This window comes from Pseudophryne corroboree, chromosome 10 (genome assembly GCF_028390025.1).
Source record: "Pseudophryne corroboree isolate aPseCor3 chromosome 10, aPseCor3.hap2, whole genome shotgun sequence".
Lineage (NCBI taxonomy): Eukaryota > Metazoa > Chordata > Amphibia > Anura > Myobatrachidae > Pseudophryne > Pseudophryne corroboree.
This window is the reverse complement of record NC_086453.1, coordinates 267,465,226-267,753,583: the sequence shown is the minus strand read 5'-3', so window position 1 is coordinate 267,753,583 and position 288,358 is coordinate 267,465,226. Positions and strand designations below refer to the sequence as shown.

Sequence of the window (288,358 nt, the reverse complement as noted above, 5' to 3'; positions counted from 1 at the left end):
CCTTATGTTTCCTCACAGCCTAAGAAAGCACCACATTATCAGATGCAGTCCTTTCGGTCGCATAAATCCAAGAGAGCTCTGGGATCTTCCTTTCTTGCCAGAGGTAAGGGCAAGGGGAAAAAGCTGCCAGCTACAGCCAGTTCCCAGGAACAGAAGTCCTCCCCGGCTTCTACTAAATCCACCGCATGACGCTGGGGCTCCGCTGGGGGAGTCCGCTCCAGTGGGGGCACGTCTTCGTCTTTTCAGCCAAGTCTGGGTTCACTCTCAGGTGGATCCCTGGGCAATAGACATTGTTTCCCAGGGGTACAAGCTGGAATTCGAAGAGGTGCCTCCTTGCCGGTTTTTCAAATCGGCACAACCGACTTCTTCCCCAGAGAGGGAAGTAGTTTTGGCAGCAATTCAAAAGTTGTGCCTTCAACAAGTGGTGGTCGAAGTTCTCCCTGCTGCAGCGGGGGATGGGCTATTACTCAACCCTGTTTGTGGTCCCGAAACCGGACGGTTCGGTCAGACCCATTCTGAATTTAAAATCCTTAAACCTATACTTAAAGAGGTTCAAGTTCAAGATGGAATCGCTCAGAGCGGTCATTGCAAGCCTGGAAGGGGGAGATTATATGGTGTCCCTGGACATAAAGGATGCATACCTTCATGTCCCCATATATCCCCCTTATCAGGCGTTCCTGAGATTTGTTGTGCAGGATTGTCATTACCAATTTCAGACGTTGCCGTTTGGGCTTTCCACGGACCCGAGGATTTTTACCAAATTAATGGCAGAAATGATGGTGCTCCTGCGCAAGCAGGGGGTCACAATTATCCCATACTTGGACGATCTCCTGATAAAAGCGAGATCGAGAGAACAGTTGCTGGACAGCGTATCACTCTCCCTGAGGGTATTGCAGCAACACGGTTGGATTCTCAATCTACCAAAATCACAGTTAGTTCCAACGACCCGATTGCCTTTCTTAGGCATGATTCTGGACACGGAACGGAAGAAGGTCTTTCTCCCGATGGAAAAGGCCCAGGAACTTCAGAGCTTGGTCAGAGACCTGTTAAAGCCAGACAGGGTGTCGGTACATCACTGCACTCTAGTTCTGGGAAAAATGGTGGCGTCTTACGAGGCCATTCCATTCGGCAGGTTCCATGCAAGGACTTTTCAGTGGGACCTTCTGGACAAGTGGTCCGGGTCACATCTACAGATTCATCAGATGATCCGCCTGTCCCCCAGGGCCAGGGTATCTCTCCTGTGGTGGCTGCAGAGTGCTCACCTTCTAGAGGGTCGCAGGTTCGGCATTCAGGACTGGGTTGTGGTAACCACGGACGCGAGCCTCAGAGGATGGGGAGCAGTCACACAGGTAAGAAACTTCCAAGGTCTGTGGTCAAACCAGGACGCTTGTCTACATATCAACGTACTGGAATTAAGGGCCATATACAACGGCCTTCGTCAAGCGGAGACTTTACTTCGAGGTCTACCGGTTCTGATTCAGTCAGACAACATCACAGCAGTGGCACATGTAAACCGCCAAGGCGGCACAAGGAGCAGAGTGGCAATGGCAGAAGCCTCAAAGATTCTTCGATGGGCGGAGAGTCATGTAAGCGCTCTGACAGCAGTCTTCATTCCGGGAGTGGACAACTGGGAAGCAGACTTCCTAAGCAGACACGATCTGCATCCAGGAGAGTGGGGGCTTCATCAGGAAGTCTTCGCAGAGATTGCAAGTCAGTGGGGACTGCCTCAAATAGACATGATGGCTTCACGCCTCAACAAGAAACTTCCAAGATATTGAGCCAGGTCAAGGGACCCTCAGGCGGTTGCAGTGGATGCACTGGTGACACCATGGGTGTTTCATTCGGTCTATGTGTTCCCTCCTCTTCCTCTCATCTCAAAGATACTGAGAATCATAAGACGAAGAGGGATTCAGACAATTCTCATTGTTCCAGATTGGCCTCGAAGGGCCTGGTATCCGGATCTGGAGGAAATGCTCACAGAAGATCCGTGGCCTCTTCCTTTCAGGGAAGACCTGTTACAACAAGGACCCTGTCTGTTCCAGGACTTACCGCGACAGCGTTTGACGGCATGGCGGTTGAACGCAGGATCCTAGCGGAGAAGGGCATTCCTGATGAGGTCATTCCTACTCTGATAAAGGCTAGGAAGGAGGTGACATCGAAACATTATCACCGGATCTGGAGGAAGTATGTGTCTTGGTGCGAAGCCAAGACTGCTCCTCCGGAAGAATTCCATCTGGGCCGTTTTCTCCACTTCCTGCAAACTGGAGTGAATTTGGGCCTAAAGTTAGGCTCCATTAAGGTTCAGATTTCGGCCCTATCCATTTTCTTTCAAAAGGAATTGGCTTCTCTTCCAGAAGTCCAGACGTTCGTGAAAGGGGTGCTGCAGATCCAGCCTCCTTTTGTGCCTCCAGTGGCACCATGGGACCTTAACGTGGTGTTACGGTTTCTTAAGTCTCACTGGTTTAAACCTCTTCTAACAGTTGAATTGAAGTATCTCACTTGGAAGGTGGTCATGTTATTGGCCTTGGCTTCGGCGCGGCGAGTGTCGGAGTTGGCGGCTTTGTCTCACAAAAGCCCTTATCTGATTTTCCATGTGGATAGAGCGGAGTTGCGGACTCGTCCTCAATTTTTGCCTAAGGCGGTTTCTTCTTTTCATATGAACCAACCTATTGTAGTGCCTGTGGCTACAAGGGACGTGGAGGATTCCGAGTCCCTTGATGTGGTCAGGGCGTTAATGTATGTGGCCAGAACGGATCGGGTTAGGAAAACAGAGACCCTGTTTATCCTGTATGCAGCCAACAAAGTTGGCGCTCCTGCTTCTAAGAAGACTATTGCTCGCTGGATCTGTAACACGATTCAGCAGGCTCATGCTACGGCTGGATTGCCATTACTGAATTCGGTAAAGGCCCATTCCACTAGGAAGGTGGGCTCTTCTTGGGCGGCTGCCCGAGGCGTCTCGGCATTACAACTTTGCCGAGCGGCGACTTGGTCAGGTTCAAACACTTTTGCAAAATTCTACAAGTTTGATACCTTGGCTGAGGAGGACCTCATGTTTGCTCATTCGGTGCTGCAGAGTCATCCGCACTCTCCCGCCCGTTTTGGAGCTTTGGTATAATCCCCATGGTCCTTACGGAGTCCCCAGCATCCTCAAGGACGTAAGAGAAAATAAGATTTTAAACCTACCGGTAAATCTTTTTCTCCTAGTCCGTAGAGGATGCTGGGCGCCCGTCCCAGTACGGACAACATCCTGCAAGACTTGTATATAGTTGTTGCTTACATAAGGGTTATGTTTCAGTTTGGATCAGTCTTGGACTGACACTGTGTTGTTTCATACTGTTGGCTGGTTCGTATATCCCAAGTTATACGGTGTGGATGGTGTGGGCTGGTATGAATCTTGCCCTTGGATTTCCAAAATCCTTTCCTCGTATTGTTCGTCTCCTCTGGGCACAGTTTCTCTAACTGAGGTCTGGAGGAGGGGCATAGAGGGAGGAGCCAGTGCACACCCATACCTAAAGTTCTTTTTTAGTTCCCATGTCTTCTGTGGAGCCCATCTATTCCCCATGGTCCTTACGGAGTCCCCAGCATCCTCTACGGACTAGGAGAAAAAGATTTACCGGTAGGTTTAAAACCCTTTTTTTTTTTTGTTAGGATATTCTTACGTCTATCTGTGATGTGTAGCCAAAGTGGGCCAACGCCACTTTTGGGTGGCGTTAGCCAGTCTCCAGAATGCTTCGCATTCTGGAACTTGGTAAATCTTGCAGCACTGCATACCCCATGGAAACCTATGGGGTTGCTCTGCCAGCAGGAATGGAGGGATTGCAGCAGGTATCAGAGATAACTGCTGCGGTCACTCTGTGATACATTTGAGGAATACTAAATAATTGCGGTTACCCATTTTTCTGCAGCGGGGTACATTGGTTTCCAGAGGGAAACATCGGTGTGTAGAGATGGATCTTGATCCAGGCACCAACAGGCTAAAGCTTTAGACTATCCCAGGACGCATTGGGGCCTCCTCTATAACCCCGCCTCCAGGCACTGTGAGCTCCGTTTTCGAGTTGGTGCCCTGCAGAGCAGGTCACTTAACAGGGGGGCTGCACTAAGCAGCCCTGAAAAAGCTTTTACTTGAAGACTTCAAGGGCTGTAGCACTTAAATGTCAGGGTGACATTCTGTGCTGCGATTCCGTCACCTCCCCAGCGGCGTTGCATACTCCCGTTGGCTCAGTTCCCGTGTACTTGCGGCGGGGACGCTCCGGCATTGAGCACATGGTCGCAGCACTCTCCTGGTTCGCGTGGCTGCTACGAAAGGAGGTAAGAGGTTTCCCAGGTGGGACCCGTCATTAAATCGCAGTCTAGGGAGACGGACTGCGACGCTGGCGTGGACACTGTCACCGAGCAGGGACCCCACTATATCCACCAGGGCATAGGAGTACAGGTCGGGTGTACTAATGCCCACTTTTATAAGACTCCATAGCACCAAGTGGTGAGGACCAGCATAGGGGAGGCGGCGCTTGACCTGTAGCCCAGGGCGCCATCTTCTATGCATAGCTGCGACTGGTTTCCGGGACTGCAGGGCAAGGTCTCCCTTGTAAATCCGCCTGTACATCAGCGCTGTGATTTTACAAACACTTAAGTATTCTACATGTCTACGGTATGTATGTGTGTATATATATATATATATATATATATATATATATATATATATATATATATATATATATATATATATACCATATACACTCGAGTATAAGTCGACCCGAATATAAGCCGAGGCACCTAATTTTACCACAAAAAACTGGGAAAACTTATTGACTCGAGTATAAGCCTAGGGTGGGAAATTCAGATCTAGCCGTACACATCCATTCGCACAGCGAGCACGTTGATGCGCAAGAAAAGATTTATATATATACACGTACACACACAAACATATAATATGCACACACATGTAACTGCATGTATGCAGTATTTGGCGGCTCCAGCATCTGATACAACACTACATACACATGTACAATTGCAGCCCTGTTTGAGGAGTAACTTGCCGCCCACTGTGCCCCAGGCATGGAGGGGTCTAACATACATGCCAGCAGCCCCCGGCCAGGGCACATCAACTCTTTGCTGCTTGTACATTATTCAGGACACTACCAAATTGCATAGATAAACTGGTGGTACCTGAAACACAGCACAGGATCCCAAACGACACTCAGCATGGTCCTAACATCCGGGAGTCGGGAGGACGTTCTTTTTACTTCTAGTGGTTGTTCAGCCTCAGCGGTGCCAGCCGCTGATTGGATGGTTCCGCCATCAGCCATCAAAAAGTGAGAGGGCTGTATTTGGGGCGGCTGTTTGGCTGCAGCTGCTGTCGTTCAGGCCAGCTGGGAGGGAGGAACGACTATTGGTGCTGCTGTCCTGCAGAGCTATCGGCCGTCACTGGGAAGTTAAGCAGCTGGGCCATGAGATACTGCACTGCCGCTGCTGATGCTCACCGCAGCCGCACTTTACTTGCACAGATCGGGAAAGGCTGAGCTGTGTGCCTTTGAAGCTGTGTGTGTTAGCAGCAACGGAGGTGAGGTCCGGCCGGGTGACTGTTCAGCAAGAGCAGCAGCGGCGGCAGTGCAGCGCGTATCTCACTTGCTGAACAGTCACCCGGCCGGACCTCACCGCCGTTGCCGCTAACACACACAGCTTCAAAGTCACACAGCTCAGCCTTTCCTGATCTGTGCATGTAAAGTGCGGCTGCGCTGATGTCACTGAGAACGGGCCGTGGCTGCTAATAAGAAAGGGGTCCTGTCCAGCAAGACTCCAGCCCAATACACCGCTGGCGGGTGGCATGCGACCCGGGCCCTCCACCCGCTGTCAGGCCGGGCCGGGACAGTTGTGGCCCCAGCACCCCCTTGATGGCGGCCCTGGCCGCTCACCCGGAAGCAGGTACTTTTCATTGTGGTCCTGGAGCATCACTCGACTATAAGCCGAGGGGGGGCTTTTTCAGCACAAAAAAATGTGCTGAAAAACTTGGCTTATACTCGAGTATACACGGTATGTCAGTCCGATGCAGTTTTATTGTCTTACTAAAATAATTATCTGCATTGTCACTATGACTGTGTGTGCCTGTATCTGCTGTGTGAATTTCACTTTTAGTGTATCTCAGCTTTGTCTATCACTGTGTTCTGTACCCTAAAGGACTAGGGTGGTCATTCCGAGTTGATCGCACGTAGCAACTTTTTGCTGCCCGTTCGATCAACTTGACGCTGCCTATGGGGGAGTGTATTTTAGCATAGCAGGGCTGCGATCGCTTGTGCAGCCCTTCTATGCTAAAAACGTTTTGTGCAGAACAAGACCAGCCCTGTACCTACTTACCCAGTGTGACGGATCCAGCGATGAAGGTCTCGGCTGTAACGTCAGACATCCGCCCTCCAAATGCCTGGACACGCCTGCGTGCGCCTTACCATGCCCGGGAAATGGTGAGTAGACGCCCTAAGCCTCCTTCCCGCTGTCAATCTTCTTGTGATCGGGCCTGCAATCGCTTTCTTCAGTCCTGGCATCATTGCCCGGCGCCTGCCGTTGCTGGGAAACGAAGCGCGTGCGCAATGCAGCCGCAGTTCAGACCCGTTCGCAGTGCAGCGAAGAACCGCTGTGTGCGAACGGATCGGAATGAGACCCCCTAGGTGCGTCTGGGTCACATATATAGTGCTTCACAGTATTTACCAATATAGTGTATTCTACTGTGTACTCAGTCACATAATACCGGATTTATTTGCTGGTGTTGTGTACTGTGTACGCGGTCACATACTAGGGAATTTATTCACAGGTATTGTACTCTGTCTGGCTGTATCGTACTAATACGCTCTGTTGTTGCATAACTGAAAATGTCTAACACAAAGGGCGAAAAATCCGTGGAAGGCTCCTGCATCATGCAGCGCATGTGCCAAGGCTTTGAGGAGGACGTTTTGAATGATGGTCTGAGTACTAAGTGCCATACATCTCCCAGTCAGTCCACAGCTCCTGTAACCAATCAGGAGCCACCTTCGGTGGCATTCTCAACTATGTTAAATATGCTTGTGACGCACCCTATGAGACCTGTACCATTACAGTCATATCTTGTACCTATGGTAAATCCACCTTGGGGGGGATAATTTGTCTACCCAGTTGCAGCAATTGAATCAATCTTTGGTTAGACGTAAGACTGCTCCAAGCCACTCTCGTGTCACGGGGTCATCTAAGCGCGGGCCACTTCCTCCTCACAATCCACTAATCTCTCAGAAGATTCTTCTGAAGAGGACGGGTAACACACTGTCCCGTCAGACACTGACACAGCTGTTTCTGACGAGGAATCTATAACGCAGGTTGATGTCCCTGACCTAATGGTTGCTATTAAGCAGATCCTGCAAATATCAGATGAGGAGGAGGATTCCACTATGGTGTCTAAAAACCTGATAAGTTTAAAAGTCAGACCGTAACTAAAACATTATTACCGCATTCTGACCATTTAGTGGACATACGACAAGAACCCTGGATTACTCCAGGGAAGAAATTCTCCCTGTCTAAACAGATGGTAGCTCGCTATCTTCTCCCTACAGAGTTGTGTAACAAGTGGGAAAATTCACCGCCAGTGGATTCCCATGTTACCTGTCTGGTGGTGTCATCTACTCTGCCTGTCACCACTGTCACCTTACTGAAGGAACCGACAGATAAGCATGTGGAGGGATGCCTGAAGTCTATTTACTCCCTTACAGGTGCTGTGCATAGACTCACTATAGCAGCCTCCTCGGCTGCAAATGGAATTGAAGCATGGGTTCAGGCATTAGAGGATGAGTTGCCCCAGGATATATCTGACAATGCCAGACAATACCTGTCTCATCACCGCCGCCTATTACATTCGGGAGGCGTCCTCTGAGGTGGGTGTGTTGGCGGCCAAAGCGTAGACTACGTCCATCCTGGCTCGCCGTATTCTGTGGATGAGGTCATGGAAGGTGGACCTGGACTTCAAAAATACTTATTTGGAGAAGACCTCAATTAAAATTGTGGCTGATTTGGCGGCTGTTAAGACTGCCTTTCTCCGTAATACTACTTCTTCTGCACAGAAGGCAAAAGTTACCACTTTTCGCTCCTTTCGACCTCCAGGGAAGCAAACAGACTTACCCGAGACAATCTTGTGCTTCCAAAACCGCAAAGGCAAAACAATCCTGGTCAGCCTGCTTCTAAACATGACAAGCCTGTTGCATGACAGGGCGGGCCTCCCCCTGGGGGACCCCAGGGTGGGAGGCCAACTTCTGCGATTCACGCAGTTCTGGTTAAAGACCACATCAGACGCATGGGTGCGAGAAGATGTCTCTCACGGGTACGCAGTCTCTTTCAAGAGATGTCCCCCTCGCCAGTTTTGCACCACGGTTATCTCTTCTGATCCGTTAAAAGCGCAAGCTCTTCAATTGGTTGTGCATTCCCTCCTGGATACAGGAGTGGTGGTGCCGGTACCTCAGTCCCAGAGAGGCAGAGGATACTACTCGGCCCTGTTTCTAGTACCGAAACCCAATGGGTCCTTCCGGCCTATACTCAACCTCAAATCACTGAACAAATTTGTGAGAGTGTCCAAGTTCCGTATGGAAACATTGCGCTCAATTGTTCTGGCCATGGAACCCGGTGACTATATGGTATCCCTCGACATACAGGATGCTTACCTACATATACCTATTGCCATATCGCATTAGCAATATATGCGGTTTGCTATTGGCAATCTACACTATCAGTTCCAATCTCTGCCGTTTGAACTGGCCACGGCTCCTCAGATCTTCACCAAGATTATGGCCGTGATGACGGCTCATCTCCGTCACCAGGGAGTAAGGATCCTGCCGAATCTGAACGACTTATTTTGGCAAACTCCCATGATGTCCTCCTCAGTCATCTGCAACTGACGGTAAACTTCCTCCAAGCCCACGGGTGGCTCATCAACTGGAAGAAGTCCTCGCTGGTCCCAGCTCAAAACATGATGCACCAGGGGGCACTGCTGGACACACACAGCCAACGGCTGTTTCTGTCTCCAGAGAAGGTCCCGAAACTTCAGGAAAAGGATCAGATACTTCCTCTCTCTCCCAAGAGGGTCAATACACTCGGCAATGCAAGTACTAGGCCTGATGGTATCGGCGTTCGACATGGTAGAGTACACTCAATTTCATTCTCGCCCTCTGCAGAGGTTAATCCTTGCCAAGTGGGATGGCCTGCCTCATCTGATCAGGTTTCACATGGTCTCCTTGACTCCTGAGTTTCGTCTGTCGCTGAGCTGGTGGCTACAGGACCAGCAGTTGAGCAGAGGCTATCCCTTCTGAATCCCCAACTGGGTCCTATTGACTACGGATGCCAGTCTGATGGGTTGGGGCGCGTTGTTGGAGCAACACTCTTTCCAGGGTCGGTGGACCATGGAGGAATCACTCCTCCCAATAAACATTCTGGAATTGCGGGTAGTGTTCAATGCTTTGTCTCTCGCACTGCCTCTGATACAGAACAGGCCTGTTCAAGTAGGTTCAGAATACGCAACCACGGTGGCATACATAAACCCATCAAGGCAGCACTTGAAGCCGCATGGCAATGATGGAAGTGTCAAAAATCCGTTGGGCGGAACGCCATCTGCCAGCAATATTCATTCCGGGAGTCCTCAACTGGGAAGCGGATTTCCTCAGTCATCAGGACGTGCACGCCGGAGAGTGGTGTCTTCATCAGGAAGTCTTTCAACTCCTAGTGGACAAGTGGGGTCTAACAGATGTAGACCTGATGGCGTCTCAACACAATCACAAAGTTCCAGTTTTCGTATCAAGAACCAGGGATCCTCAAGCAGCATTTGTGGACGCACTGGCAATTCCATGGAACCTTCTGCAGCCCTACGTGTTCCTGCCAATGTCACTCCTGCCCAGGGTACTGCGGAAGTTCAAGCAAGAAGGAGGAATACTACTTCTAGTCGCTCCAGCATGGCCCAGACGGCATTGGTTCTCAGACCTGCAGGGTCTATCGATAGAGCGTCCTTTTCTACTTCCTCAACACCCAGACCTCCTCGTTAAGGGCCCTTGTATCTACCTGGACCTTGCCAGACTGGCTTTGATGGTGTGGCTCTAGAAGCTTAATTCCTGAGGGCCAAAGGATTCTCAGAGGCAGTTATCCAAACTATGCTGAAGGCCCGCAAACCGGCATCTGCGCAGATTTATTATAGGGTCTGGAATACTTACTGCACCTGGTGTGCTGCTAAGAATTACGATGCTTACAAATTCAGTACTTCCATACTTCTGGCTTTTCTGCAACAAGGCCTGGACTCCAAAGGTTCATATCTCTGCCTTGTCGGTGTGGTTTTGGAGAAAAATTGCTTCTATTCCTGACATTCATACTTTCACTCAGTGTCTTTTACGGATTCAGCCTCCCTATGTCCCCCCTGCGGCTCCATGGGATCTGTCTGTTGTCCTGGACGCCCTGCAAGAGTCTCCATTTGAACCTCTTGAGTCAGTGGACCTTAAATGGCTCACAGTCAAGGTCCTGTTCCTACTGGCTATTGCCTCTGCTAGGAGGGTGTCAGACCTAGGTGCTCTGTCCTGTCGTCCTCCCTTTCTGATATTTCACCGTGGCCGTGCAGTTCTTAGAACTCGCCCTGGTTATTTGCCCAAGGTGGTCTCATCTTTTCACCTTAACCAAGAGCTTGTGGTTCCGGCCTTTATCTCTTCTGACTTGTCTTCCAAAGAGCGGCCTTTGGATTTGTAAGGGCTCTCCATATTTATGTGGAGAGGACTGCCTCTATCAGGAGGTCAGATACCCTTTTCGTACTTTTTGTTTTTCACAAACGTGGCTGGCCTGCAAAAAAGCAAACATTGACCAGATGGATTAGAATGGTGCTTGCACAAGCATATGCGCAGGCTGGACTCCCAGCTCCTGCTGCTATCAAAGCACATTCTACTCTGTCTGTTGAACCTTCTTGGGCGGCCCGCCGAAGTGCGTCCACTGAACAATTGACCAAGGCGGCTACGTGGTCCTCAGTGAACACGTTCATTAGGTTCTATGCCTCCGCCTCCCAGGATGCTTCCTTTGGATGCCGGCTTCTTATACCCGGTACGGTGCGTCCCCTCCCATGACGAACTGCTTTAGGACATCCCGATGTTTCCCTGTGGAAACCAATGTACCCCGCTGCAGAAAAGGAGATTTATGGTAGACTTACCATGGTTAAATCTCTTTCTGCGAGGTACATTGGTTCCACAGGGCGCCCGCCCTCACGCACCTAGCTTCTATGGGTTTGAATGGCATTAGCCGCTAGTCCCTTCTCCTGTCGTGAGAACGTGGTTCTATGTGACTAACATCTACCTTCTCTTTTACCTACTCCTGCATTGGACTGGTTAATGAAACTAAGCTCACAGTGCCTGGAGGCGGGGTTATAGAGGAGGCCCCAATGCATCCTGGTACAGTCTAAAGCTTTAGCCTGTTGGTTCCTGGATCACGATCCATCTCTACACCCCGATGTTTCCTTGTGGAACCAATGTACCTCGCAGAAAGAAATGTAACCATGGTAAGTCTACCATAAATCTCCTTTTCGGGGAATAAGCCGCAAATATTTATTAATAAATGGGCCCCAGAATGTGTTACTAATGTATCTCGGCATGCTATTCATGTTACACGTTTTGCCTAATCTTACACCTTTAAAAGTGCTTGTAGTAGCACTATAAAATTAAACTTGCTTGGAGAACTGTTCTTGCTCATTGCAAAAGTGATTCAGAATTTCCTGCTATTCCCCCCCCTCCAAAAAAATAAAAAGGTAAACAAAATCCATTAACTGCTCAAGACTGTGGGTTGTTTTAAACTAGTGGCCCAGTGTAGAAATCCGGCACTCTACTGCTCCCACTGCTGAGATACTTCGGTGCCCACCTCTGGGGTATAACAACCCACAATATAGCAGATGTGGAAAGGTCAGAGTCTTGGTTACTTTCCAAAATCCAAACGTATTTATTGTGAAAGCATCCTCACCCCCTTCCTCAGGATGCAACAGACAACAGTGACAAGTGTAAGCATAAAAACTTAAAGACATTACCCGGCCATGTCTCAGCCCCAGCAGGCACGCCGATCCCGGAAGTGCTGGGGCCAGGACAAGGAACAGTGGGGGTAATTCCAAGTTGATCGCAGCAGGATTATAGCAATTGGGCAAAACCATGTGCACTGCAGGGGAGGCAGATATAACATGTGCAGAAAGAGTTAGATTTGCGTGGGTTATTTTATTTCTGTGCAGGGTAAATACTGGCTGCTTTATTTTTACACTGCAATTTAGATTGCAGATTGAACACACCACACCCAAATCTATCTCTCTCTGCACATGTTATATCTGTCTCCCCTGCAGTGCACATGGTTTTGCCCAATTGCTATCAAAGATCCTGCTGCGATCAACTTGGAATTACCCCCAGTATGCTTACTCTTGTCACTGTTGTTTGTTGCATTCTGAGAAAGGGGTTGCGTCCCCTGAAACTTTGATGATATTTTCACAATAAACACGTTTGGATTTTCTGGAAAGTAACCAAGTCTCTGAGTGCCGCCTCTACATATCTGATCTATACTCAATTTTTTTTAATCCACACTCTGCTTTTGAAAGTGGGGGATCATTGGGGGCTGAGGAGGCCCCAGAGATATCAGTGTACCGGGCCCCAAAATATCTGTTGCCGGCCCTGGTCAGGATGCTGAGGTCGGTAACCATGACTGCTGGCATTGTGAACCCAAACGATCTGAACAGCTTGTCATTTTATAAAAGGTGCGAGATACATGATAGCTAGAAGCTTATTGGTTGCTATGGTCAACTCCACACATTCTCTAAAGAAGGTTTAATACATCTCCGCCTTACTTCTCTTAACTTCTTCAGAGGCATATCCCAAGACATTGTATGCAATATTTCTCATACGTCCTAGAGGATGCTGGGGTCCACTTCAGTACCATGGGGTATAGACGGTTCCGCAGGAGCCATGGGCACTTTAATACTTTTCAAGGGTGTGAACTGGCTCCTCCCTCTATGTCCCTCCTCCAGACCTCAGTTTAGAAAATGTGCCCAGGCAGACTGGATGCACTCCAGGGGAGCTCTACTGAGTTTCTCTGAAAAGACTTATGTTAGTTTCAGGGAGAACTGCTGGCAACAGTCTCCCTGCTTCGTGGGACTTAGGGGGCAGAAGTAGGAACCAACTTCCTTAATAGTTTCATGGCTCTGCTTCTGGTTGACAGGACACCATTAGCTCCTGAAGGGAACTGAACGCTAGCTGCGCTATGTGCTCACTCCCACAGCACGCCGTCACCCCCCCCCCCCCCCCCCCCCTTGCAGAGCCAGAAGACAGGTGAGTGTTAGAAGAAAGGATCTTCAATCAAAGTGACGGCTAAAGGTACCGCGTGGCTGGCGGGAGCGCAGCGCGCCATGTTGCCCACACATACACAGGCACTGCAGGGTGCAGGGCGCGGGGGGGGGCGCCCCGGGCAGCATGAAACCTATTGAAACTGGCATAATAAGGGGCATAAGTGCTGAGGCACAGTCCTACTCCTGCCAGTATTAAATAATTACCTCATAAATGCTGAGGAGAAACGCGCCATTGAGGGGGCCGGGCTTCCTCCTCAGTCAGCCAGCACACTGCTCAGCGCCATTTTCTCTCCTTCCAGGCTGCAGAGAAGAACGCTGGTCCTCCTCCACTGCTGAACAGGCATCAGGGTGCAAAACGGGGGGGGGGGGGGGGCACAGGGAATTTGGTGCAATATAATTGTGTGATTAACATTATAAAAGCGCTGCATGTCAGTGGGCATTTTGTGTTCACAGACATTATGTTACTGGCGCTGGGTGGTGAACTGCCAAATCCTATCTGTGTCCTTCTGACAGATTTTACTGTGGGTCTGTCCCCTATAAGTCCCGGAGTGTCTGTGGTGTGGTTGTGCACGTGTGTGACATGTCTGAGGCAGGGAGCTCTTCCCCTGAGGGAGCCATTTTAGGGACACAGAGTTGTAATGTGGTGGCGCTGCCGGCACACCATGAGCCTGAATGGGTGAAAGAATTACGTGATAGTGTGAATCATATCATTAAGAGATTGGATAAGTCTGAGTCTCATGCAGAAAGCTGGAGAAAATCAGTGGAAGATGTAATTTTTCATAGTTCTGCTTTTTCATCCATAGGCGACCCCTCTGGGTCACATAAGAGACCATTTGCACAAATAGTACATACTGATACCGACACGGACTCTGATTCCTGTGTCGACGATAGTGATGCCAGGGGAATAGATCCTAAATTGGCAAAAAGCATTCAATACATGATTGTTGCTATAAAGGAAGTTTTGGAAGTTACGGAAGCTCCTCCTGTACCTCAGGAGAAGGCTTATTTTTATAAAGATTAATGTAATTTTCCTTCCTTCTCATGAGCTAAATACCTTATTTGAGGGAGTTTGGGTAAACCCTGAAAAGAAATTTCAGGTTCCTAAAAGGATTCAGGTTGCTTATCCTTTCCCGGCAGAGGACAGGAAAAGGTGGGAGTCACCCCCTGTATTAGACAGTGCCCTGTCAAGGTTAACTATAAAGGTGATTCTCCCGGCACCTGGAACGGCTTCACTGAAGGAGCCGGCAGACCGCAAGTTGGAGACTACTTTCAAATCTATTTATGTGGCCAATGGTACATTGCTCAGGCCCACCATTGCTTGCGCATGGGTGAGTAGGGCTATCGAAAAATGGTCAGATAACCTGTCATCGGAAATTGACACTATAGATAGAGACGAGATACTCCTAACATTAGGTCATCTCAACGACGCTGCTGCATACATGCTAGAAGGCATGAAAATATTGGACTCTTGGGTTCAAAAGCCGCTACCATGGCAATATCAGCTCGGAGGGCGCTGTGGATTCACCAGTGGAATGCTGATGCAGATTCCAAAAGAAATATGGAGGCTCTCCCGTATAAAGGTGAGGCCTTGTTTGGAGATGGGCTGGATGCATTAGTCTCTGCCAGTGGCGTAACTACTGCCCCCGCAGTCCTCGCGGTGGCTTGGGGGGCGAGGGGCTGCGGGGGCGCCACTGACTTTGCACAGATTGACATGCGGACGAGCGTCCGCATGTCAATCTGCGGTCTTCTTCCCTCCGCTGCTGTAAGGAGGGACACGGAGCGCACAGCGCGCGCCTCTCCTGTGTCCCTCCCTGGCTCTCCCCCGGCCGGTCTAATAAAGGAAGTGCCGTTCGTGAGCTCTGATTGGCTCACGAACCGGCACTTCCTTTATTAGACCGGCCGGAGAGCCAGGAGGGACACAGGAGAGGCGCGCTATGCGCTCCGTGTCCCTCCAACACAAAGGGGGGGGGGGGAGCGGAGCAGGCACTGTGGGGGAATATCTGGCACTGGGGACATATACCTGGCACTGTGGGGGAAGATCTGGCACTGGGGGCATATACCTGGCACTGTGGGGGGAGATCTGGCACTGGGGGCATATACCTGGCACTGTGGGGGAAGATCTGGCACTGTGGGGGAAGATCTGGCACTGGGGGCATATACCTGGCACTGTGGGGGAAGATCTGGCACTGGGGGCATATACCTGGCACTGTGGGGGAAGATCTGGCACTGGGGGCATATACATGGCACTGTGGGGGAAGATCTGGCACTGGGGGCATATACCTGGCACTGTGGGGGAAGATCTGGCACTGGGGGCATATATCTGGCACTGTGGGGGAATATCTGGCACTGTGGGGGAATATCTGGCACTGGGGGCATATACCTGGCACTGTGGGGGAATATCTGGCACTGAGGGCATATGTGGCACTGGGAGCATGGCCCTAGCAACAAGCACTACCCCCTAGCAACGAGCATGACACCCAGTGCATGAAACCCCTGGCAACAAGCATGACACCCAGTGCATGAAACCCCTGGCAATGAGCATGACACCCTGAGCATGAAAACCCCTGGCACCGTGCATGGAACCAAGAGCATGAAACCCCTGGCAACGAGCAGGTAATTTAAAAGTAATTAGAAGCCTTACTGTAGAACTTAATGTGTAATGGGCATTACGGTGTGTGGCATAATGTATCACGGACATTGCGGTGTGTGGCATAATGTGTCAGGCATTACGGTGTGTTGTATACTATATCACGAGCATTGTGGTATGTGGTATAATGTCTCAGGGTCATTGCGGTGTGTGTCATAATGTGTCAGACATTGTATGTGCTATAATGTATCAGGGGCATTGCAGTGTGTAGCATAATGTATAACGGGCATTGCGATTCCTGTCATAATGTGTCACAGGCATTACGGTGTGTGGCATAATGTGTCGGTGGCATTACAGTGTGTGCATATTGTGTCATGTGCATTATTGTGTGTGGCATAATGACTAAGGCCATTGCAGTATGTGGAATAATGTATACTGGGCATTACTATAATGAGAAAAAATGACAAATAATGTAAGGGGCATGAATCAGGATTATTTTTCTTTCCTGTGGTGGCTAACGTCTGGGCGTGCAGGTTGCAAAACCGGGGTATAAGGTAGTCTTTTCCTGCAATGCCACGCTCTTTTACGCAAAGCCACGCCCATTTAAACGAAGCCACACCCCTTTTTGGCGGCACGCGCATATTTGTCCCTTTACTAGTGCCAATTATGGCGAAGGATTTTTTGGCTTGGGGGAGAAAAATTTCTAGTTACGCCACTGGTCTCTGTGGCTACTGCAGGTAAGTTGACATTCTTGCCTTATGCTCCTGCACCGGCCAAAAAGACACATCACTCTCAGATGCAGTCCTTTCGGCCCAACAAATACATAAAGGCAAAAGGTTCCCCTTTCTTTGCAGGTAGAGGAAGGGGAAAAGGAAAAAAATCTGCAGCGTCTCCAGGATCGAAGGAGCATAAATCAACCCTTGCTTCTGCCAAATCGGCAGCATGAAACTGGGGCTCCCTTGTGGGAGTCCGCTCGGGTGGGAGCACGTCTGAAACTTTTTAGTCAGATCTGGGCTCAATCTGGCCTGGACCCATAGGGCAAAAGTACTGCTTGCCCGTGGCAAGATCCGCTACTGGTCTTACAAATAGTGTCCCATGGATACAAATTGGAGTTTCAAGACGTCCCCCCATCACGATTTTTCAAATCGACCTTGCCAGCTTCTCCTCCAGACAGAGAAGTAGTAACAGCTGCAATTCAAAAATGATGTCAGGATCAAGTCATTGTCCTGGTACCCTTGTCACAGCAAGGAAAAGGGTTTTATTCAAGCCTCTTCATAGTTCCGAAGCCGGACGGCTCGGTCAGACCAATTTTAAACCTGAAAAATCTGAATCTCTACCTCAAAAGGTTCAAGTTCAAGATGGAATCTCTGAGGGCAGTGATTTCCAGTCTGGAGGAAGGGGACTTCATGGTGTCAGTAGACATAAAAGATGATTACTTGCATGTTCCCATTTATCCTCCTCACCAAGCTTATCTGAGATTCGCAGTACAGGATTGCCATTACCAGTTCCAGACATTGCCGTTCGGGCTCTCCACGGCACCGAGGGTATTCACCAAGGTGATGGCAGAGATGATGGTCCTCCTTCGACAACAGGGAGTCAATATAATTCCTTACCTGGACGATCTCCTGATAAATGCGAGATACAGGGAATGGTTGGTGCAGAACATTGCACTCTCCCTGTCAGTACTCCAACAACATGGTTGGATTATGAATTTTCCGAAGTCACAATTGGAACCGACGACAAGATTGTCCTTTCTGGGCATGATACTGGACACAGAAGTACAGAGTATTTTTTCCAGTAGAAAAGGCTCTGGAAATCCAGAGAATGGTCAAACAGATTTTGAAACCAACAAGAGTGTCGATTCATCAATGCATTCGGTTGTTGGGGAAAATGGTGGCGGCCTACGAGGCCATACAGTTTGGCCGATTCCATGCCAGAGTATTCCAGTGGGACCTGTTGGACAAGTGGTCCGGATCCCACCTACACATGCACCGGAAGATAATCCTGTCCTCCAAAGCCAGGATTTCGCTCCTGTGGTGGCTACGCAGTTCTCACCTACTAGAGGGACGCAGGTTCGGGATTCGGGACTGGGTCCTAGTAACCATGGATGCAAGTCTCTGAGGCTGGGGAGCAGTCACACAGGGGGAAAGCTTCCAAGGAAAATGGTCAAGTCAGGAAACCTGCCTTCACATAAACGTTCTGGAATTGAGAGCCATTTACAACGGCCTTCTACAAGCGGTACATCTTCTTCAAGATCAACCCGTGCAGATCCAGTCGGACAATGTAACAGCAGTCGCGTACATAAACCGTCAAGGCGGAATGAAAAGCAGAGCGGCAATGGCAGAGGTGACAAAGATCCTCCTCTGGGCAGAAAGACATGCAAGAGCTCTGTCAGCAATTTTCATTCCGGGAGTGGACAACTGGGAAGCAGACTTCCTCAGCAGATACGATCTCCATCCAGGAGAATGGGGCCTCCACCAAGAAGAGGTGACAAGTCTTTGGGGAGTTCCTCAAGTAGACATGATGGCATCTCGTCTCAACAAGAAGCTTCAGAGATATTGTTCCAGGTCAAGAGACCCTCAAGCAATAGCAGTGGATGCACTGGTGACCCAGTGGGTGTTTCGGTCGGTATATGTCTTCCCTCCACTTCCACTGATACCAAAAGTTCTCAAAATAATAATAAGAACAAGGGTTCGAGCAATCCTCATTGCCCCAAACTGGCCAAGGAGGGCTTGGTATCCAGATCTTCAGGAGTTGCTTATAGAAGATCCTCGACCTCTTCCTCCTCGCAAGGACCTACTGCAGCAGGGGCCGTGTGTGTATCAAGACTTACCTTACCGCGGCTACGTTTGACGGCATGGCTGTTGAGAGCCGGATCCTAGCCCGAAAGGGTATTCCCAAAGAAGTCATCCCCACTCTTATTCAGGCCAGGAAAGTAGTAACGTCTAAACATTACCACCGTATTTGGAGAAAATATGTGTCTTGGTGTGAATCCAAGAAGGCTCCTACGGAGGAGTTTTCAGTTAGGACGTTTTCTTCATTTTCTGCAGGCTCGTTTGGATGCGGGCCTAAGATTGGGTTCATTCAAGGTTCAGATTTGGGCCTTGTCAGTTTTCTTTCAAAAACAATTGGCCTCCCTTCCAGAAGTTCAGACGTTCGTGATAGTAGTTCTCCACATCCAGCCTCCATTTGTGCCTCCAGTGGCACCATGGGACCTTAATGTGGTGTTACAGTTCCTTCAATCGGATTGGTTTGAAACTCTGCAGGAAATAGAATTGAAGTTTCTCACCTTGGAAAGTGGTGATGCTTTTGGCCTTGGCATCCGCTAGGTGGGTGTCTGAGTTGGGGGCCTTGTCTCACAAGAGCCCTTACCTGATCTTCCATGAAGATAGGGCAGAGTTGAGAACTTGCCAACAATTTCTTCCAAAGGTGGTTTCATCTTTCCATATGAACCAGCCCATTGTGGTGCCAGTGGCTTCTGACACTCTTACTGAGTCAAATCTCTTGATGTGGTCAGAGCTTTGAAAATTTATGTCGCAAGAACAGCTCGGATAAGGATTGGTGTCCTGCTTCTAAGCAGACCATTGCGCGCTGGATCAGAGGGACGATTCAGCACGCTCATTCCACGGCAGGATTGCTGATACCGAAGTCTGTAAATGCCCATTCTACTAGAAAGGTGGGCTCATCCTGGGCGGCTGCCCAGGAGGTCTCGGCGTTACAACTTTTGCCGAGTAGCTACTTGGTCAGGGGCAAACACATTTGCAAAGTTTTACAAGTTTGACACCTTGGCCGATGAAGACCTCAAGTTTGGTCAATCAGTGCTGCAGGGTCATCCGCACTCTCCCGCCCGTACTGGAGCTTTGGTATAACCCCATGGTACTGAAGTGGACCCCAGCATCCTCTAGAATGTATGAGAAAATAGGATTTTAATACCTACCGGTAAATCATTTTCTCCTAGTCCGTAGAGGATGCTGGGCACCCGACCCAGTGCGTACTTTACCTGCAGTAGTTATTTTGTTATAGTTACACAAGTATTGTGTTACGATTATTTTCAGCATGTTGCTGCAATTGTTCATGCCGTTGGCATGTGTTAAGTTGAATGCCATGTTGTGCGGCATGGTTGAGGTGTGAGCTGGTATGAATCTCACCTTTAGTTTAAAAGTAAATCCTTTCCTCGAAATGTCCGTCTCCCTGGGCACAGTTCCTATACTGAGGTCTGGAGGAGGGACATAGAGGGAGGAGCCAGTTCACACCCTTGAAAAGTCTGAAAGTGCCCATGGCTCCTGCGGAACCCATGCCCCATGGTACTGAAGTGGACCCTAGCATTGTCTACGGACTAAGAGAAAAGGATTTTACCGGTAGGTATTAAAATCCTATTTTTTTCAGATTAATTTCTATTGAATCTCTAAGAAAAATATAAACCTTCAGAAGTCAGGGCTAGAAACTAGCTTTAGGCACCACAATTCTTGTGCCAGTATAGATGTGATTCTCGCCTCTCTGTATGGCCCCCAGTGCACCCCTGTTGCTGCTTCTTCCATCCCTTCCAGTCGCTTTGCTTGCTTTATTCAGGAGGGCGCATAGTGTTGCTGTTGCATTAGCAGAACAGTGACTAGCACTATGTGGGGAGCAAGGATATTTTCTCATACGTCCTAGGGAATGCTGGGGTCACATCAAGAACCATGGGGTATAGACGCGATCCGCAGGAGACATGGGCACCTTAAGACTTTAAATGGGTGTGAACTGGCTCCTCCCTCTATGCCCCTCCTCCAGACTCCAGTTTACATCTGTGCCCAGGCAGACTGGATGCACACTGAGTAGCTCTACTGAGTTTCTCGGAAAAGACTTATGTTAGTTTTTTTTTATTTTCAGGGAGAACTGCTGGCAACAGTCTCCCTGCATCGTGGGACTTAGGGGAGAGAAGTCAGACCTGCTTCTGTGAGTTTAAAGGCTCTGCTTCTTTGGCTACAGGACACCATTAGCTCCTGAGGGTTTGGAACACTAGGTACGCCTAGGGGTTCATTCCCAGAGACCGCCGTCACTCCCCTTGCAGAGCCAGAAGTCAGAAGACAGGTGAGTAGAAGAAGATCAGAAGACTTCAGTGACGGCTTTGAGGTACCGCACAGCGATCGCAAGCTTCGCGCCATGCTCCCACACACAGCGGCACTACAGGGTGCGGGGGGGTAGGGGCACCCTGGGCAGCATATAGACCTCATATCAGACTGGCAGAGAGTATTTTAAGTGCCAAGGCACTAATTCCAGAACCCCGCCAGTATAAATATTTTAAGAAAATAGTGGAAGTGAAGCGCGCCACTCACAGCTCACATCAGCGCCATTTTCTCTCCAAGAGCTGTAGAGACGCTGGTCCTTCCTCACACTAATGTACATATAACAAGGTGGAAAACGGGGGGGGGGGGGGGGGGGGCACTGTTGATTTGGTGCAATATGAGTTAATTATAAAAGCGCTACAGGTCTGAGGCATTATATAAGGGTTTCAGAACCGGGATTGAGCGCTGGGTTGTAAGCTGGAAAACTCCCCTCTGTGTCTACCTGACAGACTTACTGTGGGTATGTCCCCTATAGCCCAGCAGAGGCGGAACTTGCGCCAGTGCAAGCGGTGCAGTGCACTGGGGCCCAGCGCTGTGAAGGGGCCCATAGCCGGCAGCAGTATAATGAGTCAGACTGACTCATTACATTACACGCTGCCACCGCTGAGAGACTGCTAACTGTGATGAAGCCTGTACGCGGTCCCCGGCACCAGTGATGTGAGAAGGGTGATCACATCACCCTTCATCTCGGCTGCAGCTCTCAGCTTCTTCCTGGACTGAGTCACTGCATACTGGACAGTGGGGGAGTGGGAGGGAGAGGGGAGTCACGGCAGCAGTGTGTGTGTACAGCAGAGTGAGGACTGAGGAGACGTCACGTCAGTGCACTGCACTCAGCCCCTGCACAGTGAGGAGCCTTGCCAGAGCTAGCCTAGGAGGTGGAAAGTGTGCAATTTGTGGAAAATGAAAACATATGTAAAGTAAAGAGTTTGTGTTTTGCTGGCAATGTGTGTGTTTAGCTATGGGTGTGTGTGTGTTTCAGTGTATACTCTATATGTATTTTCCTATGTCTGTTTTGCTGTGTGCGTGTGTGTTTCTGTATATACCCTATATGTATTTTGCTTTGTCTGTGTAGCTGTGTGTGTGTGTGTGTGTGTGTGTGTGTGTGTGTGTGTGTGTGTGTGTGTGTGTGTTTAGCTATGGGTGTGTGTGTGTGTCTGTATATACTGTATGTGTATTTTGCTATGTCTGTTTAGCTGGTGTGTGTGTGTGTGTGTGTGTGTTTAGCTATGGGTGTGTGTGTGTTTCTGTGTATATACTGTATATGTATTTTACTATGTGTGTTTAGCTGTATTTGTGTGTGTGTGTGTGTGTGTGTGTGTGTGTGTGTGTTTTCTGTGGATGTGTCTTGCTTTGCGTATGTTTTACTATATGTGTGTGTGTGTGTGTGTGTGTGTGTGTGTGTGTATATCCATATCTATAGATGTAGCCACACTCATCCAACCCACGATGAGTTCTCGTCACGGCATGGATGGCGCGACTAGTGTGCCCATGTCTATGAAGCGCGTGTGTGTGTACGCATGCAAGCCATAGACATCTATGGAGTGAACGGAGGCAGCGACTAGCCACAGTACGGCGTTCACTGCAGCTTGCTGTGATGCGTACGCCAGTTCCAACACATCGCGGCAACGATAAGGCTGTCTTCATCTGTATCTGTCTCACATTCCTGGTTGTAAATGTTGACGTGTGCGTCGCTCTACTGTGTGGCGTACCATGTATAAAGCTCTCTACTGTGTGGCGTACCATGTATAAGGCTCTCTACTGTGTGGCGTACCATGTATAAGGCTCTCTACTGTGTGGCGTACCGTGTATAAGCCTCTCTACTGTGTGGCGTACCATGTATAAGGCTCTCTACTGTGTGGCGCAACGTGTATAAGCCTCTCTACTGTGTGGCGTATCGTGTATAAGCCTCTCTACTGTGTGGCGTACCATGTATAAGGCTCTCTACTGTGTGGCGTACCATGTATAAGGCTCTCTACTGTGTGGCGTACCATGTATAAGGCTCTCTACTGTGTGGCGCAACGTGTATAAGCCTCTCTCTACTGTGTGGCGCAACGTGTATAAGCCTCTCTACTGTGTGGCGTACCGTGTATAAGGCTCTCTACTGTGTGGCGCAACATGTATAAGCCTCTCTACTGTGTGGCGCAACGTGTATAAGCCTCTCTACTGTGTGGCGTACCGTGTATAAGCCTCTCTACTGTGTGGCGCAACGTGTATAAGCCTCTCTACTGTGTGGCGTACCGTGTATAAGCTTCTCTACTGTGTGGCGCAACGTGTATAAGCCTCTCTACTGTGTGGCGTAACGTGTATAAGCCTCTCTACTGTGTGGCGTACCGTGTATAAGCCTCTCTACTGTGTGGCGCAACGTGTATAAGCCTCTCTACTGTGTGGCGTAACGTGTATAAGCCTCTCTACTGTGTGGCGTACCGTGTATAAGGCTCTCTACTGTGTGGCGTACCATGTATAAGGCTCTCTACTGTGTGGCGTACCATGTATAAGGCTCTCTACTGTGTGGCGCAACGTGTATAAGCCTCTCTCTACTGTGTGGCGCAACGTGTATAAGCCTCTCTACTGTGTGGCGTACCGTGTATAAGGCTCTCTACTGTGTGGCGCAACATGTATAAGCCTCTCTACTGTGTGGCGCAACGTGTATAAGCCTCTCTACTGTGTGGCGTACCGTGTATAAGCCTCTCTACTGTGTGGCGCAACGTGTATAAGCCTCTCTACTGTGTGGCGTACCGTGTATAAGCTTCTCTACTGTGTGGCGCAACGTGTATAAGCCTCTCTACTGTGTGGCGTAACGTGTATAAGCCTCTCTACTGTGTGGCGTACCATGTATAAGGCTCTCTACTGTGTGGCGTACCATGTATAAGGCTCTCTACTGTGTGGCGTACCGTGTATAAGCCTCTCTACTGTGTGGCGTACCATGTATAAGGCTCTCTACTGTGTGGCGCAACGTGTATAAGCCTCTCTACTGTGTGGCGTATCGTGTATAAGCCTCTCTACTGTGTGGCGTACCATGTATAAGGCTCTCTACTGTGTGGCGTACCATGTATAAGGCTCTCTACTGTGTGGCGTACCATGTATAAGGCTCTCTACTGTGTGGCGTACCATGTATAAGGCTCTCTACTGTGTGGCGTACCATGTATAAGGCTCTCTACTGTGTGGCGTACCGTGTATAAGCCTCTCTACTGTGTGGCGTACCATGTATAAGGCTCTCTACTGTGTGGCGCAACGTGTATAAGCCTCTCTACTGTGTGGCGTATCGTGTATAAGCCTCTCTACTGTGTGGCGTACCATGTATAAGGCTCTCTACTGTGTGGCGTACCATGTATAAGGCTCTCTACTGTGTGGCGTACCATGTATAAGGCTCTCTACTGTGTGGCGTACCATGTATAAGGCTCTCTACTGTGTGGCGTACCATGTATAAGGCTCTCTACTGTGTGGCGTACCATGTATAAGGCTCTCTACTGTGTGGCGTACCATGTATAAGGCTCTCTACTGTGTGGCGTACCGTGTATAAGCCTCTCTACTGTGTGGCGTACCATGTATAAGGCTCTCTACTGTGTGGCGCAACGTGTATAAGCCTCTCTACTGTGTGGCGTATCGTGTATAAGCCTCTCTACTGTGTGGCGTACCATGTATAAGGCTCTCTACTGTGTGGCGTACCATGTATAAGGCTCTCTACTGTGTGGCGTACCATGTATAAGGCTCTCTACTGTGTGGCGCAACGTGTATAAGCCTCTCTCTACTGTGTGGCGCAACGTGTATAAGCCTCTCTACTGTGTGGCGTACCGTGTATAAGGCTCTCTACTGTGTGGCGCAACATGTATAAGCCTCTCTACTGTGTGGCGCAACGTGTATAAGCCTCTCTACTGTGTGGCGTACCGTGTATAAGCCTCTCTACTGTGTGGCGCAACGTGTATAAGCCTCTCTACTGTGTGGCGTACCGTGTATAAGCTTCTCTACTGTGTGGCGCAACGTGTATAAGCCTCTCTACTGTGTGGCGTAACGTGTATAAGCCTCTCTACTGTGTGGCGTACCGTGTATAAGCCTCTCTACTGTGTGGCGCAACGTGTATAAGCTTCTCTACTGTGTGGCGCAACGTGTATAAGCCTCTCTACTGTGTGGCGTAACGTGTATAAGCCTCTCTACTGTGTGGCGTACCGTGTATAAGCCTCTCTACTGTGTGGCGCAACGTGTATAAGCTTCTCTACTGTGTGGCGTAACGTGTATAAGCCTCTCTACTGTGTGGCGTACCGTGTATAAGCCTCTCTACTGTGTGGCGCAACGTGTATAAGCTTCTCTACTGTGTGGCGCAACGTGTATAAGCTTCTCTACTGTGTGGCGTACCGTGTATAAGCTTCTCTACTGTGTGGCGCAACGTGTATAAGCCTCTCTACTGTGTGGTGTAACGTGTATAAGCCTCTCTACTGTGTGGCGTAACGTGTATAAGCTTCTCTATTATGTGGGGTATTCAATTTCGACTAGCCGAAAAAACTGTATAATTCGACCATGGGTATTTAATTGCGGGCGTTTTCGCCCATTTTTTAATCCCTTTTCGTCCATGACGTTTCACTTGTTTTGTCGAATTGGCATGGGAGAAAACAGACCCAAAAAACGGGCGAAAATGCCTGCAAATTCGTCAAAACACATGGCTCACCAGGAAATTCACAGATCCACGTGGTTTTCGTTTGTGCTGGATTTTTTGACCAGTTGAAAAATCCTGCACATGCATTGAATAGGGGGAATGTCATTCGCCCTAAAAATGACCAATAATTGACGATTTTTAGACTGGATGAAAAATCCGGCAATAATTGAATACCCCCCTATGTGTTGTAACATGTATAAGCTTCTCTACTGTGTGGCGCACCCTGTATAAGGATCTCTACTGTGTGGCGCACCCTGTGTAAGGCTCTCTACTGTGTGGGGAACCCTGTATAAGGCTCTCTACTGTGTGACGTACCATGTATAAGCTTCTCTACTGTGTGGCGCAACGTGTATAAGGCGCTCTACTGTGTGGCGTAACGTGTATAAGGCTCTCTTCTGTGTGGTGTACTGTGTATAAGCTTCTCTACTGTGTGGCGTACTGTGTATAAGGCTCTCTACTGTGAATTGGGAGTACTACTGTGTGGCGACACCCCTTGTTAGTGAGATAAAACACCGTATTTTGGGCGACGCCATTTCCCTGTTTTTAATATGGGAGGGGGTCCAATGCATTTTGTTGCACCTGGGCCCACCATTCTCTAGTTCAGCCACTGTAGCCCAGTGTAATGTCGGTGGGTGTTTGGTACACGTATGTCGGCTTGTCTGTGGCTGAGTGCTCTTCCCACAAAGTCGGCACCGCCGACTCCTGATGGTACTTGGTACATGTGTGTCAACATGTCGGTAGATGAATGTCTTTCCCAAGCGAAAACTATATGGGGGACATAGACGTGTGTGGGTGGCTCTGACGGCACCACCAATATCTGACTGGGCAAAAATTTGCATGATAATGTGATGCATAAGGGCTGTGCATGTATATGTATGTATGTATGTATGTATGTATATATGTGTGTTTTTATATATATATATATATATATATATATATATATATATATATATATATATATGCAAACATGAACGAGCGGCACTCACAGGACTTACATAAATGAATGGGACCTCCACCCATCAATTGCAACGTTTCGGTATTTATTACAACCGTCGTCAGGCTATCACGGTTATATAGACGGTTGTAATAAATACTGAAACGTTGCAATTGATGGGTTGAGGTCCCATTCATTTATGTAAGTCCTGTGAGTGCCGCTTGTTCATGTTGCATATGATTCAGGGGAATTCCCTATTTGAGAAGGCACCGGGCATTTATTTGGAATAACTAACTGTAGTGCCGAATGCATATTGAGATATATATATATATATATATATATATATATATATATATATATATATATATTAGTAAGGTTGCAGAAATCTGTGTCCCAGACACAGACGTAAAAATATCTATGGATGTCATGTTCATAGCTATATTTCCCGCAGACCCCTCGGGGTCGCAAAAATTTTATTTTGCCCAGTTACTGCTCCCTGATATTGACACGGATACTGTTTCCTATGTCGACCATAATGTTTCCTGATTAGTTCTGCAAAAAAAAAAGCATTCAGTACATGAGTAGCACACGTTAAAGGCGTCACTGAGGACTCTGGCTGTTCCTGACAGAAGGGTCTATGTGTGGATATGTCTGGGTCAGCCCTGACAAGATGGTTTCAAATCCTCATGAGGATTCTGATTGTTTATTTCTTTTTCCCGCCGCAGACAGAATAAAGTGGCCCTGTTCTGCACGGGGCCCTGTCACAAATCCAGCGGATTGTATGCAGGAAGCGACGTTATATTCTAGTTATGTGTCCATGACTACGTTAGTTAGTCCTGACATTACATGCGCATGGGGGAGTAGTAGTATTCAAATATGGTCGGGTACCTTGTCATCCGATGTAGATACCCTGGGGAGAAATGGGATACTCCTTATGTTGGGTCATATCAAGGACACTGCAGCATACTTTCGTGCGACTGCAAGGGATATAGGACTCTTGGGTTCACGGGCCAATTCCATGGTGGTCTCGGCTAGGAGGGCGTTGTGGATTCACCAATGCAATGCTGATGCGGACTCCGAGAAAAAGGAGAGTCTCTTCCCTATGAAGGTGAAGCCTGGTTTGGTGACGACCTAGTTAATTTGAGCTCGACAGCTGCCGCTGGTAAGTCCGCCTTCTTGCCCTATGTTCCCTCACTACGGATGATGACACATCATTGTCGGATGCAGTAATTTCGGCCCAATAGATACAGATTCCTCTTTCTTTGCAGGTAGAGGAAGGAGAAAAGGGAAGAGGTCCGCAACCTCTTCAAGATCACAGGAGAAGAGATCATTCTCTGTTTTCTGCCACATCCACCGCATGATGCTGGGGCTCTCTTGTGGGAGCCCACACTGGTGGGGCCACGTCTAAAACTCTTCAGTCAGTCCTGGAACGGACCTGGACCCGGGAGTTTTGACGAATAGTGTCACGTTTCCCCTCACCAATTTTTCAAATTACCGATTCTCCTCCGGACGGGGAGGTAGTATGTGACGCAATACAAAGGTTGTATCAGGATCAGGTCATTGGCCTGGTTTCCCCTGTCACAACAGGGAGAAGGCTTTTATTCAAGCCTCTTCGTGGTCCCGAAGCCAGACTGCTCGGTCAGACCAATCCTAAATCTGAAATCCCTCAATTTCTACTTAAAGAAATTCAAATCCAAGATGGAATCTCTCAGGGCAGTGATTTCCAATCTGGAAAAAGGAGTTTTTTTCATGGTCTCAGTAGACATAACGGAGGCCTAATTACATTTTCCTCCTCATTAGGCTTACCTGAGGTTTGCAATTCAGGGTTGTCATTACCAATTTCAGACGTCGCCGTTTGGTCTGTCCACGGCTCCAAGGATTTTCACCAGGGTGATGGCGTTAATGATGGTTCTCTGTCGCTAGTAAGGAGCCACAATTTTCTCGTACTGGGACGGTCTCCTGATAACAGCGAGGTCAAGGAACCAGTTGGTGCAAAACATTGCACTCTCCCTGACATTTCTTCAACAAATTCCGAGACCAGCAAGAGTGTCAATTCATCAATACATTCGGTTGCTGGAAAAGATGCCACTCAGTTTGGCAGGTTCCATGCCAGAGTGTTCAAGTGGGGCCTGTTGGACAAGTGGTCCGGTTCCCACCTACACATACACTGGAGGATAATCCTGTCTTCCAAGACCAGAATCTCACTCCTGTGGTGGCTGCGCAGTTCTCACCTCCTAGAGGGGCGCAGGTTCGAGATCCAGGACTGGATCCTAGTGACCACGGTTGCAAGCCTCCTAGGCGGGGGGGTAGTCACACAGGGGGGGAAACTTCCAAGGAAGATGGTCAAGTTAGCAAACTTGTCACCACATAAACGGTCTAGAGTTAAGGGCTGTTTACAACGGTTTTCTACAGACGAAAGGCAGAACAGCAATGGCAGAAACCACAAGGATTTTCCGCTGGGCGGAAAAACATACAAGCGCTCTGTCGGCGATGTTCGTTCCAAGAGTGGACAACTGAGAAGCAGACTTCCTCAGCAGACACGATCTCCATCCAGAGGAGGGGAGACCTCCTCCAAGTAGTCCTCGAAGAGGTGACATGTCGTTGGGATTTCCTCAAGTAGGAATGATGACATCTCGTCTCAACAGAAGCTTCAGAGTCAAGGGACCCTCAAGCAGGAACAGCGAATGCACTGGTGACACCGTGGGTGTTTTCAGTCGGTATATGTATTCCCTACGTTTTCTCTCATTCCAAAAGTTCTGGTATCATAAAAAAGGAAATTCGAGCGAGCCTCATGGTCCCAGACTGGCCAAGGAGAGCTTGGTATCCAGATCCCAGGAATTACTCATAGGAGATCCCTGGCTTTTTCCTTTGCGCGAGGACCTGTTACGGCAGGGGCCGTGCATGTATTAGGACTTAACGTGGCTACGTTTGACGACATGGCAGTTGACCGCCAAATCCTAGTCCGTAAAGGTATTCCCACGGAATTAGTTCTCCACACTTATTCGGGCTAGAAAAGGGGTAACGTCTAAACATTACTACCATATTTTTGAGAAAATAAGTTTAACTTGGTGTGAATCCAAGAAGGCTCCTACGGCAGAGTTTTCAGCTAGGACGTTTTCTCCATTTTCTACAAGCAGGTGTGGATGCAGGCCTAAACTTGAGCTCAATTAAAATCGGCCTTAGCGGGTTTCTTTTAGAATAACTTGGACTCCCTTCCAGAAGTTCAGACTGTCGTGAAGGGCGTGTTGCACATCCAACCTCCATTTGTGCCCCAGTGGCACCATGGGATCTTAATGGGGTGTTGTAGTTCCTTCAATCACATTGGTTTGAACCTTTAAGTAAGGAGGAGTGAAGTTCCTCACTTGGAAAGTGGTCGTCAGGTTGACCTTGGCATACGCAAGGTGAGTGTCTGAGTTAGCGACCTGGTCTCACAGGAGACCTTATTTGATCTTCCATGAAGATACAGCAGAGTTTAAAACTCCTCAACAATTTCTACCGAAGGTGGTTTTCTTCTTTCCACATGTACCAATCTATGGTGGTGCCTGTGACTACCGACGCCTTCGCTGAGTCGAAGTCTCTGCATGTGGTCAGAGTTTTGAAAATTTATGTCGCCAAGACGGCTCCATTTAGGAACACAGGCTCTGTTTGTCCTGTTTGCTTCCAACAAGATTGGGTGTCCTGCTTCCAAGCAGACCGTTGCGTACTGGATCTGTGGTACGATTCAGTATGCTCATCTCACGGCAGGATTGCCGTTACCGAAATAGGTGAAGGCCCATTCTACTAGAAAGGTGGGCTCGTCCGGGGCGGTTGACCGGGGAGTCTCGGCATTGCAACTTTGCCGAGCAGCCTTTTAGCAAACAATTTGGCTAAGTAATACAGTTTAATACCTTGGCCGAGGTTGACCTCATGTTTGGTCATTCGGTACTGCAGAGTCGTCCGCACTCTCCCGCCTTTTCTAGAGCTTTGATATAACCCCATGGTTCTTGATGTGACCCCAGCATCCTCTAGGACGTATGAGAAAATAGGATTTTAATACCTACCGGTAAATCCTTTTCCCTTAGTCTGTAGAGGATGCTGGGCACCCGTCGCAGTGCGTACTATATCTGCAGTGATTATTTGTGGTTACACACATGTTGTGTTACGTTTCTTGTCAGCCAGGTGCTGCAATTGTTCATGCCGTTGGCTTGTATTCTGTGGAATGCCACATTCTGCGGCATGCTTGAGGTGTGAGCTGGTAAGATGCTCTCCGTGGTTTAACAATAAATCCTTTCCTCGAAATGTCCATCTCCCTGGGCACAGTTCCTATAACTGGAGTCTGGAGGAGGGGCATAGAGGGAGGAGCTAGTTCACACCCATTCAAAGTCATGAAGTGCCCGTGTCTCCTGCGGATCCCGTCTATACCCCATGGTTCTTGATGTGACCCCAGCATCCTCTACGGACTAAGAGAAAAGGATTTATCGGTAGGTATTAAAATCCTATTTTCTCCCTCACCCACACTCACTGACAGTCACTGATCTGCTACTGCAAAACAGCAGGTGATTAGTGTCACACTGCCCCCTAGAGGTGTAACTAGAAAATGTTGCACACTGGGCAAGGAACTTTGTAAAGGCTACACCTGCCAAATAAATGAGCCCACACTTTTATTTCTCTAGCATCCATAAGGGATATTGGGGACAGATTAGTACGATGGGGTATAGACGGGTCCAAAGGAGCCAGTGCACCTTAAATTTCTTCAACTGGGTGTGCTGGCTCCTCCACTCTATGCCTCCTCCAACAGGTCAGTTTAGAAAAAAGTGCCTTAAGGAAAGGATGCACACTCTGCAAGCTTCAGAGTTTTTCTTCAATTTCTTTTAAAGTTTTATTTCTTTCGGTATGCTGTTTGGGCAACAGCATACCTGCAGTGTTGGAGTTACTGGGGTACGGTCACCGGCCTCTTGGGTTGCAGAGTCGGTTCCCTGCTGCAGGTCCACCGTCCTGAGGGGCAGTTTGTTCACCAGGGCATGGCACCTTGGCTGTCGCAGCCGTAGCATGCCATACACCCCTAACACTGCCCGAAGGTGAACATCGTGGTGAGTATTCACTGGGGACCCTACTAGGGGAGTCCCCCGGTTCACTGTGCAGCTGAAGCGCGGGTGAGGCGCACGGGTCCCTCCTGGGGGGGACCCGCTGTAGCCCCTGCGTGAGACTTGCTTAAATACATTGTACGAAGCATGTATGTGAGGATACAAACATAGGGAGACATGGACAGTATAAATATAAAACAGTAGCTCCGGCACCACGGGGGGGGATACATGAGAGCGGGCTCGGTGGCATTTTGGCGCCTTCCTCTGCATAGCAGCAGCAGCCTCAACAGTTCCTCCATAACAGTCCCTGGATCACTGGTACCGGGTGTAGAGGGGGAGAGCCGCTATAGTGTGCACAAGTAACATTCCTCTGAGGGATTTTTCATAATACAGTCTCACTGTTGTTTACATATATAAAATGCTGACAGCCTCACTGGGGCTGTGCAGCGTTGGGTGCGCTGGTGTCCTCTCTCCTGTGTCTCCTCTCACATGCAATAGGACAGGCTTGTATTATATTTCAGGCTGTGTTGTATGTGTATTGTACCTGTTTTTCTTATTCAATATGGTAAGACAGAAGCAGGGGCGGATTGGGAACAAAAAGCGGCCCTGGAAAAATTTGTACTAGTGGCCCCACATGGGCAGCACCAGAGGTGTAAGGTCTAGCCATGGGCCACGGCAGCAGCACCCTCTCCCCAAGACTTTACAGATAGTGGGCATGTCTAGCATCAAGGGGGAAGTTAAAAGGAAATCAAATTAAATATTATAAGCACATTATATGATACACCTTCAGAATTTAGGAAACTATATCATTCTTTAGAAATATATATTTTCTTGCTTATTACACCAACCGTATCCCAATCACTATTCACTCAATCTTATATGTCAAGCAGGCAGACAGAGCATACATTAGATCATCTGCAATCACAGGCTAAGTGGCAAAGTAATTTTCATATATGCAAATTATTTTGCATCTTATTCATTATGTCTATAAATAGGACCACATGTCCTCAAACAAAACAGGCCCTGCGGGCGCTTCGGCCCACCGGGAATCTTCCCTGTAAGCCCTATGACCAATCCGCCTCTGGACAGAAGGGATGCAGTGTTTGTAATGCTAGATTATCCCCTAGTTCATCTGGCTCAATATCATGTGAGCAGTGTAGTCAGTCATCTCAGAATGCTGATAACAATGTGGGGGAGAGTCCAGAGCCCTCCTGGTTAGGGGCTATCAAAACTATTATGTCTGATATGTCATCTCAGCTCACTGCAAATGCAAATAAAACTCAGGAACTGCAACAAGCAGTGGCAAATCTAACTGCTAAACATAACCCCCTGTCTGCAACAGGTGCACAAAAAAGTGCTCTACCTGAACTCCTATCAGATACTGATGATGATATACTGTACAGGATGATGGGGATGATGTGGATCCCATAAGTGGGGATTGCACCCCTACCCAGGGTATTGAACCCCTCGTATTGGCTATTCGGAACGTGTTAAAGCTCCCCCTGGAGGATGCTAATACTCAGAAGTCATTTACCCTCCCACAAGACAAACTGACGGTCACATTTCCTGATTCCAAGGAATTGGATGATTTATTTAAAATAGCCTGGAAAAATCCAGATAAAAAATATCAGGTGTCCAAACGGTTTCTGCATACATTCTCCTTTGCCCCGGAAGGCAGAAAATTCTGGGAAGAATCTCCAGCAGTGGATGTCTCAGTCTCTCGCCTTTCTAAAAAGACGGTACTTCCTGCTCCGGGCTCCTTTACGGTAAACGACACGGTAGATGGGAAAATTGAGGCCACTCAAAAATCTATCTACACTGCTGCAGGTTTAGCTCAAAGACCGGTCATTGCTGGTTGCTGGATGACACATGCAATTCATTCCTGGGCTTCTCAAATTCAGGAAGGTCTTTCTGGTGATATGACCTTAGTTGGCTGTAACTTTTCTAAAACACATTCAGGACACGGCAAGAGTCCTCTGTGACTCCCTTAAAGAGATTGGCAATATTAATGCTAGGACCTCTGCTATGGCTGTGTCTGCACGCAGAGCCATATGGTTGCGTCTGTGGATTGCTGATGCTGACTCCACACTTAATGTAGAATCTTCCCTTTTATAGGTGAATGTCTCTTTGTAGGTGAATTGGATGCATGGATCTCCAAAGCTACTGCTGGATAATCCACGTTTCTACCTTCAGGAGCTCCGCCTGCTAGACGTACTTACCCGGGACCGTCTACTCAGTCCTTTCGGTCCTCTAGATTTTGATCTAGGGCCAGGGGGGCCTCCAACGCAGCTAGAGGCACCAGAGGTAAGCCTAAGAAACCAGCCGTTGCCGGATCTCAGGATCAGAGCACCAATTCTGCTTCAGCAAAGACTTCAGCATAATGGTGCCCACCCACCCCGAGGGGATCTTGTGGTGGAAGCTCAGTTACGTCACTACAGCCACATCTGGGACGGTTCCTGCCAAGATACTTGGGTAAGGGACCTTATCTCTCAGGGTTACAAGCTGGAGTTTGATGGTGCTCCTCCCCAACGATTTTTCAAATCAAGCTTACCTCCATATCCCAATTTGGCCTCCTCATCAGGCCTATATGCAGTTCGTCCTACTGAATGATCACTACCAGTTTCAGGCGTTACCCTTTGGCCTGTCTACAGCTCCGAGGGTGTTCACGAAGGTGATGGCGGAAATGATGTTTCAGCTCAGGGTCCCGGGGGTCAGCGTAATTCCATATCATTACCTGGACGATCTCCTGATAAAATCGAGTTACAGGGAGCTTCTTTTGCTGCATATAGATTGCAATATTCAACTTCTGTCTCACCACGGGTGGATCCTCAACCTGCAGAAGTCCCATCTGGAACCGTCTCGGCGTTTCCTGTTTCTGGGGATGCTGCTGGATACTGTAGCACAGAAAGTGTTCCTCCCAGAGGAAAAAGTGAGAACTCTTCAAAAAATGGTTCGCATGGTCCTCTGACCTGCTCGAGTCTACATTAATCTTTGCATAAAATTGTTGGGAAAGATGGTGGCCTCGTACGAGGTGATTCAGTTCGGAAGGTTTCATGCCAGACCGTTCTAATTGGACATCCTGAACAAGTGGTCCGGTTCCCATCCTCAGATGCACCAGATGATTAGGCTGTCACCCCAGGCCAGGATTTCCCTCCTGTGGTGGCTACAGTCTTCCAACCTGCTGGAAGGTCAATGCTTTAGGATTAAGGATTGGATCCTCCTCACGACGGATGTGAGTCTGAGATGATGGGGAGCTGTCACCCAGGGGGCGCAGTTCCAGGGCAGGTGGTCTGCCCAAGAGGCCCTCCTTCCGATCAACATCCTGGAACTTTGGGCCATTTACAATGCTCTGATTCAGGCCTCCCCTCTACCCCAGGATCGGGCAATCCAGGTTCAGTCAGACAACGCCACGGCCGTGGCATACATCAATCGACAAGGAGGGACAAAAAGCAGGGCCTGCATGCGAGAAGTGTCAAGAATACTCCTCTGGGCAGAAAGAAATGAAAGAGCACTGTCCGCAATCTTGATTCCAGGAGTGGACAACTGGCAAGCGGACTTCCTGAGTCACCACGACCTCCACCCGGGAAAGTGGGGACTACACCCTCAGGTGTTTCAACAGATCACTGACAGGTGGGGATGCTCACAGATCGACTTGATGGCCTATCGCCTCAACAAGAAGCTTTGCTGCTATCACTCACGAACCAGGGACCCTCAGGCGAGTGCAGTGGGTGCGCTGACATCGCCTTGGCCTTACCAGCTGGTCTACCTGTTTCCTCCGATTCCGTTGCTCCCAAGGGTGCTCAAGCGGATCAGGCATCAAAGAGTGAGAGCAATCTTGATTGCCCCAAACTGACCCTGAAGAGCGTGGTACACGGCTCTTCTGGACATGTCCGTAGAGGACCCTTGGCCTCTACCACTAACAAGGGCTCTTCTTCAACAAGGACCGTTCATCTACTTGGACTTACGGCGGCTTCGTTTGACAGCAAGGAAGTTGAGCGGAACATCCTAGCTCACAAAGGGCTTTCCAAGAAGGTCGTTGCCACTATGGTGCAAGCTAGAAAACCTGTGACGTCAAAACACTATCATATCTGTTGGAGATATGGCTCATGGTGCGAGGAACGCACATATTCCTCTGCGGAATTCCACTTGGGAAGGTTCCTATGTTTCCTGCAGGCTGGAGAGGCTAAAGGCTTACGTCTGGGATCCATTAAGGTCCAGATTTAAGCTCTTTCCATCTTCTTCCAGAAGAAGTTGGCTCTCTTGCCAGAAGTTCAGACCTACTTGAAAGGGGTGCTTCACATACAACCTCCATTCGTGCCACCTACTGCACCTTGGGATCTGGATGTAGTGTTATGCTTTCTACAGTCCTCCTGGTTTGAACCTCTGATGACGGGTAGAAGATAAGTACCTAATGTGGAAAACGGTGATGTTACTGGCCCTGGCTTCTGCTAGGCGTGTCTCAGAATTGGGGGGGCTTATCGTCGTGAAAAGTCCGTACTTGGTCTTTTACGAGAACAGAGCGGAGCTCAGGACTAGACAGCAGTTTCTGCCGAAGGTGGTCTCCGCGTTTCACTTGAATCAACCTATTATGATGCCATCCAGTTCTGACACTTCTGCTCCTCTGGAGGCATTGGATGCTGTGCGAGCCTTGAAATTCTATGTCAAGTGGACCGCTCGGATCAGAAAGATGGATTCCTTGTTCGTGCTCTGATGCGCGGAAAAAAGGTTACCCTGCTTCAAAGCAGTCCATTGCTCGTTGGATTAGGCTTACTATCCAACAGGCCTATACATCTGCAGCCTTACCTGTTCCACAGTCTCTAAAGGCCCACTCTACCAGGTCGGTGGGCACTTCATGGGCAGCTGCCCATGGAGTCTCGGCCCTACAACTATGCCGAACTTCTACCTGGTCGGGGAAGAACACCTTTGTGAAGTTCTACAAGTTTGATACCCTTGCCAAAGTGGATACCCAGTTTGGACAGGCGGTGCTGCAGATGTCACCGCCTGTTCCCGCCCATTCTGGAAGCTTTGGGACATCCCCATCGTACTAATCTGTCCTCAATATCCCTTATTGATTCTAGAGAAAATAGGATTTTAAATACCTACCAGTAAATCCTTTTTTCGTAGTCCAGAAGAGATATTGGGCGCCCGCCTCTGTGCAGTGACTTTCTGCAGGTTCTCCTGTGTTTCCTGTTCAGCTGTTGCTGTTAATGTTGCCAGGCATTGCTGGCTAAGTTATATGTTAATGTGCTGGTGTGTAAATCTCAACACACCTTTTGTTGTTATGTTCGTTCTTTCAAGTATGTCATTCTCCTTCAGGCACTGTTTTACCTATAACTGACCTGTAGGAGGAGGCATAGAGGGGAGGAGCCAGCACACCCAGTTGAAGAAATGTAAAGTGCACTGGCTCCTTTGGACCGGTCTATACTCCATCGTACTAATCTGTCCCCAATATCCCTTATGGACTACGAGAAAAGGATTTACCGGTAGGTATTTAAAATCCTATTTTTACCATGTCATTACCCTTTTTTTCCCTATTTACCAAAGCCAATGAATTTTATGCTACAGTGTAACACTAGCATCATTTCTTCATTGTACAATCACATTGCACAAGCCATTGTAGTATTGGGCCTAATTCAGAGTTGATCGCAGCAGCAAATTTGTTAGCAGTTGGGCAAAACCATGTGCACTGCAGGGGGGACAGATATTACGTGCAGAAAGAATTAGATTTGGGTGGGATGTGTTCAAACTGAAATCTAAATTGCAGTGTAATAATAAAGCATTCATTATTTACCCTGCACAGAAACAAAATAACCCACCCAAATCTAACTCTCTCTGCAAATGTTATATCTGCCACACCTGCAGTGCACATGGGCCCTCATTCCGAGTTGATCACTAGCTGCCGTTGTTCGCTGCGTAGCGATCATTTAAAAAAACCTGCAAAATTATGCATGCGCATGGGTAGCAATGCGCACGCCCGGCGTAAGGGTACAAAGAGCATCGTTGTTTTGCACTGCTTCTAGCGACGATTCCATTTGCACAGCCGATCGCAAGGAGATTGACAGGAAGTGGGAGTTTATGGGTGTCAACTGAGGATGTCCCAATGCATCCTGGGACAGTCAAAGCTTTTCCTTTTCCTGATGGTGCCTCTGGATCAAGATCCATCTCTACACCCCAATGTTTTTCCTGTGGAACCCAGTATACCTCAGAGAAAGAGAGTTAACCATGGTAAGTCTACCATAACTCTCATTTTCTTACTTCCAATATGGTGGCTAATAATATTCCACTAATTCAATAAATGTACATATGAAAATGCAGTTCTTTGTGTGGTGATTATATTCTGCATTCATAGATAAGTTACAGTATATAAGAGGTGAGGGAAGGGCTTGGGAGAAGTTATACAGGGAAAGTAAAAAGTGAGGTTTGGGAATCGGGTGAGGGAAACGTAAGGTTGGGAAGTGGATAAGCCTGCACTGTTCAGTTGATGGAGACACATACCTCATTAGACATCATAGTGGATTATTTTATTTATTTATTAGCATTTTCTTATATAGTGCAACATATTCCGTTGCGCTTTACAATTAGAACAACAGTTATAGAACAAAACTGGGCAAAGACAGACCGACATAAAGGTAGGAAGGCCCTGCTCGCAAGCTTACAATCTATAGGGAAATTGGCATTGATACACAAGGATAGATGCTACCTGTTGCATAATAGTCCACCAGATTGCTAGGTTCTTAATGGATTGTATGATATGATCACCCAGCAATATTGGAAGACAAAATGCCAAATACGAATCCGTCGTAGTTCGGCAAGAACAACGGCAAGATGATTAGAATAATACGGCTTCAGCCGTAAGGTTCGGCAGAGCCGCTACTCACGACACCAGAAAAGGTGCATGTAGAGTCAACAGGACCCCAAGGCTGAAGATTCAGAATCACTAGCCTGGAAGGCTGGAACAGATTCCCAGGACCAGGCTCCAGAAACCGGAACACAGGATGCAGAAACGAACTGGCTGAAAGCAGGAACACTCCAGAGGCAGGGTACAAGCTCCACAGGAAGCTGCTGACAGGGACCAGGAACAAGCTTGCAGGAAGCTAACCAAGAACTGGAACATACAGGTACCATAACAGACTTCTATCACCGGTGCTGGACTGCAGGGCTAGCTGGGTAATAAGGAAAGCACGCCCCAATCAGGATTGCTGGAAGCCAGACACAAGGTAATGACCAAAATACTGGCAGGTGAGGCTACACAGACAAGAGCCAGACTGCAGTACACAGACTCACCACATAATGACCAAATTTCTGACAGGTGTGGCTTAACACATAGAAAACAGGCTGCAGTTACACAGACACACCACCAGCGGCCATCAAGAGTCTTCTTAACAAGTACAAGAGAAATCCTGGCATGCAAACAGAAATATAACCTAAAATTCATGAACAGAAAGCAAAACAGGAATGAACCACTGCTTGTGGTTCATAACAATATGCTGATGTAGTAAATATAGGTGGTGATCCAGACCTGATCGCTGGGCTGCTAACTTTGCTGTCCTGCGTTCAGATAGTCACCGCTTCCAGTGGGAGTATAAATTCGCCATGCAAGTGTGTGATCTCATGTGTACGCCGAGCTGCAAAAATCCTCTGTGTGCAGTCTGTGCTCAACTCAGGACTTACTCTCAGAGGTGTAGCTAGGTGTTATGGTGCCCGGAGCAAGGGTATATTTTGGTGCCCCCCTCCCATGTTCTAAATTGGGGGCCTTGCCAACATGTGGTGGCATGTTACATTTGAAAAGATAAAATATTTAAAAATCCTAAATTGGTGACAGGGCCGATTCTAGACCTTGTGTTGCTCAGTGCAAATGTTTCCTTTGGGTACCATGTTTGAAATATGGACAGTGCGTGCTGAATATAGGGGCAGGGCTTCATGAGAAGGGGCATGGCTACATAATAGTACCAATTCGCACTACACAGCACAGTTTTGTTCGTTATTCATAATTACAACACACAGTATTGCTCCTTATACACGTTACGCCACGCAGTAGAGCTGCTTATACACGTTACACCACAGTAGAACTGCTTATACATGTTACGCCACCGTAGAGCCGCTTATACACATTACGCCACAGTAGAGCTCCTTATACATATTATGCCACAGTAGAGCTCCTTATACATATTATGCCACAGTAGAGCCCCTTATACACGTTACACCATGATAGAGCCCCTTATACATGTTACACCACAGTAGAGCTTGGGAAGTAGCTATATTTAACTATTTTTCTGCAGCGGGGCACACTGGGATTCCAAAGGGAATACATCGGGGTGTAGAGTTGGATCTTGATCCGAGGCACCAACAGGCTAACTGTTCCCAGGATGCATTGCACCGCCTCCCCTATAACCCCGCCTCCTGGCACTGGAGCTCAGTTTATAAGTTGGTGCCTGCAGTGCAGGTCACTAACAGGTGGTGCTGCGCTAGGCAACCCTGAAAAGAGGTTTTTAAGAAGACTTCAAGGGCCGCAGCACTATATATGTCAGTCTGACATTTTGTGCTGCGGCTCCAACACCTCCCCAGCAGCGCTGCATACTCCCGCAGCCGGGTTCCCGGGTACTTGCAGCGGAGGCGCACTGGTCATCAGGCACACCACCGCTGACGCTCTCCAAGATCGTGTAGCTGCACATCAGGGAGGAGGTAAGAGGGTCCCCCAGATGGGACCCGCCGGCTAATCGCGGTCCGGTCGCGGTCCCAGGAGACGGAACGCACCGCTGGCGCGGACACTAAACTGCACAGGAAACCCACTATATCCACCAGGGCAAGGGAGCACAGGTCGGATTTACTAAAATCTGTTTTATATAGGCTCCACAGTACCCGGAGATGAGGACCAGCATAGGGGATAAGGAGCTGACCTGTAGCCCCTCCCCCCGCTCCGGGTGCCATCTACTGCTGGTGATCCTGCCCTGGAGCTGCATTTCACTCCCTGACAGAGATTTTGTCGCCATCTTCACTACTAGCTGGGCTGATCTCCGGGACTGCAGGGCTCTGTCTCCTCTGTAAAGCCGCTGTGCATTTACAGGCACTTAAGTATTCTACATGTCATTTTAGCCAGTTTTAGTTAAGAACAAGTGTACTGCTATCTGAATATTTAGTACAAGCATTCTGTGATATACATCCAGTATCTACTGTGCATAGTTATATCTATACTCATACATAATTATATGTAGTTTTACTAGTCCAGTGCAGTTTTATTGTTTATATGTAATAACTTCTGCATTGTACATGTGACTGAGTGTGCCTGTAGCTGTTGTGTGGGATTCCATTCTCCTGTATCACATATTGCTATCACTATATTCTGTACTCTGAGGGGCTAGGTGCGTCAGGGTCCCATATATATATATATATATATATATATATATATATATATATATATATATATATATATATATATATATATATATATATATATATATATATATATAGTGTTACACAGAATATACAATTTGGTATTTGTACGGTGTATTTCAGTCACCTCATACCGCTTAAATTCTCTGTTTTGTGTCCTGTGTTTACAGTCACATAACATAGGTAGTTATTTGCAGGTACCTGTATTGTGTTTTGCTATATTGTACTGTTACGCCCTATGGCTACATTCCTTATGAAGTCTGCCACACAGGGCGGGAAAACCACAGACGCTTCTGCATCCTGCAGTACTGGCACCACGGATTTACCTGAGGGGGAAGTTTTAGCTGCTGGTTCAGGAGCTGAGTGCCATACACCCAGTCAACCTGCAGCACCTGTGGCCAATCAGGACCCACCTTGGGCAGCATTCTCAAGTATGCTGAATACACTTGTGACACATCTTACGCCCCCTGTGGGACCTACTGTGCCATTGCAGCCACATATTGTCCCTGTAGTTAATCCGCCCTGGGCGAATACTCTGTCTACCCAATTACAACAATTAATTCAATCTTTGTTTAGACAAAAGTCTACCCAACACCCCTCTGGGGCCAAGGGGTCATCTAAACGGGCCATTTCTTCCTCACAATCCAGTAATAGTTTGGATAATTCTTCCGATGAGGATGGTGAATATACTGATCCGTCAGACACTGACGGATCAGACACTGATACAGTTGCTTCTGATGAGGAATCTACAACCCAGGTTGATGTTCCTGACCTAGTGGAGGCTATTAAGCTAATTCTTCAAATAGATGATGACATTGAGCCTACTACTGCATCTAAGAAACCTGATAAGTTCAAGCGTCAGAAGATTGCTAAAGTAGTCTTACCACATTCTGACCATTTAATTGACATACGTCAAGAATCCTGGTCGTCTCCAGGAAAAAAATTTTCCCTGTCTAAAAAGATGCTAGCTCATTATCCTATCCCTGCGGAGTTAAGTAACAAGTGGGAAACTCCACCACCGGTGCACTCTCATGTCGCCCGTCTTGTGGTGTCATCTACTTTGCCTGTCACCACTGTCACCTCACTGAAGGAACCGACGGATAAGCGTGTGGAGGGATGCCTGAACTCCAATTACTCTCTTACTGGTGCGGTACATAGACCCACTATGGCAGCCTCCTGGGCTGCAAAAGGAATTGAAGCATGGGTTCAGGCAATTGAGGATGAGCTGCCTCAAGATTTTTCTGACACTGCCAGACAATATCTGTTTTATATTACCACAGCCTCCCACTATATTCAGGAGGCGGCCTCTTTTGCAGGTGTAATGGCGGCCAAGGCATCTACTACGTCTATCCTGGCTCGCCGAATTCTGTGGTTGAGGTCCTGAAAGGTGGACCTGGACTCCAAAAAGACCTTGGAGGTGCTTCCTTTTAAGGGAGACATACTATTTGTGGAAGATTTGAACAAGATTGTAACTGACTTGGCTACTGCCAAGACTGCGTTTCTCCCAAATACTAATCCTTTTGCTCTGAAGGCTAAGAGTACCACTTTTTGTTCCTTTCGACCTCCAGGGAAAGCAAAAGGTCAGGCATATCCACGACAGGCTCGTGCTTCCAAAACCACTAAGCCCAAATCTAAACAATCCTGGGCCGCCCGTCAGCCTGCTTCCAAACAAGACAAGCCTGTTGCATGACAGGGCGAGCCTCCCCCTGGGAGGCCGACTTCTGCAGTTCACCCAGGCCTGGTTAAAGACTACTTCGAACACCTGGGTGCGGGAAGTTGTCTCTCATGGGTATGCAATCACTTTCAAGAGACTTCCCCCTTGCCAATTTTGCACAATGGTTATCCCTGCAAATCCATTAAAAGCGCAAGCTCTACACTTGGTTGTACAATCCCTTCTGGACACAGGAGTAGTATTGCTGGTATCTCTGTCTCAGAGAGGCAGGGGATACTATTCGAGCCTGTTTCCAGTTCCGAAGCCAAATGGGCCCTTCCGGCCTATACTCAACCTCAATTCATTGAACAAGTTTGTGAGAGTATCCAAATTCCGTATGGAAACTCTGCGCTCTATAGTGCTGGCCATAGAACCCGAAGACTATATGGTATCCCTGGACATACAGGATGCTTACCTGCACATACCTATTGCCATGTTGCATCAGCAATATCTGCGGTTTGCTATTGGCAACCTACATTATCAATTCCAGGCACTGCCCCTCGGATCTTCATCAAGGTCATGTCCGTGATGACGGCTCTTCTCCGCCGTCAGGGAATCAGGATCCTGCCATATCTGGACGACTTGCTGATCCTGGCAAACTCCCAAGAGGTTCTCCTCAGTCATCTCGAACTGACAGTCCAATTCCTACAAGTCCACGGGTAGCTAATCAACTGGAAATAGTCCTCGCTGGTCCCTGCTCAGAACATGGTGTACCTGGGGGTACTACTGGACACACACAGCCAACGATTGTTTTTGTCTCCAGAGAAAGTCCTGGAACTTCAGGACAGGATCAGATATTTCCTCTCTTGCCCAAGAGTGTCGATATACTCAGCGATGCAAGTACTAGGCTTCATGGTGTCGGGTTTCGACATGGTAGAGTACGCTCAATTTCATTGCCGCCCTCTGCAGAGGTTAATCCTTTCCAAATGGGACGGCCTGCCTCATCGGATCAGGTCTCAAATGATCTCCTTGACTCCGGAGATTCATCTGTCACTGAGCTGGTGGCTACAGGACCAACAGTTGAGCAGGGGCCGTCCCTTCTGGATCTCCAGCTGGGTCCTCCTGGCAACAGATGCCAACCTGCGGAGTTGGGGCGTGGTGTTGGAGCAACACTCTCTACAGGGTCAGTGGACCAGGGAGGAATCTCTCCTCTTGATAAACATTCTGGAATTGCGGGCAGTGTTCAATGCATTAACATTGGCCCTACCTCTAGTACAGAACAGGCCTGTTCAAGTACAATAAGACAATGCCATCACATGGTGTACATAAATCATCAAGGCGGCACTCGAAGCCTCATGGCAATGCTGGAAGTATCTAAAATCCTCCGTTGGGTGGAACGCCATCTGCCAGCAATATCGGCAGTGTTCATCCCCGGAGTCCACAACTGGGAAGCGTATTTCCTCAGTCATCCGGACGTTCACGCCGGAGAGTGGAGTCTTCATCCGGAAGTCTTTCAACTCCTAGTGGACAAGTGGGGCCTACCAGATGTAGACCTGATGGCATCTCGACACAATCACAAGGTTCCGGTTTTGGATAAAGGACAAGAAATCCTCAAGCAGCGTTCGTGGATGCACTGGCAATACCATGGAACTTTCGGCTGCCATACATGTTCCCTCCCGTGTCACTTCTGCCCAGGGTACTACGGAAGTTCAAGCAAAAAAAGAGGAATACTACTTCTAGTCGCTCCAGCGTGGCCTAGACGTCATTGATTCTCGATAGAGCGTCCTCTTCTACTTCCTCAATGCCCAGACCTCCTCGTTCAAGGCCCTTGTGTCTATCCGGACCTGGCCAAACTGGCTTTGACTGCGTGGCTCTTGAAGCTTCACTCCTGAGGGCCAAAGGATTCTCTTAGGCGGTTATCCAAACTATGTTGAAGCCCGCAAACCGGCTTCTGCTCGGATTTATTACAGGGTCTGGAACTGTTACTTTACATGGTTTGCTGCTAAGAATTATGATGCCTATTCATTCAGAACTTCTGAGCTTTTGGCTTTTCTACACTTAAGGTCGTATTTTTACTGGCTATTGCCTCTGCTAGGAAGGTGTCGGACTTACGTGCCTTGTCCTGTCGTCCACCCTTTCTGATTTTTTACCGTGACCGGGCAGTTCTTCGAACTCGCCCTGGTTATCTACCTAAGGTGGTATCATTTCATTCTAATCAAGAGATTGTGGTTCCGGCCTTTATCTCTGGTTTGTCCTCCAAAGAGCGGTCTTTATATGTGGTACAGGCTCTCCGTGTTTACGTAGAGAGGGCTGCCTCCCTCAGGAGGTCTGATACCCTTTTTGTACTCTTTGGTTTTCACAAACGTGGCTGGCCTGCGAATAAGCACACCTTGGCCGGATGGATTAGAATGGTGATTGCACAAGCCTATGCACAGGCTGGTCTTCCAGCTCCTACTGCTGTCAAAGCCCATTCTACCCGGTCTGTTGGACCTTCTTGGGCGGCCTGCCGAGGTGCCTCCGCTGAACAATTGTGCAAGGCGGCTACGTGGTCCTCAGTGAACACGTTCATTAGGTTCTATGCCTTTGATACTTCCGCCTCCCAGGATGCTTCCTTTGGACGCCGGGTTCATATGCCCGCTACGGTGCGTCCCCTCCCATGAGGATCTGCTTTAGGACATCCCCGATGTATTCCCTGTAGAATCCCAGTGTACCCCGCTGCAGAAAAGGAGATTTATGGTAGACTTACCATGGTTAAATCTCTTTCTGCAAAGTACACTGGATTCCACAGGACGCCCACCCTGACGCACTTAGCTTCTTTGGATTTGTATGGCATTAGCCGCTAGTCCCTTCTCCTGTCGTGAGAATGTGGTTCTATGTGACTAACATCTACCGTCTCTTTTACCTGCTACTGCATTGGACTGGTTAACGAAACTGTACTCCAGTGCCTGGAGGCGGGGATGTAGAGGCTGTGCAATGCATCCTGCGAACAGTCAAAGCTTTAGCCTGTTGGTGCCTCGGATCAAGATCCAACTCTACACACCGATGTATTCCCTGTGGAATCCAGTGTACCTTGCTGAAATAGAGTTGTCCATTGTAAGTCTACCATAAATCTCCTTATTTGTTTAATTAAAATAAATTAAAAACACTATGTATGGGGCGTGGCCAAGCGGGCTGTGGAAGAAGACGTGCCGCCGCTGTGCTCTGGAGCTTGACTCCCTTCAACACCCTGGGAGTGGAGACACAGCGGTCCTCAGCACCCTGCCCGCATTTCATTCAGGCCAGACAGGTTCAGGACGCCCGGTGGTGGTCGCGCGGGGCCGGATGACGCTGCCATCGGCTCCCGCGAGATGCGGCTTACCCAGCCGGCAGAAGCCGTGGCCTGGATTTTGGAGCTCGGTGCCGGGCCTATCATCGCGTGCGCTGGCCGGCGCAAGGCGGCGTACAGTGACGCTCCGGGACCCGCAGGGGCCCCCAAAAGCCGATCACTCCCGGCAGGTAGAGGGGTTCTCGGCTGCCGGTTAGTTATACAGTCTTTCTCCACTGCTGCAGATTCAGCCTGCTGGGGAGATTGCTGGATGGGGAAGAGGTGGATAGGGGCTCCTGCATATCACCCTAACCTCTGGCAGATGTTGGCAGGCCAGACTGTCTGAGGTCTCAAGTTTGGGAGAAGCACCTTTCCACTGTTTGTTTACCAAGATTCATTAGCTTCCACAGCAGTGCTGATTATGGATAAATACATGGCCAGACAGGCCAGAGGCACAAAGGGGGCCAGACGGGTAAGGGTCATGGAAATGACATGGGACTAGACTGGGTGACGCTGCTGGAGAACTTGTCTCTGATGCTGTATCTAATGCCGTCGCTGGTTCTCTCACCTCTAAAGAATTGACTGCCCTCCTGGCATCACTTTTAGACCAAAAATTAGCACCGCTTAAGGATTCTATTGACTCTGCACTCACACAGCTCACGAAACACGATCAATGTCTTTCTGAAGAGGAGCAACGTATATCCGACTTAGAAGACGAGCTTACTACGGCTAAAGCCACTATTTCTGATCATGAGAAATTGGTGTTATCCATGGCGGACAAGCTAGAAGATTTGGAGAACAGGAATCGTAGAAATAATATCCGTATTATTGGGCTTCCTGAATCCGTCAAGTATTCAGACCTGATGTCTTTGGTTTCTGAATGGCTGCCACAAGAATTGGGCTGTGTTTCTGCTGGCTCATCTTTACTGGTAGAAAGGGTGCATCGTGTGGGCCCTGACAGACCGGCTACCAGGGATTGCCCTCGCTCTGTAATACTACGGATCTTAATTTATGCTGAGAAAGTGAGGCTGCTGGAGGCTTATCGTAAGCATGCTGATCTCCGTTACCAAGGTGCAAGACTCTTACTATTCCAGGATTTTTCATATTTGGTGGATATGAAGCGACGTGAATATGCTCCGACCTGCAAGAAATTATTTGATTTGGGATGCCGTTTCTCATTATTATATCCTGCAAAACTTCGTGTTTTTCATAATGGCAAACCCCATTTCTTTGACTCACCACAGGCGGCAAAGAACTTTGTGGACTCCTTCTCCTCAGGTTCCTCGACACATAGATCAGACGAGGATTGACGATGAGTAGTAATGTTTGTTTTGACATCCTATTGCCTTTTTCATATTCAGGTCTTCAGGTTTTACTGCCTGTCTCCTGACCTCCGCTATTTATGTCTGCATGTTTGATATACAGTGGTTAACTAGGAGCTGTAATTACACCTTCTTCATGTTTTATTTTTTATTTTTATTACTACTGTTTTCACCGTCTCAGTGGTCCCGCACGAGTATGTTATTTCATTCTTGCCATGGTTGGATTGCCAATGTTATGTCATTTCATGCTGTGTTCTCCCCCCCCCCCCCATCCCCTCCCCTCTGGTCTTACTGCGCCTGTTTTAGACATTGGCAATCGGATAGATTGCCCTCCTGGGTTCAGAAAAGTTATACGTTGTTTAAGAAATTGATTATTTGGTTTATTGGTTTAGATATGGTGTTTCTACACAGGTTTGGCACGACACTCTAGGTACTCACACTATTGTCCCCGCCTGCTTGCTGGGACGGGCTGGACATATCTATTTTTTACATTCATGATTAATTTGTGGCCTAGAGTGGGTATCGGATAATATGTCTGTTCATACAGATAGCTCCATTAGGATTCAATCCTCCTTGAAGTTTGTTACTTGGAATGTGGAGGGCTTAAACTCCCCCATTAAGAGACGAAAAGTATTATCACATTTAAAATAAGAATTTACTTACCGATAATTCTATTTCTCATAGTCCGTAGTGGATGCTGGGGACTCCGAAAGGACCATGGGGATAGCGGCTCCGCAGGAGACTGGGCACAAAGTAAAAGCTTTAGGACTAGCTGGTGTGCACTGGCTCCTCCCCCTATGACCCTCCTCCAAGCCTCAGTTAGGATACTGTGCCCGGACGAGCGTACACAATAAGGAAGGATTTTGAATCCCGGGTAAGACTCATACCAGCCACACCAATCACACCGTACAACTTGTGATCTGAACCCAGTTAACAGCATGATAACAGAAGGAGCCTCTGAAAAGATGGCTCACAACAACAATAACCCGATTTTTGTAACAATAACTATGTACAAGTAATGCAGACAATCCGCACTTGGGATGGGCGCCCAGCATCCACTACGGACTATGAGAAATAGAATTATCGGTAAGTAAATTCTTATTTTCTCTAACGTCCTAGTGGATGCTGGGGACTCCGAAAGGACCATGGGGATTATACCAAAGCTCCCAAACGGGCGGGAGAGTGCGGATGACTCTGCAGCACCGAATGAGAGAACTCCAGGTCCTCCTCAGCCAGGGTATCAAATTTGTAGAATTTAGCAAACGTGTTTGCCCCTGACCAAGTAGCTGCTCGGCAAAGTTGTAAAGCCGAGACCCCTCGGGCAGCCGCCCAAGATGAGCCCACTTTCCGTGTGGAATGGGCTTTTACAGATTTTGGCTGTGGCAGGCCTACCACAGAATGTGCAAGCTGAATTGTACTACAAATCCAACGAGCAATCGTCTGCTTAGAAGCAGGAGCACCCAGCTTGTTGGGTGCATACAGGATAAACAGCGAATCAGATTTCCTGACTCCAGCCGTCCTGGAAACATATATTTTCAGGGCCCTGACTACGTCCAGCAACTTGGAATCCTCCAAGTCCCTAGTAGCCGCAGGCACCACAATAGGCTGGTTTAAGTGAAATGCTGAAACCACCTTAGGGAGAAATTGAGGACGAGTCCTCAATTCTGCCCTGTCCGTATGAAAAATTAGGTAAGGGCTTTTATAGGATAAAGCCGCCAATTCTGAGACACGCCTGGCTGAAGCCAGGGCTAACAGCTTTACCACTTTCCATGTGAGATATTTTAAGTCCACAGTGGTGAGTGGTTCAAACCAATGTGATTTTAGGAATCCCAAAACTACATTGAGATCCCAAGGTGCCACTGGAGGCACAAAAGGAGGCTGTATATGCAGTACTCCCTTGACAAACATCTGAACTTCAGGAACAGAAGCCAGTTCTTTTTGGAAGAATATTGACAGGGCCGAAATTTGAACCTTAATGGACCCTAATTTGAGGCCCATAGACAGTCCTGTTTGCAGGAAATGCAGGAAACGACCCAGTTGAAATTCCTCTGTAGGGGCCTTCCTGGCCTCGCACCACGCAACATATTTACGCCAAATACGGTGATAATGTTGTATGGTTACATCCTTCCTGGCTTTGATCAGGGTAGGGATGACTTCATCCGGAATGCCTTTTTCCTTCAGGATCCGGCGTTCAACCGCCATGCCGTCAAACGCAGCCGCGGTAAGTCTTGGAACAGACATGGTCCCTGCTGGAGCAGGTCCTTTCTTAGAGGTAGAGGCCACGGGTCTTCCATGAGCATCTCTTGAATTTCCGGGTACCAAGTCCTTCTTGGCCAATCCGGAGCCACGAGTATAGTCTTTACTCCTCTCCTTCTTATGATTCTCAGTACTTTTGGTATGAGAGGAAGAGGAGGGAACACATACACTGACTGGTACACCCACGGTGTTACCAGAGCGTCCACAGCTATTGCCTGAGGGTCCCTTGACCTGGCGCAATATCTGTCCAGTTTTTTGTTGAGGCGGGACGCCATCATGTCCACCTTTGGTTTTTCCCAACGGTTCACAATCATGTGGAAGACTTCTGGGTGAAGTCCCCACTCCCCCGGGTGAAGATCGTGTCTGCTGAGGAAGTCTGCTTCCCAGTTGTCCACTCTCGGAATGAACACTGCTGACAGTGCTATCACATGATTCTCCGCCCAGCGAAGAATCCTTGCCACTTCCATCATTGCCCTCCTGCTTCTTGTGCCGCCCTGTCTGTTTACGTGGGCGACTGCCGTGATGTTGTCCGACTGGATCAACACCGGCTGACTCTGAAGCAGAGGTCTTGCCTGACTTAGGGCATTGTAAATGGCCCTTAGTTCCAGGATATTTATGTGAAGTGACGTTTCCATGCTTGACCACAAGCCCTGGAAATTTCTTCCCTGTGTGACTGCTCCCCAGCCTCTCAGGCTGGCATCCGTGGTCACCAGGACCCAATCCTGAATGCCGAATCTGCGGCCCTCTAGGAGATGAGCACTCTGTAACCACCACAGGAGAGACACCCTTGTCCTTGGAGACAGGGTTATCCGCTGATGCATTTGAAGATGCGATCCGGACCATTTGTCCAGCAGATCCCACTGAAAAGTTCTTGCGTGGAATCTGCCGAATGGAATCGCTTCGTAAGAAGCCACCATCTTTCCCAGGACCCTTGTGCATTGATGTACTGACACTTGGCCTGGTCTTAGGAGGTTCCTGACTAGGTCGGATAACTCCTTGGCTTTCTCCTCCGGGAGAAACACCTTTTTCTGTACTGTGTCCAGAATCATCCCTAGGAACAGCAGACGTGTCGTCGGAATCAGCTGCGATTTTGGAATATTTAGAATCCATCCGTGCTGTCGTAGTACTACTTGAGATAGTGCTACTCCGACCTCTAACTGTTCTCTGGACCTTGCCCTTATCAGGAGATCGTCCAAGTAAGGGATAATTAAGACGCCTTTTCTTCGAAGAAGAATCATCATTTCGGCCATTACCTTGGTAAAGACCCGGGGTGCCGTGGACAATCCAAACGGCAGCGTCTGAAACTGATAGTGACAGTTCTGTACCACAAACCTGAGGTACCCTTGGTGAGAAGGGCAAATTGGGACATGGAGGTAAGCATCCTTGATGTCCAGAGACACCATATAGTCCCCTTCTTCCAGGTTCGCTATCACTGCTCTGAGTGACTCCATCTTGAACTTGAACCTTTTTATGTAAGTGTTCAAGGATTTCAGATTTAAAATGGGTCTCACCGAGCCGTCCGGCTTCGGTACCACAAACAGCGTGGAATAATACCCCTTTCCCTGTTGTAGGAGGGGTACCTTGATTATCACCTGCTGGGAATACAGCTTGTGAATGGCTTCCAATACCGCCTCCCTGTCGGGGGGAGACGTTGGTAAAGCAGACTTCAGGAACCGTCGAGGGGGAGACGTCTCGAATTCCAATTTGTACCCCTGAGATACTACCTGCAGGATCCAGGGGTCCACTTGCGAGTGAGCCCACTGCGCGCTGAAATTCTTGAGACGGGCCCCCACCGTGCCTGAGTCCGCTTGTAAGGCCCCAGCGTCATGCTGAGGACTTGGCAGAAGCGGGGGAGGGCTTCTGTTCGTGGGAAGAGGCTGTTTGCTGCAGTCTTTTTCCCCTTCCTCTGCCCCGGGGCAGATATGAGTGGCCTTTTGCCCGCTTGCCCTTATGGGGACGAAAGGACTGAGCCTGAAAAGACGGTATCTTTTTCTGCTGCGAGGTGACTTGGGGTAAAAAGGTGGATTTTCCAGCCGTTGCCGTGGCCACCAGGTCCGATAGACCGACCCCAAATAACTCCTCCCCTTTATACGGCAATACTTCCATATGCCGTTTGGAATCCGCATCCCCTGACCACTGTCGCGTCCATAATCCTCTTCTGGCAGAAATGGACATCGCACTTACTCTTGATGCCAGAGTGCAAATATCCCTCTGTGCATCTCGCATATATAGAAATGCATCCTTTAAATGCTCTATAGTCAATAATATATTGTCCCTGTCCAGGGTATCAATATTTTCAGTCAGGGAATCCGACCAAGCCACCCCAGCACTGCACATCCAGGCTGAGGCGATTGCTGGTCGCAGTATAATACCAGTATGTGTGTATATACTTTTAAGGATATTTTCCAGCTTCCTATCAGCTGGTTCCTTGAGGGCGGCCGTATCAGGAGACGGTAACTAGAGATGAGCGGGTTCGGTTTCTCTGAATCCGAACCCGCACGAACTTCATGTTTTTTTTCACGGGTCCGAGCAGACTCTGATCCTCCCGCCTTGCTCGGTTAACCCGAGCGCGCCCGAACGTCATCATGACGCTGTCGGATTCTCGCGAGACTCGGATTCTATATAAGGAGCCGCGCGTCGCCGCCATTTTCACACGTGCATTGAGATTGATAGGGAGAGGACGTGGCTGGCGTCCTCTCCATTTAGATTAGGGTTGAGAGAGAGAGAGAGAGATTGACCTGAGGCTGTGATACTGTAGAAGAGAGTGCAGAGTTTAGTGACTGACGACCACAGTGACCACCAGACAGTGCAGTTGTTTGTTTTATTTAATATATCCGTTCTCTGCCTGAAAAAAACGATACACACAGTGACTCAGTCACATACCATATCTGTGTGCACTGCTCAGCCCAGTGTGCTGCATCAATGTATATATATATCTGACTGTGCTCAGCTCACACAGCTTATAATTGTGGGGGAGACTGGGGAGCACTGCAGTGCCAGTTATAGGTTATAGCAGGAGCCAGGAGTACATAATATTATATTAAAATTAAACAGTGCACACTTTTGCTGCAGGAGTGCCACTGCCAGTGTGACTAGTGACCAGTGACCTGACCACCAGTATATATAATATTAGTAGTATACTATCTCTTTATCAACCAGTCTATATTAGCAGCAGACACAGTACAGTGCGGTAGTTCACGGCTGTGGCTACCTCTGTGTCGGCACTCGGCAGCCCGTCCATAATTGTATATACCACCTAACCGTGGTTTTTTTTTCTTTCTTTATAGTCATACTAGTTACGAGTATACTATCTCTTTATCAACCAGTCTATATTAGCAGCAGACACAGTACAGTGCGGTAGTTCACGGCTGTGGCTACCTCTGTGTCGGCACTCGGCAGCCCGTCCATAATTGTATATACCACCTAACCGTGGTTTTTTTTTCTTTCTTTATACATACATACTAGTTACGAGTATACTATCTCTTTATCAACCAGTCTATATTAGCAGCAGACACAGTACAGTGCGGTAGTTCACGGCTGTGGCTACCTCTGTGTCGGCACTCGGCAGCCCGTCCATAATTGTATATACCACCTAACCGTGGTTTTTTTTTCTTTCTTTATACATACATACTAGTTACGAGTATACTATCTCTTTATCAACCAGTCTATATATTAGCAGCAGACACAGTACAGTGCGGTAGTTCACGGCTGTGGCTACCTCTGTGTCGGCACTCGGCAGCCCGTCCATAATTGTATATACCACCTAACCGTGGTTTTTTTTTCTTTCTTTATACATACATACTAGTTACGAGTATACTATCTCTTTATCAACCAGTCTATATATTAGCAGCAGACACAGTACAGTGCGGTAGTTCACGGCTGTGGCTACCTCTGTGTCGGCACTCGGCAGCCCGTCCATAATTGTATATACCACCTAACCGTGGTTTTTTTTTCTTTCTTTATACATACATTCTAGTTACGAGTATACTATCTCTTTATCAACCAGTCTATATTAGCAGCAGACACAGTACAGTGCGGTAGTTCACGGCTGTGGCTACCTCTGTGTCGGCACTCGGCAGCCCGTCCATAATTGTATAGACCACCTAACCGTGGTTTTTTTTTCTTTCTTTATACATACATACTAGTTACGAGTATACTATCTCTTTATCAACCAGTCTATATATTAGCAGCAGACACAGTACAGTGCGGTAGTTCACGGCTGTGGCTACCTCTGTGTCGGCACTCGGCAGCCCGTCCATAATTGTATATACCACCTAACCGTGGTTTTTTTTTCTTTCTTTATAGTCATACTAGTTACGAGTATACTATCTCTTTATCAACCAGTCTATATTAGCAGCAGACACAGTACAGTGCGGTAGTTCACGGCTGTGGCTACCTCTGTGTCGGCACTCGGCAGCCCGTCCATAATTGTATATACCACCTAACCGTGGTTTTTTTTTCTTTCTTTATACATACATACTAGTTACGAGTATACTATCTCTTTATCAACCAGTCTATATTAGCAGCAGACACAGTACAGTGCGGTAGTTCACGGCTGTGGCTACCTCTGTGTCGGCACTCGGCAGCCCGTCCATAATTGTATATACCACCTAACCGTGTTTTTTTTTTCTTTCTTTATACATACATACTAGTTACGAGTATACTATCTCTTTATCAACCAGTCTATATATTAGCAGCAGACACAGTACAGTGCGGTAGTTCACGGCTGTGGCTACCTCTGTGTCTGCACTCGGCAGGCAGTCCGTCCATAATTGTATACCACCTAACCGTGGTTTTTTTTTCTTTCTTCTTTATACATACATAGTTACATAGACATCTCTTTATCAACCAGTCTATATTAGCAGCAGACACAGTACAGTACGGTAGTTCACGGCTGTGGCTACCTCTGTGTCTGCACTCGGCAGGCAGTCCATAATTGTATACTAGTATCCATCTCCATTGTTTACCTGAGGTGCCTTTTAGTTGTGCCTATTAAAATATGGAGAACAAAAATGTTGAGGTTCCAAAATTAGGGAAAGATCAAGATCCACTTCCACCTCGTGCTGAAGCTGCTGCCACTAGTCATGGCCGAGACGATGAAATGCCAGCAACGTCGTCTGCCAAGGCCGATGCCCAATGTCATAGTACAGAGCATGTCAAATCCAAAACACCAAATATCAGAAAAAAAAGGACTCCAAAACCTAAAATAAAATTGTTGGAGGAGAAGCGTAAACTTGCCAATATGCCATTTACGACACGGAGTGGCAAGGAACGGCTGAGGCCCTGGCCTATGTTCATGGCTAGTGGTTCAGCTTCACATGAGGATGGAAGCACTCAGCCTCTCGCTAGAAAAATGAAAAGACTCAAGCTGGCAAAAGCAGCACAGCAAAGAACTGTGCATTCTTCGAAATCCCAAATCCACAAGGAGAGTCCAATTGTGTCGGTTGCGATGCCTGACCTTCCCAACACTGGACGTGAAGAGCATGCGCCTTCCACCATTTGCACGCCCCCTGCAAGTGCTGGAAGGAGCACCCGCAGTCCAGTTCCTGATAGTCAGATTGAAGATGTCAGTGTTGAAGTACACCAGGATGAGGAGGATATGGGTGTTGCTGGCGCTGGGGAGGAAATTGACCAGGAGGATTCTGATGGTGAGGTGGTTTGTTTAAGTCAGGCACCCGGGGAGACACCTGTTGTCCGTGGGAGGAATATGGCCGTTGACATGCCAGGTGAAAATACCAAAAAAATCAGCTCTTCGGTGTGGAGGTATTTCACCAGAAATGCGGACAACAGGTGTCAAGCCGTGTGTTCCCTTTGTCAAGCTGTAATAAGTAGGGGTAAGGACGTTAACCACCTCGGAACATCCTCCCTTATACGTCACCTGCAGCGCATTCATAATAAGTCAGTGACAAGTTCAAAAACTTTGGGTGACAGCGGAAGCAGTCCACTGACCAGTAAATCCCTTCCTCTTGTAACCAAGCTCACGCAAACCACCCCACCAACTCCCTCAGTGTCAATTTCCTCCTTCCCCAGGAATGCCAATAGTCCTGCAGGCCATGTCACTGGCAATTCTGACGAGTCCTCTCCTGCCTGGGATTCCTCCGATGCATCCTTGCGTGTAACGCCTACTGCTGCTGGCGCTGCTGTTGTTGCTGCTGGGAGTCGATGGTCATCCCAGAGGGGAAGTCGTAAGCCCACTTGTACTACTTCCAGTAAGCAATTGACTGTTCAACAGTCCTTTGCGAGGAAGATGAAATATCACAGCAGTCATCCTGCTGCAAAGCGGATAACTGAGGCCTTGACAACTATGTTGGTGTTAGACGTGCGTCCGGTATCCGCCGTTAGTTCACAGGGAACTAGACAATTTATTGAGGCAGTGTGCCCCCGTTACCAAATACCATCTAGGTTCCACTTCTCTAGGCAGGCGATACCGAGAATGTACACGGACGTCAGAAAAAGACTCACCAGTGTCCTAAAAAATGCAGTTGTACCCAATGTCCACTTAACCACGGACATGTGGACAAGTGGAGCAGGGCAGGGTCAGGACTATATGACTGTGACAGCCCACTGGGTAGATGTATGGACTCCCGCCGCAAGAACAGCAGCGGCGGCACCAGTAGCAGCATCTCGCAAACGCCAACTCTTTCCTAGGCAGGCTACGCTTTGTATCACCGCTTTCCAGAATACGCACACAGCTGAAAACCTCTTACGGCAACTGAGGAAGATCATCGCGGAATGGCTTACCCCAATTGGACTCTCCTGTGGATTTGTGGCATCGGACAACGCCAGCAATATTGTGTGTGCATTAAATATGGGCAAATTCCAGCACGTCCCATGTTTTGCACATACCTTGAATTTGGTGGTGCAGAATTTTTTAAAAAACGACAGGGGCGTGCAAGAGATGCTGTCGGTGGCCAGAAGAATTGCGGGACACTTTCGGCGTACAGGCACCACGTACAGAAGACTGGAGCACCACCAAAAACTACTGAACCTGCCCTGCCATCATCTGAAGCAAGAAGTGGTAACGAGGTGGAATTCAACCCTCTATATGCTTCAGAGGTTGGAGGAGCAGCAAAAGGCCATTCAAGCCTATACAATTGAGCACGATATAGTAGGTGGAATGCACCTGTCTCAGGCGCAGTGGAGAATGATTTCAACGTTGTGCAAGGTTCTGATGCCCTTTGAACTTGCCACACGTGAAGTCAGTTCAGACACTGCCAGCCTGAGTCAGGTCATTCCCCTCATCAGGCTTTTGCAGAAGAAGCTGGAGACATTGAAGGAGGAGCTAACACGGAGCGATTCCGCTAGGCATGTGGGACTTGTGGATGGAGCCCTTAATTCGCTTAACAAGGATTCACGGGTGGTCAATCTGTTGAAATCAGAGCACTACATTTTGGCCACCGTGCTCGATCCTAGATTTAAAGCCTACCTTGGATCTCTCTTTCCGGCAGACACAAGTCTGCTGGGGTTGAAAGACCTGCTGGTGACAAAATTATCAAGTCAAGCGGAACGCGACCTGTCAACATCTCCTCCTTCACATTCTCCCGCAACTGGGGGTGCGAGGAAAAGGCTCAGAATTCCGAGCCCACCCGCTGGCGGTGATGCAGGGCAGTCTGGAGCGACTGCTGATGCTGACATCTGGTCCGGACTGAAGGACCTGACAACGATTACGGACATGTCGTCTACTGTCACTGCATATGATTCTCTCAACATTGATAGAATGGTGGAGGATTATATGAGTGACCGCATCCAAGTAGGCACGTCACACAGTCCGTACTTATACTGGCAGGAAAAAGAGGCAATTTGGAGGCCCTTGCACAAACTGGCTTTATTCTACCTAAGTTGCCCTCCCACAAGTGTGTACTCCGAAAGAGTGTTTAGTGCCGCCGCTCACCTTGTCAGCAATCGGCGTACGAGGTTACATCCAGAAAATGTGGAGAAGATGATGTTCATTAAAATGAATTATAATCAATTCCTCCGCGGAGACATTGACCAGCAGCAATTGCCTCCACAAAGTACACAGGGAGCTGAGATGGTGGATTCCAGTGGGGACGAATTGATAATCTGTGAGGAGGGGGATGTACACGGTGATATATCGGAGGATGATGATGAGGTGGACATCTTGCCTCTGTAGAGCCAGTTTGTGCAAGGAGAGATTAATTGCTTCTTTTTTGGGGGGGGTCCAAACCAACCCGTCATATCCGTCACAGTCGTGTGGCAGACCCTGTCACTGAAATGATGGGTTGGTTAAAGTGTGCATGTCCTGTTTTGTTTATACAACATAAGGGTGGGTGGGAGGGCCCAAGGACAATTCCATCTTGCACCTCTTTTTTCTTTTCTTTTTCTTTGCATCATGTGCTGATTGGGGAGGGTTTTTTGGAAGGGACATCCTGCGTGACACTGCAGTGCCACTCCTAAATGGGCCCGGTGTTTGTGTCGGCCACTAGGGTCGCTAATCTTACACAGTCAGCTACCTCATTGCGCCTCTTTTTTTCTTTGCGTCATGTGCTGTTTGGGGAGGGTTTTTTGGAAGGGACATCCTGCGTGACACTGCAGTGCCACTCCTAGATGGGCCCGGTGTTTGTGTCGGCCACTAGGGTCGCTAATCTTACTCACACAGCTACCTCATTGCGCCTCTTTTTTTCTTTGCGTCATGTGCTGTTTGGGGAGGGTTTTTTGGAAGGGACATCCTGCGTGACACTGCAGTGCCACTCCTAGATGGGCCCGGTGTTTGTGTCGGCCACTAGGGTCGCTAATCTTACTCACACAGCTACCTCATTGCGCCTCTTTTTTTCTTTGCGTCATGTGCTGTTTGGGGAGGGTTTTTTGGAAGGGACATCCTGCGTGACACTGCAGTGCCACTCCTAGATGGGCCCGGTGTTTGTGTCGGCCACTAGGGTCGCTAATCTTACTCACACAGCTACCTCATTGCGCCTCTTTTTTTCTTTGCGTCATGTGCTGTTTGGGGAGGGTTTTTTGGAAGGGACATCCTGCGTGACACTGCAGTGCCACTCCTAGATGGGCCCGGTGTTTGTGTCGGCCACTAGGGTCGCTTATCTTACTCACACAGCGACCTCGGTGCAAATTTTAGGACTAAAAATAATATTGTGAGGTGTGAGGTATTCAGAATAGACTGAAAATGAGTGTAAATTATGGTTTTTGAGGTTAATAATACTTTGGGATCAAAATGACCCCCAAATTCTATGATTTAAGCTGTTTTTTAGTGTTTTTTGAAAAAAAACACCCGAATCCAAAACACACACGAATCCGACAAAAAAAATTCGGTGAGGTTTTGCCAAAACGCGTTCGAACCCAAAACACGGCCGCGGAACCGAACCCAAAACCAAAACACAAAACCCGAAAAATTTCAGGCGCTCATCTCTAACGGTAACGCCACTTGTTTTGATAAGCGTGTGAGCGCCTTATCTACGCTAGGGGGTGTTTCCCAACGCGCCCTAACCTCTGGCGGGAAAGGGTATAATGCCAATAATTTTTTAGAAATTAGCAGTTTTTTATCGGGGGAAACCCACGCTTCATCACACACCTCATTTAATTCATCTGATTCAGGAAAAACTACGGGTAGTTTTTTCACACCCCACATAATACCCTTTTTTGTGGTACTTGTAGTATCAGAAATGTTCAAAACCTCCTTCATTGCCGTGATCATGTAACGTGTGGCCCTACTGGAAAATACGTTTGTTTCCTCACCGTCGACACTGGAGTCAGTGTCCGTGTCAGTGTCTGTATCGACCTGAGGTAACGGGCGTTTTATAGCCCCTGACGGTGTTTGAGACGCCTGTACAGGTATTAACTGATTTGCCGGCTGTCTCATGTCGTCAACAGTCTTTTGTAAAGTGCCGACACTATCACGTAATTCTTTCCATAAGACCATCCAGTCAGGTGTCGACTACCTAGGGGGTGACATCACTAACACAGGCAATTGCTCCGCCTCCACACCATTTTCCTCCTCATACATGTCGACACAGCGTACCGACACACAGCGCACACACACAGGGAATGCTCTGACAGAGGACAGGACCCCACTAGCCCTTTGGGGAGACAGAGGGAGAGTTTGCCAGCACACACCAGAGCGCTATATATATACAGGGATAACCTTATATAAGTGTTTTTCCCTAATATAGCTGCTGTATATATTAATATGCCAATTTAGTGCCCCCCCTCTCTTGTTTTACCCTGTTTCTGTAGTGCAGGACTGCAGGGGAGAGTCAGGGAGCCTTCCTCCAACGGAGCTGTGAGGAAAAAATGGCGCTTGTGTGCTGAGGAGATAGGCTCCGCCCCTTTTCCGGCGCCCTTTCTCCCGCTTTTTTGTGGAAAACTGGCAGGGGTTAAATACATCCATATAGCCCAGGAGCTATATGTGATGTATTTTTAGCCATTTAAGGTATTTTCATTGCGTCCCAGGGCGCCCCCCCCCAGCGCCCTGCACCCTCAGTGACCGGAGTGTGAAGTGTGCTGAGAGCAATGGCGCACAGCTGCGGTGCTGTGCTCTACCTTATTGAAGACAGGACGTCTTCTGCCGCCGATTTTCCGGACCTCTTCACTCTTCTGGCTCTGTAAGGGGGCCGGCGGCGCGGCTCCGGGACCCATCCATGGCTGGGCCTGTGATCGTCCCTCTGGAGCTAATGTCCAGTAGCCTAAGAAGCCCAATCCACTCTGCACGCAGGTGAGTTCGCTTCTTCTCCCCTTAGTCCCTCGATGCAGTGAGCCTGTTGCCAGCAGGTCTCACTGAAAATAAAAAAACCTATTTAAACTTTTACTCTAAGCAGCTCAGGAGAGCCACCTAGATTGCACCCTTCTCGTTCGGGCACAAAATCTTAACTGAGGCTTGGAGGAGGGTCATAGGGGGAGGAGCCAGTGCACACCAGCTAGTCCTAAAGCTTTTACTTTGTGCCCAGTCTCCTGCGGAGCCGCTATCCCCATGGTCCTTTCGGAGTCCCCAGCATCCACTAGGACGTTAGAGAAAATGCCTTAAGCCAGATGTTGCATTTTTGCAAGAGACCCATTGGGATGTAAAAGACCCTAATACTCTTAGGGTACCCTGGGTGGGAGAATTCAAGGCTGCCTCATTTACTGCAAAACGTAGGGGGGCTTTAATACTATTCAGGAAACACTTGCCATATACAATCACTGATACGTGGGCAGATCAAGATGGTCATTTCCTTTTTATTAAGTTGTCGCTTCTAGACTCTCTGTATACATTGCCGGCACTTTACGCGCCGACGGGCACGACTAATCCTTTTTTTGCTGCTATATACTCCAAATTACAAGACTAGGCGGAGGGAGAATTGCTAATAGGTGGTGATTTAACTGTGTTCTCTCCAGGGGACTGGATCGGTCCTCTGGTCAGGGGGTGGAGGGAGAGGTCTCCTCGTTATCCTTTTTAAGAGATTCTTTACAGTTGTGTGAACCATGGAGATGCCAACAACCAATTTCGCAGGAATATACTTTTTACTCTCACCCTCACCATACTTCCTCCCGTATTGATTTTTGGTTGCTTTCTAATACACTTTATCATAGGGTGGTAGATACAGGTAAAGGCCCCATTGCTCTTTCCGACCATGCCCCGGTCTGGGTGACCCTGTCTATTAAAGATCCCCTGCGTACTTCTTACAATTGGAGGTTCCCGGCCTACCTTGCCAAATCCGCTGAGTTTCGTAATCATTTGTTTACTGCTTTTCGTAATTATGAACAAGATAATGCGGGTCACTTGGATAATATCAGTTGTTTTGGGCCGCGGCGAAGCCTGTGGTTAGAGGTCAGGTGATGGAATATGTGGCCAGGAAACGGAGAAGGCTCTCAAAAATTATTGAGGACCATAGTAAGTTGTTGACAACGGCTTACGATGCTATGTTACAGTCAGACTCCGCAAATTCTCGCCAAAGTTATTTAGATGCTAAACACTCTTATGATACATTATGTACTGAATGGGCTCAATTTACTCACGATGTTCAACGGAGTAAATATTATTATGGGTGCAATAAATCAGGGAGACTGCTTGCCAACCTGGTGCGTTCATGTAACGCCCCCTTCCCGTATTTTGCAAATAGACCCTCAGCATGGATCTGCGATCACTGATCCATCGGAGATATCTAACCATTTTAGGGATTATTACCGGCTGTTATATGCCTCTCCACCAATTCTCCATGCGAAGGTGATCAATTCCTTTCTAGGGCAGGATTGCCTGTACTTACAGAGGAGGAAAGGGATTTCCTGACTGCGCCTGTAACTGACGTGTGTTTTGCAGGGAGAGTACGTGGCAGGGTTTTACATTGGGCACTTCAGAGATTAAAGTGTCAGCCTTTGCTGACGACTTGCTTCTATATTTTAGTAATCCACGACAGGCCCTCCCCTCCTTGCAGCGTATTTTGGCAGATTTTCAATCGATATCTGGTTTCACTATTAAGTTTTCAAAAACAGAGCCTCTGGCGTTACATGTCATGGCTAAATCTGGATGGGGTGACTCCTTCCCCTTTCGCTGGGCCCAAGATTATCTTTTGTATTTAGGTCTCCGTTTCCCAAGTGATCCTGCTGCTTTGTACAAGGTTAATTATACCCACTACGTCACTCAAATGCTGGCAGATTTTGAAAAATGGAGGCACCTGCCGTTATCCTATATTGGGAGGTGTCACTTGTTTAAAATGGTTTCTTTTCCTCTGTTTCTATATCCAATCCAGATGCTGCCGTTTTTATTGAATAAAACTGATATTACAATTAGCAATAGAGCCCTATCTAAATTTATTTGGGCGGGAAAATGCCCTTGCATTTCGCTTTTTAGACTACAGCAACCAGTATCCTTGGGTGGGATCAATCTGCCCAATGTGCAGGATTATGCGCTGGCTTCCAATTTGAGATATGCTCTGGATTGGATAGGTGAGGCCTCTGCCTTTGATAATTTGAACATAGAACGAGGCTTTCTTGTCCGGGGCTCTTTGACCTCCATTTTGCACACCTCCCCACTTTCTCTCCCTGCGGAGGTTAAGCGCAACCCATTGCTATGCTCTCCATGTATGGCTTGGCGCATAGTTCGTAAACTCTTAGGACTGTCCTTTACAAGTACGATATTTTCACCGTTTCTGCATAATACTGGTTTTCAACAGGGTAACCCTCCAGTGACTTTTAAGGTTTGGCATCTCCATGGACTCCGATTGGCATGTCATTTGATGGATGATACTCTCTCCACCACCCACACCCTGGAGAGACTCAAAGAGCTGTTTCCTGATGTCCAGATTCCCATGTTTGCGTATTTTCAGGCACGTAGCTTTGTAAATCGATTAGTATCTGAATTGCCCCACTCGAACCTTTCCCTGCTATTTGATATTCTCATAAAAACTCGATTGGGTACCCCATTTCCTACCTCCTTATTGTATGAACAGGTTAGAAAGAACATTGACCATACTACTTTATCGACTGGTATGGCTAGATGGCGTGACTTTTCCCCTGATCTCTCCTTGCAAACTATTGTTACCGCCTTGGCCAAATTGAATAAACAATTGCTCTCGTCCTCGCTTACTGAGAAATTCTCCATCAAGCTTACTACACTCCAAAACTAAGATTATTAACTGGTGTGGCTACAGACTCCAATTGCTTTAAATGCCGCTTACCAGACGCTGATATTCTTCATTGCCTTTGGTCTTGTCCTATGATTCAAACCTTTTGGACCGCTGTTCAAAATTATATTAACAATGTTCTTCACATCTCATTTACTGTAACGATGCCTTGGGCATTCTGGAACCATTACACTCAACCTGCGTCACCACACCATACTAAAGGCACAATGCTTTTGCTCGCCAAAGCAGCGGCAGTAACCAAAAAAACTATTTTGTCTCAATGGATACATTCTACCCCCATTGCTCTTTCTCTTATGCTACCCAGATTATGTTATGTTTATAGGATGGAGTGGATAGACTGTTCTTTAGATTTAGAATCTCGTACTCAGTCCTTTTTTGATATATGGCTACCTTATCTGCGCACACTGTCAACGGAAGAGAGGGATTTTCTCAGGGGTGTGGTGCATCTCACCTCTTGGTATAACTTATCTTTATTGGAGATGGGTTCCCCTCCTTTCTAAATGGAAATTCACTTAAGGAAATAGAATAGGTTTTAGACGTCTGAACCCGGGGCAGTTTGTTCGCTCCATCTTGCCGCATACTCATTTCTCTTACGTCCTAGAGGATGCTGGGGACTCCGTAAGGACCATGGGGTATAGACAGGCTCCGCAGGAGACATGGGCACTATAAAGAACTTTAGATGGGTGTGCACTGGCTTCTCCCTCTATGCCCCTCCTCCAGACCTCAGTTGGGTCCTGTGCCCAGAGGAGACTGGGTGCATTACAGGGAAGCTCTCCTGAGTTTCTCTGAAAAGAATTTTGTTAGGTTTTTTATTTTCAGGGAGCACTGCTGGCAACAGACTCCCTGCATCGTGGGACTGAGGGGAGAGAAGCAGACCTACTTAAGTGATAGGCTCTGCTTCTTAGGCTACTGGACACCATTAGCTCAAGAGGGTCGGAACGCAGGTCTCACCCTCGCTGTTCGTCCCGGAGCCGCGCCGCCGTCCCCCTCACAGAGCCGGAAGACAGAAGTCGGGTGAGTATCAGAAGAAAGAAGACATTGCTCCCACACACAGCAGGCACTGACGGGTGCAGGGCGCAGGGGGGGGCGCCCTGGGCAGCAATATTAAACCTCCTGGAACTGGCTAAAGTATATAGATATACTGGGGAGGCAGTATATAAGATAATCCCCAGCCAGGATTGCAAATTTGAGCGGGACCGAAGCCCGCCGCTGAGGCAGCGGAGCTTGATCCTCCAGCACTAACCAACGCCATTTTCTCCACAGCACACTGCAGAGAAGCTGGCTCCCTAGACTTTCCCATGCTGAACACGGTGACAGAGGGCAAAAAAGAGGGGGGGGGGGCACATTAGTTTGGCGCAGTGAGTGTATATACATATATTGGTATAAAAGCGCTGTTTAACTGGGAATTCTGTTTCCAGAGTCAGGTGGCGCTGGTGTGTACTGGCATACTCTCTCTCTCTGTCTCTCCAAAGGGCCTTAGTGGGGAATTGTCTCCATATAAATATATCCCTGAGTGCATGGGGGTGTCAGTACGTGTGTGTGTCGGCATGTCTGAAGCGGAAGGCTCATCTAAGGAGGAGGTGGAGCAAATTATTGTGGTGTCGCCGTCGGCAACGCCGACACCGGATTGGTTGGACATGTGGAATGTTTTAAATGCAAATGTGTCTTTATTACATAAGAGATTGGACAAAGCAGAGTCCAGGGATAGAACAGGGAGTCAATCCATATCTTTGACTGTGTCACAGGGCCCTTCAGGGTCTCAGAAACGTCCCCTGTCCCAAGTAGCAGACACTGATACCGACACGGATTCTGACTCCAGTGTCGACTACGATGATGCGAGGTTACACCCAAGGGTGGCCAAAACTATTCATTACATGATTATTGCAATAAAGGATGTTTTACATATCACAGATGACCCCTCTGTCCCTGACACCAGGGAACACGTTTAAGGAAAAGAAACCTGAGGTAAACTTTCCCCCATCTCATGAGCTGAACGAGTTATTTGAAAAATCTTGGGAAACTCCAGACAAGAAACTGCAGATTCCCAAAAGAATTCTTATGGCGTATCCTTTCCCTGCGCAGGACAGGTTACGGTGGGAATCCTCGCCCAGAGTGGACAAGGCATTAACGCGCTTGTCAAAAAAGGTGGCGCTGCCGTCTCCAGACACAGCAGCCCTCAAGGATCCTGCTGATCGCAGACAGGAAACTACGGTACCTTTAAAATCAATTTATACACATACGGGTGCTTTGCTCAGACCGGCAATAGCATCGGCTTGGGTTTGTAGTGCGGTAGCAGCTTGGGCAGATACCTTGTCAGCTGACATTGATACCCTAGATAGGGATACCATTTTATTGACCTTAGGTCATATTAAAGACGCAGTCTTATATATGAGAGACGCTCAGAGAGACGTTGGGCTACTAGGTTCAAGAACCAACGCCATGGCGATTTCTGCTAGGCGAGCCCTGTGGACCCGCCAATGGACGGGTGATGCCGACTCAAAGAAGCATATGGAAGTTTTACCTTACAAAGGTGAGGATTTATTTGGGGGAGGTCTCGCGGACCTGGTTTCCACAGCTACCGCGGGTAAATCTACTAGAGATGAGCGCCTGAAATTTTTCGGGTTTTGTGTTTTGGTTTTGGGTTCGGTTCCGCGGCCGTGTTTTGGGTTCGACCGCGTTTTGGCAAAACCTCACCGAATTTTTTTTGTCGGATTCGGGTGTGTTTTGGATTCGGGTGTTTTTTTTCAAAAAACCCTAAAAAACAGCTTAAATCATAGAATTTGGGGGTCATTTTGATCCCAAAGTATTATTAACCTCAAAAACCATAATTTCCACTCATTTTCAGTCTATTCTGAATACCTCACACCTCACAATATTATTTTTAGTCCTAAAATTTGCACCTAGGTCGCTGGATGACTAAGCTAAGCGACCCTAGTGGCCGACACAAACACCGTGCCCATCTAGGAGTGGCACTGCAGTGTCACGCAGGATGGCCCTTCCAAAAAACCCTCCCCAAACAGCACATGACGCAAAGAAAAAAAGAGGCGCAATGAGGTAGCTGTGTGAGTAAGATAAGCGACCCTAGTGGCCGACACAAACACCGTGCCCATCTAGGAGTGGCACTGCAGTGTCACGCAGGATGTCCCTTCCAAAAAACCCTCCCCAAACAGCACATGACGCAAAGAAAAAAGGAGGCGCAATGAGGTAGCTGTGTGAGTAAGATAAGCGACCCTAGTGGCCGACACAAACACCGGGCCCATCTAGGAGTGGCACTGCAGTGTCACGCAGGATGTCCCTTCCAAAAAACCCTCCCCAAACAGCACATGACGCAAAGAAAAAAAGAGGCGCAATGAGGTAGCTGACTGTGTGAGTAAGATAAGCGACCCTAGTGGCCGACACAAACACCGGGCCCATCTAGGAGTGGCACTGCAGTGTCACGCAGGATGTCCCTTCCAAAAAACCCTCCCCAAACAGCACATGACGCAAAGAAAAAAAGAGGCGCAATGAGGTAGCTGACTGTGTGAGTAAGATAAGCGACCCTAGTGGCCGACACAAACACCGGGCCCATCTAGGAGTGGCACTGCAGTGTCACGCAGGATGTCCCTTCCAAAAAACCCTCCCCAAACAGCACATGACGCAAAGAAAAAAAGAGGCGCAATGAGGTAGCTGACTGTGTGAGTAAGATAAGCGACCCTAGTGGCCGACACAAACACCGGGCCCATCTAGGAGTGGCACTGCAGTGTCACGCAGGATGTCCCTTCCAAAAAACCCTCCCCAAACAGCACATGACGCAAAGAAAAAAAGAGGCGCAATGAGGTAGCTGACTGTGTGAGTAAGATAAGCGACCCTAGTGGCCGACACAAACACCGGGCCCATCTAGGAGTGGCACTGCAGTGTCACGCAGGATGTCCCTTCCAAAAAACCCTCCCCAAACAGCACATGACGCAAAGAAAAAAAGAGGCGCAATGAGGTAGCTGACTGTGTGAGTAAGATAAGCGACCCTAGTGGCCGACACAAACACCGGGCCCATCTAGGAGTGGCACTGCAGTGTCACGCAGGATGGCCCTTCCAAAAAACCCTCCCCAAACAGCACATGACGCAAAGAAAAAGAAAAGAAAAAAGAGGTGCAAGATGGAATTGTCCTTGGGCCCTCCCACCCACCCTTATGTTGTATAAACAGGACATGCACACTTTAACCAACCCATCATTTCAGTGACAGGGTCTGCCACACGACTGTGACTGATATGACGGGTTGGTTTGGACCCCCCCCAAAAAAGAAGCAATTAATCTCTCCTTGCACAAACTGGCTCTACAGAGGCAAGATGTCCACCTCATCATCATCCTCCGATATATCACCGTGTACATCCCCCTCCTCACAGATTATCAATTCGTCCCCACTGGAATCCACCATCTCAGCACCCTGTGTACTTTGTGGAGGCAATTGCTGCTGGTGAATGTCTCCACGGAGGAATTGATTATAATTCATTTTAATGAACATCATCTTCTCCACATTTTCTGGATGTAACCTCGTACGCCGATTGCTGACAAGGTGAGCGGCGGCACTAAACACTCTTTCGGAGTACACACTTGTGGGAGGGCAACTTAGGTAGAATAAAGCCAGTTTGTGCAAGGGCCTCCAAATTTCCTCTTTTTCCTGCCAGTATAAGTACGGACTGTGTGACGTGCCTACTTGGATGCGGTCACTCATATAATCCTCCACCATTCTTTCAATGGTGAGAGAATCATATGCAGTGACAGTAGACGACATGTCCGTAATCGTTGTCAGGTCCTTCAGTCCGGACCAGATGTCAGCATCAGCAGTCGCTCCAGACTGCCCTGCATCACCGCCAGCGGGTGGGCTCGGAATTCTGAGCCTTTTCCTCGCACCCCCAGTTGCGGGAGAATGTGAAGGAGGAGATGTTGTTGACAGGTCGCGTTCCGCTTGACTTGACAATTTTCTCACCAGCAGGTCTTTCAACCCCAGCAGACTTGTGTCTGCCGGAAAGAGAGATCCAAGGTAGGCTTTAAATCTAGGATCGAGCACGGTGGCCAAAATGTAGTGCTCTGATTTCAACAGATTGACCACCCGTGAATCCTTGTTAAGCGAATTAAGGGCTCCATCCACAAGTCCCACATGCCTAGCGGAATCGCTCCGTGTTAGCTCCTCCTTCAATGTCTCCAGCTTCTTCTGCAAAAGCCTGATGAGGGGAATGACCTGACTCAGGCTGGCAGTGTCTGAACTGACTTCACGTGTGGCAAGTTCAAAGGGCATCAGAACCTTGCACAACGTTGAAATCATTCTCCACTGCGCTTGAGACAGGTGCATTCCACCTCCTATATCGTGCTCAATTGTATAGGCTTGAATGGCCTTTTGCTGCTCCTCCAACCTCTGAAGCATATAGAGGGTTGAATTCCACCTCGTTACCACTTCTTGCTTCAGATGATGGCAGGGCAGGTTCAGTAGTTTTTGGTGGTGCTCCAGTTTTCTGTACGTGGTGCCTGTACGCCGAAAGTGTCCCGCAATTCTTCTGGCCACCGACAGCATCTCTTGCACGCCCCTGTCGTTTTTTTAAAAATTCTGCACCACCAAATTCAAGGTATGTGCAAAACATGGGACGTGCTGGAATTTGCCCAGATTTAATGCACACACAATATTGCTGGCGTTGTCCGATGCCACAAATCCACAGGAGAGTCCAATTGGGGTAAGCCATTCCGCGATGATCTTCCTCAGTTGCCGTAAGAGGTTTTCAGCTGTGTGCGTATTCTGGAAACCGGTGATACAAAGCGTAGCCTGCCTAGGAAAGAGTTGGCGTTTGCGAGATGCTGCTACTGGTGCCGCCGCTGCTGTTGTTGCGGCGGGAGTCCATACATCTACCCAGTGGGCTGTCACAGTCATATAGTCCTGACCCTGCCCTGCTCCACTTGTCCACATGTCCGTGGTTAAGTGGACATTGGGTACAGCTGCATTTTTTAGGACACTGGTGACTCTTTTTCTGAGGTCTGTGTACATTTTCGGTATCGCCTGCCTAGAGAAATGGAACCTAGATGGTATTTGGTACCGGGGACACAGTACCTCCAACAAGTCTCTAGTTGGCTCTGCAGTAATGATGGATACCGGAACCACGTTTCTCACCACCCAGGATGTCAAGGCCTCAGTTATCCGCTTTGCAGTAGGATGACTGCTGTGATATTTCATCTTCCTCGCAAAGGACTGTTGGACAGTCAATTGCTTGGTGGAAGTAGTACAAGTGGTCTTACGACTTCCCCTCTGGGATGACCATCGACTCCCAGCAGCAACAACAGCAGCGCCAGCAGCAGTAGGCGTTACACGCAAGGATGCATCGGAGGAATCCCAGGCAGGAGAGGAATCATCAGAATTGCCAGTGACATGGCCTGCAGGACTATTGGCATTCCTGGGTAAGGAGGAAATTGACACTGAGGGAGTTGGTGGGGTGGTTTGCGTGAGCTTGGTTACAAGAGGAAGGGATTTACTGGTCAGTGGACTGCTTCCGCTGTCGGCCCAAGTTTTTGAACTTGTCACTGACTTATTATGAATGCGCTGCAGGTGACGTATAAGGGAGGATGTTCCGAGGTGGTTAACGTCCTTACCCCTACTTATTACAGCTTGACAAAGGGAACACACGGCTTGACACCTGTTGTCCGCATTTCTGGTGAATTACTTCCACACCGAAGAGCTGATTTTTTTGGTATTTTCACCAGGTATGTCAACGGCCATATTCCTCCCACGGACAACAGGTGTCTCCCCGGGTGCCTGACTTAAACAAACCACCTCACCATCAGAATCCTCCTGGTCAATTTCCTCCCCAGCGCCAGCAACACCCATATCCTCCTCATCCTGGTGTACTTCAACACTGACATCTTCAATCTGACTATCAGGAACTGGACTGCGGGTGCTCCTTCCATCACTTGCAGGGGGCGTGCAAATGGTGGAAGGCGCATGCTCTTCACGTCCAGTGTTGGGAAGGTCAGGCATCGCAACCGACACAATTGGAGTCGGACTCTCCTTGTGGATTTGGGATTTCGAAGAACGCACAGTTCTTTGCGGTGCTACTGCTTTTGCCAGCTTGAGTCTTTTCATTTTTCTAGCGAGAGGCTGAGTGCTTCCATCCTCATGTGAAGCTGAACCACTAGCCATGAACATAGGCCAGGGCCTCAGCCGTTCCTTGCCACTCCGTGTGGTAAATGGCATATTGGCAAGTTTACGCTTCTCCTCCGACAATTTTATTTTAGGTTTTGGAGTCCTTTTTTTACTGATATTTGGTGTTTTGGATTTGACATGCTCTGTACTATGACATTGGGCATCGGCCTTGGCAGACGACGTTGCTGGCATTTCATCGTCTCGGCCATGACTAGTGGCAGCAGCTTCAGCACGAGGTGGAAGTGGATCTTGATCTTTCCCTAATTTTGGAACCTCAACATTTTTGTTCTCCATATTTTAATAGGCACAACTAAAAGGCACCTCAGGTAAACAATGGAGATGGATGGATACTAGTATACAATTATGGATGGACTGCCGAGTGCCGACACAGAGGTAGCTACAGCCGTGGACTACTGTACTGTGTCTGCTGCTAATATAGACTGGTTAATAAAGAGATGTAGTATGTATGTATAAAGAAGAAAGAAAAAAAAACCACGGGTAGGTGGTATACAATTATGGATGGACTGCCGAGTGCCGACACAGAGGTAGCTACAGCCGTGGACTACTGTACTGTGTCTGCTGCTAATATAGACTGGTTAATAAAGAGATGTAGTATGTATGTATAAAGAAGAAAGAAAAAAAAACCACGGGTAGGTGGTATACAATTATGGATGGACTGCCGAGTGCCGACACAGAGGTAGCTACAGCCGTGGACTACTGTACTGTGTCTGCTGCTAATATAGACTGGTTGATAAAGAGATGTAGTATGTATGTATAAAGAAGAAAGAAAAAAAAACCACGGGTAGGTGGTATACAATTATGGACGGACTGCCGAGTGCCGACACAGAGGTAGCTACAGCCGTGGACTACCGTACTGTACTGTGTCTGCTGCTAATATAGACTGGTTGATAAAGAGATGTAGTATGTATGTATAAAGAAGAAAGAAAGAAAAACCACGGGTAGGTGGTATACAATTATGGATGGACTGCCGAGTGCCGACACAGAGGTAGCTACAGCCGTGGACTACTGTACTGTGTCTGCTGCTAATATAGACTGGTTGATAATGAGATGTAGTATGTATGTATAAAGAAGAAAGAAAAAAAAAACCACGGGTAGGTGGTATACAATTATGGATGGACTGCCGAGTGCCGACACAGAGGTAGCTACAGCCGTGGACTACTGTACTGTGTCTGCTGCTAATATAGACTGGTTGATAAAGAGATGTAGTATGTATGTATAAAGAAGAAAGAAAAAAAAAACCACGGGTAGGTGGTATACAATTATGGACGGACTGCCGAGTGCCGACACAGAGGTAGCTACAGCCGTGGACTACTGTACTGTGTCTGCTGCTAATATAGACTGGTTGATAATGAGATGTAGTATGTATGTATAAAGAAGAAAGAAAAAAAAACCACGGGTAGGTGGTATACAATTATGGATGGACTGCCGAGTGCCGACACAGAGGTAGCTACAGCCGTGAACTACCGTACTGTGTCTGCTGCGACTGGATGATAAATAATGATATAAAAAATATATATATATCACTACTGCAGCCGGACAGGTATATATTATATAATGACGGACCTGCTGGACACTGTCTGTCAGCAGAATGAGTTTTTTATAGAATAAAAAAAAAAACACCACACAAGTCACACGACGAGTGTTTAACTTTTTCAGGCAATCACAATATAGTATACTACTAACTATACTGGTGGTCAGTGTGGTCAGGTCACTGGTCAGTCACACTGGCAGTGGCACTCCTGCAGCAAAAGTGTGCACTGTTTAATTTTAATAATATGTACTCCTGGCTCCTGCTATAACCTATAACTGGCACTGCTCCCCAGTCTCCCCCACAATTATAAGCTGTGTGAGCACAGTCAGATATATACATAGATGATGCAGCACACTGGGCTGAGCAGTGCACACAGATATGGTATGTGACTGAGTCACTGTGTATCGTTTTTTTCAGGCAGAGAACGGATTATATTAAATAAAACTGCACTGTCTGGTGGTCACTGTGGTCAGTCACTACTAAACTCTGCACTCTCTACAGTACTCCTAAGCTCCAGTAAATCAAGTGTCTCTGTTTAAAATCAATCTCACTCTCTCTCTTCTAATCTAAATGGAGAGGACGCCAGCCACGTCCTCTCCCTATGAATCTCAATGCACGTGTGAAAATGGCGGCGACGCGCGGCTCCTTATATAGAATCCGAGTTTCGCGATAGAATCCGAGCCTCGCGAGAATCCGACAGCGTCATGATGACGTTCGGGCGCGCTCGGGTTAACCGAGCAAGGCGGGAAGATCCGAGTCGCTCGGACCCGTGAAAAAAAAAGTGAAGTTCGGGCGGGTTCGGATTCTGAGGAACCGAACCCGCTCACCACTAAAATCTACCTTTTACCTTGTGTTTCCCCACAGCAAAAGAAAACGACGCAATATCAGATGCAGTCCTTTCGGTCGCATAAATCCAGAAGAGGTCGGGGCTCTTCCTTCCTCGCCAGAGGTAAGGGTAGAGGGGAAAAACTGCCAGCTACGGCTAGTTCCCAGGAGCAGAAGTCCTCCCCGGCTTCTACTAAATCCACCGCATGACGCTGGGGCTCCACTGAGGAAGTCTGCGCCGGTGGAGGCACGTCTTCAACTATTCAGCCACGTCTGGGTTCAGTCAGACGTGCCTCCTCGCCGGTTTTTCAAATCGGCTTTACCAGCTTCTTCCCCAGAAAGGTAGATAATTTTAGCGGCAAGTCAAAAATTGTGTCAACAAGTGGTTGTCGAGGTTCCCCGGGTTCAACAGGGAAAAGGGTACTATTCAACCCTATTTGTGGTCCCGAAACCGGATGGCTTGGTCAGACCCATTTTAAATTTAAAATCCCTATACCTGTACTTGAAAAAGTTCAAATTCAAGATGGAATCGCTCCGGGCAGCAATCTCCAGCCTGGAAGGGGGGATTTTATGGTGTCACTGGACATAAAGGATGCATACCTTCATGTCCCCATATATCCCCCTCATCAGGCGTACCTGAGATTCGCTGTACAGGACTGTCATTACCAGTTTCAGACGTTGCCGTTTGGGCTTTCCATTGCCCCGAGGATTTTCACCAAGGTAATGGCGGAAATGATGGTGCTCCTGCGCCGGCAGGGAGTCACAATTATCCCGTACTTGGACGATCTCCTGATAAAAGCGAGATTGAGAGATCAGTTGCTGAAAAGCGTGGCACTCTCCCTGGGAGTGCTGCAGCAACATGGCTGGATTCTAAATCTACCAAAGTCACAGTTGGTTCCAACAACTCGGCTATCGTTCTTAGGCATGATTCTGGACACGGAACAAAAGAGGGTTTTTCTCCCAATGGAAAAAGCCCAGGAACTCCAGAACATGGTCAGAGACTTATTAAAACCGAAAAGAGTGTCAGTCCATCAATGCACTCGAGTACTGGGGAAAATGGTGGCGACTTACGAGGCCATCCCCTTCGGCAGGTTTCATGCGAGGACTTTTCAGTGGGACCTTCTGGAAAAGTGGTCCGGGTCCCATCTCCAAAATCATCAGAAAATAAGCCTGTCCCCCAGGGCCAGGGTGTCTCCCCTATGGTGGCTGCAGAGTGCTCATCTTCTAGAGGGTCGCAGGTTCGGCATTCAAGACTGGGTTATGGTGACCACGGACGCGAGCCTCCGAGGTTGGGGAGCAGTCACACAAGGAAGACATTTTCTGGGGATATGGTCAAGTCAGGAGGCTTGTCTACACATCAACGTACTGGAATTGAGGGCCATATACAACGGCCTACGTCAAGCGGAGAGTCTTCTTCGCGACCTACCGGTTCTGATTCAATCAGACAACGTCACAGCCGTGGCTCATGTAAACCGCCAAGGCGGAACAAGGAGCAGAGTGGCAATGGCGGAAGCCACCAAGATTCTGCGCTGGGTGGAAAATCACATAAGCGCTTTGGCAGCAGTCTTCATTCCGGGAGTGGATAACTGGGAAGCAGACTTCCTAAGCAAACACGATCTCCATCCAGGAGAGTGGGGACTTCATCAAGAAGTTTTTGCAGAGATAACAAGTCAGTGGGGACTTCCTCAAATAGACATGATGGCTTCACGCCTCAACAAGAAGCTGCGGAGGTATTGTGCCAGGTCAAGGGACCCTCAGGCAGTAGCAGTGGACGCCCTGGTGACACCATGGGTATTTCAGTCGGTCTATGTGTTCCCTCCTCTTCCACTCATCTCAAAGATATTGAGAATCATAAGATGAAAAAGAGTACAGACAATACTCCTTGTTCCAGATTGGCCTCGAAGGGCCTGGTATTCAGATCTTCAGGAAATGCTCACAGAAGATCCGTGGCCTCTTCCTTTCAGAGAGGACCTGTTGCAACAGGGACCCTGCGTGTTCCAAGACTTACCGCGGTTACGTTTGACGGCATGGCGGTTGAACACCGAATTCTAGCTGGGAAAGGCATTCCGGAAGAAGTCATCCCTACTCTGATAAAGGCTAGGAAGGAGGTGACGGTGAAACATTATCACCGTATCTGGAGAAAGTATGTATCTTGGTGTGAATCCAAGAATGCTCCTACGGAAGATTTCCATCTGGGCCGTTTTTTCCACTTTCTACAGACAGGAGTGGATATGGGCCTAAAATTAGGCTCCATTAAGGTACAGATTTTGGCCCTATCAATTTTCTTTCAGAAGGAATTGGCTTTTCTCCCGGAATTCCAGACTTTTGTAAAGGGAGTGCTGCACATACAGCCTCCTTTTGTGCCTCCAGTGGCACCATGGGACCTTAACGTGGTGTTACAGTTCCTAAAATCTCACTGGTTTGAACCTCTTCAAACGGTTGAGTTAAGATTTCTCACTTGGAAGGTGGTCATGTTGTTGGCCTTGGCATCTGCAAGGCGGGTGTCCGAATTGGCAGCTTTGTCGCACAAGAGCCCCTATCTGATTTTCCATGTGGATAGAGCAGAATTAAGGACTCGTCCTCAATTTTTGCCTAAGGTGGTTTCATCGTTTCACATGAACCAACCTATTGTGGTACCTGTGGCTACGAATGACTTGGAGGATTTCAAGTCCCTGGATGTAGTCAGGGCCTTAAAAATGTATGTAGCCAGGACGGCTAGGGTTAGGAAAACAGAGGCACTGTTTGTCCTGTATGCAGCCAACAAGGTTGGCGCTCCTGCTTCTAAGCAGACTATTGCTCGCTGGATCTGTAACACGATTCAGCAGGCTCATTCTACGGCTGGATTGCCGTTACCAAATTCGGTAAAGGCCCATTCCACTAGGAAGGTGGGCTCTACTAGGACGTAAGAGAAAATAAGATTTTAAACCTACCGGTAAATCTTTTTCTCCTAGTCCGTAGAGGATGCTGGGCGCCCGTCACAGTACGGACATTTTTTCTGCAAGGCTTGTATATAGTTATTGCTTACATAAGGGTTATGTTACAGTTGAGAGTCTTTGGCTGATGCTGTTTTGTTCATACTGTTAACTGGTGGCGTATATTCCATGTTATACGGTGTGGATGGTGTGGGCTGGTATGAATCTTGTCCTTAGATTAACAAAAATCCTTTCCTCGTACTGTCCGTCTCCTCTGGGCACAGTTCTCTAACTGAGGTCTAAAGGAGGGGCATAGAGGGAGGAGCCAGTGCACACCCATCTAAAGTTCTTTATAGTGCCCATGTCTCTTGCGGAGCCCCCAGCATCCTCTACGGACTAGGAGAAAAAGATTTACCGGTAGGTTTAAAATCTTATTTTTATAATACACGGATTGTCTTTGATAGATTTTGTACAGTGATTCCTTATGCACATGTATGTTCCTATGTCGATCTTTCTTTCCCTGAATGGTTTCCCCATTTTCCTATGGAGCTTAGAAACTTTTGTCTGATATTTCTTTGCCAACCTGTCGTGTAACTGTATTTATGCCAATTGTAATGTTCGTCTTTTTAAACAAACATATTTAAAAAAAAAAAAAAAAAACCCCACTATGTATGCTTCGTCTGACCTGACCTCACAAACCCCCAATCCCTTAATGAAAATAATGCCCCAAATGTGACTTCCCACATACCTGATAAAAACTGATCTCTTCCCCAGATTTGATAATCTCCCAATGCTTCAATGAAAATACCCTAAAACCATCCCAGACCTGATAATCCCACTATGGGGTAAATTTACTAAGATTCGTATTTTCCCGTTTCAGGTCAAAGTTCAATCACGAATGACATCGAAAGTGTAAAACTGCAACTTTTTGAATTGATTACGACTAATTTACTAAGCTGTCGTATTCGGGTTTTTCTTTTGTTCCGATGTCGATGTCATTCGTGGTTTTTTTTCTATTTTTACGGCAGTGATTAGCAAAACACTGCCGACTTTTTTTACAATCAATCTCGGCCGGATCTGTGTGATCCGTGCTGGGGTTTATTTTTTTTTTTTTTTTAATTAAACACTGTAAAATAATAAAAAAAAATGCGTGGGGTCCCCCCTCCTAAGCATAACCAGCCTCGGGCTCTTTGAGCCGATCCTGGTTGCAAAAATATGGGGGGAAAAATGACAGGGGTTCCCCCATATTTAAGCAACCAGCATCGGGCTCTGCGCCTGGTCCTGGTCCCAAAAATACGGGGGACAAAAAGAGTAGGGGTCCCCCGTATTTTTAAAACCAGCACCGGGCTCCACTAGCTGGACAGATAATGCCACAGCCGGGGGTCACTTTTATATAGTGCCCTGCGGCCGTGGCATCAAAAATCCAACTAGTCACTCCTGGCCGGGGTACCCTGGGGGAGTGGGGACCCCTTCAATCAAGGGGTCCCCCCCCCAGCCACCCAAGGGCCAGGGGTGAAGCCCGAGGCTGTCCCCCCCCATCCAATGGGCTGCGGATGGGGAGGCTGATAGCCTTTGTTGTAAAAGAAAAGATATTGTTTTTAGTAGCAGTACTACAAGGCCCAGCAAGCCTCCCCCGCATGCTGGTACTTGGAGAACCACAAGTACCAGCATGCGGCGGAAAAACTGGCCCGCTGGTACCTGCAGTACTACTACTAAAAAAATACCCAAAAAAAGACAAGACACACACACCGTGAAAGTATAATTTTATTACATACATACACACATACATACATACTTACCTTAAGTTCCCACGCAGGTCGGTCCTCTTCTCCAGTAGAATCCAAGGGGTACCTGTTGAAGAAATTATACTCACGAGATCCAGGGGTCCAGGCTCCTCGGGAGATCCAGGGGTAATCCACGTACTTGAAAAAAAAAAAAAAAACGGTGTCCCGACCACGAACTGAAAGGGGACCCATGTTTGCACATGGGTCACCTTTCCACGAATGCCAGAAACCCACTTTGACTTCTGTCTAAGTGGGTTTCTTCAGCCAATCAGGGAGCGCCACGTTGTAGCACTCTCCTGATCAGCTGTGTGGTCCTGTCCTCACTGACAGGCAGCACACGGCAGTGTTACAATGTAGCGCCTATGCGCTCCATTGTAACCAATGCTGGGAACTTTCTGCTCAGCGGTGACGTCACTTTAGGTCAACCGCAGGGCAGAAAGTTCCCATCATTGGTTACAATGTAGCGCATAGGCGCTACATTGTAACACTGCCGTGTGCTGCCTGTCAGTGAGGACAGGACCACACAGCTGATCAGGAGAGTGCTACAACGTGGCGCTCCCTGATTGGCTGAAGAAACCCACTTAGACAGAAGTCAAAGTGGGTTTCTGGCATTCGTGGAAAGGTGACCCATGTGCAAACATGGGTCCCCTTTCAGTTCGTGGTCGGGACACCGTTTTTTTTTTTTTTTCAAGTACGTGGATTACCCCTGGATTTCCCGAGGAGCCTGGACCCCTGGATCTCGTGAGTATAATTTCTTCAACAGGTACCCCTTGGATTCTACTGGAGAAGAGGACCGACCTGCGTGGGAACTTAAGGTAAGTATGTATGTATGTGTGTATGTATGTAATAAAATTATACTTTCACGGTGTGTGTGTCTTGTCTTTTTTTGGGTATTTTTTTAGTAGTAGTACTACAGGTACCAGCGGGCCAGTTTTTCCGCCGCATGCTGGTACTTGTGGTTCTCCAAGTACCAGCATGCGGGGGAGGCTTGCTGGGCCTTGTAGTACTGCTACTAAAAACAATATCTTTTCTTTTACAACAAAGGCTATCAGCCTCCCCATCCGCAGCCCATTGGATGGGGGGGGACAGCCTCGGGCTTCACCCCTGGCCCTTGGGTGGCTGGGGAGGGGGGACCCCTTGATTGAAGGGGTCCCCACTCCCCCAGGGTACCCCGGCCAGGAGTGACTAGTTGGATTTTTGATGCCACGGCCGCAGGGCACTATATAAAAGTGACCCCCGGCTGTGGCATTATCTGTCCAGCTAGTGGAGCCCGGTGCTGGTTTTAAAAATACGGGGGACCCCTACTCTTTTTGTCCCCCGTATTTTTGGGACCAGGACCAGGCGCAGAGCCCGATGCTGGTTGCTTAAATATGGGGGAACCCCTGTCATTTTTTTTCCCATATTTCTGCAACCAGGATCGGCTCAAAGAGCCCGAGGCTGGTTATGCTTAGAAGGGGGGACCCCACGCAATTTTTTTTTAAAAAATAAGCACTTTCCCACCCCTTCCCACTGATATACATGCACGGATCTCATGGATCCGTGCATGCCTATCCAATCACGAATAAAAAAAAAAGGTCTGGTTTTTTTTAGCACTTTTTTACGAGTTGTAATTTTTCACGGCAGTGTTTGTTTTTTTTTTGCTTTGCACTTCTTAGTAAATGACCGAGATTCATACTTAAACAGCCGCGTTTTGACCGATGGTGTATTCATTCGTAATTTTTTACTTGGACTTGCAAAAAATTACGAATGCCCTCATCTCTGCCGTGATTAGTGTTTAGTAAATTACCGAGATGACACTTTGATGAAAAAACGGCATCTCGGTCAAAATCGGGAGCTTAGTAAATTTCCCCCTATGTCTCAATGAAAATAATGTCCCAGAATTGTCAGAGGGGCAGAAATAGCTGCTCTACAGCAGCTTGAAGAGCAGAGAGAGGTGCTGCAGCTGCCTGATAAGCAGAATGAGATGCTACAGCAGCAGCCGGGGCAGACAGAGGTGCTGCAGCATCAATATAGAGAGAGGTGCTGCAGCAGCTGGGGCAGAAAGAGGGGCTGCAGCATGTGAAGCAGAGACATGCTGCAGCTTCCAGGAAAGAGAGATGTTGCAAAAGCTAAGGTACAGAGAGATTATGTAGTAACTCGGCCGGAGAGAAGTGCTGCAGCACCTGGGCCATACTTGCGGCTAGACAGAGAGAGGTACTGCAGTAGTGGAGGAAGAGGGGGTGATTCAGACCTGATCGCACGCAGGCGTTTTTTTCAGTGCTGCGATCAGGTAGTTGCCGCCTACAGAGGAAGGAGGTAGTTGATGTGCAGGGGTGCGAACACTTGTGCACTTTTCCGGCACCTGGAGCACGCGCTCCACCGGAGCCACCCTCTCTACACCCCTGCTTACTCCTACAGTGCGATGAGAACAGGCTGATCGGGGCCGGATCTGATGTCAGACACCCTCCCCGAAAACGCTTGGGCACGCCTGCGTTTTTTCCGGAAACTCCCAATAAACGTTCAGTTACCACCCACAAACGGCCTCCTCCCATCAATCACCTTGCAAACGCACGTGCGATCAAATTTTTCACACCATCCTGTGACTAGCGATGCATTTAATTGTTGTCCGACGCGCGTGCACATTGCGGTGCATACACATGCGCAGTTAGGACCTGATCGTCAGCGATCAGGAATGAATCCGGCCCTTAGCCCTCATCACAGCAATAAGAAACAAATTACTGGGGCAATCTATGTACACACACCAGTGACGTGAGGTGAGGTCAGTGGCTGGTGAGGCACTGCAGCCATAATATCTACTGAGTTCTGCCGATGACCCTTACCACTACCGAGCTGATGCCCTCTACTGCACCTGAGCCTATGCCTGCTACTGCCGCCGCCCCTGATGCCCACTATCCCCGCCACTAATGGCTACCACCCAGTGGTGTGCGGTGAGGTCGGTGGCTGGGGAGGCACAAGCAGCCAACACCCCCCCCCCCCCCTCCCTCCATAGAGTGGAGTAAAAAAAAAAGTGTAGCCCCACCCCCACATTCGTGAAACCAGCACTGGGCAGAACCAGCCAGGGGGGGTAATGCCATAGCAGGGGAGACACTCGGTATGGGGTCCCCCTGCCATAACATTAATCTGCCCCCCAAACCAGTCAGCCCAGGGCTGGAATTCCTCGGAAGTGGGGACCCAAAAAAATGAAAATGGGGTCCCTCTCCCGAGCAACAACCAGCCTGGTGGCGGTGGGTGCGGGGTTCATTGTTAATATTGTTCTTGACAGGTGCCCTACAGGTCCCAGCAAGCCTGCCCCAGCATGCCGGCACTTGGAGAACCACAAGTGCCAGCATGCCCGGACATAAATGGCCCGCTGGCACCTGTGGTCCACCTGTAAAGAACAGTAATATTGTTCTTTACAGGTGGCCAACAGGTCCCAGCAAGCCTGTCCCAGCATGCTGGCACATGGAGAACCACAAGTGCCAGCATGCCCGGACATAAATGGCCTGCTGGCACCTGTTCTCCACCTGTAAAGAAAATATTAAAATAAAAACACCAGTCTCTTTAAAAAAAAAAAATAGTTTATTTGACAGGGTCTTCACCTGGGGGCGGCGGCCTTTAAGCTCTTTTGCATGGCCGCCGCCTCCCCAGGGCATCCGGCATCTTCACCTGGGGGGGAGCCACCTCCCCAGGGCTTCCAGCGTCTTCCTCCGGCGTCTTCACCTGGGAGGCGGCGGCCCTTAAGCTCTTTTGCATGGCCGCCGCCTTCCCCAGGGCTTCCAGCATCTTCACCTGGTGGGCGGCGGCTGCTAAGCTCTTTTGCATAGCCGCCGCCCATCCAGGACTTCCGACGTCTTCTGCCTTCAGGAGCTCTTCTCCGCTCCTCCTCTGCCGTCGGACTGACAGCCGCTCCCTCGCGCTGACTTATATAAGTCAGCCGGAGGGGGCGGGGCGATGATGCTGCGAGCCAATCTTGAATTTCAAAAATGACGCTATGGCGCCATTTTTGAAATTGGTACCGCTCCGCTGCCCAAACTCTGCCCGGCCGCCTGCACCTCCGTCGCCTGCACCTCCGCCGCCTATCGCCTCCAGCACCTCCGCCGACACCCGCACCTCCGCCGCCAGCACCTCTGCCGACACCCGCACCTCCGCCGCCAGCACCTCCGCCGCGCCCACAACAGTGATTGACAGCGGATCCAGTGACGGATCCGCTGGCCAATCACTGTGGCCTGACTGACAGGGGACGTGCTTTCATAGGTTGAAAGCACGTCCCTGTGTGAAAGCGGCACCTCTAATGGTGCCGCTTTCCTATGTTATTTTAATGGGCTTTTAATGCCCATTGGTAGTCCCCGCCGTGCCCGCCCCCCGCTCTCCATACCTTTCCCTATCTGACAGGGAGGCACCACGATCGGTGCCTCCCAAACACATTTTAGACAGGAGGTACGATTAGGATAATATAAAGCAGATACTCATGACACAGAATATGTGTCATAAGTATCTTCTTTATAATATTTTAATCATTAATGACAGGGGAGGCACTGCCTCCCCTGACTGCACGTCCCTGCTACCACCTCCGCCAATTGCTTACAAAATTGCCACCAACTGCCCCGGCCCCCCTCGCCACTAATTCGCATCTCAGTGTGATGCCGTCACCGCCAATGCCCGCAGCATCAAACTTCTGATAAGTAGGCAGTTAATATATTTTACATTTTTATAAAAAAAAGGAGATTTATGGTAAGACTTACCATTGTTAAATCTCTTTCTGCGAGGTACACTGGATTCCACAGGGAATAACACCGGGGTGTAGAGTTGGATCTTGATCCGAGGCACCAACAGGCTAAAGCTTTGACTGTTCCCAAGATGCACTGCACCACTTCCTCTATATCCCCGCCTCCAGGCACAGGAGCTCAGTTTTGTTAACCAGCCCAATGCAGTAGCAGGTAAAAGAGACAACAGTAGTTAGTAGCCACATATAACCACATTCTCACGACAGGAGAATGTACCAGAGGCTAAGGCCATACAAACCCAAAGAAGCTAAGTGTGTCAGGGTGGGCGCCCTGTGGAATCCAGTGTACCTCGCAGAAAGAGATTTAACAATGGTAAGTCTTACCACAAATCTCCTTTTCTGCAGCGGTGTACACTGGTATTCCACAGGAAATAACATCGGGGAGGTCCTAAAGCAGTTCCTCATGGGAGGGGATGCACTGTAGCGGGCACAAGAACCCAGCGTCCAAAGGAAGCATCCTGGGAGGTTGAAGTATCAAAGGCATAGAACACTGAAGACCACGTAGCCACCTTGCACAATTTTTCTAGGGACGCGCCACGACGGGCCGCTCAAGAAGGTCCAACAGACAGAGTACAATGGGCCTTGATAGTAGCTGGAGCTGAAAGTCCAGTCCATACATAAGCTTGTGCAATCACCATTCTAATCCATCTGGCTAAGGTCTGCTTATTTGCAGGCCAGCCACGTTTGTGAGAACCAAAAAGGACAAAGAGAGAATCAGATCTCCTAAGAGAGGCTGTTCTCTTCATATGTATACGGAGAGCCCGTACCTCATCCAATGACCGTTCTTTGGAGGATAAACCAGGAGAGATAAAGGCTGGAACCACAATCTCTTGCTTAAGGTGGAAAGACAACACCACCTTAGTCAGATAACCAGGGCGAGTTCTAAGAAGTGTACGGTCACGGTGAAAAATCATAAAGTTTGACCAACTGGAAAAGGCACCCAAGTCTGAAACCCTTCTAGCAGAGGCAATAGCCAGCAAAAATAAAACCTTAAGTGTAAGACATTTAAGGTCCACAGACTCAAGAGGTTCAAACAGAGACTCTTGTAGGGCACCCAGAACAACCGACAAATCCCAAGGAGCCACAGAAGGAACATAGGGAGGTTGAATCCGTAAAACACCCTGAGTGAAAGTATGAACGTCAGGCAAAGTCACAATTTTTCTCTGAAACCATACTGACAAGGCTGAAATATGAACCTTGGGGGAGGCCAGACAAAGGTCTACGTCCAGGCCCTGTTGCAGAAAAGCCAAAAGTTTGGTGGTACTGAACTTTTATGCATCATAATTCTTAGCCGCACACCAGGTGAAGTAAAAAATCCAGACCCTATAATAAATTTGAGCCGAAGCCGGTTTACGGGCTTTCAACATAGTTTGAATGACCACCTCAGAAAATCCTTTGGCCCTCAGAACTGAAGCTTCAAGAGCCACGCCGTCAAAGCCAGTCAGGCCAGATCCTGGTCGACACAAGGGCCCTGAACGAGAAGGTCTGGGCGTTGCGGAAGTAGAAGAGGATGCTCTATCGAGAGACCCTGCGGGTCTGAGAACCAATGCCGTCTGGGCCACGCTGGAGCGATTAGAAGTAGTAATCCTCCTTCTTGCTTGAACTTCCATATTACCCTGGGCAGGAGTGACACGGAAGGGGACACGTATGGCAGCCAAAAGTTCCATGTAATTGCCAGTGCATCCACGAACGCTGCTTGAGGATCCCTTGTCCTTGCTCCGAAGACCGGAACCTTGTGATTGTGTCAAGACGCCATCAGGCCTACATCTGGTAGGCCACACTTGTCCACTAGGAATTGAAAGACTTCCGAAAGAAGGCTCCACTCTCCGGCGTGTACGTCCTGACGACTGAGGAAGTCCGCTTCCCAGTTGAGGACCCCCGAAATGAACACTGCCGATATGGCTGGCAGATGGCGTTCTGCCCATAGAAGAATCTTTGACACTTCCATCATTGCCATGCGGCTTCGAGTGCTGCCTCGATGATTTATGTACGCCACCGTGGTGGCGTTGTCCAACTGTACTTAAACAGGCCTGTTCTGTACTAGAGGCAGGGACAGCTTCAGAGCATTGAACACTGCCCGCAACTCCAGAATGTTTATCGGAAGGAGAGATTCCTCCCTGGTCCACCGACCCTGAAGAGAGTGTTGCTCCAACATCGCTCCCCAACCCCGCAGACTGGCATCCGTCGTTAGGAGGACCCATTTGGAGATCCAGAAGGGACGACCCATGCTCAATTGTTGGTCCTGGAGCCACCAACTCAGAGACAGATGAACTTCCGGAGTCAAGGAAATCATGTGAGACCTGATCCGGTGAGGCAGGCCGTCCCACTTGAAAAGGATTAACCTCTGCAGAGGGCGAGAATGAAATTGAGCGTACTCTACCATGTCGAAAGCCGACACCATGAGGCCTAGTACTTGCATCTCCGAGTGTATCGATACACGAGGGCGAGAGAGGAAGCATCATATCCTATCCTGAAGTTTCAGGACCTTCTCCGGAGTAAAGAACAACCGTTGGTTGTGAGTGTCCAGTAATGCCCCCAGGTGTACCATGCTCTGAGCAAGAACCAGCGAGGATTTCTTACAGTTGATGAGCCACCCATGGGCTTGCAGGAATTGGTCCGTCAGCTCAAGATGACAGAGGAGAACCTCTGGGGAGTTCACCAGGATCAAAAAGTCGTCCAGATACGTCAGGATCCTAATACCCTGACGGCGTAAAAGGGCCGTCATGACCGCCATAACCTTGGTGAAGATTTGCGGAGCAGTGGTCAATCCAAAAGGCAAGGCCTGGAATTGATAATGTAGGTTGCCAATAGCAAACCGCAGATATTCTTGATGCAACATGGCAATAGGTATACGTAGGTAAGCATCCTGAATGTCCAGGGATACCATATAGTCCTTGGGCTCCAAGGCCAGAACAATGGAGCGAAGAGTTTCCATATGGAATTTGGAAACCTTCACAAATTTGTTCAAAGACTTGAGGTTGAGAATGGGCCGTGAGATTCCATTCGGTTTCGGAACTAGGAACAGCATTGAATAGTACCCCCTGCCTCTCTGAGCCAGAGGCACCGGTACTATCACTCTTGTTTCTAGGAGGGATTGTACCACCAAATGTAGAGTTTATGCTTTTAACGGATCCGAAGGGATATTTGTCGAGCAAAACTGGCGAGGGGGACGTTTTGTAACCATACCTGGGCGAACTGCAGAAGTCGGCCTCCCACCCTGGGATCCCCCAGGGGGAGGCCCGCCCCGTCGTGCAGCAGGCTTGTCTGGTTTGGAAGCAGGCTGACAGGCAGCCCAGGAACACTTAGGTTTGGGCTTAGAAGCTTTGGAAGTGCGAGCCTGTTTCGGGTTACGCCTGACCCTTTGCTTTACTTGGAGATCGAAAGGAACGAAAGGTGGTACTTTTAGCCTTCGGAGCCGAAGGTTTAGTACTCTGCAGACATGCAGTTTTAGCAGACGCTAACTCAGCAACAATCTTGTTCAGATCTTCCTCAAAAAGGATGTTTCCCTTAAAAGGGATCACCTCCAAAGTCTTTTTAGAGTCTAGATCCACAGACCAGGACCGCAACCACCATTCCTGATGTATGTCAACTAAATAGTCAGAATGTGGCAAAACTAATTTAGTAATGAGGGGGGCGTGGCCTAGCTGGATATGGAGTAGGACGTGATCTCCTAGCTCCCCATCCTACATACTCCTGTACTGTATCCTGTTCCCCTGTGAGACTGCCCACTGGACCCTACATCACCCTCTGAAGGGCCCCTGACCGCTCTGGGGCGTGTTGCAGGGTGATTTTATGCCCTGTTGCCTTGCTGGAGGCATTTCTGGGTGCTGTGCTTCCCTGGCCGGGCCCGGCCTGCATGCGGCCGGCGCCATCTTGGAACTCTCCTGCCCAGGTCCGTGGCCCTGTTTGTACCCCCCAACCGGCCTGCTCTGCCCCGCTGGTACCTGAGGAACAGACCGCTGGACCCCGCCGCCGTGAGTGCCTTGAGATTTGGCCCCCTCCTGTGCTGGATCCCCGCTGCGGAGCCGCTGCCTGTGTTCCCCTGCCGGGCGCCATATTGCGGTTGGCGGAGGTCGCGACCTCCGCCTGCTCTGTGCTCCTGCCTGCTTGAACTGCGGACCCGGTTCTCACCCGGAGCGCGCTCTGCAGCTCCCGCTCTCCTGGGGGAGCTGTGCCCTGTCTCCCCCCTGGTGCCGGCTCTGCTGCTGGAGAAGCACAGTGTCAGTGGCTGGCGGGCGCCATCTTGGGACTGGCGGTGAGCGCGGACTTGCTCCCGCCCAGACTCCTCCTGCTGCCTAGCTGCCTGTCTTGTCTGGAGGGTCACTCTGACTCTCCTCCACTGCCTGGAGGAGTTCTGCCCTCTGCCTGGACTGCTGTGGGGCTTTGCTGTGTGTGGGTCACCTGCTCTCTCATTATATTTGCCCCTGTTACTTTTGAGGGAGAATAGTTTCTGTGGCACTGCTGGCTGATTATAAGTCTCTCCTGTGTGCCCCAGTGCTGCGTAACTCACCGCTGACACACCTGTCGCGGTGCATGCTCCAGTACTGGTGCTGATATACCTGTGCCTTCCTTCTGCCTTTCTACGTCTCCGCCTGGCCTGAAATTTATAATATACTTTCTATTCGTTGGACCCTGTTCTATAACCCTGATGGTCCGAAACCGTCGCTCCTCTGCTGTGGCCCGTTTAGAGCGATTTGCTCACGTAGAACGCACTCCGGTCTCTCCTGTTTCTTCTGCATCGCCATCGGCCCCCTCCTCTCCCCCTTTGTCCAGCATGGCGGAGGCTGCTGAGGTTATTATGTCTCAACTATTGCAAGCCATTACGGATTCTGAGAAATGGCTCGTGGATAGAGTGGCAGAAGTTCATATTGACATTTCCCTTATATGCCAAGATATGCAGAAACTCCGGGATAGAGTTGGGGAGAAAGAGAACCGCAATTCTACGTTGGAAGACTCCTGTACACCTGTCCCCGCCCGTCTCGCTTCCCTGGAAACGGAGATGTCTGCGAGCAAGCTTAAGTTGACGGATATCGAGGGGCGTCTCAGACGGAATAATGTTCGTTTTGTGGGCCTACCAGAAAAGGCGGAGGGTTCTCAACCGGAACAATTCCTGGAGTCCTGGCTGCTATCCACATTCGGCAAGGATTCGTATACTCCGCAGTTTGCTATTGAAAGGGCCCACCGTGTCCCTACACGTCCCCTCCCCCCGGGCGCACCGCCTAGGACCTTCATTGCTAAAATTCTTCATTACAAGGACAGGGATACCATCCTACGACTTGCTAGGATTAAAGGCCCGCTGGAGCATGGAGGTCAGAGGGTGTCTGTGTTTCAGGACTTTTCGGCTGAGGTCCAGAAGTCCCGCGCGCAGTTTACGCAGGTTAAACAGCGGCTTCGTACTCTTCAACTACAATATTCTATGCTATATCCCGCTCGTCTTCGGGTGGTGTCCGGCAATCGCACTTATTTCTTTGATACACCCAGAGATGCATCTGCCTGGATTGACCTACAACCTCAACCTCGTGGTGCCCCACCCTGAGAGACTTTTATGTGTGATTTTTTCTTTTGTATACATTGCTTTTCTCTTTTTCTAGCATTTATGTCCTGTTATTTGAGTGCTGGGTTTTTGTAGGAATGTCTTCTACCAGGGTTATTGAATTTTTGCTATTGGCATGTTCCTGACGTTAGGCTGTGGACTTCATGTCATAAAGGTTATGGGGTTTGGTTGCCCCGCAAATAGTTTTTCTTACTTAATTTGACTCTCTTCTAGAGTCGATATAATGTTTGGGATTAGGTGTACCTATGTTTGGGTTGGTATGCGGGGAGGGGGTGGTTGGGTGTTGTTGTTTTTCTTACTATTATTGTTATGTGTTTTTTTTTTTATCTGTTTTTATTGTGCTGTTGCTCTGAACGTGCTGTGCTTGCGTGGGGGGATGGCCAATGTCGCGCTGGGGTGCCGATGGCCTCCTGTTGTCATACTTGAGTGTTGTACGTCAATATGGTAAATTTTTCATGGAACGTTAGAGGCCTTAATGATGGGGTTAAGCGTTCCCTAGTTCTAAAATATATTAGGTCCCAGAACCCTGGTCTAGTCTGTCTTATGGAGACACACCTTACTGGTAGCAGAGATCTTTCACTTAAGAAACCCTGGGTGGGGTGGGCGTTTCACTCCACTTTCCATTCCAATTCTAGGGGGGTTTCCATATTGATTTATAAACATTTGACTTTTGCCTGTACTAAGGTCCAACTTGATCCACTAGGGTGTTATGTGTTTTTGGCTGGCACGATACAGGGTTCCGCATTTGTGCTGCTTGCTATATATATACCTCCCCCGTATAACTCTGGAATTTTGGTGAAGGCATGCGCCTTCATGCAGGAGTTTCCCTCTGCCCCAGCAATTTGTATAGGTGACTTTAATGCTGTTTTGAATGAGGCTACAGATAGATGGAGGCCTGCTGCTCGGAGCGTGGCTTCTGGACCCACCCCCTTTGCCCGCTTAATCTCTGAGTTTGGACTTGTGGATGTATGGCGCTTGCGTAATGCTTCTGTCAGTTGTTTCTCCTGCTTCTCTAGCTCATATGGAGTGTTTTCCCGTATTGATATGGCGTTGGTCACGCGTTCCCTACTTCCCCGCGTGTCTTCGGTGAGTTATTTATCGCGTGGGATATCTGATCATTCCCCTATATTGTTGTCTTTATGTTTCGATATACCTAGAGGGGCGTAATTTTGGACGTTTAACCCCTTTTGGTTGACCCTGATGGGTGCAGCCTCTGAACTACTTTTGCTTTGGGAGGAGTTTTTTGCTAACAACCCTATCTGTAATAACGCTTTATTGGTGTGGGATGCTTTTAACGCCTTCTTGCGAGATTCACTGATATCCAGAGTTGCCCAGTTAAAGATAGCTAGCAGAAAATAGGAGGAGGAGTTGGAGAGGAGGAGTGCTGAGCTCGAACAGACTTATTTGCGCAGTGGCCTTGCTGCAGATCGAGTGGAATGGCTGGTTGTTCACAGGCAATTAACGGACCTACTCCTTGATAAATCAAAAAGGTGTTTGCTGTTCCGTGCCCATGATTTCTATATTCAGGGAGATCGCTCTGGGAAATTTCTAGCCTATTTGGCTAGACAGGAGATGCCCCCCGCCACTGTGCATAGCATTCTGAGTATGTCTGGTGCTGTCTGTACTGACACCCCCTCTATAGCTTCTAGCTTTTATACCTATTTTTTAGATGTTTATAAATCCAGAGCACAATATACGTACTCCGCTTTATCTGATTATTTTGATAAAATAGATGTCCCTTCTCTGTGCCCCGAGTCCCGACTATTTTTGGACTTGCCCATTATGCTGGAAGAGGTTGAAAATGCCGTTAGGTCCTTTCCCAGTAATAAGGCCCCAGGGGTTGATGGTCTCCCTATTGAACTGTACAAAACCCACTTGGATTTTTTTGCCCCCAAACTCCTGTTGTTATTTGAATTACTGTTGCAGGGTGGCAAACTTCCCCCTTCTATGGCGGAGGTGCTGGTGGTGCTCATCCCGAAGCCGGGTAAGGATCCCCTCCTCCTGGACTCGTACCGTCCTATCTCCCTGTTGTCAACTGATATAAAGATTCTTGCCCAAATTTTAGCGCTCCGGCTCAACACTGTGGTCCTGGAGATAGTTCATTGTGATCAAACAGGCTTTATGCCAGGCTGTCAGGTCCGGGTGTTTTTGTGAATCCGTTAACCCGGGGCCAACCACAGGTGTAGGTGCTGGGCTATGAAGAAAGCAGGGAGGACGAAGAAAGTTCCGATTCATATATTTATTCAAAATAACAATTCAGTAAAGAGTTAACTGACAAGTTGTTAATCATCATATTATACTGAAGTATTGCAGGAATAATATGCAAGAGAAAACTCAAAAATACATAAAAGAAATGTTTATGGAAACATATGCAAAACAAGCTGATGAATAAATGTTGGATTGTCCAAATATAAACGAGCTTTGATGCTGAACTGCAGAATATGATTAACTGGATAATGCAGACATGAAGAGATAACTGTAAGGATTTGCAATGGAGTTTTGAGAGTTAACTGAGAGACTGTGAAGAATTATCCTTGTTATGACAACATAGCAAATATAAACAAGCTTTGATGCTGAACTGCCGAATGTTATTAACTGGATAATGCAGACATGAAGAGATAACTGTAAGGATTTGCAATGGAGTTTTGAGAGTTAACTGAGAGACTGAAGAATTATCCTTGTTATGACAACATAGCAAATATAAACAAGCTTTGATGCTGAACTGCAGATTGTGTTTAACTGGTTAATGCAGACATGGAAAATTAACTGTAATAATTGGCAATGGAGCTTTGAGAGTTAACTGAGAGACTGTGATGAATTATCCTTGTAATGACAACATAGCAAATAAAAGTACTGAATTGGGTTACTTGCGGGTTCCGGAGATCACTGTGAAACTGTAGTAGAAGACAAGGTGATGAATGGGTTAAATGCAGAGTTGAACAAACGAACAGCTGAGAGAAACAAAATCCTCCAGACTTTGAATGATAGGCAGACTGACAAGGTAACCTCATGCAGGACACTGGGAATCCAACTATTTCCAATAGGAGTGCAATTAACTGACAGCACGGCAGAGAGCCGGTGGATCTTTCAGCAGTGAAGGCTGCAGACGGACCTCTGGGAACGGAGGCGATATCTGGACCACGGGAATCACACAGGAATGCACGGAGAGAGCTCAGAGCTAGAGCACAGCTTTGATACAACAAAGCACTGGCCCAGAGTAACATAATCCCAGCCTACTTAAAGGCAGCACAAGCACGGGATTGGCTTACACCTGCCCACAGGTGTTTTCACAAGTGCTCTGTATTAGCTATTTGGTCTCCAACATGGCCACCTCCTATACAGCAGACACACCGCAGTGCCTTAGGCCATTTGGTCCGCGCACTCACAGTTCCCAGACTCTGCATTACCTGTGCCATTGATCACGCCGTGTCCCCACACGGGCGCACAGCACCGCGAGCAACCGCACTGGCAACGGATGAACCCCAGAACCCGCAGAGGTAAGAGACCGGTTCGTGACAGTACCCCCTCCTCTAAGGGTGGTCTCCGAACACCTTTGAACCTTATCAGGATTTTTGGAGAAGTATTTCTGTACCAGTCTTGGAGCATGAACATCTTCAGAGAAAACCCAGGATCTTTCCTCTGGACCGTAACCCTTCCAGTCGACCAGAAACTGTAAACGTCCATATCGGGAACGTGAGTCCACAATCTCTTTAACTTCAAATTCCTCATTCTGCAAAGAGTGAACTTTAGGAGATTTGGACTGGGTAGTACGGAACTTATTGAGAATCAAAGGCTTCAGTAAAGATGTATGAAAGGCGTTAGGAATTCTCAAAGACGGTGGCAACTTGACTTTGTATGACACAGGGTTGAGTACCTTAACAATGGGAAATGGACCAATAAACTTGGGAGCAAATTTCTTAGAAGGAACTTTGAACTTGAGATTGCGCGTAGAAATCCAAACTTGGTCTCCCACTTTGTAACTCGGTACAGCTTTACGTTTTCTATCTGCAAAAGATTTATAACGAGCGGAAGTTTTGACCAAGGACTTACGTACACAACTCCAGATGCTAGATAGACGTTGAAGCTCTTGATCTGCTGCTGGAACCTCTAGGGCTGGCAATGGATGAAACTCTGGTGGAGAACTTCTTGGACTCTTATGTTGGGCACATTTAGGACATGCTTCTATAAACTCTTGGACATCGGCTTTGAGACGTGGCCACCAATAAGACTGTTGAATAAATTTGAGAGTCTTTAGAACCCCAGGATGACCCATGAAGGAAGAGGAGTGAGCCCAGGTAAGCAGCCGTTTTCGAAGACTTGTGGCGACAAAGGTCTTGCCAGGCGGAGGAACTGGAGAGGTTCGAGTCATTAAGAAGGACGTAGGATTCACAATGGCTTGATTCGTGGTAGCATCATTTAATTCAGAAGAAGCAAAGGACCGGGAAAGGGCATCTGCCTTTTTGTTCTGAGACCCTGGACGATAGGTGAGTTTGAAATCAAATCGTGAGAAGAAAAGCGCCCATCGAGCTTGTCGTGGATTCAAACACTGAGCTGACTGCAGATACAGAAGATTCTTATGATCAGTATAAACTGTAATGCGATGTTGTGCTCCTTCTAGAAGGTATCTCCACTCCTCAAATGCCAACTTGATGGCAAGTAACTCTTGCTCACCGATTGCATAATTACGTTCTGCCGGGAGGAACTTACGGGAGAAATATCCGCAGGGATGGACCTTTTTATCTTCAAAGACTTGTGACAACACAGCTCCTACTGCTTCTGTAGATGCATGCACCTCTAGTAGAAAGGGACGATTCAAATCAGGCGGTCGAAAAATGGGGGCTGACACAAAGGCTTGCTTTAAATCAGAGAAGGCTTTGATTGCTTCAGAAGACCAGTTCGTAAAATTTGCTCCCTTGCGAGTTAGGGCTGTGATAGGAGCAGCTAACGTAGAATAATTCTTAATGAATCTCCTATAGAAATTAGCAAAGCCAAGAAATCGCTGAATCCCCTTGAGAGTTGTAGGAGTGGACCAATCCCGGATAGCTCGCGTCTCTGGGATGGATAGCGGATGAATTTGTCCCCTAGGAGGGGTCTTGCCCGGAACCAGGACGACTGGGCAGTCCCATTCACGATGAGGAGGTAGAGAGTCTGCTGCTTGCTTACTGGAAACATCCGCAAGGGATTGATACACCGGAGGTAGATCGAAAAGGCTAATTGACCGAAGAGGTACAATTGTAGCTACACAGTCCTTGGTACAAGATTTACCCCATGAAAGGACTTCCATGGTTTGCCAATTAAGTTGAGGATTATGTTTCTGCAGCCAAGGTAAACCAAGTATCACATCTTGAGAGGCTTTGGGAATCACGTAGAAGGAGAGGTATTCGGAATGGAGCTCACCAACTTTCATCTTGAGACATACGGTTCGATGAGTAATTATACCATCTGGAATTCGACTTCCATCCACTGCTGTAACAGCAACTGCTGCTTCCAGGGGCATGGTTTGAACTTTAGACCGTATGACAAAGGCTGAGGAGATGAAGTTCTTGGCTGCCCCGGAATCTAGGAGGGCTGAAACTTTCACTGTAGAACTTGGAACTTCTAATTGAATGGACAAGGTTGGCTCTTTCCCAGAACGTGATTCTAAAGTAACTCCTAGCTTAACCTCTCTTGAATAAGCTAGGAGGCGAGAGTTTCCCGGTCGGAGTTTGCAGAATTTAACTAAATGTTCGGAGGACCCACAGTACATGCAGAGGTTACCCTGTCGACGACGAAGTCGTTCCTCCTCTGTGAGGCGAGAGTGCCCAATCTGCATAGGTTCTTCAGTCATTACTGGAGACTGTGATGAAGAATCTTGTCGAGGTCTAGGATGATCACGTGGACTGGATCGCTCTGCCCTGGATTTCTCTAAACATCGCTCCCTGTAACGTAGATCAAGTTTGTTACAGAGAGAAATCAATTCATCCAGTTTAATTGGCACATCCCGGATAGTTAAATCATCCTTGATTCTTTCTGAAAGTCCATTCCAAAACGCGGCGATCAGGGCCTCCTCATTCCAGTTTAACTCTGAAGACAACGTGCGAAACTGAATAATATATTGACTGACAGGACGTAAACCTTGACGTAGACGGAGAATCTCCAAGGATGCTGAGGTGGTCCTGCCTGGTTCGTCAAAGATTCTCCGGAAGGAAGATACGAACTCTTTGTAATTAGAGAGGATAGGATCACCTCTCTCCCATAATGGTGATGCCCACTCCAGAGCCTGACCGGAGAGGAGGGCAATAATATATGCAACCTTAGAACGAGCTGATGGGAAACTGGCAGACATCAGTTCAAACTGGATCTCGCATTGATTCAGGAAACCTCTGCAAAGTTTTGGAGTTCCGTCAAACTTACTCGGAGAGGGTAACTGCAAGCGGGACGTAGGCAGCGTCACAGGAGAAGCTGTAGTGGTAACTGGGACATCTGGGGTTGGAATCTGGACTTGGAACGTTTTAATAGCCGTATGAAGAGTCTCTAAACGGTCTGCCATAGTTTGCATAAACTGCACTATTTGTGTCTGTATAGACTCCTGGTTTTCCAGACGGGAAAGGATATCTGACGTAGCACCGCCTCCTGCGAATTGGTCACTTGACGGATCCATGTGGCCAGTGCTTACTGTCAGGTCCGGGTGTTTTTGTGAATCCGTTAACCCGGGGCCAACCACAGGTGTAGGTGCTGGGCTATGAAGAAAGCAGGGAGGACGAAGAAAGTTCCGATTCATATATTTATTCAAAATAACAATTCAGTAAAGAGTTAACTGACAAGTTGTTAATCATCATATTATACTGAAGTATTGCAGGAATAATATGCAAGAGAAAACTCAAAAATACATAAAAGAAATGTTCATGGAAACATATGCAAAACAAGCTGATGAATAAATGTTGGATTGTCCAAATATAAACGAGCTTTGATGCTGAACTGCAGAATATGATTAACTGGATAATGCAGACATGAAGAGATAACTGTAAGGATTTGCAATGGAGTTTTGAGAGTTAACTGAGAGACTGTGAAGAATTATCCTTGTTATGACAACATAGCAAATATAAACAAGCTTTGATGCTGAACTGCCGAATGTTATTAACTGGATAATGCAGACATGAAGAGATAACTGTAAGGATTTGCAATGGAGTTTTGAGAGTTAACTGAGAGACTGAAGAATTATCCTTGTTATGACAACATAGCAAATATAAACAAGCTTTGATGCTGAACTGCAGATTGTGTTTAACTGGTTAATGCAGACATGGAAAATTAACTGTAAGAATTGGCAATGGAGCTTTGAGAGTTAACTGAGAGACTGTGATGAATTATCCTTGTAATGACAACATAGCAAATAAAAGTACTGAATTGGGTTACTTGCGGGTTCCGGAGATCACTGTGAAACTGTAGTAGAAGACAAGGTGATGAATGGGTTAAATGCAGAGTTGAACAAACGAACAGCTGAGAGAAACAAAATCCTCCAGACTTTGAATGATAGGCAGACTGACAAGGTAACCTCATGCAGGACACTGGGAATCCAACTATTTCCAATAGGAGTGCAATTAACTGACAGCACGGCAGAGAGCCGGTGGATCTTTCAGCAGTGAAGGCTGCAGACGGACCTCTGGGAACGGAGGCGATATCTGGACCACGGGAATCACACAGGAATGCACGGAGAGAGCTCAGAGCTAGAGCACAGCTTTGATACAACAAAGCACTGGCCCAGAGTAACATAATCCCAGCCTACTTAAAGGCAGCACAAGCACGGGATTGGCTTACACCTGCCCACAGGTGTTTTCACAAGTGCTCTGTATTAGCTATTTGGTCTCCAACATGGCCACCTCCAATACAGCAGACACACCGCAGTGCCTTAGGCCATTTGGTCCGCGCACTCACAGTTCCCAGACTCTGCATTACCTGTGCCATTGATCACGCCGTGTCCCCACACGGGCGCACAGCACCGCAAGCAACCGCACTGGCAACGGATGAACCCCAGAACCCGCAGAGGTAAGAGACCGGTTAGTGACACAGGCAGATCTACCGCTGTCAATCTTAGATGATTATTTACGTACATGCAGTTGGCGGGGGATGAGTCGGACGGTGCGATAGTGGTCTCACTTGACGCTGCCCGTGCCTTTGACTCCGTAGAATGGGTATTTCTCTGGGAGGCCCTTACCAGATTTGGGATAGGCCCGAATTTTCTGTCCTGGGTTAAACTTTTATATTCTTGTCCGGCTGCGAGGGTTGTGGTTAATGGTTTTACTACTGAGTCTTTTCTGTTAGAGTGGGGGACTCGACAGGGGTGTCCTTTGTCCCCACTGCTTTTTGCTCTTGCTATAGAACCCTTGGCTTGCGCAGTTAGGGACGCAACAAATATAGCGGGCCTTAGGGTTGTGGGTCAAGAAGAAAAAATTGGTTTATATGCGGACGATATGATATTGTTTCTAAAAGATGTATTCCCCTCCTTACCCGCTCTCCTGGAACTGGTCCGGGAGTTTGGGGTTTATTCGGGTATCTGTATTAATTGGGGTAAATCGGTGGTGTTCCCGCTAAGTTCCTCTCTGTTACCTCCGTCCTCTTATGATTTTCCCCTTCAGTGGTGTACCCAGTTTAAGTACCTTGGTATTCAAATCTCTCATTCCCCAAAAGATTTTGTCGCTTTGAATCTGACTCCCCAGATTGATAATTTGTGCAACAAGTCGCAAATCTGGCAGAAACTCCCCTTAACTGTAACGGGTTGTGTGAACATTATAAAAATGATTATTCAACCTTATATACTGCAGAATGCACCAGTCTATATCCCAGCCTCACAATTTTTGCTGATTTCCCGATATATTGCTTCTTTTATTTGGGGTGCTAAACGGGCCCGTATTGCCTATAAAACACTCTGTAGACCAAAATCGGAAGGAGGCTTGGCATTGCCTGACATACGCCTATACTACTTAGCTGCCCAATTGGTACAACTTTATGAATGGGTTGCTCCGGGGGATTACGGCAACCTACCGGTGGCTCTTCTGGATAAGGCTGGGCTCTCATTCTCTCCAATACAGTTTCTGCTAGCAAGGTCCTCGTTATCATCCCTCCCCCTTTATTACAGCAGGCTCGTAGGGTATGGCTGGTGGCTGAGAGGCTGCTGGGAGATTCCACTGTGGATCCTTGTTCTCCACTTTGGAATAATGTAACTTTTTCTGAGCTTTTTAGGCTGGAGGGTGACTCTGTCTGGACTTCGTATGAAGTGACTGCATTTGGGCAACTTTATCAGGATGGGGTGCTTCATAGCTTTTAGTATCTGTCTACTACTTATGATATTACTAGATGTTGTTTTGTTCGCTATTTACAGCTCCGGCATGCGTTGACGGCACAGTGGCGGGGCTCTGCTCCACAACTCGCTGAATCCCCTGTTCACAAGATGATTCGCACTTTGCCTTCTCGCGGGAAAGTCTCGTCCTCGTACTCCTTCCTCCTCTCCTCCTCAGGATTGGATGGGCTGACCGCCCTCCGAGCTAAATGGACGCAGGATTTAGGTGAAATCGATGAGGAGGATTGGACACATATCCTGGCTTCCCCACGTGCGGCCTCGGCGAGTGTTAGATTCCAGCAGATACAAATATATATTTTACACAGAGTCTACTGGACTCCTTCCCGTCTGTTTAAAATTGGAGGTTCGACTTCTGATAAATGTCCGAGGTGCTCTGCTCCGTCTGCTGGTTTCTGGCATTTGCTTTGGCTGTGCCCGTGGGTGAATGCCTTTTGGGAAAATGTCACAATATCTATCAGTCATACGGGTGTCCGTATTCCACTGATGACTCCGCGCATTTGCATATTCGGCCTTGATTTAAGGGAATGCCTCCCAGTACACTCATATCTTTATGTAACTATAGTCCTCGCGTTGGCCTGGGTATGCATCGCTCGCAATTGGATGGCTCATGCTCCCCCGTCATCTGCTGAATGGATTGCTCTTGTGAATGCTACTCTTTGTCGCGAACGCTTTATGTATACTAAGCGAAATTCACTACTGAAATTTGATAAGATATGGGGTTTGTGGAAAAACTCTCAGTATTCTATTGACCGCTCACTTTAAACATTGGTCATGGATACTGTCTGAGGTGATTTGTTGCTCTTGTCGCGGGTTGGCCATCTCTACACTCCTCTTCTCCTTCACGCAATATAGCACGTATTTTATTTTGTCTGTTTTCCCCTGTAGTTGTTTAAGATTATTCTGACAGTGAAGTGGATGCTGCTCGGTATTCACACGACAACACTACTTTACAGAGGAGTTCTCTGTAAAGCACAAATTTGTCTTTGTAATGGTTTAACTGTAATGTTTATTGCAATGTTTTTCTTTTTCCTTTCGCTTTCTTGGAAAAAAAAACAAAAAAACACTTGATTAAAAACAAAAAAACAAAAAACAAATTTAGTAACCTTCTGACGTTTGAACTTATCAGGTTTCTTAGAAGTATCTGGAGGTTCAGTTTCATTATCGATCTGAAGATCGATTTTATAGCCTCCAAGAGGTCAGGAACATCCACCTGTGTTGTAGATTCCCCATCAGAAGCATCTGCATCAGTGTCTGATGGGTCAGTATATACGCCATCTTCATCGGATGAAGTATCCGAAACATGCGTGGAATGGCCCGCTTAGATGACCCTTTGGTCCTAGGGGAGCGAGGGTCAGACTTTTTTATTTAACCAAGGACTGATTTAACTGCTGTAATTGAGTCGACAGAGAAACCACCCATGGTGGATTTACAACAGGGACAATATGTGATTGTACAGGCACAGGAGGTCCCACAGGAGGTCCCACAGGGGGCGCAAGTCTCGTTACTAGCGTAGTCCGAAAATTAGAAAAAGCAGCCCAAGGTGGGTCTTGGTGTGCCACCGGTGCTGCAGGCTGACCGAGGGGTACGGAACCCCCAATACCTGGACCCTCAGCTGGAATATTTTCCTCGGTTAAATCTGCGGCGTCAGCACTGCATGATGCAGGATCAGCCACGGATCTCCCGCCCTGTGATGCCGACATTATTGGAGAATGTAGCTCTAGGACGTAACAGTACAATATAGCCAGACACAGTACCTGACATAAAACCCCTGTGGAGTGTGATTGCAAATGCAGATCACAAACAGAGGATTTAAGTGGTATATGGTGACTGAAATACACAGAGAAAAATACCAAACAGTATATCCTGTGAAACACTATATCTATAAGACCCTGATGCACTTAGCCCCCGTCAGGGTACAGAATATAGGGATAGCAGTATGTGTGAGATACACGGAATAGGAACCACACAGCAGCTATTGGCACACACAGTCAGTCACATGTACAATGCAGAAATTATTACAAACAACAATAAAACTGCAGTGGACTAGCAATACTAAGTAAAGCTATGATATAACAATGCACAGTAAATACTGGATGTATATCACAGGATACTTGTACTAAATATCCCTGTAGTTATGCACTTGTTCTTAACTAACACTGTCTAAACGACATGTAGAATACTTAAGTGCCCTGTAAATGCACACCGCTGATGAGGCAGGCGGTTTTACAAAGGAAACAGTGCCCAGCAGTCCCAGAATCAGCGCAGCTCTGTGTAATGGCGCCCAAACGCTGACAGGGAGTGAGGGAGAGAGAGAGATGCAGCTCCAGGGCGGGAACATCTGCTGTAGATGGCGCCTGGGGCTGGAGGAGGGGCTACAGGTCAGAGCCTTATCCCCTCTGCTGGACTTCACCAGCGGGTACTATAGAGCCTATCCAAAATGGATTTTAGTAAATCCGACCTGTGCTCCTTGCCCTGGTGGATATAGTGAGGTCCCTGCACGGCCACAGTGTCCACGCAAGCAGCGCAGTCCGTCTCCGGAGACCGCGACCGGATCGTGATTTCGGCGGGTCCTGCCTGGGGGACCCTCTTACCTCCTCCCTATCGTGCCGCCACACGATCCTGGAGAGCAGCGGCGGTATGTGTGCCTGATGAGACCAGAGCGCCTCCGCTGTAAGTACCCGGCAACCAGGGCGCAGAAGTATACAGTGCCGCTGGAGGAGGTGATGGAGCTGCAGCACGATATGTCAGTATGACATATAGCACTAAGTGCCTATGCTGCAGCCCTTGAAGTCTTTCTTGGCAGAAAAGCTCTTTTCAGGGCTGCCTAGCGCAGCCCTCCCTGTTAGCTGCCTGCACTGCAAGCACCAACTTACAAACTGAGCTCCAGTGCCTGGAGGCGGGGATATACAGGAGGCGGTGCAGTGCATCCTGGGAACAGTCAAAGCTTTAGCCTGTTGGTGCCTTGGATCAAGATCCAACTCTACACCCTGATGTTATTCCCTGTGGAATACCAGTGTACCCCGCTGCAGAAATAAAAAATAAATATTAGTGTTTGGGACCGGGGAGGGAGTGGGAGGAGGACACGAATGCAATTTTGTTGTCCATGGCTTCCATTAACTTAATAGCGCCACTTGTGCGACGCTATTACGTTAATGGAAGTCCTGGACAACAAAATAGCCAGCAGTGGGTGACAGGAAGAGCGTGATGCCAGGTAGAGGGTGACAGTAGTGGGTGACAGGGAGGGTGATGCCAGGGAGAGGGTGACAGAAAGAGGGTGACGCAAGGGAGAGGGTGACAGGAAGAGTGTGATGCCAGGGAGAGGGTGACAGCAGTGGGTGACAGGGAGAGAGTGACAGCAGTGGGTGACAGGGAGAGTGTGATGCCAGGGAGAGGGTGACAGAAAGAGCATGACAACAAGGAGAGGGTGACAGGAAGAGCGTGACACCAGGGAGTGGGTGACAGGGAGAGATTGACAGCAGTGGGTGACAGGGAGAGGGTGACGCCAGGGAGATGGTGACAGGAAGAGCGTGATGTCAGGCAGAGGGTGACAGGAAGAGCGTGATGCCAGGGAGAGGGTGGCAGGAAGAGTGTGATGCCAGGGAGAGGGTGGCAGGAAGAGCATGATACTAGGGAGCGAGTGTGAGGAAGAGCGTGATGCCAGTGAGAGGGTGACAGGAAGAGTGTGATGCCAGGGAGAGGGTGACAGGAAGAGCAGGATACCAGGGAGAGGGTGAGAGGAAGAGCGTGACGCCAGTGAGAGGGTGACAGGAAAAGCGTGATGCCAGGGTGAGGGTGACAGTAGTAGGTGACAGGGAGAGTGTGATGCCAGGGAGAGGGCGGCAGCAGTGAGTGACGCCACGGAGAGGGTAACAGCAGTAGCAGAGGGTGAGAATTTGACAGAAGGAAAGGGTGATGGAAACAGACAGTGAATGATGATTATATTGCATTTTACTTACCTGGTCCTGGGCCTAGAACTGCAGCGTGGCTCCCCCTTTGGTGTTAACTCCAGGAATTATGACGTCAGATTCCCGGGTGCCAAGGACAGCCTGAACATGAATCTGGGGTTTTGAAAGTGTGAAGAAGGAGGGGAGGAGCAGGGACAGTGGCGGCGGTGTCACAGGGGGTGTGTGGTGGAAGTGTCCATAAGGTATGGGACTGGGTGCTCTGTTGCAGCGCCGCATATACACTTCCCTGGCCAGGGGCGCAACCCTTCTTCCGTGTCTGCCACAGGAAGACGGGCTGCTGGAGGCGCTGGGGGACGGACGAGCGAGCGGGCAGGGACGGTCGGCCAATCACAGTGACAGGGGCGTGCTTTCATATGGGCTGAAAGCACGCCCCTGCCAAAGAGGAACTCATACCAGTGCCGCTTATAGGGCTTTTTTTGAATGGGCTTTTACTGCCCGATGCTTGGCCCCGCCCCCCTCTTCTGGCCCTTTCACACAGACAGCGCTCGCGGTGCCTCTGAAACTTTTAAAACAGGGTACAAAGATTTAAATAATACAATGGGTAAAGCAGATACTTATGACATAGAATATGTGTCATAAATATCTTTTTTGTATTATTTGAATCATTAATGACAGGGGAGGCACTACCTCTCCTGCGTCCCCTGACTGCACGTCCTGGTTGGTGCAGGCAGCTGGCTCTGATAGGAAACTGTCCCTGCAATTATGGTGGCCAATCCCGGGATCGGCGGGATCCCGGGATTTAGGGCCAAAAATGGCTGGGATTCAATCCCGGGATTGGAAGCTCCGATCCCGGGGATTGAGGGATCAGCGTTGAGTGCCCACAGGATGCTCAGACGCTGCCCGGCTTCCTTGTTGCGGCTCCCGAGCGCAGCATGAGAGGTCACGCTGCGCGGTCAGCCGCTGCACGGAGCCGCCAGCAGCGTTCAGTGGATGTTCCCTGCCCCCGGTATATGGTGAGTTATGTGTGCGGGGCGGGGTGGGGCGAAGGGGCGGCCACATGGCAAAAAGCCAATCCCGGGTATCGGCCATTTTTCAATCCTGATACACAGGATTGAAAAAATGGCCCAGGATTGGCTTCCCTACCTGCAATGTATAAAAAGTAATCAGTCATGCTATCACTTCTGCATGATGTGTGAGCGGTATAGCTTCTCCTGAAAAATGTGTTACCCTACATTAGCTATCAGAGCCCAGCTATGGAAAGCATAGGTGCTCTTATGCATAGGGGATACTTAATGTTTGTGGGCATCATCCTCTGTTTATAGTGTTAATAGACAGGCCTATAAACCAGTCAGTAGATTGAGGATCTGGAGCCAGCACAGTATAACAAGGGATCTTTATGTTCTAGCTGATTATGTGACACCTCACAGCTGCTGCAGGCAGTGTATGTATCTTGCACAGTGGCCATGCAGTGCACATGATCGCAGTGTCTGTGTGTGTCAGCCACACCAATAAAATACAAAGAAGGCGGTGTACTGCGGCTGCGCAGCGTCCGGTTACCATAGCCACTAATGCACACACAGCAGGCCGGCGGCATGGAGGGAGAAGGGGAGGAGTACGGCGGCGGCGATCTGACCGTGTTCTCCGGCTCCTCTGAGTGCGATGTGACGGTCAGCCGCATATTGTGGAACTCTGTGACCCTGCAGCCGCCGCTGGAGTCCAGGCTGGTGTCAGGGGACATGGAGCAGAGGCTGAGGGCGGCCGGGGAGCCCAGGCTGCGTGAGTGATGACCACTGAAGATGGATATACGTTATTGCATACAATAAATGTCCCCAACTCCTATGTTGCAATGGCATTAACTGAGAGCCCATGCTAATTGCACAGATGAGCATGAGCGTAAAGTAATTAATGAGGAGTATATTTAGTAATGACAGAAATGTACAACTCCGGGACCAGCAATATGCATGTCGTGGGGCTGAGGGAACTGATTGGGACCCAGACCTAATTCCCAGAGGACAGCGTGGGTCTTCGTGAACCATCGCTATCCATAGGTTCCCGCAGGCAAAATCCAAAAATAAGAGATTTTAAGAATAATAAATGGATAGGCCTGTTACAAAAACCATGCGCAAACTAGTATTTCCACCTGTGTAACAGGCCCACTGGTTTGTTATTGCATTGAACTTGCACATTTTCCCAAAGTGAATAATGGAGTGGGAAGAATGGTGCAGATTATTTGTAGTACATGGAGTTTGGATTATTTGTAGTACATGGCTTTGCTTAAGCAAAACAATTAGTATAATGTTGAAAGAAAACTAGTAAAATGCTTGCACCTGTTAACGTGTAACTTGAGGATAACTGGCTCATTAAATTGTGAGCCGAATGTGGTCCCTGCGGTATTAAAACTTGAGATGAGCGGGTGGGTTCGTTGAGACCCGAACCCCCCCGAACTTCACCTATTTTACACGGTTCCGAGGCAGCCTCGGATCTTCCCGCCTTGCTCGGTTAACCCGAACACGGCCGAACGTCATCATCCCGCTGTCAGATTATCGCAAGATTCGTATTCTATATAAAGAGCCGCGCGTCGCCGCCATTTTCACTCGTGCATTGGAGATTGAACAGAGAGGACGTGGCTACGTTCTCTGCCTGAAAAGCTCCATATCTGTGCTCAGTGTGCTGCAAATATCTGAGCTCAGTGTGCTGCAAATATCTGAGCTCAGTGTGCTGCAAATATCTGTGCTCAGTGTGCTGCAAATATCTACGTTCTCTGCCTGAAAAACTCCATATCTGTGCTCAGTGTGCTGCAAATATCTGTGCTCCGTGTGCTGCATTTTGGTGACCAACAGTATATAGTTGTACAGTACAGTAGGCCATTGCTGTATCTTGCAGCTCTGTGTCACTGCAAGTATCCATTCCATATCTGTGCTGCATTTTTGTGAGCAGTATCAGGGCCGAAACTAGGGGGGGGCTAGGGGGGCAGGCGACCTGGGCGCCAGATTGGAGGGGGCGCCGAGACCCCCTAACACCCGCCGCGGCACTTACTTTTAAACCCCCTTCTCCCGAGTGCCCAGCTCGGGGGGCGGGGTTTCGTGGAATGACGCGATTGCGTCGTGACGTCACGGCGCAAACGCGTCATTCCACGAAACCCCGCCAGAGGAGGGAGAAGGGGGAGCCCGGAGCCGCGCAGACGAGGAGGGAGAGGCGGCTGAAGAGCGGCGAGAACCGCTTCAAATGTAAGTCAGCCCCTCTCCCTTCCTCTCTCTCTCTCTCCCTCCACCACCTGCCGCAATGTGTAAAATGGGGACCTGTGCCTGCCGCTATGTGTAAAATGGGGACCTGTGCCTGCCGCTATGTGTAAAATGGGGACCTGTGCCTGCCGCTATGTGTAAAATGGGGACACTTGCCAGCGTACTGTGTAAAATGGGGACCTGTGCCTGCCGCTATGTGTAAAATGGGGACACTTGCCAGCGTACTGTGTAAAATGGGGACCTGTGCCTGCCGCAATGTGTAAAATGGGGACACTTGCCAGCGTACTGTGTAAAATGGGGACCTGTGCCTGCCGCTATGTGTAAAATGGGGACACTTGCCAGCGTACTGTGTAAAATGGGGACCTGTGCCTGCCGCAATGTGTAAAATGGGGACCTGTGCCTGCCGCAATGTGTAAAATGGGGACACTTGCCAGCGTACTGTGTAAAATGGGGACCTGTGCCTGCCGCTATGTGTAAAATGGGGACACTTGCCAGCGTACTGTGTAAAATGGGGACCTGTGCCTGCCGCAATGTGTAAAATGGGGACACTTGCCAGCGTACTGTGTAAAATGGGGACCTGTGCCTGCCGCTATGTGTAAAATGGGGACACTTGCCAGCGTACTGTGTAAAATGGGGACCTGTGCCTGCCGCAATGTGTAAAATGGGGACCTGTGCCTGCCGCAATGTGTAAAATGGGGACACTTGCCAGCGTACTGTGTAAAATGGGGACCTGTGCCTGCCGCTATGTGTAAAATGGGGACACTTGCCAGCGTACTGTGTAAAATGGGGACCTGTGCCTGCCGCTATGTGTAAAATGGGGACACTTTTTCCTGCCGCAATGTGTAAAATGGGGACACTTTTTCCTGCCGCAATGTGTAAAATGGGGACACCTGTCTGCCGCAATGTGTAAAATGGGGAATGGGGACACTTGCCTGTCGTACTGTGTAAAATGGGGACACTTTTTCCTGGATATGAAATTTATGTTAGAAAAGGCAGTTTTTCAGGTAAAAAAGTTCTGAAAGAGATATATATATATATATATATATAACAAATATAGACAGGGGTAAGCGCTGGTTATTGCTTTGAGATATCAATGAACAATAAAAACCACAAATGTGTTTGTAAAATCAAGTGCATAAGAATAAATGCTTAAAAAGTCACTAGGTCCTCCTTCAAATTTTCACGGACCGCTGCTCCCCTTTGATCAATCCGATTCCCACGGATGTAATGTATCTGTTAAAAAAGCATATATAGGGGGCGCTCCATAGTGCATAAAAGTATTTAATAAAAATAGACAGACGTACAGAATAAGATTAAACTCGTACCGCAAGGTAACCAGTGTGGGCTGGTTACCACATGATTTCACAATAATCTCCCGACAAAGGCTGGAATCAGAAGTCACCTAGTCCGCATTGGAATCCTCACCTCGCCGTTAGCTGCTGCCTTTTGAGGGCCGCGAGTAGGAACACATCAGCCGTGGACTTCGAGATTCAACAGCCCCAGCGAGTACATGCGTCAGTTAGCTCCGCCTTAACGCGTTTCGTCATCGACTTCGTCTGACGAAGTCGATGACGAAACGCGTTAAGGCGGAGCTAACTGACGCATGTACTCGCTGGGGCTGTTGAATCTCGAAGTCCACGGCTGATGTGTTCCTACTCGCGGCCCTCAAAAGGCAGCAGCTAACGGCGAGGTGAGGATTCCAATACGGACTAGGTGACTTCTGGTTCCAGCCTTTGTCGGGAGATTATTGTGAAATCATGTGGTAACCAGCCCACACTGGTTACCTTGCGGTACGAGTTTAATCTTATTCTGTACGTCTGTCTATTTTTATTAAATACTTTTATGCACTATGGAGCGCCCCCTATATATGCTTTTTTAACAGATATATATATATATATATATAATATTTTTATTCATTTTTTTTTTTTTTTTTTAATTTTATTATTTTTATTTATTTATTGCAAAATATTTTATATTTTTTTTGCGGGGGGGGGGGGGGGGGGGGTGTCAAATGACTACCTTGCCCCGGGTGAGAAAAATCCTAGTTTCGGCCCTGGCAGTATATATAGTATTACAGTGCAGCATTTTGGTGACCAACAGTATATAGTTGTACAGTAAGCCATTGCTGTATCTTGCAGCTCTGTGTCACTGCAAGTATCCATTCCATATCTGTGCTGCATTTTTGTGAGCAGTATATATAGTATTACAGTGCAGCATTTTGGTGACCAACAGTATATAGTTGTACAGTACAGTAAGCCATTGCTGTATCTTGCAGCTCCGTGTCACTGCAAGTATCCATTCCATATATGTACTGCATTTTTGTGAGCAGTATATATAGTAGTACAGTGCAGCATTTTGGTGACCAACAGTATATAGTTGTACAGTACGGTAGGCCATTGCTATTGATATAATAATATTACTGGCATATAATTCCACACATTAAAAAATGGAGAACAAAAATGTGGAGGGTGACATAGGGAAAGATCAAGATCCACTTCCACCTAGTGCTGAAGCTGTTGCCACTAGTCATGGCAGAGACGATTCAATGCCATCAACGTCGTCTGCCAAGGCCGATGCCCAATGTCATAGTAGAGAGCATGTAAAATCCAAAAAACTAAAGTTCAGTAAAATGACCCAAAAATCTAAATTAAAAACGTCTGAGGAGAAGCGTAAACTTGCCAATATGCCATTTGCGACACGGAGTGGCAAGGAATGGCTGAGGCCCTGGCCTATGTTCATGGCTAGTGGTTCAGCTTCACATGAGGATGGAAGCACTCATCCTCCCGCTAGAAAACTGAAAAGAGTTAAGATGGCAAAAGCACAGCAAAGAACTGTACGTTCATCTAAATCACAAATCCACAAGGAGAGTCCAATTGTGTCGGTTGCGATGCCTGACCTTCCCAACACTGGACGGGAAGAGGTGGCTCCTTCTACAATTTGCACACCCCCTGCAAGTGCTGGAAGGAGCACCCACAGTCCAGTTCCTGATAGTCAAATTGAAGATGTCACTGTTGAAGTACACCAGGATGAGGATATGGGTGTTGCTGGTGCTGAGGAGGAATTTGACAAGGAGGAATCTGATGGAGAGGTGGTTTGTTTAAGTCAGGCACCCGGGGAGACACCTGTTGTCCGTGAGATGAATAGGGCCATTGACATGCCTGGTCAAAATACCAAAAAAATCACCTCTTCGGTGTGGAATGAATTCAACAGAAATGCGGACAACTGGTGTCAAGCCGTGTGTTGCCTTTGTCAAGCTGTAATAAGTAGGGGTACGGACGTTAACCACCTAGGAACATCCTCCCTTATACGTCACCTGGAGCGCATTCATCAGAAATCATTGACAAGTTCAAAAGCTTTGGGTGACAGCGGAAGCAGTCCACTGACAACTAAATCCCTTCTTCCTCTTGCACCCAAGCTCCCAGTGCAAACCACCCCACCAACTCCCTCAGTGTCAATTTCCTCCTTAGACAGGAACGCCAATAGTCCTGCAGGCCATGTCACTGGCAAGTCTGACGAGTCCTCTCCTGACTGGGATTCCTCCGATGGATCCTTGAGTGTAACGCCTACTGCTGCTGGCGCTGCTGTTGTTGCTGCTGGGAGTCGATTGTCATCCCAGAGGGGAAGTCAGAAGACCACTTGTACTACTTCCAGTAAGCAATTGACTGTCCAACAGTCCTTTGCGAGGAAGATGAAATATCACAGCAGTCATCCTGTTGCAAAGCGGATAACTCAGGCCTTAGCAGCTGTGTTGGTGTTAGACGTGCGTCCGGTATCCGCCGTTAGTTCACAGGGAATTTCTTGAGGTAGTGTGTCCCCGGTACCAAATACCATCTAGGTTCCACTTCTCTAGGCAGGCGATATTGAGAATGTACACAGACGTCAGAAAAAGACTCACCAGTGTCCTAAAAATGCAGTTGTACCCAATGGCCACTTAACCACGGACATGTGGACAAGTGGAGCAGGGCAGACTCTGGACTATATGACTGTGACAGCCCACTGGGTAGAAGTATTGCCTCCCGCAGCAAGAACAGCAGCGGCGGCACCAGTAGCAGCATCTCGCAAACGCCAACTCGTTCCTAGGCAGGCTACGCTTTGTATCACCGCTTTCCATGAGAGGCACACAGCTGACAACCTCTTACGGAAACTGAGGAACATCATCGCAGATTGGCTTACCCCAATTGGACTCTCCTGGGGATTTGTGGCATCGGACAACGCCACCAATATTGTGCGTGCCTTACATGTGGGCAAATTCCAGTACATCCCATGTTTTGCACATACATTGAATTTGGTGGTGCAGAATTTAAAAAAAAAAGACAGGGGCATGCAAGAGATCCTGTCGGTGGCCCGAAGAATTGCGGGCCACTTTCGGCATTCAGCCACCGCATGCCGAAGACTGAAGCACCAGCAAACACTCCTGAACCTGCCCCGCCATCATCTGAAGCAAGAGGTGGTGATGAGGTGGAATTCAACCCTCTATGTGCTTCAGAGGATGGAGGAGCAGCAAAAGGCCATTCAAGCCTTTACATCTGCCTACGATATAGGCAAAGGAGGGGGAATGCACCTGACTCAAGCGCAGTGGAGAATGATTTCAACGTTGTGCAAGGTTCTGCAACCCTTTGAAATTGCCACACGTGAAGTCAGTTCAGACACTGCCAGCCTGAGTCAGGTCATTCCCCTCATCAAAGAAAATGTGGAAATCCTCACCATAAATGGTGAAGAAAAGACAGGCGCTTTAACTGAGCTGGTTTCCTAAGCTGCTGTTGGAAACGGGATGATAGTCATTCACCCCAACAAAACATACATATGAAAAAACAGAAAAATACCAACTGCGCTCAAAAGTAATTTTTATATAATTAAAACTGATAATCACAGATACACATATACATATAATTACCTACATATTAAAATCAGACACTACTGATGCGAAAACAAGTATTGAAATACTTTGAGCCTTATTGAGCCACTCTCTATAAGTGATTTTCCACTTGGGGCAGTTTTGGTATGCACAAAAAAGAATTAATGATTCAGCAGATGGTCAGCTGATTATTGGTGGCCACATCTCTTATTTGGGCATCTTTGAGGACTCCTGCCAGCACATTACACAAACGCTGTGTACCATCTGGAGATTCCAGTCCGTTTGGTGTGGATACAATAAAGGGAGAACCACCATTCCTGCTGCGAGGGATAGAGAGTAAGCTCCAGAACCCCACCAGGTGGGATACCCGGCTGAACTACCACCAAGGACTTGGTAATTATCCTTTGTCATCTGGATACCAGTTGTTTTTTTTTGGTACATCAACGCATGCGTTGCAGGACTTTATGAATATCCTCCAATAATCAGCTGACCATCTGCTGAATCATTAATTCTTTTTTGTGCACACAAAAACTGCCCCAAGTGGAAAATCACTTATAGAGAGTGGCTCAATAAGGCTCAAAGTATTTCAATACTTGTTTTCGCATCAGTAGTGTCTGATTTTAATATGTAGGTAATTATATGTATATGTGTATCTGTGATTATCAGTTTTAATTATATAAAAATTACTTTTGAGCACAGTTGGTATTTTTCTGTTTTTTCATTCCCCTCATCAGGCTTTTGCAGAAGCAGCTCGAGAGATTGAAGGAGGAGCTAAAACGGAGCGATTCTGTTAGGCATGTGGGACTTGTGGATGGAGCCGTTCATTCGCTTAACCAGGATTCACGGGTGGTCAATCTGTTGAAATCAGAGCACTACATTTTGGCCACTGTGCTCGATTCTAGGTTTGAAGCCTACGTTGTATCTCTCTTTCTGGCAGACACAAGTGTGCAGAGGTTCAAAGACCTGCTGGTGAGACACTTGTCAACTCAAGCGGAACGTGACCCGTCAACAGCTCCTCCTTCACATTCTCCCGCAACTGGGGCTGCGAGGAAAAGGCTAAGAATTCCGAGCCCACCCGCTGGCGGTGATGCAGGGCAGTCTGGAGCGAGTGCTGACATCTGGTCCGGACTGAAGGACTTGCCAACGATTACTGACATGTCGTCTACTGTCACTGCATATGATTCTGTCACCATTGAAAGAATGCTGGAGGATTATATGAGTGACCGCATCCAAGTAGGCACGTCAGACAGTCCGTACGTATACTGGCAGGAAAAAGAGGCAATTTGGAGGTCATTGCACAAACTGGCTTTATTTTACCTAAGTTGCCCCCCCTCCAGTGTGTACTCCGAAAGAGTGTTTAGTGCAGCCGGTCACCTTGTCAGCGATCGGCGTACGAGGTTACTTCCACAAAATGTGGAGAAGATGATCATCAAAATGAATTATAATCAATTCCTCTGTGGAGACATTCACCATCAATTGCCTCCAGAAAGTACACAAGGACCTGAGATGGTGGATTCCAGTGGGGACGAATTAATACTCTGAGAAGGGGGATGTACACAGGGAAGGAAAGGGGTGAGGATTCAGAGGATGATGATGAGGTGGACATCTTGCCTCTGTAGAGCCAGTTTGAGCAAGGAGAGATTGATTGCTCCTTTTTTTGGTGGGGGCCCAAACCAACCAGTCATTTCAGCCACAGTCGTGTGGCAGACCCTATGGCTGAAATTATGGGTTTGTTAAAGTGTGCATGTCCTGTTTATACAACATAAGGACAATTCCATCTTGCACCTCTCTTTTTTTTTTTTTTTTATTTATCTTTGCATCATGTGCTGTTTGGGGACTATTATTTTAAGTGCCATCCTGTCTGACACTGCAGTGCCACTCCTAGATGGGCCAGGTGTTTGTGCCGCCCACTTGGGTCGCTTAGCTTAGTCATCCAGCGACCTCGGTGCAAATTTTAGGACAAAATAATATTGTGAGGTGTTCAGAATAGACTGGAAATGAGTGGAAATTATGGTTATTAAGGTTAATAATACTATAGGATCAAAATTACCCCCAAATTCTATGATTTAAGCTGTTTTCTGCTGCGGGGTACACTAGGCTCCACAAGTCTGGACAATGGGGTGTAGAGTAGGATCTTGATCCGAGGCACCAACAGGCCCAAAGCTTTGACCTTCTTCCCAAGATGCATAGCGCCGCCTCCTATATCACCCCGCCTCCCAGCACAGGAGCTCAGTTTGTAAGTTGGTGCTGCAGTAAGCAGGCACTTAACAGAGGGGCTGCTCCAAGCAGCCCTGAGAAAAGCTTTTTATGAGGTAAAAAGTGAAGACTTCAAGGGCAGCAGCGGTGGTAAATGTCTTGTGACATTCACTGCTGCAGCTCCAGCTCTCCCCAGCGGTGCTGTACACTCCCGAGCCCTGGTTGCCGGGTACCTACAGTGGAGGCTCCGGTTTTCTTCATGTTAGACACACACGGCTGGGGCTCTCCAGGATCACGTGGCCGCGCTTCGGGAGGTGGTAAGAGGTCCCGCTCTATCGCGATCCGGCGCGATCAGTGGGAGGCGGGCCGCGCGCGCTGGCGATGGACACTGTGGCAGTGCAGGCGATCCCACTAGATCACCAGGGCATGGGCGCAGGTCAGGTTTTCTCTTAAAACCGATTTTAATATCGCCCACAGTACCCGGTGGTTTTGCCAGCAAGGGGAATAAGGCTTAGACCGGAAGCCCCTCCCCCAGCCCCAGGGCGCCATTTCCAGCAAGTGTTCCCGCCCTGGAGCTGCATCTCTGTCTTCTCCTCACTCCCTGTCAGTGTCTGCGGCGCCATTACTCCTCAGCTCACTGTTCCTGGGACTGCTTGGGCAAATCCTCCTATGTAAAGCCGCCTGGTTGTCCGTGCTGTGACTTTACATGACACTTAAGTATTCTACCTGCCTTTTTAGTCAGTGTTAGTAAGAAAGAGTGCATTTAGTCAGGGGTTTATAGTACAATTACCCTGTGATATACATCCAGTTTCTTACTGTGTAGTGTTATATCTATTGACTATATAGCTGTGTAAGCTAGTCTAGTGCAGTATTATTGTCTGTAATAACCTCTGCATTGTACAAACTGTGACTATTTGTGTGTGCATTGATAGCTGAGTGGTGTCCATCTCGTGTCTTTCACTCAACTTGCTATCCCTATATTCTATAACCTGAGGGGGCTTGGTGCGTCAGGTGTTATTTAATATAGGATTTTCACAAAGATATACTGTATTACGTATTTTTCTCTGTGATTTAGTCACCATGTCTCTCCTTTATCTCTGCTGGTGCTGACTACACCGCGCAGGGGTTTGGGTTTAGGGATATAGTGCTGCTAATAATTGTACTGTGTTACCTCATACTGCAAGTTATATCATGTCTGCTTCTGAGGGTAACGGTTCTGGGGCGGAACACACTGCTGGTGTTGCTGAAGCCACAGGCACATATGGGGAGAATATAGCAGCTTTGGGCTCTGGTTCTGGGGGCTCCTTGCCCCCCAGTGGGACTGTGGCAACGGAGGCACACACTGACCCTCCGCGGGCCGCTTTTTCCACGCTTCTGCATACGCTAGTTCATAAACTAACACCCCCTATGGGACTCCCAATGCCGGTACAACCGTATGTGGTCCCTGCAGCTAACCCGCCGTGGGCGGACGATTTATCTGCTCAAATAAAGAAGTTGAACCAGTCCCCGACTACTAAAAAGTCTGACCAACGCTCGCCTAAGTCCAAGAGGTCCTCTAAGCGAGCGCTCGTCTCCTCACAATCCACTGCTGTCACTGACTTCTCGTCTGACGAAGACAGCACATACACTGACCCCACAGGTTCTGACTCAGATACGGCTGATGGGGAGGGTAGTTCACATGTGGATGTTCCTGATCATTTGGAGGCTATTAAGTTAATTCTGCAGATTACGGATGATCCCGGGCCATCCGTTCCTCCTAAGAAACCAGATAGGTTCAAGCGTCAGAAGGTGATTAAACAAGGTTTACCTCACTTTGACCACCTAGTGGATATACGTCAGGAACCCTGGCAAAGCCCGGGTACGAAGTTTGTGCCTCAAAAGAAGATGCTGGCTTGCTATCCCCTCGCACCAGAGCTGTCTAAGAATTGGGAAACGCCTCCTCCAGTAGACTCACATGTGGCTAGGATGGTGGTTTCCTCAGCTCTACCTGTCACTACCGTCACGTCTCTAAAATAGCCTACGGATAAATGTGTTGAGAATTGTCTAAAAGCGATTTACACCCTCACGGGTGCTGCACAAAGGCCCACTATTGCAGCTACATGGGCGGCAGAGGCTATTGAAACATGGGCCTTGGAGTTAGAAGCTGAAATCTCCTCTGACCATGCTAGACAATGCTTGTCATATATTGTCACAGCTTCTCGCTATATTAAAGAGGCGGCTTCTGATGCCGGTATCTTAGCAGCCAAGGCCTCTACTACGTCAGTCCTGGCTCGCAGGATATTGTGGCTGAGATCCTGGTCTGTGGATCTGGACTTAAGAAAAACCCTGGAGGTACTCCCTTTCAAGGGGGATATTCTGTTTGGGGAGGACTTAAATAAGATAGTGGCTGACTTGGCTACTGCCAAAACTGCCTGTCTGCCAAATACAGCTCCTTCTGTGTCGAAGGCCAAAGGCACGTCCGTTCGCCCCTTTCGTCCTTCAGGTAAAGCAAATGGTCAGGCGTACCATAAGCAGGCCCGCACTTCCAAACTTGGTAAGCCGAAGCCCAAAAGAGCCTGGGCTGCCCGTCAGCCAGCAGCCAAGACCGATAAGCCTGCCGCATGATGGGGCGGGCCTCCCCCTGGGGGATCCCAGGGTGGGGGGCCGGCTTCTAGGGTATATCCAGGAATGGTTGAAGACCACTTCAGATGCCTGGGTACGGGAAGTCGTCACTCGAGGTTACGCCATAGCCTTCAAAAACCGACCCCCTCATCGATTTTGCCAGACAGACGTCCCGTCGGACCAGACAAAGGCAAACACTCTGCATTCGGTGGTACAGACCCTCCTGGATACAGGAGTCGTAGTACAGGTGCCTCTTGCTCAGAGGGGCCGGGGGTACTATTCTCCGCTGTTTCTAGTCCCGAAACCGAATGGGTCCTCCCGGCCCATTCTCAACCTCAAGGCACTGAACAAGTTTGTGAAGGTTTCCAAGTTCCGTATGGAAACCCTTCGCTCTATAGTTCTGGCCTTGGAACCTGGGGACTACATGGTCTCCCTGGACATACAGGATGCTTACCTGCATATTCCTATAGCAGTGTCACATCAACAATACCTGAGGTTTGCTATTGGCAACCTCCATTATCAGTTTCGGGCGTTACCTTTTGGTTTAACAATGGCTCCGCGAGTCTTTACCAAAGTTATGGCGGTGATGACGGTGGTACTCCGCCGTCAAGGGGTCAGGATACTGCCGTATCTGGATGACTTGTTAATCCTGGCAAATTCCCCAGATCTTCTCCTGCGTCATCTGGATATGACGGTCTGGTTTCTACAAGCCCACGGGTGGCTCATCAACTGGAAGAAATCCTCCCTGGTCCCTGCTCAGAGCATGGTGCATCTGGGAGCGCTGTTGGACACTCACAACCAGAGGTTGTTCTTGTCTCAGGAGAAAGTCCTGAAACTTCAGGACAGGATTCGTTGCTTCCTTTCTCGTCCGCAAGTGTCGATACATTCGGCAATGCAGGTGCTGGGCCTCATGGTATCAGCATTTGACATGGTGGAGTATGCTCAATTCCATTCTCGCCCCCTCCAGAAGCTGATTCTAGCCAAGTTGGATGGCCTGCCTCACCGGATCAGGTCTCAAATCATCTCTTTGACTCCGGAGGTCCGTCTGTCGCTGCTCTGGTGGCTCCAGGACCGACAATTGTGCAGAGGCCGTCCCTTCTGGATATCCAACTGGGTCCTGTTGACGACAGATGCCAGTCTAAGAGGTTGGGGCGTGGTGCTGGAGCAGCACTCCTTGCAGGGTCGGTGGACCAAGGAGGAATCTCTCCTCTCGATCAACATTCTGGAATTGCGGGCGGTCTTCAATGCGTTGAACCTAGCCCAGCTTTTGATTCAGAACCGTCCTGTTCAAGTACAGTCTGACAACGCCACCACAGTGGCTTACATAAATCATCAAGGCGGCACTCGAAGCCGTTTGGAAATGAAGGAAGCCTCACGGATTCTACGTTGGGCAGAACGCCATCTATCAGCAATATCGGCAATATTCATTCCGGGAGTCCTGAATTGGGAAGCGGACTTTCTCAGTCGTCAGGACATGCATGCCGGCGAGTGGGGCCCCCATCCAGAAGTGTTTCAACTCCTCGTGGAAAGGTGGGGTCTTCCAGATGTGGATCTGATGGCGTCTCGACACAATCACAAGGTTCCGGTCTTCGGAGCAAGGACAAGGGTTTCTCAAGCAGCATTCGTGGATGCACTGGCAGTGCCGTGGAGGTTTCGGCTGCCGTACGTGTTCCCTCCGGTGTCACTCCTGCCCAGGGTAATTCGGAAGTTCAAGCAAGAAAAAGGGAATCTGCTTCTCATAGCTCCGGCGTGGCCCATACGGCACTGGTTCTCAGACCTGCAAGGCCTATCGTCAGAGCGTCCACTTCTACTTCCACAACGCCCAGACCTCCTTGTTCTGGGCCCCTGTGTCTACCAGGACCTAGCCCGGCTGTCTTTGACGACGTGGCTCTTGAAGTTTCCATCTTAAGAGCTAAGGGTTTTTCTAAAGAGGTCATTAAAACTGTGTTGCGGGCCCGGAAACCGGCCTCTGCACGGATTTACCATCGGGTTTGGCATTCCTACTTTGTTTGGGTCGCATCTAACCATTATGACGCTTCCAAGTTTAGTACAGCCTAACTTTTGGCTTTTCTACAGCAGGGCCTAGATTTAGGCCTGCGTCTGGCCTCCCTCAAGGTTCATATTTCTGCCTTGTCGGTGTGGTTTCAGAGAAAAATTGCGGCTTTACCTGATGTTCATACTTTCACTCAGGGTGTGTTGCGTATCCAACCTCCCTATGTCCCGCCTGTGGCTCCTTGGGACTTGTCGGTGGTTTTGGAGGCATTACAAGAGTCTCCATTTGAACCTCTTGGTTCAGCTGACCTTAAGTGGCTTTCCCTTAAGGTGGTGTTTCTGTTGGTTATTGCCTCTGCTAGAAGAGTGTCGGATTTGGGTGCCTTTTCTTGTAGTTCCCCATATCTGATTTTTCACAGTGACCGGGCGGTTCTTAGGACTCGTCCCGGATATTTGCCTAAGGTGGTTTCTTCGTTCCACCTTAATCAGGAGATTGTGGTTCCGGCCTTTGTCTCTCCTGATTTGTCTCCAAAAGAGAGGTCTTTGGATGTGGTACGGGCTCTCCGTATCTATGTGAAGAGAACTGCTTCTATTCGAAAATCTGATTCTCTCTTTGTTTTGTTTGGATTTCACAAACGTGGCTGGCCTGCTCACAAGCAGACTTTGGCCAGATGAATTAGAATGGTGATTGCACATGCTTATGTGAAGGCTGGTCTGTCAGCTCCTGTTCACATTACGGCGCATTCTACTCGGTCTGTTGGACCTTCTTGGGCGGCCCAACGTGGTGCGACCCTTGATCAATTGTGCAAGGCGGCTACGTGGTCCTCCGGGAACACGTTCATAAGGTTCTATGCCTTCGATACTGCCGCTTCCCAGGATGCTTCCTTTGGACGCCGGGTTCTTGTGCCCGCTACAGTGCGTCCCCTCCCATAAGGAACTGCTTTAGGACATCCCCATTGTCCAGACTTGTGGAGCCCAGTGTACCCCGCAGCAGAAAACGAGTTTTATGGTAAGAACTTACCCTTAGTAAAACTCTTTCTGCGAGGTACACTCGACTCCACAAGGCACCCACCCTGACGTACTTAGCCTCTTTGGGTTGATATGGCATTAGCCGCTGACACTTCTCTTGTCGTGAGAGTGTGGTGTATGTGGCTACTCACCGTTGTCGTCTCTTTTCCTGCTACTGCATTGGGCTGGTTAACTAAACTTAGCTCCTGTGCTGGGAGGCGGGGTGATATAGGAGGCGGCGCTATGCATCTTGGGAAGAAGGTCAAAGCTTTGAGCCTGTTGGTGCCTCGGATCAAGATTCTACTCTACACCCCATTGTCCAGACTTGTGGAGCCCAGTGTAACTCGCAGAAAGAGTTTTAACAAGGGTAAGTTCTTACCATAAAACTCGTTTTTGAGGGGTTTTTGAAAAAAAACACTGAATCCAAAACACACCCGAATCCGACAAAAAAATTTCAGGGAGATTTTGCCAAAACACGGCCGCGGAACCGAATCCAAAACCAAAACACAAAACCTGAAAAATTTCCGGTGCACATCTCTAAAACCTTTGTAGCATAGGATTTTGCTTGGTGCACAGTGTTAACAAACCTGTAATAACCTGATGGACAGATGTGTCCACTTACATCTAGCCTCCCTACTTGTTAAGCACCCCTTCTAGTCACGCATGCCGTGGTGTAAATCGGTAGCGCCGAGTATCTTTGCGTGCAACTTTTACCATTAAAATGCATCTTGTTTGCATACGAAATGCTACACTAGAGTGGTTTCCTAGAATACACAGTAACATAGCATTTCATATGCAGTTAGTCGCACCAGCACAGAGAATATAAGCATGCTGCATATAATTTTCATCAGCATAGTATGCTTTTGCGTCTTATTCACATAGTAAAAAAAGACGCCGACATTAACAGAGTTGCACGGGACCTGTCAGCTGACTCAGGCCAGGCATCTCTCGCTATATGTGGCGTAATGAGGCAAGATGTATGAGGACACATTTGTAAGAGCATGTAAACAACTTGTCTGATAATACAGATACTGGGAAAGACTCTGTATCACAGTCAGCTTTAAATGATAGCAAACTGTTCATGTAACGTACTGAACATAGCAAACCTATTCATCTTTGTGTATTTCCGGCCTATTCAGATGCATCACGGCTGTTTCTCCCTGTACGTGAAATAGGAGCATATTGGCGTCATATGGGCAGCAACTGGGCATTCACACAGAAGAAAACTCATGGGAGTGTCGTGGGCATGTAGCCAGAGTTGCATCCTATATTAGCGTGTGCTAAGGGGGCCCGATTTCAGGCTGATCCCTTACACCCAGCATGGGATAGGTGTAACTCCTGGTACTAGTGGCGATGGCTGTATCGGCAAACATGAAACAGTGGGACGGCACACATGAAGATGTGCGTATAGTCACATTAACTTCTGTTACCAAAATATCCGCAGTCCAAACGCGGCAGCATACAGAGCTGTGGGCAACTCAGAATCAGGCCTCCTATGGGTGGATCACAGAGAATCTCTTGTAAGAGTGCTCCACCAATGAAACAGGGTGAGCAGCAGCAATTAAAAATGGTAACCGTATTAGGGGTCCATTTACTATGCCTTAGAGCAGAGCTTAAAGTGGTTCTGGAGAGGTGGTGGAACTCATTTACTGTAGCACCTACTCCCTTCATATTAAGCAGGGCCAGTGCTAGTGTTTTTGGCAACCCCCTGCAAATTGTAAATTAATGCCCTACTTCCCATACTTTATAAAGGGACATTGATCTCACAAAGAAGCAGCATGGTCACAAAATAGTACCTCCAATTCAAATTACACCACACAGTAGCACAATCCTATTCAAATTACACCGCGTGTAGTGCCCTTGATTCATATTACACCACATAGTAATGCCCCTTATTCAGGTTACGTCACTTTATTCACATTGCCCTTTATTCACGTTGTGCTACACAATGGTATTCTTTATACACCTTATGCCACACAGTAAAGCCCTTTATATACAGTGTCACAGTAGTGCCCCTTTTACACAATTCCCACAGCAGTAGTCCTCCTTACTCATAATGTCCACAGTTGTAGTGCCCCTTACACATAATGACCACAGTAGTATCGCTCATACACATAAAGCCCACAGTAGTAGTGCCCCTTACACATAATGACCACAGTAGTACCGCTCATACACATAAAGCCCACAGTAGTAGTGCCCCTTATGCATAATGCCCACAATAGTATAGCCCCTTACACATAACAATCACAATAGTGCCGCTTATACATAGAATGCCCACAGTAGCGCCCCTTATACACTTCTCTGTCTCTGTCACTCCAGCAGCTCCATGCCCTTTACCCCTACAACAGCTTCCCCACCTCTCTTGCCCCCTCCCATCTTGTGTTCAAGATGCACAGAACCTGCCCCTTCATTTGCAGCAGTGGTGACAGCATGACATCACATATGTGTGTGAGTAAAAGGCAGGGTGGGCTGTAGATGGAGGAGAACCATGGAGCCACCAGGACATGAGGAAGTGGGAGGTGCCTGCAGCTCATAAGTAACACTAGTGCAGTCTGCATCATCTATTGATGTAGGTGATGGGGCAGGCTTCTCTGTTGGAATTACTGTGCAGGGCAATGGAGCAGGTGGAACTAGTTCCCCCTACCATCACAGGTGGTGGAACTCAGCACCACCTCGTCCTCGCCACCCCCCCCCCCCCCCCCACACACACACACACACAAACACACACTTTATCCCCTACCTTGGAGAGAGATAAAGTACCAACCATCCAGCTCATCTGTCATTGTTCAAACTTAGCCTGGAAGCTACCTGGCTGGTACCTTATCTCTGTCCACTTTATCTGTCTCCCAGGTTTAGTAAATAGACCCTTTAGATTCTAAACATTAATCATCTCCTCCAAAAAGTGTTTAATGATAACTAAAAGTGATGGGAATGTGTTATTTATTTATTGTTTATTACCAGTTATTTATATAGCGCACACATATTTCACAGCGCTTTACAGAGAATGTTTGGCCGTTCACATCAGTCCCTGCCCCAGTGGAGCTTACAATCTATATTCCCTATGACATGTACACACACATTCACGCTAGGGTTAATTTTTGTTGGAAGCCAATTAACCTACCAGTATATTTTTGGATTGTGGGAGGAAACCCACGCAAGTACGGGGAGAATATACAAACTCCACACAGTTAGGGCCATAGTGGGAATCGAACCCAGTGCTGTGAGGCAGCAGTGCTAACCATTGCACCATCCGTACTGCCCCATTGTTATATGAATCCATGTTCACTATGGGGTCTTTTCAATGCATGTCGGATCCTCTCCGACGGAGAGGTTCAGACAATGCAGTATTCAATTTGCGGGCAAATCCAGTAGGTTTTGCCCGTTTCCGACAATGCCAATCCGACAAAGTCGGATTGACATTGTCGAAAATGGGACTGAAACCTGTCGGATTTGGCTGCAAATCCGACAAAACACGTGAATCCGCGGCTAGTCCGCTGATCCACTTGTATCGGCAAGTCGAAATTGCCGACAAGTCGTAAAAACGTCAGGACCATTGAATAGGTCGAATCATGATTCGACCTAAAAAAGTCGGAAACTGACGTCTTTCAGATTAGATGGCAGTTACGACTTCAATTGAATAGACCCCTTAATCGTGGATGATCAAGTGTGTCTACTAATACATTTGTGAATCCAAAATATTATGCTCACAAAAATAACACAAACAATATAAACTAAAATAGCTAGCATAATCAATGTATTTAATTCCATCATTAAATAATAAAACAGAAAACATTAACAATAGGGAATTCATTAGCAATAATGCATATAGGCAGAGTGATGATGGAGATCTGTAATTACAAAGTACTAGTACAGTAGATGTACTTACACAGCATCTCTCACTTTTCCATAGCCTGCAAATTTCTGAGTGATAAGTGTTCAGTGTTGAATTAAGTTCTTCCAATGACCCATACACCTGTCAGTGCTCCTTATACCGTATATCAGTCACTTCATTATCAATTGTTTTCTGATCTCCGTATACAAGGGATACGGACGTTAGGTCGACCACTGAAGGACGACATGTGCATTAGAGCGACATGTACTAGGTCAAAAGGTCGACATGAGTTTTTCAATTTTTTTTTCCATTTTTGGGATTCTGCCATACTTGACGATCCACGTGGACTACGATTGGAACGGTAACCTGTGCCGAGCGCAGCGAGGCACCTTGCCCGAAGCATGGCGAGCGAACACTGTGCACTAATTGGGGTTCCCTGTCACTTTACGAAGAAAACGACACAAAAAATCCAAAACTCATGTAGACCTTTTCACCTGTCGTCCTAGTACATGTCGACCTAATGCCCATGTCGGCTTAGTACTTGTCGACCTTCAGTGGTTGACCTAACTTGAGTCGACCCAACGACCCATACCCGTATACAATTATCCTTGCTTTCATATAAATTCCTCATCCATGTTGTAATCACCAACCCTTATCACATACTGTATATACAGTAGCACCCATTTGATGTTAGCCACGTAGAATCTTCAGTTTCTTAACTTTTATTTGGAGGGGGACAAGAGAACTAGAGTATAAAATATTTAAAAATGCCTTTTAAAAATATATGTAATAATAATATAAATATTCAAAGTGCATATACTTATACACCTACAATAACTCAGATATATAGGGGGGAATTCAATTAGCCGCAGTAAATTACTACAGCTAATTGATTCCTCGGGGGTTATGCATTTGTCCCCGATAGCCGGCACTCTCAGGGAATTTTCTCTGACGTCCTAAGTGGATGCTGGGGACTCCGTCAGGACCATGGGGATTAGCGGCTCCGCAGGAGACAGGGCACAAAATTAAAACTTTGACCACTAGGTGGTGTGCACTGGCTCCTCCCCCTATGACCCTCCTCCAAGCCTCAGTTAGATTTTTGTGCCCGGCCGAGAAGGGTGCAATCTAGGTGGCTCTCCTAAAGAGCTGCTTAGAATAAAAGTTTGTTAGGTTTTTTATTTTCAGTGAGTCCTGCTGGCAACAGGCTCACTGCAACGCGGGACTAAGGGGAGAAGAAGCGAACTCACCTGCGTGCAGGATGGATTGGCTTCTTAGGCTACTGGACACTAGCTCTAGAGGGACGATCACAGGTACAGCCTGGATGGGTCACCGGAGCCGCGCCGCCGGCCCCCTTACAGATGCTGAAGAGAGAAGAGGTCCAGAAATCGGCGGCTGAAGACTTCCCAGTCTTAAGGTAGCGCACAGCACTGCAGCTGTGCGCCATTGCTCTCAGCACACTTCACACCGCGGTCACTGAGGGTGCAGGGCGCTGGGGGGGGGCGCCCTGGGCAGCAATGTAATTACCTTTACTGGCTAAAAATACATCACATATAGCCCCTGGGCTATATGGATGTATTTAACCCCTGCCAGGATTACAGAAAAAACCGGGAGAAGAGCCCGCCGTGAAGGGGGCGGGGCCTATCTCCTCAGCACACAGCGCCATTTTTCCCACACAGATCCGCTGGTGGGAAGGCTCCCAGGCTCTCCCCTGCACTGCACTACAGAAACAGGGTTAAAACAGAGAGGGGGGGCATTTTTTGGCGATATTATTATATATTAAGCTGCTATAAGGGAAAACACTTACTATAAGGTTGTCCCTGTATAATTATAGCGCTTTGGTGTGTGCTGGCAAACTCTCCCTCTGTCTCCCCAAAGGGCTAGTGGGGTCCTGTCCTCTATCAGAGCATTCCCTGTGTGTGTGCTGTGTGTCGGTACGTGTGTGTCGACAGGTATGAGGACGATGTTGGTGTGGAGGCGGAGCAATTGCCTGTAATGGGATGTCACCCCCTAGGGAGTCGACACCGGAATGGATGGCTTTATTTATGGAATTACGTGATAGTGTCAACACGCTACAAGGTCGGTTGACGATATGAGACGGCCGGCAAACCAATTAGTACCTGTCCAGGCGTCTCAAACACCGTCAGGGGCTTTAAAACGCCCATTACCTCAGTCGGTCGACAGACACAGACACGGACACTGACTCCAGTGTCGACGGTGAAGAAACAAACGTATTTTCCAGTAGGGCCACACGTTACATAATCACGGCAATGAAGGAGACGTTACATATTTCTGATACTACAAGTACCACAAAAATGGGTATTATGTGGGGTGTGAAAAAACTACCTGTAGTTTTTCCTGAATCAGATGAATTGATTGAAGTGTGTGATGAAGCGTGGGTTACCCCCGAGAGGAAGTTGCTAATTTCAGAGAAGTTATTGGCATTATACCCTTTCCCGCCAGAGGTTAGGGCGCGCTGGGAAACACCCTCTAGGGTAGATAAGGCGCTCACACGCTTATCAAAACAAGTGGCGTTACCGTCTCCTGATACGGCCGCCCTCAAAGATCCAGCTGATAGGAGGCTGGAAAATACTCTAAAAAGTATATACACACATACTGATGTTATACTGCGACCAGCAATCGCCCCAGCATGGATGTGCAGTGCTGGGGGGGTTTGGTCGGAATCTCTGACTGGAAATATTGATACCCTGAATAGCGACAATATTTTATTGACTATAGAGCATTTAAAGTATGCATTTTCTTTATATGCGAGATGCACAGAGGGATATTTGCACTCTGGCATCAAGGGTAAGTGCGCTGTCCATTTCTGCCAGAAGAAGTTTATGGACGCGACAGTGGTCAGGTGATGCGGATTCCAAGCGGCATATGGAAGTTTGCCGTGTAAAGGGGAGGAATTATTTGGGGTCGGTCTATCGGACTTGGTGGCCACGGCAACAGCCGGAAAATCCACCTTTTTTACCTCAGGTCACCTCCCAACAGAAAAAGACACCGTCTTTTCAGCCTAAGTCCTTTCGTTCTCATAAGAACAAGCGGGCAAAAGGCCATTCATATCTGCCTGAGGCAAAGGAAAGGGTAAGAGACTGCAGCAAGCAGCTCCTTCCCAGGAGCAGAAGCACTCCCCCGCTTCTGAAAAGTCCTCAGCATGTCGCTGGGGCCTTACAAGCGGACTCAGGTCCGGTGGGGGGGTCGTCTCAAGAATTTCAGCGCGCAGTGGGCTCACTCGCAAGTCGACCCCTGGATCCTGCAGGTAGTATCACAGGGGTACAGATTGGAATTCGAGACGTCTCTTCCTCGCAGATTCCTGAAGTCTGCTTTACCAACATCTCCCTCCGACAGGGAGACGGTGTTGGAAGCTATTCACAAGCTGTATTCCCAGCAAGTAATAGTCAAGGTACCCCTACTACAACAAGGAAAGGGGTATTATTCCACGCTGTTTGTGGTACCGAAGCCGGACGGCTCGGTGAGACCTATTCTAAGTCTGAAATCTTTTGAACACTTACATACAAAGGTTCAAGTTCAAGATGAAATCACTCAGAGCAGTGATAGCGAATCTGGAAGAAGGGGACTTTATGGTGTCCTTGGACATCAAGGATGCTTACCTCCATGTCCCAATTTGCCCTTCAAACCAAGGGTACCTCAGGTTCGTGGTACAAAACTGTCACTATCAGTTTCAGACGTTGCCGTTTGGATTGTCCACGGCACCCCGGGTCTTTACCAAGGTAATGGCCGAAATGATGATTCTTCTTCGAAGAAAAGGCGTATTAATTATCCCTTACTTGGACGATCTCCTGATAAGGGCAAGATCCAGAGAACAGTTAGAGGCCGGTGTAGCACTAACCCAAGTAGTGCTGCAACAGCACGGGTGGATTCTAAATTTTCCAAAATCCCAGCTGAGCCCGACGACACGTCTGCTGTTCCTAGGGATGATTCTGGACACAGTTCAGAAAAAGGTTTTTCTCCCGGAGGAGAAAGCCAGGGAGTTATCCGAGCTAGTCAGGAACCTCCTAAAACCAGGAAAAGTGTCAGTGCATCAATGCACAAGAGTCCTGGGTAAATGGTGGCTTCTTACGAAGCGATTCCATTCGGCAGATTCCACGCAAGAACCTTTCAGTGGGATCTGCTGGACAAATGGTCCGGATCGCATCTTCAGATGCATCAGCGGATAGCCCCGTCTCCAAGGACAAGGGGGTCTCTTCTGTGGTGGTTGCAGAGTGTTCACCTTTTTGGAGGGCCGCAGATTCGGCATTCAGGACTGGGTCCTGGTGACCACGAATGCCAGCCTGAGAGGCTGGGGAGCAGTCACACAGGGAAGAAATTTCCAGGGAGTGTGGTCAAGCCTGGAGACTTCACTTCACATAAATATACTGGAGCTAAGGGCAATTTACAATGCTCTAAGCCTGGCAAGACCTCTGCTTCAGGGTCAGCCGGTGTTGATCCAGTAGGGCAACACCACGGCAGTCGCCCACGTAAACAGACAGGGCGACAAAAGAAGCAGGAGGGCAATGGCAGAAGCTGCAAGGATTTTTCACTGGGCAGAAAATCATGTGATAGCACTGTCAGCAGTGTTCATTCCGGGAGTGGACAACTGGGAAGCAGACTTCCTCAGCAGACACGATCACCACCCGGGAGAGTGGGGACTTCATCCAGAAGTCTTCCACATGATTGTGAACCGTTGGGAAAAACCAAAGGTGGACATGATGGCGTCCCGCCTCAACAAAAAACTGGACAGGTATTGCGCCAGGTCAAGAGACCCTCAGGCAATAGCTGTGGACGCGTTGGTAACACCATGGGTGTACCAGTCAATGTATGTGTTCCCCCCTCTGCCTCTCATACCCAAGGTACTGAGAATTATAAGGCGAAGGGGAGTAAGAACGATACTCGTGGCTCCGGATTTGCCAAGAAAGACTTGGTACCCGGAACTTCAAGAGATGCGCACGGAGGACCCGTGCACTCTACCTCTAGACTTACCGCGGCTGCGTTTGACGGCATGGCGGTTGAACGCCGGATCCTGAAGGAGAGGGCTCCGACGGAGGAATTTCAACTGGGTCGATTCCTACATTTCCTGCAAACAGGATTGTCTATGGGCCTCAAATTGGGGTCCATTAAGGTTCAAATTTCGGCCCTGTCGATTTTCTTCCAGAAAGAATTGGCTTCAGTTCCTGAAGTCCAAGCTTTTGTCAAAGGAGTACTACATATACAGCCCCGGTTGTGCCTCCAGTGGCACTGTGGGATCTCAATGTAGTTTTGGGATTCCTCAAATCCCATTGGTTTGAGCCACTCAAATCGGTGGATTTGAAATATCTTACATGGAAAGTGACCATGCTACTGGCCCTGGCTTCGGCCAGGAGAGTGTCAGAATTGGCGGCTTTTTCGTACAAAAGCCATATCTGATTTTCCATTGGGACAGGGCAGAACTGCGGACGCGTCCTCAGTTTCTCCCTAAGGTGGTATCAGCGTTTCACCTGAACCAACCTATTGTGGTGCCTGCGGCTTCTAGCGACTTGGAGGACTCCAAGTTGTTCGACGTTGTCAGAGCCTTAAAAATATATATATATATTTCAAGGACGGCTGGAGTCAGAAAGTCTGACTCGCTGTTTATACTGTATGCACCCAACAAGCTGGGTGTTCCTGCGTCTAAGCAGACGATTGCTCGTTGGATTTGTAGCACAATTCAACTTGCGCATTCTGTGGCAGGCCTGCCACAGCCAAAATCTGTAAATGCCCACTCCACAAGGAAGGTGGGCTCACCTTGGGCGGCTGCCCGAGGGGTCTCGGCATTACAACGCTGCCGAGCAGCTACGTGGTCAGGGGAGAACACGTTTGTAAAATTCTACAAATTTGATACCCTGGCTAAGGAGGACCTGGAGTTCTCTCATTCGGTGCTGCAGAGTCATCCGCACTCTCCCGCCCGTTTGGGAGCTTTGGTATAATCCCCATGGTCCTGACGGAGTCCCCAGCATCCACTTAGGACGTCAGAGAAAATAAGAATTTACTTACCGATAATTCTATTTCTCGTAGTCCGTAGTGGATGCTGGGCGCCCATCCCAAGTGCGGATTGTCTGCAATACTTGTACATAGTTATTGTTACAAAAATCGGGTTATTATTGTTGGAAGCTATCTTTTCAGAGGCTCCTCTGTTATCATGCTGTTAACTGGGTTCAGATCTCAAGTTGTACAGTGTGATTGGTGTGGCTGGTATGAGTCTTACCCGGGATTCAAAATCCTTCCTTATTGTGTACGCTCGTCCGGGCACAGTATCCTAACTGAGGCTTGGAGGAGGGTCATAGGGGGAGGAGCCAGTGCACACCACCTAGTGGTCAAACTTTTAATTTTGTGCCCTGTCTCCTGCGGAGCCGCTAATCCCCATGGTCCTGACGGAGTCCCCAGCATCCACTACGGACTACGAGAAATAGAATTATCGGTAAGTAAATTCTTATTTTTTTCCTCATGCAACATATCAGGGATTATTTTTTCACCTGACCTGCCTGGAGGCAGGTAAAAAAAATCCCAGATATCTAACGCTTTTTGTGATTCCAGGAACTGTACCCAAAAACTGGTCAATTTCCGTGCAAAAAAAAAAAAGTGCTGCAATTTCCCCCCGATTAAAACTATTGAATTCCCCCCATAATCTCAAATGAGAATTCTTACCAGGATGATTGCATCTTAAATAGGTTTAGTATAGTGCTGTTAATTAGTATATATTGTTAAGAATTAGTGATCATATTTTTAAGTGAACCAAAGTAGAATATAGATCTATGCACCAGATAGTATTATGTTAGGCTACTTTTCAGCAATCCATTATAGTCATGTAAATTGAAGTACTGAGTACTGCTTTTAATATAGGGAGTTATTCAGAGATGGATGCAGATCTTGCTTTCGCAGCAAGGTCTGCGTCCATCTACTCACATACTGGGGGCCGCCCAGCATGTGTGTGGCGCCACCCCGTGATGCGTCTGCAATTTAATTGCAGACGCGTCGATTTAAAGTCGACCCCTGCCCATGCAGGCTGGCTGCATTTTTATTCTCACAGCTGCTGCGTGTGACATCATGCAGCTGCCCCGAATACAATCGCGACACGCCCCCGCTTTCCCCACAACGCTGCGTCGCCACCCACCCAACGCCCGCCACTGTCCCTAGCAAGGGGACTCGCGGATGAAAGGAATGCAGGAGTGTTGCCATCGGGGTGCTGACAGGAGAGTACAGAACTCTTTTCTGTATTCTAGGTCCTCAGTGCATATGAGTGGGGGGCGGGGCCTAACTTATTCTGTCCATAGCAGTCACTGATACCCCTTTTCCACCTATGAGCACGGGTCGCAGCCGGGAGCCTGACACGGGTGCTACCCGGCTGCGGCCCGTACTCAGCCCCCTTTCCCATCAGCAGTCACCAACCCGGCATATTGCCGGGTTGGTGACACTGCTAGTGATGCGGCAGGGGCGGCGCTGGGACATCACATGATCTCCCAGTGCCGCCCTTCCATACAGTGTAAACGACAACCTTACCCGGATCATTCCTGTGTCCTACCTAGGTAGATATCCGGGTAGGATTCACGGGGCACTTGATCCGGGTTTTTGCGGGGGCACCCTTTTCCACTTGCAAAAAACATGGGTAAATGCGCGCCCCGTGCATTTACCCATGTTTTTTAAGCTAGTGGAAAAGGGGTATCGGAGAGGAGAGAGGGTCTCCACTGCTTTAATGAGCAAATGCTTGACTGGCATAAGGAGATTATATTATAGGTGGAGGTAATTTATGAATCGCAAAATGGATGAGGTGCACTGCTAAATTACATTTGGTCCTGCTGTATGCTTCAGAGTGTAGCTAGGTTTTCCCTAAACACATGGGTTTAGGTAGCAAGTTGGAGGGTTTTGCAGTGCAGCAGAGTCTGCACATGTCAAAAAAGTTGTGATACATTTCTTGCAAAGGACAAAATGGAGCACTCCAAATAAAAATTTCAGAATTTATTTTGTGGGGCTATTGAAATAACAAAGAGTTGGTAAAGTTTGTGTGTTCCTTGGTGAAGGGTTGCACGGCCATTTTACAGCAGTAAAGATCATTACTACATTCACATATTTGCAATAAGAACGTGGTAAATAAATAGATTTTTATGTAAATTGAAACTATGTTCAAATAGATATATAGGTACAATGGAACTAAACTACAGGGAACAGCGTGTGCTGAAACATATAGTACTTATCCACAATGTTTTCTCATATACTAAGCAATGTCTACTAGACTTGTGTAGCCCTTAATGGTCATTAATTCTCTAATCGTTATATTAAATAGGCTTTGAGTTCACTGAAATGACACTTGAGCTGAAACAGCCTTGTCAGGAATACATAATTAAAGGAATCAATACACATTTGCTTTTACTCGTTGATCCCATACAATGAATTATTTTAAGTGAAAACTAAAATTACTCTGATGAAAAATATTGTATGTCCAAGAAAGATGTTCTGTCTACGCAGATGTTATTGGCAGGAATCCTGCAGCAGTACGGTTAGGAATATTGCTTGGTTGTTAAATTGTTAGTAGTATTGTGCTGGATTATGGGGGTAATTCTGAGTTGATCGCAGCAGCAAGTTTGTTAGCAATTGGGCAAAACCATGTGCACTGCAGGGGGGGCAGATATAACATTTGCAGAGGAGAGTTAGGGTGCATACACACGGTGAGATTCGGACTTATCCGATTCTCACCGTGCGACAGGGGGCCGGGTCGGCACTTAGCCAGTATCGCAAGCACATAATAACTGTGCTTGCGATGCTGGCTATGTGCGATTTCAATCCTGACTATCTCTTCTATAGAGATAGTCAGGATTGACTTGCCTGCACAGCCTATTTTTTCTTCCGATGCCGACCGCGCGGGGCCGCGCATCGGCATCGGATCGGGATCGCAAGGTGACTGTCACCTTGCGATCTGCACTATATTTTCTTCCGATTCTGACTATATAGTCAGAATCGGAAGAAAATATCTTACCGTGTGTACACACCTTAAGATTTGGGTGGGTTATTTTGTTTCTGTGCAGGGTAAATACTGGCTGCTTTATTTTTACACTGCAATTTAGATTTCAGACTGAACACACCCCACCCAAATCTAACTCTCTCTGTACATGTTATATCTGCCCCACCTGCAGTGTACATGGTTTTGCCCAACTGCTAACAAAATTGCTGCTGCGATCAACTCAGAATTAGGCCCAATGCTCTTTTCTACCTATTGTGGACTAATGCTAATCGTGTAAGGTCTTTTCTTCTGATTACCAGGAAAGACTTGTACACAACAGGAACTGGATGATCTCAGTAAGTAGATGTATTTGTTTTTGAACTTTTTGCATAGAGATGTGTTTTACTGTAACTATTCTTTCTCTGACGTCCTAAGTGGATGCTGGGACTCCGTAAGGACCATGGGGAATAGCGGCTCTGCAGGAGACTGGGCACAACTATAAAGAAAGCTTTAGGTCTAACTGGTGTGCACTGGCTCCTCCCACTATGACCCTCCTCCAGACTTCAGTTAGAATCTTGTGCCCGGCTGAGCTGGATGCACACTAGGGGCTCTCCTGAGCTCCTAGAAAGAAAGTATATTTAGGTTTTTTATTTTACAGTGAGATCTGCTGGCAACAGACTCACTGCAGCAAGGGACTAAGGGGAGAAGAAGCGAACCTACCTAACAGGTGGTAGTTTGGGCTTCTTAGGCTACTGGACACCATTAGCTCCAGAGGGATCGACCGCAGGACCCGACCTTGGTGTTCGTTCCCGGAGCCGCGCCGCCGTCCCCCTTACAGAGCCAGAAGCAACGAAAAGGTCCGGAAAATCGGCGGCAGAAGACTTCGGTCTTCACCAAGGTAGCGCACAGCACTGCAGCTGTGCGCCATTGCTCCTCATGTACACCTCACACTCCGGTCACTGATGGGTGCAGGGCGCTGGGGGGGCGCCCTGAGGGCAATATATAACACCTTGGCTGGCAAATCTACATCATATATAGTCCTAGAGGCTATATAGATGTAAAATTACCCCTGCCAGTATTCCAGAAAGAGCGGGAGAAAGTCCGCCGAAAAAGGGGCGGGGCCATCTCCCTCAGCACACTGGCGCCATTTTTCCCTCACAGCTCCGCTGGAAGGAAGCTCCATGGCTCTCCCCTGCAGTCTGAACACCACAGAAGGGTAAAAAAGAGAGGGGGGGCACTAAATTTAGGCGCAGTATAGATATATATATATGATATATAAAAAAGCAGCTATAAGGGAAAACACTCATTTATAGTGGGATCCCAGTGTTATATAGCGCTCTGGTGTGTGCTGGCATACTCTCTCTCTGTCTCCCCAAAGGGCTTTGTGGGGTCCTGTCCTCTGTCAGAGCATTCCCTGTGTGTTTGCGGTGTGTCGGTACGGCTGTGTCGACATGTTTGATGAGGAGGCTTATGTGGAGGCGGAGCAAATGCCTGTAAATGTGATGTCACCCCCTGCGGGGTCGACACCTGAGTGGATGGTGCTGTGGAAGGAATTACGCGACAGTATCGACTCCTTGCATAAAAGGTTTGACGACATACCTAATGTGGGACAGCCGGCTTCTCAGCCTGTGCCTGCCCAGGCGTCTCAAAAGTCATCAGGGGCTCTAAAACGCCCGCTACCTCAGATGACAGACACCGATGTCGACACGGATACTGACTCCAGTGTCGACGACGATGAGACTAATGTAACTTCCAGTAGGGCCACACGTTACATGATTGAGGCAATGAAAAATGTGTTGCACATTTCTGATGTTACCCCCGGTACCACAAAAAAGGGTATTATGTTTGGAGAGAAAAAACTACCAGTAGCTTTTCCTCCATCTGAAGAGTTAAATGAAGTGTGTGAAGAAGCGTGGGCTTCCCCTGATAAAAAGCTGGTAATTTCTAAGAGGTTACTAGTGGCGTACCCTTTCCCGCCAGAGTATAGGTCACGCTGGGAAACATCCCCTAGGGTGGATAAAGCGCTCACACGCTTGTCAAAGAAGGTGGCACTACCGTCTCCGGAAACGGCCGCCCTGAAGGAATCTGCGGATAGAAAGCAGGAGGCTATCCTGAAATCTATATATACACACACAGGTGTTATACTGAGACCGGCTATTGCTTCAGCCTGGATGTGCAGTGCTGCTGCTGCGTGGTCAGATTCCCTGTCAGAAAATATAGATACCCTAGACAGGGACACTATATTGCTAAACGTAGAGCATATAAAAGACGCACTTTTATACATGAGGGATGCACAGAGGGATATTTGCCGGCTGGCATCCAAAATTAGTGCAATGTCCATTTCTGCCAGGAGAGGGTTATGGACTCGGCAGTGGACAGGAGATGCAGATTCCAAACGACACATGGAAGTTCTGCCTTATAAGGGTGAGGAGTTGTTCGGGGATGGTCTCTCGGACCTCGTTTCCACAGCAACAGCTGGGAAGTCTACATTTTTACCCCATGTTCCCTCACAACCAAAGAAAGCACCGTATTATCAGGTACAGTCCTTTCGGCCCAATAGGGGCAAGCGGGTTAAAGGCGCATCCTTTCTGCCCAGAGGCAGAGGTAGGGGAAAGAAGCTGCAGCATGCAGCCAGTTCCCAGGAGCAAAAGTCCTCCCCCGCTTCCTCTAAGTCCACAGCATGACGCTGGGGCTTCACAGGCGGAGCCAGGTACGGTGGGGGCCCGTCTCAAATATTTCAGCAATCAGTGGGCTCGCTCACGGGTGGATCCCTGGATCCTTCAAGTAGTATCTCAGGGGTACAAGCTGGAATTCGAGACGTCTCCCCCCCGCCGTTTCCTCAAATCTGCCTTGCCAACCACTCCCTCAGGCAGGGAGGCAGTGTTACAGGCAATTCACAAGCTGTATTCACAACAAGTGATAGTAAAGGTGCCCCTACTTCAACAAGGAAGGGGTTACTATTCCACAATGTTTGTGGTACCGAAACCGGACGGTTCGGTGAGACCCATTTTAAATTTGAAATCCTTGAACACATATATAAAAAAATTCAAGTTCAAGATGGAATCGCTCAGGGCGGTTATTGCAAGCCTGGACGAGGGGGATTACATGGTATCACTGGACATCAAGGATGCTTACCTGCATGTCCCCATTTACCATCCTCACCAGGAGTACCTCAGATTTGTGGTACAGGATTGTCATTACCAATTCCAGACGTTGCCGTTCGGTCTATCCACGGCTCCGAGGGTCTTTACCAAGTTAATGGCCGAAATGATGATACTCCTTCGAAAGAAGGGAGTTTTAATTATCCCGTACTTGGACGAACTCCTGATAAAGGCGAGGTCCAGAGAGCAGTTGTTGGTCGGGGTAGCACTATCTCGGAAAGTGCTACAACAGCACAGCTGGATTCTAAACATTCCAAAGTCACAGCTGGTCCCTACGACACGTCTACTGTTCCTGGGGATGGTACTGGACACAGAACAGAGAAAAGTGTTTCTCCCGGAGGAGAAGGCCAAGGAGCTGTCATCTCTAGTAAGAGGCCTCCTAAAACCAAAACAGGTGTCGGTGCATCACTGCACGCGGATCCTGGGAAAAATGGTTGCTTTCTACGAAGCGATTCCATTCGGCAGGTTTCATGCAAGAACCTTTCAGTGGGACCTGTTGGACAAGTGGTCCGGATCGCATCTTCAGATGCATCGTCTGATAACCCTGTCTCCAAGGACAAGGGTGTCTCTGCTGTGGTGGCTGCAGAGTGCTCATCTTCAAGAGGGCCGCAGATTCGGCATACAGGACTGGGTCCTGGTGACCACGGATGCCAGCCTTCGAGGCTGGGGGGCAGTCACACAGGGAAGAAACTTCCAAGGACTATGGTCAAGTCAGGAGACTTCCCTGCACATAAATATTCTGGAACTAAGGGCCATTTACAATGCCCTAAGTCAGGCAAAACCCCTGCTTCAAAACCAGCCGGTACTGATCCATTCAGACAACATCACGGCGGTCGCCCATGTAAACCGACAGGGCGGCACGAGAAGCAGGACGGCGATGGCAGAAGCCACAAGGATTCTCCGATGGGCGGAAAATCACGTGTTAGCACTGTCAGCAGTGTTCATTATGGGAGTGGACAACTGGGAAGCAGACTTCCTCAGCAGGCACGACCTCCACCCGGGAGAGTGGGGACTTCATCCAGAAGTCTTCCAACTGATTGTAAACCGTTGGGAAAGGCCACAGGTGGACATGATGGTGTCCCGCCTAAACAAAAAGCTAGAAAAGTATTACGCCAGGTCAAGAGACCCGCAGGCGATAGCTGTGGACGCTCTAGTGACACCGTGGGTGTACCGGTCGGTTTATGTGTTCCCTCCTCTTCCTCTCATACCAAAGGTACTGAGGATAATAAGGAGAAGAGGAGTAAGAACTATACTCATTGTTCCGGATTGGCCAAGAAGAGCTTGGTACCCGGAACTTCAAGAAATGATCTCAGAGGACCCATGGCCTCTGCCGCTCAGACAGGACCTGCTGCAGCAGGGGCCCTGTCTGTTCCAAGACTTACCGCGGCTGCGTTTGACGGCATGGCGGTTGAACACCGGATCCTGAGGGAAAAGGGCATTCCGGAGGAAGTCATTCCTACGCTGATTAAAGCTAGGAAAGAAGTAACCGCAAACCATTATCACCGCATATGGCGAAAATATGTTGCGTGGTGTGAGGCCAGGAAGGCCCCAACGGAAGAATTTCAGCTGGGCCGGTTCCTGCACTTTCTACAGTCAGGGGTGACTATGGGCCTAAAATTGGGTTCCATTTAGGTCCAGATTTCGGCTCTATCGATTTTCTTCCAGAGAGAACTGGCTTCACTACCTGAAGTTCAAACTTTTGTTAAGGGAGTGCTGCATATTCAGCCCCCTTTTGTGCCTCCAGTGGCACCTTGGGATCTCAACGTGGTGTTGGATTTCCTAAAGTCACATTGGTTTGAGCCACTTAAGACCGTGGATTTGAAATATCTCACGTGGAAAGTGGTCATGTTGTTGGCCTTGGCTTCGGCCAGGCGTGTATCAGAATTGGCGGCTTTGTCATGTAAAAGCCCTTATCTGATTTTCCATATGGATAGGGCAGAATTGAGGACTCGTCCCCAGTTTCTCCCTAAAGTGGTATCAGCGTTTCATCTGAACCAACCTATTGTGGTGCCTGCGGCTACAAAAGACTTGGAGGCTTCCAAGTTGTTGGACGTAGTCAGGGCCCTGAAAATATATGTTTCCAGGACAGCTGGAGTCAGAAAGACTGACTCGCTATTTATCCTGTATGCGCCCAACAAGTTGGGTGCACCTGCTTCAAAGCAGACTATTGCTCGCTGGATCTGTAGTACAATTCAGCTTGCACATTCTGCGGCTGGACTGCCGCATCCTAAATCAGTAAAAGCCCATTCCACGAGGAAGGTGGGCTCTTCTTGGGGGGCTGCCCGAGGGATCTCGGCTCTACAACTTTGCCGAGCAGCTACTTGGTCGGGGTCAAACACATTTGCAAAATTCTTCAAGTTTGACACCCTGGCTGAGGAGGACCTAGAGTTTGCCCATTCGGTGCTGCAGAGTCATCCGCACTCTCCCGCCCGTTTGGGAGCTTTGGTATAATCCCCATGGTCCTTACGGAGTCCCAGCATCCACTTAGGACGTCAGAGAAAATAAGAATTTTCTCACCGGTAATTCTATTTCTCGTAGTCCGTAGTGGATGCTGGGCGCCCATCCCAAGTGCGGATTGTCTGCAATACTTGTATATAGTTATTGCTTAACTAAAGGGTTATTGTTGAGCCATCTGTTGAGAGGCTCAGTTGTTATCATATTGTTAACTGGGTATAGTATCACGAGTTATACGGTGTGATTGGTGTGGCTGGTATGATTCTTACCCGGGATTCAAAATCCTTCCTTATTGTGTCAGCTCTTCCGGGCACAGTATCCTAACTGAAGTCTGGAGGAGGGTCATAGTGGGAGGAGCCAGTGCACACCAGTTAGACCTAAAGCTTTCTTTATAGTTGTGCCCAGTCTCCTGCAGAGCCGCTATTCCCCATGGTCCTTACGGAGTCCCAGCATCCACTACGGACTACGAGAAATAGAATTACCGGTGAGTAAATTCTTATTTTAGACATGACATTACTAAGGCTGGGTACACACTTGACCAACGGTGCCACTGACTGATGGACCCAGTAATTGTGCGACCGATTGTGGCAAGCACACACACTTACCAATTGGATGCACAGTGGGCCTGATTAAGTAAGCAAAGCAAAAAAGCACACAACTGGACAAAACCATGTTGCACTGCAGATGGGGCAGATGGAAAATGTGCAGAGAGAATTAGATCTGGGTGGGGTGTGTTCAGACTGAATTCTAAATTGTTCTAAATTGCAGTATAAAAATAAAGCAGCCAGTATTTACCCTGCACAGAAACAATATAACCCACCCAAATCTAACTCTCTCTGCACATGTTATGTCTGCCACACCTGCAGTGCACATGGTTTTGCCCAGTTGTGTGCATTTATGCTTTGCTTACAAACCTGAATCAGGCCAGTCATCACAACTGGGTGGGCATTTAAATTTGCCCACCCAGTTGTGTTATTATTGTCTGCGATTACAGCAGCCAGCGTAACGGGTCAGTTGGTCAGTCACCCGTAGACACAGGCAGATGTCCCAATGTAAAAATGTGTCCACGCTGATCCAACTGTGTCTGGGTTGCCACGAAATAGCGTGGCCACAGGTGTGCGCGTGTACTGTGCACATACCCACGATCCATAGGATAGCATGGTGCGTATGCTCCCACAAATGTGACACGGCTAGACACAACCCCCCCCCCCCGCACCGGTGCATTGGCAGGCAGCTACCAGGTTCAGCGGCTGTGTGTGACATCACACAGCCACCATGGCCCGCCCCCGCAACGGTCCGGACATGCCTGCATTGTCCGGACCGCGCCCCACCAACGGCGTACGAATGCCGTTGGCACGCCCCCTCCCTCCCCACGACCGCCTCTGCCTGTCAATCAGACAGGGGCGATCGCACCAGTAAGATGCTTTTAGCATCTTACTGTGACTTACTGGATGCGCACTCCACAAAAGCCTTCAGAGTGCTTTGCAGCGATCGCCTCTGAATCACCCCCTCTCTTCAGTGATTTTTGCTACAGATAAATGGTGACAATAATAATAGTTTCTTATATAATTTTTTTCTTTTTTTAAAGAATTCTGAGACATTTTATTTACAGTACAAAAAAGTGATAGAACAGGCGCGGAATTACTTATGCTATTTGCAATGAATTTTAACAGGATAAATCATTTTAAAGGCCACTGTAGTTGTAGTTGAAACATTGTTAAGTGCCTGCATTTGGGGCTTGGTGTACCAGTGACGCCATGGTAAATTGGTGGTTCTTATAAATACTGGGGTCCAGCCAACAAAATGACAACCTCCATTGCCTACAGGCAACAGGCGCCATTTTATGTTCATGTTTTTAAATACAACTTCAGGTCTGTAAATAATGTTGTTATGCTTTATAATGTGGTTCGATAAGTTGCGTTACTTCATTTCAGAGACTGAATATTTCTTATTTGAAGCACAGAGAGCACAAGATATAGAACAAAGATCTATTTATCTACAAAAGGCAAGTATTATGTCTCACTCCCTAATATTGTGGGTTTTATTTAAAAGTGCTAGTTCAAATTTACATATCATATAAAATATTCCTGCACTTCATAAAACTGGTTCCCAATCCTGGTGCCGTAGCACCCTGGGGTGCCATAGGGCACTTGCAGGGGTGCCACTGGTTGGTCAGTGCAGGACAGTCGAGAGCTGGGCTGGGCCCAGGTACTTTTCAAGGGGTGTGGCCTAATCACAGGAGGTGTGGTCATGTACCCTTAGAAAAAAATACTGAAACAAATTGTATTTCTCTAACGTCCTAAGTGGATGCTGGGGACTCCGTAAGGACCATGGGGAATAGCGGCTCCGCAGGAGACTGGGCACAAAAGTAAAAGCTTTAGGACTACCTGGTGTGCACTGGCTCCTCCCCCTATGACCCTCCTCCAAGCCTCAGTTAGATTTTTGTGCCCGAACGAGAAGGGTGCACACTAGGTGGCTCTCCTGAGCTGCTTAGTGAAAAGTTTAGTTTTAGGTTTTTTATTTTCAGTGAGACCTGCTGGCAACAGGCTCACTGCACCGAGGGACTAAGGGGAGAAGAAGCGAACTCACCTGCGTGCAGAGTGGATTGGGCTTCTTAGGCTACTGGACATTAGCTCCACAGGGACGATCACAGGCCCAGCCATGGATGGGTCCAAGAGCTGCGCCGCCGGCCCCCTTACAGAGCCAGAAGACTGAAGAGGTCCGGAAAATCGGCGGCAGAAGACGTCCTGTCTTCAATAAGGTAGCGCACAGAGCAGCGCAGCTGTGCGCCATTGCTCTCAGCACACTTCACACTCCGGTCACTGAGGGTGCAGGGCGCTGCGGGGGGGGCGCCCTGAGACGCAATAAAAACACCTTAGATGGCTAAAAATACATCACATATAGCTCCTGGGCTATATGGATGCATTTAACCCCTGCCAGAATTCACAGAAAAACGGGAGATAAGGCCGCCGAGAAGGGGGCGGAGCCTATCTCCTCAGCACACTGGCGCCATTTTCCCTCACAGCTCCGTTGGAGGGAAGCTCCCTGGCTCTCCCCTGCAGTCACCACACTACAGAAAGGGTTAAAAAAGAGAGGGGGGCACTAATTAGGCGCAGTATTAAAGATACAGCAGCTATAAGGGGAAAAACACTTATATAAGGTTATCCCTGTATATATATAGCGCTCTGGTGTGTGCTGGCAAACTCTCCCTCTGTCTCCCCAAAGGGCTAGTGGGGTCCTGTCCTCTATCAGAGCATTCCCTGTGTGTGTGCTGTGTGTCGGTACGTTTGTGTCGACATGTATGAGGAGAAAAATGATGTGGAGACGGAGCAGATTGCCTGTAATAGTGATGTCACCCCCTAGGGGGTCGACACCTGAGTGGATGAACTGTTGGAAGGAATTACGTGACAGTGTCAGCTCTGTATAAAAGACAGTGGTTGACATGAGACAGCCGGCTACTCAGCTTGTGCCTGTCCAGACGTCTCATAGGCCGTCAGGGGCTCTAGAGCGCCCGTTACCTCAGATGGCAGATATAGACGCCGACACGGATACTGACTCCAGTGTCGACGGTGAAGAGACAAATGTGACTTCCAGTAGGGCCACACGTTACATGATTGAGGCAATGAAAAATGTTTTACACATTTCTGATAATACGAGTACCACCAAAAAGGGGTATTATGTTCGGTGAGGAAAAACTACCTGTAGTTTTCCTGAATCTGAGAAATTAAATGAGGTGTGTGATGATGCATGGGTTTCCCCCGATAACAACTGATAATTTCAAAAATGTTATTGGCATTATATCCTTTCCCGCCAGAGGTTAGGGTGCGTTGGGAAACATCCCCTAGGGTGGATAAAGCGCTCACACGCTTGTAAGAACAAGGGCTCTACCCTCTCCTGAGATGGCCGCCCTTAAGGATCCTGCTGATAGAAAGCAGGAGGGTATCCTAAAATGTATTTCTCTGACGTCCTAAGTGGATGCTGGGGACTCCGTCAGGACCATGGGGAATAGCGGCTCCGCAGGAGACAGGGCACAAAAATAAAGCTTTAGGATCAGGTGGTGTGCACTGGCTCCTCCCCCTATGACCCTCCTCCAAGCCTCAGTTGGGTTTTTGTGCCCGTCCGAGCAGGGTGCAATCTAGGTGGCTCTCTTAAGGAGCTGCTTAGAAAAAGTTTTTAGGTTTTTTTATGTTCAGTGAGTCCTGCTGGCAACAGGCTCACTGCATCGAGGGACTTAGGGGAGAGAAGTTCAACTCACCTGCGTGCAGGATGGATTGGCTTCTTAGGCTACTGGACACCATTAGCTCCAGAGGGAGTCGGAACACAGGTCTCACCCTGGGGTTCGTCCCGGAGCCGCGCCGCCGACCCCCCTTGCAGATGCTGAAGATTGAAGGTCCAGAAACCGGCGGCAGAAGGCTTTTCAGTCTTCATGAAGGTAGCGCACAGCACTGCAGCTGTGCGCCATTGTTGTCACACACTTCACACCATAGGTCACGGAGGGTGCAGGGCGCTGCTGGGGGCGCCCTGGGCAGCAATGTATAATACCTTTTATGGCTAAAAAATACATCACATATAGCCCTTGAGGCTATATGGATGTATTAAACCCATGCCAGATATCTCAAACTCCGGGAGAAAAGCCCGCCGGAATAGGGGGCGGGGCTTATTCTCCTCAGCACACAGCGCCATTTTCCTGCTCAGCTCCGCTGTGAGGAAGGCTCCCAGGACTCTCCCCTGCACTGCACTACAGAAACAGGGTAAAACAGAGAGGGGGGGCACTTTTTTTGGCGATATTTTATATATTTAAGCTGCTATAAGGATACAACACTTATATAAGGTTGTTCCCATATATATTATAGCGCTTGGGTGTGTGCTGGCAAACTCTCCCTCTGTCTCCCCAAAGGGCTAGTGGGGTCCTGTCTTCGATAAGAGCATTCCCTGTGTGTCTGCTGTGTGTCGGTACGTGTGTGTCGACATGTATGAGGACGATGTTGGTGTGGAGGCAGAGCAATTGCCGATAATGGTGATGTCACCCCCCAGGGAGTCGACACCGGAATGGATGGCTTTGTTTATGGAATTACGTGATAATGTCAGCACATTACAAAAATCTGTTGACGACATGAGACGGCCGGAAAACCAGTTGGTACCTGCCCAGGCGTCTCAGACACCGTCAGGGGCTGTAAAACGCCCTTTACCTCAGTCGGTCGACACAGACCCAGACACGGACACTGAATCTAGTGTCGACGGTGAAGAAACAAACGTATTTTCAAGTAGGGCCACACGTTATATGATCACGGCAATGAAGGAGGCTTTGCATATCTCTGATACTGCAAGTACCACAAAAAGGGGTATTATGTGGGGGGTGAAAAAACTACCTGTAGTTTTTCCTGAATCAGAGGAATTGAATGATGTATGTGATGAAGCGTGGGTTAACCCAGATAGAAAAGTGCTAATTTCAAAAAAGTTATTGGCATTATACCCTTTCCCGCCAGAGGTTAGGGCGCGCTGGGAAACACCCCCTAGGGTGGATAAGGCGCTCACACGCTTATCAAAACAAGTGGCGTTACCGTCTTCTGATACGGCGGCCCTCAAGGATCCAGCTGATAGGAGGCTGGAAACTACACTAAAAAGTATATACACACATACTGGTGTTATACTGCGACCAGCCATCGCCTCAGCCTGGATGTGCAGTGCTGGGGTGGTCTGGTCGGATTCCCTGACTGAAAATATTGATACCCTGGATAGGGACAGTATTTTATTGACTATAGAGCAATTAAAGGATGCTTTTCTTTATATGAGAGATGCTCAGAGGGATATTTGCACTCTGGCATCGAGAGTAAATGCGATGTCCATATCTGCCAGAAGAAGTTTATGGACGCGACAGTGGTCAGGTGATGCGGATTCTAAACGACATATGGAAGTATTGCCGTATAAAGGGGAGGAATTATTTGGCGTCGGTCTATCGGATCTGGTGGCCACGGCAACTGCCGGAAAATCCACCTTTTTACCTCAGACCCCCTCCCAACAGAAAAAGACACCGTCTTTTCAGCCGCAGTCCTTTCGGTCCTATAAGAACAAGCGGGCAAAAGGACAGTCATATCTGCCCCGGGGCAGAGGAAGGGGTAAGAGAGGACAGCAAGCTGCCCCTGCCCAGGAACAGAAGCCCTCCCAGGGTTCTGCAAAGCCCTCAGCATGACGCTGGGGCTTTACAAGCGGACTCAGGAGCGGTGGGGGGTCGACTCAAGAATTTCAGCGCGCAGTGGGCTTGCTCACAGGTGGACCCCTGGATCCTGCAGGTAGTATCTCAGGGTTACAGGTTGGAGTTCGAGAAGTCTCCCCCTCGCCGGTTCCTAAAGTCTGCTTTGCCAACGTCTCCCTCAGACAGGGCGACGGTATTGGAAGCCATTCACAAGCTGTTTTCTCAGCAGGTGATAGTCAAGGTACCCCTCCTACAACAAGGAAAAGGGTATTACTCCACGCTATTTGTGGTACCGAAGCCGGACGGCTCGGTAAGACCTATTCTAAATCTGAAATCTTTGAACCTGTACATACAGAAATTCAAATTCAAGATGGAGTCACTCAGAGCAGTGATAGCGAATCTGGAAGAAGGGGACTTTATGGTGTCCCTGGACATAAAGGATGCTTACCTGCATGTCCCAATTTGCCCTTCACATCAAGGGTACCTCAGGTTCGTGGTGCAAAACTGTCATTATCAGTTTCAGACGCTGCCGTTTGGATTGTCCACGGCACCTCGGGTCTTTACCAAGGTAATGGCCGAAATGATGATTCTTCTTCGAAGAAGAGGCGTATTAATTATCCCTTACTTGGACGATCTCCTGATAAGGGCAAGGTCCAGAGAACAGCTGGAGGACGGAGTAGCACTAACCCGATTAGTGCTGCAACAACACGGGTGGATTCTGAATTTTCCAAAATCTCAGTTGACACCGACAACACGTCTGCTGTTCCTGGGAATGATTCTGGACACGGTTCAGAAAAAGGTGTTTCTTCCGGAGGAGAAAGCCAAGGAGTTATCCAAACTTGTCAGGAACCTCCTAAAACCAGAAAAAGTGTCTGTGCATCAATGCACAAGAGTCCTGGGAAAGATGGTGGCTTCTTACGAAGCGATTCCATTCGGCAGATTCCACGCACGAACTTTTCAGTGGGATCTGTTGGACAAATGGTCCAGATCGCATCTGCAGATGCATCAGCGGATAACCTTATCACCACGGACAAGGGTGTCTCTTCTGTGGTGGTTGCAGAGTGCTCATCTGTTAGAGGGCCGCAGATTCGGCATACAGGACTGGGTCCTGGTGACCACGGATGCCAGTCTGAGAGGCTGGGGAGCGGTCACACAGGGAAGAAACTTCCAGGGAGTATGGTCAAGCCTGGAGATGTCTTTTCACATAAATATACTGGAGCTAAGAGCGATTTACAATGCTCTAAGTCTGGCAAAACCCCTGCTTCAGGGTCAGCCGGTGTTGATCCAGTCGGACAACATCACGGCAGTCGCCCACGTAAACAGACAGGGCGGCACAAGAAGCAGGACAGCAATGGCAGAAGCTGCAAGGATTCTTCGCTGGGCGGAAGATCATGTGATAGCACTGTCAGCAGTGTTCATTCCGGGAGTGGACAACTGGGAAGCAGACTTCCTCAGCAGACACGATCTACACCCGGGAGAGTGGGGACTTCATCCAGAAGTCTTCCACATGATTGTGAACCGTTGGGAAAAACCAAAGGTGGATATGATGGCGTCCCGCCTCAACAAAAAACTGGACAGGTATTGCGCCAGGTCAAGAGACCCTCAGGCAATAGCTGTGGACGCTCTGGTAACACCGTGGGTGTTCCAGTCAGTGTATGTGTTCCCTCCTCTGCCTCTCATACCAAAAGTACTGAGAATTATACGGCAAAGGCCGTGGCTCCGGATTGGCCAAGAAGAACTTGGTACCCGGAACTTCAAGAGATGCTCACGGAGGATCCGTGGCCTCTACCTCTAAGACGGGACCTGCTTCAGCAGGGACCGTGTCTATTCCAAGACTTACCGCGGCTGCGTTTGACGGCGTGGCGGTTGAACGCCGAATTCTAAGGGAAAAAGGCATTCCGGAAGAGGTCATTCCTACACTGGTAAAAGCCAGGAAGGAGGTGACTGCACAACATTATCACCGCATTTGGAGAAAATATGTTGCGTGGTGTGAGGCCAGGAAGGCCCCCACGGAGGAATTTCAATTGGGTCGATTCCTACATTTCCTGCAAACACGATTGTCTATGGGCCTCAAATTGAGGTCCATTAAGGTTCAAATTTCGGCCCTGTCGATTTTCTTCCAGAAAGAATTGGCTTCAGTTCCTGAAGTCCAGACTTTTGTAAAAGGAGTACTACATATACAGCCCCCGGTTGTCCCCCCAGTGGCTCCGTGGGACCTTAATGTAGTTTTGGATTTTCTCAAATCCCATTGGTTTGAGCCACTCAAATCGGCGGATTTGAAATATCTTACATGGAAAGTAACCATGCTACTGGCCCTGGCTTCAGCCAGGAGAGTGTCAGAATTGGCGGCTTTATCCTATAAAAGCCCATATCTGATTTTCCATTCGGACAGGGCAGAACTGCGGACGCGTCCTCATTTTCTGCCTAAGGTGGTGTCAGCGTTTCACCTGAACCAGCCTATTGTGGTGCCTGCGGCTACTAACGATTTGGAGGATTCCAAGTTGTTGGACGTGGTCCGGGCATTGAAAATATATATTTCAAGAACGGCTGGAGTCAGAAAGTCTGACTCGCTGTATATATTGTATGCACCCAACAAGCTGGGTGCTCCTGCTTCTAAGCAGACGATTGCTCGTTGGATTTGTAGCACAATTCAACTTGCACATTCTGTGGCAGGCTTGCCACAACCAAAATCTGTCAAGGCCATTCCACAAGGAAAGTGGGCTCATCCTGGGCGGCTGCCCGGGGGGTCTCGGCATTACAACTCTGCCGAGCAGCTACGTGGTCGGGGGAGAACACGTTTGTAAAATTCTACAAATTTGATACCCTGGCTAAAGAGGACCTGGAGTCCTCTCATTCGGTGCTGCAGAGTCATCCGCACTCTCCCGCCCGTTTGGGAGCTTTGGTATAATCCCCATGGTCCTGACGGAGTCCCCAGCATCCACTTAGGACGTCAGAGAAAATAAGATTTTACTTACCGATAAATCTATTTCTCGTAGTCCGTAGTGGATGCTGGGCGCCCATCCCAAGTGCGGATTGTCTGCAATGCTTGTACATAGTTATTGTTACAAAAAAAATCGGGTTGTTATTGTTGTGAGCCGTCTGTTCAGAGGCTCCTACGTTTGTCATACTGTTAACTGGGTTCAGATCACAAGTTGTACGGTGTGATTGGTGTGGCTGGTATGAGTCTTACCCGGGATTCATTATCCTTCCTTATTGTGTACGCTCGTCCGGGCACAGTATCCTAACTGAGGCTTGGAGGAGGGTCATAGGGGGAGGAGCCAGTGCACTCCACCTGATCCTAAAGCTTTATTTTTGTGCCCTGTCTCCTGCGGAGCCGCTATTCCCCATGGTCCTGACGGAGTCCCCAGCATCCACTACGGACTACGAGAAATAGATTTATCGGTAAGTAAAATCTTATTTTACACATATACTGGTGTTATACTGCGACCAGCAATCGCCTCAGCCTGGATGTGCAGTGCTGGGTTGGTGTGGTCGGATTCCCTGACTGAAAATATTGATACCCTAGATAGGGACAATATATTATTGCCTATAGAACATTTAAAAGAGGCATTTCTATATATGCGTGATGCACAGCGGAATATTTGCCGACTGGCATCAAGTCTAAGTGCGTTGTCCATTTCTGCCAGTAGAGGGTTATGGACACGACAGTGGTCAGGTGATGCGGATTCCAAACGGCATTTGGAAGTATTGCCTTATTAAACCTCTCAACATAAGAAGACGCCGTATTATCAGGCGCAGTCTTTTCGTGGGCAAGCGGGCAAAAGGTTCCTCATTTCTGCCCCGTGACAGAGGGAGAGGAAAAAGGCTGCAGAAATCAGCCAGTTCCCAGGAACAGAAGCCCTCTCCCGCCTCTGCCAAGCCCTCAGTATGACGCTGGGGCTTTACAAGCAGAATCAGGCACGGTGGGGGCCCGTCTCAATGAATTTCAGCGCGCAGTGGGCTCACGCGCAAGTAGACCCCTGGATCCTTCAAGGGATATCTCAGGGGTACAAATTAGAATTCGAGACGTCTCCCCCTCGCCGTTTCCTAAAGTCGGCTTTACCGATGTCTCCCTCTGACAGGGAGGCAGTTTTGGAAGCCATTCACAAGCTGTATTCCCAGCAGGTGATAATCAAGGTACCCCTCCTGCAACAGGGAACGGGGTATTATTCCACACTGTTGTGGTACCGAAGCCGGACGGCTCGGTGAGACCGATTCTAAATCTAAAATCTTGAACACTTACATACGGAGGTTCAAATTCAAGATTGAGTCACTCAGAGCAGTGATTGCGAACCTGGAAGAAGGGGACTACATGATGTCTCGGGACATCAAGGATGCTTACCTTCATGTCCCAATTTACCTTTCTCACCAAGGGTACCTCAGGTTTGTGGTACAGAACTGTCACTATCAGTTCAGACGCTGCCGTATGGATGGTCCACGGCACCCCGGGTCTTTACCAAGGTAATGGCCGAAATGATGATACTCCTTCGAAGGAAGGGAATTTTAGTTATCCCTTACTTGGACGATTCCCTGATAAGGGTAAGATCCAGGGAACAGTTGGAGGTCGGTGTAGCACTATCTCAGGTAGTGTTGCGGCAGCACGATTGGATTCTCAATATTCCAAAATCGCAGCTGATTACGACGACTCGTCTTCTGTTCCTAGGGATGATCCTGGACACAGTCCAGAAAAAGGTGTTTCTCCCGGAGGAGAAAGCCAGGGAGTTATCCGAGCTAGTCAGGAACCTCCTAAAACCAGGCCAAGTGTCAGTGCATCAATGCACAAGGGTCCTGGGAAAAATGGTGGCTTCTTACAAAGCGATTCCATTCGGCAGATTCCACGCAAGAACTTTTCAGTGGGATCTGCTGGACAAATGGTCCGGATCGCATCTTCAGATGCATCAGCGGATAACCCTGTCTCCAAGGACAAGGGTGTCTCTCCTGTGGTGGTTGCAGAGTGCTCATCTTCTAGAGGGCCGCAGATTCGGCATTCAGGACTGGGTCCTGGTGACCACCGATGCCAGCCTGAGAGGCTGGGGAGCAGTCACACAGGGAAGAAATTTCCAGGGCTTGTGGTCAAGCCTGGAGACATCACTTCACATAAATATTCTGGAGCTAAGAGCCATCTACAATGCTCTGAGCCTAGCAAGACCTCTGCTTCAAGGTCAGCCGGTGCTGATCCAGTCGGACAACATCACGGCAGTCGCCCACGTAAACAGACAGGGCGGCACAAGAAGCAGGAGGGCAATGACAGAAGTTGCAAGGATTCTTCGCTGGGCAGAAAATCATGTGATAGCACTGTCAGCAGTGTTCATTCCGGGTGTGGACAACTGGGAAGCAGACTTCCTCAGCAGACACGACCTCCTCCCGGGGGAGTGGGGACTTCACCCAGAAGTCTTCCACATGATTGTGAACCGTTGGGAAAAACCAAAGGTGGACATGATGGCGTCCCGCCTCAACAAAAAACTAGACAGATATTGCGCCAGGTCAAGGGACCCTCAGGCAATAGCTGTGGACGCTCTGGTAACACCATGGGTGTACCAGTCAGTGTATGTGTTCCCTCCTCTGCCTCTCATACCCAAGGTACTGAGGATCATAAGAAGGAGAGGAGTAAGGACTATACTCGTGGCTCCGGATTGGCCAAGAAGGACTTGGTACCCGGAACTTCAAGAGATGCTCACAGAGGACCCGTGGCCTCTACCTCTAAGAAAGGACCTGCTCCAGCAGGGACCCTGTCTCTTCCAAGACTTACCGCGGCTGCGTTTGACGGCATGGCGGTTGAACGCCGGATCCTGAAGGAAAAAGGCATTCCGGATTAAGTCATCCCTACCCTGATCAAAGCCAGGAAGGATGTAACCGTACAACATTATCACCGTATTTGGCGTAAATATGTTGCGTGGTGCGAGGCCAGGAAGGCCCCTACAGAGGAATTTCAACTGGGTCGTTTCCTGCATTTCCTACAAACAGGACTGTCTATGGGCCTAAAATTAGGGTCCATTAAGGTTCAGATTTCGGCCCTGTCGATTTTCTTCCAAAAAGAACTGGCTTCAGTTCCTGAAGTACAGACGTTTGTCAAGGGGGTACTGCATATACAACCTCCTTTTGTGCCTCCAGTGGCACCTTGGGATCTAAATGTAGTTTTGGGATTCCTAAAATCACATTGGTTTGAACCACTTTCCACTGTGGACTTAAAATATCTCACATGGAAGGTGGTAATGCTGTTAGCCCTGGCTTCAGCCAGGCGTGTCTCAGAATTGGCGGCTTTATCCTATAAAAGCCCTTACCTAATTTTTCATACGGACAGGGCAGAATTGAGGACTCGTCCTCAATTTCTCCCTAAGGTGGTTTCAGCATTTCACTTGAACCAGCCTATTGTGGTGCCTGCGGCTACTAGGGACTTGGAGGACTCCAAGTTGCTGGACGTAGTCAGGGCCCTGAAAATATGTTTCCAGGACGGCTGGAGTCAGAAAATCTGACTCGCTATTTATCCTGTATGCACCCAACAAGCTGGGTGCTCCTGCTTCTAAGCAGACTATTGCTCGCTGGATTTGTAGTACAATTCAGCTTGCACATTCTGTGGCAGGCCTGCCACAGCCAAAATCTGTAAATGCCCATTCCACAAGGAAGGTGGGCTCATCTTGGGCGGCTGCCCGAGGGGTCTCGGCTTTACAACTTTGCCGAGCAGCTACTTGGTCAGGGGCAAACACGTTTGCTAAATTCTACAAATTTGATACCCTGGCTGAGGAGGACCTGGAGTTCTCTCATTCGGTGCTGCAGAGTCATCCGCACTCTCCCGCCCGTTTGGGAGCTTTGGTATAATCCCCATGGTCCTTACGGAGTCCCCAGCATCCACTTAGGACGTTAGAGAAAATAAGAATTTACTTACCGATAATTCTATTTCTCATAGTCCGTAGTGGATGCTGGGCGCCCATCCCAAGTGCGGATTGTCTGCAATACTTGTACATAGTTATTGTTACAAAAATCGGGTTATTATTGTTGTGAGCCATCTTTTCAGAGGCTCCTCTGTTATCATGCTGTTAACTGGGTTCAGATCACAGGTTGTACGGTGTGATTGGTGTGGCTGGTATGAGTCTTACCCGGGATTCAATATCCTTCCTTATTGTGTACGCTCGTCCGGGCACAGTATCCTAACTGAGGCTTGGAGGAGGGTCATAGGGGGAGGAGCCAGTGCACACCAGGTAGTCCTAAAGCTTTTACTTTTGTGCCCAGTCTCCTGCGGAGCCGCTATTCCCCATGGTCCTTACGGAGTCCCCAGCATCCACTACGGACTATGAGAAATAGAATTATCGGTAAGTAAATTCTTATTTTTAAGCACCTACATGGCCACACTGCAGCCCAGTATACAGCAGCGTCTGCTGTGCTGAGGAGAAGAGCTGCTCCTGCCAGGTAAGGGGGAGGGGACCTGCGCCCCTACTGGAACCTCACTGGTTCCCTCCATCAGACCTGGGCCCAGGTAATTTGTACCCTCCCCCCCCCCCCCCCCTTCTCTCTGCACCACTGGGTCAGTGTGATAGACAAGAAAACATTTGGCCTAGGGATGCTGTGAAAGAAATTCTGATACTCTAGGGTGCCCCAATTCAAGACATTTTGGGAACCACTGTCAGAAAATATAATGAGAATACCTTACACAACTAGTTCTGTTCTTAGTTTTACTGGAAAGTTTATCTAGCCAAGACAGACATTTACACCACCGACAGGTGCATAATATTCGTTTTGTGAGTGCACATATTCTGTAAGTTGAATCTTTGCTCAAAGAGGCATTTTTGTTGTTTTAGTTCACATTATCTGTAATGTGATCTTAATGGTCTGATCAGTTATAATCAGTTACAATTCTGAGTTTTGTTTGGCTCTTACTATACTGTATCACACCCCTTTATTACACTTTTATTTATTTTTTTATCTTTTTCTGCTGTTCCTATATTTTCTTTATTGTTTTGTTCTTAGGGGTCTATATTTATGCCCAACTATAGCGCTGAACTATTGTAATTCTGCACATTATACAGTATATGTGGTCCAGTGATTCGTCTATATATTCTGTGTGAAATAAAAGCGGTCTGGGTTTATGCATTGCATACATAGTGCAACAATGGTATAATATATTAAATGACTACAAACAGTTTGTTACGGTAAATGTGTGTTTTCTCTTCAAGAACACTTAGGAGGTGATTCAGACCTGATCGCTGGGCTGCTAACGTTGCTGTCCTGCGTTCAGATAGTCGCAGCCTCCAGGGGAGTGTAAATTCGCCGGGCAAGTGTGCGATCGTATGTGTACTCCGAGCTGCAAAAATCCACTGTGTGCAGTCTCTGCGCAGCCCAGGACTTACTCCTTCAGTGCGATCAGAATAGGCTGATCGGGGTCGGAGCTAACGTCACGCACCCTCCCTGAAAACGCTGGTATCCGGTCTCTAGGTCGACAAGACTTATGTCGACAGTCGACCACTATGGGTCGACAGTAACTGGGTCGATAGGGTATCTAGGTCGACATGTTCTACGTCAACAGGTCAAAAGGTCGACATGAGTTTTTCACTTTATTTTCTTTTTTTGAACATTTTCATACTTTACGATCCACGTGGACTACGATTGGTAACGGTAACCTGCCTGAACCATGGCAAGCGAAGCGGTGCACTAATTGGGGTTCCCGGTCACTGTACAGCGAAAACGACACCAAAAAAGATGAAGTCACGTCAACCTTTTGACCTGTCAACCTAGAATCCCTGTCGACCTAGTTACTGATGACCAATAGTGGTCGACCTAAACTCTGTCGACCTTCAATACCACACCTGAAAACGCTTGGGCATGCCTGCGGTTTTCCGGACACTCCCAGTAAACGCTCAGTTGCCACCCACAAACGGTCCCTTCCTGTCAATCACCTTGCAAACGCCAATGCAAATTTAATTTTTACACAATCCATGCCCACTGTTTCTGTCCGACACGCGTGCGCGTTGCGGCGCATACGTATGCGCAGTTGTGACCTGATCGCCTGCTGTGCGAAAACACACAGCAGCAATCAGGTCTGAATCAGGCCCCTAGTTTTTTAATGTTGAAATTGTGCACCGCTTGCTTTAAGTGTAAATAATAAATGGAAATGACCGAACATGAAATATATATTCCAATCACTGAGCATTTGTAATACATCAATAACCTTTGACTAGTAAACAAAATACAGATGCGTTAGGGGAAGACCTCTAATGCTTGCTTTTTTGTACCTCTAATTAATTGTGTAGACTATTTTCCTGACTAGTACCTTATTTAGGCGAATAGTGCTCTTATACATTAATATTAATTGTGGAAAGCCCATTTGTAGTCCATCTTCTTGGAAAGAAAATCATTACATATCGAAATAAGGATGCTGGCATTTGTCTTTACAAATTGATTGTTGTCAGAAGAATCTAGGGTCTACTTAGGCCTTTAATGGACATATGTCAGAGCTGTAGGTTAAATTCAGTATTTAACAGCAACCTGAATATATTTCTCAGTGCATTCTTGGTCTTTTTCATATATTGTAGGTCAGGCATGTCCAAACTGCGGCCCTCCAGCTGTTGAGAAACTACACATCCCAGCATGCCCTGGCACAGCTTTAGCATTCTCTGACAGCAAAACTGTGTCAGGGCTTACTGGGATATGTAGTTTTACAACAGCTGGAGGGCCACAGTTTGGACATGCCTGTTGTAGGTGTTCTTTATTACTAATAGATTTCATTCTTCAATGTTGTTCCAGTTTCACTGCTAGAGATGATCTTATTGGAAAGTGTTACTGCATTGCATATCTCTGACTTTGGGGTGTATTAACTAAGCTGTGGTGAGAGATAAAGTACCATACAACCAGCTACTAACTGTCATTTTTCAAGCACAGCCTGTAACATGGCAGTTAGGAGCTGATTGGCTGGTACTTTATCTCTCTACACAATGGAATCTGTTTACGAAGCCTTGGATGGAGATAAGGTGGACGGACATAAAGTACCATCCACTCAGCTCCTGTCATTTTTAAAACCCAGCCTGTGACAAGGTAGTTAGGAGCTGATTGGCTGGTACTTTATCTCCATCCAAGGCTTAGTAAATGGACCTCTTTATTAGCAAAGACAAGATCATTGCCACTAATACATTTTTCAAGTGTGCTTTATATTTAGTTTGCATCGCTCCTAGGGGGAGATGTATCAAACCTTCTAAATTGGACAAATGGAGAAATTGCCGATCGCAGGTTCGGTGTATTAGGCCAACATTAGCCAAGTGGACAGACCACCTAGTGGGTTCACTATGGCTGGCCGGCGGTCGGGCTCCCGGCGACCAGCATACCGGCGCCGGGAGCCCGACCGCCGGCTGACAGACAGTGTGGCGAGCGCAAATGAGCCCCTTGCGGGCTCGCTGCGCTCGCCACGCTACGGGCACGGTGGCGCGCTACGCGCGCCACACTATTTTATTCTCCCTCTATGGGGGTCGTGGACCCCCACGAGGGAAAATAAGTGTCGGTATGCCAGCGGTCGGGCTCCCGGCGCCGGTATACTGAGCGCCGGGAGCCCGACCGCCGGCATACAGAAGACCACCCCACCTAGTGTGTGTTCGAATTGTACATTGCGCTGGCCCCTGATTATTTATTTTGTTGTGTTAGTATCCTTGTGGGGTCATATATATGTTTCCTGTGTCTTTTTTTTTTTTTAGTTCATATTGAATTTTTTCCGATAATGTTAGTTTATGCCCCATCTGAATTTGCTTCGACGTAATGCTGATATCCCTGCAACTTTATGGTTCATTAAATAAATTTGTCTAACTTGCTCAAAATGGTGGGTATCAAGTTGAGTAGCAGCTGACTGAATTGTATTTTGCAATAATAATAATTATAGCATACCTCTGTAATAGTGTTCATTCTAGCACACTGCGCCTGTCTCAAGTTGTGCAGTTCCGCTTTTCCTGTCGCTCTATGCTCTGGTGCCTTTAGCACACTCGGGTCTGTATCTCAGCACTGAGATATGTACTGCCCCTTTATATAGGGAAATTGACTTAATGTGCAAATGTATGGTCCAATGTGGACATCGATTTTTCCCATTCTATCCTATTTTAATGGCTACTGCTAGGAAAGCAGAGAGTATAGAATACTATATATGCGATCAGACAGCTATGGGAAAATGATCCAAACAGCGCACATATTTTCTTTTAATCCCTCTCCCGTCTGTTGATTGATGCCCCTGCAGTGTGCCACCTATTACAAGGGCCTGAGCAGCAGTGTCACAGTGTTTGCTGTCCTGCTTTCGCAGAGATTTTCACACTGAAGTCTCATCATTTATTGCTAAGAGGTTTCAATGAGATTGAGATTCTTATCTATTCTATTTACAAGATTATTTACAGGTATAACCGTTAGTAATTTCCCAGAACATGATGCTGTGAAGCATGTATATAAACATTTATTTCCCATAGGAGCAACGCGTTATTAAAGTAACAGTTCCCATGAGAGCTTACTGTTTAAGTACATTGCTGTAAACCGATTAGATTGTAATAGAGTGAATAAAGACTGAAATCTATAAACGTCAGTTCTGTTATTCAGGATCTTTTCTGCTAAACATCGCAGGTGAATATTAGATAATTTAAGGACTTGTGACCTCAAAACAGATCATGCAAGTGAACATTTGCTTAAAAGGTGGGGCACAAATACTTATCAATATTAAATCTGTGTGTATTCTACATGTATATCAAAGGGTATAATTTTCATTATAAAATGTCAAAAGATATCGCCCCTAAATAATAAAATGTATGAAACCACTGCTATGCACTAATGGCGTGCTTCTCTCGTCTGCAGATACATTGCTTTAGTGATGGAAATGTTTCCTGTAACTCTTCTCTGAAACTATTATATCTTCCCCCCCTACCCACCCCAAACATTTATGACACCCTCCATAATATTTTCTTTATTATGCTTGATTGTCCGATGCTGATCAAGCTTTGTACATATGCTGCTCAGAAATCTGCTCCCTCTGCCAAGTCTGCATGGAAATTATTCCAAATAGCTGTAATGTAACAGGCATAGAACATGATAGACTCCCCTAATAAATCAGCCTGGTACTACTTGCATTGTATCATACAGGCTGAAGCATTGTGCAGGGATGTGAATCTGCAGACATGTACAATCTGCTTTTAGTGCAGAATGAGTAGTATGAGGATGAATGATGTACAGAGCCTGCTTAGTACATGATTCACCAACTTTGTCTGTACGGGTTGGGGCTGAGATGCCAGCGATCAGAATACTGACCGTAGCATCCCGCTGATTAGAATTCCGGGTCGGGTAGGCATGCTACACCTCACCCCCTAACCCTTACTGGGGGTGCCAAAACCTAAACCCCCCCCCCCCATCCCTGCGGCTTACCTCTCCTGCGGGCCGGCAGTCACTCGATTGGGATCCCAGCTGTCAGGATGTCATTCGGCATCAGTGTTGGGATTCCGGGTAGCTGCATATTGGTCCAATTTATTTTCTGAGGCTGTTAGCATGCCAACTGCTCACCCACACACATTGCAATCCAGGGTTCTGGTATGAATGGTCAACCATGTTAAGGTCGACATTCATCAGGTTGACCACCATTGGTCGACATAGACAGAGAGGATTCGGCATGCATTGAATACTGCCCTAATATTGTAAGCTTGCAAGAGCAGGCCCTTCTCCCCTCGTGTGCCTTTCCTTCTCTCACTTACACTATCTTATACTCAGTACTCCCTTTGATTGCACATAACCCCTGGTTTTCTGTATATATCTTGTACTTGTCTTATATTGGTTCAAACTGTAAGTGCTTTTTTCTTGTTTTGCTCATTTGTTTATGTACTCTGTTATTGGGCGCTGCGGATCCCTTGGGGCGTCCTCTAAATAAATGACAAGAATAATAAGTGAATCTTAAGAATGTTTTGAGTTAATTCACTCATATAATAAAATTGAAAAATGTTCTACCAGTAGTTTTCAAAGTAGACACAAGGTTAATTTGAGAAGGTTGCGAAGCACATGGGTGATTTTGCTTACCATACAGTTACGAGATGACTGACTTGCTATAATAATATAATGTGTTTACAGCTTGTAAGGGAAAATACTTCCACATTAATTCAGTCGATTAAAGAAATGGTTATTTTTTTAATTCATTTTTTTTGTGAAAGAGTGTTTTATTGAGTTTTACATTATTTACTCAGCAGGGATGAATACATAAAAGGGTAACGGAAGGGGGTGGGGGGGGGGCGTGGCTTGACAGCAGACCCGAGCAGATGTGCTGAGCTGGAGCTCCTGCACTGGGAATACATTTTACACTATTAAACGGCTCCCTGGTGATTTTGGGAATACTCTCCTGCCTATTGGAGTCCCTCTGCATCAGATTGTGTGGTTCGCGGAGCCGGCAGATGCGCCCTGCATCTGTGCGGGTAGCGGCCTACCAATCCTTTAGAAGCCGGGGCCTCAATTTGTCCACTGACCCGAGACACCAGACCCTCACCATCAGCTTGCCTCCCGCTGTGCCCTTTGGCTCCCCTGCCACCTTTGGGTCTGCCCACAGCTGTGAGAAGGTACCTACTGAGCTGGGCTCCGTTTCTGCGGCTTCCTGTGACTGCGGCCTGCTGCACCTCCGGAGGCCGGGGACTGAAGTTGGGGGACTACCCGGAGACGGGCTCCGTGAGCGCTGTGCGGCCCGACGGAGGCTCCTGTCGGCCTGAAGACACCTTCCCCGCCTGCCACAGCCCTCCCTGCTCCCTCCGCACCTTAGTGGGATCCCCCTGGCGACCCGACGGCCGCTCCCTCCGTGCCGCACTGTCAGTGGCGTCCTCCGGCGGTCTGCGGCCTACGCATCCTCCTGGGGCCGGGACCTTGAGTTCGGAGGTTCCCCGTCGCGGACTTCCGGGAGGCGCAGGCTGCGGCTGTCTGGGGTCCGGACACCTTACCCTGGTCCCCGCTGGCCTTCGCACCCCCCGCCACCCCTCCTACAGCTCCGGCCAGGCTCTTTCCTGCAGTGGTGTCCCCAGGAGGCCCCTCTACTCCTGGGACCTGTGTTCTGGCAGATATCACCCCTTCTCTGCTGGTCTGGCTTTGGGGGTGTCCTGATTGCCGGCTGGACAGTGGCCGGACCTCATCCCACGGGTGTGCCTCTTGTGTTGGACCTGGTGGGAGGGTGGCAGATCTCAGCCCTGGAGGGGCATCTTCCTGCTGCTGCCTGAGCCCTGTTCTTCCCGACCTGCACAGAAATGAGCTCCGGAGCCGTGTGGTAGCCGCCAACTTCGGTGCCGCACGTCGGATGTCAGCTGCCTTGAAGGTACGGTCATAGAGCCACCAGCTCTTGTCTCTCCCCCTTGACACAGTGTAATCCGTGCTCTCCTCAGCCTGCAGGGAGTCAAACCCCTGGACCGCAATATCTTAAGGCACTAACTGTCCTTTGCATATCACCCAGGATGATGACCTAATACTGCAATTTGTCCTGTCTGGACCGTGATAGTTTTCTTCATACCCATCACACTTTTCTACTTAACATACATCTGTCAAGCAGCGTCTGTGTCTCCTATTACGTTTGTGACGTCCCGCCTATCCTATTAGTCCCCCACAATGGCGCAAAGAAATAAAAAAAATTCACAGGCCCCCACAAATTTTTTGGGCCAAAAGCTAAGGGCCCTCCACCTCCTGCATTGCTCACGGACTCTCCTTCCTCCCCCTGTTCATCAGAGACTGGTATAGACCCACAGATCCAAGCAGTCATGACAAGTTTACTTGAGGGTGTCTAGTCTGCCTTTAAGCAAGAACTCTCCACAGCTATTGCCGACTTCAAATTTGACCACACGGCCCTTGGCAATCGTACAGACGCTCTTGAATCTAAGACGGACGACCTCTGCCGCTCTCGGCAACGCCTAGACTCGGAACTTTCTAGACGCCATGATGAGATGGAGGATCTCAAAGAACGGCAGGAAGAACAAGAGAATCGTTCCCGTCGCAATCATTTTGCGTATCCGCAATGTAGCGGAATCGATTCTTAGCTCCGCCCTACCGTCCTTTTTGAAAGATTTTTTTCAACACGTATTGCTTGATCTCTCTGATGGCGACTGTCTTTGCGATAGGGCTCACAGAGCGCTCCGAGCGAAACCTGCTCCTTCACAACCACCCAGGGATGTCATAGTTCGTCTACATTATTATCGCTCAAAGGAACGGATCCTAATGTCGGTTCGAGACTCCCCAGTAATCGACTACCGGGATATGCAACTGCAGGTCTTCCAGGATCTGGCCCTGTCTACTATTCAGAAACGACGAGATCTCCAGCCCGTTACTAGGATACTACGGCAGCATCAATTACGGTACAGATAGGGCTTTCCTTTTATGTTACAGATTACAGCGAACAATTCCACCCATTCCGTTAAAACTTTAGCTCAGGGTCAGGATAGCTCAGGGTCAGGATTTGTTGGCTAAGCTAGATCTCCTCCCTGTACCGTCGCCTGATAGCGAGACTGCCTCTTCCTCTGGTCCAAGTCGCCCTCGGATTCCATTGCCTGAATGGACAAGGGTGACCCGTCATCGCAATGACACTAATGACCCTCCCTGATCTTAGTAGACACTCTTGGTTACAATAAGATAGTTCTCACTATTCTAGAGATGTGTCTCCTTCTCATATGTTCTTTGTTGATAGGTGGGGGGTACGGCCCCCGTCTTACTTCTTTCATACAACTGTTATTGGTTTTGATATGGCTCACCGAGCTTTGATGTTTGTTATATGTTAAGCCTAGCTTTATGTTATTGTGCTGCTTGCCTTGCTTACCCCGGTTTTTCCCTTGTCTCCCTTTCTTTCCCCTATCTCCCCCCCCCCCCCCCTTGCCCTTGTTCCCCTCCCTCTTTTCTCTTACATCCCCCCCCCCCCTTTTTGTTTCCTTTTTATTACGACACAGTACGTTTTTTCTTTCTTTTGTGTGTGTTCTGGGTTATTTAGCTGAATCTTCGGCTATTGCCGACTTAACTATTGCGGTCCAGAAGGATCTGGTTTTCTGCTCCCACTACCCCCGTGCTCCCTCTATTTGTGATTTAGTATATAATGTCTATCACTTGTGTAGCGGTCCTTGATTGGGACCCTATGTTTCAGGGTTTTTTCCCGTATGGGTTTTCTATCACTCTCTCTTTCTCTACATCTCTGCTCCTTGTTTCTTGCTGTTCCTTTTCTTCCTCTTTTTCTCTTCCTCCCCAGGATGGGTTTCTGTTGATCCTTTTCCATTCTTTGGTATCACATGGCACTTAAGTTGTTCTCTGTAAATGTTAACGGGTTTAATTCTCCCAAGAAACGTACAGTGATGTTGTCCGCCTTTAGGAGAGAAAAGGCTGACATAGTCTTCCTTCAGGAGACCCACTTCACTGGTACACACTTTCGATTTCAAGGTAAGCAGTTTGCACAAACCTTTTTTGCAAATTGCTAATTTTTCTGCTGATTGTAAGAAAAGGGGGGTGGCTATACTGATTCATCGTAACATCCCATTTGTACATACCAGAACCATAGCTGACCCCGCAGGCCGGTATATTGTGGTAATTGGTACACTTCGTACAGAAACTCTAACACTTGTGTCTGTATATACCCCGACAGACCAGTCACGTTTTTTCCGCATGCTCTTTCAGCGTCTTAATAGAGTAGCGCAGGGCCACATCATTTTAGGTGGGGACTTTAATACTGTGATCGATCCCCTCTTAGATAAATCTAACCCTCCTAAAAATAAGAAGGAGGCATCCCCGACTGAGGCCTCTCTCACGTTAATTTCCTCCCTCGCACAGCTTAATCTGAGAGATACCTGGCGTCTTAAACACTCCACTGCCCACTTCTCTGCACCTCACCAACATTATTCTCGGATCGATATGATCCAAGTGTCTCAATCACTCACGACATTGATTTCTGATGCAGGTATCACTCCTTGCTCGTGGATGGACCATGCAGGGGTTTATATCCTCATAGAAATCTATAGAACCCCTAATAAGACACGTAAATGGCGTCTAGATGACACCCTTCTTTCGCATCCCTCCACTCTTTTAGACACCAAATCAACTTTGGAATTTTTTTCAAGGAAAATGCCTCCCCAGAAGTCTCTCCTAGTCTTGTTTGGGAAGCGCACAAAGCCACTATTCGTGGTCATTTCATGTCCAAGGCCTCAGCCATACGTAAGAAAGCAGCACAGAAAGTTTCCTCATTAGAATCAAAAATTTCTGCGCTCTTAGCCCAACATAAAATAGCCCCTAGCGACTCCCTACGCTCTCAGATCGATAACCTCAGAGGTCAGCTAAATGCACTTTTATCGCGACGCGCAGCTGCGTTACTACAGAAGCTCCGTCAAAAATTCTATGATAAAGCGGATAAAATAGATAGTCTCTTAGCCAATAAATTGAGAAGCAAACGAGCTACAGGAATGATAGAAAAACTACACTCCAATACATTGAATATGCTTACTTATGACCCAAAAGTGATGTTAGAAGAATTTCGGGGGTTTTATAGCTCCTTATATAATCTTCCTGCCCCTCCTCTCTCCTCTGACGGTCCAGAGGGTATATGCTCGTACCTATTAGACACCCCCCTGCCATGCCTGACAGAGCGACAGATCTCTCTTCTTAATGAGTCTATCTCATTGGAAGAGACTGTTGCCGCTATCAAATCTATGCGATCGTCAGCCGCACCTGGCCCAGATGGCTTCACCACTCAATATTAGAAAAAACTTTCCACACAGAATTAGCCCCTTATCTTACCTCGCTTTTTAATAAAGTTTTAGAGGGAGCATCGTTTGCGCCGGCAACTGTGCACGCTGACATTATTGTGATCCCGAAACCGGAGAGAGACCCCACACAATGTTCTATTTATCGCCCGATCTCATTACTAAATGTTGATCTTAAGATCCATGCAAAAAATTTGGCCAACCGCTTAGCTCCCCTACTTACGCAATTGATACACCCAGACCAAGTGGGCTTATTTCTGGCCGTCAAGCCTCCGATAATACCAGGAGAGCTATAGATCTGATATGTTCTATTCATAGACAAAAGTTACCCTCATTGTTACTAGCGCTGGATGCCGAGAAGGCTTTTGACAGGATATCTTGGTCCTTCACTTTCTCGGTACTCCGAAAGATGGGCTTCTCTGGCAAATTTCTGGATGGTGTCTCGGCGCTTTATAGATCCCCTATTGCCACGGTTTCTGTCAATCGCCTCACCTCCACCGTTTTCGGAATCACTAATAGCACCAGACAGGGATGCCCGCTCTCCCCCCTACTATTTGCCCTGGTTATGGAACCGCTGGCAGCAAGGATCCGAGCTAATACGGATATAGCCGGAGTGCGGGTAGGTCCTTCTGAACATAAAATTGCTTTGTACGCAGACGACGTCCTCTTGTCTCTTGGATCCCAGACTCAGTCGTTGCAGCCGCTCCTCTCTGAAATTGACCTCTACTCTAAGCACTCAGGTTATAAAATTATTGCGAGTAAAACCGAAGTGTTGAATTTTTACATTCCTGGCCCGATTAAGCTCTCTTTAGAAAATTCCTTTCCATTTCAATGGCACAAACAAAAGATTAAATATTTAGGCATTTTCCTAACACATAGTCACCACCAACTATACCATGCTAATTTCCCTAGACTTTTAGACCGTATTAAATCGGATTTGTCTTCTTGGTCTAGCCTTTTTATCTCTTGGATAGGTAGAGTGAATTCAGTGAAAATGAACGTCCTATACCTATACCCATTCCAAACTCTCCTGATATTTATCCCTCCATCTGCCTTCAAATTCTTACAGTTTCACACGTCACAATTTATATGGGCAAATAAGCGTCCCCGAGTCCGACTGAAACTATTACAGCGCCCCTCATGTAGTTGCGGTTTGGGCATCCCCGACTTTAAAAGATATTATTTAGCCACGCAGCTTTCACATTGTGTGCAATGGTGTAATCCTGAGTCTCGGAGGGTCTGGGTATCGATAGAAGCTGCTGAATTAGGTCTCTTTCTTCTCTTCTTTGGCTCCCGAAACCCTGACGCCCTAGAAATGTGGCCTCTCACCCCCTGGTGTCCCGCTCACTAACGGTTTGGGACTTTGCCAATAGAAAATACAGCTTGGCCCCAGCCCCCTCCCCCATCATCCCTATATTACACAACCCAGCATTTTCCCCTGGTACACACAAATCATTATTTGCCCCCTGGCAGGATAGAGGTATCTTATATCTGAATGATCTCACTAGGGACACTAGTTTTCCTCAGTTTTCCCAGATTCAGGAAGATATCGACATCCCATCCAAATATTTTTATCAATATTTACAACTTAGGCACTTTCATTCCGCAATGAGCCACGTCCTCTCTAGCAGACCCCTGACTACGTTCGAGGCAGTATGTTTCAGACGTCACTCAACCAAAGGTTTAATTTCCCTCTTATATGCCACTCTCGATGGGGAACCACCCTCTCAACGTGATCCTCACAAAAGGGCATGGGAACTGGATCTAGGCTCGGCCTTAGATGATGAGGAATGGTCTGAGGCCTGGGGTCACGCTGCATCTAGCTCCATCTGCGTTAGAATCAAAGAGAACGTTTACAAATTATTATATAGATGGTATTATGTACCATCTCGCTTAAGCAGAATGTACCCGGATACATTGGATAGATGTTGGAGAGGATGTGGCGCAGAGGGCTCTTTCCTGCATATATGGTGGTCGTGCCCTAAAATTGTAAATGTTTGGAGAGATGTGATTAATCTTATTACTAATTTGTTACAGATTCCTATTCCTTATGATCCTAAATACATTCTCCTCCCCTTAAACCTGCCAACGCTGACAAACCATCAAAATAAATAGCTGCGTCATATAGTTTCTGCAATGACATGTCAATTGGCCGCAGACTGGAAAAACCCTATTCCACCTTCCATGCAGTCTATAATCGCCCGCATATGGTACGTTTACCGTATGGACTATATGACTAGTATCATTAATTGCTCCTCCAAGTCATTTGATAAAATATGGAGTCCTTGGTTGACTACCCAACATGCCCCTTCACCTTTCAACTAATAATGCCCGGTGTTATATTTGATGGAACCCTCCCGGGGACTCTACTCTACCCTACCATATTCTATCCTTCTGTATCTTTCTTTCTCTCTTCTATTTCTCTCTCCCTTTTCATACCTTCTCCTATACTATTCCTCAATATTAGTCGGTTGGACTTTCGGCCGACTGCTATTCTCTCTGTTTTATTATACCCGCTCTTTGGGTCAAAAATGTATCATTTTTTTCTTGATTCTCTTTATACGTACCAACTGTTAGGTTGTATTTGTAATGTATTATGCTATAATTGCCATCTGTTGGTTCCTATTTGCTTTTTGTGATCCCATGAATAAAAATTATGTTTAAAAAAAAAAAAAAAAGGTAACGGAAGAGGAGGGTGTGGGGTGGGGGGGGGGAGTTATGCAGAACAAGCACAGAACTTGATTGTAATGGAGGAGTGGCGGGGGACAGTGAAGCTTGGGAATGGGGCATTGTAATTTGTGAGTCATTCATGCTGTACAAAAAAATAGTAAAGAGTATTACAGATGATATTAGTTTTATACTTCGTAGACAGATGATATTAGTTACATTTCTCTAACGTCCTAGTGGATACTGGGAATTGAAGATTACCATGGGTATAGATCAGGACCACTGTAGCCTGGCACTTTAAGAAATCAATAGTGTGTGTTGGCTCCTCCCCTCTATGCCCCTCCTAGCAGACTCTGTTTAGAAAAATGTGTCCAAGGAGCCGGGTGCATTCTGTTGTGGATTTATTTTATTTTATTATTTTCAGGCACAGTGGTTGGCAACCAGTCTGCCTGCGTCGTGGGACTTAAGGGGGAGACCGATCCAGCTTCCTAAAGAGTTAATGGCTCGTATCCCCGCTGACAGGACACTGAGCTCCTGAGGTGCTGATCTCATACCCCTCAGGATTGAGCCCACACCATCAGCATGCCGCCACCCCTAACAGATGCTGAAGATACGTTGCGGTGAGTAATATGCCGGGGTCCTGGTTAGCGGGTCCCCGGCGGAAAATGGCGGCGTAAAGGGACATTGTTCACCCAGCTACCGGCTGTGGTGCCCACTGATTACCCACACTGGCGATTTACCATAAAAAGGGTGCCACACTCATTTTTATTATAGTCTAAGGAGACGCCAGTATAAAATTCTGAGGGACCGCGCACCATTACGGGGGCGGGGCTTCCCGGAGAGCGGGACCAGCGGATCTGAGGCGCAATTTCCTGCTGCATCTGCTGTAACAAGGCTGTTGGTGGGCTGCTCCTCCACAGGACCCACTGTATCACCAACGAAACTTGTACCAGGGGGTTATAGTGAGGGGGGAGCGCAGTATCAGCGGTTAAACCGCTGTGAGGTAAATTTACATTTTCTCATATGTCCTAGAGGATGCTGGGGTCCACTTCAGTACCATGGGGTATAGACGGTTCCGCAGGAGCCATGGGCACTTTAATACTTTTCAAGGGTGTGAACTGGCTCCTCCCTCTATGCCCCTCCTCCAGACCTCAGTTTAGAAAATGTGCCCAGGCAGACTGGATGCACTCCAGGGGAGCTCTACTGAGTTTCTCTGAAGGACTTTTATGTTAGTTTTTTTATTTTCAGGGAGAACTGCTGGCAACAGTCTCCCTGCTTCGTGGGACTGAGGGGGCAGAAGTAGGAACCAACTTCCTGAATAGTTTCATGGCTCTGCTTCTGGCTGACAGGACACCATTAGCTCCTGAAAGGTACTGAACGCTAGCTGCGGCTATGTGCTCACTCCCACAGCACGCCGTCACCCCCCTTGCAGAGCCAGAAGTCAGAAGACAGGTGAGTGTTAGAAGAAAGGATCTTCAATCAAAGTGACGGCTAAAGGTACCGCGCGGCTGGCGGGAGCGCAGTGCGCCATGTTGCCCACACAGGTACTGCAGGGCACGGGGGGAGGGTGCCCTGGTCAGCATGAAACCTATTGAAACTGGCATAAATAAGGGGCATAAGTTTCTGAGGCACAGTCCTACCCCCCGCCAGTATAAAAAATTACCTCATAAAAGCTGCACACTGCTCAGCGCCATTTTCTCTCCTTCCAGGAGAACGCTGGTCCCCCTCCACTGCTGAACGAGTATCAGAGTGCAAAACACGGGGCACAGTGAAATTTGGTGCTATATAATTGTGTGATTAACATTATAAAAGCGCTGCATGTCAGTGGGCATTTTGTGTTCACAGACATTGTGTTACTGGCGCTGGGTTGTGAACTGGCAAATCATATCTGTGTCCTTCTGACAGATTTTAATGTGGGTCTGTCCCCTATAAGTCCCTGCATGTCTGTGGTGTGGTTGTGCACGTGTGTGGCATGTCTGAGGCAGGGAGCTCTTCCCCTGAGGGAGCCATGTTAGGGACACAGAGTTGTAATATGACACCAAGAGCCTGACTGGGTGAAAGGTTACATGATAGTGTGTATCATATCAGTAAGAGGTTGGACTGAATCTCATGCAAAAAACTGAAAATAATCTGTTGAAGATGTGATTTTTAATAGTTCTGCCTTTCATCCACAGGGACCCCTCTGGGTCACATACAAATTTGCACAAGTAGTACAAACTGATACCGACACGGACTCTGATTCCTGTGTCGATACTAGTGATTCCAGGGGAATAAGTTAGCGAAAAGCATTCAAAACATGTTTTAGCTATAAAGGAGGTGTTAGAAGTTACGAAGCCCCTTCTTTTACCACAAGGAGAGGGTTTACTTTAGTAAAGAAGTAATGTAATTTTCCCTCCACGTCAGGCGTTAAACAGTCTCTCTTGGAGGGAGTCTGATTTAACCTGAAAATAAATTACAGATTCCCAAAAGGAATTCAGGCAGCTTACCTTTTTCCAAAAGGTGGGAGTCACCACGCAGTTTAGACAGGGCCCTGTCATAAAAGAGAAAAGGTGTTTCTCCCTGCGCCTGGAATGGCTTCACTTAAGGAGCTGACAGACCGCAAGTGAGTGAGGTGATCTATTGATGTGGCCAATGGGACACTACTCAGGCCTACCATTGTCTGTGCGTGGGTGAGTAGTGCTATTGAAAAGTGGTCAGAAAACTTGTCATTAGACATTGACACAATAGATGGAGACGAGATACTCCTAACGTTAGGTCATATCATAGATGCTGCTGCGTACGTGCTAGAAACCATGAAAGATATTGGTCTCTTGGGATCAAGAACCGCTACCATGGCAATCTCAGCACGGAGGGCGTTGTGGATTAGCCAATGGAATGCTGACGCAGACTCCAAAAGGAGTATGGAGGCTCTCCCGTATAAAGGTGAGGCCTTATTTGGAGATGAGCTGGATGCGTTGGTCTCTGCAGTTACCGCAGGTAAGTCGACATTCTTGCCTTATGCTTCTGCACCGGCAAAAAAGACACATCACTCTCAGATGCAGTCCTTTTCGGCCCAACAAATACAAAAAGGCCAAAGGTTCCCCCTTCTTTGCAGGTAGAGGAAGGGGAAAAGGGAAAAAATCTGCAGCGTCTCCAGGATCGCAGGAGCAGAAATCAACCTCTGCTTCTGCCAAATCTGCAGCATGACGCTGGGGCTCCCTTTGCGGGAGTCTGCTCGGGTGGGAGCACATCTGAAACTTTTCAGTCAGATCTTGCTTCAATCTGGCCTGGACCCATGGGTCTTACAAATAGTGTCCCATGGATACAAACTGGAGTTTCAAGACTCCCCCCAAGCCGATTTTTCTAATCGACCTTGCCAGCTTCTCTTCCAGAAAGAGAAGCCATAACCGCTGCAATTAAAAAATTATGTCAGGATCAAGTCATTGTCCTGGTACCCTTGTCACAGCAAGGAGAAGGTTTTCATTCAAGCCTCTTCATAGTTCCAAAGCCGGACGGCTCGGTCAGACCAATTTTAAACCTGAAAAATCTGAATCTCTACTTGAAAAGGTTCAAGTTCAAGATGGAATCTCTGAGGGCAGTCTGGAGGAAGGGGACTTCATGGTGTCAGGAGACATAAAAGATGCTTACTTACATGTTCCCATTTATCCTCCTCACCAAGTTTATCTGAGATTCGCGGTACAGGATTACCATTACCAGTTCCAGACATTGCCGTTCGGACTCTCCACGGCACCGAGGGTATTCACCAAGGTGATGGCAGAGATGATGGTCCTCCTTCGACAACAAGGAGTCAATATAATTCCTTACCTGGACGATCTCCTGATAAAAGCGAGATCCAGGGAACGATTGGTGCAGAACATTGCACTCTCCCTGTCAGTGCTCCAACAACATGGTTGGATCATGAACTTTCCAAAGTCGCAGTTAGAACCGACGACAAGATTGTCCTTTTTGGGGATGATACTGGACACAGAAGTACAGAGGGTTTTTCTTCCAGTAGAAAAAGCTCTAGAAATCCAGAGAATGGTCAAACAAATTTTGAATCCATCAAGAGTATCGATCCATCAATGCATTCGGTTGTTGGGGAAGATAGTAGCGGCCTACGAGGCCATACAGTTTGGCCGATTCCATGCCAGAGTATTCCAGTGGGACCTGTTGGACAAATGGTCCGAATCCCACCTACACATGCACCGGAAGATAATCCTGTCCTCCAAAGCCAGGATTTCGCTCCTGTGGTGGCTACACAGTTCTCACCTATCAGAGGGACGCAGGTTCGGGATTCAGGACTGGGTCCTGGTAACCACGGATGCAAGTCTCCGAGGCTGGGGAGCAGTCACATAGGGGGAAAGCTTCCAAGGAAAATAGTCAAGTCAGGAAACCTGCCTTCACATAAACGTGCTGGAATTGAGAGCCATTTACAACGGCCTTCTACAAGCGGTACATCTTCTTCAAGATTAACCTGTGCAGATCCAGTCGGACAGTGTAACAGCAGTCGTGTACATAAACCGTCAAGGCGGAACGAAAAGCAGAGCGGCAATGGCAGAGTTGACAAGTATTCTCCTCTGGGCAGAAAGACATGTAAGAGCTCCTTCAGCAATTTTCATTCCGGGAGTGGACAGCTGGGAAGCAGACTTCCTCAGCAGACACAATCTCCATCCAGGAGAGTGGGGCCTCCACCAAGAAGTCTTCACAGAGGTGACAAGTTTTGGGGAGTTCCTCAAATAGACATGATGGCATCTCGTCTCAACAAGAAACTTCAGAGATATTGGCCCTCATTCCGAGTTGTTCGCTCGCAAGCTGCTTTTAGCAGATTTACTCACGCTAAGCCGCCGCCTACTGGGAGTGAATCTTAGCTTCTTAAAATTGCGAACGACGTATTCGCAATATTGCAATTACACCTCTCTTAGCAGTTTTTGAGTAGCTCCAGACTTACTCGGCATCTGCGATCAGTTCAGTGCTTGTCGTTCCTGGTTTGACGTCACAAACACACCCAGCGTTCGCCCAGACACTCCCCCGTTTCTCCAGCCACTCCCGCGTTTTTCCCAGAAACGGTAGCATTTTTTCACACACACCCATAAAATGGCGAGTTTCCGCCCAGAAACACCCACTTCCTGTCAATCACACTACGATCAACAGAACGATGAAAAAGCCGTGAGTAAAATTCCTAACTGCATAGCAAATTTACTTGGCGCAGTCGCACTGCGGACATTGCGCATGCGCACTAAGCGGAAAATCGCTGCGATGCGAAAAAATTTACCGAGCGAACAACTCGGAATGACCCCCATTGTTCCAGGTCGAGAGACCCTCAAGCAATGGCAGTGGATGCACTGGTGACCCAGTGGGTGTTTCAGTCGGTATATGTCTTCCCTCCACTTCCACTGATACCAAAAGTTCTCAAAATCATATGGAGAACAAGGGTTCGAGCGATCCTCATTGCCCCAGACTGGCCAAGGAGGGCTTGGTATCCAGATCTTCAGTAGTTGCTCATAGAAGATCCTCGGCCTCTTCCTCCTCGTGAGGACCTGCTACAGCAGGGGCCGTGCGTGTATCAAGACTTACCGCGGCTACGTTTGACGGCATGGCTGTTGAGCGCTGGATCCTAGCCCGAAAGGTTATTCCCAAGGAAGTCATCCCCACTCTTATTCAGGCCAGGAAAGGAGTAACGTCTAAACATTACCACCGTATTTGGAGAAAATATGTGTCTTGGTGTGAATCCAAGAAGGCTCCTACGGAAGAGTTTGAGTTAGGACGTTTTCTCCATTTTCTGCAGGCTGGTGTGGATGCGGGCCTTAGACTCGGTTCAATCAAGGTCCAGATTTCGGCCTTATCAGTTTTCTTTCAAAAACAATTGTCCTCCCTTCCAGAAGTTCAGACATTCGTGAAAGGAATTCTGCACATCCAGCCTCCATTTGTGCCTCCAGTGGCACCATGGGACCTTAATGTGGTGTTGCAGTTCCTTCAATCGAGTTGGTTTGAACCTCTACAGGAGTTAGAATTGAAGTTTCTCACTTGGAAAGTGGTGATGCTTTTGCCTTGGCATCCGCAAGGCGGGTGTCTGAGTTGGGGGCCTTGTCTCACAAGAGCCCTTACCTGATCTTCCACGAAGATAGGGCAGAGTTAAGAACTCGTCAACAATTTCTTCCAAAGGTGGTTTCGTCTTTCAACATAAACCAACCTATTGTGGTGCCAGTAGCTACTGACACTTTCACTGAGTCAAAGTCTCTAGATGTGGTTAGAGCTTTGAAGATTTATGTCGCAAGAACAGCTAAGATAAGGAAAACGGAAGCTCTGTTTGTCCTGTATGCTCCCAACAAGATTGGGTGTCCTGCTTCTAATCAGACTATTGCGCGCTGGATCAGTGGAACGATTCAGCACGCTCATTCCACGGCAGGATTGCCGGTACCAAAGTCGGTAAATGCCCATTCTACTAGAAAGGTGGGCTCATCCTGGGCGGCTGCCCCGTGGCGTCTCGGCTTTACAACTTTGCCGAGCAGCTACTTGGTCAGGGTCAAACACGTTTGCTAAGTTTTACAAGTTTGACACCTTGGCCGCTGAGGAACTCAAGTTCGGTCAATCGGTGCTGCAGGGTCATCCGCACTCTCCCGCCTGTACTGGAGCTTTGGTATAACCCCATGGTACTGAAGTGGACCCCAGCATCCTCTAGGACGTATGAGAAAATAGGATTTTATTACCTACCAGTAAATCCTTTTCTCCTAGTCTGTAGAGGATGCTGGGCACCCGACCCAGTGCGTACTTTACCTGCAGTTGTTAATTTTGTAGTTACACTAATGTTGTGTTACGGTTATTTCAGCATGTTGCTGCAATTGTTCATGCCGTTGGCGTGTGTTATGTTGAATGCCATGTTGTGCGGCATGGTTGAGGTGTGAGCTGGTATGAATCTCACCATTAAATTAAAAGTAAATCCTTTCCTCGAAATGTCTGTCTCCCTGGGTACAGTTCCTATACTGAGGTCTGGAGGAGGGGCATAGAGGGAGGAGCCAGTTCACACCCTTGAAAATTCTTAAAGTGCCCATGGCTCCTGCGAAACCGTCTATACCCCATGGTACTGAAGTGGACCCCAGCATCCTCTACGGATCCTATTATATACATACCTAGCGTGGCGCTGCTCTGACTGCGGAACCGTGTGCTGGTCCAACCTTCTCTCTGTGTCACTCCATACAGGGTTGTCTAGTATAAGTGTGCTGTCTTATACTTCTGCACTGTGTTTTCTATTTTCACTCTGTGTTTCTGCAAAATCATATCTACCATTAAGTCTGTGTGTACTGCATGCAAGGCTAGGTTTACTCCTTCCTCACAAGGGTCGCTAATGTGTACCCAATGTTCACTACCCTCTTAGGGTATTGATGGAAAGGAACCTGAGTGGATGGATTCCTTTAAAAATATAATTACACACATAAATTCAGAGTTAGCAATGGCTAAACAAGAGAGGCAAATCCTGAAACAGTCAATAGACACATTCATGTTAACCATTACTGACCACAGACAGGCTCCTCGGCCTCTTCCTGTTGGTCTCTGATTCTGAATGACCAGAATTTGATGAGGATGAGCTAGGGGAGGACGAGGATAATTCCCTGTCCCCAGGAGTTGAGGCCCTAATTTTTGCTATTAGGAAGGATCACATATATCCGGTGTGTGTGGTGGTGAGACCATAACACGTCGGAAAGAAGAAAATTCCCTTGTTTGGAGCACTCTTTTAAAGAATATTGAAGTGTTTGTTTTCAATTAAAACTTGCTTGTATTTAACAAAATTACCTATAAAATAAGTGGGAAGTACAATTTAAGTGTGATTAGCAAGCTATTTCCCTTAGTGTTCTGATATTAGACGTGGTATTCGTCCTAATGGTGAGAATATTGGGTGAGATTAGTCCTTAATAATATATTTCTTCTCACGCGTAGAAAAGGACAGTAATCTGTCCTGATTGCAGCAGGTAGCTGTTGCTCTTCTTTATACAAGAGCTAACAATAATCGATGCAGTGCAAGATGCTGAAATAATATAGAGATCGGTGTAGCCAAGCATATAGGTATCCTAATATGTTCTGTATTCTTTCTCAGACAATAGATGGTGTATCCCAGTGTTTTTCAACCACTGTGCCGTGGCACACTAGTGTGCCTTGAGCAGTCTCCAGGTGTGCCCCCATAGAAGCACAGCCAGGCCCGTCAGTGTTTGTCGCTACTGAGAACCTGGAACGATCAATACTGGTGGGGTTTAGTGGTTGCAGAGCCAGTTCTAATTTTGCAGTGTTGGGCTCTTCTGGCTTTCTCAGATGTGGCTCAGGTGTTACCTATGGAGAAGCTGCAACATGACATCCTAGGACACGCAACTGAACCATGCATCACCATTATATTTGAGTGTGCCTTGGCAATATTTAATTCTTGTTCAATGTGCCGCGAGTTGTAAAAGGTTGAAAATCTCTGGTGTATCCATTTGGCTCTAATCCTCCTTAGTCAGAACTGCAGATGTTACGTTTGCTAATGAACCATTGGACACTGCAGTTCGATACAAGGTCTCAAAAAAAAAATAAAAAAAAATAATGTTTCCAAATGAAACAATTCCTCTCTGATCACGGCACAGATATATACACAAGCAGAGTGATTTGTATCAGCTGTCAAAGTATCCGGTACAGGTGCCTAGGCAGAGTTAAGGGGGGTACTCACGGGAGAGATGTGTGCTGAACGATCTTAACACAGACCGCTCAGCACACATCTCTCACCCCGCTCAGCACAGCGCGATGTGCTGAGCGAGGGGGAAAGCCGACGGGGGGCCGCTCACTTCACACAACGGTGAAGTGAGCGACCCGCTAGATTGAGCCTGCATGCAGGCACAATCTAGCACCGGCGATAGCGATGTGCGGGGCCGCGCATCGCTATCGCTGGGGGGCATACACACGGCAGATCCGTGCTTAAAATCTAAGCAATCTAGCAAGATTGCTTAGGTTTTAAGCACGGATCTCTCCGTGTGTACCCCCCTTTAGTACCAGCTTGACATTATTGACTTCCCACTGTTCCCAATCAAACAGAAACACAATATAACATTGAATACATCCCACAATGGTCTAACAGGGGTGTTAAGTTTCACAGGTCAATATCACACTAGATGAGGTAGCTTGGTGTCTGCTATTAATGTGTTAAGCTCAAAAAGCCTCTGTAAAATCACATGAGGCTATAATTGATCAGATGTGGCTTATAGTGCAAAACATCACAATTTCAGAGCTAAACCCCACCTGTAAACTGCACCTCTATCTTTGACAACTCAGGCAGGAATTTATACAGGTGCCCCCTATCTCAAATCATATGGAAACATTGAATATACTCCTGGACAATCCTGCAGGTACACTTTTAAGCAGAGGCAGCTTGATGCATACATATGTCGTTATTCCCTTTCAGTTGCCATATCAGAAAAAAAGTTTGGTACCTCAGTGTCATTGGCAATTTGCTTGTGAGAACACAGGTGAAGGAAGAAACAGTGGGCAGGGCACTCTAACTCGCTACTCCCATCTGCTGTCTAGCCTCTTCACTGAGTGGAGGGCAGATGAGAGTGGGAGAACGAATTGTGCCGTGAAAGAAAAGAGGACGGGCGTCTGTTTGTGGTCTCGTATGTGGTGTTAGATGGATCCTGATGTTGCACAGCCTTGCAGGATCCAAGTGTGCCACCAAGACTCTCCCCAACACCCGTACTGAGAAGAGACAAGCAGATTTACCGATCCCAGCATATAGGTATCCTAATGTATTCTGTATTATTTCTCAGATAATAAATAGTGTATCCATTTAGCGCTAATCCTCCTTGGTCAAAACGGCATATGTTACTTTTGCTAATGCGCCATTAAACACTGCAGTTCAATACAAGGTCTCCAAAGAAATTAGTGTTTCCAAAATGAACCAATTCCTCTCTGATCACGGCACAGGTATATACACAAACAGAGTGATTTGTATCCACTGTCAAAATATCCGGCACAAATGCATAGGCAGAGTCAATGTCAGCTGATACTTAACAACATTGACTTCCCACTGCTCCCATTCATGCAGACACACAGTATAACATTATATATATTCAACAGCGGTCTAACAGGAGTATTCAGTTTCACAAGTAAATATCACTCAAAATGGGGTAACTTGGTGTCTGCTATGAGTATGTTAAGCTCAAAGCCTCTGTGAAATCACATGAGGCTATAGTTGATCAGATGTAGCTTATAGTGAAAAACATAATTTCAGAGCTAAACACCACCTCTGTCTTTGACAGTTTAGGCAGGAATTTATACAGGTGCCCTCTATCTTAAATCATATGGGAACATTAGTAACATTGAAATACTCCTGGACAATCCTGCAGGTACACTTTAAACAGAGGCAACTTGATGCATACACATGTCTTTATTCCCTTTCAGTTGCCGTATCAGAAAAAAAGTTTGGTACCTCAGTGTCAATGGTGATATACTTTGAGAACATAAATGAAGAAAGAAACAGTGGGCACTCTAACTCGCTGCTCCCATCTGCTGTCTGGTCTCTTCACTGAGCGGAGAGCAGATGAGAGTGGGAGAGCGAATTGTGCCGTGAAGGAAAAGAGAACGGGCGGCGGTTAATGGTCTCGTATGTGGTGTTAGATGAATCCTGATGCTGCAAAGCCTTGCAGGATCCAAATGCGCCACCGAGACTCGTCCCGACACCCATACTATGAAGAGACAAGGAGGAGAGGATTTACCGATCCCAGCCGCTGTATACTCCTGCTGCTAACCGCGGCTCCCCCTGCAGTGGGGAGTCCGCGTCTCTGGCCGTTGAACGTACATTTCACCACATGGGCTTGTTCACCAAGCAGCCATGTTAACCATTACTGACCACAGACAGGCTCACCAGCCCCCCTGTTGGTCTCTCTCTCTGATTCTGAATTACCAGAATTTGATGAGGATGAGCTAGGGGAGGATGAGGATAATTCCCTGTCCCCAGGAGTTAAGGCCCTCATTTTTGCTATTAGGAAGGTTCTCAATATTCCAGTCAAGGAAGCAGAACCTGCAGAGGAATTACATTTTAATGTAAAGCCTAAATCCTCTGCAACGTTCCCAGTCTCTAAGCAGTTAGATTCTCTGGCAAATGCAGAGTGGTGAAATCCTGATAAAAAGTTTACCGCTCCTAAACGAGTACTAAATACCTTCCCATTTCCTATAGAGGATAGGATGATCTGGGAAAACCCCCCAACAGTGGATACGTCTGAATCCAGGCTGTCCCGTAAAATTGTTCTACCTGTACCGGGGGCTATTTCTCTCAAAGAGCCTGCTGATCGCAAAATAGAGACCACTCTTAAGTTATTTATTCTGCGGCAGGTGTAGCCTAACGTTCTACCATAGTGTGCGGCTGTATTTCAAGAGCCATGGTCAAATGGTCTGATGTAATTTTAAAAGGATTGCATACACTAACTCAAGAGGAGATAGTTAAACTGCTTCAACATATCGAAGATGCTGCACACTTCATGAGTGAGGCTGTTATGGAATTGTAGATCATTAACGGCCGTACCTCAGCTATGGCGGTATTGGCTCGCAGAGCTCTGTGTCTGCGACAATGGTCAGCAGACGCCGATTCTAAGAAAGGGGTAGAGAACCTTCCTTTTACAGGTGATGCCTTGTTTGGGGAAGAACTGAACAAGTGGATATCTCAGACGACTGGAGGTAAATCTACATATCTACCGTCTGCTGCGCCACCTGCTAGACATCCCTATCCTGGGCCCTCTCTGCAGTCCTTTCGTGTGGCCAGATTTAGAGGCAGAGCCAGAGGTGCCTCCAATGCTGCTAGAGGAACACGCAGTAATTCCCGTAAACCAGCGGCTGCTGGAACTTCGGACCAGGCCTCAGGATCCCCTTCCACAAAACCCTACGTATGACGGCTGGCCCCAGCAGCAAGGCGATTTTAAGGTAGGTGCTCGCCTTCAACACTTTGCCCACATATGGGCAGAGTCCTGCCGGGATCCTTGGGTGAGGGATCTCGTATCCCGGGAATACCGGCTGGAATTCCAGGAACTCCCTCCTCTCAGATTCTTCAGGTCGGGCTTACCAGCTTCACCTGTAGCAAGAGTTACCTTGCAAGAGGCAGTTCAAAAACTGTTTTCAACAGGAGTTATTGTTCCAGTACCTCCTCATCTCCACACAAAGGGGTTTTATTCAAGCCTCTTTGTAGTCCGAAACCGGACGGTTCTGTACTACCGATCCTGAACCTTAAATCCCTGAACCCTTCTCTTCGAGTGTTCAAATTCAAGATGGAATCACTAAGAGCAGTGATAGCAAGTCTGGAGGAGGGGGAGTTCCGGGTATCCCTGGACGTCGAGGATGCATACCTGTATATTCCAATATGGCCACCTCATCAGGCGGTCCTACGGTTCGCGATACTGGACCAACACTTCCAGTTTCATTCTTTACCCTTTAGCCTCTCCACAGCCCCAAGGGTATTCACAAAGTTCATGGCGGAGATGATGCTGCAGTTGCGCATGATGAGTGTCAACATAATCCCGTACCTGGATGATCTCCTGATAAAGGCGGGAACAACTGCTGCGCAGCATCAACTTGACTACCCGTCTGCTTACGGATCACGGATGGGTCCTCAATTTCACCAAGAAATCTCACCTGGAACCATCACAGAGAATTCAGTTCCTGGGAATGATCCTGGATACGGTGTCTCAGAAGGCTTACCTTCCAATGGACAAGGCCTTGACAATCCAGTCTATGGTCTACTTGGTATTAAAACCACAGAGGATCTCAATTCATCCTTGCATTTGCTTGATGGGCACGATGGTAGCCTCTTATGAGGCAATACAATATGGCAGGTTTCATGCACGGCCTTTCCAACTGGATCTGTTGGAAAAATAGCCGGGTTTTCACCTGCACATGCATCAAACTATAACTCTGTCGCCGAAAGCAAGGATATCCCTACTATGGTGGCTTCAAGTCTCCCATCTGGTGAAGGGTCGGAGTTTCAATAACCAGTCGTGAATGCCGGATGCCAGCCTCCAGGGTTGGGGGGCTGTGACCCAAGGGACGCAGTTCCAGGGGAAATGGTTGTGTCAGGAATCTGCACTTCCAATCAACATCCTGGAACTCAGAGCAATTTGCAGTCCTCTCCTGCAAGCCTCATACCTCCTTCAGAATCAGGTCATCCAGGTACAGTTGGACAACGCCACGGCAGTGGCGTACATCAATCGACAGGGAGGAACTAGAAGCAGGGCCGCAATGCGAGAGGTGTCAAGACTACTCCTCTGGGCAGAAGCCGATGCAAGGGCCATCTCAGCCATTTACATGGACATTTGGGAAGCAGACTTCCTCAGCAGGCATGACCTCCATCCAGGGGAATGGGGCCTTCACCCTCAGGTGTTTCAACATCTGATTCACCGGTGGAGCTGTCTGCAAAACGACCTGATAGCATCCTGTCTCAACAAGAAGTTCCCGTCGTTACTGCTCCAGAACGAGGGACCCGAAAGCCATAGCGGTAGACGCTCTGACGACACAATGGACTTACCAGTTTGTGTACCTGTTTCCTCCTCTTCCTCTCATTCCAAGAGTTTTAAAAAGAATCAAAAGGAAAAAGTTCAGGCAATTCTGATTGCCCCAGATTGGCCTCGGCGGGCCTGGTATGCGGCTCTCCTGTCGTTGATTCAGGAGGAACCCTGGCCTCTGCCACTACACAGGGACCTTCTTCAACAAGGACCGTTTGTCTATAAAGACTTAGAGCGGCTACGTTTGACGGCTTGGAAGTTGAGAGGGAGATTTTAACTAAAAAGGGTCTCCCTTCCAAGGTTGTTTCCACTATGGTCCAGGCCCATAAGGTGGTTACCTCCAAACATTACCATCGTATTTGGAATAAATACGTTTCTTGGTGCGAAAGTAGGAAATATTCCCCTGTGGAATTTTGTCTGGCCCGATTTTCTACTGGTCCTGCAAGCGCAGGTGTGGATAAAGGCTTAAGCTTAGACTCCATCAAAGTTCAGATTTCGGCTGTCTCCATCATCTTCTTCCAGAAACAACTGGCAGTACTTCCAGAAGTACAGACCTTTGTAAAGGGGGACCTCAACGTGGTTTTGACCTTTCTCCAGTCTGATTGGTTTGAATCCTTACATAAGGTAGACTTGAAATACCTAACGTGGAAGACGGCTATGTTACTAGCCTTGGCTTCTGCTCGACGGGTTTTGGAATTGGGGGCCTTATCCTATAAGAGGCCGTACTTGATATTTGAGTATAGGGCGCAGCTCTGAACTCGCCCACACTTTTTGCCGAAGGTAGTGTCAGCCTTTCATGTGCATCAGCCGATTGTGGTTCCAGTGTTATCCAACACTTCCATTGCTCCAAAGTCCATGGACATGGTTAGGGCTTTGAAGATCTACAACAAAAGGATGGCTTGTCACAGGAAGTCTGATTCGCTTTTTGTCCTTTATGAAGCTCCTAAAATTGGTCGCCCTGCCTCTAAGCCAGGGGTGGGGAACCTTTTTTCTACCGAGGGCCATTTGGATATTTATAAAATCCTTCGGGGGCCATACAAAAATTTTCAACTTAAAAAATGACCCTGCCCCCCAGTAGGTCTGCCCTTTAGAGTTACTGTGTGTGCGCGCCGGAGGCGCGCACGCGCCAAAAAAATGGGTGTGGCCAGTTAAAATGGGACGTGATACACATATGCCCCCAATAGTGCGGTGCCAGATCCACAATTGCCCCCACAGTGCCAGGTATACAAATGCCCCTCACAGTGCCAGGTATACAGATGCCCCTCACAGTGCCAGGTATACAGATGCCCCCACAGTGCCAGGTATACAAATGCCCCTCACAGTGCCAGGTATACAAATACCCCCCACAGTGCCAGGTATACAAATGCCCCTCACAGTGCCAGGTATACAAATGCCCCTCACAGTGCCAGGTATACAAATGCCCCCCACAGTGCCAGGTATACAAATACCCCCCACAGTGCCAGGTATACAGCCCCCACAGTGCCAGGTATACAGATTCCCCCACAGTGCCAGGTATACAAATGCCCCCCACAGTGCCAGGTATACAAATACCCCCCACAGTGCCTGGTATACAAATACCCCCCACAGTGCCAGGTATACAGATTCCCCCACAGTGCCAGGTATACAGATTCCCCCACAGTGCCAGGTATACAAATGCCCCCCACAGTGCCAGGTATACAAATACCCCCCACAGTGCCAGGTATACAGCCCCCACAGTGCCAGGTATACAAATACCCCCCACAGTGCCAGGTATACAGCCCCCACAGTGCCAGGTATACAAATGCCCTCCCCTCCGTGCTGCTTACCGTGGACGCGACGGAGGAGAGCGAGGCTGTCGAGTGAAAGCGGCGGCGTGTAGTACTTCAAATCGGCCGCCGGTTCGAGAGCCAATCAGAGCTCGCGGACCGGCAGCCGCGGCTCCTGATTGGCTGCCGGTCCGCGAGCTCTGATTGGCTCACGGACCGGCGGCTGGTTTGAAGTACTACACGCCGCTGGTCCCATTCTACAGCCGCGCTCTCCTCCGTCTCCCTGCTCTGACAGCTGAGACACGCTGCCGCCCGACTGAGTGGCAGCGTGTCTCACTGACACAACCTGGTGGGCCGGACCAAACGGCTTCGCGGGCCGTATACGGCCCGCGGGCCGGAGGTTCCCCACCCCTGCTCTAAGCAGTACATTGCTAGGTGACTCAAATTGACTATTCAACAAGCCTATACTTCAGCAGCTCTACCGCTACCGAGTTCTATTCAGGCCCACTCGACAAGGTCGGTGGGTTCTTCCTGGGCGAGGGGTGTCTCAGCCTTACAGTTGTTCCGGACAGCTACATGGTCTGGTTCAAACACATTTTGTAAAGTTCTACAGGTTCGACACCTTGGCCAAGGATGACCTTCAGTTTGGTCAGGCAGTTTTGCAGGGGGTCTCAGCACTCTTCCACCCGTTCTGGGAGCATTGGGATGTCCCCATGGTAATCTTCAATTCCCAGTATCCACTAGGACATTAGGGGAATTTAATACCTACCGGTAATTCCTTTTCTCGTAGTCCGTAGTGGATACTGGGCACCCGCCTCAGTGCTTCGAATTCCTGCTTACAAGGTTGTAAGTTTTCTTGGTTGAGTTTGCGGTTGCTTTCCCTGTTCCATGTTTGGTTATCGTTGCTATCCTTTTCCTTCTATAGTTAGCAGTGCGTTCCTCTGTTTTGGTAAGCTCTGCTATCTTGTTATTGTGTGTGTCGCTTTTTGTGTTATATCCTTCTCTCAAAGTATGTCCATCTCCTTGGGCACAGTTTTCCTAGACTGAGTCTGCTAGGAGGGGCATAGAGGGGAGGAGCCAGCACACAATATTGATTTCTTAAAGTGCCAGACTCCAGTTGTCCAGTGAACCTGATCTATACCCATGGTAAATTTTCAATACCCAGTATCCACTACGGACTACGAGAAAAGGAATTATCGGTAGGTATTAAATTCCCCTTATTCCATAGACTTTTCTAAGTCCTGTACGTAAATGAAAGAAGTGGTGGTGGTGTCGGTCTGTTGTACACATAATTAGACTTTGAGAGTGTTTTTGGATGCTAAGTATACATCATGGTGAAAGAGTAAACAAGGGTTTGGGGCATACAGAATGTATTGTATTTACACTTACGGCGCAGATTCCATTAGGAACAATAAAATATTAACTTAATAATAATTGCCCGCTAAATTCACTTATCGCCTACATGGTGCTCCTGTTTAACGGGCAATTCAATTAGAGAATCCTCATTCATGCATTTTCCCATTAGTTCTTGTGTAGTTCACTTGTGATAAATATAGGTGAAATGGGAAAAATAGCCTGCCCCCCCTTCCCCTCCAACACCTAACCTCCCCCCCCCCCCCCCCCACACATACACACACAAAAAAAATCAATAATATTGGATAACAGCGTAGAAATGTGTCAGTGGACATTTTTAACTTAAAATGGGAATTTTCTTTGCACCCGCTCAGTAGTGCTTGACAAGTATTTTTTGTGTTATGGCTTATGGAGAATTAAGCCATTTCTTGAATAGCACAAAATTATGTTGCTAAAAAAAAAAAAACATTTTTACACGTGAATACGGGTTATTGTGGCTAATTGTATTAAACACCCATCCCCCCCCCCCCCCCCCCTCAAACCTCCGAAAGAAAGATTCTGATTTGGAGTCACTCTTAAAGACCACAATACTGTAATAAAATATCGCTTTCTATTGTAAACAGTTACAGTATATTTTATTATAATAGTATGGACCTATGAGTCTCTCTGTATTAAAATCTTTTTCTGTTGTACGTTTACTATTGTATAAGCTTCTTTGGACCAGCACCCTATAAACTGAAGGTGTAAGTTTCCCATAGCAAACATACACGTCTCGTTCACTTGCTGCTGATAAAGCTTTTTTTTTTTTTATTCTAGTTTTATTAACATGGTTCCATAGTGGTGTCCATTTAGGACCGCTCCACTATACACAAAAAAAAATTATCTCCTGTCTTTTGGATCACCGACAAAAGAGGCGATACTGTACGTTTGGAGAGACGCGCTACTGTAAGATTTTGTGTATATCTTTTACTAGGTATTAATTGTAGTATTTATCCAACTGATATATTCATGTGCTCATTATACATGATTAGTTGCTGTGCTGTATTACTAAAAAATTACTCTATAGCCGCTAAAACCATTGTGTGCTTGTGGATGCGCACACTGAAATCCTTTTCCTAAAATAGAAAAAAAGCACCAAATTTTACTGAAACGACTCTTCTCTAATGCTATAAGGAGTCTGGTATCGTAAATATTAGGACACACATCATAATAATAAAAAATTATTAATTAGTATAATGTGCTAGTATCCAGTTTCCTATTAATCAACATACCATATTCACTCTAAATATTAAAAATATTACCAACAATGTTCAGTGTAATTCTTCATGGAATTGAAATAATCTATAACGTAAAAAGCTTTAAATGCAAAAATGTTATGTTGCTAAAAAGGCTTAATTGTCCAGAGGTAAGCACCTGTCTGTAAAATCACTGTGTTCACACCTACTGTATATCAGAGTAAGTTATCTGATATGAACCGGCATGGTTTGTTCCTTTCTCCAGGTTAGTCCAACGGTCTATGCTCCTTTTGTGCAGTCCTCTCAGGGTCAAAGGCATATCTCACTCTCAATCAAAGGCAGATCTCACTGTTGAGCGGACACCCCCAAGGCACGGGAGTTTAGTAGGAGTCCTTATCACTGCAGTAGATCCCAGTCTCCCTTGTGCCGCCGGGCAGACTATCGGGCATATCAGCTGAGACCCAAACCTATCTTCGTCTACCTTTCAATATTGCTGCCACTTCAGAATCAATCACATGACTGTACAGCCTCCAGAGACATAAAACCATTGGTTTTTCTCTGACGTCCTAGTGGATGCTGGGAACTCCGTAAGGACCATGGGGAATAGCGGCTCCGCAGGAGACTGGGCACAAAAGTAAAGCTTTAGGACTACCTGGTGTGCACTGGCTCCTCCCCCTATGACCCTCCTCCAAGCCTTAGTTAGATTTTTGTGCCCGGCCGAGAAGGGTGCACACTAGGGGCTCTCCTGAGCTTCTTAGTGAAAGTTTAGTTTTAGGTTTTTTATTTTCAGTGAGACCTGCTGGCAACAGGCTCACTGCATCGAGGGACTAAGGGGAGAAGAAGCGAACCTGCCTGCTTGCAGCCAGCTTGGGCTTCTTAGGCTACTGGACACCATTAGCTCCAGAGGTACCGAACACAGGCCCAGCCTCGGAGTCCGGTCCCAGAGCCGCGCCGCCGGCCCCCTTACAGAGCCAGAAGCAAGAAGAGGTCCGGAAAAAGCGGCGGCAGAAGACATCAGTCTTCAACAAGGTAGCGCACAGCACTGCAGCTGTGCGCCATTGCTCCTCAGGCACACTTCACACTCCGGTCACTGAGGGTGCAGGGCGCTAGGGGGGGCGCCCTGAGCAGCAATGTAAAACACCTTGGCTGGCGAAAATACACCACATATAACCCCCAGGGCTATATGGATGTATTTTAACCCCTGCCAGAATTCACCAAAAAGCGGGAGAAAAGGCCGCCGAGAAGGGGGCGGAGCCTATCTCCTCAGCACACGGGCGCCATTTTCCATCACAGCTCCGCTGGAAGGACGTCTCCCTGACTCTCCCCTGCAGTCCTGCACTACAGAAAGGGGTAAAAAAGAGAGGGGGGGGCACTAATTTGGCGCAGTTTTGATAATAACAGCAGCTATAAAGGGAAAAGCACGTTATATAGTGGTATTCCTGTCTATATATAGCGCTCTGGTGTGTGCTGGCATACTCTCCCTCTGTCTCCCCAAAGGGCTAGTGGGGTCCTGTCCTCTATCAGAGCATTCCCTGTGTGTGTGCGGTGTGTCGGTACGATTGTGTCGACATGTTTGAGGAGGAAAATGAGATGGAGGTGGAGCAATTGCCTATAATAGAGTTGTCACCCCCTGGGGAGTCGACACCTGAGTGGATGAGCTTATGGAAGGAATTGCGTGACAATGTCAGCTCTTTACGAAAGACAGTTGACGATATGAGACAGCCGGCTACTCAGCTTGTGCCTGTCCAGGGGTCTCAAACGCCATCAGGGGCTCTAAAACGCCCGTTACCTCAGATGGCAGACACACGGATACTGACTCCAGTGTCGACGATGATGAGACAAATGTGACTTCCAGTAGGGCCACACGTTACATGATTGAGGCAATGAAAAATGTTTTGCATATTTCTGATAATACAAGTACCACTAAATAGGGTATTATGTTTGGTGAGAAAAAACTGCCTGTAGTTTTTCCTGTATCCGAGGAATGAAATGAAGTGTGTGATGAGGCGTGGGTTTCCCCCGATAAAAAACTAATAATTCCTAAAAGGTTATTGGCATCATACCCTTTCCCGCCAGAGGATAGGGCACGTTGGGAAACACCCCCTAGGGTGGATAAAGCGCTCACACGCTTGTCTAAACAGGTGGCACTACCCTCTCCTGATTCGGCCGCCCTAAAGGAACCTGCCGACAGAAAGCAGGAGAATATCCTAAAATGTATATACACTCACACGGGTGTTATACTGCGACCGGCAATCGCCTCAGCCTGGATGTGCAGTGCTGGGGTGGCGTGGTCGGATTCCCTGACTGAAAATATTGATACCCTAGATAGGGACAGTATATTACTGACTATAGAGCATTTAAAAGATGCATTTTTATATATGCGTGATGCGCAGAGGGATATTTGCCGACTGGCATCAAGAGTTAGCGCGCTGTCCATTTCTGCAAGAAGAGGGTTATGGACGCAGCAGTGGTCAGGTGATGCGGATTCCAAAAGGCACATGGAAGTATTGCCTTATAAGGGAGAGGAGTTATTTGGGGTAGGTCTATCAGACCTGGTAGCCACGGCAACTGCTGGAAAATCCACATTTTTACCCCAGGTAGCCTCTCAACATAAGAAGACGCCGTATTATCAGGCGCAGTCCTTTCGGCCCCATAAGGGCAAGCGGGCAAAAGGCTCCTCATTTCTGCCCCGTGGCAGAGGGAGAGGAAAAAGGCTGCAGCACACAGCCAGTTCCCAGGAACAGAAGCCCTCTCCCGCCTCCGCAAAGTCCTCAGCATGACGCTGGGGCTTTACAAGCGGACTCAGGCACGGTGGGGGCCCGTCTCCAGAAGTTCAGCGCGCAGTGGGCCCACTCGCAAGTGGACCCCTGGATCCTTCAGGTGGTATCTCAGGGGTACAAATTGGAATTCGAGACGTCTCCCCCTCGCCGTTTCCTAAAGTCTGCTTTACCGACGTCTCCCTCAGACAGGGAGGCAGTATTGCAAGCCATTCACAAGCTGTATTCCCAGCAAGTGATAATCAAGGTACCCCTCCTGCAACAGGGAAAGGGGTATTATTCCACACTGTTTGTGGTACCGAAGCCGGACGGCTCGGTGAGACCAATTTTAAATCTAAAATCCTTGAACACTTACATACAGAGGTTCAAATTCAAGATGGAGTCACTCAGAGCAGTGATTGCAAACCTAGAAGAAGGGGATTATATGGTGTCTCTGGACATCAAAGATGCTTACCTACATGTCCCAATTTACCCTTCTCACCAAGGGTACCTCAGGTTTGTGGTACAGAACTGCCACTATCAGTTTCAGACGCTGCCGTTTGGCTTGTCCACGGCACCCCGGGTCTTTACCAAGGTAATGGCCGAAATGATGATACTCCTTCGAAGGAAGGGAGTTTTAGTTATCCCTTACTTGGACGATCTCCTGATAAGGGCAAGATCCAGGGAACAGTTGGAAGTCGGGGTAGCACTATCTCAGATAGTGTTGCGGCAGCACGGTTGGATTCTCAATATTCCAAAATCGCAGCTGATCCAGACGACACACCTTCTATTCCTAGGGATGATCCTGGACACAGTCCAGAAAAAGGTTTTTCTCCCGGAGGAGAAAGCCAGGGAGTTATCTGAGCTAGTCAGAAATCTCCTAAAACCAGGCCAAGTCTCAGTGCATCAATGCACAAGGGTCCTGGGAAAAATGGTGGCTTCCTACGAAGCAATCCCATTCGGCAGATTCCACGCAAGAACCTTCCAGTGGGATCTGCTAGACAAATGGTCCGGGTCGCATCTTCAGATGCATCAGCGGATAATCTTGTCACCAAAGACAAAAATATCCTGGAGCTAAGGGCCATCTACAATGCTCTAAGCCTAGCAAGACCTCTGCTTCAAGGTCAGCCGGTGCTGATCCAGTCAGACAACATCACGGCAGTCGCCCACGTAAACAGACAGGGCGGCACAAGAAGCAGGAGGGCAATGGCAGAAGCTGCAAGGATTCTTCGCTGGGCGGAAAATCATGTGATAGCACTGTCAGTAGTGTTCATTCCGGGAGTGGACAGCTGGGAAGCAGACTTCCTCAGCAGGCACGACCTCCACCCGGGAGAGTGGGGACTTCATCCAGAAGTCTTCCACATGATTGTGAACCGTTGGGAAAAACCAAAGGTGGACATGATGGCGTCCCGCCTCAACAAAAAACTAGACAGGTATTGCGCCAGGTCAAGGGACCCTCAGGCAATAGCTGTGGACGCTCTGGTAACACCATGGGTGTACCAGTCAGTGTATGTGTTCCCTCCTCTGCCTCTCATACCCAAGGTACTGAGAATTATAAGACGGAGAGGAGTAAGAACTATACTCGTGGCTCCGGATTGGCCAAGAAGGACTTGGTACCCGGAACTTCAAGAGATGCTCACAGAGGACCCGTGGCCTCTACCTCTAAGAAGGGACCTGCTCCAGCAGGGACCCTGTCTGTTCCAAGACTTACCGCGGCTGCGTTTGACGGCATGGCGGTTGAACGCCGGATCCTGAAGGAAAAAGGCATTCCGGATGAAGTCATCCCTACCCTGATCAAAGCCAGGAAGGATGTAACCACACAACATTATCACCGTATTTGGCGTAAATATGTTGCGTGGTGCGAGGCCAGGAAGGCCCCTACAGAGGAATTTCAACTGGGTCGTTTCCTGCATTTCCTGCAAACAGGACTGTCTATGGGCCTAAAATTAGGGTCCATTAAGGTTCAAATTTCGGCCCTGTCGATTTTCTTCCAGAAAGAACTGGCTTCAGTTCCTGAAGTTCAGACGTTTGTCAAGGGGGTACTGCATATACAGCCTCCTTTTGTGCCTCCAGTGGCACCTTGGGATCTCAATGTAGTTTTGGGGTTCCTAAAATCACATTGGTTTGAACCACTCACCACTGTGGACTTAAAATATCTCACATGGAAAGTGGTAATGCTGTTGGCCCTTGCTTCGGCCAGGCGTGTGTCAGAATTGGCGGCTTTATCCTATAAAAGCCCTTACCTAATTTTTCATACGGACAGGGCAGAATTGAGGACTCGTCCTCAATTTCTCCCTAAGGTTGTTTCAGCGTTTCACCTGAACCAGCCTATTGTGGTACCTGCGGCTACTAGGGACTTGGAGGACTCCAAGTTGCTGGATGTAGTCAGGGCCCTGAAAATATATGTTTCCAGGACGGCTGGAGTCAGAAAAGCTGACTCGCTGTTTATCCTGTATGCACCCAACAAGCTGGGTGCTCCTGCTTCTAAGCAGACTATTGCTCGTTGGATTTGTAGTACAATTCAGCTTGCACATTCTGTGGCAGGCCTGCCACAGCCTAAATCTGTAAAAGCCCATTCCACAAGGAAGGTGGGCTCATCTTGGGCGGCTGCCCGAGGGGTCTCGGCTTTACAACTTTGCCGAGCAGCTACTTGGTCAGGGGCAAACACGTTTGCTAAATTCTACAAATTTGATACCCTGGCTGAGGAGGACCTGGAGTTCTCTCATTCGGTGCTGCAGAGTCATCCGCACTCTCCCGCCCGTTTGGGAGCTTTGGTATAATCCCCATGGTCCTTACGGAGTTCCCAGCATCCACTAGGACGTCAGAGAAAATAAGAATTTACTTACCGATAATTCTATTTCTCGTAGTCCGTAGTGGATGCTGGGCGCCCATCCCAAGTGCGGATTGTCTGCAATACTTGTACATAGTTGCTGTTACAAAAATCGGGTTTTTGTTGTTGTGAGCCATCTTTTCAGAGGCTCCGCTGTTATCATGCTGTTAACTGGGTTCAGATCACAGGTTGTACGGTGTGATTGGTGTGGCTTGTATGAGTCTTACCCGGGATTCAAAATCCTTCCTTATTGTGTACGCTCGTCCGGGCACAGTATCCTAACTGAGGCTTGGAGGAGGGTCATAGGGGGAGGAGCCAGTGCACACCAGGTAGTCCTAAAGCTTTACTTTTGTGCCCAGTCTCCTGCGGAGCCGCTATTCCCCATGGTCCTTACGGAGTTCCCAGCATCCACTACGGACTACGAGAAATAGAATTATCGGTAAGTAAATTCTTATTTTTTTTTATGTCCTGGAGGCTGTACAAGACTTTATTTAGAGGTCTTATCAACTTAAGGAATTATTTGACCAATGATTGAGATAATTCTAGGATTCTTATGAGTCTGATGTGTACTAGGATGCTGTTGTAGGGCTCTGGGGAACCCTTATATATGGGGATATGGTGAGGTGGGCTAGCATTGCACAAATAATCAGGATGCCATCAAGTTAGGCCTTTAGAATAAGATTTGCGAAAAGCCAATGCCTTTAGAGCCAATTGATGGGAAAGCTCCATATCGGTTCATTGATGGATTTGTAAAAGAGTCTAAGCTGCGATATTGCAAAATGCATGAGTTTGGCATTGGGAATGTAGCTTGTATGGGCAAAATTGACGTACCGCTCTTGCAGAAATCAGGTCCTTGTTTAGTGTTATGTACTGTATCTCTTGCACTTGCAACCCCTTGTGCTTGGAGAGGCAGATAAGAAGTATTAACAAACAATTGTAATACAGTGATTGCATACAGACACACGTTTTAATTACGGCCATGAGATAAATCTGATGCAATATAAGGTGGGTGCACGTATCTGGGGATGATAATGATGAACACAAATACAGAGTGTAACCAACAAATACAGAGTGCTATGGACTGTCCTGGCTAATTATACATGAATGTTTGTAAATAATTCTTTCTATACTGAGATATAAGGCTACATGGGTCTTGCCATATGTGCAGCACCGAGTATAGATATGGAGAAACATTTCTGCTCATATGCAAATGGTGCATCTTCTAAATCATGTCCCCTGTGCGCATTGTTCTGCAGATCAAGTGACTGATCAATGGGTTAAAAGTATTGAGATAATTATATATCCTCTAATGCTTGTCTATCTGTAACATAAACCTAACTATTATGGACAGTCCCAATTTACATAACAATCTCAATTAGATTATAAATGCATCCCATGAATATTACATGCAGCAATCCTTTTAGCATTCTGTTATTAATGTATAATAATGCATTCTCCAAAAACAAATTAAAAGATGGTTCATTAGTTAAATTAAACTTCTGATGCTAAATAAATATATATATATATATATATATATATATAATATATACTGTTTGTGTGTGTATATAATAAAATATACATTCTTGCTTCTTATACCCCTTTCACACAGGGATATAGTTATGTGACCCGCGGTCAGGAGACCGCTGGTCACAATACCGACGTCGGGATCCCACCCTCTCACAGTCCCGATAGTTGACATGCTGACTAACAGGGACTATTACCACTCATGGGTGTCCACGAGCCCGCAAGGGGCTTCGTTGCACTCTTCCCCTTCCCCACCACCCGGGAATCTAAAAGCTGGGATCACGACATCGGTATGGTGACCGGTGGTCACGCCAACGCTTCACACATACATGGAAATTCCGGGGTTTTTTATGTGAACGCGCATCAACCCGGGATTTCTGTGTGTGTGAAAGCAAACGACCTGGGACTAAGTCCCGGCTCAATGGCCCTGCTCCTGACCAGGGTTACAGAGCTGAGACCAAGGAGCTTGCTAGACACAGCAAATTTCTGGGTCTCCTGTCTGAAAGCAGCATTAGAGTTAAGATCACCCTATTAGTGAAAGTGCCTTGAAAGTGGTGCATACCAGGGGTGTAAGTACTTAGAAGCCATTGACTTGAGTAACCAGACCATAAGGGGGCTGGTTACTAAAGGGCGGAAGGGGCGGTGTACTAAACAAGCAATACACGTACCACTGCAAAGCTAGTTATGTTATCACCATTTTAAGAAAGTGCTTAAAAGAAAAAAATTTGGACAAAATATTTATTGTTTACTAAATCATTTTTACAATGGTCAGAGGTTGTGGTTTTTTTTTTTTTTTGGGGGGGGGTTTACATAAGGTGTGTGTGTGTGTGTGTGTGTGTGTGTGTGTGTGTGTGTGTGTGTGTATGTATAGATAGATAGATAGATATACATTTTTACTGAAAGCCAGCTGGGTGACTTGCACATTTCCACTAAGACTGGCCCAGAGAAGCTGTGAATTAATCGATGCCCAAATTACGGCGATAAGCAGCGATAGAAAATATGCCTTATTGACAGATATTAATCCGTAGACCACTAAGTCACTTTTACATAGATTCAGTGATTTTACTAGTGCCTAGTGAATTGTCTGGTGCCCTGCTTATTGTTTTAGCCATACATTGATGCTCTCTCACTTTAAAATATATTGTTAGCACAAAGCTAATTGATCACGTCCCATCTGCTTTATGGGTCCCGCTTCCACTTTAATTCCAGCAATGTATAGCCCTGCAGCCATTACTTGTGAAACTGGCAAATTTGCTGTCATTCCAGTAAAATTCTTTCTCTCTTTAATATACAGTAGAGCGCATTGAACATTTGGGACACATGCCAACCATGCAAATCTTTATAGTAGCCTCCTGAAGAAGCTGAGCTCTGCGGCATGGGGTATTCTGCAAGTCAGCAAATGAGCGCTTCCAATTAATTTCAGGAGTAGTGCTTCGTATCCATTAGGAAACATTAAACATTTCTCTCCAAAATCAGATCAGCTGAGAAGCCATGTTTCTGCAATTCCTGTCTTTAACCATTTACCACTGTCCACAAGGCAATAGAAAGCCAGTATTTAAAATACTACATTTCTCAGTTTGGCTATTTGAGAAGAAAATGTAAATGCAGACCAATTTATTTAGCAAATTAAAATCTATAGATATCTATGCATATAGTTTATACTGGGTGGGTATGATATGCCAGCGGTCGGGATGCAGGCGGTCAGAAGAAGTATACAGTGCATCCAGAAAGTATTCACAGCGCTTCACTTTTCCACATTTTGTTATGTTACAGCCTTATCCCAAAATGGAATAAATTAATTTTTTTCCTCAATTCTACACACAATGGGGGTCATTCCGAGTTGATCACTCGCTAGCAGTTTTTAGCAGCCGTGCAAAAGCTATGCCACCGCCCACTGGGAGTGTATTTTAGCTTAGCAGAAGTGCGAATGAATGTATCGCAGAACAGCTACAACTTTTTTTTGTGCAGTTTCAGAGTAGCTCAAAACCTACTAAGCGCTTGCGATCACTTCAGACTGTTCAGTTCCTGTTTTGACGTCACAAACCCACCCAGCGTTCATCCAGCCACGCCTGCGTTTTTCCTGGCATGCCTGCGTTTTTCCAAACACTCCCAGAAAGCGGTCAGTTGACACCCAGAAACACCCCCTTCATGTCAATCACACTGCGGCACGCGCAGAACAGCCATTTTTTAGCCTGATCGATGCGCTGCGAATAAATGCAGCTAGCGATCAACTCGGAATGACCACCAATACCCCATAATGACAGTGTGAGAAAAGTTTTTTTTTTTTTTTTTTGCAAATTTATTAAAACTAAAAAACTAAGTTTTCACAGCCATTGCCATTAACCTCAAAATTGAGCTCAGGTGCATCCTGTTTCCACTGATCATCCTTGAGATGTTCCTACAGCTTAATTGGAGTCCACCTGTGGTAAATTCAGTTGATTGGACATGATTTGGAAAGTCACACACCTGTCTATATAAGGTCCCACACTTGACTGTGCATGTCTGAGCACAAACCAAGCATGAAGTCAAAGGAATTGTCAGTAGACCTCCGAGACAGGATTATCTTGAGGCACAAATCTGGGGAAGGGTACAGAAAAACATCTGCTGCTTTTGAAGGTCCCAATGAGCACAGTGTCCTTCATCATCCATAAATGGAAGAAGTCCGGAACCACCAAGACTCTTCCTAGAGCCGGCCGTCTAAACTGAGCAATCGGGGGAGAAGGACCCTAGTCAGGGAGGTGACCAAGAACCCAATGGTCACGCTATCGGAGCTACAGCATTCTTCTGTGGAGACTAGTCAGGATAGAGGGAAAGATTAATGCAGAAATATACAGAGACAGCCTGGATGAAAACCTGCTCCAGAGCACTCTTGACTGGGGTGACGGTTCATCTTTCAGTAGGACAACGACCCTAAGCACAAAGCCAAGATGTTAAAGGAGTTGCTTTAGGACATCTCTTTGATTGTCCTTGAGTGGCCCAGCCAGAGCCCAGACTTGAATCCAATTAAACATCTCTTGAGAGGTCTGAAAATGGCTGTGCAGACGCTTCCCATCCAACCTGATGGAGCTTGGGAGGTGCTGCAAAGAGGAATGGGCAAAACTGCCCAAAGATAGGTGTGCCAAGCTTGTGGCATCATATTCAAAAAGACTTGAGGCTGTAATTGCTGAAAAAGGTGCATCAAAAAAGTATTCAGCAAAGGCTGTGAATACTTATGTACCTGTGATTTCTTAGTTTTTTATTTTTAATAAATTTAGAAACAGAATATTTATATGTGTGCATAGGCGCCTTTGTAACAAAGATGAGAAAGTAGTATAAAAATCACAGTTTTATTGACACAATATTGACATAAAAACGTAAACAGGATCACAAATAAATATATTGCACTAGTCCCAAAAAGGTTTCTCACCCTCTATATAGATTTGCGGTGGGCAGATGGCTTTCTCAGCAAAAAAGCAATCCGTTCCCAGTGTGGTTCAGATGGCACCACCGCAAAAAGCTTTTGTCTTTAGAAGGCTGAGTAGGGAATCCAACCAGTGCATTCACAATAGGGTATCCATATCGTTCAAACGACGCGTTTCGGAGCATAAATCTCCTTTTTCAAGCTTGGATGACATGGATCACAACAAAATGAATATTTATACCCTAACTAATTGATACAATCTTTCAATTACTCTCATTTCCGGATTCGTCAACCGGAAGTGACGTATGCGCCTCATCGATCACTTCCGGTTGCATTCCAATACATATATGTCTTCATAATATACATAAAATATATAAGACATACTGTCCCCAGCATTTATGGATAATACATCCACCGGATACTTGTTTTATTAATGCTCCGTGATAATGGAGACAAAACAAAACCTTCTTCCGTTTTCACTGACCGGAAGTGACGCATGCGTTCCACCGCTGCGTTCCATATAACGGCCATTTTAGAATCTCTTCATATATCCGTTCTGGAGACATATACACTTTTATCCTAAAAGTCCTCAATAAACTATCCCCTATGTTCACTATGATTAAAATTGGTCAATAAAGAAATATCCCAAAAGGAAATTCAGGAATTATATGGAATAAAGCTTCCGATTTTTCTTGCCAGATGTGACGTATGCGTTCCACATGGCGGCCATTTGTAAAATCTTGATTCGTTTGAAAAGTGTTATATAGGAAGCATTTAGATCCAATGCCATATCTCCTCACCAAATCTTAGCCGTACTATATATTCCGGACCAGTCCATCCCTAATACCGGGAGATAGGCATCCCAACATTCCAGTAAATATCTTCATTCTAATAAAAGACTCAGAAGGAGAGAAAGAACAAGCATTAAAAAAGAGTTCCACATAAAATATTTAAAATTATTAGTCTAAAAACCATTTTAACTCAAAATCGAAATTATGTCCTTCAGGTTGTAAAGTGTTTAAATTGTAAATCCACTTCATTTCACTCTGCGCAAGTTTTCTTTCTATATTCTTATACTTCCAATTCCCCTTGATTAATTGAATCCCAGGGAATCTTTTTATTCCCTTTTCACATTTATTATGAACCAACGAGAAATGTTCAGATAGCGGATGGGTACTAAGACCCTTCTTAATATTATAGACGTGTTCTGCTGTTCTTGTTTTAAGGCTTCTAGTAGTTTTGCCTACATATAATTTGCCACAATTACATTCTATAAGATAAATTACATTGCGTGAGTGACAAGTGATGAATTCTCTTATTTTATATTTTTTGCCTTTTATTTCAAATTCTGTAGTTTTTCTTTCTATTCCCTTTTTTGTGGTGGATTTACACATCAGACATGTTCCGCATCGGTGAAATCCAACACTATGTTCACTAACTTCTTTCTCATTTTTTAAGGCACTTTGGAATAAGATATTTTTAAGGGAGGGTGCTTTTTTATGTATGAACTTAGGTTGCTCAGGTAGGATATCACACAAAATAGGGTCATCCTTTAGAATTTTCCAATTTTTTCTAATGATGCCTTCCACCTTCTTATGATGGGCTCCATATTTTGTGATGTAGGCCCATTCATACCTAGTGTCCTTTTTTATCTGGCAAGGAGGGGAAGACTCTCTAAACTCGTTCTGTGAAGTTTTAAATCAAAACCATTTTAATATTGAGTTGACTTTTAATAAAAGTGCAGACTTTCTAGTTTTTTTAGATTTGGTCATATATATATAGAGTGATAAAGCTAAATATTTATCGTATATATAACCCTTTATGAGGTCTAAGAACACTGTACGCTGTTTACTTAAGAAGTACCGTAAGGGTACGCAAGTTGCGTAACGATCGCTCAGCCGTAGGCGAGACGCTCAAGCGTCACGTTCGCTCACGGCCCAGAGATCACAGACAAGCACGCTATTGGCTATGACTAACGTAATGATTCGCTATGGCGTAACGGACGCTCGAGACCACGAGGAGATCACCAGCGGCGCAGACGCTCACAACGCAAAACCTTTATATCTATACCCTTAACAATGAAATACACAGTAAACCTTAATGTAGAGACAAAGTGTAAGTGCAACCTTGTGTAACCTGATTAACTACAAAGCTGTTTGAGCGTCACCGACGCTCAGAGAATTCTTAACACTATGAGAAAATACACAGATACTTGTTTAGGGTCCAAAGCCTATTAAATGTATTATAACTAATATACTTGTAAAAAGGAATCACAGTACAAATGATACACTACAATATAACAGAGACTTCCTAACCAAATAACTACACTATAAATACAATACAATACAATCTAATCAAGGGAAAATACGAGAGAAAGAGTAGAGAGAGAGAGAGAGAGAGAGATGAGAGAAATGGCTCACAGTAAGACAATATGATTACGGAGAAAAACTTACGCACAAGGGGAAACGATCGCATGCGCCTGGACATCCAGCACCCGATTTTCAGCAATGAGAACCGTTGAAGAGTGAGAGCTGGATGTGGTCGGCCTGCCTATTTATGCCCCACACACAATGCAATCTAATGGTCCCTACAATCTGATCGTCCATTGGACACAGGAATTCGGCTTCGCATTATAACAAAAGGTCATAGGTTAATTCATACAGGTGGGCTGTGACGATTTCCAACTGCTCAGGTGGGAGGGAAACTGGGTTTCCCGCCGCATGGGTAATAAAGTGCAAATAAAGTAAATGTTCATAAACTTCTTATGTCCATAACTATTCGCACGAGCGATTGATCTGCTTCAAGCCAACACCGGAATATTTCTAATTAAATATTCTTCCGAAGACTTCCGGTTCCGGTATGAGAGCGTGAGCAGCGTCTCTCACCAGCTCCTCACCTCGCCCTCGTTCAGAACAGATTTAAAGCTGTCTACCACACGCAGACACCGTTCCCGATCCCCGCGCCGTGCAGAGGTCCCTATGGACAAATATTTAGCCGCTACTCAGGCTCCGAAAGGGGCTGCGCAAGCCCAGCAACCGCGTCAGGAGAAACGACGTGGAGAGCACAATATGGCGCCGGGCACGGACTCGACTCCAGGGACGCCAGCGTCCAAGAAAATAATACAGGAAACCATCTCTGAGTCCCTGCATATTGGAGAGAGATCTGATGGAACAGGTACCTTTACTTCTACGTTTACTGACATGATAGCAGCAATACAAGCTACAGTAGAACCTCTGCTGAAAAAAGCTGTGACGGATATTACATCTCAGCTGCATCAGCTCAGCAGCAGAGTATCTGACACTGAGAAACAGATCAGCACTGCTATGGATGATATAGATCTTATACAAAAAAAAGTCCATACTTTAACTTTGAATAATGCTCGTCTTACAGAGAAATTGGACAATATTGAAAACAGAACAAGAAGAAATAACTTAAGAATTATAGGTCTCCCTGAGTCACTAGCTGGAGCTACCCTTGCGCATTTTATACGTAATACGCTCCCGAAGATGCTGCATATTGAAGATGTCTGTAGTGACCTTATTATAGAAAGGGTGCACAGAATTGGAAGCACTGCAAAACAAGCTCCGAACCGCCCTAGAGCAGTTATTTTCAAGGCTTTAAATTATATACACAAGCAGGAAATATGGCAAGCGTCCAGAAAGGTAAAAGATCTGGTCTGGGAAGGTCACTCTTTGAGGATATATCAGGACTACTCGGTAGAACTTTCCAAATTGAGGAGGTCATTTGCACCAGTGTGCTCAGAATTAGTGGATAAACACCGAAAGTTCTTTATGATGTTTCCTGCAAGATTGCGGATTTTCAATGAAACAGGACATATGGACTTTACCAACCCTGCTGATGCAGCTGCTTTCCTAAAAGAAGAAATGGACGGGACACTTAGCTCTGACATCACGGATGGGTGACTTATTATTATAAAAGAGTTGAAGTTTAAAGCTTTAAATATGCTGGTTTCTCTTATTTAAGTAGATTTAGCTTGGATAGCTATATATTGCTACATAGAAGTGGTAGCGGCGGTCTATAGGTGTTTATTATGACAGAATTGATACTGGGGGTGGGAAGAGGGGCTGTGCCGGATTCTCTTTGTTTATATCTTTAGGCTACCGAAGGTGCCCCTTGGGTTGAAAACCCTGAAGATACAGACCGGGGCTTGATGCTGGAGGTCCGTTCAGTAAAAGTTCAAATTCTGCTCATGTTCTTTATGTATCGTTATGATATGATTTGGTTATGTGATGTTATGTTTTGTTCCCTAATGTTCTTCCCCTTTTTCTTCTTTTCTTTCTTCTGCACTTTATCCTCTCTATCTAACTCTGCGAATTGGAAATCTACTATAAGCAATATATTTTATAGATAAAAATGTCTATTAAAATTGGATCTTTAAATATACGTGGCATCCATACTCCAGCCAAACGGCGGAAATTACTGATATATCTTAACAAAGTCTCTGTGGATATTATCTGTTTACAAGAGACACATTTGATGTTAACTGAAGTCAAACAACTGCAAATGTTAAACTGGGTACTACTAGGCTCATCCTCCTTTAATAGTAAATCCAGGGGTGTGGCGATCCTTGCCAAACGCTCTCTGGATCTACAAGTCTTATCTATGGTTAATGACCCAGAGGGTAGATATGTCATAATAGAAATTAAAATTGCAGGTATTAGGTACACTATTGGTAGTATTTATGCACCCACTCCATACAACAAATCATTTATGACTAAGATGTTAGCTAAACTTCACACTTATGACCCATCCACACTGATAATAGCAGGAGATTTCAATTTAATAGCTTCCATTTTAGATCGATCCCCTCCCCCAAAATCCTTATTACGTCTTCCTAAGCTGGGCATTGATTTCTTTGCCAAAACATTGAATCTAATAGACTCTTGGAGAGCACTCAACCCCATAGAGAGAGAATATTCATGTCTCTCCATGACTCACACCACATGGTCTCGTATTGACTATATTTTTGTTGCTAATGCCTTATTTCCTAATATACAATCTGCGGCTATGGAGCCACCGGTTCTTTCAGATCATGGTTTAATTTATACTGTTTTGCATTTTAAAAAATCTGACAATGTTGCTCCTTCATGGAAATTTCCAGTACATTTGTCTAAATCGCAGTTATTCAAAGATAAGTTGATGCAAAGTTGGAAAGATTATGTTTCCCATAATGAGGAATACGCCAAAAATAATCCATCGATTTTCTGGCAGACAGCAAAGGCAGTTCTGAGAGGTGATCTTATACAAATACAATCCCAATTGAAGAAAAGGAGAAACGAGTCATATTACTCTCCAATCTCAACTCACTACAGCTTTTCAGGTATTTAAACAATCTCCTTCCCCCTATAATAAGACTAAATATGTTGACGCCCAAACACACTTTAAAGAATTCTTACAATTAAGCGGAGATAAATATTTATTTAATGTGAACTCAAAATTTTATAGTTTCGGAAACAAAACTGGAAGGCTTCTTACTAACTTATTGCAAGGTTCTCGAAACAAGACAGTAGTGCACCCCCTGCAAACCTCGGATGGATCCCTTACTACGACAGATTGTCATATAGCAAATACTCTGAAATCTTTTTATGAAAATTTATATTCTTCCCCCTCTACTCCTAAAGATTATACCCCTCCTACTGCATCCCTATGGGATTCTCTTTCTCTGCCCCAACTTTCTGAATCTTTATCAGACACTTTGACAGCCCCAATCACACCAGAAGAAGTATCTAAAATTATCCAACAGCTGAAAATAGCAAAAGCTCCCGGTCCAGATGGCTTTTCAACTGAATTTTACCGATTGATGAGTCCACTCATAGTTAAACCATTAGCTGATTGTTTTAATCATGCCATTAGAACTGAAAAACTCCCCTTACACTTTTCAGATGCGATTATCAAAGTGCTACCTAAGGAAGGCCGAGATTTAAAATTTCCAGGTTCTTATAGGCCTATATCGCTCCTAAATAATGATTATAAGATATTCACAAAAATTTTTGCGGAACGTTTGAAACCCATTTTACCTTTGATAATACATAAGGACCAAACTGGATTCATTTCAGGGCGACATTCAGTGGTGAATGTAAGAAGAGTCCTAGCTGCAATACAGTATGTATCTTCTAATACTGCTTCTTTGTCTTCACCACAGATTGTAGTTACATTAGACGCAGAAAAAGCATTTGATTTAGTTTTATGGCCCCATTTATTTAAAACTTTATTTAATTTTGGCTTTCCCCCCCAATTTATTGACACTTTACGTATTATATATTCTAATCCTAAATCTCAGGTAGCTTGTAATGGTATAATATCCTCTCCTTTTTATTTACAGAGGGGAACCAGACAAGGTTGCCCCCTATCCCCGTTGCTCTTCGCTATAGCGATTGAACCTTTAGCAGTTGCCATCCGAGGTTCATCACTAATAAAAGGTATTAAAATTAATTCGGAAGAATTAAAAATAGGATTGTTTGCGGATGATGCACTGCTTTTTGTTTCGGAGCCTTCCAGTTCGTTGCCAGCTTTATTCAACCTGATTGAATCATTTGGAAAGATTTCAGGATATAAAATCAATGTATCAAAATCAGAAGTGCTTTTACTCGGGAAGTCTGATTCCAGTTTTTTAAAATGTATGAATATTCCACTGGCTCTTGCCCCTTCCCGCATCAAATATCTGGGAATACAAATTTGTTCAGATTTATCACAGATTTATGCGGCCAATTTTGCCTCGGTAATTACAAAAATAGGGGCGAAACTTGAGTCATGGAGAGACTTGCCTCTCTCCCTTATGGGACGATTAGCTGTTGTCCAATCTATACTATTTCCAAAACTGTTCTATTGTATGCAACAAATTCCACTAGCTTTATCGGAGTTAGATCACAAGAAATTAGATTCAATGTTTTCCAAATTCATTTGGCAGGGCAAACGTCCGCGTATCGCGAGGGCAAAGATGGTCGTACACAAAAGAAAAGGAGGCTTAGGATACCCTGATTTATCTGCTTATTCACTTGCCACCTTTTTTAGGTACATCAATGCTTGGATCTTAAATAAATCTGAATATGTTGACTTGGATTTGGAAACAGCAATATTTCATCCATTTGCCCCAGGTGCTCTTCTACAATCCAAAGTATCGTTGCTTCCTCACTGGATTAAAACTCATGTTTTATTTGAAGATACATACAAAGCCTGGCTAATAATTAATAAGAGATTTAAAGCCAACCCATTCCTTACCCAATTTATACCCTTATGGGGAAACCCCTCCTTCCCGCCATCATTGTCCAATACAGGCTTTATAGTGTGGAAGATGAAAGGCTTAGATTTATCACATAAAGTTTTCGATCCAGGAGGCTCAATTATGACGTTCTCAGATATTTGTCATACCTACTCTATTCCGAAGCATCATATGTTTATGTATTTTCAAATACGTCATTTTTTGACTTCCATTAAAGCATCAATGCTTCTTAGACCCAAGAAAGGCGTTCATTTATCCCAAGTGAAATCATTAGATATGTTATTTTCTTTTCTTTTGACCAATAGTTATAAAATTAAATACTTATATCAACTAATAGTGGGTTCAACTACACATGTGCAATGGGATATTCTGTTACAAAAATGGAAAGTAGATATCCCCTCTTTAACGGATATCTCGGAGCTAATAGAATTATCGGCTTTATCCTCAAAAGTTCTTTCCTCAACTTATCTACATGAAGTGTATGTACGTACGCTACATAGAGCATATATTACTCCGCATCAAAGGAAATACATGGTCAAGGAGGAACAGGGCACGTGTATTAAATGTGGTGCTACAATTGCCAACTTTATACATTGTACATGGGACTGCTATAAGTTAAGAAGGTTTTGGTACAAGATCATAGGTTTCTTAAACTTAATGTTTGGTACGCAATTATGTCTTGATTCTAAGGCTTGTTTAGGTCTTAGTTTTTCTGCTTGGCATTTGAGTGATAATAAAAAATGTATCTTACCTTTGCTCATCACTACTATCACTGTAAGCAAGAAATGTATCCTGCTTCATTGGACTAAGAAATCAGCACCTTCGCTATTAGAGGTTAAACAAAAGCTGACAAATATTTTATATTATGAACGGAAATATGCTTACCTCACAGTAGATGCGAGGATATATGCATTCTATTCCAAATGGGCACCATTTATAAACACCTTGGACCCACACGTCCAATTACATATCTATGGAATATTTGGAGATTTTCCAAGATGAGACTGATTTATTAGTCCAAAGGCGTTAGTATTATAAGACTTTTTATTGTCAGTAGTGGTTGTCATGGATAGGATTGTTAGAAAATAATGCCTTTCAAATTAGGAAAAGATTTCCAAAATAGTGGAGTTATGTCTTGTCTTCTGTTCTTTATTTCTCTTCTTTTCTCTCTTTTCTGATATATGTCTTTACATTTCTCCCATTTTCCCTGCTTTCCCTCCCCTCCCCATCCAGATTATTTTAATTTTAGTTTGGAGTACACATTTAGGCAAGAAAGTAGAACATTATACAGTTTTGACTAGTAAACTGTGAAAGGCCTTACGGGAAGTATACTACGCTACTAATCATTGGTGTGAAACTGTACTTTTGATTCATTGTTATTTAAACATTTTCCAAAATAAGGAAGGCTACCGTAAAATAACTAAGTCTTAATTGTGGCTTTGTATTTGAGTTTTCTTTTTGATAAACATGTTTCTACTGTTCTTTGCATAATTGAACATATTACCTTTGTATTGTACGAGGAAAAAACTCAATAAAAATTATTTAAAAAAAAAAAAAAATATTCTTCCGATGGATACTAAACACCACTGTATTACTCCTGTCTGACCCTTCGTATCAAACAAAGAGGGATTCCTCTGTTCATAAACATTCTATATTAACCAAACTTTCAGAATCTATCAAAGGGACCATGATCTACAAAATACATTATTACTAAAAATATGTTACGATTGAGTCGCACGCTACAACCACATAAACTCTACCGTAAATACGCATACCATGCGCCTGCGGGTGCCCGCGACTGTGAGTATGCGCACGTACGGGAGAGCGTACGCATGCGCAGCACGGACCTGTGTGAGGTGCAAATATGGTAGTGTGCATAGAGATATTTTTCTGACTTTGACAGTCCACCCTTTGGCAGTCAATAATAACTGCCACTTCCTGAAAACATTTCAAAAGGAGAAAAATATATGTCAGGGGTTAATTCATTTCCATGGTTGGGTGAGGGAGGAGAGGGGAGTAGGTGTGAAGAGGGTATGACCTAGTGTGATAGCAGAAGCATGTGTGTATGAGTCCATGTTTGGGGGGGTCATGTATCATCGTGCCGTACGTGTTGTAAATCAAGCTTCGAGGTATTGCGAAGTATACATTTGAATTCCTTCTTATCCTGTGGTACAGGTCTGTGGATGGGCTGTCAAACTTTACCGAGCTCTTTTCGGATTTTGAACAAAATGGGGAGCACATTTTAGTTGATGATACATGAATGGGGGGATATGTGATTGCTGATATCTGTGCCTGTATTCCCTATACTATGTGTGTTATTACCTGAGGGTTGTAGAGATGAAGATGAAGAATACTTATGGAAAATGCAATGATATTCTATGTCAGGTAAATGTACATCTGTCGTCGAGGTTTTGTTCGGTATCAGTTGAAAGTCGTCTTCTTTGCGCTGTTTTGCTCATTAAGCGTGAGCAATAAGCTTTGTCAATGCCATTAGATTTACAAAAAATGTTGGGCTAGCGTAATTTTAAGAATTCTAGGGAAACTGGGGATCCATGGCAAAGTTCATCAAGTGTCCATATCTCAAGTGGTCAAAACTTTGTCTTTGGTCTATCCGTTGTCTGTATAGCGTCTCATCAACTTCCTCGTCCAAGGGGGTCTTGTTATCTTGGAGAAAAACCAGAAAAACAGGTGAAAGAAACGGACCGTAGAAATCGCATTTTCATCACATCATTGTTTCTATCATTGGGTCGTAAATCAAATCCAGGTTAATTACAGTTTCCTCACTCCTCAAACTCATCACTCTTGTACTTTGTTTGCACCTCATTAAAGCCTGCCCGCATCTAAATATCAATCCAATAGATATAACAACACCTAAAATACATAGGAGAAACTTTCCAACATCCATCATGACTCCTTGAGCCCAGTCTCCCAAACCGGAGAACCAATTTCGCGGGTTCAACCATGACACCCAACCAGTCAGCTCATTACCTACAACAGCAAGAGTGAGATTGTGTTTTCGGCGAAATTCCCACTTTAATTGGAGAATATCGTCCATCTTTTGGTCTATGACCTCTACTGGATCCTCGGTGCTATTCGTGATATACGTGCAACACTTCACGCCGTACTGTGTTGCCAATGTAACACAATATCCGCCTGTCACTGCTGTGAGGTAATTAAGAACCATTCTATGCTGTACCAGTTCTGTTTTATAAGCTTGAAGTTCTCTTCCAGTGTATCTAAACGTGTCATCATACATTTCAGTGATATTATCTAACAAATTGGCGAGTGCGGAAATGTATCTATAATTCATCACTCCTCGAGCGGTGCGAGTGAAATCTAACGCCACCAGAACCTGAATCCCGGTGGATTCATGGATCAGATCAGAGGCCGGATGCTCTAACCTTTCTGACAGTTGTCTTTTAACTCGGTGCTCGTAATGAGTGTGAGTATAAGGAGCTTGGGCACCACGGTGTATGTCTTTCATTTTGTCATGTGTTACAGTCATCACTTCAGGCAATACTTTTCCAATATAACACAATCCCTCAGAGTTTGGGGCAAGCCACTTGTACGCCTTTCTCCCGCATATGAAATATGCATCATCGGGGAGAACATATGGGACGGAGAAAGACATTACCATATTACACACCTTCCAGGTGAAATCTCCTAGCCCTAATTCTTCCATCTGCTTAATGCACGTATCAGGTTGTACGATATGTGCACAGTATCCTGGTGATACTTCTCCAACTCTAGTAATCCTATTTCCTAAGGTGTATCTATACCGGAAAGATTTTCCTCTACTGGCTATGTGGCGTACAAGCTCTGTATCTGTAGGCATTCTATCTGCTCTATGTGAAAAGGTCATGGTGTGGTTACTCCATGACACTTCCCAATTTCCCGGCTTTCTGGGATTGGAGATGTTGAAACATAATAGGGACCTATCCACGTGGTATTGGTGGAGCTTCAAACTAGGAGGGCTGGAGATATTAAACCTCCGGTCCACCGGTCTCCCACCATTTAACTCAAATACCTCCCCTATCGTTAAAGGAAATGGTACTAGCCCTGATTTGCTATGACCCTGAGGTACTTGAGAGCATACCCAACAATCTGTTTTGTTTAATACGTTACCCACTAAGGAGTGATAGTCACTCAATGGATGCCGGTCCATATGGATATTAAAACTGGATTGGCATTTCTTTATGCACCCATCCTCAATGACATTGTTACAGAGCCTACAGATACAGTTTTCTTCAGCTAACAATCCGTCACAATTTCTTCTATGATCAATGCTATCGGATCGTTTTCTGATACTCGCCTTTGCTTGTTGGTTAGGTTGATCTTGGAAAACTACGCCTCCATCTTTATCATCAGAACCCATTCCAGAACCTCTATCGACCTCCATGGTACTCTCGCCGGAACAGACTGCTCTGGTTAACATCATGGTCAACAGGAAAATCCGGATCACAGTCTCTTGGGGCAAGGCCATCTTTGAGGAGGAGATGAAGAAGAATGAGAAGGAGGAAAAATACATTTGAGGGAGAGGGGATGGGAAGTGGAGAAAAACAATAAAAGGGAGTGGGGAGTCGACAACAGCTCTCGGTCTTCAAGGCTCAGGTGCCGCCTCAGTCCTCCTGGAACAGACACTCCAGTGATACAACCTCTACCGTCTGTTCCTTATCACGGGACTTCTCTGGATCAGCAACCTTCTTGCAGTGGGATGAATGGACCCAAGTCTCTCTCTCAGCAACCTTCAATGCTGTAGTGCTAGTCAATAAGACCTGGTATGGTCCTTCCCATCTGTCAATAAGGCAACCTGAGCGTAGAAAATTTCGTATCATTACATAATCCCCAGGTTCAATGTCATGACAATTACTATCAGGTAGATCAGGAATCACCAACTTCAGATTATCATTTTGATTCCTTAACTGTTTACTCATGTTAATCAAGTACTTTACAGTCACTTCATTGTTACATTTCAAATCATCCTGAGGGTTAATCATGACATGCGGCTGTCGACCAAACAAGATTTCAAAAGGGGACAGATTAAGAGGGGACCTGGGAGTGGTTCTGATACTGTACAATACAATGGGTAAAGCTTCTGGCCATGTCAATCCTGTCTCTGCCATCACTTTACTCAATTTATTTTTAATAGTGCTGTTCACTCTTTCGACCTTCGCACTCGCCTGTGGACGGTACGGAGTGTGCAGCTTGCTATCAATTCCCATCAACTTACACATTCCTTGAAAGACATCACCTGTAAAATGGGTACCCCTATCACTTTCGATTATTCTAGGGATACCATATCTACATACAAATTCCTGCACCATTTTCTTAGCTGTAAACATAGCGGTATTTGTAGCTGCAGGAAATGCTTCGACCCAATTTGAGAAAACATCTATACAAACAAGTACATATTTCAAATTCCGACAAGGGGGTAATTGAATGAAGTCAATTTGTATTACCTGGAAAGGGCCACCGGCAGGTGGGATATGGGATGGTTCTGTAGGTATTGCCTTTCCAATATTCTTTCTCAGACAGGTAAGGCATGACATTGCTCTTTTACTCGCATGAGAGGAGAATCCTGGGGCGCACCAATAGGCTCTTACCAATTTGCACATCCCTTCCTTGCCTAGATGAGTCAGCCCGTGTGCTGCTTCAGCCAGACATGGAAGATATGCTCTGGGGGCCACTGGTTTACCATGTCCATCCGTCCAGAGTCCTGAGGACTCTTGGCTACATCCCTTTGCCTTCCAGACTGCCTTTTCCTGTGTGGAACACAAATTTTGCATTTCACACAACTTCTGTGTGTTAATGGTATTAAATACCATCAATTGTGTGGTGTCTGTCTGTATGGGGGTAGCAGCTGCTAACTTAGCAGCTTCGTCTGCTCGGCTGTTACCAAGTGATACCGGGTCTTGGCTATATGTGTGTGCTTTACACTTGATAACAGCCACTCTGTCGGGTTCCTGTATCGCTGTTAGAAGCCTTTTTATGTGAGCTGCATGCGCTACCGGTGTACCAGCTGCCGTCATGAAATTTCTGAGGCGCCATAGGGCTCCGAAATCATGGACTACCCCGAATGCGTATCTAGAATCGGTGTAGATATTGGCTGACTTACCCTTAGCCAATTCACATGCTCTGGTTAGGGCGACCAGTTCAGCAACCTGGGCTGAGTGAGGTGGGCCTAGCGGTTCCGCTTCTATGGTGTCTTGGTCATCTACGACTGCGTATCCAGTACACAAGTCTCCCGAGTCTGACTGTCTGTGACAACTACCGTCCGTGTAGAACGTGAGTTCTGCATCTTCCAGTGGGTTGTCACTGATGTCAGGCCTTGCGGTAAAATTTTGGGTCAAATATTCCATACAATCATGTGTATCTTCCTTTGTATTGAATCCTCCTTCCCCAGCACTCTCACCTTCCACCCTTTGTGCCTGACCAGGCACACCTGGGAGATATGTTGCAGGATTTAATGCACTGCATCTCCTTATGGTGATGTTTACGGGGGCCATTAGTGCCAATTCCCATCTTGTGAACCTCGCTGATGAGACGTGTCTGGTTTGGGCAGAATTCAATAAGGCTGATACTGCATGTGGCGTATGGATTGTGAGGTTGTGGCCTAGCACGACGTCTTCGCTTTTTGTCACTAGCAATGCTATTGCAGCAACGCTTCGCAAGCATGTGGGGAGGGATCGCGCTACCGTGTCTAGCTGAGCGCTGTAGTATGCAACTGGCCTGCTGGCATCACCGTGTTTTTGGGTTAGTACACCTGCTGCGCAACCAGCACTTTCTGTTCCGTATAGTTCAAAGGGTTTCCCATAGTCTGGCATACCTAGCGCTGGCGCCTGCGTTAGGCACTGTTTGAGTCTCTCAAATGCTGTTTCGGATTCGTCTGTATGCAAAATCCTATCAGGTTTGTTTGAGGAGACCATTTCCTGCAAAGGTAGCGCCAATATGGAAAACCCTGGGATCCAATTACGGCAATACCCACACATTCCTAAAAACGTTCTGATCTGTTGCTGGGTTTGTGGTAGAGTCATGTCTCTAATTGCTTGGATTCTATCAGCGGTCAGGTGTCTCAGTCCTTGTGTTAGACAGTGTCCCAAATATTTTACCTTAGTTTGGCATAATTGCAACTTGTCTTTGGACACCTTGTGTCCGGTGTCTGAAAGATGAAACAGGAGCTGTTTCGTATCCTTCAGAGATGCTTCCAGTGAATCTGAACACAGTAATAAATCGTCCACATACTGTATCAATACTGATCCACTGTCTGGTTGGAAAGACTGTAAACAATCATGCAAAGCCTGAGAAAATATACTTGGACTATCTATGAAACCTTGGGGAAATCGAGTCCACGTGTATTGGACTCCTCTGTATGTGAATGCAAACAAATATTGGCTGTCAGGGTGCAGAGGTACCGAAAAGAAAGCGGAGCAGAGGTCAATAACAGTGAAAAATTTGGCAGTGGGAGGGATTTGCATTAGGATGACAGCTGGATTTGGCACTACGGGGAACTGACTCTCAACTATTTTGTTAATCCCCCTTAGATCCTGCACTAGCCTGTAACCCCTCCCCCCACTCTTCTTAACAGGGAAGATGGGACTATTGGCAGTGCTGGACGTTCTTACCAGAATGCCCTGTTGTAGCAAGCGCTCTATTACTGGGTAAACTCCTAACTCCACCTCTGGCTTCAGAGGATATTGTGGGATTTTTGGAGCTATCCTACCATCTTTTACTTGTACCACTACTGGAGCTACGTTTGCCATTAATCCAGTGTCCTGTCCGTCTTTTGTCCAAAGTGACTCTGGTATCTGAGATGTCATCTCTTCTATTTGGGATGGATTCCTATTTGTCATAATGGTATGTGACATTAATTTTGATGGGGAGTCTAACATGTCTCGCACTTCCTGAGCGTGTTTCTCAGGTATGTCCAAGAATACACCTTCAGGAGTACAATAAATGACGCACCCCATTTTACACAGTAAGTCTCTTCCCAGGAGATTGGTTGGTGCCGATGCAGCCAGCAAAAAGGAATGCTTGGTATGCAAAGGCCCTATTGTAATCTCGGCTGGTTTGCTAACAGGGTAGTGCTGGACTACTCCTGTTACTCCCATGGCTGGAATTGTCCTACCAGTGGTTCTCATGCCCACTGTCGAATTTATCACTGACTTGGCCGCCCCTGTGTCTACAAGAAAGTTTAAAGTTTTACCAGCTACATTGATTGCGACCTCGGGTTCACTTTCAAGGTTGGCAATTAATTTTACTGGCTGCAGATTACAGGTATGGCCACACCCCTATTGGGTATGGTGACCTCCCTGAATCCCGCTGGCAGCAACTACTTGTGAGGGAGATAGTTGGGAACTACCAGAGGCATGCCAGTCTCTGTTTGGGGGATATCTTTTTGTTTCCCCTGTATGTGGCTCATAACTCCGTTTCTGCGGACCTTGCTCCCAATGTCGTGTGTCGTGTCGTTGTCTAGGGGTTTGGTATGAGTTTCGTGGATTCTTTAATCTACAATCTCGTGCCATGTGTCCCTGTTTGTGACAAGAATAACAAGTAACCATACTTGACTTACCCACAGGATTTGGTGATACAAACAAAGGCTGCCTTGTGGTCAGAGCCTGTATACTTACTGACATTAATTTGTCACCTTGTTGTTCCCTGTGTCTGGTGATGTTTCTGTCGTGATCAATAGCAGCCTCTCTCAAAGTAGCCACAGACAGACCTCGCCAACATGGTTGCGTGGTCTGTACCCTAGTCTTCAATGACTCTTTTAAACCATCCATCAGTACCGATACTGCTACTTCCCGATGGTTTGTGTCTGTTTTAATGTCCTCTATACCTGTGTATTTTGCCATTTCTAATAATGCTCTGTGAAAATACTCTGCAGCTGTCTCTGACTCCTTCTGTTTAATGGAGAATATCTTATTCCATTTAGCTACTGCTGGGAAATACTCTTTTAGCTGCAAGTTTATTCTTTTCACATTATCTTGGTTGTACACATCTGTAAGAGGTACATCATGATCTAGTCCGCAATCAGCTAAAAATTGAGTTGCGTCGACATTTGAGGGTAAACATGCTCTCAGCAATATCTGCCAGTCTTTATTGTTGGGCTCTACAGTGTTACCTAAGTCTCTGATGTATTTTTGACTGGCAACTAAGTCTTTTCTAGGGTCAGGAAATTCAGACACTATGGTCCTTAATTCCATTCGGGAAAATGGAGTATACATGGCAATGTTCCTAATGGGAGTGGCTCCTGATGCGTCTGTTTTCCCATTTGGCACTGCTATTACTCTAACAGGTGTAATTCTAACAACCTCATTCTGTGTAGATTCTACAGGCTGTGGTGAAATAGTTTCAGCATAATGCATGGTGCCGTACTTACCAGTTGATACGACCTCGCCTATCCCTCCGCTAGGGGCCTTTACTAATCTCGTGGGTGGAGCTGTGCCTACTGTGGTCTCTGCTATGGTGGCTGCTAGAGAGAGCGCTGAAATCGTTGCCGCTTCGTCCTCTTGATCACACTCCTGAGGAAAGTTCAAAACAGGGTACAACTTGCACGGGTTAATACTTGTATGGGTTAATGGGTTAACATTATCATTAACATTTACACAGTTACTAAGTGACTTTGTGTTACACCTTAGTGCGTCTTTCTCCGTAATCAACTTCTCTCCTGGTATATATGGTGGCGGCGGGGCCGTGGCAATTAATTTTCTGTTAGAGCCAGATCCCGCCGCCTGAGCCAAACCTCTCTGTATCTCACCTTCCTGTTGCCACAACTGTAAATAATCATAATGCTGAATTGGTCTCTTTGTTGATTTTATGAGACATATCCTCCTCCTTAAATTTTGTAACACTTCTGAGCTGAAGCTCCCTATTCTTGGGAATTTCTCCCCGTCATGCACAGTCATTCTCTCCCATTCATCACATAAAGTTTTTGTGTGACTTCCATATTTCTCACACATGATATACCTGGCCGACCCAATTGGCCGGACCACTGAATCAACCCGAACCGAGGTTGATCGCCCCCTACCTGAACAAGTGGCCCCCATAGTTCGAAAGTGTTGCTTTATTTAGCCAACCCTTTACGAAAAACCAAATGCCAACAATAGGCTGACGGTGGCGGTTTACCGAGTACCCCACTCACTCGCCCACGCCGACCTATACGACCTGATCACACCGATATGGTGCTGGCGTACTCGACCTAGGGCCCCTGCGACCTGAACCTCTATTTACTGGAACCTGTGAGGGTTATCCGAAGAACACTTACTCTTTCCAGTAACTATTGGTTGCTGGATAGTTCCTGAGTGAGCAGCGAACTTCCCTTAAAATAAAAAAATTACACAAATCACGTTAGAGTGTACAGATAGCGTTTGTGACCCCTTTACTCTAATGGTATTAGGTCAGATTACTAACTACTGCACACACTTACGTGCGGTCCAGTCGTTCAGTACACAAACAACTAAGCTTATGTACGGAAAGACCAATGGAATCTAAACTTACGACTGCGAATTCCTTCAGCCAGAGCTTATATGGCCTATATGGGTGTTGCACCAACCCTTTTCGGTGTTGTGCCTGTGAACTGTATAGCGGACTTCCTTGTCGGCTGTACCTGGACCTCCTGGTCTGTTATGACCTCCTGGTCTTGTTACAGTACGACCTCCTGGTCTGCTATACTCTAATGCTCAAAATTGTATATTTAACCAGAGATGCCTCCCTAGCCACCGTGCACGTCACTTACACGCATGTACCTCACGAGTACTCGACTTTTCTTGTGGTTCAACCTTTAAAAATTGTAAAAACACTCACTCATCACATGTACACTTTTGTTTCTATTTCTATTTCTGCGCAGAAAATTTTCTTTAGCCCAGCTGTGTTACCAATTAGGAGCAGGATCTGTTAATTTAAATTTTTGGATTTCCAAAAATAGACTTGCGTTATTTACCGCCTGTTGCGCTATTTACCGCTTTGCGTTAAAAATCAACTTATCGTGACTTGAGCTACGTGGGCGTAACCGGACGCTACGTTGCGTAATGAACGCTGCGTGCGTCGGCCTTTGGATTGCGTACGCTAGTCTTTGTTAGAGACACGTGTACGCAAAACAAAGATCCACCGTAACACAATATACTTTTATCAATGTAAACGATCCCTGATCATCTACCGCGTACCCCACTGGCTTTGCCTTATCTCCCAGGCAAACCTGTGTGTTTGTCTACACTTTTAACTATTACCTCTATTCTTAAACTATGAAATAACAGCAAGTCTCTTTTAGCACTTTTCTATCAACTATAAAACTGGCAGACAGGATGGTGATATACGACAAATGAAATACACAGATGGAAAAGAAATGCAGATATATATATGTATGCGTGCGTATATACGCAAGACAGAAGAAAAATAAACAGTTTAAAAAAAAAAAAACACAAGCGTTTTGTTCTTACCTCCGGTTCCCGGATTCCTTCAGCACTCGTTATCTAAGCGAAGCAGACGCTTATCCCGTCAGCACTACGAGACAACCTCCCGCCCTTTGCTGAGGGATAATGTCTGCTGATCTACCTAGTGCAGATATGTGAAGGACAGGACGAGCCGCCAATTGATAAAGCTAAATATTTATCGTATATATAACCCTTTATGAGGTCTAAGAACACTGTACGCTGTTTACTTAAGAAGTACCGTAAGGGTACGCAAGTTGCGTAACGATCGCTCAGCCGTAGGCGAGACGCTCAAGCGTCACGTTCGCTCACGGCCCAGAGATCACAGACAAGCACGCTATTGGCTATGACTAACGTAATGATTCGCTATGGCGTAACGGACGCTCGAGACCACGAGGAGATCACCAGCGGCGCAGACGCTCACAACGCAAAACCTTTATATCTATACCCTTAACAATGAAATACACAGTAAACCTTAATGTAGAGACAAAGTGTAAGTGCAACCTTGTGTAACCTGATTAACTACAAAGCTGTTTGAGCGTCACCGACGCTCAGAGAATTCTTAACACTATGAGAAAATACACAGATACTTGTTTAGGGTCCAAAGCCTATTAAATGTATTATAACTAATATACTTGTAAAAAGGAATCACAGTACAAATGATACACTACAATATAACAGAGACTTCCTAACCAAATAACTACACTATAAATACAATACAATACAATCTAATCAAGGGAAAATACGAGAGAAAGAGTAGAGAGAGAGAGAGAGAGAGAGAGAGAGAGATGAGAGAAATGGCTCACAGTAAGACAATATGATTACGGAGAAAAACTTACGCACAAGGGGAAACGATTGCATGCGCCTGGACATCCAGCACCCGATTTTCAGCAATGAGAACCGTTGAAGAGTGAGAGCTGGATGTGGTCGGCCTGCCTATTTATGCCCCACACACAATGCAATCTAATGGTCCCTACAATCTGATCGTCCATTGGACACAGGAATTCGGCTTCGCATTATAACAAAAGGTCATAGGTTAATTCATACAGGTGGGCTGTGACGATTTCCAACTGCTCAGGTGGGAGGGAAACTGGGTTTCCCGCCGCATGGGTAATAAAGTGCAAATAAAGTAAATGTTCATAAACTTCTTATGTCCATAACTATTCGCACGAGCGATTGATCTGCTTCAAGCCAACACCGGAATATTTCTAATTAAATATTCTTCCGATGGATACTAAACACCACTGTATTACTCCTGTCTGACCCTTCGTATCAAACAAAGAGGGATTCCTCTGTTCATAAACATTCTATATTAACCAAACTTTCAGAATCTATCAAAGGGACCATGATCTACAAAATACATTATTACTAAAAATATGTTACGATTGAGTCGCACGCTACAACCACATAAACTCTACCGTAAATACGCATACCATGCGCCTGCGGGTGCCCGCGACTGTGAGTATGCGCACGTACGGGAGAGCGTACGCATGTGTGAGGTGCAAATATGGTAGTGTGCTTAGAGATATTTTTCTGACTTTGACAAGAGGATGGATTAATATGTACCAAAACTCATAGAAAACCAACGGATTCCAACTCTTATATTGAAATGTCTAGTGAACATCATAAGAGGTCGTTGGAAAATATTCCGTTGGGTCAGTTTAAGAGACTGAAAAGAAATTGCACAAATGAAAGCACCTTATTTGAACAAACTAATGAAATGACTGCACGATTCCAGCAAAAAGGATATCCAAAAAACCTTTTGGACACTGCACAGCAAAAAGTCCAAATTATTGATAGAAAGGAACTGTTAAAAGAAAAAAACAAATCTATAAAAAAGGACACTAGGTATGAATGGGCCTACATCACAAAATATGGAGCCCATCATAAGAAGGTGGAAGGCATCATTAGAAAAAATTGGAAAATTCTAAAGGATGACCCTATTTTGTGTGATATCCTACCTGAGCAACCTAAGTTCATATATAAAAAAGCACCCTCCCTTAAAAATATCTTAGTCTAAAGTGCCTTAAAAAATGAGAAAGGAGTTAGTGAACGTAGTGTTGGATTTCACCGATGCGGAACATGTCTGATGTGTAAATCCACCACAAAAAAGGGAATAGAAAGAAAAACTACAGAATTTGAAATAAAAGGCAAAAAATATAAAATAAGAGAATTCATCACTTGTCACTCACGCAATGTAATTTATCTTATAGAATGTAATTGTGGCAAATTATATGTAGGCAAAACTACTAGAAGCCTAAAAACAAGAACAGCAGAACACGTCTATAATATTAAGAAGGGTCTTAGTACCCATCCGCTATCTGAACATTTCTCGTTGGTTCATAATAAATGTGAAAAGGGAATAAAAAGATTCCTTGGGATTCAATTAATCAAAGGGAATTGGAAGTATAAGAATATAGAAAGAAAACTTGCGCAGAGTGAAATGAAGTGGATTTACAATTTAAACACTTTACAACCTGAAGGACATAATTTCGATTTTGAGTTAAAATGGTTTTTAGACTAATAATTTTAAATATTTTATGTGGAACTCTTTTTTTAATGCTTGTTCTTTCTCTCCTTCTGAGTCTTTTATTAGAATGAAGATATTTACTGGAATGTTGGGATGCCTATCTCCCGGTATTAGGGATGGACTGGTCCGGAATATATAGTACGGCTAAGATTTGGTGAGGAGATATGGCATTGGATCTAAATGCTTCCTATATAACACTTTTCAAACGAATCAAGATTTTACAAATGGCCGCCATGTGGAACGCAGCGGTGGAACGCATACGTCACATCCGGCAAGAAAAGAAGCTTTATTCCATATAATTCCTGAATTTCCTTTTGGGATATTTCTTTATTGACCAATTTTAATCATAGTGAACATAGGGGATAGTTTATTGAGGACTTTTAGGATAAAAGTGTATATGTCTCCAGAACGGATATATGAAGAGATTCTAAAATGGCCGTTATATGGAACGCAGCGGTGGAACGCATGCGTCACTTCCGGTCAGCGAAAACGGAAGAAGGTTTTGTTTTGTCTCCATTATCACCGAGCATTAATAAAACAAGTATCCGGTGGATGTATTATCCATAAATGCTGGGGACAGTATGTCTTATATATTTTATGTATATTATGAAGACATATATGTATTGGAATGCAACCGGAAGTGATCGATGAGGCGCATACGTCACTTCCGGTTGACGAATCCGGAAATGAGAGTAATTGAAAGATTGTATCAATTAGTAAGGGTATAAATATTCATTTTGTTGTGATCCATGTCATCCAAGCTTGAAAAAGGAGATTTATGCTCCGAAACGCGTCGTTTGGACGATATGGATACCCTATTGTGAATGCACTGGTTGGATTCCCTACTCAGCCTTCTAAAGACAAAAGCTTTTTGCGGTGGTGCCATCTGAACCACACTGGGAACGGATTGCTTTTTTGCTGAGAAAGCCATCTGCCCACCGCAAATCTATATAGAGGGTGAGAAACCTTTTTGGGACTAGTGCAATATATTTATTTGTGATCCTGTTTACGTTTTTATGTCAATATTGTGTCAATAAAACTGTGATTTTATACTACTTTCTCATCTTTGTTACAAAGGCGCCTATGCACACATATAAAAATTCTGTTTCTATTGTACCATAGGGATATGGTGTTCCCTTTTTTTGTGTGACGGCTGCCCATTGTAACATTAATTGCGCACTTTGGATTTACCTTCCCATTTTCGATATACATTTTTAATAAATTTGCAAAAATCTCAACTTTTTTCACATTGTCATTATGGGGTATTGTGTGTAGAATCTTGAGGGAAAAACGAATGTATTCCATTTTGCAATAAGGCTGTAACAACAAAACGTGGAAAAAGTGAAGCACTGTGAATACTTTCCGGATGCACTGTTTGTACCTTCCCCCAATGCATCCCCCCCGCCACAGCCTAAACCTAACCATTTCTCCCCCGCAGCCTAACCCTAACCCTCCCCAGTGGTGCCTAATACTACCCCCCTCCCCAGCCCTGTTCTAACCTTCCCTTTTCCACAGCCTAACCCTAACCTACCCCCCCCCCCCCCCCCACAGCCTAAACCTAACCACCCTCTGCTCTGTCCCCTGCACCTTACTTGTCCGCAGCCCTGCAAACCCTCGTTCAGGATCCGGCAGTCGGGATTCTGGCGCTGGGACTGTGATCCGTGTCGGATTTCCAGCATTGGTATTTCGACTGCCGGGTTTCTGACCACCGGGATACTGACTGGATCCCGTTTATACCACAGTAGTTACTCTGGGTCTAATTCAGAGTTGTATGCAAACTCAATGGGCAATGACGTTCGCAGTGACCCCTAAGCCACAGCATGATTGGCAAGCTACAGACGTTTGGGTGGGAATAGGCAGCGATGCCCATTTTATAGAAGTGTGGGTTTGACGGCATCGTTTTCAGGGCATGCCAAGCCAAGTAGCTGCGTACTTGGGTGCAGCTTCGCTGGCCCACACAGCATGATAACCCTGGCCATCGTAAGTAACCTGTGGGGTACTCAGATGACCAATGTTCTCACAGATGATCCGATGCTGCGTTTTTGGATGCAACAGCGGATTATAGGGCCATCTATTTAGACAAGCCACCTCCTACAGCTGCATTAGTATATTATTGTCCAGTCGCAGCGGCTGTGCAATAGCATGCATCTGTAAATCATTATCAGGGGTAAATGTACTAAGCAGTGGCTTACAAATGCCGCGTGATTAAACAGGAAACGTAAAACTGCAGCACGTGTTTTTTCTTTAAAGACTATTTACATTTTAAATTTCCTGCTTAAACTTGCTGAGAAATGTAACAAATTTACCCCTTAGAAGTACAGAGACCCCCTGACGAAAGTGGGACTTCTACCTGAGGTGTTAGATGAGATTTAATATTCAGAGTTGATGGGGTGAAAATCGAATGCTGTTATCTGTTTATTTAATTCATACGTGGGGAACCATAGTTCATGTAGTACATGTTTATTCAGTTCTGAAGTGGAAAGAACTAGAACTACATTAAGTAAATCCGATCTCAGATTGTTTACATCAGCACAAAGTATTTCAGAAGATACACGTAGTGATCATTTGGGAGGTAGTGATCTTGTGTGTGTGTGTAAGTGACATCAGGGCTGGATGTGATGGTGTACTAATGTGTAGAGAATTGAGGGTAAGCGGAAAGCCTCAGAGCTTGGTCATGGAATGAGCAGGACACAAAGGAGTCATTTGAGGCTTCTGTTAAATCATTGTGGGGAATGTTTTCAGTTGCAGCATGCAAAGTTGATATTCAGAATGTCGACCGGTTCTGAATGTCAGCGTGTTTGAGGAGGTATAAGTCATATCACACAATTAAAATTAAAGTTAATCTCTATAACTCTACGACCGATAAATCTCAAAACAATAAATATTTGATATAGTGTATAGTATATGTTAATGGGGGTGCCACACCTACACTGATATAGCTACATACTTTGCGGTATATGTAATAGGGTCCTAGTTTGACAGAGGTTATGGGATGCCGGCCAAGAATGGCCATATTTTTACAACATTTTAAAGCGGCAATAATTTTTCAAGGCTAAACCAACCTGATTTTGCATTATAAATGATTGCCATTTTAAAAATACGGCCTTTGTCGGCCAACATCCCTCACTTCTGGCAAACTAGGATCCTATTACATATACCCCATTGGGAGAAAAAAAATGATTATAAAAAATTCTAATGTCAACACTATGAACGGGTGGTCTTCAGTATGCCGACTGTCGGGATCCCGGCGCACAGTATACCGGCGCCGTAATCCCGACAGCCGGCATACCGACACTTTTTTTTTTTTTTTCCTCGTGGGGGTCCACGATTCCCCTGGAGGGGGAATAAAATAGCGTGGCGCGCGTAGCATGGCGAGCGCACAGTATACCGGCGCCGTAATCCCGACAGCCTACCGACACTTTTTTTTTTTTTTCCCTCGTGGGGGTCCACAATTCCCCTGTAGGGAGAATAAAATGGTGTGGCGCACGTAGCGCGCCCACAGCGAGCCCGCAAGGGGCTCATTTGCGCTCGCCACGCTGTCGGTATGCCGGCAGTCGGGCTCACGGCGCCGGTATGCTGGTCGCCGGGAGCCCGGCCGCCGGCATACCATACTACACCCCTGTGAACATGTCAGCATTTTTAATCATGTTGATCTAACACTCATGTTGATAATCAGAACCTGACGGCATTCTGATCATGTACTGTGGTTTCAGTGTCAAACACCCCACTACATTAAATGCTGTTCATACGCCCAATTTGTCACGATCAGTAGGAATCTGTACTGGATACTTCATAAATGTATTTTTTAATGTTTTACTAAGAATGCATCAAAACGTATCAGCGTTTTTATTTGTTTAGCACAGCTCAACCATCATGATAATATATATATATATACTGCTTCAGTAGCTGATGATAATGTTCTACTTGCCAACGCAATAATAATGATTGTGACTGGTACCATAAAAAACAATAAGAGCTGTTTAATTACATGTAATGAATAAGCAATGACATGCTATAATATTTATACACTTAATTACCACTTTATTTGGTTCATTTGTTCATTTATGTAAATATCAATCAGCCAATCATGGGGCAGCATGGTCAAGAGGCTCAATTGTTCAGAACAAATACCACAGCGGGGCAGTAATGTGTATATTGCGTCTTGTCATTTACCAATAGTCAGTACAAAGATTCCATGTGAAGCTTGAAAACTGGGGAATAGTGCATGCTTCATCCTGGCTTTTCACTCAATCCTTGTGTGTATGGATCAGCTCTTCTTCATAGGGAACAGTGGGGCAGATGTATTTAGCCTGGAGAAGGGATAAAGAAATGATAAAGCAGTGATAAGTGCAAGGTGATAACGCACCAGCCAATCATCTCCTAACTGTCATTTTTCAAATCCGTAATGATTGGCTGGTGCGTTATCACTTTACACTTATCACTGCTTTATCACTTCTTTATCCCTTCTCCAGGTTAATACATCTGTCCCATTGTTCCTTTATATGAGGTATATATTTTATTTTATGCCTGAATAAAGGGAGACAGAACAGTGACGTAGAGAAAACATTGTATTATATTTTTTACATTTAGTCTTGTTGGGAGAGAACTGTTTGTAGTTTTTTGTATACATTTTTGTAATTAGCTATAGAATTGTTATATGATGTGTAATTACTTTTTCTCTAACGTCCTAAGTGGATGCTGGGGACTCCGTAAGGACCATGGGGAATAGCGGCTCCGCAGGAGACTGGGCACAAAAGTAAAAGCTTTAGGACTACCTGGTGTGCACTGGCTCCTCCCCCTATGACCCTCCTCCAAGCTTCAGTTAGATTTTTGTGCCCGAACGAGAAGGGTGCACACTAGGTGGCTCTCCTGAGCTGCTTAGTGAAAAGTTTAGTTTTAGGTTTTTTATCTTCAGTGAGACCTGCTGGCAACAGGCTCACTGCACCGAGGGACTAAGGGGAGAAGAAGCGAACTCACCTGCGTGCAGAGTGGATTGGGCTTCTTAGGCTACTGGACATTAGCTCCAGAGGGACGATCACAGGCCCAGCCATGGATGGGTCCCAGAGCCACGCCGCTGGCCCCCTTACAGAGCCAGAAGACTGAAGAGGTCCGGGAAATCGGCGGCAGAAGACGTCCTGTCTTCAATAAGGTAGCGCACAGCACCGCAGCTGTGCGCCATTGCTCTCAGCACACTTCACACTCCGGTCACTGAGGGTGCAGGGCGCTGGGGGGGGGGGGCGCCCTGAGACGCAATAAAAACACCTTAGATGGCTAAAAATACATCACATATAGCTCCTGGGCTATATGGATGCATTTAACCCCTGCCAGTTTTTCCTTAAAAAAGCGGGAGAAAGGCCGCCGAGAAGGGGGCGGAGCCTATCTCCTCAGCACACAAGCGCCATTTTCCCTCACAGCTCCGTTGGAGGGAAGCTCCCTGGCTCTCCCCTGCAGTCCTGCACTACAGAAACAGGGTAAAACAAGAGAGGGGGGGCACTAAATTTGGCAGATTAATAATACAGCAGCTATATAAGGGAAAAACACTTTTATATAAGGTTATCCCTGTATATATATAGCGCTCTGGTGTGTGCTGGCAAACTCTCCCTCTGTCTCCCCAAAGGGCTAGTGGGGTCCTGTCCTCTATCAGAGCATTCCCTGTGTGTGTGCTGTGTGTCGGTACGTTGTGTCGACATGTATGAGGAGGAAAATGGTATGGAGGCGGAGCAATTGCCTGTAATAGTGATGTCACCCCCTAGGGAGTCGACACCTGACTGGATGGTCGTATGGAAGGAATTACGTGATAGCGTCAGCACTTTACAAAAGACTGTTGACGACATGAGACAGCCGGAAAAACAGTTAATACCTGTCCAGGCGTCTCAAACACCGTCAGGGGCTCTAAAGCGCCCGTTACCTCAGATGGTCGACACAGACCCAGACACGGACACTGACTCCAGTGTCGACGGTGAGGAAACAAACGTATTTTCCAGTAGGGCCACACGTTACATGATCACGGCAATGAAGGAGGTTTTGAACATTTCTGATACTACAAGTACCACAAAAAAGGGTATTATGTGGGGTGTGAAAAAACTACCCGTAGTTTTTCCTGAATCAGATGAATTAAATGAGGTGTGTGATGAAGCGTGGGTTTCCCCCGATAAAAAGTATATACACACATACTGGTGTTATACTGAGACCAGCAATCGCCTCAGCCTGGATGTGCAGTGCTAGGGTGGCTTGGTCGGATTCCCTGACTGAAAATATTGATACCCTGGACAGGGACAGTATATTATTGACTATAGAGCATTTAAAGGATGCATTTCTATATATGCGAGATGCACAGAGGGATATTTCCACTCTGGCATCAAGAGTAAGTGCGCTGTCCATTTCTGCCAGAAGAGGGTTATGGACGCGACAGTGGTCAGGTGATGCGGATTCCAAACGGCATATGGAAGTATTGCCGTATAAAGGGGAGGAGTTATTTGGGGTCGGTCTATCGGACCTGGTGGCCACGGCAACGGCTGGGAAATCCACCTTTTTACCCCAGGTCACCTCTCAGCAGAAAAAGACACCGTCTTTTCAGGCTCAATCCTTTCGTCCCCATAAGGGCAAGCGGGCAAAAGGCCACTCATATCTGCCCCGGGGCAGAGGAAGGGGAAAAAGACTGCAGCAGGCAGCCTCTTCCCAGGAACAGAAGCCCTCCCCCGCTTCTGCCAAGTCCTCAGCATGACGCTGGGGCCTTACAAGTGGACTCAGGTACGGTGGGGGGTCGTCTCAAGAATTTCAGCGCGCAGTGGGCTCACTCGCAAGTGGACCCCTGGATCCTGCAGGTAGTATCTCAGGGGTACAAATTGGAATTCGAGACGTCTCCCCCTCGCCGGTTCCTGAAGTCTGCTTTACCAACGTCTCCCTCCGACAGGGAGGCGGTATTGGAAGCCATTCACAAGCTGTATTCCCAGCAGGTGATAATCAAGGTACCCCTCCTACAACAGGGAAAGGGGTATTATTCCACGCTGTTTGTGGTACCGAAGCCGGACGGCTCGGTGAGACCTATTTTAAATCTGAAATCCTTGAACACTTACATACAAAGGTTCAAATTCAAGATGGAGTCACTCAGAGCAGTGATAGCGAACCTGGAAGAAGGGGACTATATGGTGTCTCTGGACATCAAGGATGCTTACCTCCATGTCCCAATTTGCCCTTCTCACCAAGGGTACCTCAGGTTTGTGGTACAGAACTGTCACTATCAGTTTCAGACGATGATGTTTGGATTGTCCACGGCACCCCGGGTCTTTACCAAGGTAATGGCCGAAATGATGATTCTTCTTCGAAGAAAAGGCGTCTTAATTATCCCTTACTTGGACGATCTCCTGATAAGGGCAAGGTCCAGGGAACAGTTAGAGGTCGGAGTAGCACTATCTCAAGTAGTGCTACGACAGCACGGGTGGATTCTAAATATTCCAAAATCGCAGCTGATTCCGACGACACGTCTGCTGTTCCTAGGGATGATTCTGGACACAGTCCAGAAAAAGGTGTTTCTCCCGGAGGAGAAAGCCAGGGAGTTATCCGAGCTAGTCAGGAACCTCCTAAAACCAGGCCAAGTGTCAGTGCATCAATGCACAAGGGTCCTGGGAAAAATGGTGGCTTCTTACGAAGCGATTCCATTCGGCAGATTCCACGCAAGAACTTTTCAGTGGGATCTGCTGGACAAATGGTCCGGATCGCATCTTCAGATGCATCAGCGGATAACCCTGTCTCCAAGGACAAGGGTGTCTCTCCTGTGGTGGTTGCAGAGTGCTCATCTTCTAGAGGGCCGCAGATTCGGCATTCAGGACTGGGTCCTGGTGACCACGGATGCCAGCCTGAGAGGCTGGGGAGCAGTCACACAGGGAAGAAATTTCCAGGGCTTGTGGTCAAGCCTGGAGACATCACTTCACATAAATATCCTGGAGCTAAGAGCCATCTACAATGCTCTGAGCCTAGCAAGACCTCTGCTTCAAGGTCAGCCGGTGCTGATCCAGTCGGACAACATCACGGCAGTCGCCCACGTAAACAGACAGGGCGGCACAAGAAGCAGGAGGGCAATGACAGAAGTTGCAAGGATTCTTCGCTGGGCAGAAAATCATGTGATAGCACTGTCAGCAGTGTTCATTCCGGGTGTGGACAACTGGGAAGCAGACTTCCTCAGCAGACACGACCTCCACCCGGGGGAGTGGGGACTTCACCCAGAAGTCTTCCACATGATTGTGAACCGTTGGGAAAAACCAAAGGTGGACATGATGGCGTCCCGCCTCAACAAAAAACTAGACAGATATTGCGCCAGGTCAAGGGACCCTCAGGCAATAGCTGTGGACGCTCTGGTAACACCATGGGTGTACCAGTCAGTGTATGTGTTCCCTCCTCTGCCTCTCATACCCAAGGTACTGAGGATCATAAGAAGGAGAGGAGTAAGGACTATACTCGTGGCTCCGGATTGGCCAAGAAGGACTTGGTACCCGGAACTTCAAGAGATGCTCACAGAGGACCCGTGGCCTCTACCTCTAAGAAAGGACCTGCTCCAGCAGGGACCCTGTCTCTTCCAAGACTTACCGCGGCTGCGTTTGACGGCATGGCGGTTGAACGCCGGATCCTGGAGGAAAAAGGCATTCCGGATGAAGTCATCCCTACCCTGATCAAAGCCAGGAAGGATGTAACCGTACAACATTATCACCGTATTTGGCGTAAATATGTTGCGTGGTGCGAGGCCAGGAAGGCCCCTACAGAGGAATTTCAACTGGGTCGTTTCCTGCATTTCCTACAAACAGGACTGTCTATGGGCCTAAAATTAGGGTCCATTAAGGTTCAGATTTCGGCCCTGTCGATTTTCTTCCAAAAAGAACTGGCTTCAGTTCCTGAAGTACAGACGTTTGTCAAGGGGGTACTGCATATACAACCTCCTTTTGTGCCTCCAGTGGCACCTTGGGATCTAAATGTAGTTTTGGGATTCCTAAAATCACATTGGTTTGAACCACTTTCCACTGTGGACTTAAAATATCTCACATGGAAGGTGGTAATGCTGTTAGCCCTGGCTTCAGCCAGGCGTGTCTCAGAATTGGCGGCTTTATCCTATAAAAGCCCTTACCTAATTTTTCATACGGACAGGGCAGAATTGAGGACTCGTCCTCAATTTCTCCCTAAGGTGGTTTCAGCATTTCACTTGAACCAGCCTATTGTGGTGCCTGCGGCTACTAGGGACTTGGAGGACTCCAAGTTGCTGGACGTAGTCAGGGCCCTGAAAATATATTTTTCCAGGACGGCTGGAGTCAGAAAATCTGACTCGCTATTTATCCTGTATGCACCCAACAAGCTGGGTGCTCCTGCTTCTAAGCAGACTATTGCTCGCTGGATTTGTAGTACAATTCAGCTTGCACATTCTGTGGCAGGCCTGCCACAGCCAAAATCTGTAAATGCCCATTCCACAAGGAAGGTGGGCTCATCTTGGGCGGCTGCCCGAGGGGTCTCGGCTTTACAACTTTGCCGAGCAGCTACTTGGTCAGGGGCAAACACGTTTGCTAAATTCTACAAATTTGATACCCTGGCTGAGGAGGACCTGGAGTTCTCTCATTCGGTGCTGCAGAGTCATCCGCACTCTCCCGCCCGTTTGGGAGCTTTGGTATAATCCCCATGGTCCTTACGGAGTCCCCAGCATCCACTTAGGACGTTAGAGAAAATAAGAATTTACTTACCGATAATTCTATTTCTCATAGTCCGTAGTGGATGCTGGGCGCCCATCCCAAGTGCGGATTGTCTGCAATACTTGTACATAGTTATTGTTACAAAAATCGGGTTATTATTGTTGTGAGCCATCTTTTCAGAGGCTCCTCTGTTATCATGCTGTTAACTGGGTTCAGATCACAGGTTGTACGGTGTGATTGGTGTGGCTGGTATGAGTCTTACCCGGGATTCAATAGCCTTCCTTATTGTGTACGCTCGTCCGGGCATAGTATCCTAACTGAGGCTTGGAGGAGGGTCATAGGGGGAGGAGCCAGTGCACACCAGGTAGTCCTAAAGCTTTTACTTTTGTGCCCAGTCTCCTGCGGAGCCGCTATTCCCCATGGTCCTTACGGAGTCCCCAGCATCCACTACGGACTATGAGAAATAGAATTATCGGTAAGTAAATTCTTATTATTGTCCTGCTAGAATTAACATTTACCAGTAATAGTCTTTCTATGAGTAGTACATTTGTTTGTGGACATTTCATCCAATACAATATTCTAATCATTTGTGCCAAGCACCCAAACTCCTTAAAATGAGTGATGGTCCGATCAATCAATGCAGTGCTGTAGTTAGCTGGTGACTCCCTCTCTTACTAGCAGTGTGTCAGCATCCTGTGCGGATGAGTCAGTCATATATTCCTGATAAACTAGCTGTTTTCTCTCCATTGTTTTTTGTAGCTACTGTATTCTGTTACTCTAGTAAGAAGGGAAGGGGCTTATTATACACTATAACTAAAAGTTTTGTGATCTCTAAGGGTCCTAAGGTCTTTTAGCGGGCACAGATAAGCCTTCCTGGGCACTGTAGTTCTGTGCACCTCTAGAAGGATTTGGAAGTGCAGAGGATTAATTATAAATAAAACCTAGTAATATTAATAGACACACTTATCATCTGGTTGGATCTAATTAAATCCCAGTGGTCGGGATCCCGACGGTTGTAATCCCAACAGTGGAATCCCAATGCTTAGAATGTAGATGGCTTCTGGGTAAGTATTTTAACCCTTCCACTATCCCTAACCCATCCCTCCTGCAGCCTAACCCTAACCATCCCGTCCCACTGCCTAACCCTAACCGCCCACCCCAGCCTAACCCTACCCCCCCCCCCCCATGCCCCCACACCCTAATCCTAACCCTCCCCCCTAGTGCCTAATCCTAACCCAGACTCACCTCGGGGATCCATCAGCAATCTCCGTGTCGGGATTTTGACCACTGAGATCCTGCTCCTATCATCATTCGATATCACAGTAATGCCTTTTTTTTGTCTTTAATATTAGGTTAGTATTTTCTAATCAATTTTAGATAAATAGAATGTGGCATTGTATACTGTATCCTCTACAAGAGTCTTACACAGCACTTCTGTCTTCAGTTAGACTTTCTCCCTCCGTATAATTTACATGCAATGTTAGCTCCATATGCACCTATTTTGTATGGTATTTTTTACTGTCGACCCCATGAAAACAACCAGTTTTGGAGGATTGTTGTAATATTTACTAATTGCGTCAATTTACCAACGGGGCGACCTCCAGTTTTAGTTCACAAAAATAGTTACCATAGCTTTCTATGGTAACATGCAATTTTTAGCAATTGTGCATGCGTAAAAGTCTGCTTATGCACATTTCCGCAAGTATGGAGCATATTTAATTGGTCCCGCTGCCGCCGTTTCTCTGTGTCATAATTCAGGGGTTAACAAATGAAAATTCACTGATTCCGGGTAACTGTGGAATCAATGGGTTTTTCCTGCACATTATCCCTGATGGTGCCTATTTCAGCTTCTGAAGCGGGGATTAAAGTGCCAGTTAATACCCTCTAACTTAATCATCCTGGTTCGGTAATTAGCCACAGGATAAACCCTGCAGCAAATTGATATGCCACTATGAGTGACTCAGAATTATCTAATACCCTCATCTCACATGCTATGGAAGGAACATGTATTGCCCTTAACACGATCCCACGTCAGGGATTGTCTTACAGTGGTTTTAGGTAAACCAGGAGAAAACATATTTATGAAGAATAGAGAAAAGTATCTAACTCTTAAACTTTCTGACAGCAGATGACAGCTCCCAGCTATATACTGCAATGCAAACACATAGGATGCATCATTTATCTCACTTTGCAGGAATGTTCTGTTCCATAAATCATTTCAGTGTCTGCACCAAACCCTGCTTTTGCATTGATAATTACTATTGCTTGTGCTACTGTCAGGTTATTATTTTAGCATGATTGGTAGTTAGGACACAGGGCCTGATAAATGCTTGTAAGTAAAGCAAAAAAGCAAGTAACAGGGCAATACCGTGTTGCACTGCAAGTGGGTCAGATATAACATTTGCAGAGAGATTTAGATTTGGGTGGGATGAGTTAAAACTCTAAATTGTGTAAAAATACAGCTGTCTAACGTGTGGGCCAAATGCAAAAGCAGCCACTATTCACCCTGCACAGAAACCATGGCAACATGGTTTGTTCCAGACACATAGGGCCTAATTCAGACCTGATCTCTAGGGTGCATTATTTGCATCCCTGCGATCAGGTAGTCCCCGCCTACAGGGGGAGGGGGAATTCGCTGTGTAGGTGTGCGATCGCATGTGCAGGAGAGCTGCACAAACATAAGTTTTTGCAGTCTCTGCACAGCCCAGGACTTACTCAGCCGCTGCGATGATCGGGGCCGGAGCTGACGTCAGAAACCCTCCCTCCAAACGCCTGGATCCTCCTGCGTTTTTTCCGGACACTCCTCTAAAACGGTCAGTTGCCACCCACAAAAGGCCTCTTCCTGTCAGTCGTCAGTCATCTTGCGATCACTCGTGCGATCGTTTTGTTCGCACCAAACGCACAGCAGCGATCGGGTTTGAATTACCCCCATAGTTACTTGCTTTTTTTGCTTTACTTACAAACATGAATCGGGCCCACATTTCCCAACATTTTAAATGCCCACAGCTGATGTCCCTCCTACATGAGGCCACTTTCATATTATTATTTTTTTCCAGGCTCACTTTAATTTCCAATTCCAAAAAATTGTGGGGACCAGTACAAATTAGACTTACAGACTTCACCACCTCTTGACAACCCCCTTCCCCCTTGCCCACTGTTGCTCATCCAACCCTACCTTACCCCACCCACCCATAATGGCTGGTGTGCACAGAAGTTTAGCATGGAGCATCGGAACCCAGGGAAGGCACATGCTATGATGCACTGCCTCACAGTACTGAATAGTGACATTTGTCCCTTAGAGCCAAGAGGCCATCCAATCTCCCTACATGTCTCTTACAATAAAAATAAGTGTTAAAAACGTGAAGATTTTGAAAAAAAACTCTTTAAAAAAGTTAAAAAAAATTCAGGTACTGCAGTAAAATAAGTTTTGTTGTGATACTTGTTAAAAAAAGTTAAACACAGTTGTACCTCTGTTCATTCATGCCACTTCTGATTGACTCAAAGTATGGACAAAAGTGTCACTTTAATACACTGATTGCCTATTTGAATTTAAGATACTGTATGAGGCTCTGGTTTGATGGTTATTTCAGACTGGAAAGAGACCTACACAGAGCCATATCAGAACTCTTTAGCATCCTGGCCAGGCCAAGCAGGGCTCCACAAACCACCCTTCCCACCACCTCACCCCTTCACTATGTCACTTCTTTAAAACATCACCCCTTTCCCTGTGGCACAACTAAGTACAACATTAACATCCCCCTCCATCCACACCACCCGTCTCTCTGGTGCCACTACATGCTGTGTGTGCATTAGCCAGAGACAGGAATGAATGCTAGGAGTAATGGGAAACTGTGACGCCCTTTCAGCCTACACCCTTGACACTGGTAGTAGTCACACCAACCTCAGTACATACCCGGACCAAGACACAAGTTAGTGGTCAATTAAAAGGCCAGTAAACTTTACATACTACCATTTACCCCCACCCCATGCACACACACTGGCAAAAGTAGTATTCTCAAACAAATGTCTAAAAACAGCAATAGCATATGAATATTTAAGATGCAAGACACAGTGTGTAAACTTGTTATAGGAGGATGTACAAGTGGGATGTTCAGGGGGAAGTGGTGACACAATTCAGGATGTTATTCTATTTCCCTGGGGGTATACCAGACGTTATGGGAGAGTAATCAAGTAGGGTTATATATGACAAGATATTGTCCCCTATTTTCACCTTTTGTGGCTGATGATAAGCAGGCTGCAGAAATTGCAGTAGCTCTATAGAATCAAAGCCTTGCCAACCATGAAAGCTCATCTCAGATATACAGTATTCAGCACTGATAAGCTGCCGAAACTTTGATGTACACATCTGTAGGTACTATTTTCTTAAGGCCCCCATCTACTAAGGAGTTTTATCTCAGCAATGAGTTGGATCCATTTTTCCGGCAATCTGGCTGGGAGCTTCCCAGGAGCCCTGTAATTGCGATTTGCTACTTGAGTGTATTTTTTTACATGTGATTTATCTCATGCAATCTAACGTTATTAAACCTATCTCTGTGTGATTGAGATAAATATAGCGTGCAGCACGTGTGATCTGCGATTAGGATGGGAGACACGCGGGAGCGCTCCTTGCATCGCAATCGCACAAAAAGAACATGCAATGTGACACTTTCCATGCAGTCCGTCTCAGCAATTCGTCTCAATGGCATAAAAACAGCCCATATCGCACTAGTGGACGGGGGCCTTTAGTCTTTCTCGTCTCTGGAACTTTTTAAAAGCTAAATTACGCCTGCAATAAACAGTAATGTGCTGAAATCTGTGGGTCATTAACCTTTGATTTTCTTGCATTTTATTTATCATCTAAAGGCTAAAAGAAGGGAAGAAATTCTAGCATTGCTGAAAAAACAAAGAGAGGATCGCATTAAGGTAGATATAACAGCGTTACATAAATAATACATAACTTGCATTTCATTCTATATTACACCAAATATTGTATACAGTGCAAAAAATACACAATCAATATATATTTGCCTGTAAGGTGTCCGGTGATGTGATTGCGTACTGGCTCTGTGTTAGGTTTAATAATGTGGGTGGATGATATTTAACAAGGTAATGCAGAGGCACTCATTATAGATTGGTACCGCAGTATGGCAGTGTAAGACACTGTACATCAAACTGCCAGCGCTACTACAGCTACTGCCAGTGATTTATGAAACCATTGCACCGCCGTTCTCAGCCTGCCATCCTGATCCTTATTGATCTCTTTTTAAATTGTTTATTAATAATACATTGTAGGTTCTCCCATTGCAGAACTGCTGCAGCTGTAATTACTGCTTGAGCTTTCATCTGCCAGATTAGTTTTCTGTTGATCAATGTTTACTGTTTGTAAACATAATCTAAGAACAGCGTGGAAATAATTATTCCTCTTTTGGCTGTGTGGGCAGACTGGCTCATGCAGAAGAAGCACTTAGGCTGGTGAGTGTCTCACCTGTACCCTGGCACACTAGATGGCTAGCTGTAATGTAACAAGTTTGAGATTGAAAAAGAAAACTCTTATTATACCAAACGAAACATAAAAAGATGATAAATCCAGTAGTTATCCCTGTTCACATCATCTGCTAGGATAACTTATTGCCTGTTAGAACAAATGTCCAGTTAAAATATTGTGGATAGTAGATGCAGGTGGACAGTGCAGGGGCTGGGCGATTACGCCATCAGGAGGACGGGATGCGTTAGGGTGACCTGAGTCTCTGCGTGGACTTAGAGAGTCTGATGTTCTGAGAGCGTATGCAAGTATGCAGAAAATCATAGTTGTCTACTCTCCCTGAATTTCAGGAGACTTCTGAATTTGGGGGAGTTCTCCTTGCTTCCGGGAGAGTACACAATCCTGCCTCATTATGGGGCATGGGTGTAATGATGTAATTTGCGGTGAGTGGTAACATGGCCTCGAGAAACAGTGCCACAAATTACAATGTCACGTCGCAGAGGGCTGTTCACAGTGACATGATTCATAGCGCCACCCCCCTCCTACCTGGACCTCCAATAACAAAAAGCTCTATTAAACCTAAATAATTGAATACCCCCCATTGTTACTTGCTTTAGGGTGATTTAATACCATTTTCTCCTACGTCCTAGAGGATGCTGGGGTTCCAAAAGGACCATGGGGTATAGACGGGATCCGCAGGAGACATGGGCACACTATAAGACTTTGAATGGGTGTGAACTGGCTCCTCCCTCTATGCCCCTCCTCCAGACTTCAGTTAGAAAACTGTGCCCAGAGAGACGGACATTTCGAGGAAAGATTTTATTGTTTAAATACGGTGAGTGTCATACCAGCTCACACCTCGAACATGCCGCAGAACGTGGCATTCAATAGAACACCAGCTGACGGCATGGAAAAACCATACAGCAAAATGCTGACCGAAAACGTAACACAACTTGTGTGTATCATGACCGATAATCACATATCGTATGTCATGGCACGAATAACCGCAGCAACAGACTTGACTGCAAAGAAACACCACATGAGTGTAACGACAACCAACAGCTGCAGATACAGTACGCACTGGGACGGGCGACCAGCATCCTCTACGGACTAAGAGAAAAGGATTTACCGGTAGGTATTAAAATACTATTTTATCCTACGTCCTAGAGGATGCTGGGGTTCCAAAAGGACCATGGGGTTTATACCAAAGCTCCAGACCGGGCGGGAGAGTGCAGACAACTCTGCAGCACCGATTGAGCAAACCTGAGGTCCTCATCAGCAAGGGTATCAAACTTGTAGAACTTAGGAAAAGTGTTTGAACCCGACCAACTAGCCGCTCTGCAAAGTTGAACCACCGAGACTCCATGGGCATCCGCCCAAGAAGAGCCCACCTTCCTGGTAGAATGGGCCTTCACCGACTTCGGAGACTGAACACACACTAGGGGAGCTCTCCTGAGTTTCTCTGAAAAGACTTTGTTAGGTTTCTTATTTTCAGGGAGACCTGCTGGCTACAGGCTCCCTGCATCGTGGGAGTGAGGTGAGAGAAGCAGACCTACTTCTTCTGAGTTCAAGGGCTCTGCTTCTTAGGCTACTGGACACCATTAGCTCCAGAGGATCTGATCACTTGGTTCGCCTAGCTGCTCGTTCCCGGAGCCGCGCCGTCACTCCCCTCACAAAGCCAGAAGAAAGAAGCCGGGTGAGTATTAGAAGAACAGAAGACTTCAGTGACGGCCCCATGGCTTATGGATGGACGCTGAACAAGGCAACATGCAGTGGTGAATCCATCTTGTATCTTTGATTTTAAAACAAATGTATCAGCGGTGATTATACCGCCATCTTTGGTACGCTTACATTTTTAGACCTGTTTTATGATGTGTCAATAAATTGTCATCTTTTAATGCACTATTGGCGCCCCCCATTATTCTATCTTCTCTAGATATATATATATATATGTGTGTGTATATATATATATATATATATATATATGAGATGTGTATATATAGGTATATGTGTATTTAAATGTGTACAGTTATATTACAATTTATTATGAATGCTGAAGTAAAGTTATTCTTTCTCATGTGCTGGTCGCTCTGTTGATGAAGCTCTAGGTCAGCCATGACAAGATGGTCTCGAATCCTCAAGAGGAGTCCGAGTGGTTATTCTTCTCCCGCCATGGATGGAATAAAGTGAATGTCTACCCCTGGTTTACACGGGGCCCTGTCACCAAGGATCGTATACAGGAAGCTAAGTTATAATATTAATTATATGCTTTGATGATATTTGCATTACATGCGCATGGGGGTGTACTTGTATTCAAAGATGGTCTGTTACCTTGTTATCTGATATAATTACCCTGGGGAGAAATGGGATATTCCTTGGGTCCTAGAACATTGCAGCATGCTGCCGTGCAACTACAAAAGGTATGCACTGACTCTGAGAAATACTGGAGCATCTTCTCTATGAAGGGATAATCTGGTTTGGGGATTGCTTGGTTAAGTGGATCTCGGCAGATACCACTGGTATGTCTACCGTCCTGAGCTATGTTCCGTCACAACGGTTGGTGATGCATTTTTTGTGGGATGCAGTCATTTTGACCGGTCGGAAACCGTTTTGTTTTCCCCTTCTTTGCAGGAAGGTGAAAAGGTAATAGGTCTGCGGACTTTTCAAGTTCGCAGAGCAAGATATCGTCCTATGTTTCTACCAAGTCCACCGTAGTTCGCTGGGTCTATCTTGCCGGAGCCCACACCGGTGGGAACGCGTCTACTCCTCAGTCAGTCCTGGAATGGACTTGACACAGTGAGTTAGGAATACAGTCCGTAGGGGGACATACTCGAGTTTCCAGATGATTCCCCTCGCTGTTTTTTAAAATCGATCTTACCGATTCTCCTATGGACGGGGAGGTAGTAGGCGACGCCATACAAGGCTTGGTTCCTGCTGTCCCTGTCATAAAAAAAAAAGAGAGAAAGGGAATAAGCTGTTATTCAGACTTTTTCGTGCTTCTGAGACTGGACAGCTCGGTCAGACCAATCCCAAAAAGATTTCTTCTTAAGAAGTTGAACTACAACTTGGAATCTCTCAGGGCAGGGATTTCCGACCTGTAAAAGAAGAAAGAGGTTTTAAGTGCGGTGTCATCCGCATTAAACTTATCTATTTTTGCTATTGAGGATTGTCATTGCCATTTCACTAGAGTGATGGTGGTGTGATGGTTTTCTTCTATAGTAAGAGCCATTATTTTTCTATACTGGGACGCTCTCCTGACTGCGGCGAGGTCAAGAAACAAATGGTACAATTCTGTTAGGCGCCGCGGTCCGGGACGTCCTCCCGGCCCGGCGCCTAGCAACTAGGGACGCCGAGCGCACTTAGCCGCCGGGTCCCTAGCAACGCTGGGACGCCGTGCGCGCTGAGCCGCCGGCTCCCTAGCAACGCTAGGACGCCGGGCGCGCCGAGCCGCCGGGACCCTAGCAACGGGGATGCCACGGGCGGACCGCGTTCCCCGTTGCAGGGTGGGTTAATCACTATGCACACATGTTTCTGGTCGTGCAGCAGGGCAGCTGCACGACATTGGTGGTAATCAGGCTCTGACTCTGGGGAATTCCCTGTTAAATGCCTTCTCAGTGTCTCACACAGACGCCGGTGATAGCTTCCTGCATGCTGCTCATGTTTGGTTTAGATCTGTTCCTGGTCTGCTGTGTCCGGTCGTTCCAGTCTTCAGAGTTCCTGAGTCTTGGTGTTTGTCATCTCATCCCAAGGAATTCTCCCGGTCCTCATTTACCTGTGACACTCTATTGAGGATCTCGCTTGGTTTCGTGAGTGACGGCTCTGCCGTGTACTGCGGCCTAGGCCGCTTAATATTGTTTGCTGGTTTTGGAGCATTTGCGGAGGTATCCGCTTCCACAGTCCTCTCCGGTACTCGGCGGTGCCGTGTAGGAGAGTGGACAAGTGGAGTATTTTGGTTGTCCTTTTCCCTGGCGGAAATCCGCACATACTTTAGTTTTAGGTTTGTTAGTAGCCCCTGGCCTTGTTGTTTAGTTAGAAGGCCCCTTGTTATCTCCCTGTCTCGGTTCACTCTTTGTCTCCCATTAAGACCTGAGGGGGCATCGAAGTTGGGCAGACGTAATCCGCCCTTCAAACGCTGCTGCCATGGGCTCAAGAAACCATAGTCTCGCAAGAGTGTACTGACAGCACGGGCGAGACAACGGAGATAGGGTGCCAGGGGCTAATCCCATTCCTTTCCCCTTTCCTAGTATTACGTTCCGGTATTCAGGTCTCTTCACATAAGATCACCCCAGACCTGAGTACTAGAATCATAACATTATCACCGGCCCAAAAACTTTAAAAAAAAAAAAAAAAAGGGATTTTGAATTTTTTCCCATTCTGTTTTGGTGAGAATAAAATCCGGCTTCATGAATCCGGCAGGGTTAGGACCAAATCCCGGTCAGCTTTTTGCTAATCAAGTTCAAGAACTAACTCAGATGGTTCAGGACCTTTCTCTTCGGGTGAGATCGCAGGAAGATCTTTTGCGAGCCTCCCCGAGTGTGGTCCCGGAACCAAAGATGCATTTACCCGACCGTTTTTCGGGTAACCGAAAAGATTTTTTTAATTTTAAAGAAGCTTGTAAGCTATATTTTCGTTTAAGGCCTCGTTCCTCTGGTACTGAATCTCAGCGGGTTGGGATTATTATGTCATTGCTCCAGGGGGATCCACAGACCTGGGCGTTTGGGTTAAAAACTGAAGATCCTGCTTTGTTATCGGTAGACGCCTTTTTTAAATCATTAGGTCTGTTGTATGATGACCCAGATAGAGAGGCGTCAGCTGAGAGTCACCTACGTGCTCTTAAACAAGGGAAAAATCCAGCATAGGTGTATTGTACCGAATTTTGCCGTTGGTCGAACGACTGTGGCTGGAATGACCCGGCCCTGCGCAGTCAGTTTCGCCTCGGTTTATCTGAACTTATTAAAGACAGTCTCCTTCAGTACCCCGCTCCTGAGACTCTCGATAAACTCATGGAGCTCGCTATTAAAATAGATCGTCCTCTCCGAGAGCGGAGGGCTGAAAGAGGAACAACTTTTAGGCCTAGTCCTTGTGTTTATACCTGTCCAGAGGACGCCGAGGAGCCCATGCAAATGGGTCTCTCCCGGCTGTCCCCAGAGGAAAGAACCAGAAGATTAAGTTCTGGTCTCTGTTTGTACTGTGGTGGTAAGGGACACATTGCTCGCAACTGCCCGAACAAGTCGGGAAACGCTCTGACCAAGTGAATTGTGAGGGGGTTCACTTAGGTCTGCAGCTTATCTCCTCAAACGATTCTCTCCTAGTTCCTGTTAAGATTTCCTTTGGCAGCCTCAGTTCATTGGTGTCGGCCTTGGCTTGCCTTTCATAATCCCACCATTGATTGGCGGTCCGGGGAGATTTCCCAATGGGGTCCTTTTTGTGTTAAGGAATGTATTTCCCATCCAGTCCGGGTTGCTGCAGTAGTCCCAGAACTTATTCCTGTGGAATATCAGGATTTTGCCGATGTGTTCTCTAAAGGCAATGCGGACATTCTGCCTCCCCATCGGTCCTACGACTGTGCAATAAAGTTAGTTCCAGGTGCCACTTTGCCTAAGGGGAGATTATATGCCCTGTCCGGGCCAGAAACCACGGCCATGAATAATTATATTCAGGAAAGCCTTAAGAAATGTTTTATTAGACCTTCTAAATCTCCATTGAGTGCAGGATTTTTCTTTGTTGAGAAAAAAGATGGGTCGCTTAGACCATGTATTGATTTTAGGGCCTTGAATAAAATCTCTGTGAAAAACACCTATCCTTTGCCCTTAATTTCAGTGCTTTTTGATCAGTTACGCTCCGCCGTGATCTTTTCGAAAATTGATCTTAGGGGAGCTTACAACCTCATCCGAATAAAATCTGGGGATGAGTGGAAGACGGCTTTCAGCACTCAGTCGGGTCACTATGAATACCTGGTGATGCCGTTCGGCCTGTCAAATGCTCCGGCGGTTTTTCAAGACCTCATTAACGATGTTCTCCGTGACTTCCTTGGGAAGTTCGTGGTCGTTTATCTAGACGACATTTTGATATACTCTGAGTCTATGGAACAACATGTTACCCAGGTGCGTCTGGTTCTTCAAAAGTTACGAGAGAATCATTTATATGCTAAGCTTGAGAAGTGTGATTTTCACATCACAGAGGTGTCTTTCTTGGGGTATATTATTTCTCCCCAGGGATTTTTCATGGAACCGAAAAAGCTCCAGGCCATCCTTAATTGGGCGCAACCCACAAATTTAAAAGCAATTCAGCGCTTTTTAGGGTTTGCTAATTATTATAGGCGGTTCATTCATACTTTTTCTGACCTAGTCGCTCCCATAGTAGCTTTGACTAAGAAAGGAGCGGATCCCTCCAATTGGTCGCATGAAGCTGAGTTAGCCTTCCGGGCCTTGAAACAGGCCTTTGTCTCGGCTCCTGTCCTTAGACATCCTAATCCGGAGCTTCCCTTTATTGTGGAGGTTGATGCCTCAGAGGTTGGAGTGGGAGCAATCCTTTCTCAGGAAGATCTGGAGTCTCAGGAGTTACATCCTTGTGCTTTCATGTCCAGGAAATTCTCCTCCGCTGAATCCAACTATGACGTTGGTAATCGGGAATTACTGGCAGTAAAATGGGCTTTCGAGGAATGGAGGCATTGGTTGGAGGGAGCTAGGCATACCATTACTGTTTTTACTGACCATAAGAACCTGCAATATATTGAATCAGCCAAACGACTTAATGCTCGGCAGGCACGTTGGGCATTGTTTTTTACTCGTTTCAGGTTTATAATTACCTTCAGGCCTGGTTCCAAGAATACGAAAGCTGATGCCCTGTCACGTTGCTTTCTTCCAGTTCACAATAGCAATCCTGTCACTACCCCCATAGTTCCATCTTCAGTCATCCGGGCAGGCCTCACACAGGATTTATTTACTCAGTTAAACCAGCTTCAACACCAAGCTCCTAGACTTACTCCTGCTGGTCGTCTTTTTGTCCCCGAATTTTTGAGAGGCACTGTTTTAACTGAGTTTCATGACAACAAAGTCTCGGGGCATCCGGGTATCACTAAGACCTTGGAGTTAGTCTCTCGCTCTGTGTGGTGGCCGAGTCTTTCTAAAGACGTTAAGGAATTCGTCCATTCCTGTCAGGTTTGTGCACAGCATAAGGTTCCTCGTTCATTGCCTATCGGGCAACTCATGCCTTTAGCCGTTCCTCTCAGGCCATGGTCTCATATTTCCATGGATTTCGTGGTGGACCTTCCCCTTTCAGCCGGATTGCGAGTCATTTGGGTGGTAGTGGACCGTTTTAGTAAAATGGCTCATTTCATTGCTCTTCCCCGATTACCCTCTGCTCAAGGGTTGGCAGTTTTGTTTCTCCGTCATGTGTTCAGGCTCCATGGTTTGCCCACTGATGTTGTCTCTGATCGGGGTCCGCAATTCATCGCACGTTTCTGGAAACGTTTTTGTGCCTCATTGAAGATGAAACTGTCTTTAACATCTGGTTACCATCCACAGTCTAACGGGCAAACCGAACGAGTCAACCAGTCATTAAAACAGTACTTACGCTTGTATTCGGCCAAACTCCAGAATGATTGGTCCGAGTTTCTTCCTTTGGCCGAATTTGCTTATAATAATTCTTGTCATTCCTCCACCAAGGAGTCCCCATTCTTTTCAGTCTTTGGTTTTCATCCTAGAGCCAATTCTTTTTTCCATCATTCTCCAGTTTCCCCGTTGACCTTAACCTCCCATCTCAGAGCAATTTGGAGAAAAGTGCACCTTGCCCTCAGAAAAGCGGCCTTCCAAGAAAATAAATTTTCTGATAGACTCCGACGTCCTTGCACTTTTAAGGTGGGAGTAAAGGTATGGTTGTCAACTCGTAACATCAAGCTCCGACAACCCTCGGCTAGACTGGGACCTAAATTTATTGGACCATTTCTTATTATTGAGAAGGTCAACCCAGTTGCTTTTCGGTTACGCTTGCCAAGATCTCTCAGAATTGGAAATACTTTCCACTGTTCCCTGTTGAAACAATGTGTTTCTTCCAGGAGATTTCCTCGGAGGACCCTCCAGGGTAGATCTCCAGTGGATGTGCAGGGACAACAGGAGTTCTTGGTAGAGAAGGTTTTAGATTCTAAAGTGTCCCGAGGCCGGCTTTACTTTTTGGTTCACTGGAAAGGCTATGGTCCGGAGGAAAGGTCTTGGGTCCTGGATAAGGATCTGCATGCCCCTAGACTCAAGAAGCTGTTCTTTCAGGAATTTCCTCAGAAGCCTGGCTTTAGGGGTTCGTTGACCCCTCCTCAAGGGGGGGGGTACTGTTAGGCGCCGCGGTCCGGGACGTCCTCCCGGCCCGGCGCCTAGCAACTAGGGATGCCGAGCGCACTTAGCCGCCGGGTCCCTAGCAACGCTGGGACGCCGTGTGCGCTGAGCCGCCGGCTCCCTAGCAACGCTAGGACGCCGGGCACGCCGAGCCGCCGGGACCCTAGCAACGGGGACGCCACGGGCGGACCGCGTTCCCCGTTCCAGGGTGGGTTAATCACTATGCACACATGTTTCTGGTCGTGCAGCAGGGCAGCTGCACGACATTGGTGGTAATCAGGCTCTGGACTCTGATTGGGGAATTCCCTGTTAAATGCCTTCTCAGTGTCTCACACAGACGCCGGTGATAGCTTCCTGCATGCTGCTCATGTTTGGTTTAGATCTGTTCCTGGTCTGCTGTGTCCGATCGTTCCAGTCTTCAGAGTTCCTGAGTCTTGGTGTTTGTCATCTCATCCCAAGGAATTCTCCCGGTCCTCATTTACCTGTGACACTCTATTGAGGATCTCGCTTGGTTTCGTGAGTGACAGCTCTGCCGTGTGCTGCGGCCTAGGCCGCTTAATATTGTTTGCTGGTTTTGGAGCATTTGCGGAGGTATCCGCTTCCACAGTCCTCTCCGGTACTCGGCGGTGCCGTGTAGGAGAGTGGACAAGTGGAGTATTTTGGTTGTCCTTTTCCCTGGCGGAAATCCGCACATACTTTAGTTTTAGGTTTGTTAGTAGCCCCTGGCCTTGTTGTTTAGTTAGAGGGCCCCTTGTTAGCTCCCTGTCTCGGTTCACTCTTTGTCTCCCATTAAGACCTGAGGGGGCATCGAAGTTGGGCAGACGTAATCCGCCCTTCAAACGCGGCTGCCATGGGCTCAAGAAACCATAGTCTCGCAAGAGTGTACTGACAGCACGGGCGAGACAACGGAGATAGGGTGCCAGGGGCTAATCCCATTCCTTTCCCCTTTCCCAGCATTACGTTCCGGTATTCAGGTCTCTTCACATAAGATCACCCCAGACCTGAGTACTAGAATCATAACACAATTCGTTGTTTCTCTTTGACAGTTCTTCGTCACAAAGAATTGCTGTTGATCCCAACGACGCTGAGGTCGGAGTTGGGAATAAGTTTAGATACTGATCAGTTAAGAGTTTGTTTTTTCCTGTGGAAAGAGATCTGATGATCCAGAGTCGGATCAGGTTTGCAACAGTGTAAACCCGTCGATACCTTTCGTTGATGCGGAAGATGGTTGCGGCCTACAAAGCCATTCGGTGAGCAGGTCAAATGCCAGAATTGTTTTGCGGGACCAGTTGGACATATGGTCCGGGTCTTACCTGCACATGCACCGGTAAATATTCCTATTTCTTTTTCATCCACTAGGGATCACTGGAGTACTCTTGGGATATGGACGGCTTCCATAGGAACAAGGCACTGAATAGTTAAATTTAGAACTCTCCTCCCCTCCATATCCCAGAGTATCTCAGTGTTTTTTCTGTGCTCATAGTAGCAACAAGGCTTGTGTGGAATATCCACACTACTTTTTGAATATTTTTATTTTTATTTTTGATGTTTTCTTTTTTTACAACATTTTCCACATCCCTTCCCCCCTTCCAATAGGCGTGGGTCCGGGATAGTGGAAGCTGCTTAAAAGCAGCTACTGGCGTGTCGGGCCTCTCTAAACAGAGCTCCCTCACAGCCACGGGCAGGACTACCTGCAGGAGAAGCTGGACGGAGCTTGCAGAAGAAGGCCAGTCATAGCCCTCACTACAAGGCGTCCAGGTATGTTGGGGACGGGGCGGTCAGCTCACGCTGCCGCCCCGCTGTGTGGGGACACTGTTGTTTGTAGCCGCCCGTCGCCGCTTCCAAGAACACCGCCGCTATGTGATGGCCCGCCGCCGCTACCTGGTCACCGCCGCTGTGCTGCCTCCCGCCGCTCACAGAGCCGCGCCGGCCGCATTCACCATGCATAGCCGCCGCTCCACGGCTCTATGCAGTGTGCTCCCCGGCTCCCGCTACCGCTCCCCGGCTCCCTCTACCTCAGCTCCCCGGCTCCCTCTACCTCAGCTCCCCGCAGGTAAACCCCGGCTCTGTGTAATAGATAGCGGTACACGGAGTACGGGGGGGGAAGCACACACACAAGGGGGGAGAGTGTGCCCATAGCAGCAGCAGAACGCTGCATGGGTTATTAGATAGAGAGGCTATTAAGCCTTTTTTAACAGGATATTCACTGATTATATCTGTTTGGGAAGTTATAATCTGCACTTTGTTTTATACTGTAAGCATGGGGGGGCCATTTTAACCATGCTTCCTGTTTCTTCCTGTTGTGATTCCAGACGTTCCTGTACTACATCTCTACTCCACAGAAGGTGCAGGGGTGTTGGTGGGAATTTGGGATCAGATTTCATATAGACTGGCGTGCACTGCACTTGGCCAGAGATATATATATATATATATATATATATATATATAGAGAGAGAGAGAGACACCTTAGTCGTGCAAGTTGTCTGTCTTTGTATTTTGTGTTGTCTGTCTGCATAATGAGTAAGGCACCAGCAAAAATAAAAAAGCAGTTTCACTGCCATGTCTGTAAGAATGTGTTACCGGATGGATCTACCACATGTACAGTATGTTTTGTGGATTCAGCTACGAATACAAGTTTGACTCCGGTTACAAAGCCGGTTTCATCCCCGGACCCTCCATGGGCTATGCTAACACAGGTTATGGCTGGATTGCAATCAGAATTGGCCGCCGCTCGACAAGAGCGGGAAGCGGCAAGATCTGAGTCTAGGGTGAGACCGCTAGAACTACCGGAGGGGTCTCAGCCTTGCCAAAAGTCCAAGTCCACTTTGGGTAAAAGGGAGAAATTTCATTTGTCTTATGATTTACCAGTTTCTGCTATGTTGCATTCTGACGATTCTATGCCAGACCTCTTTGCGCAAGATGACGGTGAGGAGGGCAAAGTAGACCAGCAGTCAGATAGTGACGATTTTGACAGCCCGGGCATTGATAATCTCATCAGAGCGGTGCGTCAGTCTCTGAAGTTTACAGAAACTGAGGAGCCTCTGACAAATGATGAAGTCGTCTTTACTAAACGACAGAGAACTCCAATGTGTTTTCCTGTTTCGGAATCTCTTAATAAGATGTTACTAGAAACACGAAAGAATCCGGATAAACGGTTTTCTATACCTCGCAGATTTAAGTCTAGTTACCCGTTTCCAGAGTCTGTGACAGCTACATGGGAGAATCCACCATTGGTGGATTCGTCTGTGTCTAAACTTACAAAGAAATTAACCATACCAGTACCAACTGCTACTACGCTTAAAGACCCTTCGGACCGTAAAATAGAAGCTATGCTAAAGTCCATGTATACAGCAGCAGGAGTGTTGCTTAGACCTGGGTTGGTTGGCATTTGGGTAACTAAGGCGTTAATGGTATGGATAACAGAACTCAAGTCTGCCTTAAGTGACGATCACCTTATACTTCTCGCTGATCAAATCTGGGAAGCTGCTGATTATCTATGTACAGCTTCTACTGACGTCTGTCAGCTCACTTCTCGCCTTTCATCCTCGCTAGTTACAGCATGACGAGCACTCTGGCTGCGGTCTTGGCAAGCGGAGGCGGAGGTCAAAAAAGGTATAGAGGCATTACCTTACGGTGGCGAGAAGTTGTTTGGTCCTGAATTGGACAAATGGATTTCTGAGGCCACGGGAGGAAAGTCTGTTTTCTTACCATTGCCTCCAACAGTACCTAGAAGGAGATACTCTGGACCTGCGTTCAAATCCTTTAGCTCTCAGTCCTTTCGCGGGCGTGGCAGAGGAACAGCCACGCCTGGTAGACGAGGTCGAGGACGTGGTTTCCAACAAACCAACACCAGTCGTCAGGACGCTAAGGTCACTGACAAGCCAGTGGCATGACGGGCTCCCAGCCGATCTCGGATCTCCAATTGTGGGAGCACGCCTTCAGACGTTCCAGTTGGCGTGGCTCCAGACGTCCACAGATGGGTGGATCCGCAATTTAGTGTTAAAAGGTTACAAAATAGAGTGTCTCCCGCCACTGCGGTTTATCAAGACAGGACTGCCTGTGTCGGACGACAAGAGGGCGGTTCTGCAAATTGCCATTCAGTCTCTGCTGGATGCAGCAGTTTTGATTCCGGTCCCTGTACACCAACAAGGTCAGGGTTATTATTTCAGTCTGTTTGTGGTACCAAAGCCGGATGGCTCGGTCAGGCCAATATTGAACTTAAAGGGTCTCAATCAGTACGACACTTACTACAGATTAAAGATGGAATCTCTGCAGTCAGTAATTGCAGGTTTAGATATACCCATTGGGAAGGACTTCCGTCAAATCTATACAATCAATACAGCGCACTCAGGAATTGTGTTTTCTGGTCTATGTTAATCTGAGATTTGGCAACGGTGATCTCACCTGTAGTGCTGCTTTTCTTTTGAGCGCAAGATAAAGATATTTGTGTTGTGTGTGTATATATATATATATATATATATATATATTTATTTATTTATTTATTTATTTACAACAATTTCCTATTTTCTGCACTGGGAATAGTTAGGCAGCAACCCAATGGTGATCCCCTGCTAGCAGGGATCAAATGATAAAGATAACAGACAAAATACAGTACCTTAGGTGTGCCAATATAAATAATAAAATATTTTTTCTTAAGTTCCCTTTAGTATTTAAAGCATCAATATTAAGATTCTTTAAAAAAGTTTATTCATGTAAATGAACAGAAGGATGTAAAAATTTTACATGAAGAGTAACACTACATACAATGCAATAAATTTTCATATATAGTAGTAACTATTAGTGACCTGCTAATTCCCTACGGGTAGGATGTTAACCGCCTCACCCTTTTGGGTGTGAGCTCATAGGTGAACCCCCCTCAGGATTTGCAGGCTGTTGTAAAAAATAACCCAACGCGTTTCATCCTCTTTATGGACTACTTCAGGGGTATAGAACAATAGTTTTAGTGTCCTAAATATAGGACTAATTCGACATGAGTAAGTAATAATTCCATAGATATGTAGCATAAGTATCATAGAGCAACTTTATGGTACCAATCTGATTTTCTAGAGCGTATATATTGCTAGGAGTATATGTTGTAATTTTTCTCCATAATTTTTTGAGACCTGCGGATGCAAAGCACTAGATATTTTAATAACACGCTTGGTCTGGTACCATTAAGTCACTCTAGAATGCTGACCTGTTGATATTTTACCTATGGAGAAAAATTAAAATTTCAACTGTAATGGTTTGCCCATTAGTGAATGGTGATTAAGGGTGATGCTGTACATTAATGACTTCATCCCCAGTAGGGATGAGCTGACAGTAGATGCAAGAAATATTACGATTGCTCCTTTCTGATGTCAGTTAATGACCAGTTAGTGGCTATGTGGCAAATTAAAGATTTATTTCCGCTCAGACTGAAGTAATTAGCTGGTGTTGCAGAAGTTTGGCTTGATGGCCCAAACCCTGTACTGTTGCCCATACCAGTTGAGGACAAAGTACGCCCCCGGACAGCATCGGATCACCATTGTGACCGGTTGCAGCCCTCAGCCATCTGAGTAAGCCTCAGTGGTGGAACTGCTCAGCTGGGGCCAGGAATTCTACATCAGAGGACACAGAAAAGATTATATTAACCCTGAAGGCACAGCTTATATAATATAAATGCAATATAATTATTTGCAAATACTGAACACAACAATTGTGATATATACTATTGTTCTGCGATAAAAAGCTGATGGTCAACTAAAATAATATGAAACTTCACTGCAACGGTCTCAAAAAAAAAACCCTGTGTAGGTTTCAAGGGGAAATACAAATAAACAATGAGGGCGCATGTGAAATAATTATGCCGATGGTTCAGTTTATAATAATATTCTAATAAACACAATGCACCATATCGCATAAACATTCAAACAACACTCAATAAAAACTAGATATTATATGGAGCATACTAGCTCTATTAAGTCCTCCAAATGGCAGTCACTGTAACAGCATAAGCTGCTCCCGGACTTGGTCCAGTTGTTGTGCCCACGTCCACATATGCTGTGGCAAATGGATGTAAGTAAATGCCCCCTTTCAGCAGCGTGCAATTTAATGATGTTGTATAGAACGGTTGTTTCGCTGTTCATCCTCGGATGCCGGAGCTTTAGCCGCACTTGCAGCCAATCACTTTAGATGCAGCAGTTCAGTTGTCGTTCGGGCTGGACTAGTGCCGGATGGTGCAGGAGCAATAATGCTCAGGCGTGGTCCAATGTGAAAACAGAGTCCTAAACGCGTTTCATCGCGTCCTGTGATTTTTCCGATAGGTATGTCTCCATTTCCCGTCAATCCTATTTAAAACCAGAGTCCAGTGATTAATACATCTGTTGTGTTGATAAAGCACCTGGAACAGGAGCGAAATGCGTCAGTAAGTAGTGGACCCCTGCAGTATCACCATTGCTATCATCTTGCTGACCACCAGCCTTTTAGGAGCCGCGAGGAGAGAGACCGCACTATCGGCGTGTGCATGCAGCACACAGAGGACGAAATTCACAATACTTTGAAGTTGGGAACAACGTAATTGCCAGGCTCTAGCAAAGTACCGGATCCCGCAGCTGAGATTTACCTCACATGCTATCAGGACTCTCCCCCGCTGACACTCCTTGTGGAAGCCGCATGTAAGGCTCCGGAGTGGAGCAGCTTTGTACTGCAACATTGTATTGCTAGTGGTAAGTGATAAAGGAATTGTGATATAAAGTATCCATGCTGAACTAACTGCATTTATGGTGATAAGCTAAAATTACGAACATGTATATGGAATATATAAACAAATTATAGTCCACAGACTGACTTTTAGTACATTATATATTATATACAGTATTTATGTGCACATAATAATTTCTCTGACGTCCTAGTGGATGCTGGGAACTCCGTAAGGACCATGGGGAATAGACGGGCTCCGCAGGAGACTGGGCACTCTAAAAGAAAGATTAGGTACTATCTGGTGTGCACTGGCTCCTCCCTCTATGCCCCTCCTCCAGACCTCAGTTAGAATCTGTGCCCGGCCAGAGCTGGATGCACCTAGTGGGCTCTCCTGAGCTTGCTAGAAAGAAAGTATTTGTTAGGTTTTTTATTTTCAGTGAGATCTGCTGGCAACAGACTCACTGCTACGTGGGACTGAGGGGAGAGAAGCAAACCTACCTGTGTGCAGCTAGCTTGTGCTTCTTAGGCTACTGGACACCATTAGCTCCAGAGGGTTCGAACACAGGGCCTGACCTCGATCGTCCGTTCCCGGAGCCGCGCCGCCGTCCCCCTTGCAGAGCCAGAAGACAGAAGAAGGAGATAAAATCGGCGGCAGAAGACTCCGGTCTTCATTAAGGTAGCGCACAGCACTGCAGCTGTGCGCCATTGCTCCCACTGCACACCACACACTCCGGTCACTGTAGGGTGCAGGGCGCTGGGGGGGGCGCCCTGGGCAGCAATAAGTATACCTTTTGGCACAAAACACACATAATACAGTCTGGAAAACTGTATATGTGTAAAACGGGATCCGGTCTGAAGATCGACAGTGTCTAGGTCGACAATGTTTAGGTCGACCACTATAGGTCGACAGTCACTAGGTCGACATGGATGGAAGGTCGACAGGGTTTCTAGGTCGACATGTGCTAGGTCGACAGGTCTAAAGATCGACATGAGTTTTACAAAAAAAATTTCTTTTTTTGAATTTTTTCATACTTACCGATCCACGTGGACTACGATTGGAACGGTAAAGTGTGCCGAGCGAAGCGGTAGCGGAGCGAAGGCACCATGCCCGAAGCATGGCGAGCGAAGCGAGCCATGCGAGGGGACGCGGTGCACTAATTTGGGATCCCGGTCACTCTACGAAGAAACCGACACCCCAAAAAAATATATCCTCATGTCGACCTTTAGACCTGTCGACCTAGCACATGTCGACCTAGAAACCCTGTTGACCTTCCATCCATGTCGACCTAGTGACTGTCGACCTATAGTGGTCGACCTAAACATTGTCGACTTAGACACTGTCGATTTGATGAACCACACCCGTGTAAAACCCCCGCCATTTTTAGTCAGAAACAGGACAGAAGCCCGCCGCTGAAGGGGCCGGGCCTTCTTCCTCAGCACACCAGCACCATTTTCTCTTCACAGCTCCGCTGGAAGGAAGCTCCCCAGGCTCTCCCCGGCAGTATCCTGGTACACAAAGGGTGAAAAGAGAGGGAGGGGGCACATAAATTTAGGCGCAAAATTTGTATATACAGCAGCTACTGGGTAAACACTGAGTTGTAGTGTAATCCCTGGGTTATATAGCGCTGGGGTGTGTGCTGGCATACTCTCTCTCTGTCTCTCCAAAGGGCCTTGTGGGGAAACTGTCCTCAAATAGAGCATCCCCTGTGTGTGTGGTGTGTCGGTACGCGTGTGTCGACATGTCTGAGGTAAAAGGCTCCTCTAAGGAGGTGATAGAGCGGATATGTGTGTGAGAGGGTGTCTCCGTCGACAACGCCGACACCTGTTTGGATGTGTGTAAGTGCTAAGGTGAATTTATTGCACAAAAGGTTAGGGAACAGACAGGAAATCTACCCATGTCTGTCCCTATGTCACAGAGACCTTCAGAGTCTCTCAATGCTCACTATCCATAATAACAAATATCGACATGGAGTTTAACTCCACTATCGACTACGATAATGCAAAGTTACAGCCAAGATGGCTATAAGGTATTCAATATATGATTATTGAAATAATAGATGGTTTGCATATCACTGATGACTCATCTGTCCCTGACACGAGAGTACACATGTTTAAGGGGAAGAATGCTGAGGTAAATTTCCCTCCTCTCATGAGGAAAAAGAGCGGGAATCTCCAGACAAGAGACGGCAGCTTCCCACAAGAGAATTCTCAGGCTGTATCCTTTCCCCACTAGGGCAAGGATGTGTTGAGAATCTTCCCCTAGGGTGTCCTGTTTGCACAGACGGTAGCACTTGCTATTCTCAGGGATCATGCAGATAGCGTGCACATTCTAGTATACTACCCAGACCGGCGATTGTGTCGGCATGGGTTTATAGCGCTGTGGCAGCGTGGACAGGTACCTTATCAGCAGAGATGAGACCCTAGTATGCAATATAAATATATTAAAGATGCTGTCTTAAGTGATAGATATATAGTTATAAAGCATGCCCAAAGAGACATGAGTATACTGGGTCCTAGAGTCAAAGCGATGTCGATCTCTGCTTAACGTGTCCTGTAGAATATGCATTGGACAGATGATGCCGACTTAAGAGGCATATGGAAGGCTGAGGATTGTGTGGAGAAGGGTTCTCGGGCCTGGTCTCCACAGCTTTAGCTGGTAATTCTGCTAGTTTGCCTTATATTCCTGCACAGCTTAAGAAAGCATGACATTATTAAATGCAGCCTTTCGTATAAAGAAACAAGAAAGTCTGAGGGGCGTCCTTTCTAGTCAGAGCCGGGCAGCTAGTTCCCAGGAACAGAAGTCCTCCCCGGCCCCTACAAAAATCCAGCAATGTCGCTGGGGCTCCACAGGCGGAGCTAGGCCCGGTGGGGACATGCCTTCGTAAGTTCAGCCACAAGTGGGTTTACTCCCTGTTCGATCCCTGGGCAATAGATATTGTGTCTCAGGGATACAAGCTGGACTGTGAGAAGATGCCCCCTCACCGACGGCCCTGCGGGCTTCCCCCCAAGAGAGGGAGCCAGTGTTATCTGCAATTCACAAATTGTATCTTTAACAGGTGGTGGTCAAGGGTCCCCTCCTTCAACAAGAGGGTGTTATTATTAGACCATGTTGTAATCCCGAAACCAGACGGTTCGGTCAGACCCATATTGAATTAAAAATCCCTGAACATATACCTGAGAAGGTTCAAGTTCAAGATGGAATCGCTAAGAGCGGTCAGTGCAAGCCTGAAAAGGGGGAGACTTTATTGTCAATCGGGACATAAGGGATGCATACCTTCAGGTCCCCATTTATCCACCTCATTAGGCGTACCTCAGAATTGCGGTACGCGATTGTCATTACCAATTTCAGATGTTGCCGTTTGGTCTCTCCACGGCCCCGAGAATATTCACAATGGTAATGGCGGATATGATTGTGCTCCTGCGGAAGCAAGGTGTCACTATTATCACGTACTTGGACGATCTCCTCATAAAAGCGAGATCAAGAGAGCAGTTGCTGAACAGCGTATCACTTTCTCTGGAAGTGTAACGGCAACCCGGCTGGATTCTATATATTCCAAAGTCGCAGTTGTTTCCTACAGCTCATCTGCCTCTCCTAGGCACGATCCTAGATACAGACCAGAAAAGGGTTATTTCCCGATAGAGAGAGCTCAGGAGCTCATGACACTGGTCAGGAATCTATTAAAACCAAAACAGGTGTCAGTGCATCACTGCACTCGAGTCCTGGGAAGGATGGTGGCATCATACGAGGCCATCCCCTTAGGCAGGTTCCATGCGAGGACCTTCCAATGGGACTTACTGGACAAGTGGTCCGGATCACCTCTTCAGATGCATCGGTTAATCACCCTATCCCCCAGGGCCAGGGTATCTCTCCTGTGGTGGCTGCAGAGTGCTCACCTTCTCGAGGGCCGCAGATTCGGCATTCAGGACTGGATCCTGGTGACCACGGATGCAAGCCTCCGAGGGTGGGGGGCAGTTACACAGGGAAGAAATTTCCAAGGTCTGTGGTCAAGTCAACTGACTCGCCTTCACATCAATATCCTGGAACTAAGGGCCATATACAACGCCCTAAGTTAAGCGGGGATCCTGCTTTGCGACCAACCGGTTCTGATCCAGTCAGACCGCAGGGGTTCACGTAACCGCCAAGGCGGCACAAGGAGCAGGGTGGCGAGGGTAGAAGCCACCAGAATTCTTCGCTGGGCGGAGAATCAAGTAAGCGCACTGTCAGCAGTGTTCGTTCCGGGAGTGGACATCTGGGAAGCAGACTTCCTCAGCAGTCACGACCTCCACCCGGGAAAGTGGGGACTTCATCAGGAAGTCTTCACGCAGTTTGCAAATTGATGGGAACTGCCTAAGGTGGAATAGATGGCGTCCCACCTCAATAAAAAGCTAAAAAAGGTTTTACGCCGGGTCAAGGGACCCTCAGGTGATAGCTGTGGTCGCACTAGTAACACCGTGGGTGTTCCAGTCGGTCTCTGTATTCCCTCCTCTTCCTCTCATACCCAAGGGCTGAGAATTGTAATAAAAGGAGGAGTGAAAACAATGTTCTTTGCTCCGAATTGGCCAAGAAGGACTCGGTACCCGGAGCTGCAGGAAATGCTCTCAGAGGACTCAGGGCTTCTGCCTCTCAGACAGGACATGTTGCAACAGGGGTCCTGTCTGTTCCAAAATTTACCGCGGCTGCATTTGACGGCATGGCGGTTGAATGCCGGATCCTAGCGGAAAAGGGCATTCCGGTTACAGTTATTCCTACGCTGATAAAGGCTAGGAAAGACGTGACAGCAAGACTTTTTCTCTAACGTCCTAGTGGATGCTGGGAACTCCGTAAGGACCATGGGGAATAGACGGGCTCCGCAGGAGACTGGGCACTCTAAGAAAGATTTAGGACTACCTGGTGTGCACTGGCTCCTCCCCCCATGACCCTCCTCCAAGCCTCAGTTAGATTTCTGTGCCCGGCCGAGCTGGATGCACACTAGGGGCTCTCCTGAGCTCCTAGAAAGAAAGTATATGTTAGGTTTTTTATTTTCAGTGAGACCTGCTGGCAACAGGCTCACTGCATCGAGGGACTAAGGGGAGAAGAAGCGAACCTACCTAAGTGGTGGTAGCTTGGGCTTCTTAGGCTACTGGACACCATTAGCTCCAGAGGGATCGAACACAGGACCCGACCTTGTCGTCCGTTCCCGGAGCCGCGCCGCCGTCCCCCTTACAGAGCCAGAAGCAAGAAGGTGGTCCAGAAAATCGGCGGCTGAAGACTTCTGTCTTCTCCAAGGTAGCGCACAGCACTGCAGCTGTGCGCCATTGCTCCTCATGCACACCACACACTGCAGTCACTGATGGGTGCAGGGCGCTGGGGGGGGGCGCCCTGAGCAGCAATACTAACACCTTGGCTTGCAAACTGGCACCATATATAGCCCCAGGGGCTATATAGGTGCTTTTTAACCCCTGCCAGAACTTTTACATTAGCGGGAGAAAGCCCGCCGAAAAAGGGGCGGAGCCATCTCCCTCAGCACACTGACGACATTTTTCCCTCACAGCTTCGCTGGAAGGAAGCTCCCTGGCTCTCCCCTGCAGTCCTGCACTACAGAAAAGGGTAAAAAAGAGAGGGGGGGCACAAATTAGGCGCAGTATAACTATATTTATGCAGCTATAAAGGGAAAACACACTTCTATAGGTGATATCCCTGTGATATATAGCGCTCTGGTGTGTGCTGGCATACTCTCCCTCTGTCTCCCCAAAGGGCTTTGTGGGGTCCTGTCCTCTGTAAGAGCATTCCCTGTGTGTCTGCTGTGTGTCGGTACTGCTGTGTCGACATGTATGAGGAGGAAAATGATGTGGAGGCGGAGCAATTGCCTGTGAATGTGATGTCACCCCCTGCGGGGTCGACACCTGTGTGGCTGGACTTCTGGAAGGAATTGCGTGAAAGTGTCAACTCCTTACACAAAAGGTTTGACGACATAGGACAGCCGGCTACACAGCTTGTGCCTGTTCCAGCGTCTCAAATGTCATCAGGGGCTTTAAAACGCCCGCTAACTCAGGTGACAGATACAGACGTCGACACGGATACCGACTCCAGTGTCGACGATGATGAGACTAGTGTACCCTCCAATAGGTCCACCCGTTACATGATTGAGGCAATGAAAAATGTTTTACGCATTTCTGATAATACCCCAGGTACCACAAAAAAGGGTATTATGTTTGGTGAGAAAAAACTACCAGTAGTTTTTCCTGCATCTGAGGAATTAAATGAGGTGTGTGAGGAAGCGTGGACTTCCCCTGATAAGAAATTGATAATTTCAAAACGATTATTGGCAGCGTACCCTTTCCCGTTAGAGGATAGGTCACGTTGGGAAACACCCCCTAGGGTAGATAAGGCGCTGACACGCTTATCAAAGAAGGTGGCACTACCGTCTCCGGATACGGCCACCCTGAAGGAACCTGCTGATAGAAAGCAGGAGGCTACGCTAAAAAGCTGCAACACACAGCTAGTTCCCAAGAGCAGAAGTCCTCCCCTGCGTCCGGTAAGTCCACAGCATGACGTTGGGGCTGCTCAGGCGGACCCGGGTACGGTGGGGGCCCGTCTCAAAAATTTCAGCGCACAGTGGGCTCTCTCACAGGTGGATCCCTGGGTCCTTCAAGTAGTACTTCAGGGGTACAGACTGGAATTCGAGACGTCTCCCCCCGCCGTTTCCTAAAATCTGCCTTACCGGCAACTCCCTCTGCCAGGGAGGCAGTGTTGGTGGCTATTCAAAAACTGTATTCACAGCAAGTGATTGTCAAGGTACCCCTCCTTCAGCAAGGAAAGGGTTACTATTCCACAATGTTTGTGGTACCGAAACCGGACGGTTCGGTGAGACCCATCTTAAATTTAAAATCCTTGAACACTTATATCAAAAGGTTCAAATTCAAGATGGAATCGCTCAGGGCGGTTATTGCGAGCCTGGAGGAGGGGGACTACATGGTCTCCCTGGACATCAAGGATGCGTACCTACATGTCCCCATTTACCCTCCTCACCAGAAGTACCTCAGATTTGTGGTACAGGACTGTCACTATCAGTTCCACACGCTGCCGTTTGGGTTATCCACGGCACCGAGGGTCTTTACCAAGGTAATGGCCGAAATGATGATACTCCTTCGCAAGAAAGGAGTTTCAATTTTCCCGTACTTGGACGATCTCCTGATAAAGGCGAGGTCCAAGGAACAGTTGATAGTAGGGGTAGCACTTGCTCGGGAAGTGCTACAACAGCACGGCTGGATTCTCAATATTCCAAAGTCACAGCTGGTCCCGACGACACGTCTTCTGTTCCTGGGAATGATTCTGGACACAGACCAGAAAAGAGTGTTTCTTCCAGTGCAAAAAGCCGAGGAGTTGTCATCTCTAGTCAGAGACATCCTAAAACCGGGACAGGTGTCGGTACATCAATGCACACGAGTCCTGGGAAAGATGGTAGCTTCGTACGAGGCAATTCCATTCGGAAGGTTCCACGCAAGGACTTTCCAGTGGGACCTGTTGGACAAATGGTCCGGGTCCCATCTCCAGATAAAACAGCGGATAACCCTATCGGCAAGAACCAGGGTGTCGCTGCTGTGGTGGCTGCAGACGGCTCATCTACTAGAGGGCCGCAGATTCGGAATACAGGACTGGGTCCTGGTGACCACGGACGCGAGCCTTCGGGGCTGGGGGGCAGTCACACAGGGAAGAAATTTCCAAGGACTGTGGTCAAATCAGGAGATTTGACTTCACATAAATATTCTGGAGCTAAGGGCCATTTACAATGCCCTAAGTCAAGCAAGACCCCTGCTTCAGAACCGGCCGGTGCTGATCCAGTCAGACAACATCACGGCGGTCGCCCATGTAAACAGACAGTGCGGCACAAGAAGCAGGAGGGCAATGGCAGAAGCCACAAGGATTCTCCGATGAGCAGAGAATCATGTGTTAGCACTGTCAGCAGTGTTCATTCCGGGAGTGGACAACTGGGAAGCAGACTTCCTCAGCAGGCACGACCTCCACCCGGGAGAATGGGGACTTCATCCAGAAGTTTTCCGAATGCTGGTCAAAACCGTTGGGAAAAACCACAGGTGGACATGATGGCGTCCCGCCTAAACAAAAAGCTAAAAAGGTATTGCGCCAGGTCAAGGGACCCTCAGGCGATCGCTGTGGACGCTCTAGTGACACCGTGGGTGTACCAGTCGGTTTATGTGTTTCCTCCTCTGCCTCTCATACCCAAGGTACTGAGAATAATAAGAAGGCGAGGACTGAGAACTATTCTCGTGGCTCCGGATTGGCCAAGAAGGACTTGGTACCCGGAACTTCAAGAGATGCTTGCAGAGGACCCTTGGCCTCTGCCGCTCAGACAAGACCTGCTGCAGCAGGGACCCTGTCTGTTCCAAGACTTACCGCGGCTGCGTTTGACGGCATGGCGGTTGAACGCCGGATCCTGAAGGAAAAAGGTATTCCGGAGGAAGTCATCCCTACCCTGATCAAAGCCAGGAAGGATGTCACCGCAAAGCATTATCACCGCATTTGGCGGAAATATGTTGCTTGGTGTGAGGCCAAGAAGGCCCCAACGGAGGAATTTCAACTGGGTCGTTTCTTACACTTCCTGCAAGCAGGTGTGACTTTGGGCCTCAAATTGGGGTCCATTAAGGTCCAGATCTCGGCCCTGTCGATTTTCTTCCAGAAAGAACTGGCTTCACTGCCTGAAGTTCAGACTTTTGTCAAGGGGGTCCTGCATATTCAGCCTCCTTTTGTGCCCCCAGTGGCACCTTGGGATCTCAATGTGGTCTTGGAATTTCTAAAATCACATTGGTTTGAGCCACTTAAGACTGTGGATTTAAAATATCTCACGTGGAAAGTGGTTATGTTGTTGGCTCTGGCTTCAGCCAGACGGGTGTCAGAATTGGCGGCTTTGTCCTGTAAAAGCCCCTATCTGATTTTCCATATGGATAGGGCAGAGTTGAGGACTCGTCCTCAGTTTCTCCCAAAGGTGGTATCAGCTTTTCACTTGAACCAACCTATTGTGGTGCCTGCGGCTACTAGGGACTTGGAGGATTCCAAGTTTCTGGACGTAGTCAGGGCCCTGAAAATTTATGTTTCCAGGACGGCTGGAGTCAGGAAAACTGACTCGCTGTTTGTTCTATATGCACCCAACAAGCTGGGTGCACCTGCTTCTAAGCAGTCTATCGCGCGCTGGATTTGTAGCACTATTCAGCTGGCGCATTCTGCGGTGGGACTACCGCAGCCTAAAAATGTGAAAGCCCATTCCACAAGGAAGGTGGGCTCATCTTGGGCGGCTGCCCGAGGGGTCTCGGCTTTACAACTTTGCCGAGCTGCTACTTGGTCAGGGGCAAACACGTTTGCAAAATTCTATAAATTTGATACCCTGGCTGAGGAGGACCTGGAGTTCTCTCATTCGGTGCTGCAGAGTCATCCGCACTCTCCCACCCGTTTGGGAGCTTTGGTATAATCCCCATGGTCCTTACGGAGTTCCCAGCATCCACTAGGACGTTAGAGAAAATAAGAATTTACTCACCGGTAATTCTATTTCTCGTAGTCCGTAGTGGATGCTGGGCGCCCATCCCAAGTGCGGATTGTCTGCAATACTTGTACATAGTTATTGTTACAAAAATCGGGTTGTTATGGCGAGCCATCTGTTCAGAGGCTCCATTGTTATCATACTGTTAACCGGGGTTCCTATCACGAGTTATATGGTGTGATTGGTGTGGCTGGTATGAGTCTTACCCGGGATTCAAAATCCTTCCTTATTGTGTCAGCTCTTCCGGGCACAGTGTCCTAACTGAGGCTTGGAGGAGGGTCATGGGGGGAGGAGCCAGTGCACACCAGGTAGTCCTAAATCTTTCTTAGAGTGCCCAGTCTCCTGCGGAGCCCGTCTATTCCCCATGGTCCTTACGGAGTTCCCAGCATCCACTACGGACTACGAGAAATAGAATTACCGGTGAGTAAATTCTTATTTTTACTGTATATGGCGAAAATAGGTTGCTTGGTGTGAGGCCGGGAAGGCCCTACTGAGGAATTCCAGCGGGGTCGATTCCTGCACTTCCTACAGTCAGGAGTGACTATGGGCCTAAAATTAGGATCCATAAAGGTCAAGATTTCGGCCCTATACATTTTCTCTAAAAATTAACTGGCTTCACTGCCTGAAGTTCAGACGTTGTTCCGGGGGTGCTGCATATTCAGCCTCCTTTTGTGCCACCGGTGGCACCTTGGGATCTTAACGTTGTGTTGGATTTCCTGAAATCCCACTGGTTTGAGCCACTTAAGACCATGGAGCTAAAATATCTCACGTGGAAAGTGGTCATGCTATTGGCCTTAGCTTCGGCTAGGCTTGTGTCAGTATTGGCGGTTTTGTCATGTAAAAACCCTTATCTGATCTTCCATATGGACAGGGCAGAATTGAGGACTCGTCCCCAATTTCTTCCTAGGGTGGTATCATCGTTTCATTTGAACCAGCCTATTGTGGTGCCTGCGGCTACTAGGGACTTGGAGGATTCCAAGTTGCTGGACGTAGTCCGGGCTTTGAAAATTTATGTTTCCAGAAAGGCGGGAGTCAGAAAGTCTGACTCGCTGTTTATTCTGTATGCAGCCAACAAGGTTGGCGCTCCTGCTTCGAAGCAGACTATTGTTTGCTGGATCTATAGCACGATTCTGCTGGTTCACTCTGCGGCTGGATTGCCGCATCCAAAATGGTTAAAGCCCATTCCACAAGGAAGGTGGGCTCTTCTTGGGCGGCTGCCCGAGGGGTCTCGGCTTTACAGCTTTGCCGAGCTGCTACTTGGTCGGGGTCAAACAAGTTTGCTAAGTTCTACAAGTTTGATACCCTGGCTGAGGAGGACCTTGAGTTTGCTCATGCGGTGCTGCAGAGTCATCCGCACTCTCCCGCCCGTTTGGGAGCTTTGGTATTATCCCCATGGTCCTTACGGAGTTCCCAGCATCCACTAGGACGTCAGAGAAAATAAGAATTTACTCACCAGTAATTCTATTTCTCGTAGTCCGTAGTGGATGCTGGGCGCCCGTCCCAAGTGCGGACTCTCTGCAATACATGTATATAGTTATTGCTTAACTACAGGGTTATTGTTATGAGCCATCTGTTACTGAGGCTCAGTTGTTGTTCATACTGTTAACTGGGTATGGTTATCACAAGTTGTACGGTGTGATTGGTGTGGCTGGTATGAGTCTTACCCTGGATTCCAAATCCTTTCCTTGTTTTTTTCCTCTTCCGGGCACAGTTTCCTTAACTGAGGTCTGGAGGAGGGGCATAGAGGGAGGAGCCAGTGCACACCAGATAGTACCTAATCTTTCTTTTAGAGTGCCCAGTCTCCTGCGGAGCCCGTCTATTCCCTATGGTCCTTACGGAGTTTCCAGCATCCACTACGGACTACGAGAAATAGAATTACCGGTGAGTAAATTCTTATTTTCAGGATCCACCTCCACAGAGTTATTAAATGTTGTATGTGATTTTTTTTTATTGTTTTGACTGGTCAAGTTTATAACAAGTACATTTTTATTAAACTATATATTATCTAAATTTATTGTAAATTGGAATTATTGGACTTTCAGCCATATTGTACATTTTAATATAGCGCAGGGGGATAGTTGTTTTAGAGTTTCTGTTGTGTTGATACATCAATATAATAAATATGTACAATATAAAAACAGCTTGTTTGAGCTAATAAATGAACTACCGGTATATTACCACCGGTATATATAATAACATATAGTCCTATAATATGCAATAAATACAAGATAGTATAGATAGTGGAATACGCCATCAAAATCAGAACATGACTGACTGATTAATTCTATTCTCTAATATACAATTCGGTGATTAATTGGGGCCCCTTTTATATGATGCATTCAATCAGGGAATGATGCACACAAAAAAACATGGAAGAACTAAAAGACCTTCACTATGAGACATGCTAATAAGTCATGTTGTGACTAGGCACAGAAAACTACTCAAGATAACCGTGGATACATCTGTACATTGATGCAATGTGTTTCAGATATTTGCAGCATTGTGTCACAGGGGGTGGTGCCACAATGATGCAAATCACTTCATCACACCCCACTACCCTTTATTGGTCAATAGGACGGAATGCATAAGGGTTATCTATTATTCTGGGAGTCTCCCAGTCATTCTGAGAGAATAGACAATTATCATGTAGTGAGCCTGGGCTGGTTTGCACTGAAGAAGGGAAGTCACAGACCTGAGCCTCCCTGCTAGAATGCAAAACAGCCAGTTAGGGTGGTCAATCCCGGGATTGGGATCGGCGGGATTCTGGCCTAAAATTGTCAGGGTTTCAATCCTGGGATTGGAGCTTCCAATCCCGGGAATTCGAGATTGGCCACCACTTTAGTTTTTTCTATGCCGGGCAGCATTGAGCGTCCTCAGGAGGCCCAGACGTTGCCCGGCTCCCCCTGCTCAGCTCCCCCTCGCTCCGGCTGTGCACACTGTGCAGCTTGACGTGAAGTCAGAGGTCACGCAGTGCAGACAGCCACCTGCCGAACCTCACAGCCGCCCTGCACTGCCGGCCTCCTGACGGACCTTACAGCAAGTGACCCGCCCTCCCTCCCACCCTGATTAGGGTGAGTTATCTGGGCTGGTCAGGGCAGGAGGGGTGGGACGCATTGAAAAACAGCCAGTCCTGGGAATCCCGGGATTGATCATTTTTCAATACCGATTCCGGGATTGAAAAAATGGCCCGGGATTGGCCACCTTACAGCCAGATCTAAACAGGGCCCTTCAAGATTGAGAGTGGACAGTGCAGGTATGGAGGTTTTTGGTAAGTAGTGGATTGCAAACACAAGCTGACTTCTTCACCAGAGGCTACCAGTCCAGCACTGAAGAGCTGGTGATCTTCCTAGCACTCCTGGACTCCAGGAGCCAGGCTAGTGATAAAGATTGAGACTGCAATAGTTAAAGAATATGCCCCCATTTTTCGTCACGCTGGTGACATGCCCAGCACTTCCCAAGCTGCTGAGTTGTCCCCAGTCACTCTAATGTAAAGTATCACCAAAATTGGGATGGTTGGGGGTTCTGGTAAAGGCGTACATATCAATTTACCATGTTAGATTTGGTCAATTGCAAATTGTTGTATAAAGCAAAACCAAATATTAATGTACATGGTAATTTCTACAGGTCGCACTTTAGCATATTCCCCCCCAAAGAGTACACATATGCCCCATCCTCCAAATAAATCTATTCTGTGTTGTGTCTTTAATCTCCATCATTGGGATAAATTTACTAAGATGGGAGTTCTATTTAAGATGGGATGTTGCCCATAGCAACCAATCAGATTCCAGGTATTCTCTTCTAGAAGGTGCTAAATATATGAGAAGTAGAATCTGATTGGTTGCTATGGGCAACATCCCATCTTAAATAGAACTCCCATCTTAGTAAATTTAGCCTTGCATACTACTGTAGTTCCTGTGGGCATATAGGCTTACAGTAAGTGTTTTTAATTACTATATAAATCCAACAGAATTTTAATTACAAGACAGATATGCAGATCACAAAACCTAGACCGCTATTTCCTGTCTGCTATAGACTGCATTTCAGAATGAACTTTTCTTTTATATTAATAGTATACAGTCAGCATTCATTAAATTGACATACACAGGGTTGACAATCAAGATGTCAATATATGGTTAATGTGTCGAAATTGACAGAAAGTTGACAGTGGAAGTGTCAACGTTGTCATAATGTCAGCAATTCCATAAGAGTTCGTGTCCGGGTTTGGTGGCATATATCCCACTAGGCACATGCCTAAAGGTGCATCTGACAGCCCCCCAGCCCGGCTCGGCCCCACCTGCATCAGAGCCGATGTTCCTTTTTTAGTGTAGCAGCAGCAGGAGAAGGGGAGGTCTCAAGTGGCAAATTGCATACAGGAGATGTGGGAGAGGTTGAAGCTTTAGCTTCAAGACCAGCCATCCCTGGCCATCATGAAGGGGGCAGGGCCATAGCAGTCGGTGACACTGTCGATGTCTATGCAGAGCTGCCTATCACTGCTGCTGGGGGTTTCAGCTATGTTTGGGATCGGTATGTGATCCCGGAAGACGGGATTTCGGCGGTCACAATACTGACACCGGCATCCAGATGGTCAAGATCCTGACAGGGGCAGATTAAGTATTTAAACTCTGTGCTTAGGGGTGGTTTGACCCCTAGGTCAGCCTCAATTTGGGTTACAGTTAAGGTTAGTGTAACAGTTAGGGGTCCTTTTAGGATTAGGGATAGAATTGCATGGAAAAAAAACATTGTCACCATTTCAACTACTGTATGTCAACATTACTGTTCATCAGTGTTGATTTGCTTTAATACAACAAACATTGGGCAAACAAATATCATCAGGCGCTGAATAAATGTCAAACCTTCCCTTATGTTTGTAGATATTCTTAAAGGGCATGGGTCTTCAAATGCTTCGACAGTCCATCTTAATTCTTTCCAATCTTATCTCAGACGGTATATGAAAGAATACAAAATAACAATATAATGGCATAGTATGTCGAGTTACAGTTCATAGTTCACCCCTGTGTTAGGGATTGGATTCGTGAAGTTATTCCTGATAAACCACCACCATCTTCCTAACTTGGTAGTTGACGTACATAAAGCTTCCACATCTAGTGGAATGAGTGAAAAACTGCTTTTATGTTCCCCTTGTGTTTCGTACCAGAACTCATAACGTGCTTAGATTTATGATAACACATAAAGGTATCTTTGCCATGGTAAGTTTGGATGAGTATACCCCAACTCACAATAAACGTGTGTATTCAGACATATCAAGGTTTCTTTTAATGGTTCTAGGATTGTTAGCGTACCCCAACTCACAGTATAGCTGGTGCTTTCAATCACATCAAAGTTTCTTTCAATGTCCACAAATCCAAACGATGCATAAAGGTTGAATGACATATTCCATTAAAATCATATCCAATCAACATAAAAAAATTCCATAAAAAGATATACACCATTTCATAGAAAAAATACACTGGAGCAATAATTTACACAGTCTCACCAAAGGAGAGGGCCTTGAAAAAGATCTTCTAAAGATCCAAACCCTAACTTAGGTCCATTTTATGTATGTCTTTAAGCATTTTGATATTTCCTTACTGCATTTCCATTGAACCAGATTTTGGTACTTTTGGCAGTGTGGGCAAGTGCCAAATCCTGCTGGAAAATGAAGTCAGCATCTCCATAAAGCTTGTCTACTGAAGGAAGCATGAAGTGCTCTAAAATGTCCTGGTAGACTGCTGCGTTGACTCTGGACTTAATAAAGCACAGTGGACTAACATCAGCAGATGACATGGCTCCCCAAATCAACACAGACTGTGGAAACTTCATACTGGACTTCAAGCATCTTGGATTGTGTGCCTCTCCATTTTTCCTCCATAGTCTGGGACCTTGGTTTCCAAATGAGATGCAAAATTTGCTCTCATCAGAAAAGAGGACTTTGTACCACTGAGCAACAGGCCAGTTCTTTTTTTTTTGTTTAGCACAGGTCCAGAATCCTTCTGTGTGTGGTGGCTCTTCATGCACTAACTCCAGCGTCAGCCCACTCCTTGTGAAGCTCCCCCACACTTTTGAATGGCCTTTACCTGACAATCCTTTCCAGACTGCAGTCATCCCTGCTTCTTGTGCACCTTTTTCTTCCACACTTTTCCCTTCCACTTAACTTTGTATTAATGTGCTTTGACAGAGCACTTTGAGAACATGCAACTTCTTTTACAATTTCCTTTTGAGGCTTTTCCTCATTGTGGATGGTGGTAATGATGGTTTTCTGCACAACTGTCAGGTCAGCAGTCTTCCCCATGATTGTGAATTGTACTGAACCATACTGAGAGACTATTTAAAGGCTCAGGGACCCTTTGCAGGTGGTTTGGATTAATTAGCTAATTAGGGTGTGACACTTTGAGCCTACAATATTGAACCTTTTCCCAATATTCTAATTTTCTGAGATTTTGGATTTGGGGTTTTCTTAAGCTGCAAGACACAATCATCAAAATTATAACAAATATAGGCGTGAAATATCTCACTTTCCATGTAATGAGTCTATATAATATATTCTTTCACCTGCTAAGATGATTTACTGAAATAAATGAACTTCTGTGTGATATTCTAATTTTCTGAATTTCACCTGTATGTGTGTTGCATACCCTCCAACATGACCCGCCCCACTAGGTACAAAATGCTCTGCTCCTGGACTTCCCTCTTAATTTATTATTGCCATCACCTGTGAAGAAACAGCTTTCTTATCATTTAACTAGTTCAACACAGGTGATGGAAATCATAAATTAAGAGGGAAGTCCAGAAACAGAGCATTTTGTACCTAGTGGGGCGGGTCATGTTGGAGGGTCTGGTGTTGTGATGTCATAAAATGTTTAGATCTTCAAACTAAAGCATCAAACTTGCCAGATACTAGTTTTTAAGTGGTGCGGTCCAACTTTGGGCCTAATTTAGAGAGTTGATCGCAGCAGCAAATTTGTTAGCAGTTGGGCAAAACCATGGGGGTCATTCTGACCCGATCGCTCGCTGCAGTTTATCGCAGCGCAGCAATCGGGTCAGAACTGCGCATGCATCGGCGCCGCAGTTGCCAGCCGTCGATGCCTAGCGATCACCTCTGAGGCAGAGGCGGCCGCTGGGCTGGAGTGGGATGGACGGCGGCGTTAAGCCGCCGTTTAGGGGGCGCGGTCCGGCCAACGCAGGCATGGTGGGGCTGTTGGGGGCGGGCTGCGGCGGATGTGTGACGTCACACACAGCCGCTGCGACTCGGGGCAGCGAAGAGGTTCTCCTGGCCAGCCGCAGGAGCTGCGCTGGCCGGGAGTAACTCCTGAGATGCAAAAGCATCGCCGCTGTGCGATGCTTTGCATTTCTGCAGGGGGGGGGGGGGGCGGACCCACCCAAATCTAACTCTCTCTGCACATGTTATATCTGCACATGGTTTTGCCCAACTGCTAACAAATTTACTGCTGCGATCAACTTTGAATTATCCTCTTTGATCTATTGTCATTCATTGCAATTGGCCTTATACTGTACCTAACACATTCATATCTTTTCTTTAGAAAGAATTTGTATCTATGGCATATAAACCAATAATTACACAGGGAAAGCGAAGGTAAGTTGTTACACTTAAAATAATGGTCCTAATTCAGATCTGATCGCACGCAGGCTATTTTTTGCACTGCTGCGACCAGGTAATCGCTGCCTACAGGGTAGGGGGTAATCGCTGTGCAGGTATGCGATCGGCTGTTCAGTGAGCTGCACAAACAAAAGTTTGTGCAGTTTCTGCACAGCCCAGGACTTACTCAGTCACTGTGACAATCCGGGCCGATGCTGATGTCAGGAACCCTCCTCCCGAACGGCTGGGCACGCCTGCGTTTTTCCGGACACTCCCTGAAAATGGTGAGTTTCCGCCCACGAATGCCTTCTTCCTGTCAATCTTTTTGCGAACGTCGGTGCAATCGCTTTCTTCGTTAGTTCTGTCGCTGCCCAGCGATCCCCGTCACCGGTGGCCGAAGCGCCTGCACATTGCGGTGCATGCGCTGTTCAGACCCGAATGTACTGAAAAAAGGCAGCATGCCATCGGGTCTGAATGACCCCCAATGTGTGTAATAATGGCAAGAGGATGGTCCAATAATAATGACTTGAGGTAAATGTATCAAGCAATGAAAAGAGTGGGGAAGTTGACCACTGGAGAAGTTATCTTAGCAACCAGTCAGCATCAGTGTAATGTTTATCAAGTATAGATGTGCCTCTTACATCAAGCCTCCTGGCACATTAAACAGCCTTTGTAGTCACACAGTGCGGTGGCATGACTTGGTAAGACTGAACACTTTGTCGTGCAATTTTTCCATTAAAATGCGCTGTATTCACAAAACGAGGCGAATAGGATGCACAAGCAACTTATGCTGATTAAAATGCTGCATGCCTATATTCTGTGCGCAGCCGCGGCTGTATTTGCAAACAAAATGCTACACTGGTGTAATAAAGCGCTTGGATTTATATAAATTGAATGATTATAGTGTAACCGTGTGTAAAAATAAATATATTGTAACCAATAGGTAACAATAAAGGAGTGATGCAATACCTGAAAAATAAAATGGATTATAATGTTTACAGCCCTTTTGTTAATTTTGCTGAGGTCTCCAGATGCTATGACAATGAAGGGGTTCCATGTTTGCCGTACAGGTGGTTTGTAATGAGAAAGTCCCGGTTACCTAACTTTCCCTATACTATATACTACCAACCTTGTTTGAAATGGTGACGTCTGTCTTCCTCTGGCTGGTTCCCCCGCTCCGACTTGCTGCCTTCTCCGGCCGCCACTCACTTGCGCTATGCAGCGCTTGACAGCTAATTGATGTCCCGGTCTGTGAGGCGGCTTTCAAAGGGTCAGCGGCGCGCTGATGGTGCAAAGCGGAATAGATTGAGTTTGTCTTTTGGAGTCCGTTCATTAGCGCTTCTTCCGACACGTTTCAGGCTACAGGCCCTTAATCATGGATAGCGCAGGTTCAGCCAACTTGATATTTTATAAGAAAAACTTTATTGAAAAAAACACACATTCCAGAGCATTTTCCCAGGAAGTTCAAGATTAAAAAAGCGGCATGCACATGGCTAAAATACAAACCTACAGGTATTGCACTCCATTTGTAGATATGTGAAAATGGGTCAAAAATATCAATTAAATTATTAAAAGTACGTGTATGTTTTTTATTCAAGCAGATAAAAATAAAAAATATAAAAAAAAATATCTTTATTTTAGGAACACATTTAATTCGATTTCCACATTTAAACCCATTGGCTGTAATGTTTGTAGGGTAAAAATCCATTCTGTTTCTTTCTTTTTGAGAGTGTCTGAAATATTTCCACCTCTCCAATATTGTTGAATTTTTTGAATTCCTATAAACTTTAGTCCTTTCGGGTTTTTATCATGATGGTCCAAAAAATGCTTTGACACACTATGTGTTAAGAGTCCTTTTCTTATGTTGTATATGTGTTCCATTAATCTGATCTTTAGTTTTCTTTTTGTTTGTCCAATATATTGCTTGTGACAGGGACATTCCAACAGATAAATGACCCCCTCCATATTACAGGTGATAGTATCTTTGATTTTATACATTTTCTTTGTGATTTGTGACATAAATTCATCTGTCGGAGTGGTAGAGGAATTTCTTATTAATTTGCAAGCATTACAGTTTAAGCAGAAATGATGTCCTGCATTTATTGTTCTTATTTCTCTTGACACCTCTGGTGGTATGAAGCTTCTAGTGAGTTCTTGCTTTAAATTCTATGCCCGCCTATAAATGATTTTTAATTTTTCAGGGATCAGGTCTTTCAGCTGGGTATCTAAATGAAGTATGTGCCAATGTTTTTGTAAAATGGATTCAAAAACACTATGCTGACTATTGTATTGGGTGATGAATGCCATTTGAAAGTCTTTTGTTTCATGTTTTTATTTGTACTGAATAAGTTCATTCCTTTCTATTTTTGAAATTTTCTCTATTTCTTGACTCAAACCCATTTCTTTATAACCTTTTTCTAAACATTTTCAATTGATTTGCTTGTGTGATGAAATTGTCATGTTGTGAACAATTTCTTTTAATCCTTCTAAATTGACTTCCTGGTATGTTCTTGGTCCAATTCACATGATGATTACTGTTAGTTGGTAACATACTGTTGCTGCTGACGGTTTTGGTGTGTGTTCTTGTGTGTAGCCTATTTTCTGAAACATATATCTCCAAATCAAGATAGACCACCATCTCTGTACTGATCACTGAAGTAAATTCCAAACCATATGGATTATTCTTCATATGCTCCAGGGATTTATTTAGTTAATTTGTCGTTCCGTTCCAGATAAACAACAAGTCGTCTATATAGCGTTTCCAAACGATGAGGTTTTCTCTGTATGGGTTATTATTCCAGATGCTTTCTTCCTCCCATCTGGCGACGTAGAGGTTAGCATAACTCGGTGCCATTGAAGAACCCATCGCGGTACCCTTAATCTGGTTAAAGAAGACCCCAGCATAGTGTTTTTTAATCCATTTTACAAAAACATTGGCACATACTTAATTTAGATACCCAGCTGAAAGACCTGATCCCTAAAAAACCAAAAATCATTTATAGGCGGGCAAAGAATTTAAAGCAAGAACTCACTGGAAACTTCATACCACCAGAGGTGTCGAGAGAAATAAGAACAATAAATGCAGGACATCATTTCTGCTTAAACTGTAATGCTTTCAAAATAATAAGAAATTCCTCTACCACTCCGACAGATGAATTTATGTCACAAATCACAAAGAAAATGTATAAAATCAAAGATACTATCACCTGTAATACGGAGGGGGTCATTTATCTGTTGGAATGTCCCTGTCACAAGCAATATATTGGACAAACAAAAAGAAAACTAAAGATCAGAATAATGGAACACATATACAACATAAGAAAAGGACTCTTAACACAGCATTTTTTGGACCATCATGATAAAATACCCGAAAGGACTAAAGTTTATAGGAATTCAAAAAATTCAACAATATTGGAGAGGTGGAAATATTTCAGACCCTCTCAAAAAGAAAGAAACAGAATGGATTTTTACCCTACAAACATTACAGCCAATGGGTTTATCTGCTTGAATAAAAAACATACACGTACTTTTAATAATTTAATTGATATTTCTCTAACGTCCTAAGTGGATGCTGGGGACTCCGTCAGGACCATGGGGTTTAGCGGCTCCGCAGGAGACAGGGCACAATAATAAAAGCTTTAGGATCAGGTGGTGTGCACTGGCTCCTCCCCCTATGACCCTCCTCCAAGCCTCAGTTAGATTTTTGTGCCCGGCCGAGAAGGGTGCAATCTAGGTGGCTCTCCTGAGCTGCTTAGAATAAAAGTTTAAGTTAGGTTTTTTATTTTCAGTGAGTCCTGCTGGCAACAGGCTCACTGCTACGAGGGACTTAGGGGAGAGAAGTAAACTCACCTGCGTGCAGGATGGATTTGCTTCTTAGGCTACTGGACACCATTAGCTCCAGAGGGAGTCGGAACACAGGTCTCACCCTGGGGTTCGTCCCGGAGCCGTGCCGCCGACCCCCCTTGCAGATGCCGAAGTTGAAGAGGTCCAGAGGTCCAGAAACAGGCGGCAGAAGACTTTCAGTCTTCATAAGGTAGCGCACAGCACTGCAGCTGTGCGCCATTGTTGTCAGCACACTTCATACCAGCGGTCACTGAGGGTGCAGGGCGCTGGGGGGGGCGCCCTGGGCAGCAATGTATTATACCTTTTTTATGGCTAAAATACATCACATATAGCCCTTGAGGCTATATGGATGTATTTAACCCCTGCCAGATCTCACAAACTCCGGGAGAAGAGCCCGCCGTTTTAGGGGGCGGGGCCTATTCTCCTCAGCACACGGCGCCATTTTCCTGCTCAGCTCTGCTGTGAGGAAGGCTCCCAGGCTCTCCCCTGCACTGCACTACAGAAACAGGGTTAAAACAGAGAGGGGGGGCACTTATTTGGCGATATGATTACATATGTGAAAATGCTATAAGGGAAAACACTTGTATAAGGGGTTGTCCCTGTATAATTATAGAGTTTTTGGTGTGTGCTGGCAAACTCTCCCTCTGTCTCCCCAAAGGGCTAGTGGGGTCCTGTCCTCTATCAGAGCATTCCCTGTGTGTGTGCTGTGTGTCGGTACGTGTGTGTCGACATGTAGGAGGACGATGTTGGTGAGGAGGCGGAGCAAATTGCCTGTATTGGTGATGTCACTCTCTAGGGAGTCGACACCGGAATGGATGGCTTATTTAGGAATTACGTGATAATGTCAACACGATGCAAGGCCGGTTGACGACATGAGACGGCCGGCAAACAAATTAGTACCTGTCCAGGCGTCTCAGACACCGTCAGGGGCTTGTAAAAACGCCCATTTACCTCAGTTGGTCGACACAGACACGGACACTGACTTCAGTGTCGACGGTGAAGAAACAAACGTATTTTCCTTTAGGGCCACACGTTACATGTTAAGGGCAATGAAGGAGGTGTTACATATTTCTGATACTACAAGTACCACAAATAAGGGTATTATGTAGGGTGGGAATAATCTACTTGTAGTTTTTCCTGAATCAGATAAATTAAAGTGTGTGATGATACGTGGGTTTCCTCCGATAGAAAATTATTGGAGGTATACCCTTTCCCGCCAGAAGTGAGGGCGAGTTGGGAAACACATCTTAGGGTGGATAAGGCGCTCACACGCTTATAAAAACAAGTGGCGTTACCGTCTCCAGATACGGCCGCCCTCAAAGAGCCAGCTGATAGGAAGCTGAAAAATATCCTAAAAAGTATATACACACATACTGGTGTTATACTACGACCAGCAATCGCCTCAGCCTGGATGTGCAGCGCTGGGGGGGCTTGGTCGGATTTCCTGAATGAAAATATTGATACCCTTGACAGGAACAATATTTTATTGACTATAGAGCATTTTAAGGATGCATTTCTATATATGCGAGATGCGCAGAGGGATATTTGCATTCTGGCATCAAGAGTAGATGTGATGTCCATATCTGCCAGACGATGTTTATAGACACGACAGTGGTCAGGTGATGCAGATTCCAGACGGCACATGGAAGTATTGCCGTATAAAGGGGCGGTCCATCGGACCTGGTGGCCATGGCAACAGCTGGAAAATCCACTTTTGTTACCCCAAGTCACATCTCAGCAGAAAAGGACACAGTCTTTTCAGTCTCAGTCCTTTCGTACCCATAAAGGCAGGCGGGCAAAAGGCCAGTCATATCTGCCCAGGGTTAGAGGAAAGGGAAGAAGACTGCAGCAGGCAGCCCATTCCCAGGAACAGAAGTCCTCCACAGCTTCTGCCAAGTCCGCAGCATGACGCTGGGGCCATACAAGCGGACTCAGGTGCGGTGGGGGGTCATCTCAAGAGTTTCAGCACGCAGTGGGCTCACTCGCAAGTGGACTCCTGGATCCTACACGTAGTATCCCAGGTGTACATTGGAAATTCGAGACGTCTTCCCCTCACAAGTTCCTGAAGTCTGCTTTACCAACGTCTCCCTCCGACAGGGAGGCAGTATTGGAAAAAAATTCACAGGCTGTATTCCCAGCAGGTGATAATCAAAGTACCCCTCCTACAACAAGGGAAGGGGTATTATTCCACATTATATTGTGGTACTGAAGCCAAACGGCTCGGTGAGATCTAAAAGATTTGAACAATTACATACAAGGGTTCAAATCAAGATGGAGTCACTCAGAGCAGTGATAGCGAACCAGGACGATATGGTGTCACTGGATATCAGGGACGCTTACCTACATGTCCAAATTTTGCCCTTCTCACCAAGGGTATCTCAGGTTCGTGGTACAGAACTGTCACTATCAGTTCAGACGCTGCCGTTTGGATTGTCCACGGCACCCCGGGTCTTTACCATGGTAATGGCCGAAATGATGATTCTTCCTAAAAGAAATATGGACGCTTTCCTGATAAGGGCAAGGTCCAGAGAACAGTTGGCGGTCGGAGTAGCACTATCTCAAGTAGTTCTACGACAGCACGAGTGGATTCTAAATATTCCAAAATCGCAGCTTTTTCCGACGACACGTCTAATGTTCCTAGGAATGATTCTGGACACAGTCCAGAAAAGGATGTTTTCTCCCGGAGAAGAAGACCAGGGAGTTATCCGAGCTAGTCAGGAACCTCCTAAAACCAGGAAAAGTATCAGTGCATCATTGCACAAAGGTCCTGTGAAAAATGGTGGTTTCTTACAAAGCGATCCCATTCGGTAGATTTCACGCAAGAACCTTTCAGTGGAATCTGCTGGGAAAATGGTCCGGATCGCATCGTCAGATGCATCAGCGGATAACCCTGTCTCCAAGGACAAGGGTGTTTTCTTCTGCGGTGGCTGCAGAGTGCTCATCTATGAAAGGGCCGCAGATTCGACATTCAGGACTGGGTCCTGGTGACCACGGATGCCAGCCTGAGTGGCTGGGGAGCAGTCACACAAGGAAAAAATTTCCAGGGAGTGTGATCAAGTCTGGAGACTTCTCTCCACATAAATATACTGGAGCTAAGGGCAATTTACAAGGCTCTAAGCTTAGCAAGACCTCTGCTTCAAGGTCAGCCGGTATTGATCCAGTGGGACAACATCACGGCAGTCGCCCACGTAAACAGACAGGGCGGCACATGAAGCAGGAGGGAAATGGCAGAAACTGCAAGGATTCTTCGCTGGGCGAAAAATCATGTGATAACACTCTCAGCAGTGTTAATTCCGGGAGTGAAAAACTGGGAAGCAAACTTCCTCAGCAGGCATAACCTCCACCCGGGAGAGTGGGGACTTCAGCGGGAAGTCTTCCACATGATTGTAAACCGTTGGGAAAAACCAAAGGTGGACATGATGGCGTCCCGCCTGAACAAAAAACTAGACAAATATTGCGCCAGGTCAAGGGACCCTCAGGCAATAGCGGTGGACGCTCTGGTAACACTGTGGGTGTACCAGTCAGGGTATGTGTTCCCTCCTATGCATCTCATACCAAAAGTACTGAGAATCATAAGAAGGAGATGAGTAAGAACGATACTCGTGGTTCCGGATGGGTCAAGAAGGACTTGGTACCCGGAACTTCAAGAGATGCTCACGGAAGAACCGTGGCCTCTACCTTTAAGAAAGGACCTGCTCCAGCAGGGGCCTTGTCTGTTTCAAGACTTACCGCGGCTGCGTTTGACGGCATGGCAGTTGAACGCCGGATCCTGAAGGGGCATTCCAGATGAAGTCATCCCTACCCTGGTCGAAGCCAGGAAGGATGTAACCGCAAAACATTTTCACCGCATTTGGCGAAAATATGTTGCGTGGTGTGAGGCCAAGAAGGTCCCTACAGAGGAGTTCCAACTGGGTCGTTTCCTACATTTCCTGAAAACAGGACTGTCTATGGGCCTAAAATTAGGGTCCATTAAGGTTCAAATTTCGACCCTGTCAAATTTCTTCCAGAAAGAACTGGCTTCAGTGCCTGAAGTTCAGACGTTTGTAAAAGGGGTACTGCATATACAGCCTCCTTTTGTGCCCCCAGTGGCACCTTGGGATCTCAATGTTGTTTTGAGTTTCCTAAAGTCACATTGGTTTGATCCACTCACCACTGTGGAATTAAAATATTTCACATGGAAGGTGAAGATTCTATTAGCCCTGGCTTCAGCCAGGCGTGTGTCAGAATGGGCGGCTTTATCATATAAAAGCCCTTACTTAATTTTTCATTCTGACAGGGCAGAATTGAGGACTCTTCCTTAATTTCTCCTTAAGGTGTTTTCTGTTTTTCACATAAACCAACCTATTGTGGTACCTGCGGCTACTAGGGACTTGGAGGACTCCAAGTTGCTTGACGTTGTCAGGGCCCTGAAAATATGTGTTTCCAGGACGACTGGAGTCAGAAAATCTGACTCGCTGTTTAGCCTGTATGCACCCAACAAGATGGGTGTTCCTGCTTCTAAGCAGACGATTGCTCGCTGGATTTGTAGTACAATTCAGCTTGCACATTCTGTGGCAGGCTTGCCACAGCCAAAATCAGTAAAAGCCCATTCCACAAGGAAGTGGGCTCATCTTGGGCGGCTGCCCGAGGGGTCTCGGCTTTACAACTTTGCCGAGCTGCTACTTGGTCAGGGGCACACCCTGACTGAGGAGGACCTGGAGTTCTCTCATTCTGTGCTGCAGAGTCATCCGCACTCTCCCGCCCATTTGGGAGCTTTGGTATAATCCCCATGGTCCTGACGGAGTCCCCAGCATCCACTTAGGACGTTAGAGAAAATAAGAATTTACTTACCGATAATTCTATTTCTCGTAGTCCGTAGTGGATGCTGGGCGCCCATCCCAAGTGCGGATTGTCTGCAATACTTGTACATAGTTATTGTTACAAAAATCGGGTTATTCTTGTTGTGAGCCATCTTTTCAGAGGCTCCTTCGTTGTTATCATACTGTTAACTGGGTTCAGATCACAGGTTGTACGGTGTGATTGGTGTGGCTGGTATGAGTCTTACCCGGGATTCAATATCCTTCCTTATTATGCACGCTCGTCCGGGCACAGTATCCTAACTGAGGCTTGGAGGAGGGTCATAGGGGGAGGAGCCAGTGCACACCACCTGATCCTAAAGCTTTTATTATTGTGCCCTGTCTCCTGCGGAGCCGCTAAACCCCATGGTCCTGACGGAGTCCCCAGCATCCACTACGGACTACGAGAAATAGAATTATCGGTAAGTAAATTCTTATTTTTTGACCCATTTTCACATATCTACAAATGGAGTGCAATACCTGTAGGTTTGTATTTTAGCCATGTGCATGCCGCTTTTTTAATCGTGAACTTCCTGGGAAAATACTCTGGGATGTGTGTTTTTTTTCAATAAAGTTTTTCTTATAAAATATCATGTTGGCTGAACTGCGCTATCCATGATTAAGGGCCTGTAGCCTGAAACGCGTCGGAGGAAGCGCTAATGCACGGACTCCAAAAGACAAACTCAGTCTATTCCGCTTTGCACCATCAGCGCGCCGCTGATCCTTTGAAAGCCGCCTCACAGACCAGGACATCAATTAGCTGTCAAGCGCTGCATAGCGCAAGTGAGCGGCGGCCGGAGAAAGCAGCAAGTCGGAGCGGGGGAACCAGCCGGAGGAAGACGGACGTCACCATTTCAAACAAGGTTGGTAGTATATAGTATAGGGAAAGTTAGGTAACCGGGACTTTCTCATTACAAACCACCTGTACGGAAAACATGGAACCCCTGCATTATCATAGCATCTGGAGACCTCAGCAAAATTAACAAAAGGGCTGTAAACATTATAATCCATTTTATTTTTCAGGTATTGCATCACTCCTTTATTGTTACCTATTGGTTACAATATATTTATTTTTACACACGGTTACACTATAATCATTCAATTTACATAAATCCAAGCGCTTTGTTACACCAGTATACGATTATCTTTATATACAGAGCAGCTAATACACAGGAATCCCAGGCACAGCGCGGTTATTTATTATTTCATTAAACAAAATGCTACGCTACAGTGTTTTCCTATAAAACACTGTAAATTACAATTTTGTATGCAGTTACAGCCGCAGACACACGTAGAATATAAGCATGCCACATATTTAATCAGCAGAGTCTGCGTGTGTGTCCTATTTGCACAGTGATGCGAATAAGACGCATTTGGGCAAAAAAGACGACCAACGCTAACAGAGTTGCACGGGACCTGTCGACTCACTCACGCCAGGCATCTTGAAGCAAGATGTATGAGGACACACCTGTACATTCTATAAAATGATAGGTAGCTAGGGCAACTGCGCCACTGTTTTCACGGCTTAATACAGTAACCCCTTGGTCTGATGCTGTGTTTGCCCCAGTACCTCCCCAGATTATACTTTAAAAGGATGCATGTTAAAAAAAAAGCATATTTACAGCAGCCAATGTGCAAGGTTTATATCTGGTATACATAGGTACATTTATTTCTAACCAGGCCATAAGCACAAGAAAAGTTTCACATTTTACTTTAATATTGAAACTGCATTCACTGTTATGATTAATGTAATTACATAAAGCCTCTATAATACAGCAGATAATCTTTCCTGCATATGAATGAAAGTAGCAATAAAAAATAATTAGAAAAAGCATGCAGACATAATATAGGCACAGTCAGTGCAGTGTTGTGTGCTTCAGAGGTAACTCTGCAGTCCTCATATGAGAAGCGGCTAGCTGGCAGGCGTCATCTGTGCTTTTGCTCCAGGTCCCGGGCGGTTGGCTGGTGTATATGCGTCTACATATAGGTTGCATTTGTTTATACATATCCTCGGCCTATAGTAACCCGTGCCGGTATCCGTTTGGATGGTCGACCATGTTATGGTCGACAGTCATTAGGTCGACCACTATTGGTCGACATTGACATGGACACATGGTCGACACATGAAGGTCGACACATGAAAAGGTCGACATGCGTTTTTCAATTGTTTTCCCTTTTGGGGAACTTTTCCATACGTTACGATCCACGTGGACAACGATTGGGAACGGTAATCTGTGCCGAGCGCAGCAGTAGGGGAGCGAGGCACCTTGCCCGAAGCATGGCGAGCGAAGCGAGCCATGCGAGGGGACGAGGTGCACTAATTGGGGTTCCCCGTCACTTTACGCAGAAAATGACACCAAAAAAAGTTACAACTCATGTCGACCTTTTAATGCGTCGACCTTTCGTGTGGCGACCATTTTCATGTGTTGACCATTTGTCCATGTCGACCATGCCATGTCGACCAATAGTGGTCGACCTAATGACTGTCAACCATTCATACCGGAATCACCTGTGCCACCCCTCCATTTCGTCTCGTCGGTCCAGTAGCAAGTGCCTGATGCGAGTAAAGTTGTATATATGTGGATTTTTATGTGTTACGCAAACTGGCATACATGCAGCTCAGCATCAAGCCCCTTCAATGTAATCTGAAAATGTCTCTTACTTCTCTATGTACAATGATATAGGGAATGGGTTGTGGAACTGCTAAGACTAACACTGTATAGAACTAAATGAAATGAATGGGCCACTCAACACCTCCCCAAATCCTTACCTAGCACCACTGTTAGGCAACTTGAGTTTCTTACACAACAGCAGTGAGACCTATATTGAAAACCCTAGGCTGAATAGCACAGCGGCTGCTGCCCCTGCAATGTTCTATCAGTGGGGTTCATATAGCCTCTTCTATTGGCAAAGTGATCTAGATACGGACACTTGAACTGGCAGCTTCCAGTGGTCCCAGAAGAACATTCCCTATTAACAGAGTAAAAATAAATTATACACACTTCGATTTTAAAATGAACTTTGACTTCCCAAATCCTTGCTCATCACAATATTTGTTACTATCCATTTAAGTTGCAGATGTCTGTAAGAGATTTGCCATCTCTGCTCACTTGGGTAAATGTTTAGTCTTTTATTTGTACCTTATTAAATAACTTCCTGTTAAAACAGGGTAAATATGTAATAAAAATGATCAACCAAGTGGGTGATTTTCTTGCCGCATTCTTGCTGTGTTATGTGAGGAGTACACGACATCTCTATTGATTCCCTCGACATTTAATCAGTGCTGCTGTTGCAGGTGTTTTGGCCAATGTTAACATCATATAACAAGAACAGGGCTCTGAGGCATGATGCATTATTTATTGCTATATTCAGAGATCAGTGAACTAGAGCTAATACCTTGTGAACATGTACTAAACTGTGCTTGGCCAGCTAGAGGCTGTATGGCTTCCAGCCTGCATTTTGGCCAGAGTATAGCTGCAATTTCCATGTGTCTGTTATATAACAGATATAAATGTTTCTCCGCAGGTTGTCAACACATGACATAGAAGAAATGGAAGATATGAGGGCTGTGAAGCAGCTTCAATGACTGGAAAGTTGCAAATCTGAGATTAACTTGCCTCCTTTGGACACTACCTGGATAGCAACTCCACTTTAACCCATTACTACCCTATTAATAAAAGTGACAACAGTTTTCTCTATGTAATATACAGTATATATTTTATGCGCAAAAGAATACTGGTGGCTCTTACTACTGATTGTATTAAACAGCAAGTAAGCCTTTGTTTAGTGCTAAGGATGAGTCTGATATATTTGTCTGTGATGATGTAACGGAAGGGAAGGAGCTTAGCCTACACTACAGAACAAAATATGAGGTGCATTTGGATGAGTTCTGAAAGTCTAAATCGATGGGGACTTGGCGCAGAGACACGGTGAGCCGTGTGGGTGATAAGCTCGGGCAAGCTGCTCCCTAATGGGTGAGTGACAGACCACTTTGTAGTAGAGGGAGGTTAGGTAGAGGAGCAGTCAATCATGGGGACTGTATGCAGTGTCTGTATAAACCAAATGATAAGGCAATGCTAATACTTGTGTAATAATATATTGTGTCCTACACAGTAGGATACAGTATAATGCTGGAAACTATAGCACTGCACAGGGGTAGTCATTCCGAGTTGATCGCTAGCTGCATTCGTTCGCGGCGCACGTGCGACGTACTATTACAACGAACGATGTAATTTCACACAGAGTATAGCAAAGCTTTTCAGTCGCACTGCTGACCGCTGAGTGATTGACAGGAAGAGGGCGTTTCTGGGTGTCAAATGACCGTTTTCAGGGAGTGTTCGGAAAAACGCAGGCGTGCCAAGAAAAACGCAGGCGTGGCTGGGCGAACGCAGGGCGTGTTTGTGACGTCAAAACAGGAACTGAATAGTCTGAAGTGATCGCAGGCGCTGAGTAGGTTTAGAGCTACTCAGAAACTGCACAAAAATACTTTGTAGCCGCTCTGCGATCCTTTCGTTTGCACTTCTGCTAAGCTAAAATACACTCCCAGTGGGCGGCGCCATAGCGTTTGCACGGCTGCTAAAAACTGCTAGCGAGCGATCAACTTGGAATGACCACCAGTGTGTTGTAGCGATTAACTAGTCAAAAAGGTAAAGTTGTAACTGTGTGATAACAGTGGCTGGGTTCATTCAGCCTGCACTGACGTTAGCTACATAATGTCTCGTTGAGGATGGTGGCGGCTGTGGTGTTCTTTAGTCCTGCTTCTCCAGACCTGAAGGACGGTGTCTGGTGCTGAATCTGCTCAGCTAGTGAGCTACAAGAGTTAGTGTAATAGCAGGAGACCACTACCCACCGACACATAGAGCCGGCCTTAGGCATAGGCAAATTAAGCAAATGCCTGTGGCATTTGGTATGCTTAGGGGCACCAGTAGCTCCTGCTGATTTTAAATGATATGCGGCATGCCTATATTCTGTGTGTGACTGCGGCTGTATCTGCATACGAAATGCTACGTTGCGTGTATTCCTGGAAATCACTGTAATGTAGCATTTCGTATGCAGATACAGCTGCAGTCGCACAGGCATGCTGCATATCATTTTAATCAGCAGAAGCTGCTTGTGCATCCTAGCCATATAGTAATGCAAATAATATGCATTTTCATAAACAAAAGGTGCCAGACGTTAGCAGAGCTGCCAGCTGACTCATGCCAGGCATCTCCTGCAGAACTAGCGGAACTGACTCATGCCAGCCACAGTGCTATTAGTCACAATTTACCTTAAACATCATGGCAGTATTCAAACTCTAACTACATGGCGTCCACACAGGACCACGTGAACAAATTCCCAGATTACACCATCATCACTAGGGTTTATGAAGAAGAAAACTCTCACTTGCTGAGCAAATGGTTTTACTGTTTCCATGTAATAGTCATATATACATTATATACATACCTCCAAACAGAAGCATAACTAATGAGATAGCAGGTAGTTCAGGGCCTAACCTCTAAGGGGTTGGGTATGAAATGCCTGTGGTCAGGATCCCAACAGCAGAATCCTGGTAGTCACAATGTCACAATGCATACGGATCCTGGAGAGTACTCTAACACACTCCTCCCGCAGCCTAACCCTAACCATCCCCTTCCACAGCCTAACCCTAATCACAGCAGTTTCGCCCCCCATACACACAGCCTAACCCTAACGATCCCCTAGTGCCTATCCACAAAAGCTAACCCTAACACTCACAGTCTTGATCTGTTGGCATAATTTGTGACCATCCTGACTACGTCCCCTTCCAAGAGGGACCTTGGTTTGTCTCTGTGTACTTTCCACCCTTGCTTTTTTAGGGTGAGGTTAGGCTGTGAGGGGTGCGAGATGCGGTGCCGTTGCTGCCATTTTTACGCCGTTGTAACGGCAACTTCACTTTTTGCCCTCAGTTGGATTGACTCCAAATGAAACGTTAACTAAATGAGAAAAGGAATGCTGGTGTCGTCTTCCTCTGTTTGCAGGAAGTGCAGTGCAGTGGTGTGTGTACATGTATTGCAGGATTTTTGGGAACATTGACTTATTTACACACCAGCACTCCTGGGATCTCTGACATAGTGGGGACACAAGTGAGGGCCTCATAAAACAGACCATGCTAGTTAGTGCAGGAGGCCTAGCATCAGAATAATGCATGGCCTCAAAAATGAGTTTTTGCACACACGTGTTTGTGTGCATATACATGCTTACACACCTTTCTTCTCGTGTGTGTGGAGGGCCTCAGATGGATGGAGTACATGAAAGCCTCCCTGCCAGGCAGTGATTCTTTTTTTTTTTAGGTCAAAATGCAGGAAATAAGGGTTTGTGTTCCTAGAACACTGGGCGGACTTCTCAGTCAGGCGCCATCTTTTTTGTCGTGATAGATTGCACCTGAATGAGGAGGGGGCAGCGGTGCTGGGGGGAAGGATGGTTAGAAGGTTGGAGGAGATTTTAAACTAGGTGCCTGGGGGGAGGGTTTAGCAAGAAATTACGGGACATTCAGTAAGAATAGCAGTGAACAAAACGGGGAGGAGTAGGGGGGAGGAATAGAGCAGACGGCAAGGGAAGTAATATGGGAACTAAGGAGGGTTTTAGAATAACAGTATCCAGCGACGATAACAGGTCATCTTGACTGCATAAGAATTATGATGTCCCTACCATAAGGGGAAATACATATCTCAATTGTATGTATGTAAATGCTAGAAGCCTTACAGGTAAAAAGGGGGAACTAGAAATCCTCGCAGCAAGCAGGGAATATGATGTTATAGGCATTACTGAAACGCGGTGGGACGAATCTCACGATTGGACAGTCAATCTAGAGGGTTACACGCTGTACAGGAGAGACAGACTAAATAAACAGGGTGGAGGGGTGTGTCTTTATGTAAAGCCATTTCTAAAACCTGTTATACGGGAGGATATTCAAGAAGGGACTGTAAATACTATTGAGACGTTATGGGTAGAAATTGCATGCGGGGGTAAAGGAATAAAGAAGTTATTATTGGGGTTATGCTACAGGCCGCCTGGTATTAATGTGTCCGACGAGAAATTGTTACTGAACCAAAGTGAAGGAGCAGCAGGAGTAGGAGACATAGTAGTGATGGGAGACTTTAACTATCCCGAGATAAACTGGAAAATCAATTCATGTGATACTGCTAGGGGCAATATGTTTTTAAACACGCTAAATGATAATTACTTAGTTCAATTAATCAAGGAACCAACTAGGTACAATGCAATCTTAGACCTGGTATTAACTAACAATGGGGAATTGGTATCAAATATTGAAGTAGAAGAGCCCATAGGTAACAGCGACCACAATATGGTCACATTCAATATCAGTTTTCATAAGCAGTCCTAAACTGGCTCAACTAGGACTCTAAACTTTAGCAAAGCCAACTTTGACATGATGAAGGAAACGTTAAGGGACATTGAATGGGAAATTCTGTTTCAAGGGAAAAATACTACAGAGAAATGGGATGTATTAAAATCACTACTAATTAATAATACTCGTAAATTTATTCCCACCAGTAGCAAAAAAAAGAATAAAAATCCCAAACCAATTTGGTTTAACAAAAAAATTAGAGATGAGCGGGTTCGGTTCTCCGAGATCCGAACTTCACGTGGTTTACACGGGTCCGAGGCAGCCTCGGTTCTTCCCGCCTTACTCGCAAAACCGAGGGAAAACTTCATCATCCCGCTGTCGGATTCTCGCGAGATTCGGATTCCATATAAAGAGCCGCGCGTCGCTGCCATTTTCACTCATACATTGTAGATTGAGCGGAGAGGACGTGGCTACATTCTCTGATTGAAAAGCTCAATATCTGTGCTCAGTATCAGTGCTGCATTGTGGTGACCAGTATACTACAGTACAATAGTCCAGTGCTGTTCTCGCTGCCCAGTGTCAGTTCTAGTATCCTCATCAGTGCTCAGAATCACTGCTCATTGTCTTGCTGCATTCTGTGGTGCTCAGTATACTACAGTACATTACTAATAGTCCAGTGTCTTGTGCTGCATCTTGCTGCTGTAGGGTGCTGTGGTAGTGTCCTGTCACTGTGCATAGGTCATCATCATTCCAGTCACAGTGGTATCTGGGGGGTGACAATTCCAGAGGGCTTTTGTGCTGCTCACTAATACTAGTACAGTGCCTTGTGCTGCTCAGTGTCAGTTCTCCGTAGTATCATCAGTGCTCAGTATAATCAGTGCGCTGTTAGACGTTCGCCCGTTATCCGCCATTAGTGCAGTGGGATTTAGACAATTGATGAAGTTATTGTGTCCCCGGTACCAAATCCCATCTAGATTCCACTTCACTAGGCAGGCGATAGCAAGATTTTGCCAATTAATTCCAGTGATTTGGACATAGCATTACAGTGATTTTACCAATTAATATCAGCGATTTTTAATTATTAATTACAGTGATCTTGCCAAATAATTCCAGTGATTTGGACATATAATTCCAGTTGGAATTGTTTGTGTCGCTTGGCTTAGTCATACAGCTACCTCATTGCACCTCTTCGACATCTTTGCATGAGGTGCTGTTTGGGGCCTAGTTTTTGAAAAGTGCCATCCTGTGTGACACTTCCATATGAGTCCAGGGGTACTGCTGTATAAGTCCTGGGGTACTGCCGTATAAGTCCACCAATTGCAGATTTTTTTTAAAGTGACTGGAGCATGCTGGAGATGCTGTCAGTGGACCGAACAATTGCAGCCCACTCTTGACATTCAGCCACTGCTTGAGACTACTAGATGGGCCAGGTGGTTGTGTCGCTTAGCTTAGACCTACAGCAACCTCGGTGCACCTTTTTTCCATCTTTGCATCACGTGCTGTTAGGGGCCTTTTTTGATATCTGCCCTCCAGTCTGACACTGCAGTGTCACTCCTAGATGGGCCAGGTGTTTGTGCTGACCACTTGGGTCGCTTAGCTTAGTCATCCAGTGACCTCGACGCAACCTTTTGTCCTAAAAACAATATTGTGAGGTGTTCAGAATAGACTGGAAATGAGTGAAAATTATGGTTATTGAGGTTAATAATACTATAGGATCAAAATTACCCCAAAATTATATTATTTAAGCTGTGTTTGAGTGTTTTTTGAAAAAAACACCCGAATCCAAAACACACCCGAATCCGACAAATATTCTTAAGGGAGGTTTTGCCAAAACGCGTCCGAATCCAAAACACGACCGCGGAACCGAATCCAAAACCAAAACACAAAACTCGAAAAATGCCCGCTGCACATCTCTAAAAAAAATAAAGGAATTATTGGACAAAAAAAGATGAGCATTTAAAAAATACAAATCTGAGGGGGATGCGGAGTCATTTCAACACTATAAGGACTGTAACAAAATATGCAAAAAAGGAATAAGAGCGGCTAAAGTAGAAACTGAAAAACTAGTAGCAAAGGAAAGCAAAGCGAATCCTCCAAAAAAAATTTAAGTACATCAACAGCAAGAGACTAAAGAAGGAGAATATAGGCCCTTTAAAGGACAAGAGGGGAGTCTTAATCAAAAATGATAATGACATAGCAAACAAACTAAACAAGTTTTTTTCAACGGTATTTACTAGAGAGGACCAAATGCTGGGTCTAACACAAAATCTCAACAAAGATAATGTCCCACTGCTAAATGCTTATTTATGGGAGGAGGTAGCCTGTGACCGATTAAAAAAGTTAAAGATTAATAAGTCACCTCCTCCCGATGGAATTCACCCGAGGGTTCTTATGGATCTGCACGCTGAACTAGCAAGACCTCTAATTTTGATCTTCATGGATTCGGTTAAATCGGGTATGGTTCCCAAAGACTGGCGTATAGCAGAGGTAGTGCCAATATTTAAAAAGGGGAGCAAAGCTGAACCAGGTAATTATAGACCAGTTAGTCTTACATCTATAGTGGGGAAAGTATTGGAAGGTATTCTAAGGGACAGTATTCAAAAGTTCCTTGGAGCAAATAAGGTCACTAAAAGGAACCAACATGGATTTGTGAAGGACAGATCATGTCAGACCAACTTACTTGGCTTTTATGAAACAGTAAGTGCGAACCTGGATCAGGGTAAGGAGGTGGATATAATCTTTTTAGACTTTGCCAAAGCTTTCAACACTGTACCACACATGCGTCTTATCTACAAGCTACAAGAAATAGGGCTAGGGAGCACAATATGCACTTGGGTCAGTAATTGGTTAGATAATAGGGAGCAGTGTGTTGTGGTCAATAGATCATTTTCAAATTGGACTAAAGTACTAAGTGGTGTGCCACAAGGGTCTGTACTTGGACCACTTTTGTTCAACATTTTCATCAATGACCTAACAGTAGGTCTAGAGAGCATGGTATCAATTTTCGCAGACGATACCAAATTGTGCAAGGTTATAAATACGGAGGGGGATGCTGAGTCTCTTCAGAATGACTTAACTAAACTGGAAGCATGGGCAGCAAAATGGAGAATGAGATTCAACACAGAGAAGTGTAACGTAATGCACTGTGGGGGCAAGACCAAAAATAACACCTACATACTAAATGGGGTAATATTAGGGGATTCTGTACTGGAAAAAGACTTAGGGGTTCACATAACAAATTAAACAGCAGTACCCAAAGTAGGAGTGCAGCAAAGAAGGCTAATTAGATATTAGCATGCATAAAACGGAGAATTGATGCAAGGGACGAGAGTATTATACTCCCATTATATAAATCACTAGCGAGGCCTCATCTTGAATACTGTGTGCAATTTTGGGCACCATATTACAAAAAGGATATCCTGGAGCTAGAAAAGGTTCAGAGGCGGGCGACCAAACTAATCAAGGGCATGGAGATGCTGGAATATGAGGAAAGGCTTGCAAGGCTAGGCATGTTTACATTGGAAAAGAGGAGACTAAGGGGGTCATTCCGAGTTGTTCGCTCGTTGCAGATTTTCGCTATGCTGCGATTTGTTGCTAATTGCACATGCGCAAGGCACGCAGGGCGCATGCGCTTAGTTATTTAACTAAAAACGTAGCAGTTTTGCTGTGGATCCTGCGGCGTTTTCAGTCGCACTGCTGATCGGTGAATGATTGACAGGAAAGGGGCGTTTCTGGGAGGTAACTGAACGTTTTCCGGGAGTGTGCTAAAAAACGCAGGTGTGTCAGGGAAAAACGCGGGAGTGTCTGGAGAAACGGAGGAGTGGCTGGCCGAACGCAGGGCGTGTTTCTGACGTCAAACCAGGAACTAAACGGACTGAGCTGATCGCAATCTGTGAGTAGGTCTGGAGCTACTCAGAAACTGCAAAGAATTATTTATTAGCAGTTCTGCTAATCTTTTGTTCGCTATTCTGCTAAGCTAAGATACACTCCCAGAGGGCGGCGGCCTAGCGTGTGCAATGCTGCTAAAAGCAGCAAGCGAGCGAACAACTCGGAATGAGGGCCTAAGAGGGGACATGATCAACATCTACAAATATATAAGGGGTCAATACACAGAGCTTGGGAAGGACCTGTTTTCTATAAGATCAGCACAGAGAACACGTGGCCACTCGCTTAGGTTAGAGGAGAGGAGTTTCCGCACATTGAGGCGAAAAGATTTTTTCACAGTAAGGACAATACGTGTTTGGAATTCCTTGCCTGAGAGAGTAGTAATGGCGGACTCAGTCAACACCTTTAAGAATGGGTTAGATAAATTCCTATTGGATAAAGATATTCAAGGTTATGGTGCGTAGGCATTCATTATAGTTAATATAACTAGTCCTAACATAAAAATAACTAGTCCTATAATAAGACTGCATAGGAGACCACAAATAGGTTGAACTCAATGGACAAATGTCTTTTCTCATACGTCCTAGAGGATGCTGGAGTCCACTTCATGACCATGGGGGTATAGACGGTTCCGCAGGAGCCATGGGCACTCTTAAGACTTCAATGAGTGTGAACTGGCTCCTCCCTCTATGCCCCTCCTCCAGACCTCAGTTTTAGAAATGTGCCCAAGCAGACTGGATGCACTCTGAGGAGCTCTACTGAGTTTCTCTGAAAAGACTTATGTTAGGCTTTTTATTTTCAGGGAGAACTGCTGGCAACAGTATCCCTGCTTCGTGGGACTGAGGGGGCAGAAGTAGGAACCAACTTCCTGAAGAGTTTCATGGCTCTGCTTCTGGCTGACAGGACACCATTAGCTCCTAAAGGGACCTGAACGCTAGCCGTGTCTAGATGCTCACTCCCACAGCACGGCGTCACCCCCCTCACAGAGCCAGAAGACAGGTGAGTAGAAGAAGGCAGATCTTCTATCAAGTAAAGTGACGGCTGAGGTACAGCGCGGCTGGCAGGAGCGCAGCGCGCCATTGCTGCCCACTCACACAGGCACTGCAGGGTGCAGGGCGTGGGGTGGGGGGCGCCCTGGGCAGCAAAATACCTATATAAACTGGCAAATAGGGGGCATAAGATGCCCAGGCACAGCCCTACCCCTGCCAGTATAAATATTATAAAGAGTCTCTGAGGTAAAAAGGCACCATTGCGGGGGCGGAGCTTCTTCCTCAGGCAGCCAGCACACTGCTCAGCGCCATTTTCTCTCTCTCCTCAGGCTGCAGAGACATCGCTGGTCCTCCTCCACTTCTGACTACAAGTATCAGGGTGTAATAAGGGGGGGCACAAAGCGAAATTGGTGCTTTACAAGTGTGTTTATACTGTATAAAAAGCGCTGCATGTCAGTGGGCATTCTGTGTTCACAGACATTAGATACAGGCGCTGGGGTTGTGAACTGGCTGCTCCTACACTGTGTCCCTCTTACAGATTTTACTGTGGGTATGTCCCCTATAAGTCCCAGTGTGTCTGTGAGTGTGTGTTGTACACGTGTGTGACATGTCTGAGTCACAGAGTTGTAATGTGGTGGCGCTGCCGGCACACCAAGAGCCTGCATGGGTGAAAGAAATACATGATAGTATGCATCATATTATTAGGAGATTAGATAAGGCTGAATCTAAAACTGCATGCTGGAGAAAATCTATGGAAGATGTGATTTTTCAGGATTCTGCTCTTCCATCCGCAGGCGACCCCTCTGGGTCACATAAAAGACCATTTGCAAATGTTGTAAATACTGATTCCGACATGGACACTGATTCTTGTATCGACGATAGTGACTCCAGGGAAATAGATCATAAATTGGCTAAAAATATACAATATATGATTGTTGCTATAAGGGAAGTTCTGGAAGTCACGGAAGCCACTCCTGTACCTCATGAGAAGGCTTATTTCTGTAAAGAAAAGAAATCCAAGGTCACTTTCCCTCCTTCCCACGAGCTTAATACTCTCTTTTCGGTGAATCCCGAAAAGAAATTTTGTATTCCCAAGAGGATTCAGATAGCTTATCCTTTCCCGATGGAGGACAGGAAAAAATGGGAGTCACCCCCTGTGTTAGACAGTGCACTGTCCAGGTTGACAAAGAAGGTAATTTTCCCTGCAACTAGCACGGCTTCACTAAAAGAGCCGGCAGACCGAAAGATGGAAACTACATTAAAATCCATTTATGTTGCAAATGGTATGCTGCTCAGACCCACAATTGCTTGCGCGTGGGTGAGTCGCGCTATTGAAAAATGGTCAGAAAGCTTGTCATCAGAAATTGACACGATTGATAAAGATGAGATACTCCTTAAGTTAGGGAATATCAAAGACGCTGCCGCATACATGCTAGCAGTGATGAAATATATTGGACTCTTGAGTTCACAAGCCGCTACCAGTATCAGCTCGGCGGGCGTTGTGGATTCGCCAGTGGAACGCGGATGCAGATTCCAAAATAAATATGGAGGCTCTCCCATATAAAGGTGAGGCCTTATTTGGCGATGGACTGGATGCGTTAGTCTCACCGGCTACCGCAGGTAAGTCGACATTTTTGCCCTCTGCACCTGCACCGGCAAAAAAGACATATCACCCGCACATGCAGTCCTTTCGGCCCAATAAATACAAAAAAGCGAGAGGTTCCCTCTTCTTTGCAGGTAGGGGGAGGGGAAAGGGAAAGAAGTCCACAGCGGCTTCAGGTTCCCAGGAGCAGAAGTCTACCCCTACTTCTGCCAAGTCTACAGCATGATGCTGGGGCTCCCTTGCGGGAGGCCGCTCGGGTGGGGGCACGTCTCAAACTGTTCAGTCAGGGTTGGATTCAATCTGGCCTAGATCCCTGGGTTTTACAAGTAGTGTCCCAGGCGTACAAGCTGGAGTTTCAAGACATTCCCCCATGCCGATTTTTCAAATCGACCTTGCCAGCTTCTCTTCCAGAAAGAGAAGCAGTAACAACGGCAATTCGAAAATTATGTCAGGACCAGGTCATAGTCCTGGTACCTTGGTTAAAACAAGGGGAGGGGTTTTATTCAAGCCTCTTTGTAGTTCCGAAGCCGGACGGCTCGGGCAGACCGATCCTAAACCTAAAATATCTGAATCTCTACTTGAAACGGTTCAAGTTCAAGATGGAATCACTGAGGGCAGTGATTTCCAGTCTGGAGGAGGGGGATTACATGGTGTCAGTAGACATAAAGGATGCTTACCTGCATGTTCACATTTATCCTCCTCACCAGGCTTATCTGAGATTCGCGGTTCAGGATTGCCATTACCAATTCCAGACGTTACCTTTCGGTCTCTCCACGGCGCAGAGGGTATTCACCAAGGTGATGGCGGAGATGATGGTCCTCCTTCATCAAAAAGGAGTCAATATAATTCCTTATCTGGACGATCTCCTGATAAAGGCGAGATCCAGGGAGCAGTTGCTACAGAACATCACACTCTCCCTGTCCATACACCAACAACACGGTTGGATCATACATTTTCCAAAGTCACAGTTGGAACCGACGATGAGATTGTCTTTTCTCGGGATGATTCTGGACACAGAAGTTCAGAGAGTTTTTCTTCTGGTGGAAAAGGCTCTGGAAATCCAGAAAATGGTAAAACAGATTTTGAAACCATCAAGAGTTTCGATCCATCAGTGCATTCGGTTGTTGGGGAAAATGGTGGTGGCCTACGAGGCCATACAGTTTGGTAGGTTCCATGCTAGAGTATTCCAGTGGGACCTGTTGGACAAGTGGTCGGGTTCCCACCTACACATGCACCAGAAGATAGTCCTGTCGTCAAAAGCCAGGATTTCACTTCTGTGGTGGCTACACAGTTCGCACCTACTAGAGGGACGCAGCTTCGGGATTCAGGACTGGGTCCTGGTTACCACGGATGCAAGTCTCTGAGGCTGGGGAGCTGTCACTCAGGGGGAAAGCTTCCAAGGAAAATGGTCAAGTCAGGAAGCCTGCCTTCACATAAACGTGCTGGAATTGAGAGCCATTTACAACGGCCTTCAACAAGCGGTACATCTTCTTCAAGATCATCCCATGCAGATCCAGTCGGACAATGTAACAGCAGTAGCGTACATAAACAGGCAAGGTGGAACGAAAAGCAGAGCGGCAATGGCAGAGGTGACGAGGATCCTCCTCTGGGCAGAAAAACATGTAAAGGCTCTGTCGGCAACTTTCATTCAGGGAGTGGACAACTGGGAAGCAGACTTCCTCAGCAGACACGATCTCCATCCAGGAGAGTGGGGCCTCCACCAAGAAGTCTTCGCAGAGGTGACAAGTCTTTGGGGAGTTCCTCAAATAGACAAGATGGCATCTCGTCTCAACAAGAAGCTTCAGAAATATTGTTCCAGGTCGAGAGACCCTTAAGCAATAGCAGTGGATACGCTAGTGGCCCAGTGGCTATTCCGGTCCGTGTATGTATTCCCTCCACTTCCGCTGATCCCAAAAGTTCTCAGGATCATAAGAAGAACAAGGGTTCGAGCAATCTTCATTGCCCCAGACTGGCCAAGGAGAGCTTGGAACCCAGATCTTCAGGAGTTTGTCATAGAAGATCCTCGGCCTCTTCCTCTTCGCGAGGACCTGCTGCTGCTGGAGCCGTGCGTGTATCAAGACTTACCGCGGCTACGTTTGATGGCATGGATGTTGAGCACCGGATCCTAGCCCAAAAGGGTATTCCCAAGGAAGTCATTCCCACTCTTATTCAGGCCAGGAAAGGAGTAACGTCGAAACATTACCACCGTATTTGGAGAAAATATGTGTCTTGGTGTGAATCCAAGAAGGCTCTTACGGAAGAGTTTCAGTTGGGACGTTTTCTCCATTTTCTGCAGGCTGGTGTGGAGGCGGGTCTCCGATTGGGATCAATCAAGGTCCAGATTTCGGCTTTGTCAGTGTTCTTCCAAAAACAATTGGCCTCTCTTCCAGAGGTTCAGACCTCCGTGAAAGGGTTTCTGCACATCCAGCCTCCATTTGTGCCTCCAGTGGCACCATGGGGCCTTAAGGTGGTGCTGCAGTTCCTTCAATCGTATTGGTTTGAGCCTCTACAAGAGATAGAGTTGAAGTTTCTCACTTGGAAAGTGGTGATGCTTTTGGCATTGGCATCCGCACGGCGGGTGTCTGAGTTGGGGGCCTTGTCTCACAAGAGCCCTTACCTAATCTTCCACGAAGCTAGAGCAGAGTTGAGAACTCACCAGCAATTTCTTCCAAAGGTGGTTTCATCTTTCCACATAAACCAACCTATTGTGGTGCCAGTAGTTACTGACACGTTCACTGAGTCAAAGTCTCTAGATGTGGTTAGGGCTTTGAAGATTTATGTCGCTAGAACAGCTCGAATACGGAAAACAGAGGTTCTGTTTGTCCTGTATGCTCCCAACAAGATTGGGTGTCCTGCTTCCAAGCAGACTATTGCGCGTTGGATCACAGGTACGATTCAGCAAGCTCATACTATGGCTGGATTGCCTTTACCGACGTCGGTGAAGGCCCACTCCACTAGGAAGGTGGGCTCATCCTGGGCGGCTGCCCGGGGGTCTCGGCATTACAACTTTGCCGAGCAGCTACTTGGTCAGGGTCAAACACATTTGCGAAGTTCTACAAGTTTGACACCTTAGCCGATGAAGACCTCAAGTTCGGTCATTCGGTGCTGCAGGGTCATCCTCACTCTCCCGCCTGTACTGGAGCTTTGGTATAACCCCCATGGTCATGAAGTGGACCCCAGCATCCTCTAGGACGTATGAGAAAACAGGATTTTAATACCTACCGGTAAATCCTTTTCTCCTAGTCCGTAGAGGATGCTGGGCGCCCGTCCCAGTGCGTACTTTACCTGCAGTTTTGTTATACAGTTGTGTTATAGTAATTTCAGCATGTTGCTGCAATTGGTTCATGCCTGTTGGCATGTGTTATGTTGAATGCCATATGTGCGGCATGGTTGAGGTGTGAGCTGGTTTGTATCTCACCACTAATTTTAAAGTAAATCCTTTCCTCGAAATGTCCGTCTCCCTGGGCACAGTTCCTATAACTGAGGTCTGGAGGAGGGTCATAGAGGGAGGAGCCAGTTCACACCCAATGAAAAGTCTTATGAGTGCCCATGGCTTCTGCGGAACCGTCTATACCCCCATGGTCATGAAGTGGATCCCAGCATCCTCTACGGACTAGGAGAAAAGGATTTACCGGTAGGTATTAAAAACCTGTTTTTTCAACCTTAGTTACTATGTTACTCTGTCAAAATTGACCTTAAAAAAGTAATGTTTGCCCTCACAAACCACTCCTAAACACACCGATTTCATGGTCATATTGATGTGTCCTCACGGGTCCTCACTGTAATAAAAACAAGTGTAGGTGGATTCCTACTTAATATTTAGATTTTGTTATTTGACCTGTTTTAAGACCATTTTTTTGCTTACACCTTTAGTGCTGTGTATCCCAAACTTCCAAGCATCCCAGGACCCTGGAATCTCACAATTTTTTATGCCACCCCCAAGGCCACAAGTTTTCTATTGACATAATCACCCAAAATTATTAAAATGAGAAAATTGGACTTACCTGTTATCCTTAGGTTCAGTTATTTGGTGGTGGAGATGGTGGTGGCTCTTTCTGACCTTGCAGTTTCCTTGCACATGCACTGGTTGTGCCTATCACATATACCAGAAGAGAAGGGAAAGTGGAGAAGTGGAAGATGAGGGGGGAGAAGTTGAGGTCCAAGTGGTTTGTGGGAGCAGATAGAAGAAAGAAGTGGCGAGACGTAATAGGGAGACATACAAGGTTGGGGGACACATAGGTACACACAAACATTGTCAGACACAAGACAGTGGAAACAGACACAGACAGAGAATAGAACAAACAGGAAGACTGGAGACAGGGGTTGAGTGGGGACCCTACTAACATTAAGCCAGGACTGTGGAATCCATATGCAGAAAGAGAAATAGAATGCAGGAGGGGGTGACGATGCACGGGCACACACTAATCAGCACTGCGTGTGTAAAATGCAGCACCCTTCCTCTCTAAGGCAACAGGCAGCGCCCACAGCCTACACAGATTACAACCCTAATTATATGATTTGGGACCAGACCACCAATACATGGCATCTCCTGGAGCTGCAGCACCTACTGTAGTTTGGGAATCTCTGCTCGTGTAGTAGAACTGCAAACTTCTACAGTACATCAACCTGCAAATCAGGTAACACAAACAGTGCTTGCTTTGTTATTTCTCTTAAAGTACAGTTTGTGAGTGATCATTATGTTTTTTATAGTTTTGCAGCAGAAAGCATTTTCCTTCTTAATAATAGATGAGTTGGCAGGTTAACAAGTGAATAATGCTTTGAGATACACCATAAAGAGCGTCAATGCAAATGTGGTTAATTCCTTTCTTGTAAACATTGCCAAATACCCCCCCAAGCTTTCTTCTAAACTGCAGAATAAAGAAATCCATGGCTTAGGAATGTCTGTGATGCGTTATAATAGTGGCTGAGTATATGAAGTCTTAATTCTTTGTCACATTTATAAATAAGTTTTACGTTTTTATGTTGTAAGAACAGTTTCTATTTATTGATATGACACCTACAAGTTTTGTTATCTGTCTCTACAGTATAATAAAACCTGCAGATTTGCTTTTACATGATGACATTTTGATGCTGATGCAAAGCCTTATGGCTACTCTACTATCTGAGCTCTATGCGGGGCAAATGCAGGATTTGTATGTGGGGGGGATTCCAGATATATATGTATGTATGCGTATTTTTCTGCACCAGAGTCCGTACAAAAGGCTGCTGCTTCCCTCTCTGATTTAGATTCCCTGAATCCACAGGCAAGGCAAGTTCTATTAAAAATAGACAGAGGGGGACGCTTTATAGTAAATTATAGTGCATGCTTTATCAGTAAAAAGTATGCTCATACTAAATATAGGAACGCTGTGGGCTGGATACCACAAGGCTCACACATATGTTACCAGGCAAAGCTCCGGCCACCATCTGACATATTGCCCGAGTCACAACATCACGCTGCTGACCACCATGGAAGCTGCAGCGTGCCAGAAACAAAGTCCGGAACAGGCGGGAGGAGGAAGCTGGGCATGCAGTAGTGAGCATCACTAGACCACGCCCTAATGCGTTTCATCACCAGATTTCATCAGAGGGCTGGCCTAGTGAACGCTTAGTACATACTATAACACCACAGGCAGCCAATCAATAACAGCGGTGGGCGGGACATCACAGAGTAAACAATCAACGCATCCGTAGTGCACCTAAAATGGCTGTCTCACCAGGATCCTTTGTGGGTAGGATGAATGATACTGCAACCTATGACCCAAAATGTAAACTTCTATATCATATTTTTGCTATTGTTTTGAAAATGTGAACCCGTGTATCATGTTCATACTACCTGTTAGGCGCCTTAAGTCCCATGGGAGAAAAAGCGCTATATAAATAAAATTATTATTATTAATATTATTAGCCTACTTTTTCTCGCTTGTGCTCACACTACCCACTTTCTCTTCCCTCCGCTTTCACTTCCTTTCTGCTCAGTGTAATAGGTAAAACCAGGGGAGTGGATGCCATTCAGAAGTAGTGATGTGCACCGGAAATTTTTCGGGTTTTGTGTTTTGGTTTTGGGTTCGGTCCCGCGGCCGTGTTTTGGATTCGGACGCGTTTTGGCAAAACCTTACCGAAATTTTTTTGTCGGATTCGGGTGTGTTTTGATTCGGGTGTTTTTTTCAAAAAACCCTCAAAAACAGCTTAAATCATAGAATTTGGGGGTCATTTTGATCCCATAGTATTATTAACCTCAATAACCATAATTTCCACTCATTTCCAGTCTATTCTGAACACCTCACACCTCACAATATTATTTTTAGTCCTAAAATTTGCCCCGAGGTCGCTGGATGGCTAAGCTAAGCGACCCAAGTGTCCGACACAAACACCTGGCCCATCTAGGAGGGGCATTGCAGTGTCAGGCAGGATGGCCCTTCCAAAAAATACTCCCCAAACAGCACATGATGCAAAGAAAAAAAGAGGCGCACCAAGGTCACTGTGTGACTAAGCTAAGCGACCCAAGTGGCCGACACAAACACCTGGCCCATCTAGGAGAGGCACTGCAGTGTCAGGCAGGATGGCCCTTCCAAAAAATACTCCCCAAACAGCACATGATGCAAAGAAAAAAAGAGGCGCACCAAGGTGGCTGTGACTAAGCTAAGCGACACAAGTGGCCGACACAAACACCTGGCCCATCTAGGAGTGGCACTGCAGTGTCAATCAAGACAGGATGGCCCTTCCAAAAAATACTCCCCAAACAGCACATGATGCAAAGAAAAAAAGAGGCCTACCGTACTGCTATATACAGTATACTGGACCTGGTGGACACTGTCAGCAAACTGCTAAACTAGTCTAAAAAAAAGGCACCACAGGTATACAATGTAGATGGATGGATACTAGTATACTTTATGGATGACGAGTGACGACACAGAGGTAGGTACACAGCAGTGGCCTACCGTACTGCTATATACAGTATACTGGACCTGGTGGACACTGTCAGCAAACTGCTAAACTAGTCTAAAAAAAAAGGCACCACAGGTATACAATGTAGATGGATGGATACTAGTATACTTTATGGATGACGAGTGACGACACAGAGGTAGGTACACAGCAGTGGCCTACCGTACTGCTATATACAGTATACTGGACCTGGTGGACACTGTCAGCGAACTGCTAAACTAGTCTAAAAAAAGGCACCACAGGTATACAATGTAGATGGATGGATACTAGTATACTTTATGGATGACGAGTGACGACACAGAGGTAGGTACAC

The 288,358-nt window shown here is 46.9% G+C and overlaps 1 protein-coding gene across 1 annotated transcript; it reads left to right on the top strand.

Moving 5' to 3' along the window:
* Positions 1–102,514: 102,514 nt before the first annotated feature.
* HOATZ (HOATZ cilia and flagella associated protein) lies at positions 102,515–271,026 on the top strand. The gene is made up of 6 exons (XM_063941903.1): positions 102,515–102,748; positions 129,972–130,007; positions 137,201–137,271; positions 225,865–225,924; positions 258,560–258,612; positions 270,819–271,026. The coding sequence occupies exons 1-6, from the start codon at positions 102,541–102,543 to the stop codon at positions 270,877–270,879; spliced, it is 489 nt and encodes a 162-aa protein (XP_063797973.1). The 5' UTR covers positions 102,515–102,540; the 3' UTR covers positions 270,880–271,026.
* Positions 271,027–288,358: the final 17,332 nt, after the last annotated feature.

What these genes read in the sequence shown, in the direction of transcription:
- HOATZ (XM_063941903.1), top strand. Translation starts at nt 102,541, where the DNA reads ATGCACACACAGCAGGCCGGCGGCATGGAGGGAGAAGGGGAGGAGTAC. An exon ending in AAAGAGAGGATCGCATTAAG is followed by an intron (nt 225,925 to 258,559) that starts GTAGATATAACA and finishes TCTTTTCTTTAG; the next exon opens with AAAGAATTTGTATCTATGGC. An exon ending in ATTACACAGGGAAAGCGAAG is followed by an intron (nt 258,613 to 270,818) that starts GTAAGTTGTTAC and finishes GTTTCTCCGCAG; the next exon opens with GTTGTCAACACATGACATAG.